This window comes from Hemitrygon akajei, chromosome 26 (assembly GCF_048418815.1).
Source record: "Hemitrygon akajei chromosome 26, sHemAka1.3, whole genome shotgun sequence".
Taxonomy (NCBI): domain Eukaryota; kingdom Metazoa; phylum Chordata; class Chondrichthyes; order Myliobatiformes; family Dasyatidae; genus Hemitrygon; species Hemitrygon akajei.
Window position 1 is genome coordinate 25534594 of NC_133149.1, and position 288358 is coordinate 25822951.

The 288358-nt window shown below is 40.8% G+C and overlaps 1 long non-coding RNA gene across 2 annotated transcripts; it reads left to right on the forward strand.

The window, feature by feature from the left end:
- The first annotated feature begins 66724 nt into the window (after nucleotides 1-66724).
- Nucleotides 66725-224271, forward strand: LOC140716681 (uncharacterized). 2 transcript variants are annotated; one of them, XR_012096347.1, is made up of 3 exons: nucleotides 66725-66845; nucleotides 215830-216059; nucleotides 223781-224271. It is a non-coding gene; the product is annotated as an uncharacterized lncRNA (long non-coding RNA). The 2 variants fall into 2 exon arrangements; XR_012096346.1 differs by lacking the exon at nucleotides 66725-66845 and adding an exon at nucleotides 176123-176358.
- Nucleotides 224272-288358: the final 64087 nt, after the last annotated feature.

A 288358-nucleotide genomic window follows, 5' to 3' on the forward strand; every position in this document is an offset into this window, starting at 1 on the left:
TATGCTTTTTGCTGCATCAGTAAAACAGTTAGCATAATTAAAGACACCACCCAGCCCAGATGTTTTCTCCTCTGCCCTCTTCCTTTGGACAGAAGATATAAAAGCTTGAAGCCATGCACCACCACGCTCAAGGTTAGCTTCTATACCGCTGTTATAAGAACATTAGCTGGTTCCCTAGTTCAATGGATTGGACTCTTGAACTCAAAACTTAACGATTATGACTTTGCACCGCATTTTCTCTGAAGCTGTTACACGTTCTTCTGCACTGTTATTGTTTTACCTTGTTCTACCTCATTGCACTGTGAAATGAACAGTGTACAAGTAAAGCTTTTCACTGTACCTAAGCAGAGTATTGTGCAAAAGTCTTAGGCACATACAGTATATTACATATATCAGGTGCCAACAGATTTGTACAGCACTGTAATAATTTTATGTATTGCACTGTACAGCTACCGCAAAAAAAAATCAAAGTTCATGACACGACATGAAGATGATATGAAGATTGGTGGAGGGGCAGGTAGTGTTGAGGAAATGGGTAGGATGCAGAAGGACTTAGACAGAGTAGGAGAATGGGCAAGAAAGTGGCAAATGAAATACAATGTTGGAAAATGCATGGTCATGGACTTTGGTAGTAGAAATAAATGTGTGGTCTATTTTCTAAATGCGGAGTAAATCCAGGAATCTGAGATGCAGAGGGACTTCGGAGTCCTTGTGTAGAACACCCTGAAGGTTAACTTGCAGGTTGAGTCGGTGGTGAGGAAGGCAAATGCCATGGTAGCATTCATTTCAAGAGGACTAGAATCCAAGAGTAAGGATGTGATGCTGAGGCCTCACCTTGAGTATTGTGAACAGTTTTGGGCCTCTCATCTTAGAAAAGATGTACAGGCATTGGAGAGGGTCCAGAGGAGGTTCACAAGGATGATTCCAGGAATGACAGGGTTATTATACGAGGAAGTTTTGATTGTTCTGGGTCAGTACTCACTGAAATTCAGAAGGATAGGGGGGATCTCATTGAAACCTTTCGAATGTTGAAAGGCTCAGACAGAGTAGAAGTGGAAAGAATGTTTCCCATGGTGGGAGAGTCTAGGACAAAAGGGCACAGCCTCAGGATAGAGGAGTGCCCTTTTAAAACAGAGATATGGAGACACTTCTTTAACCAAAGGGTGGTAAACCTGTGGAATTTGTTGCCACATGCAGCTGTGGAGACCAGGTCATTGGGTGTATTTAAGGCAGTGATTGATAGGTTCTTGATTGGACATGGTATCAAAGGTTACGGGGAGAAGGCCGGGAACTGGGGTTGGGGAGGAGATAGGAAAAAAGCATCAGCCATGATTGAATAGTAGAGCAGACTCGGTGGGCCAGATGACCTAATTCTGCTCCTATGTCTTATGGTTGTGGTGAACTACATATACCTGTCTGGACATGCCCCCAATGCTGACTGCTCCTGTGGCTCCTCCCACAGACCCCGGTATAAAGGCGATTGGAGGCACTGCTCCTCCCTCAGTCTCCAGAATGTTGTGTGATGGTCTCTTGCTGCTGATTGTGCTCTCTTCCAGCTAATAAAAGCCTATCTCTCGCCTCACGTCACCAAGAGATATTGATGGTGCATCAATTTTATTAGCTGGAATTTTAAAACATGGAGAGTATTTTACGTCCGGAAAAATTGGACATTGATCCTCAATCTCCCGAAGCAGCTATTGCCTTTGAACTCTGGCTTGCATGCTTCCAATCATACTTGGAAGAGATTCCCGTGACTGAGCCTGCTATCATGCACAAAATCCTCCTCTCCAGAGTCAGTCCGCGGGTATACTTCCTTATCAGGGACCTGCCGACCTACCAAGGGGCACTGGACGCCCTCAAAAGACAGTACCTGCGGCCGGTGAACACTGTCTACGCAAGACATTGCTTAGCGACGCGGCGACAGCGGGCCGATGAGTCGAGCGCTGAGTTTGTCCGGGCCCTACAGACACTCATGCGGTCCTGCGACTGCAGGGGACTGACGGCGGAACAGCATGCGGAGCTCCTGGTACGAGACGCCTTTGTTACAGGGATCAGGTCAGTGTACGTGCGCCAGCGGCTGCTGGAACACACCAATCTTACCTTACGCTTGGTGATCGAGCAGGCCGACACGCTGGAGGCTACTCTGCACAACGCTGACGCTGTCCAGCCATGCGATCTCCCACCGGTCCTATGGACGCTGCAGACCTCGCCACGCACCGGCGAATCGACCTCAGCTGCTGCCACTCGCGAGTCCGTGAACTCCCCGCCACCCACCGGCGAATCGACCACAGCTGCTGCCACTCGCGAGTCCGTGAACTCCCCGCAACCTGCCGGCGAATTGACCATGGCTGCTGCCAGTCGCGAGTCCGTGAACTCCCCGCAACCTGCCGGCGAATTGACCATGGCTGCTGCCAGTCGCAAGTCCGTGCAGTGTTTCTTCTGCAGACTCGAAAAGCACCCCCGAAAACGCTGCCCGACCCGAGAAGCTACCTGCTCCAGCTGCGGAAAGAAGGACCACTTCGCCAAGGTCTGTAAGTCTAAACCATGAGTGGGGTCGAGCAGCGCCGTGTGCGAGGCATGGGGGTTGCCATCTTGGTCGCCGCCATCTTGCCTGCCCGCCTCGTGCGAGGCATGGGGGCGGCCATCTTTGTCAGCGCCACCTCATCCCGCTTCCAACCCACGGGTGCTTACCAGGCACCAAGACGGCGATTCAACTCTGGCCTCCGTAACCCTCGACCAAAGTGCCCCACACCAGCTTGCAAGGTCAATGATGGACATCCTGGTGGAGGGGCACAGGACTAGCTGCCTGTTTGACACGGGCAACACTGAGAGTTTTATTCACCTGGACACAGTGCAACGCTGCGGACTCGTGACACAGCTGGTAAGCCAGAGGGTCGCCATGGCTTCTGGGTCGCATTCCACAGACATCCGGGGGGGGTTGTGTAGCGACATTGGTGGTGCAGGGCACAGAATATCGGGATTTTGCGTTACTGGTCATGCCTCAACTGTGTGCACCTGTGCTATTGGGGCTGGACTTCCAGAGCCACCTAAAAAGTGTGACAATGGCGTATGACGGGCCCCTCCCACCACTCACTGTCAGGAATCCTCAGTTTTGTGGGACTTCGTCATATACCCCACTACTGACCACGCACACACACCGACCCACACATCCCACCCAGCACCATTCCAACAGCTGCGCTACTGACACCACTTGCAGCCTCTCCACCCTCAAGATCCCTCCCCCACCGCTGTTCGCCAACCTGACCCCCGACTGTAAACCTGTGGCAACTAAAAGCAAGAGGTACAGCACAGGGGACAGGGCCTTCATTCAGTCAGAGGTGCAGCAGCTGCTCAGGGAGGGGATCATTGAGCCAAGCACAAGTCCTTGGAGGGCCCAGGTGGTTGTTGTTCGGACCGGGCAGAAAAATAGGATGGTCGTGGACTATAGCCAGACCATCAATAGGTTCACACAGCTTGACGCGTACCCCCTACCCCGCATCGCGGATATGGTCAATCAGATAGCTCAGTACAAGGTGTACTCGACCATAGACCTGAAATCCGCTTACCACCAGCTCCCCATCCGCCGGGAGGACCGCCCCTGCACTGCCTTCGAGGCGGGCGGCAGGCTCTATCACTTCCTGCGCGTCCCCTTTGGTGTCACGAATGGTGTCTCTGTCTTCCAGAGGGAAATGGACCAGATGGTGGACCAATGTCAACTGAAGGCCACATTTCCCTATCTGGATAACATCACCATCTGTGGTCATGACTGGTTGGATCACAACACCAACCTCCAACAATTTTTCCAAGTAGCCAAAGCTCTGAACCTTACCTATAACAGGGACAAGTGTGTGTTCGGAACCACCCGACTCGCTATCCTTGGGTATGTCGTGGAAAACGGGGTCATTGGCCCTGATCCAGACCGTATGTGCCCCCTGTTAGAACTCTCTCTCCTCACCACCCTCAGAGCCCTCAGACGGCGCCTGGGCATCTTTTCCTATTACACCCAATGGGTCCCCCATTACGCAGACAAGGCCCGCCCCCTGGTCAAGTCCACCACATTTCCCCTCTCTGCCGAGGCCTGCGCGGCCTTCAGCCGCATTAAAGGGGACATTGCCAAAGCAATGATGCATGCAGTGGACGAGACCATTCCCTTCCAGGTAGAGAGTGACACCTCCGACTTCGCGCTGGCTGCTACCCTCAATCAGGAAGGCAGGCCAGTAGCATTCTTCTCTCGTACCCTTCAAGGACCTGAAATTCGGCATTCCGCAGTGGAGAAAGAAGCCCAGGCCATAGTGGAAGCTATTAGGCACTGGAGGCACTATCTCGCCAGCAAAAGGTTCACCTTGCTGACCAACCAGCGCTCGGTTGCGTTCATGTTTAGCAACCAACAGTGGGGCAAAATCAAAAATGATAAAATTTTGCGGTGGAGAATAGAACTCTCCACCTACAACTATGATATCCTGTACCGGCCTGGAAGGCTCAATGAGCCCCCTGTTGCCCTATCCCGGGGAGCGTGTGCCAGCGCGCAGCTCGACCGGCTATACACCCTCCATGCAGATCTTTGCCATCCGGGGGTCACCCGATTTTATCATTTTGTGAAAGCCCAGAACCTGCCTTACTCCCTTGAGGACATCAGGACGATGACCAGGGACTGCCAAGTCTGCGCTGAGTGCAAACCGCACTTCTACCGTCCTGAAAAGGCACAACTTATCAAGGCCACCCGCCCCTTTGAGTGACTGAGTGTTGACTTTAAGGGCCCCCTTCCCTCCACCGACCGCAATGTCTACTTTCTCAACATAATCAACGAGTACTCGCGGTTCTCCTTTGCCATCCCCTGCCCCAATACCACTACCACGTCCGTCATAAAAGCCCTGCACCAGCTCTTGACTCTGTTCGGATATCCCTGCTATATCCACGGTGATAGAGAGTCCTCCTTTATGAGTGATGAACTGCACCAGTACCTGCTGGCTAGGGGCTTTGCTACTAGTAGGACCACGAGCTATAATCCCTGGGGGAATGGACAGGTGGAGAGGGAGAATGCCACTGTGTGGAAGGCCACACTCTTAGCCCTTAAGTCAAAGGGGTTGCCGGTCTCTCCATGGCAGGAGGTCCTCCCTGAGGCACTCCACTCCATCCGCTCCCTGTTATGTACGTCCACCAACGCCACCCCTCATGAGCGCCTCTTCTCTTTTCCCAGGAAGTCTGCCACTGGAACCACCCTACCAGCTTGGCTGACGTCCCCAGGGCCAGTGCTGCTCCGGAAACATGCGAGGAGCAATAAATACTCCCCGCTGGTCGAGAGGGTTCACCTTCTACATGCGAACCCCCAGTATGCCTATGTGGTCTTACCTGATGGGCGGGAGGACACGGTCTCCATCTGCAACCTGGCACCCGCAGGAGCAGCAGACCACTACCCCGAACACTCCAGGGTAACTATGAACCCCGTACCCACCGAGGTGTATACCCACCTGACACCGCGCCCACCAAGCCCTACACAGACTCCTCACGACACTCCCATACCGGGCACCACGCACACGCATGAGGGATCACTGACGCCTAACGGGCTGGCACCTCAAGTCAGGCCAGAGCCAGCACAACCACCGTCACCGGTGCAATCACCACCGGTGCTATGTAGATCGCAGCGACAGATTTGACCACCTGATAGACTTAACCTGTAAATATACTTGTAAGAAACTTGGCCCCATGGGGACTCTCTTTTAAAACAAAGGGGGGGGGGTGAATGTGGTGAACTACATATACCTGTCTGGACACGCCCCCCCCTGCTGACTGCTCCTGTGGCTCCTCCCACAGACCCCTGTATAAAGGCGATTGGAGGCACTGCTCCTCCCTCAGTCTCCAGGATGTTGTGTGGTGGTCTCTTGCTGCTGATTGTGCTCTCTTCCAGCTAATAAAAGCCTATCTCTCGCCTCCCATCTCCGAGAGTTATTGATGGTGCATCAGTGGTCTTATGTGAGTGATGATAAACCTGATTCTGTTATGGGTCTCCATTGACTCAATGACATATATCCAAAGTGATAAAGTGGTTTGAGAGACTGGTAATGAAACATACCAGCTCCTGCCTGAGCGGCATCTTGGATCTGCTCTTACTTGCCTATTGGAGCAAAAGCTCCACAGCAGATGCCATCTGATTGGCTCTTACCCCAACCTGAAACATCAGAAAAGCAAAGATGCATCAGGATGCTCTTTATTGATTACGGCTCAGCATTTAACACCATCATCTCCTCAAAACTAATCAATAAACTCCAAGACTTTAGCCTGAATACTTCCTTCAACAAATGGATCTTGGATTTCCTCACTTGTAGACCCTAGTCAGTTCAGATTGGCAAAAAGCATCTTCTCCACAAACTCCATCAGCACAGGTGTACCACAGGGCTGTGTGCTTAGTTCCCAGCTCTACTCATTTTACACCTATAACTGTGTGGCTAAGTACACTTCCAATGCCATATTCAAATTTGCTGATGACACCACTGTGTGAGTCGTGTCAAAGGTGGTGATGAATCAGCATATAGGAGGGAGATTGAAAATTTGGCTGAGTGGTGTCATAACAACAACCTCTCACTCAATGTCAGCAAGACCAAGGAACTTATTGTAGCCTTCAGGAATCGGAAACCAGAGGTCCATGAGCTAGTCTTCATCAGAGGATCAAAGGTGGAGAGGTTTAGCAACTTTAAATTATTGTGTGTTACTATTTCAGAGGATCTGCCTTGGACACAGCACGCAAATGCAATTGCGAAGAAAGAATTGCAGTGCCTCTACTTCCTTAGGAGTCTGCAGAGATTCGGCTTGACATCAAAATCTTATAAAAACTTCCTTAGGTATGTAGTAGAAATTGTGCTGAATGGCTGCTTTATGGCAGGGTAGGGAAACACCATTGTTTTTGAATGGAAAATCCTGCAAAAGGTAGTGGATTCGGTTCAGTATATCACGGGAATAGCCCTCCCAACTACTGAGCACATCTACATGAAACACTGTCATAGGAAAACAGCAGCCATCATCTGTAATCCTCTTTTCTCACTGCTGCAATCAGGTAAAAGGTACAAGAGCCTCAGGACTCACACCACCAATTTAAAGAACAGTTACTACCCCTCAACCATCAGGCTCTTGAACAAAAAGGGGTAACTACACTCACTTGCCCATCCATTGAAATGTGCCCACATCCAATTATCTCACATCTTGTTATCTCATGTTCTCGTTATTTATTGATATTTATTTCTATTTGCATTTGCACAGTTTGTCATCTTCTGCATTCTGGTCAAGAACGTCATCAAGAACTTCCAGCCGGATGTGAGATCAGGCAGGAAGTGGTCAGCCCGGGTAGCAGTTGATGAGGCAGAGTCCAGACTGAAGCATAAGGAGTTGGTTGGGGCTACCCAGCTAGGCGGCCAGGGACTTGGATGGACAACCCACAAGTGGTGGTCATCTTATACAGGTAAGGAGCATTGTGAGCTTGTAACGCATGAAATACGAGAGGTAGAAGAGGAGAAGAGGTTAGCTAAAGCAGCTGGCTTGACCAAACAAGGGGCTTGGACCTGGTGGGAAAGTGTTGAACAACGACATCTATCTTGGAATGTCCTGTGGCAGATGGAACTGCTCCGCATTTCTTTTCTATATAGAGCAGTGTATGACCTACACCCAACACCTGCCAACCTCAGCACCTGGTATGAAGATAAGACAGACAGGTGTGCTGCTTGTGGTGAGAAGGGAACACTTCAACGTACTTTGAGTGCATGCAGAGTCAATCTTTCCAGCGGTATGTACACTTGGAGACATAACAACGTTCTCAAAGTTGTAACAGAAGCGGTTGAGCAGAGGGTACTGCAGCACAACTTATCTCATGCCCCATGCTGCACAGAACATCGCATATCATTTGTGAAGGAAGGCTCCAAGTCAAGGGTGTACAGTGCAGGCCCACGATCAAGCATAATTTCTTCAGCCAGTGATTGGTGTGTCAAGGCTGACCTGGATGGGAAAGGCAGTTTCCCGGAGCAAATAGTTTTCACCACATTGCATCCAGATATAATCGTCTGGTCTGACACCAGTAGAGAAGTGGTTATTGGTGAACTCTCAGTCCCCTGGGAAGACAACATCAATGAAGCCCATGAGCGCAAGTTAACCAAGTATGCAGAATTAAGATCAGAGTGCAGAGACAGAGGGTGGAAGGTCTCATGCTATCCATTTGAAGTAGGTTGCCGTGGCTTTATTGCGTTCACTTTCCAGAAGTGGCTGCGTGACCTTGGCTTTACTAGAAGAGATATCAAGTCAACCAGCAGGGCTGTAGCTGAGGCAGCAGAGGCAGGGCAGGGTCATCATGGGTGTGGACTAAGTACATCCAGAGGGGCAGATAGTTGGAAGGTGTATCCATCTTTTGCAAACTCTTCAGTAGCTGCATAGATACCTGAAGAGTAGACTATCTGTTAGATGGAAGTGACCAACAACTCTGATAGAGGCAGATGCTAAGTTGTTAAGCTCATCAGTGGGAGGTGGTGCTTTAGCACTGCTGGCCCACCACCTTGAGGGAGTCTTGATCATAAGCGGGCCGAAACTCCTGAGGACAGGTGGCAGATCAACTGATGATCCCACTGTTGATAGCACAGGACAGTAAACATCTTAGTCCACATGAATTTTCAATTCTTGGTTGATCTTTCACTGATCTTGTTAGAGGTACCATTCTATAGATTTGCTGAGTATGCCTGCAGGAAAATTAATCTCAGGGTTGTATGTGGTGATATTTATGTAGTCTGATAATAAAATTTAATTTGAACTTTGAACTATTGTGGACTGAGAGTGGGCAGGGGTTAGGGAGAGGGGAATCATGGTTGGAAAAAGAAGGGAGAGGGGAGGGAGTGGGAAGCACCGGAGAGACATTCTGTAATGACCCATAAACCAAACGTTTGGAATCAAATGACTCATGCCACAGGGCTGAGTGTGTCTACACCCACACCAGCCCCCATCCTTGGCACTCCTCTGCCACCTGTCCCACAACCCTCCCATATAGTCATTCCCAACATCTTTTGCTCCCACCAGATCTATAAGCATGCTCTCTGCTCCACATTGACAAATGTAGTACTATGCAAAAGTCTTAGAGACCCTGGCTTTATATAAATACTTAAGACTTTTGCATAGTACTATACATGTGGCAATAATAAATCAATAATAATATCAATACCATTTATTACCATATTTCTAATTGTAATGTGCCCATTCATCCTGTCTTCCTCTTTTATCTGTCTCTTTGCTGGTGTACCCATTTAATATGATATAAACAATCATTTTAAGGGGCCTCTTTTTCTTCTGTGTACAATGAATATGGTGCATCTACAGACTCTGTCTGAAACTCAGTGGCAAAAGGACAGCTGGAAATAGAATGCACGCCACGGCAACTAATACTGAGCAACATTATGCCTTAAGCAAAAGAAAAAGAAGTGTGTTGGTGGACTCGGCATGGGTTGGTAATACGGAAGGAAAATTCATCTTTACTAAGTTATTTTTGAAATTTTGCTAATTGATGCTTATAACAGTGGCACTAACAACTTCATGTCAATTTCCTCTGCCCAGTATTGTTACACATTCATGAAAACGAATAAGCTTCAGCCAGGGAGTCTCCCTTAAGCAGATGAACATGCCATTTGTTAATAACACACAGTCTCAAATCAATTCATTTTTTCATTGTGATTAATGAATATTCTTTTGATTTCCAATTGTTTAACAACAATAGGCTGTGATATTTACATAAATGTAAATTAGTTGCTGCTTTGACATCTTAGAAATTACCTTATTACTGTCAATGCTGTGCAGAGTAAAACTAATCAAAGGAAACTCCATAAATTATGCATCACTTCAATTTTCAGCATTTCCTGCATTACTCGGTCTAATACATTTTTTTTCCTCCCTTGATATTTTATTCATTGAAATATGTTGGGTTTATCTTTCCATAATTCTGGATTGGTTCTTTATTTTAACACTGTAAAATGACCAGATTAGATAAATAGATTTTTTTTTAAATCCAGTGCCTATTTGCATTTTTTTCCCTTTGAACAAATGGAAAGTACTTTAGTATTGAACTTGCTTTCTTTACAAATTCATTGTGTTCAGATGCAATTTGTAACACTGTGATGGTATTGGGTTTGCTGACTGCAATGTTCTGAACTCAAACAAAGATTTTAAGCCCTATCGGATATAGATAGCTACGGGTAGCCTCACTAAAGCGAGGTTATACTGTAGACACCTACTCTTCAAAGGCTAAATCACTTCCCTGTTGATCCTCCACAGTGAGTTTAGCAGCTAATGTCCACTATTTGAGTGATTGCTCCCCTCTCCCTTCCAAGGAGGAGATACTTCCAGCTAACAAAGTACCGTAGATTCCGGATTTTAAGCCGCTACTTTTTTCCCACATTTTGAACAGCTTTGAACTTTGCGGCCTTTAAAACGGAGCGGCTAATACATGATTTTTTTCATGCCGCCTCGTAAACATTTTGCCTCATAACAGTAGACCAATAAAATTGATGAGTAGTTCACAGAGGTCCAATGAAATTGTACGATAAATCAAGCGCACTTTCACAATTAAATTATTGTAAATCAGTCATTTGTACTCACCCTCATCAACATGGAAAACACTCGAAGCATTGTGCTGCCTTATGGCAGTTATTTAGTTTATAATATTTTCGCTTAGTAATTCATTTTCTAGTTAAAGTTAGAAGAGTTTTAACTATATTTGTTTTCTGTACTACATCGCGGGATGCTATGACGTCACACCCGGTTTCGCGGTGTCTTGTGGGAAAACGCCGTTTGCGAATAAACGGAAAGGTGGGGGTCGAGCGGCGGAGCGAAACGCTGCTTTTAAGTTAAAGGCGATCAATAACTTTTCCTGGTAGGCTGCAGTATATATATTTTTTACCAGTCATTAGGAGATATTGGAATGTTGTTCAGTAAAGAAGTATACGCAACGTATATTTAAAAGTAGCCGCGTTACGGGCACGGTTCGAAAAAAAGCATTTGCAATATGTATTTGTTTTTGTTACCATATGGATTTAATTAAAAGTTAAAAAATCCTCACGTGTAATATCTTTCTGTGTAAATATCTCATATTACAACATGGGACACCTGCGGCCGAAAATCCGGTGCGGCCTAAAATCCGGTGCGGCCTTTACAATTAAAAAATTGATTTTATTTCTAAAATTAGAGCCAGCGGCTTTTAATCAGGTGCGCTCTGTAGTCCGGAATCTACGGTAGTTTAAATAGAGTTTATTTATTTTTAATGATGCACATTTAAATTTAGATAAAATTATTAAAAAAACACATTTAAAATGCACGGAGGATTTCTATCTCATAAAAAAATTTCAAATTACAAACTATTTCTAAAACACAAAGGATTTCCGAAACACAGGGAAAATCCCTATAAGCTACAAAGACATACCAACAAATTGCAGATAAACAAGTCACCTGTCACGGAAATCAAAGGCAGAGGAATGGATTCTAGTCACCCTATCTTTCTATGATTCTTTTTGTTATTCCTTGACCATTCCTAATAAGCCTAAATGCCCCCCAACATTTTTACTACTTGATGACTTCACATAGATGGTCTAAATGCTTCTGGGGACAGAGATCCCAGACACCAAAAATAAATGCTGCAAGGGCTGACCCTCTGAGTGCAAATCTTCCAATTATTGATAGATCATTTAATGTGCTAAGTGATAGCATCAGTCTGGTCTGCAAGGTTTCTTGAACTAAATCACTCAGCCAGTGTTACCTGGTTTGATGCAGATCCAAATTAACATAACCTCAATGTTTTACACTGTATCTATTGGGCAGGCAGCCTTGTGCTGTGGGTCAGCAGCCACTCTGTTTATTTGCAAAGCTGATCTTTTACCTTCAGACTGATTAATGCTTGCAATTTACATTAAGAATTGAAGACTGGTTCTTGTTTACAACAAGAAGCCGTGCAATAAATATTGGCTGGAACTTTAACTTACTCAAGAGCAACTTTAATCCCTGGAAGTGTCAGCTGCTGTGTTAGAAAGCTGAGCTTGACTAAAAGCTCCCACACCCCACACCCTGGCCAGTAAATATCCATCACAACACAATGGACTATTCCCAAGAGGGAAAATTTGAGGGCTGTAGAAGAAACTTATACAAATGTTTGTAGTTTCTTGAAGCCTTTAGCATTAGAGAGGCATTGATGAAAAGTTTAGCCTGACATTTTTTTCTCCATTTCAAAGGCTGCTGGTCCTTGTGAGGATATACTTGAAGAGCACATTCAACTAACCTCTCTCTTTGAAGTTGGCTCCTATTCAATGTCTATTGCTTGGACAAGATTATGCCTTCAGGTATAATTGAATGTACAGTATTTATCATTGAGGATGGTGTATTAATTATCCCATTGCCGGATTTAAAGTCTATTAATGGCATGAGAGAAGCCAAATGATTGTAAACTATTTATTGAACCTTTGACCTTCCAGCATGTCAGAATCATGATCCGTTTTTTTTAATCACTGACATATGTCATGAAATTTGTTGTTTGGCAGCAACAGTACATTGCAAAATGTAAAAAATACTGTAAGTTACAAAATTAAATATAAAAATAAATGAATAGATAAGGCACTGCCTTCTGAAGATGTTCTTGATAGTGCTCATAATGGAACTGGCTGAGTCTACAAACCTTCAAAGTTTTTTCTGGTCCTATGCATTGGAGCCTCCGTTCCAGGCAATAATGCAACCAGTCAGAACACCCTCCATTGTACGTACTGTGTGTAGGTATTTGTTAGAGTCTTTAGTGGCATACCAAATCTCATCAAACTCCTCCTGAAAAATATAGCCACTGGCATGTCTTCTTTGTGATTGCATCAATATGTTGGGCCCAGGAACTTGAAGCTACCCCTTCAGCTGCTGAGCTCTCAATGAAGACTGGAGTGTGTTCTCTCAACTTCCCCTTCCTGAAGTCCACAAATCAGTTCCTTGATCTTACTGATGAGTGCAAAGTTGTTGTTGTGACACCATTCAATTAGCTGAAATATCTCTTTCCTATACACCTCATCTCTACCATCTGAGATTCAACCAACGACAGTTGTGTCAACGGCAAATTTATAGATGACATTTGAGCTGTGCCTAGCCACACAGTCATGTGAGCAGAGCAGGGGGTTAAGCTCACGTCCTTGAGCGTTCTTGAGTTGATAGACAACGAGGAAGTAACGTTACTTCCGATCAGCACTGACTGTGGTCTCCCGATGAGGAAGTTAGGGATCCAGTTGCAGAGGGAGGTACAGAGGCCCAGGTTTTGAAGCTTGTTGATTAGTGCTGGGGAGATGATGGTGTTGAAAGCTGACCTGTAAACAGTAAACAGCAGCTTGTTGTAGGTATTGCTGTTGTCCCGGTGGTCCAAGGCCAAGTAGACAGCCAGTGAGATGGTATCTGCTGGAATTTGTTGCAGGTCCAGGACCTTACTCAGGCAGGAGTTGATTCTAGCCAAGACTAACCTCTCAAAGTACTTCATCACTGTAGATGTGAGTGCTAACTGCCAATAGTCTTTGAGGCAGCTTACCCTTCTTATTTTGGGCTGTGTTATAGTTGATGCCCATTTGAAGCACATGAGAACCTCCAAATGCAGCAGTGAGAGATTGAAGAAGTCCTTGAACACTCCTTCCAGCTGATTGGCACAGTTTTTCACTGCCCTGCCAGGTACACCATGGAGGCCTGATGCCTTGTGAGGGCTCACTCTCTTAGGAGATGTTCTGATATCAGCTTCCAAGATAGATATTCCAGCATCTGATAGATATTCAGATGCTGCAGGGATTTGCAAGGTATAGTTTTATGTCAAAGTGTGCATAAAATAGGGTTGAGCTCAATGGGGAGTGAAGCATGACAGCCATTTATGATGCTAGGTTTCATCTTAGAGGAATTAATGGAATGCAAATCCTGCCACAGCTGACATGCATTTAATTGTGAATCAATTCACTCAGTCACTTTTTCACCATTATGATTGCTTTCCTTTGGTCGCACTCAGATTTCTTGTAGGGCTCTTGACTTCTTGATCAGCTGTCTTGAACACTACAAGTCTTGCCATCAGCTGACTATGAATCTCTGACGATGTGATCTGAAAAGGATTTTGGAGTGGGAGAGGAAAGGTCCAGTTGTCACGGACAATATGGGTACCTACGATGGTAAGGACTAAATTAAAATGCAGAAGCAAAAAGTTAGTGGTTTTCTGGATCAGAGAATTAAATGTATGGCTTGAAAATTGGTGTGGAAGAAGTGAGTTTGTATTTCAGGGTCATTGGCACCAGTATTGGAAAAGGAGGGAGTTGTTCTGATAGGATGGGCTTCACCTGAACCATGCTGGGACCAGGGACCAAGTGAATCACATAGTTAAGGCTGTGGATAGGGCCTTAAACTAAATAGTAGAAGGTTGGGTTCAACAGCTTGGAAAAGTATGGATAAATTAAATGGAATGAGAGTACAGACGAGGTTACTGACATCTCCAGAGTAAAGAACAAGACAAAAAGTTTAGAAAAGGATATGATTTTAACTTTAGGCAACATTGACACAAAACTGGAAAGGGCAGTGAATATAGGACTGAAGGTGTTTCTATTTGAACATGTGCAGTATATGAAATAAGGTCGATGGGGAATTTTAATGTGCAGGTAGATGGGAAAGGAAGGGTTAACAAATGAGAGTGCATCTTGGTTCTGGACTTGTACTTGCTTGAGTCTAGAAGAATAAGAGGGGAATCTCATTGAAATCTACTGAATATAGAAAGGCCCAGATAGAGTGTATGTGGATAGGATGTTTCCAATAGTGGGAGAGCCCAGAACCAGAGGGCACAGCCTCAGAAGATAAGGACATCCCTTTAGAACTGATATGAGGAGGAATTTATTTAGCCAAATGGTGGTGACTCTGTGGAATTTATTGCCACAGACAGCAGCTGTGGAGGCCATATTATTGGATATATTTGAAGTGAAGGCAGCACAAAGATGAAAAAAATCCATCTTCCGCCACCCCACCAGGGATAGGGTTCCTCTTGTCCTCACCTACCACCCCACTAGCCTCTGTGTCCAGCACATAATTCTCCATTGCTTCTGCCATCTTCAACGGGATCCCACCACCAAGCACATCTTTCCCTCCACTTTCTGCTTTCCACAAGGATCACTCTCTACATGACTCCCTTGTTCTATTTGTCCCTCTCTGCTGATCTCCTTCCTTGCAAGCAGAATAAATGCCACACCTGCCCCTACACCTCCTCCCTCACTACCATGCAGGGCCCCAAACAGTCCTTCCAGGTGAGATGACGCTTCACCTGTGAGCCTATTCCTATTTCCCTCTCTTGCCTTATCTCCTTACCTGCCATCTCCTCCCTCTGGCACTCCTCCCCCTTCCCTTTTTTCCATGGACTTCTACCCTCCACTATCAGATCCCCCCTTCACAAACCCTTTATCTCTTTCACCAATCAACTTCCCAGCCCTTTACTTCATCCCTCCCCAACTCCCAGTCTCACCTATCATCCACCACCTTGTCGTTCTTTCTCCCCTCCCCCCACCATCTTACTCTTACTTACCATCTTTTTTTTCCAAGTCCCGATGAAGGGTCTCAGACTGTGAAATCTTTTTATTATTATTATTATTCAAAAATAGCACAAGTACATCGAAGTAACAACACTTACAATGCCTCATAAAAGAGGAAATTATCTTAAGGATTGAAAATTTTGTGAATTAAAAAAACCCTACTAAGCAAGAAAAGTGAGGGAAAAAAAAGAAATGCATTGGAGGTACAACCCCGGAGCCATGCGTCATACAAAAAGCTTCTAAAAATTAATATCAAACCGCCAACAAGAAAAAAAGATATATCAAAAAAAAATTACATTTAGATCGTGGAGGAAATCTATCAATTAACTGAAATGATAATAACGAGCAAATGAGCCCCATCTCTTCTCAAAATCAAATAAAGGTTCAAAGATTCGACTTCTAATTTTCTCCAAACTAAGACACAGCATCACTTGAGAGAACCATTATGACAAAGTAGGAGCAGATATATCCTTCCATTTCAACAAGATGGCCCTCCTAGCTATCAATGTAACAAACGCAATAACATGTTGGTCAGACACAGAAATACCATGGATATTTTGCGGAATTATTCCAAAAAGCACAGTCAAATTATTAGGTTGTAAATTGATTCTCAGTGCTTTAGAAATTGTCGAAAAGACTGACTTTCAAAACTGTTTTAATATAGAACATGACCAGAACATATGTGTCAGTGTTGCTATCTCAGTTTTACATCTATCACAATACTTGTCAACATTGGGAAATATTTTAGAAAGTCTCTCCTTCGTCAAATGGTAACGATGTACAATTTTAAATTGAATCAGTGAATGACTATCACAGATCGATGAAGAGTTAACCAGCTTCAGAATCCGTGTCAAATCCTCCCATATAAAAGTCAAATTGAGTTCCTTCTCCTAGTCCTGTTTAATCTTAAGTAAAGGACGCTTATCCCATTGTAATAATAAATTATAAATTCTTCCAATAGAACCTTTCATCGAAGGGTTCATATTCATAATAGTATCTAACAAGTCAGCCTCCAATATGTAAGGAAAATTACTTAAATATTTTTGTAAAAAATGTCTAACTTGAAGATATTGTAAAAAATGAATATGAGAGAAAATACTTATTGACTAATTGTTCAAAAGACATCAATCTGCCTTCTTTAAATAAATCCAAAAAAGAATACCTTTATTATTCCAAAGTAAAAAAATTGTATCACTCCAAGAAGGTTTAAAAAAGTAATTACGATAAATTATGCTACAAAGTTTAAATTTTTTAAGATTAATAAAATTACGGAACTGGAACCAAATTTGTAAAGTGTGCTTAACCACAGGATATAGATTTAAATTAGCAACTTCAGCTAATTGTATAGGTAGAGCAACTTGTAATAACAAAGTTAAGTAAAACTGTTTCACACCTCTCAGTTCCAAGTCTACCCAAATTGGCCGATCATTCCCATCACCCCAATATAACCAAAAGGACATATACCACAAATTAACAGCCCAATAATACATTCATAGATTAGGCAAAGCGAGACCTCCGTCCTTTCTCAACTTTTGCAAATGACATTTACCAATTCTTGGTCTTTTATTATCCCAAATAAAAGATAGAATAATAGAATCAATCCGATCAAAAAACTTTAGTCAAAAAAACAGGAATATTCTGAAATAAATATAAAAATTTTGTTAAAATCATCATTTTAACTACATGAATGCAACCAACAAGTGAAAATGTAAGTGGGCTCCATCTACTAAATGAGTACTTCATAGAGTTCACTAAAGGAGGAAAATTGGCTTTATAAAGATCCTTATTTTTTTTAGTAATTATAACACCTAAATATCTAAAAGAATCCATAACTTTACAAGGAATATTATCATATATAGAGACAGATTCATTTAAAGGAAGTAATTCACTTTTACTAAAATTTATTTTATATCCTGAAATGTCTCCAAATTTGTCAAATAATTTTAGCAAAGCAGGAATAGATTCTTCAGGCTTAGATATATATACCAATAAATCATCAGCGTAAAGAGAGATCTTGTGCATGGTCTCATTCACAAAAATCCCATGAATATTTTCAGCTTCATGAAGAGCAATAGCAAGCGGTTCTAATATTAAGTTAAATAACAAAGTACTTAATGGACAACCTTGTCTTGTCCCCCGTGATAGCTGAAAAAAAGGAGACCTACAGTTATTAGTGACAACAGTAGCAATAGGAGCTTTATATATCATTTTAATCCAATTATTAAAATTAATACCAAAAACAAATTTTTCTAAAACATTAAATATTTCCATTCGACTCGGTCAAATGCTTTTTCAGCATCCAAAGATATAACGCATTGCGGAGTTTTAGAAGTCGGCGAATATATAATGTTAAATAATCTCCGAACATTTGAGAAAGAATAACAACCCTTTATAAAGCCTGTTTGATCTTTAAAAATGATTTTACCCAAAATACTCTCCAACCAATTGGCCATTATCTTTGAGAGGATCTTAGCCTCAATATTCAATAATGAAATAGGTCTGTATGAGGCACAATCAGTAGGATCTTTATCCTTTTTGAGAATTAAAGAAATAGAAGCTTCATAAAAAGTAGAGGGTAAGTCACTTTTCACAAAAGATTCTTTAAACATCTCCAACATATATGGAGAAAGCAATTTTCCAAATTTTTAATAAAATTATACAGGATAACCATCAAGTCCTGGGGCCTTACCAGATTGCATTGAAAAAATAGCTTTATGAATTTTGGATTCAGTAATTTGGGCATCAAGAGTTTTTCGATGGTTTACTCTTTTCCATTGATGCTGCCTGTCCTGTTGAGTTCCTCCAGCATTTTATGTGTGTTAAAGTGGAAGTTGATAGGTTGTTTTAATGACATCAAAAGTTACAGAAGGTAGGAGAATGAGGTTGAAAGTGAACGTAATGTCAGAGCAGCCTTGATGGGCTCAATGCCTAATTTGCTCCTCTGTCTTCTGGAGTTTCCTGGTTCATCCATGGCTTCTTGTTTGCATATGTCTGCTATGTCCTTGAAAGCATGCACTGAAACACACAGGTTTTGATGAAGTCAGTGATAACTGTGGCATATTCATTCAGATTCGAAGATGAATCCCTGAATATGGTTCAATCTAAAGATTCAAAGCAGTAAGACCTCCTCTGACTCCTTTGACTGTACCTTCATGGTACTCAGCAGTGGTGTTTAGGTCCTCAGTCTCTGCCTGTATGCCAGGTATAGAAATACAGCCAGGCGATCGGACTTGTCAAGTGCAGGCGTGGCAAGGCGTGGTGTAACAGTGATCATTGCATTGGCTCATCTGGTTCCACAGGCGATAAGTTGGTAGCATTTGTTCAGGGACTTCTTCAAGCTGGCCTGGTTGAAGTCGCTGCAATGATCAGGAAGGTATCATGGTGTTCTGATATGTGATTATTGATCATGTTGCTCTGCTCCTCCAGTGCCTGTCTGGTGTTGGCCATGGGTAGAATGTACACCAGACTGACAGCAGAAAACTCCCTTAGCAGATAGACTGGATGATTCTTGACAGCCAGGTGCTCCATGTCAGTGGAGCAGAACTGAGACAGAACTGCCATTTATGTGCACCACAGTGTGTCATAGGGGGACAGGAGGCTGGACCCAAGTGCAGGACACAGGCACTGAAGTACTAGGGGCAGGACGGGAACAACTAAACGATAGACAAGAAGTGGAGACCGTGGTGTGTGTGAGGGAAGTGATGTTCAAGGTGATGCTGGGGTTCCAAGAGAGTCTTAGAGTTCAGGCAGGCAGGAGGATCCCAGAGTTCAGGCAAGGCAGGATCCCGGAGTTCACTGGGTAGGCCACATAACTCTTGGGCAGGGCCCAGACCTCCCAGGCAGGTCACGGGACACCTGGGTAGGTAGTGGGGCACAACCCATCAACAACGAGAGATAGGTAGGGGCAGAGACCTCTGGGTGGGCCACATAACTCCTAGGCAGGGCCCAGACCTCCCAGGCAGAAACACGGGAGCCTGAGCAGGTTGCAGGGCACCTGGGTAGGTTGTGGAGCACAACCTGTCAGCAGTGAGGGATGGAAAGGGACAGAGTGCCCCACCAGCAACAACAGTCCAGCCAGGCTTGCCCAACAGAGGGAAGGGATAGCAAGGGAACTAGGTCCAGGGTAACTGACAGACTTACTCAAAGAACTCATCAACAAGGGGAGCTCCAAGCCAGCACAAGCACACACCAACTTCACTCAGTCCCAGAGCCCCCTATATACACCACCAGCCGATGGGCATCAGGTGCGCCTTCTTGAGCCCCAACAAGCCATGATGATCCACAGGTGTGACTACTTGGGCTCAAGGGCTACAAGACCCAGAGTCTGGAGTCTGCGGACCGGATCAAGATCCGGAATGCGGGCTCCGGACCGGACCATAACACAGTGAACTAATCATGAAACAAATACCACCATATCTGCCTTTGTTTGATGCTGCTGTCAATGCTGCTATGTGATGATGAAAAGTGAAGCCCAGAGTCCTGGGGATGACGCACGTCTCTGTGAAGCAGAGTACACAGTAGTCTCTGATGTCCTCTGATACTGCAACCTTGGTCTGAGGTTGCCAATTTAATTTTCCAGAGTCTGTACAATAGCTAGGAGGATGGAAGGGAGTAGGAGCTTCAGGACCCTACAATTCAGCCCAGCGGCCATGCTTTCTTAACCGGAAACTGCACTCACAACCTGGGTGGTCTGCAGTCTGGAATCTGCCTAATTTAAGGATTGATAGAATTCTTTAAACATCTTGAAACAATGTTGCTTACTGAATTCCCTGCATCCGCACCTGTAGATTTCATCTGTATTGGTTCTAAAGGTGAATATTTGATGGTTCCCTTGCGAGCTGCCCCACAAAGAGTTGTCAATCTCCGATGCCATCTTTAGATCCAGAGCCAGGATCAGGTTTAATATCACTGGCATATGTTGTGAAATGTGTTGTTGGGCTAACAAACAGTTCCAGGCATTGGAAGCCTGTGATAACCTGGGGAGGATCTCTGCTGGAGTTCATCATCATAGAAAGGAGATCAGCTCGAAGGATTTTCTCACATGCTCAGGTGAACACAGAAATTGACAACTTGCAGTTAGTGAATCAATTGGCCTGATGTATTCTGGACTATCTATGTAGTTTATATTGATAGATAATTAATGGATAATTCCTATAGACATTATATAGACTGTTGATACTGGAATCTAAAGAAAAAGGGTAAGGGAAAGAGAATAGCAGGAGCTGGCAGGTGATTGGTGGAGCCAGGTGAGGAGAGGTCAAAGGTAGATGGAGGAGGAAGAATTGGAAATAATGACAGGCTGGCAGAGGAGAGGTGGAGGTGAGAAACTGCTGTAGATGATGAAATTTGATAGGAGACAAAGTACCATAGGAGTAGACATAGTCCATCCAACCTATTGATCCAGCTCCTGCATTTATCAAGATCTTCTACCTCTGTTCCATTTTTCTGCATCATGACATTCAAAATTTTGAATTAACTCAGTGACTGAGCTTCCAATATCTTTAGGGGTATTGAAGAATTCCAAATAATCTCCACCAACTTTGAAGAAATTGGTCTTTATCGCTGTTCTGCATGCCTTAGCCTTGCAACAAAAGCCAGTGGAAATACCCTCCTTACAAACTTCCCATCAAGCTCTGTAAGAATTTTTCATGTTTTAATGAGAACTATTTGTGATGGTGGGAAGTAAATCCTTGGTCCTTCAAATAATTAGAGTATTGGCACCTGGGAAAGGTTGGGGTGACAGGATCCTCAGGGGTTTGAAAGATTAACTTGGGAACCTGTAGCATGTGATTTGCTATGGCAGGAGAAGAGGGGTGGGTTGGTGTGTGTGTGTGTGTGTGTGTGTGTGTGTGTGTGTGTGTGTGTGTGTGTGTGTGTGTGTGTGTGTGTGTGTGTGTGTGTGTGTCCGTCCACGCACATAGCAGAGAGGCTGTCTATTGGGTTATTTTGAGAGTTGTGTGAATTGAAGAATTGAAATTAAGAATGGGTCTTCCTTCTGTGGGTTCCCGGTCCAGCACAACAACTTGAGAAGCCAGTTGTCCCAGGACTAAAAAATGGTGACATGACTTATACAGATTGGTGTAATATATCCCAGCAATGCTTCAAATGAGGTGTTGCAAAATAATGGCATGTTTTATCACGCATCTAAAGTGGAAATCTAGATGTATGGGTAACGATCATCATGTGGCAAGTCAAATTGCTGCAATAATGATTGAGCTAGAAATTGTTGTAATTACTTATCACACCTATTGTGTGCTGAACTAAAAACTGACCAGCAATAATTCATGTAGCACAGTCAATAGATTGTGAGAAGAGAAAAGATTAAGCAAATTATTTGGAGCTGAGATTCAGAGGAAAAGATATGATATCAAAAACCACAGATGTTGGAAACCTAAAGTAAAACCAGATAGAGCTGAAAATACTCATTATCAGGCAACATCTGAGTGAAGAGATGTGGGTATATTTCAGAGCAATGGAAGCAGAGAAACACTAAATAAGGATGGGTGAATAACAACTGTTTAAAAGTGAAGAAGAATTAAATGAAGTGGTAATGGTGGAGCTAAGATAATAGGATAGAAATGGGGAAGAGAGGAGGCACCAAGGAAGGAAGACAAAATGATAGATATATCATTATCTATATCATAGATAAGGTGCCACGGATAGCACAGCATTTAGAGTAGCGCTTTACAGTGCCAGATGTAAGATTGTGGTTCAATTATTGCTGTTGTCTGTAAGGATATTTTACACTTTCCCTGTGACTGTGTGGGTTTCCTCTGGATGCTCCACTTTCCTCTCACATTCCAAAAGGTATACATTGGGGGTTAGTAAGTTGTGGGGATGCTACGTTGGCACTGAAAGCATGGTGATACTTACGGGCTGCCCCTTAAACCGTGTTGGATGTCAATGAAAACAATGCATTTTGCTGTGAAAAATAAAGCTGATCTTTACTGTTATCTTATCTCTAGATAGATAGAGAGTCAACCTGGCGTGCGCGCGCGCGCACACACACACACACACACACACACACACACACACACACACACACACACACACACACACACACACACACACACACACACACACACACACACACACACACACACACACACACACACACACACACACACACACATTTAGAGACAGACCGATAAATGACAAGGACAAGCAAGGGTAAGTGAATCATAAATAAGAGAAAATCTGCAGATGCTGGAAATACAAAGCAACACATACAAAATGCCAAAGGAACTCAGCAGGGCAGGCAGCATTTATGGAAATTAATAAATAGTCACTGTTTCAGGCTGAGGCCATTCTTCAGGACTGAGAAGGAATGAGGAAGATGCCAGAATAAAAAGGTAGGGGGAGGGGAAAGAGGATAGCTAGAAGGTGATGGGTGAAGCCAGGTGAGTGGGAAAGGTCAAGGGCTGGAGAAAAAGAAATCTGATAGGAGAGGAGAGTGGACCATAGGAGAAAAAGAAGGAGGAGAGGCACCCTGGGAAGATGTTAGGCAGGTGAGAAGAATTAAAAGGTCAAAGTGGGGAATAAAGGTGGGAGGGAAATTTGTTTACCGGAAGAAGACATCGGCAAGATTAAGTGAAAACTTCAGTAGGAATTTGAAGCAGCAAGATCCTGAATGGCAAAACTATCCAAACAAAGTCATCTCTGAATCCTAGAATGGAGACGTGAATTTTCATAAAGTCAATTCACTTCAGTTTGACTTCGTTTGAATTTTCCTGGTCTATCTCCAAAGAAATGATTAACAAAAATCCAGCTATTCCCCATGTAATAATTGATGGATTTTCAGTGATTACAGTTTACACACTGCCAACATTGGATGGAGAAAGATAGGTTAGATTGTTGCAAGTTAGTGCAAATCAGCAGTAAAGGAAGAAATATCACATGAATGATAAGCTACTACAAGCTTCCGACACACTTACTCTAGTCTAAAGTTAATTGAACCCAACAGTATGTCACACTTTATGGTAAGCATATTTCCGATTACATCACCCTGAAATAAGTAGAACTGCATGCTCAAATTTCTCAGTACACCTTTGATACAAATGTCATACAGCAAGAGTTCAAATGATGACATTCATCTGGGAAGACATGCTTGATAACAATTTCTTCAAGTACTAATAAGATTGCTAGATTGCATTGGGATCTTTATATGTCCATTGTGACAAGCAGTGAATAGTAGCAATTAATCACAACACTCCTGTAATAATCATCTTTTCATACTACTGGAGCAAATAGAACACTGTTTGACCCCTAGATAAATCAAACAATCTAAAATTTACATTTGTAAATGGCTGCAGGCCAAGATTGCATGACCAGGCATGCACTGCTATCTCCCATATGACTTACTGTAGATAATGTCATCACTTTACCACTCATGTATTCTTTGTTTAGAAGGCCTGAATATATACTGGTATCATAAAATTATTCTCTCTATAATGTCTTCTAACATAGCAGGGTTCTGAAATTCTAATTTCCTATTTGTGCCAAATTTATTTGGTCCATTACAGGTGGCCTTGTCTAAAGTTGAGAATTCCCTTCCAGGACCTTTCTGTATTTATAACTCCCTTTCTAAGATGCTGCTCACACCACCTCTCTTTTATCTGGCTTTAAGCCAATTTTTGCACTTTGGTGTTAGTTTGGTAAAAGCTGTGACATTTTTCAGGAATATTACAGCATCTAAGGCAAAATAAAAATCAATCTGTCACTTCACTCCCATGCAGATTTCCTGAAAAATAACTATTATCGTGGCTTCTTATGCAAATGGGGAAGAGAGTTGTCTGGGAGAAACAGTTCTGAAGACTTACAGCACTCAGTTCAGTCTTAAATGTTGACTCTTGAAACTGTGTTTATTGTTGGATCCTTCACACAGAAGAACCAATCTCTCAGCATTTATTTCATCCTGGCATCTGTTTTGTCATAAGAACACCATTGTGCTCCTGTTAATATGAGCTAATTTCTTCATTCTTTTTGGACAACATCTCTGACTAAATCATTTATCTCACACAAAATCTATTTGCGATTACATTCCATCTCCTACAATGCACGAGTATCCTTACACAGTAAAAGATATTAAGCATGCTGGCGGCGCTTCAAATGTCATCTCACTAATTCCTATAGGTATGTCTGACATTGATAGTAAGCTCACTGAAAAATAGTGGGGCTTCAAATATTCACTGAATGCTTTCCTGGTGCACCCATTTAGTGAGACCCTGAGATACACCCAGTGACCACTTTATCAGGTACACCTGCACACCTGTTTGTTAACACAAATATTTAATCAGCCAATTATGTGACAGCAATGCATAAAAGCATGCAGGCATGGTCAAGAAGTTCAGCTGTTTTTTGGACCAAATATCAGAATGGGGAAGAAATGTGATCTAAGTGACTTTGACCATGGAATGATTGTTGGTGGTTTGCTGATCTCCTGAAATTTTCATACACAGCAGTATCTAGTTTACAGAGAATAGTATGAAAAACAAGAAAAAAAATCCAGTGAGCAGCATTTCTGTGGGTGAAAGCACCTTCTTAATGAGAGAGGTCAGAGGAGAATGGCCAGACTGGTTCAAGCTGACAATGTAGGGTAATAGAATTGGTGGAAATGCACATAATTCACAACCAATGACATTGAGTTTGGGTCACTTTATGAGGCTAGTCTGATGTGATGATGTAATTACATAAAGGTATTTTAGCGTGAGTTGCTATTTTATTTCTGAAACCTACACTGGCGACCCCGATGCTGGAGGATGATACCAGGGTTATTGAGCATGTTGGCCAACGCAGTTGCTTTGAAACAGCAGAAGTTTTGGGAGCAAAATGCCGTTGCTTGTTTGTACAAGCTGAGGCTCAATTCGCACTTTGAGAAATCACCGCCAACATCACAAAATATTTCTACATGGTAGCCTTGCTCAGCAGCTCCATGGCTATGAGAGTGGTGAGTCTACTAGAACACCGACCTGAACACGATATATGCCAATTGCTGAAAACTCACGTTTTACAGACTTTTGGACTACCAGTGTCTGAGCATGCTAAACAGTTGCTCTCCTTGCCCAGTCTCAGTGATGGTAAACCTTCAAAGCTAATGGACCACATGAGGTCTCCCCTGGAAAATCACCATCCTTGTTTAATTTTTAAAGAACTCTTCATGCAGTAAATGCCTGATCAAGTTCACATAGCCCTCGTTAATGCACCCCTGATGGACTATAGGGTGCTTGCTAAAATGGCTGAGAGTCTACACTCAGCCAGGCAACAGTGCATCATTCCTCCCTCCTCTACCTCAATAAGCCTGATCAGCAAGGCTCCAACATAAGGAAACCTGTGCCTGCGAAACAGACAGCATTGGGCCTGTGCTTTTACCAGGCTCGCTTTGGTAGGAACGTTAGGAAGTGCCAACCGCCTTGCAGCTTCGACAGTGCCAGCACATCGGGACATCAGAGGTCTATGAATACTGTGGGCTCCAGCTGCCTACTGTTCAATATAGACACCCTTTCAGGGTGACGTTTCCTGTGAGATGAGGTGCTCAAGTGAGTGTGCTGCCAGCATCGCCTGTTGAAGAGAAGGCAAAGAGTGATGAAACCTCACTGGAGGTCACCAATGGCAGCAGGTTCCAGACCTACAGGACATGACAGGTGACACTCTGCTCCACTGGGCGACATTACACATGGGACTTTATCCTGGCTAATGTGGCTCGATCTCTGTACGGTTAAGATTTCCTGTGTGCTCAAGGACTGTTGGTCAATCTTAAGTACTGCTGGATTGCAGATGTCAAGGACTTTGGGTTGTTACCCTGCTCCCCAAGTAGGTACCCCAAAATGACTCTGTCCAGCATATGCACCACCACATGTGAGTTTATTCGACTGCTGGGCAAATTCCAAAACCTCACCAAGACCACATTCTCCACAACAGTCACAAAGCATGTGGTCGAGCACCACAGTTTCACAACTGGCCCAGCAGTCTATGCCTGTGCGTCTAGACTGGACCCAGGAAAGTTGGCAACTGCGAATGCCGAGTTTGCAAACATGGAAAGACTTGGCATTGTAAGCCGGTCAAATAGCCCATGGGCTTCACCCCTCTATATGGTCCCTAAGTGCAATGGTGGTTGCCACCCATGTGGTGATTACCCACATCTTAACGAGATCACCAACCCAATCACTACCCGGTCCCACACATCCAAGACTTTTCAGCACCTTTAGCCAGAAAGTCATTTTTTTTCCAAAGTTTATTTAGTTAGGGGGCTACCATCAGGTGCCTGTGTGCTCAGAAGACATTCCCAAATCAGCTGTGATAACCCCATTTGACCTCTTTGAGTTTCTGCGCATGCTGTTTGGGCTGAAAAATGCAGCACAGACTTTCCATCGGCTGACGGGCTCCATGTTAAAAGACTCAAATTTTCCTTTTGTTTACCTGAATGGCATACTTGTCACCAGTGGATCGAAATCTGAATACGTATCTCATCTCTGCACACTTTTCAAGTGCTTAAGCCAACATGGGTTGATTAGTAACCCTACTAAATGCCAGTTTGGGGTTGTCATCCATTAACTTGCTCGGCCATAGCATTTCCACAGAAGGTGCAAAATCCCTCCCATCTAAAGTAGATGCTATTATGGATTTCTCACTACCCCGCACTATTAAGAAACTACAGGAGTTTTAGACATGGTGAATTTATATCACCGCTTCGTTCTGAGAGCTGCTGAACTTATGCTCCCCTGTATAGTGTGCCTAAAGGCAATACCCTAAAACAAGTGCTTGACTGGTCAGTGGACATGACCAGGGCAGTTGATGATAATAAATGAGATCTTTATGATGCAATCCTACTGGTGAGCCCGCTCCCCAACACACCCATTCCCATTACTTCTGATGCTTCAGACTATGCTGTGGGTGCTGTGCACAAACAGTTGTTTGGAGGCGTGTGGCAGCCACTCGCCTTCTTCAGCCGGCAGTTCCCTTCTCCCGAAAGGAAGTACAGTACGTTTGACTGTAAGCTTCTTGGCCTCTATCTGGCTGCCCACCATTTACATTTTCTTTTAGAAGGTGACCATTTCACAGTGTTCATTGATAACCAACCCCTCGTACACATGATTGCCAAATGATCAGACCATTAGGCTACACGGCAGCAACACCACCTAGTGTACATATCAGAGTTCACAATAGATATACAACAATATCAAGGGGAAAAATAATGCCGTGGCTGATTGCCTTTCATAGCCAGTCATTGAGGCCGTACACATAGGGGTTGATTATGCCAGCACTACAGCCGACCAAGCTACTGAACCAGAGGTCCGGGCTTACTGAACAGCAGTCACGGGCCTGTGGTTGGCTGACATTAAGCTCGGGGAAGCTGGGGTTTTCTCCTGTGTGATGTATCAACTGGTGCCCCTGCCCCATTTTGCCCACAAACTGGAGGCGGACTGTTTTTGACTCCATACGTGGTCTTTCACATTCAGGCTGAAAGGCCTCATAGAAGCTGGTTGCACTAAATTTTGAGTGGCATGACCTTCGAAAGGACATGCGCGTGATTGGACTACAGCCTGTGCAGTGCACCAGCAGTCAAAAATTAACCGTCATGTTCAGGCGCTTTTGGCACCTTTTGAGGTCCCTGAGTGATGGTTTGATCATGTCAATGTGGACCTTAATGGTCTCAGGATTTCCTCTTCCACCACTCACAACCCCCCACCCCCACTGCTTTCGCACAGTTTCAAGTACCTCCTTACAATGGTGGACTTTACCACCAGGTGGCCAGAGGGCATTCCCCTATTTATATTTATATATTCATTGTATATTTGGACCAACAAAAGGCCTTTGACAAGGTGCCACACATGAGGCTGCTTACCAAGTTAACAGTCCATGGTATTATAAGAAAGTTACCATCATGGCTACAGCATTGGCTGATTGGTAGGAGGCAGCGAGTGGGAATAAAAGGATCCTTTCTGATTGGTTGCCAGTGACTAGTGGTGTTCCGCAGGGGTCGGAACCACTTCTTTTTATGCTGTATATAAATGATTTAGATGATGGAATAAATGGCTTTGTTGCCAAGTTTTCAGATGATATGAAGATTGGTGGAGGTGCAGGTAGCATTGAGGAAACAGGTAGGATGCAGAAAGACTTAGACTGATTAAGAGATTGGGCAAGAGAGTGGTAAATGAAATATAATGTTGGAAAATGCATGGTCATGTACTTTGGTAGTAGAAATAGATATGCAGACTACTTTCTAAATGTGGAGAAAATCCAGGAATCTGAGATGCAGAGGGATTTGGGAGTCCTTGTGCAGAATATCCTAAAGGCTAACTTGCAGGTTGAGTCTGTGGTGAGGAAGGCAAATGCAATGTTAGCATTCATTTCAAGTGGTCTAGAATCCAAGAGGAAGGATGTGATGCTGAGGCTTTATAAGGCATTGGTGAGGCCTCACCTTGAGTATTGTGAATAGTTTTGGGTCCCTCATCTTAGACAAGATGTGCTGGAATTGGAGAGGGTCCAGAGGAGGTTCACAAGGATGATTCCAGGAATGAAAGGGTTATCATACGAGAAACATTTGATGGCTCTGGGTCTGTACTCGCTGGAATTCAGAAGGATGGGGGGGGGGGGGATCTCATTGAAACCTTTCGAATGTTGAAAGGCTCAGACAGAGTAGAAGTGGAAAGGATGTTTCCCATGGTGGGGGAGTCTAGGACAAGAGGGCACCATCTCAGAATAGTGGGGTATTCATTTAAAACAGAGATGTGGAGAAATTTCTTTAGCCAAAGGGTGGTGAATTTGTGGAATTTGTTGCCACATGCAGCTGTGGAGGCCAGGTCGTTGGGTGTATTGAAGGCAGAGATTGATAGATTTTTGATTGGAAATGGCATCAAAGGTTACAGGGAGAAGGCAGGGAACTGGAGTTGAGGAAGAGATAGAAAAAAAGGATCAGCCATGATTGAATGGTGGAGCAGATTCAATGGGCCAGATGGCCTAATTTTGCTCTTATGCCTTATGGTCTTATATTTAGATGATATTGCGATAAATAAATGGGGGTAAACTTATGGAAGTGGTATGTTCAGATTATCAGAGATTTTTAATAAGGTCCAAAAGTAAGGAGCAAAAATAAACAACCTGCTGGAGGAACCCAATGAGTCAGTCAGCATCTGATGAAGGATTTCAACCTAAACCATTAACTATCCATTTCCCTTTGCAGAAGCTGCCTGACCTCTAGCAAGTTGTTTCTTTTTGTTCCAGATACCAGCATCTGTGGTCTCTTGTGTTCCCAAGATGAGGAGGTTAGTCAATGAGGTTAGAACACATAGATTCAGGATTGAGAATTAGCTATCAAACCAAATGCAAAAAGTTAATAAATAGATGTTTTTCAGGCTGACGAGATTACTGTGGTGATTGGTGCTATTGAGGTAGCAAATGTCATATTTTCATGCTTGTTGGTAATGCAAAGCTTGGTGCAATTGCAAGGAGGGAATAGGATGTAAAGAGTCAATAGAAACTCAATCAAGTTCAAGTTCAAGTTTAATTGCCATTCAACTATACACATGTATACAGTGAAATGAAATAGTGTTCTTCTGGGGCCAGGGTACAAAACTCAGAAAATACAGTCACACACAGCACATATAGTTATGATAGCACATAGTCACAAAATAATATTAGCACAAGTCCCCGAGTGGTGCAGCCTGAAGATTAGTGGTGCATAGGATGTCGTCCTGGAACCACGTTTCTACAATAACAAGCATGCAGCAGTTCCTCATCTCCTGTAGCTGCACACAAGGTAATCCAGTTTGTCTTCCGGAATGAACACTGGAGAGCAACACTGCTGGGAACATCCAGCCCCTAACCCATCACAGATTCCAGCACACCCGCCATATCTTTGTTCTCTCCCACGCGGCCTCTGGCACCTCCTCCCCTGGATGGCTGTAACAGATGACACCGCGGCATGCGAGCCTGGTCTGTACAACAGTTGAGGCCACACCAATGAGCCAATGACTTAGACTTGCAGAATCTTTTACTACCAATATCTAACAGGGTCTTGCGGTCACAAGAGAAATGATTAAGGCAAACATTTGCACCATATGTTAGATGGTGTACCACTTTCATGGCACCTCTTCCTATGCTTCCTTCCCTGGGTGGCTGTTGCAGTCGAAAGCATGGTATACAATAAGTCCATGCTGCACAGTTCATTTGCTCTCCAACAGCTCGTTCATGAGGTAGACTTGGAGTGCTTCGTGTTCCTAAGAAAGAGTAAACGATGAACAATTACACATTTGGGTAGACTTGGAGAGGCCCTGTGACCAAAAATGCCACCATCCTACCAGAAGGATCTTGTGGGAAGCTGAGTGAGCAAGAACGTGACACCTAAAATAAAATGTGGAAAAATGTGACTTTATCCATTTTAGTACATTAAATAGAAAAGTAAAGAATTATTTAAGTAGTGAAAGACTGGCCACTCAAAGGTACCCAAATGTCTTTTTACAATGTCAGTAAAGGACAGCATGTGCTACAAGTGATTAGCAAGGCAGATGGTATGTTAGCCTTTATTACAAGATGATTTGAAGACAGATGTACTACTGCAATTATACATGACCTTTGTGAGGCCACACATGGAGTATCAAATCTCATTTTGGCCTCCTTTAACTAAAAAAGAGTGAACTTGCTGTGGAGATGTGCAGTGACAATTCATTAGACTGATTTCTGGGATGTAAAATTAGCCAAATGAGGATGGGTTAAGTAGTCTAAGCCTAAAATAAAATTATAAGGTTATCATTGGGTCCATCAGACAAAGGACAGGAATACTATTTCCCCTGGCTAAGAAATCTAAAGCAAGGGATCAACCTCAGAATAGCGGAGGGTGGCGGAGGGGGTTATATGCTGTTAGGTCCAAAATGAGGAGAAAGTTCAATTGAATGGTGAAGAATCACTGAAATTCTTGACTCTGGAGGGATGTGGATGTTTAGTTGCTGTGCTCATTCAAAAGAGAGATCAATTAATTTCTGAATACCAAAGGAATTACAAGGTACAGGTAAGAGTGAAGGAAAGTTACATTGAGGTGGAAGATCTCAGTACACCACAGAGCAGGCATAAAGAGCCATACTCCTACTTATGCTTCTTCTGTTCTCAGGTTTGGATTGCTGCTCAAACATCACGAAGACCCTAGAGAGGCTGGTCCTGGCTCACCTCTGACCCCTGGTCAGAGAGCCCTCGATCCCCTACAGTTTATCTACCAGGAACACAGTGGAGTCAATAATGCTGTCATCTACCTGCTAAACAGAGCCTACTCCCACCTGGATACGCAGGGCAGCACTGTGAGGATCATCTTTTTATATTTCTCAAGTGCTTTCAATACCATACAGCCCTCATCGCTGGGGCAGAAAGCTCCATTCAATGCAGATTGGCACTTCCATTGTGCCCTGGCTAATGGACTACCTGACTGGCACACCACTGATTGTGTGGCTTCAGAGTTGTGTGCCAGACAAGGCTAAAAGCAGCACTGGGCCCCATAGGGGACTGTGTTGGCTCCCTTCCTGTTTACCCTGTATACCTCAGACTTTAGACACAAACCCGAATCATGTCATCTGCAGAAATTATAAAGGGTGTACGAAGGAAAAATGGGAGGATGGATACAGGGCCCTGGTGGAGGACTTTGTCAAATAGTGCAAGCTGAACCATCAACAGCTCAACATCAGTAAGACAAAGGAGATGGTGATCGACTTTAGGAAGACTAAGCCTGCACTGCTCCCTGTTACTATTGATGGTGAGGACGTGGATGTGGTGGGGACCTACAAGTACCTGGGGGTGCATCTGGATGACAAACTTGTGTGGAGCACCAACACAGAGGCTGTGTACAAGAAGAACTAGAATTGCCTCTACTTTCTGAAGAGACAGAGGTCCTTTGGAGTGTGCAGGCCTCTCTTTCACATGTTCTACCAGCCTGTTGTTGCCAGTGCAATCTTCTATGTGATAGTCTGCTGGGGAAATGGCATTAACACAGGTGATGCCAGCAGGCTCAATAACTGATTAGAAATGCTGGCTCTGTTGTAGGAGTCAAACTGGACACACTGGAGGCTGTGGTAGAACAGACCCTACAGAAAATCCTGGCAATTCTGGACAATGTTTATCACCCTCTGCATGCCACCTTGGTTGAACAGAGAAGCACTTTTAACTATAAGCTAAGACAACTGTGCTGCTCTAAAGAGCGCTATATGAAGTCAATCTTACCCTCGGCCATTGGGCTCCATAATAAGTCAACAAGAAATAAGCTGAGGAAGTGACGACCCCCTCCTGTTAGACTGTTTGAAGTAATTTATTGTTTATTCTTTCTTACTTCTCTTCTAATGCTTGTATATTTGTATATCTATGCATTTGTAATGCTACTGTAACTCTGTAATTTCCTTTGGGATCAATAAAGTATCTATCTATCTATCTTGTAGTGTCAATGACTGCTTATTGAAGTTATCCAAAGAGAGACATTACCCCTGGTTATAATCAACTAGTTATCATGAATAACAGTAAGCATGACTCCAGTGCTTTTCTGACATTCTTGACTTTGGTTGCCTAGCAGTGTGACCCACTGTGATACCTAATCTTTGAGCAGGTCATCTCTCCCTTGGGCTGTCCTCTTTTCTCAACTCAGTGACACTCATTACTCTTCAGCAACATTTGCTTGGAATTGAATTTATTTGTGTGTTTGCTTAGTAAAATCTCAAACATTTATTGTGCTGAAGTTTCTCCTGAGCTAAATGAGACCTTGCAGAGAATGGGGCAGAGACTTCAACGTTGGGTAACGTATGTTGAAATCTGGATTCATAATTCAGAGTTATGAATCTAATCTGAGACTTAATTTCTTTTTAAATTCCAGAATCAGAATCAGGTTTAATATCACTGGCATATATCATGAAATGTGTTGTTTTGTGGCAATAGTACATTGCAATACATAATATATATATAAATGAAATAAGTAGTGCACAAAGAGAAGGAAAAAATAGTGAAGTAGTGTACATGGGTTCATTGCCCCTTCAGAAATCTGATCGCAGAAACAGTTACTAAAATTCTTCACACTCCTGTACCTCCTTCTCGATGGTAGCAATGAGAAGAGGGCATGTCCTGGGTGATGGGGGTCCTTAATGATAGATGCCAACTTTTTGAGGCATCGCCTTTTGAGGATGTCTTCTATGCTGGGGAGGCTGGAGCCCATGACAGAGCTGGTGAGTTAGTGACTTGCTGGAACTTTTTCCGATCCTTTGCAGTGACCCCTCCACACCAGACAGTGATACAACCAGTTAGAATGCTCTCTATGGTACATCTGTAGAAATTTGTGAGAGTCTTTAGTGACCTATCAAATCTCCTCAAACTCCTAATGAAATATGGCTGCTGTCGCACCTTCTTTGTAAATGCATCAAAATCTTGGGCCCAGAATAGCTGTTCCAAGATGTTGAGACCCAGGAACTGGAAAAATTCATGCAAACTGTCTGCTTTTAAACTTGTAAGTATTAAAAGTGCATTAGTAAAAGTTAGCAACAGTTTCAGAATTGATCCTCAGTGAACCACAAACTTACTTGATCTCACTTATATGTGGCTTATAAAAAGTATCTGACTAAATCAGTCTGGTTCACCATGACCTTCTCAGTAAGTTTAAAGTTCTAAGCAAATATATTATCAAAGTATGTCACCATGAGATACACTTTTTACTGGCAACAAAAGACGGAAGTAGCATTGGTAACTGCTCCTTAGGCTTAGCCACATGGAATATTTAATTTACTCCTGAACAATACTCCTTCAATACTGACACCGATACAAGGATTCACTGCTCTAATTTCAGGAAGATGGTATTCCCTCTAAGAAAACTGATTCTGTCTCAGAAGATACATACTATCAGTAACAGAATTTACAAGCAAGAAAACAAAAATGCACCAGAACATAAAACAAAGTCTATGGAATTCAGAATTCATGAGGAAATCACATTAAGGGAGACATTCAGTTTGACACAAAAGGATGTACATTTCATAAATACTTGTGCAGATCCCAGTTTGAAACCTCTGCTCAACATGACTGGATTTTACCTTTCCCATTATAAATAATAATCGATACAAAAATCATCACAGCATGAAAAATTCAAAATGTTTACATTCCCAACAGACAGTATGTAATTCTGAATTCTAACTGCATTCAGTTTCCCCCTAGCAATTCTCTATCATGAATTCTTGGTCTGGAATCTGCAAAATGTGTTTCATAAAATATTACAGATTGTTAGCCAGGCCTTGCATCAGTTATAGTCTTTTTCAACAACTTTCAATGTACAGAATTCCAAAAAGTGTTGCAAAATTGAAATTTATAAAATATTTAAAAAAAGTAGAAGAACATTCTGGGGAAGGATTATTGGAATTCCTTTCCTGAAAGTCACTTTTTCATTTTGGTAAACACAACTTCAAAGTCTTCAGACTACATCTATAATGGGCCAACCACTCATCCTTCAGCCTTTGTAACTGTTGCCACGGCCTCTCAAGTCCTGTGCTTTGCACTGATGCTTTACTTTCTTGTGGCAATTTTGGCCAGTGCTTCAAGTCTGCTGAATCACAAATCTGCTTACCTCAAAAAAGCCACCGAGATTAGGATATAAAGTAGATTCATCGAAAAATACAATTTGCTTCCAACCTGATGGCATGAATACTGATTTCTCCTTCCAGTCAAAAATGTTTCCCCCTCCCTCCCCTCTTCTTCTATTTCCCACTCTGGCCCCTCACCTCTGCTCATTGACCTATCACCTCCCCCTTCCCTTTCTCCTATGGTCCACTCTCCTCTCCTATCAGATTCCTTCTTCTCCAGTCTTTTATGTTTCCAACCCACCCGGCTTCACCTATCACCTTCTAGCTTTCCTCCTTCCCCTCCCACCACCTTATTATTCTGGCATCTTTCCCCTTCCATTTCAGTCTCAGCTGAAACCCTTCTTCAGGGGTGAACTCAGTGGGAGGAGCATCTGTGGTGGAAGAGGAAAAGGAAGAGTTTGTCTGGACTCTAAATCAGGACTAAAAATGCAGAGAAAAGATAGTATGAAGTTAAGATGGAGAGGTGTGAGACAAGGTGCTAGGTGGCCAAAGGAGGGGTAAAAGTGATGGACAGATGTAACCCTGTAGGGGAAGGGAAGGGAGAACATGGGCACAATTGCCCCATCCCTACCTGGTTCCTTTTGCCTGGTTTCCTTCTTCTTGCTTTCCACCTGTCACCAATCTGTCTTCCAAATCCACTCCTCCCTTCCGCACCTTGCTGATCTTCCTTTATCCCTTCCATGTCCACTAATCACCTACTGGTCCCTGACTCATGCCTCCTCCTCTTCTCTTTGTACCAACTATCGCCCCTCTGCACTCTCAGTCCTGTTGCAATGTTTCAACCTAAAATGTCAACAATTCCTTCCCCCCACAGATCAAGTCAAGTCAAGTCAAGTCAATTTTATTGTCATTTCAGCCATAACTGCTGGTACAGTACATAATAAAAATGAGACAACGTTGTTTCAGGACCATGATGTTACATGACACAGTACGAAAACTAGACTGAACTACATAAAAAAAAACACAGAAAAAAACTACACTAGACTACAGACCTACCCAGGACTGCATAAAGTGCACAAAACAGTGCAGGTATTACAATAAATAATAAACAAGACAATAGGGCAGTAAGTTGGTGTCAGTCCAGGCTCTGGGTGTTGAGGAGTCTGATAGCTTGGGGGAAGAAACTGTTACGTAGTCTGGTCGTGAGAACCTGAATGCTTCCGTGCCATTTCCCAGGCGGCAGGAGGGAGAAGAGTTTGTATGAGGGGTGCGTGGGGTCCTTCATAATGCTGTTTGCTTTGTGGGTGCAGCGTGTGGTGTAAATGTCTGTAATGGCGGGAAGAGAGACCCAGATGATCTTCTCAGCTGACCTCACTATCCGCTGCAGGGTCTTGCGATCCGAGATGGTGCAATTTCCAAATCAGGCAGTGATGCAGCTGCTCAGGATGCTCTCAATACAACCTCTGTAGAATGTGATGAGGATGGGGGGTGGGAGATGGACTTTCCTTAGTCTTCACAGAAAGTAGAGACTCTACTGGGCTTTCTTTGCTATGGAGCTGGTGTTGAGGGACCAGGTGAGATTCTCCGCCAGGTGAACACCAAGAAATTTGGTGCTCTTAATGATCTCAATGGAGGAGCCGTTGATGTTCAGCAGGGAGTGGTCGCTCCCTGCCCTCCTGAAGTCAACAACCATCTCTTTTGTTTTGTTCACATTCAGAGACAGGTTGTTGGCTCTTCACCAGTCTGTTAGCCGCTGCACCTACTCTCTGTAAGCTGAGTTGTCGTTCTTGCTGATGAGACCCACCACGGTTGTGTCATCGGCAAACTTGATTATGTGATTCGAGCTGTGTGTTGCAGCACATTTGTGGGTCAGCAGAGTGAACAGCAGTGGACTGAGCACACAGCTCCGTGGGGCCCCCGTGCTCAGTGTGATGGTGTTGGAGATGCTGCTCCTGATGCTCCTCGCACACATCAGGAAAAGCCAAGAAGCATCACAAATGACCATTAAAAGCTCTCCAACACCTAAATCCATATTTGCCTTCTCCAACAGGAAAACAACAGGAGTCTCCATCTCGAGATTATTACTGCTTATCCACTGATGTCCCAGGTAATTACCTGCTGTTCTGGAAAAGATGATCAAGCCCTCAGTGATCTGAAAACAAATGTTTTTATTCTTCTGGGTGATAAGCTCTTTTATTTGTTTTTTCAAAATTGTTAGTTGTTCTGATTTTAATTGAAATTCAAACAGAGGCCATTAAAGTTGGGATGTATTAGTTTGTATTTTGTAGAGACTTTAAATAAAAATCAAAGCAGTATCAAAGCTTTTGTTTTTCAGTATTAAAAACATAACATGTCCTTCTATAAACCATTAGCTAGTAACTTATAAAGAAATGGCTACCTCGGCATCATGGAGAATAACTGATGACTGGGATTGTTACAATTGCAGATCACCTTCAGCAACATTGCCAGGCATTTCTTACATTCATAAAAGACACAGTATCATTTTTAATATCATGATAGATTGCTGTTTTGATCTTTTGTGAATGGACTCATCCATTTTGATGTCTATCTTCATTAGTTAAATGGAAATCTTGGAGGCGATGAGACTGAAGAGTAAGTAAGGAACATGTACTGAAGTATGCCTCAAGCAGGATTGGCTTCTTCCCCATTTTAATTACTTTAGAGAAGAGTAGGTGACACTGAAGCTTGCCTTTTTTCCCTCTGGGGCTTGGGCTTGCTCTGAGACTAAAGTGATGGGATGAAAGTTTTACTTCAGTCAAATGGCTCCATGAATTTTAAGTGTAATAAGTCTAGGAGAGTTCAGCACAGTGATTTGCATGGAAAGGTGTGGACTGTGAAATTGCTGCTAATTAACATTAAGCAGCACTCAGGAAAAGAGATGGAGCTTAATAAATTTCAATTAGAGAATTCACTTTGAATGACTCTAAAGATTTTTTCCATTATGTTAAGACCTATGCCTGTTTCATCTGGTACTTAAATAATTTGGAAAAGTTTACAAGAAAATTGCTACATGATACTTGAGATTTCAAGAGTTTGACTTGTACTCTATGGATTCGGCTCTACTTTAACCAGGAACTGTAGAAATTTGCAAGAGTGGCACAGCTGGAAGAGCCAGTGCTTCACAGCAACATAGACCTGAGTCAAATGTCGAACTTGGGTCTGCCTGTATGGGGTTTGCATGCTCTCCCTGTAACCATATGCATTCCACCCAGATGGTCCATATGTTTTCCATATCCCAAGGATGTGCAGGTTGATAGATTAATTGGGCAATCACACCTGCCCAAAGTGGGTAAGTAAGTGATAGGATAATGAGGGAGTTATTGGGAATGTAGGTAGAATTTTAAAAATTGGATTAAAGTAGGATTAGTATAACTGTAAGTCGATAGTCAATGGCGCAGACTCAATGGGCCGTAGATCCTGTCTCTGTCCAATATAACAGAGAGTGATGATTGAAGCCGATAGCTATTTAATTTCCAAAAACATACAGGGATATGGTGCAGTTATACCCTTGGAGAGATGAATAGCTTGATCATTTCTGGAACTCCATCATTAAGACGACAGATATAAATACAGATACGAATCAGCTGCAGCTTGTTTCAAACTGCAGCAGCAAGAATCTTAACCCCAAAAAAGAGAAATTCTGAGCACATTTCACTGGTCTTGGCATCATCACACTGGCTGCATGTGTCCTTTAGGGTTAACTTTAAAAACTCTTAATTGTATATAAGGCTCTGAATAACCTAGCTCCTCAATATATTTTGGCGTGTCTGTCCCCTTACATCCCTAATCATAATCTTAGATCCAAGAGCCAAGATCCAAGCATATAAGAACTGGTGATGCAGCCTTTTGCATCAAAAATCCGTAATTCTCACCGACTGAGATACTCCAGGCTAGTACTGTAGAACACTTCAAAACACTTCTAAAAACTTACTTTTTTAATTTGGCTTACTTAGAGGATTGATTAATGCCTGATGATGTTGATTACATTTATATAATCTGGTAAATTCAATTACCGGTACATTTTATTCTATATAATGTTTGCCTTTTCTTATTATTTTTAATTTTGACATAGTTTTATGACTATAAAGATTGATCTTAACAATCTATGTAAAGAACTTTAAGCCTGCATCTTAATGTATGAAAGGTGCTTTATAAATAAAGTTATTATTATTATTATTACAGACACCCATGAAGAATATGTCTCATCAGCTACTTGGGGCAATCTATCTGAACAATGTCTACATATCTGGTAGAAGTAAAAGGATACACTTAAATTTGAAGCTTTCCACCAATTATTCTCCAGCTGCTGTGACTTATCAAAAAGCACTTCAGCAGAATGCTAAGCAAAACAAAGAAACCAAAGTGAATTCAAGCCCGCATAAAACCACAGCAATCACATCATAAAGGGGACCAAAATGTCTAGAACATTCAATGTGTGTTTTTACCTATTTTTAATGAAAAGAAAATGAGGAGGGCAGAAATGACATTTGCAGAAAATATATTACTGATTACTTGTACCTTCTACGTGAAAGAAAATATTCGACAATCACAGTCACCGTTTCCGATTTTCAGGGTAAATTGAATAGACAAGTCTTGGGAAGAATCATGTAATGCCATGTTGTATAAAGAAACCAATTTACCTTTGACACACCACACACTCTGCCCAAAAAATATTAAACTCCAGTACATAATGAAAAAAAAAATAGGAAGTTGTCCTCAAAAATAAGCGGTTCTGGATCACGTTGAATAAAAGTCTTCTTTCAGTGACCAACATCCACAAAACAAATGTGAGAGTTGAAGAAATTTGTGAAAAGAAAGTTACTTAACTAAAGCTTTAATGCCTAAAAATCAGCTGCAGCTTCAAATCATCTAGTCCCTCACCAAGTTTAATGTAATCCATCTATATATTCAGAATCTCAATCATAACTATATGCCACGCAAAGCCTTGAATAAATATATTGATTTAAGTCAATGATAGGGCAGAAATTAGCTTTATTTAACTGTAATACTGTGAAACTAAAATAAATAACTAGTCATATATTTTATAACCACAAATATTAATGTCATTCTCAAGTATGCCAGCAATAAATCATGATCCATATTTTGTTGTGGGAATGTAATCACTATCATTTCTTGGATGATTATTTATAGGAATGAAAGCAAATCTTTTGATTACATAAACACAAGAAATCCAAAGCAACACACACAAAATGATGGAGGAACTCAACAGGTCAGGCAGAATCTATTGAAATGAATAAACAGTCGATGTTTGGGCCGAGAACATTAATCAGGACTGGAAGTGAAGGGGGAAAATGCCAGATTAAAAAGGTGGGGGAGGAGAAGGAAGATAGTAACAGGAGATAGGTGAACTAGGTAGGAAAGATAAAGGGCTGGAGTGGAAGGATTCTGACAGGAGAGGAGAGTGGCTCTCGGACGAAGGAAAGGAGGAGGGACACTGGGGGGAGGTGATAAGTGAGTGAGAAGAGTTAAGAGGCCAGCGTGAGGAGTAGAAGAAGAGGGGAGGGGGTGGGTTACCGGAAGGAGAATTGAATATTCATGCTATCAGGTTGGAGGTTACTCAGACATAATATAAGGTGTTTCTCCTCCACCCTGAGGAGGCCATGGACTGACATGTTGGAATGGAAATGGGAATCATAACTGAACTGTTTGGTCACCAGAAAGTTCCACTTTGGCGAATGGAGCAGAGGTGCTCAATGATGCAGTCCCTCAATTTACGATGGGTCTCACTAATGTAGAGGAGGCCATATCAAGAGCACCAGATACAATAGATGACGCCAGCAGATTCGCAGGTGAAGTGTTGCCTCACCTGGAAGGGCTGTTTGGGGCCCTGAATGGTGGTGAGGGAGAAGGTGAATGGGCAGGTGTAGCACTTTGGCGCTTGCAGGGATAAGTACCAGGAGGGAGATTGGTGGGGAGGGACAAATGGACAAGGGAATCACGGAAGGAATGATCCCTGCAGAAAGCGGAGAGAGGGGAGAGATAAAGATATGTTTGGTGACAGGATCCCTTTGGAGATGGTGGAAGTTGCAGAGGATAATGTGTTGGATGTGGAGGCTGATGGGGTGGTAAGGTAAGGACAAGACAAGCTCTATCATTATTAAGGCGGCGGGAAGGTGGTGTGAACACAGATGAATGGGAAATAGAGGAGATGCAGGTGACAGCAGCATTTATAGTGGAGGAAGAGAAACCCTATACTTTGATGAAGGAGGACATCTCTGATATACTGGAAGGGAAAGCTGCATCCTTGGAACAGATGCGGTGGAGATAAAGGAACTCAGAAAAGGGAATAGCATTTTCTATAGGAGACGGGGTGGGAAGAAATATAGTCAAGATAACCATGGGGATCAGTAGGTTTGTAAAAGATGTTGGTTGACAGTTTGTCTCCAGATTGGAAGCAGAGAGACCGAGAAAGGGGAAGGAGGCGTCAGAAATGGACCAAGTGAATTTAAGGGAAGGGTGGAAGTTAGTGGCAAAGTTGATGAAATTGGTGAGCTCAGCATGGGTGCGTGAAGTGGCACCAATGCGGTCGGCAATGTGGTGGAGGAAGAGTTGGGGAGCACTACTGGGGAAAGCTTGGCACATGTAGCTAATGAAAAGTTAGGCATTGCTGGGGCCCATGGCTACCAGTCGAGTCTGCAAAAAGTGGGATGAGCTGAAGGGAAAAGATTGTTGAGGGTGAGGACGAAGATAGAGGAGGGATGTGGTGGAGGGGAGCTGGTAAGTTCTTTAATTGAGAAAGAAGTGGAGGGCATTCAGGGCTTCCTGAAAGGGGATAAAAGTGCATAGAGACTGGACATCCAGGGCGAAAATGAAGCCGCCAGGTCCAGGGAATTGAAAACTACTGAGGAGATCAAGAGCATGAGAACATCTGGAGGCTGAGCGGACTAATGATAGTGCTAAACGGCGACTCCTTTGTTTGCATCTTCGGAAACAGTTCTATTTCCATCTTTAATATCTTTATTTTTCCCTTTCAGGGTTCTTTTGAAGACACTGACCTGGAGTTTCACACTGACTACAGTTCTTTGCAGGAATGGAACCTGTTTTTGGAGTTCCATAACTGGCCATTGTTCGGCACACCAAGGGCTCGGCCTAAGAGTCTGGCTCAGATTTGGAAGCCTAGGATCTCGGGGCTCTGGAGACGGATGGATCAAGTGTCAGTGTCACGGCAGGAGACCCGTGTGTCGTCAGGGGAGTCAAAATATCTATGGCTGTGTACTTGGAAGTCATGGTCTCTTCTGGCAATCGCCCACCTGGCTATTTACCTCAGGAATTGGGCCTCAATCACCTCGTTTAGTTCCAATCATTCCCAGGTTCCACTAACTACAAACACCTGCTTTCCATCAGCAAATGCAGCATAAAAACCCTGTGACCACAACAAGGAGTTGCCAGTTTATTGGTTGACTCTGGTGTGAGTAACTGTGTTTCAAGGCCCTTAGGGCTACTAGTTTTAGGTCAACTATTGCTCCTGGATACTGACTCTATGCTAGCTATTTTAATAATGCCTCCTGACTCTGCCTCCATGCCCATGTTCTGCACTTGGGTTTGTCCACTGCCATGCTTGTGTAACACTGGAGACCTGGGAACTTTGAGATCTTCAGGCACAGAGCTAAAAGAAAATGATGTAATGGACTTCTAACATTGTAAACCAGTGAGTTGTTTTTTATGTCTCCCAGCTTGCTGGGAAACTGGAGACACCTCCTTCTCCCTTATTAGGGGGAGAGTATGTGGTGTGCTGTATACCAGGTGGAACAGTCTTTGGGGTAACTGCATGTCTGTGTCTTTGCTGTTGCTTTGCACACACTTGAGTGTTCAGTGGTGGGTGCTGATGCTTTTTTTTCTGGTGGGTGGGAGGGGGGATTGTTGCTGCTGCTTGTGTGGGAGGGAGGGGACCTGGGGGGTTACTTTAGGATTCTAACATTTGAATGAACTATTGTTCATTCTTTGGGGTACTCCTGTTTTTGTAGATGGTTGTGGGGAAAAAAGCATTTTGGGATGTATATTGTATACATTTCTCTGACATTAAATGTACCCTTGAACCTTTGAAAGTGTTGTGGATGTAGGTAGAAAGGTACTGAACCAAGGGGGATAAAATAGTTCAGTAGGGCAGGAGCAGATGGAAACAGTCAGGTCTGTGGATGTTGGGTACTATGATTTTTGTGGTAGTGGATGTGAGTTCTCTAGAGTTAATGAGGTCTGTGTGGTGTCACAGTTTTCTGGTAGTCCTGAGTGGGGTCCTCAAATAGGTAGAGGCCAGTCCACCACACTGCAACAGCACCCCTTTGTCTGTGGGTTTGATGATAGGGTTGGGATTGGTGTGGAGAGTGTCTGAGGGAGGGTAAGGTTTGAGGAGGAGAGAGGAGTGCAGAAGTTGAAATGGTTGATGTCTCATTAGCAATGTGAGATGAAAAGATGCAGAGCAGGCAGAGAACCATAGTGGAGTGTCCAAGAAAGGGAGGATGGGAGAAAGGGTTATCAGTGTGGGGTGTGGAATTCTTGCTAAAGAACAAGGGCTTGGAGACAGAATCAACAGAATAGGAGTTTGGTGTCATGGTGAAACCACTGAGGTGCAGTTGAAGAAGGACAAAGGTAAGGCCTTTGAGGGCAGAACATTCTGCCTCAGTGAGAAGAAAGTAAAAAGGAATGGTGAAGACATGGCAAAGATTAGCTTGCAAATTTATTTTGTTTACAATTTCTTAATCGTTTCACTGGCTAGCAATGTAAACATCAGGAGACTGTCAGTTAAGTAAGGCACAAGTAGAAGTAAAATCACCAGGAATTTCCAGCCCTTACAATTTCTGAGTTCTTGTAAATCTGTAACCTGTTTTGGAGTCATAGGCTGAAGGGTCAATGCTATATGACTAACAGGTCCATATCAACCAAGATTACCATCTAAACGAATCCTATTTGTACATGTTTGACCCATATTGTTCTCAACCTTTCCTATCCATGTACCTGTCCAAGTACCTTTTAAATGTTAATGTACCTACTTCAGCTGATTCCTCTGACAGCTCATACTGACTGTTCTTTGGATGAAAAAGTTGTTCCTGAGATTCCTATTAAATCTGTCCCCTTTCATCTTAAACTTATCCCTCTAGTTCTTGATCCCCAAACCCTTTAAAAATGGGACTCTGCACATTGATCCTGTCTCTGCCCCTCAGTTTTTTGATACCTTTTACCCCTCATTCTCCTGCACTTCAATGAAAAGCTCCTAACCTGCTCAAATTCTCTCCATTGCTCACTATCCTGAGTGCCTGCAACATCCTTGTAAATCTCTTTCACATCCTTCCCAGCATATTAACATCTTTTATATAGCGGGGAGACCATGGTTGAACACAATGTTCCAAATGCTGTCTCTCCAATGGTTTTAGTTGAGTATTTGTTGGAAGTAAGGAAGGAATTTTAAAAAAACATATCACAATTTCACCTTGTCTTACATTGTCCCAGAATGACTCAAGCACCTTAAAGCAAAAGGAATAGCTTCTCGGAAAGCACCTCCTGCTGGCAGGAGGTTTTGGCTGGATGGAGGGTATTTGGTTACAAAGGGAAGTGTGGGGGGAGTTAATGGGAATGTCAGAGGAAACGTAGGAAAAGTGGAATGGGCACCTAACGGTTGACATAGATAAAGAGTCAATTTCTGCGCTTTATAACTCGATGACTCTATCTGTGGGCTTGTACAAACTGGGAATTGGAGGCTGTGGCAGCATATAGCAAGGAACAGAAAAGAACTTGAAATTTGTACTGAATTCTGTATCCATGATGAATTCCTGGGATGGTTGAATATTTCTTTCCCTGGTGCAATCGCTCAAATAAAATCTAAGCTTAATTGAAATCCATGGATTTCTAAGATGTCAAGAGTATAAACAGCATGGAAGGGAGCCGTGGGACCCAACAATATCTGTAGTAGACTTTTGAAATAACAACCCTCCTCCTACACACTCCTTCAACTACCACTTTACCCTTCTCTTTCAATAGTGATTAGGCTAGTCTTACTAGTAGAATGATGGGTGACAGCTTCCTAAGCAATGGTTAAGTACTATTTGCTTGGCTAACATTGACTCACTTGTGGGTTAGTTTATTCAAAAATTAGAGCTCAAAAGTCTTGATTGCTTGTCAGAAAAAGGAATGGCCACCAGCCAATGAGAAAACCTGTTGAAATCTAGCATTCTGAGAGCCAATCATGAGAAAAGCTAATTATTCAGGTTCCAATTACTTTAATTCCATTGCTATTACTGAAATTGTGCATTAAACCTTTTGACCTCATATTTATAAAGCTATAAACAATATATCTTATTTGATAGAAATACATTTCATGGTGTTGCCAGCGCAGGACATGTCACTGATTGATAAGCCAGTCTTGAAAATCAGAACGTCATGCCAAATAGAAATGGTAGACATAATCGAAGTGCATATACTAATAATTAACATAAGCAAGAAACACCTTTCACATTACTCCTAAATGTAACTTACAATTGATTTTAGAATTACAAGGATACATGTACTGTATGAGCAATCAATATTTTTTGTGAAGGGAACAGGCTACCAGCTCACAGTAGGACCTCACTTAAAAAGACATTCTTTGACCACTGACAATAATACAAAGGACTGCGAGGACTGCTGAGAGGATTATCAAGGTCTCTCTTCCACACAACAGAGATATTAGGTCCACGGGACCCTCAACATTGTCAATGATTCTTTTCATCCATCCAACAATCTTTTTGACCCCTATCATCAGGGAGGAAAAACCACAGTGTTAAGACAAGAACTGTTAGGATGGAAAACAGCTTCTTTGCCTAAGACTACTGAATTCCCTGCTGCCACCCAGGTTTCATCACATATGAAGCAGAAGTAGTGTTATACTGTTTACTTTTTAACTTGTGTCATAAATACACCTTCCTATTTATTAGCTTATTGGTGGTAGTATTACTTTGTGCTGTGTGTGAGTTATATATACTGTGGTGTAAACCTTGGTCCAGAGGAACATTGTTTCATTTGGTGGTATATGTGTATGTACATGGTTGAATGACAATAAACTGAACTTGAACTTGAATAGATGAAATTATAGGTAGTAGAACTAGAGGTTAGATATTTGGAATGCTAAGATACTTTACATCAGTCTGGCAGAAATAAAGGGGATCCAGAAAGGGTTAAAGGAAGTTTCCAGATAGGTTAGTTTACCACTAAGCACAACAAGCATAGCAACATTCATGTTTGTTCTGCCAATTGAAATTTGGAGTTTTTGTATAGCCAGTGAGCCACTCAATGTACTGTGGTAAAAGAGGATATTTTGAAAATCTTGGTTATGTCCTCCAAAGCTCTCAGAATATTAATGTGAACTACCTTGTCTCAACAAAGATATTTGAATATTTAAATTTGGTTTTGCTGCTTAAAACTGTTTCGATTTCTGCCATGGGGAAGAGTGGTTTCAAGTCAGCACAAGGAAGAGTACCACCAGTGAAGTCCAGGAGATTGAGCAACTGGTTCAAGAAAGGAGAGAGCTGAGGAAACAGTGGAAGAAAGCCCATGGCAGTGACAGAGAAGGTCTCAACCAACTTCAAGCAAACATCAAGCTAACAAAGTTGTGAAGAGCTGATAATCTAAGGAAGCTGCACAGAAAGAAAGAACAAACAAGTACACAGTTCTACAAAGACCCTTTCAAGTTCATTAAAGGTATCTTCAACCTGGAAAAAAGTGAAACTTTGAAAACATCAAAGCAGGAACAGGAAAAGCACCTGGAAAAGATTTACACTGACTTGAAAAGGCAGGAACAAATGCTCATTCCATCTGACATCCTGCCAATTCAGCCCTCCCACCTACCACCTGGATTCTGACCCTCCAAAATGGAGTGAAGTGGAGAAGGCAGTCCAACAGGCAAGAGCAGCATCTGCTCTTAGGCCTAATACATAATAGGCTGGCCAGCTACCCGGAGAGAAACAAGTACATTAATACATCTGTACACAAAGCAGGAATTCCAGGTTTCCCCTGGTGTTCGGAACACACTAGCCTGACATGGCACCAGATCCAAGCATCTAGGAAGGATGAAAGCAATCTCTATGTGATCATCCTGGACCTCACCAATGTATTTCCCATGCACTCCTCTAGGAAGCATTTGACTACTTCCAGATACCAGAACTCATCACAATGCTCGTGAAGTTGTGCTTTCAAGACCTGAAATTGTGCTTCACAACGGAAGATTTTACCACATTATGGCAGAGACTGGAAGTAGGCTTTACAGCAGGTTGCACTATATCACCCCTGGCATTCACAATGACCATGGAAGTCATTATCAGAGCTTCAAGATGGGTGGTAAGCAGGGAAAGAACAAATGCTCAACTTCATATTCCCCCTATTAGGGCATACATGGATGATATAACAACACTGACCACTACAGCAGCATGTACCAAGCAACTACTTGGAAAGCTGCAGGAAAACATCAGGTAGGCCAGAATGAAAATCAAAACCCAGCAAGTCACAAAGCATCTCCATGGCTAAGGCTGATGGCCCAATTCCAACAGTGTCTGAACAGCCTGTCAAAAGCCTGGGTAGATGGTGCAACGCCAGCCTCGTGGACAAAGAGCAGGTGCAGTAACTAAAGCAACACATCGCCAGTGGCCTGGACAACATCGACAAGACCATGTTGCCTGGAAAACTGAAGCTCTGGTCCTGACAATTTGGACTCCTACCCTGGGTGATGTGGCCACTCACTGTCTATGAGGTTCCACTAACAACTGTGAAGAAGCTCAAATGAACCATCACATCATTTGTAACGAAGTGGCTCAGTGTCTCAAGGTGTATCAGTAACATCAGTCTCTGTGGTAAAGACTGAACTACCTTTCACTGGCCTTCCAGAGGAATTCAAGTGTTCTAAAGTGCGTCTACAGATGACACTCAAAGACTCTTGTGACAAGACCATCAATAACACCACACTGGCCTTATCAACTGAGCAGAAATAGACCCCAGCTGATGCGGTGCGGCAAGCAACAGCAGCCCTTAGGCATAGAAGCATTGTGGGGCAATTCCTACAGAGCAGGGGTGGCTTTGTTCTGGCAGCAAGTGAACCCACCTAGCACAAGGTCACAATTCCAGGGCAAAGGAAGATGGTCGTTGAGTAAGTGCGGCGACAAGAAGAATCAGACAGAAGTGCAAAGGCTGTTACCCTGGCTAAGCAGGGACAATGGATGTGGTGGGAAAGTATTGAGAGGCGGAAAGTCAGCTGGAAGACAGAGAGGAGATGGACGCATACAGATATACCTTTCTTTTCAGGGTTACATATGATTGCTTTCCTCACAAAAAAACCTCTACCAGTGGTTCAGTGAGGACCCAACTTGTGCTCTGTGCCTGGTTCTAGCAACCCTTAAGCATATCCTGGCCATCTGCAAAACCAGCCTCTCACAGGACAGATATACGTGGCGTCACAACCAGGTCTTGAAGAGTCTGGCAGTTGCAATCGAGACCAGGAGGATAGCAACCAAATCCTTGCCCCCTAGAATGACTAATGCTCTGACACCAGCAGCATGGGAGTAAAAGGCAGGGAGGGAGGGAGTAAAAAGAGCCCTCCAGAGATGTAGTGGGCTAATTGATGAAACATCGAGGAAGGAGGGTGCACACTTGAAAACCCCTGCATGTCAACCCTGTGCCATTCCTAACATCAAAACAGTCTCGAGCAAGTGCTCAAGAAGGGATATTAACATCTTATACAGTGTTTTTAAATTTTAAAAAAATCTTTAGCTATATGAAACCATTGGTTCACACCCAAAATACTGAATTAAACTGTGAAATAAATTATTAAAATCCACATTTTGAAAATATTATTTTACTTGTAAAACATTGGCAATAGACAATATGTTCTGAGTAATGCAACTGAAAATATATTTGCAGGAAAAAAAGCACTTTAATGCATGAAAATTTATCTTCTGTTGATATTGCTAAATGTTTTATATAGCCATGATGGTTGGTTGTACCCTGCCTCGACCACTATTGAATGCAATGGAATGAAGCTTGGAGAAAGAAACACACAATTTCACAACTGCTTGTGAGTAACTTGATCTTAATTTATTTTAAACTGACATCTGAAGATTATACAGAATCGTTGGTCATGTGATATGGCTATTTTTAATTGTTAAAATGGTTCAAAGCCCTCTTACATCTAGAGAAGCTAATTTAATTTGTAGAGCCTCGCAGTTCTGCAAGTAGCTGCCATTTGAGCAAGCTTTAATGATGACTAACTCATTCACTGAAGTGTGCTTATTTTAGTGGCTAAGGCTGGGGCTGGCTTCTCGTGCAATGTTCTACCACAAAATAACAAGGAGGCTCAATTTGTCCTGAACTCAATCTGTTCTCAAAATTACACACACTGTTGCTCTTGAAAAACTGGAACACTAACTGGGAACTCTGCCTTATATCTGTAAGAACTACGTTCACTTCAACCCAAGTGGCCAGACATGGTATAAACCAGATTCCAATGTTTAAACCCAAACTAATATAATTTGATGGCTAGTGACCACATTGAATTCCAACTATCTGATTCCAAGATATCAAAAATATCACAGCATTTTGGTTGAAACTTCTTATTCAAATTCATTAACAAATCAAATTACTAACAGAAGGATAACAACAGCTTGCGTTTATATTACACCTCATTGAAAGGAAAATCACAAGCCACTATGTGCAAGAGGAAATGAATTGTGCCAAACCTTTGTGGGTTGTACTGGGAAAAAAATGTCTCCTTGCAAACGTGTTCATCCTTTTGTAGGCAATCCCAGATTATAGCACTCAGCAATGGAAGGTCTATTTTTAGTCAATCACAACTGAAAGAACTCAAAGTGAACTCAAAGAGGTATCAGGAAACTAAACTAAGGACCGTATTTTCAGGAGAAACAATGCACATCTGTTTAGTATGATAATCCTCACAGATTAACTTGATGTGTTATCATTATGCAGATTCTGGCTTCTTCTGTATCAACTTTTCTCAAGATCAAAGGAAGTATGCAAATAGCCAAGTGGCTTCAGTCATTTAAATCTAATATTACTGTCTACTGGTTGCTGCTTTTTATATACAGTATATTTGATTAAAAGCCAATTTGATGCTTCTCTGACATACAATATACATGTGGCAAATAAAACTAATCTTTATCTTTATTCATTGTGTTTCGCAACGTTCCTCGTTCCTTGTATATGAGATTTATCAGTGAGGGCTAGCATCTCATTGTGGAACATCAGCGTTAATTCCAGACTTCCTGGCCCCAAAAACTCTTTAACAATATTAGTCAGATTGGCTGACAGATTTAACTTGCATGAAGGAAGCTTGATCCAATTAGCATTCCTAAATCTGATCTTTTGTTTGGCAAAGCTTTTCAGATGATTGGATTGATCAGACATCTGAGGACTGGATAAATGCACTGATTTATATCTATATCGATATCTATATGCAGTATATACTGGAGACTGTATATATAATCCATGTTATTAATCCCAAACATAAACCACAGGAATTATAAAGAAACCAAAGCACCTTTGGTAACATAAGTCTTGCAGATGCATAAGTTCTTGCCTACCTGTAATAATACAACTGACTATATTTTATTCTGAGCACCAGTCAAGAAAATATAAATAATATTAATATTTGATAGTTCTCTTTTCAGAAGAAATGGAAAATCAGTAATGTATTTTTTTCTTCCTTTAAGTAAATTGACCTATTCCAGAATATCTTTGTATAACGAATAAGCTGATTTGTTGCTGATATTGATTTACTGTGATGATTATTTAATTCTACAGCAATGTGGTATTTGAATTTGTTTCATACTTCACAATAAAAACATTTTTATGAAAAAACATTATAATGCAGAAAATATACAGAAAGAACGCATAAATTGTCAATTTCACTCAGTGGCTGGTAGCTTCTTGTAATGCTTTGTCATTGTTCCTAAGGTTTAAAAGACACATTATGAACAAGCTCCTGCGGTCTCTGATGCTTAATAAAAATTGCAGATGAATTCTTGGTAATAACACTGTTACAACACACATGGATAAAAAAAAGAGATCTCAAGGCAGCAGTGAAAAGATTGATTACTACTTTATACTAGACATGGCTCTGAGAAAGTTGAAATCTGTTCCATTTTAGGCTGCAATGACCTTTTCAATTCTGAAGCTTACACATAAGATTGAGAGATGTCAGGATTCATGGTACAGAATGCTGAACAAATCTGTAGTCCAAAAGGTTGTATAGAAATTCAAAGCCATATATGGAAATAAAAAGGAAAATAAAAGTAGTAAAAGAGAGAACATGAAGAAAGATCAGAAGGATAGAAAAACATTCATATTCTATAGCCATCTAAAAAAGAAAGGGTTGTAAGGAGAGAATTGCTGTGAATCAGAGAACAAAAGGAAATGTATTTATGGTGGCAGAGGGAATGGTTGAAGGATGGGAACTCTACAGCACTACTTCCAAATGAAAAAAAGTTCTGCTGGAGTCTTCATTAATAACAACAGAACTGAGATTTCTGGAAGTGGTAAATCAGATTGAGAAACTGGTTAAACATACTGGATCCGGAGCTTTATAATGAAACAGTAGACACAAGAGTAAAGAAGTCATGATGAACCTACATTAAACATTGTCTTGAACACCACTGAGGTATTGTGCCCAATTCTGCATAGCATTCATTTGGGGATAAAAGTAAGAGTTTATGAAAGGATGCAGTGAGGATATCCTAAAATGATTCCAAGAGCGAGGGTCTTGCAGATGGACAGATGAAGTTGGGGTTCTTCTGCTTGGAACAGAGGTGGCTGCACAGGAGTCTGATATGAACAATTTAAAATCATGAAGCTTATAAACTGAACAGGTGGCGAAAAACTGGTAAAGTTAGGAAAATAAGGATAAAGGAGATGGGTAAAAGGATCAAAAGTGGCGAAGAAAACTTGTTTTAACCCATGAGCTCTTTGGGGTCTGGAATGCACTATAAGAGATAGTAAGGGATATTAGTGCAGAAAGAGTCAATTGTAATCTTCAAAAGAGCTGGGGAAGTTTCTGAAAGACAAGACTTTGCATTACAATTGAAAGAGGTGAAGGAATGGGGCTATCTGGATTACTCTTAAATTGATTTTACTCATAACTCACTAGGTCTAGGAGAACAGTGAATACTTGAAGATGGTTCTGTCTCAGCTGACAAGCTAGCAGACTTTTTTTGCCAATGTTTCTCCTTATTTAATATTTTCAGCACTTACCGATTTTATTTTTTTTCTCCTCTTGGATTTTTTTTTGCCCTAGTATGTAATATGTAGTATCCGTAGATTCCGGACTACAGAGCGCACCTGATTAAAAGCCGCTGGCTCTAATTTTAGAAATAAAATCAATTTTTTAATTGTAAAGGCCGCACCGGATTTTCAGCCGCAGGTGTCCCACGTTGTAATATGAGATATTTACACAGAAAGATATTACATGTGAGGATTTTTTTAACTTTTAATTAAATCCATATGGTAACAAAAACAAATACATATTGCAAATGCTTTTTTTCGAACCGTGCCCGTACGCGGCTACTTTTAAATATACGTTGCGTATACTTCTTTACTGAACAACATTCCAATATCTCCTAACGACTGGTAAAAAATATATATATTGCAGCCTACCAGGAAAAGTTATTGATCACCTTTAACTTAAAAGCAGCGTTCGCTCAGATCCAAAGCCGCTCGCGTAATGCGCTCCCTCCCTCCGTCCCGTTTCATCGCAAACCGGCATTTTCCCACAAGACACCGCGAAACCGGGTGTGACGTCATAGCATCCCGCGATGTAGTACAGAAAACAAATATAGTTAAAACTCTTCTAACTTTAACTAGAAAATGAATTACTAAGTGAAAATATTATAAACTAAGTAACTGCCATAAGGCAGCACAATGCTTCGAGTGTTTTCCATGTTGATGAGGGTGAGTACAAATGACTGATTTACAATAATTTAATTGTGAAAGTGCGCTTGATTTATCGTACAATTTCATTGGACCTCTGTGAACTACTCATCAATTTTATTGGTCTACTGTTATGAGGCAAAATGTTTACGAGGCGGCATGAAAAAAAACCATGTATTAGCCGCTCTGGATTATAGGCCGCAAAGTTCAAAGCTGTTCAAAATGTGGGAAAAAAGTAGCGGCTTAAAATCCGGAATCTACGGTAATATGTAGGATGTAGTATGAACATCCTCTACATAGCACCATCCAGAGACAGAGAAGCAGTTTCAGTGACAGGTTACTATCGATGCAATGCTCCTCAGACAGGATGAAGAGGTCAATACTCCCCAATGCCATTAGGCTTTACAATTCTACCGCCAGGACTTAAGAACTTTTTAAAAGCTATTATTAATGCTTTTTGAGACGGTGATTTAGATGCATATCATATTTTTTTTACTGAGTTAAGTATTGTATGTAATTAGTTTTGCTACAACAAGTGTATGGGACATTGGAAAAAAAGTTGAATTTCCCCATGGGGATGAATAATATCTATCTGTCTATCTATCTATATATAAGCAACAATGTTCTCAGATGGGTTAGCAAAGAAAGGATTGAGTGAAATGAAGTCTCAAAGGACTGAGGTCTATGGCAATGAGGAAGCATAGAACACTACAGCACAGTACAGGCCCTTCAGCCCTCCATGTTGTGCCGACCCATTTAATCCTTAAAAAAAAGTACTAAACCCACACTACCCCATAACCCTCCATTTTTCTTTCATCCATGTGCCTGTCCAAAAGGCTCTTAAATACCCCTAATGTTTTAGCCTCCACCACCATCCCTGGCACTCACAACCCTCTGAGTAAAGAAAACTTACCCCAATGTCTCCCCTAAACTTCCCTCCCTTAATTTTGTACGTATGCCCTCTGGTGTTTGCTATTGGTTCCCTAGGAAACAGGTACTGACTATCCACCCTATCTATGCCTCTCATAATCTTGTAGACCTCTATCAAGTCCCCTCTCATTCTTCTACGCTCCAAAGAGAAAAGTCCCAGCTCTGTTAACCTTGCTTCATATGACTTGTTCTCCAATCCAGGCAACATCCTGGTAAATCTCCTCTGCACCCTCTCCACAGCTTCCACATCCTTCCTATAATGAGGTGACCAGAATAGCGTCCTTTTACATTTCAAGAACTCCTTCCATCCATCTTCCTTTGAAATTGTGATATTATCTGTGAGGTAAGAATTGGATTTAGGTTAAAATACAAGTTCAGATCAGAGGGCCTTGGGGTATTATGCAGCCTCTTGAGAAAATTCCAAAGCTTCCAAGCTCATTCCTTCACAATCCCCTCATTAAGCTATACAATAACCATAAAAAGATTGCCAGATATGAGGAACAGAAATTTCCACCAGCAATATGAAATCTGTTGGAGAAACTTGCTGAGTCGAGCAGCAACTGTTTATTGATAAGATTTCGGTTGGACCCTAATTCTGCAAGGATTCCAATAAAAAATAATTCAGGACTGTTAAGACAGAAAGATGGGACAACCTACTGTTTGATCAACTATTTTCTACCCTGAGAATACCAAATAGCAAATATTCAACACTTACTTCTCCCTTTGGACCTTTGTACCTTCTCCTTAGCAGAACTGAAAAATTAAGACCATCGAGAAAGTGAAGTGATATAAATCTTAATCTTTGTTTTGCATCTCAGCACCTGGACTGTGAGCTTTCCTTTGTGGGTTAATGTAGGGACTCTCTGAGTGAAACAATGTGCTTATTGACAGCAAGTTAGTGATTGACATGGAGGTGTCATAGGCCATATAGTTCATGACAGCCAAATTACCAAGGAAACAAATCAGAGAAAATAGTATTGTAAAGAATACAGGAAACAGATACTGCAATAAAAACAACCCAATTTTCTGAAAGTACATTCAGTGAAAAATAGCTAAATATAAGTTAATTGAATTAGTTTAAACAGTTACATATACTAATATTGTCATTCCTGCTTTATTGACAGAGGAATCACCATCATCCCCATCCTGGCTCGTGAGTATGGTCACTATTTAGAATTTTTTAAATATGCATTGATAGGTTGACATATGTCACAAATTGGAGATAATTTATAAACAACAGGTCTCAGTGACTTATACATGTGTCATGACATTTCAGGAGCAAATTCCAAAGTATCAGTAAAGAAGTCTTTGCTGATTGTCTTCCTAGGAAATCAGGTTCTTCCTCACATAAGAAGTCCTAAACTTTGCATTGTAAACTGAGAGTGCACACACACATCTACAGCATAATTGCTATACCTCTCTTTACTTTTATGCTTCTATTTTCTTCAAATAAAGTCTTGTGAACCATTGTCTTCATCATAGATTGTTATTAATATATAACTTTGAAGGTTTCACACATAAAATTACCCCAAATACATTTCTGGATCCTATTAGTTTGCTCTCCAGCAACAATTGAAAATGCCCATTCTGCCAAATACACATTCACCTCAATACTCCACTGGCTACTTTCCCAATAATCCACTCAAATCTTTTCCTATCCATTTGCAGTCTCTTTGCGCATCAACAAACCTGGATAATTTACAATCAGTTCCTTCATCTAAATCAATGATATGGATTCCACAATGCTGAGGCCCAAGTATTGATTCTTGCAGCAGTCCTGAAAATGACTCATTTATTCCTGTTCTGCTTCTGCCCAGTATCATTAGGTATTCCATGATTTTGATTTTAAAGCAACACAAAAAGTGGTGAAACTAGCTCAACAGTTATTCTTTCCAAAATTTGGTAACGTATCATTAGTTTATATTAATAGTGTTAAATTTTTCACTGGAAAGTCAATGCAAATCATTCCTCTTTTGGAAAGAAAATAAGAAATGAAAATTAGGGAATTGTGGGGCGATTGATCTAAGGGACATTGACAGGAAATAATAAAGTCTATAGTCAAAGGCAGAATAACAAAACACCATGAAAATGTTCTGCCAAAGGGTGTTGGCCTGAAACATCGACTGTACTTTTTTCCATAGATGCTGCCTGGCCTGCTGAGTTCCTCCAGCATTTTGTGCGTGTTGCATGAAAATTTTCACCTCATCAGAGAGAGAGAGGGAATTCGAAAGGTAGAAATATGTCTTGTCAATCTTTAGAAAAGGTGAGTAAAGCTGAGGTCAGGGAAAATTTACATCATTGGACATCCAGAAAGTTTACATGGAACTGCTGATTAAAAACTAAAGCTTATTCATCTGAGTGCAAATCGGTGACCTGATTAAGGCCTGCTCGAGTGATGGAAAACAGGTAGCAATAGTAATATTCTAAGTGGCAAGATGTGTTGAGTTGGGTAACACATGGGTCAAGTTTGGCAATGACACAAAGTATTGATGAAAACATATTTTTAGTAAGTAATCTAGATTTCTATACTCCAGGGATTGACGTGGTGGTTGGGGAAGGGATTGTCCTATGAGAAGAGGGTAAGCAGACTGGAACTAAGTGGGAAAGTTTGGAATAATAAGAGGGGAGATTATAAAAAGGCACAGCATGAAAACAAGGCCTTTGACCCAACTGATATATTCCAACTGCAGCATCCTTCCTGCTAGATCCAATTGCTTACATAACCCTCAGAGCCCTTCTCCTTCATGTACCTATTCAAGCGTTTTGTAAATGTTGCAATTTTACCCACCTCTACTGCTTCCTCTGGTAGCTTATTCCAGATATTCAGTATACTCTGTGTAAAGTAGTGTGGTGAACTAGATATACCTGTCTGACTGCTCCTGTGGCTCCTCCCAAGACCCTGCTGACTACCCCTGTGGCTCCTCCCACAGACCCCTGTATAAAGGCGACTGTGGCCTGCTGCTCTCCCTCATTTTCCCCAGGATGTAGTGTTGTTCTTCAGTCAATAAAAGCCGATATCTCACTTCCTAAGTCTCGGCGTGAGTTATTGATGGTGCATCAAGTAGTTACCTCTGAGATCTCTTTAAAATCTCTCCCCACGTATCTTGTATCTGTGCCCTCTAGTTTTGGACTCCACAACCCTGGGGATAAGATTGTGAACCTCCACCTTATCTAAACTCCTCATGATTTTATAAACTTCAGTGAGGTCACCTTTCATTCCTCTATTCTACAAGAAATAAAGATCAATTGTGGTTAACCTCTCCATTGAACTTAGACACTCTGCTCCGGGCAGCATTCTCGTAAATCTCTTCTGCACCTTCTGCAGCTTGACCATGTTTCTCCTATAATCAGGATGTACAACCGCTCCTCTATCCCCTTCATCCTCAACACAGGTGTCCCCTCGGGCTGCGTGCTGAACCCATTGCTGTACACTTTGCTCACACATGACTGCATGGCCACACACCTGAGTACTCACATTGTCAAGTTCACCGATGACACAACAGTAGTGGGACTCATGATGATGAGATGGCCTACAGAGAGGAGGTGGAAAAGCTCAAGGCCTGGTGTCAGGCACATAACCTTTTCCTCAGTGTTAACAAGTCAAAAGATATGGCGATCAACTTCAGGAGAACTCGCACCACTCACACCCTTCTTTACATCAGTGGCACAGCAGTAGAAACTACAAGCAGTTTAAACTCCCGGGGCTACACATCCACACAACCTCTTATGGCCCCAGAACACATTCCACACAATCAGGAAAGCTCAGCCATGCCTCTACTTCCTGAGGAGGCTGAAGAGAGCTGGTCTATGCACATCAATACTCATGTCCTTCTACACATGTGCAGTAGAGAGAATCCTAACAAGTTGTATCACTGCATGGTAGGAACAGTGCACTGTGACAGACAGGAAGACTCTATAAACGGGTAGTCAAAACTGCGCAACGCACTACTGGCACCAACTGACCTACCATCAAGGACATATATACAAATAGGTGCTGGAAAAAGACATGAAGGATCCCATCCACCCTGCTCATCACTGTTTGTCCCACTCTCATCAGGGAGGAGGCTATGTAACATCCATGCCGGGAAGACTCAAAAACAGTTACTTTCCCCAAGTAGTAAGACTGATCAACACCTCCACCCATTAACCCACCCCACCACAGCTACTTTATCATTTCCTGTCAGTCAACTTATGTCCAGACACTCCTGTGTTTCATGTCACTTATGGACATACTTTCAATCTATGTATATCCATAAGCTATCTTATTTATATGCATAGAGTTTATGTAATTATTGTGTTCTTTATCGTAATGTGTTTTTTTGTGTTGCATCAGAGCTGAAGTAACAATTATTTTGTCCTCCTTTACACTTGTGTATGGGAAATGACATTAAAATTTTAAATCTTGAATCTTTTAAATGTTGGTTAGGCTCTGCTTGGAGTACTGTTTACAGTTCTGGTCACTACACTACAGGAAGGATGTGATCAAGCTGGAGAAGATGCAGAAAAGATCCATAGATATATTGTCTGGACTGAAAGGTTTTATTTAGAAGGATATGTTGGATAAGCTTGGTCTGGAACAAAGGAGGCTGAAGGGTGACATGATAGAGGTATATAAAATTATGCGACATAGAGTAAATGTCCAGTGTGAGTTTCATATGGTATGGATGTAGAAACCCATAGTTAGTATCTGGAATAAACTACAAAAAGGAAGTGGTGGAGGAAGGAACGGTAACAACACTTTAGAAGCACTTGAATGAGCAAGGCAGAGAAGGATATGGAAATAATGCAAATAAATGGAATTAGGATAGACAGGCATGATGCAATGGGCTGAATGGGCTGATGTACAATTTATAGGCTTAATCACTCTATAAGCAGCACTCACAGTTTCAAAATGAGATATTGGCCATTCAGGACTGAAATGAGGAGGGGCAAGTTGTGATTAGGATATTGTGATTGCAATGAGATACGAGTATTGGAGTGGACAAAGACTTGGTAAATGGAGCTCAGTGTGGGGAATTGAGAGGCTATGCAATTTGATAAGAAGAGTCAAAAGATTAGTTAGTATCTAAATGGAAAAGTTTTCACTATTGGTCCCCTACTGAATATGGAGACATGATTTCAAGATAAGTAGTTGGTCATTTAACCCTTACATACTATTTGGGTCAAATTTGATCTGTTTTGACATTTGACAGCAGTAAAAATACCCTAAATGCTATTTTTTAGCCGAAGTTTGATGACTTCCCTAAAGTGACCCAAAATGCGCGAAAATGAAAATACTTTAAAATTTTATACTTTTGTACAGGTGCTACAAATTTTTGTACATTGAGGCTGTTCCAGGTCAAATTTGACCTGTATCTATTGAAATGGATTTTAGATCTCTGAAACATTAATTAAGGATTAATCACCCATCTATTAATGTCAGATAGGCTATTTATACATGCTAAATAGATCTGTGGTTCAAAATTTGGTAAAGACACTTGTTATGAGGGATTCTTGGGCCGGGTCAAAATTGACCCAGACCATACTGTGAAGGTATAGAATAAGAGCAGATTGCCTGGGTTAAAACCAAAGCATTATTTCTCACAGAGTGTGGTGAATATCTGGAATTTTCTTTTTCAGGGCAATGTGGAGGTTAGCTCATAGAACTAAAAAAAGACAAGTGGATACATTTTTGAGAGATTGAGGGTCTGAGGACAATGGGATTTGGCATAGAGGAGGAGTTGATGCTCATATTGAAGGGTGGAACAGACGTGAGGGGTCATGTGGCTGACTCCTGCTCTGTTTTTCTTGTGAAAAGAAGTTTCTTCATCCAGAAGGTAGTAAATCTTTGGCATTCTCTCCTAAATATCTGAGTAATCTCAGTCACTGAGTACATTCAGGACAAAGATCCTTAATTTTTTTTTGTATTGAACGAATGGGATATGAGGCTCGTTGAGCAAAATGGTACAAAGAGAAAGGATCTTATTGTATGGCTAAGACAGAATGCTGAAATCCTGCATCTTTTTTGCTGTGCAGAAAATCCTGAGGTCGTTTGGTTTGGATAGAATCAAATACTTCTGTAAAAATAACTCAGTGGAGACCAACTGAAGATTCTGTATGTGTCAGAGGCAGATATGGAAAATAATCAAATGTCTACAACAATATTGGCCTTTTATCTAAGGGGCAACCTCCAGACAGAAAGAAGTGGAAACCATGCTTCAGCTGTACCAAATCCTAAACAGATCACCTCTGGAGAACTGTGAGTGTTTCAAAGCAAGCATGCTATACCACAAGAGGTACTTCATTAACATACCTCAGTGATGGTAGCACTCTATAACAAAAAGAGGCTGCATGATCTCAGGTTCTATTGTCTGTTACTTAGAATATTGAAGGATGATTTAATCAGTTTTCAAGATATTATGGGAAATTATTTGGGTAGACAGAGCTCGTCAACCTGGGAAGGCAGTCCATCTAAGAGAGGGAAAACTCTGAGTTCAAGCCTCTGCTGCCTTGTGGCCATACTCACTCATGGGAAAGACTTCGGGAGTAAACCCTGAGGACAAATCCGGAGCTGGAGTCCCTAAGGCGGTCTGACGTTGCCTTCAACCTCGTTCTGGCAACTCCTGCGACGACACCAGTGCCCAGCTGTATCGGCCCTTGCCCTTCCCTTGGACAACATTGGTGTTGTGGAGAGGGAAGACTTGCTGCATGGGGAACTGCCGGTCTTCCATACAACCTTGCCCAAGCCTGCGCCCTGGATAAGACTTCCCAGGCGTAGATCCATGGTCTCCCAAGACTAACGGATGCCATACACGGGAAATGAATTAAATGGAAAGAAGGCAAGCTATTTGCATTGGTTAATGAATTTAGTTCATAAGTTAAAAAATAAAATCAGTCCATTCAAGCGTGCAGTTAGAAAACATTTCCACGAGGTAGAAATAATGAACCACCTTCTCCCACTATCAATTGCGCTGGGTCAACTACCTGCTGTAAGGTGAGACTATTAAAAGGAAATGGAGAAATGGCACGTATATGGAAAAGTCACCAAATATCTATGATCAGATTAACTGATGGAACAGGCATGTCCAATGTTGCAAAAAAGGTAAGTAGAAGCAGGTACATAATAAATATTAAGGATTGTAACTGATATGTTTTATGGCAGTGTCCTTCCTTTCGTTCTTAATGTGCTAAGGAATTCTGAGTCATTTAAGTCACTGTATGGAAGGCGCCTATTTGGGACAATATTCTATGTGGATGTAAAGTGATTTTGCCATAGGAGGTACATAATTTTCCCTATCCACATCTGTATTACATTCTGACCATAGAGACTACATAGTTTGCCCACTATAGTTATCATTTCTGCTTCAGCTGCTTTGAGTTTCCTTGGGTTGCAGTTCTCAACTGTATGATAATCCTCTTCATTCTTAAAGCTCACCTGTTTAGCTTTATTCTCTACTTTGCTTCCTCTTTTGTCCTAGGACTACAAGACTGTCACCACATGCTGCACCGGCACATGTGAGCTGAGCCCTAATATCCAACATCCTATTTCAGCAAATTTTCCATGAGAGAAACCCTTCTGGAAATAATAGAGCAATTCACTTGAGTTTTGGTGGGACCTAACTAATCTCAGTGACTGCAAGAAAGTAGTCGGAAAATATTGTAACCCCAAATCACATCATTTTGAAGAATGGCACACAGAAAAAGGAATAGATGAAGCAAGCAGGCTTAAATTTAATCAAATATAAAGTGTGGAGCTTATGTACCTGGGGACAAAGGAAAAAAAAACATTTCTCTCTCAAACCTGTTTTCTGCTGCTATATCTGGTCATACAAAAGATTCAGTCTGGTGTGTCTATTGTAGCAGAGGTAAAGTTAAGAATTAAATTTAACACTTGGATATTACAATGCCTATTTAAGCAGACTTGAGTTTGCTTCAAATATAGTTACCAGCTCACCAATCTGACTACATGCAAAAGTGATCAAAATATGAATCGTCTACTTTTCTACTTCTTTTCAGGGGGTGTCAAAGCATGTAATTCCTTTAGGGTTTTGAAATTAAAATCACTGTAATTAAAACTAATCACTATCTTAATTTACCTCTTGTCATGCTCTGTTTTCTGTTATTGACATCTGAGCTCTGGGCTTTCATGGTTTCTTTAACGGAGATGTTCATTGAAATTATAACAAGCACAAATGAATCATTAGGCACTTATTATCCGCAGTGATATCAAAGAATGCAGGGAAATGCTGCACAAAGTGGGAGTAGATGCAATGTTTAGATGCATCAGAATGTCTTCTGACTTGAACAGGGGACAAACGTTAGTATTGCAACATTGTCTGAACCTGGCATAATAACACAGTATCCCCATCTGAATTGGTCAACTGCACACAGTGCAACACCTGTCTAGAAGTGGCTTAAGTCAAGCTACTCATGTTATGAAAAAAATCAAAGCCAGCTTTGTGGGATTGTTGATGTGGATGGAATTCAGAGGTAGATTCAGTAGCCACAGCTCACTTCATTTTACATCACTAGAGATGTCAAGTTCGGCCAAAGGGGAGGACGGGACACTCCATAGACTGGCAGGGATGTAAAATATCTGACAGACAAAGATAGGATTTTGCTGCTCACAGCTTTTCTGATACACATTGAATAGTACAGGTGACCAATGGAGGGCAGTGGGACACAAGGTTCCAGAAACCTGCTGCACAGATTTATTGAGCTGGTAGTGCAGTGTTATACTTAAGTTTTCTGAACTAGCAGTCAGAGTTCAGGACCATTAATCCCGAGTCATGAGTTCAAATCCTACCATAACAACTGGAGAATGTAATTCAAGTAAATCAATAACTTTGGAATTAAAAACCTGTCTCCATGGTGACCATGAAATTATTGGATTGGCATAAAAAGTCAACTGATTCACTAATGTCCTCAGGGAAGGGAATCTGTCATCCTTACCCAGCTCAAACTGTATATGACTCTGGACTCAACAACGTAAGTGACTAATAAATGCCTCCTCAGTTCAGCAATGATTAAGGACAAACGAAAATAAACAGAACCTTGTCATTGATCTTCACAAGTTGCTTGTAAACATAACAGAGCAGCTACAAATGAGGTGATGTACGGCATTTGGGGTTCAGTGTTCCCCAGAGAAACAGGTTGGATGATCAAAGACTGTGGATCTCTGACTCTGTGTGGTTGCATCCATTTTACTGTCTGTGTTCAGCAGCATGAATGGGACTGTGGACGCGGTAGCCATCGTTAACTGAATTGGATCAGTTTGTGGTGGTTGTTCAGTGTGGAAGCAAAATCATGTGGCATACAAAAGGCATGGTTTTCACTGATAAAAGAATGTTTACTACTACATTTGTTTTAAAAAATCACAAAACATGTCAAGAGTTAAAATAAAGGACCATATGAAGTGCTGGACAATTCTACTGTGAAGCCACAGGGTGTACTGAAAATCATTTTCAGACTCTGAAAAGCAATCACTCTACTATTTTGCTTCCAGGGTGAGGAAAATAATAGTTCATTGAAAGATCCTGTTGCAGAGACTGGTGAACAATGCAGCATGTTTACTGATAATTTTAGTAATAATCAAATAGGCATTTTCAAAGTAACCCTCACAGAATTCATAGAAAACCATTGGTAAAGCACTTCATTCCTCAGGATTTGTGTTCCAAGGCCATAAGTACTTCTTTAGTCACTCATCTGCGGTATCTAAAGCATGACCCAGTCTGCCCTCTCAAATGGGCATAAGTGATCCAGTAGCACTTTCAAAAATGACAGATGTGATCTCCTGATATCTCGGACAACATTGATCACTCAGCCAATACAAGCAAAGCCAAATTTCTCACTAGCAAGGTGTCTTACCTGGCATAAATATCCAATTATTTCTCCTGCAATTTGTTTACAATTGCTTAAAGAATGTGATCATTGCCCACATTCACAACAGTCATTGTTCATCCATGGTTTCCCAGGGAATAGTAGCAAAGAGGCAATAAATTGAGCTGCAAAAGGCTACTGGCAATAGTACCCAAACAGTTCTTTTGAAAGTAAATTCCAGAGAGTAAATCAGTGGTGATGAAAGGACAACAAAGACTGAAGTGCTTATTATGTCATCAGAAGTAAGTGTAAGATCCAAATCTGTTCACTTCTTGGAAAAACTAATGACAACTGGGTTGCTGACTGCGTAATTCCAAACTCAAATGAAGATCTTGGACCCTATCTGATATGAATAGCTACAGGTACCCTCACTAAAGGGAAGTTATACTGAAACAGCTAGTCTTCAAAGGCTAGATTACTTCCTTGTTTATCCTCCATGGCAAGTTTAGCTGCCAATACAACTATTTAAGTGGTGGGTTCTGTCCCACCCCAACAAAGAGGAGATACCTGCAGTTAACAAAATAGTTCATTTATTTTTCGTGATACAGGTTTAAATTTACGTAAAATTCTTAAACCACATTTAAAACTAATGGAGGATTTCTATCTTATAAATAATTTCCAATTTATAAGCTTTTTCTAAAATGCAAAGGATTTCCAAAACACAGATGCAATTCCTATAAGCTAAAAGAGTTACAAACAAAGTCATTCATCACAGAAAAAAAGACACAAGAAAAGATTTTAGTTCACCCCATCTTTCTGTCACTCTTCTTGATGTTCCTTGTCCATTCCTAACAAGCCTGAATGCTCTCTTACATTTTTTTGCTACTTGGGTAACTTCGCACACGTGTGATATTTTTGCAGATACTTTTTCACTTCGATTGTCTAAAAGCTTCTGAGGACAGAGTTCCTAAACACCCACCATTAATGCTGTAAATGCTGACTCTCTTGAATATTCTAGCCTTTGATAGATTAGCTAGTTGATATGCTAAGTGATAGTATCAATCTGGTCGCAAGCTTCCTTGAACTAAATAATTTGGCCAGTGCTGTTTGGTTTGATACAAGCCAATTAACATAACACCATTGCCTTATACTGCCTCTCTTGAGCAGTTAGCCTGTGCTGCAGGCCACCATCCTGTACTCTTTAGACAGTGCTGTTTGTTTGCAAAGTTAATCTTTTAACTTCAGACAGATTATTGCTTGCCATTTACATTAAAAACTGACATCTGGCTCCCATTTACGTCAAGAAGCTGAACAAAGAATATTGGTTCGGAATTTAACTTTCTTGTAAACAACCCTTTAACTTTTAGAAATGTCATCTGCTGTTAGAAAGCTGAGTTTGGCAAAAAAGGCCTATGGCCCTGGACAGTGAATATCCATCACAAAATTTATAATCATCAAACAAAGGAACTGAAAGGTAATGTTTTGAATGTGCGTGCATAATGTTACAGTCACAGGAATAATGAATATCACCATAGATCAGAATAAGATTCATAAATTAGAGATTTTGTAAAGCAAAATCACCTGATGGCACCTAACGGTGACTCCTTTGCTTTCATCTTCAGAAACAGCTTTATTTCCACCTTTAATATCTTTATTTTTCCCTTTCAGGGTTCTTTTGAAGACCCTGACCTGGAGTTACATGCTGACTTCAGTTCTTTGCAGGAATGGGACCCGTTCTTGGGGTTCCATCACTGGCTGTTATTCGACATGCCAAAGGTTTGGCTTGAGAGTTTCCATTGTGTTCGGAAGCCTAAGATCTCAGGACTCTGGAGACGGGCAGATCGAGGGTCGCGGCAGGATGCTCGTGTTGTCAGGGAGGCCGGAAAATCTTTCGCTGTGGGCCCGGAGACCCGTGGTCTTTGCAATCTCCAGACACAGAGCTCAAAAAAACTGATGAAACGGACTTCTAACATTGTAAACCAGCGGGTTGTTGTTATGTTTCCTGCTCTCTGTAAAAATGGGGGACACCTTACACGTGGGAGCGGGGAGCTGGGAGGGACTTTGGGGTTCTCTCATTTAACTGTCATTCATTCTTTGGGGCATTTCTCTGTTTTTGTGGATGTCTATGAAGAAAAAGCTATTCAGGATTTATATTGTATACATTTCTCTGGCATTAAATTTGACCTTTGAACCTTTGAATAAATATGTGACTGTGCCCTATACGGATGTGCTGCTTGCTAAGATGAACGTATATACACTTTTTGTCCTTTAATCAAATTTGCGTGCTTTTGTCAATGATTTTAAAACAGTGACATGACAATATTAAAGAACATGGTCCCGTTAGGATAAATGTGCTGCTCACTATTTCAATCAGAATCAAAACACTGGCTTCTGTGGTCCACAGTATTTTAATTCAAAAGATCTACTCTGTCCTTTGAAACTTGATTGCTACAGTTGTGGCTTAGCAATCTGCTCTTTTCTGGCCAACATGTGACAGAATCTTACATTTCACATAAATGACCTCAGGTTTGGATGTAATGATACACATAATTATCCTTAAGAGGCATCCTTAGAAGTAGTGCAGATGTTTATAGAGTGCTTTTGAAATAAATTATTGTAGAGTGTTTTAAGATGAACATGGCTACCCTGATATTCAAATTAAAAAGAAATGGGACATGCTGCAATCTCACAGCAAGTCATGTGGCAATCAAAGGTAGACAAAAAGTTAATGATTCAGATAACAGCTGTTTGCTCAAAAGTGAAAAACACTTCGGCAAATAACTGTTTAACCAGTACCAAGAACATAAGAAATAGTTACATTCAGTACCTCATGCCTGTTCTGTCATGGTTAAGCTTTCCTGAATTAACCCCATACTCTTAGCCAACGCTTCGCCAGTATACTATCATAACACCCATGATGTCGCCTGTTTACAGCCACCAGGAGAGAGGCGTCAGAGCCAATGCGCTCCACTGGGGGTGGTGTGGTGCAGCGTCCAGGCTGGAGTCAGTGCTGCCCCCCAGTGTTTACTCGCCAGAAGACAAGCTGTATTGTGGTCGGCTGAAGATTTCTGCGGCCTTCATGGCTCAGGTCTGGCTGTATCTTACTGATTTCTTTATGTGCTCGCTATCTTGTATGTGATATGTGTGCTTTGTGCTGTTTGACTGTTGGTACTGTGTTTTGCACCTTGGCCTCGGAGTAACGCTGTCTTGTTTGGCTGTACTCATGGGCATTCATGTATGGTTGAATGATGATTTAACTTGAATTGAATAAGAACACAAGCAAATAGGAGGAGTAACACCTCAAGGCTACCTCACTATTCATTGTGATCAGAATCAGAATCTGGTCTATTATCACAGACAATTGTTATTTTGCAGCAGCAGTACAGTGTAATACATAAGATAAATGATGAATTTTAGCAAGAAATATATACATAATAAATAAATAAGTAGTGCATAAGGAGAACAAGAAGAGTGAGGTAGTTCAGTGGTTCATGGATTCATTGTCCGTTCAGAAATCTGGTGATGGAGCGGAAGAAGCTACAGTATCTTCATCTCCACCGATATAACTGATCTATACTGGCCTTAACTCTTCTTTTGTGACAGCTTCCCTTAGCTCTCAAATCCAGAATTTTCTAGAATTGTCTCATGAGTATACATGACTCATGACTCAGCCACCACAGCCATCTTGGATAGCGAGTTCTAAACTTTCAGTGGCAAGGAAGCTCATCTCGTCTCAGTCTGAATTGTCCATATCTTGATTCGAGATGGTGACCTTTGATGTGAGACAACATGCCAGTGAAACATTGTGCTTGCATCAACCATATCAAGCCCCATAACAATGTTTCAATTATATCGCATCATTTTTCTAAACTTGAGTCTGTTTAATCTACCTTCTAGTGGAAAAAGAACCCCAGTATTTAAGCTGGTGAACATTTGCTGCACTCTCTCAGTCATAGATTATTCTTTCTTAGGCAGTAGACAGAAGACCTGGTCTTTGTATAAGTCCACCAAGATGTCAATACACTTGTATTCAGCTCTTCTTGCAGTAATAGCTAACTTGATATTTGCCATGCTTATTATTTTCCTGTACCGAGATTCGAACTTCCAGTGTTTCAGGGACAACCATGTTCCTTTGAACATTAAAACTTTTCAACCTTCTACCATTTAATAATAATCTGCTTTTCATTTTTTTCCTATCAAAATGGATGACCTGAGGTATTGCCATGTTATATTCCATCTTCCATATCTTCACCCAAGCCTATGCCCCATTGAAATTTCATTGTCTGCTCCTCCCAACTCATGTATGCACCCATCAACATTTCATAAGAAGACCTGGATATAGCATGCTTGGTCCTCTCATCCAAGTCATGATTCTCAAATACCACAGATACCTGACTTACCTTAAACTCTCTTGTTAGCTGCAGCTGGACTGCATCTCTTGCAGCTTTTTAAAATATTAAATGGATTTATATTTTTATACAATACATTAATAGTTTAATATTTGTCAATGTATATTATTATTTTATTTTATTTTCAGTTCAAGCTTGTAAAACCTGAGGTACAGCACAGCCAAGTACACTCATACTTCAATGGCTAGGAACTTCCAGCCTATTCTAGTGGTGTTTAGTAATGGGGCTTTTTAGAGATTTACATAGATATTACTGTGTAACTGTAATTGTTTATGTTATTGTGTAGTGCCTTTGGGATGATGCAGTTGTAAATATTACTATTGGGTCAATGTATACCCTGTTCATGTTCCATAGTCTTTCAGTTTCCTCTTTTAACTCAGTATATTTCTGGTGTTTTTTCAATTATTGATTTCTGTATGTTGTGTGTGTTTGGAATGACTATATCTATAAGTAAGTTGTTCTTGCTTGTTTATCCTGCAATATTATATCCTGATGGTTATTATGTATTGTTCTATCTGTAATAATGGCTTGGTCGTAATATAATTTATAGGACACTGACTCTAAAACTGGATCAGGTTGGTATTTATGGTAAGGTATGGTATCTTTCATCCGTTTGTATTTCAAAGCAAGATTTTAGTGATTGATTTTTGGCATTTGAATGTACCTGTGTAAGTAATCAGATTGAGTTAAACTGCTGCAGGATCCTACAATGTGTTGGATTATTTCTGGTTGCTCTTGGCATTTTCTGCATTTATCATCTTAAAGTTTTTAAGTCTTTTATTATGTATTTTATGTTTTTTTTGTGTTAACCACCTGGCCCTGTACTGCGAAAAGAAATCCATCTGTTTCAAGGAAGAGGTCTCCAACTCTCATCTAGGCTTTTGAAGCTTCCTTATCAACATCTAGACCGCTAAGATTGTGGGGATATCTTTTGTGGAGTGTTATGCTCTTCCATTGGTTAACTTTTTCTTCTGTATTGATAATTTCTTCATTTTTCTGGGTTGAGCTTTCATTTAAATTTGGTGGTGTATATTTCTTATCAGAATTGTATGTACTCACGTGGAGTGCTGAATCCTGTTTTCGTTGATGAAAATGTAGTATATCCTTAGAAGTTTTATCTGACTGTTTTTATGTCTGTTATTCCTCTTCCTCCTTCTGTCCTTGGTAGTGTTAATCTAAGTGTGTTTAAGTGTTTCCTAAAATTTGTCATTTCAGTTCTTACTTTTCTTTGCAAATTTTCCAGATCAATTTCGTACCAGGATATTATCCCAAAAGAATATGTCAATATAGGTAAAGCAAAAGTATACATTGCCATTGTTATATATTTATTACTGACATCTGTTTGTCAGATTTTCTTAAGCCATGAAGTAATTTCTGTCAAAAGCTCTCCCTTTATCACACAATGATCTTTTTTTTTTTGCTTACTGTTATTATATTCATCCATTAGTTGTATTAAATATTGAACATATAAGTATCTATTAGTATTATGAATAGATACTTACATGTTTTATATACATGGAATATTTTTTTCACAGTTCAAACTGGTAAAACCTGAGGTAAGGGCATAGCCAAGCACACTCATTTCTCAATTCTAGGGGCATTTAGTGTTGGGGCTTTCTGGAGATTTACATAGATATTGCTGTGTAGCCCTAATTGTTTAGTGCTATTGTGTAGTGCTTTTGAGATGACACCAATTCTAGATATTACCATTGGGACAAGGTATATCCATTTCATGTTCCATAGTCTTTCAATTTCCTCTTTTAATTTAACGTATTTCTGGTGTTTTTCAATTATTGATTTCTGTATGTTATGTGTGTTTGGAATGGCTATATCTATCAAGTAAATTGTTCTTGCTTGTTTATCCTGTATTATTATATCCAACCAATTATTATGGATTGTCCTATCTGTAATACTGGATCAGTTGTAATATAGTTTGCAGGACTGGATAAGGCTTGTATTTATAGCAACGTATGATTTCCTTTATGAATTTGTATTTTAAGACAAGATTTTGATGAATAATATTTGTCCCCAGTTGTGCCTATATAAGTAATCGGATTGGGTTAAACTGCTGCAAGATCCTGTAATGTATTGGATTATTATTATTATTATTATCATCATCATCATCATCATCATCATCATCATCATCATCATCATCATCATTATAAAACTTCATTTTTTACTCAACTCAAGCTGGTAAAACCTGAGGTGTGGGCATTATTATTATTATTATTATTATTATTATTATTATTGTTGTTGTTGTTGTTTTTAGTGTTAACCCAGTCTGTCATAGCCACCTCAAGCTTTATGGCTTGCTTTGTTTAGACTTAAGGCCTTGTTTTCAAATTGAACTGAATCATTTCCAAACTTCATACAAAATCTCATCGTGTTATGACCACTTTTCCCTCTGATTCACATCAGAATCTTCCCACGCTACATTTTCTCAAGTATTGATGGGTATGGATAGGGTAAATAGATGCAGCCCTTTCCCCCTCAGGTTGGGTGAGAATAAAACTGGAGGTAATATGTTTAGGGTGAAAGGTAAAGTAGTTGAGTGGAAATTGAGGGGGATCTTCTTCACTCAGACGGTGGTGTGATAGTGGAACAACCTGCCAGCAGAAAAGGTAGTTGCAGGTTTACTTGTAAAATTTGAGAAGTTTGGATAGGCACACAAATGAGAGAATTGGGAGTGTTATAATCTGGGTTCAAGTAGATGGAACTAGGCAGAAGACTAGGCTGGCATAGATTAGATGGGCCAAAGTTCCTGTTTTTGTGCTGTAGTGATCAATGACTCTATAACTTCATATGAAAGTGTCTCTTGAGCTATTGACTTTCCCTTGCTGTAATGTATATCCACATACTGGGTGCAATGACAGAAACAAGCTGGCTCAGATGGTGCCCAAACAGCAGCTGGAGTTGTGTTCATGGTGGACTGAACTCAATAGAAATTCAAATAAATGTAGATTCCTGGGAAAGAAAAATTTTGTGGACCTCGATGGTGGGAAGGACTGGACTAAAGCAGCAGGCATTAAGTTTTCTCAACTTGAATTTATTTCCACAAACCATGCCCCATAGCCGTGACATAAAGGTACACCTTCTGACCCTACCAACAGTCTTTTAATCTCCTGCAAAACACAAAGAAAGAAATTCAGAACTTTGGCAGGAAATAGAGACAAATTCCAATCAGACTACCCCAACCTTCCCATTCTTCTCATCAGATGATCAAAACTCTGCAAGAGATCCCATTAACCGATGTATGTTCAAATATAGCAGGGGGAAAATACTGCTTGTCACATGTTATATTTATTCAGCTTTTTCACTAAAAACTTATATGAAAAAAAACTCATATCCCTTGCATCCTTTTCCATCAATTTTTCACTATGTCCCTAAATCATACAGATATTGGCAACCTGTTACATTGCACAAGTCGCCATTTCTGCAGCATTGTGAACTATATCCTGCTCCCTTGTCCTGTGGGTCTGTCTTGTATGCTTTACATTAATATATTCATAAAGGACCCTTCTTGGCACTTGAAAAATGGAAATTTTTACTTAACAATATTACACTTGCAGACTGTGCCTCAGTTTTCATTTCAAAGAGTTCAGAATTCAATCTGCTACAAATGGAATTGGTACACAAATAGAATGTTGCTATAAGTCACTTATTAGGGCTTCAAAATGCATCATGGAGCAACAATGAAATGTAAACTTCTTTTCACCAGAGGAAATGTGACACAAATATTTCGGAGCCAAAAACAAATCTCAAATGAGACTTATATTCCTGAATTATAAAACACTTACAACTAATGGTCAGCAGGAAATTCCTCCATATTTCTACTTAATTATTTGTATGCTATGCGTTAAACTTTGTTTGGAAGTGAAAAATTATAGCTACAAGTTAGAAAGTGTCCTCATAAACTAACTTTCGATGTGCGCTATTGCAATATATGCTGCCTTTGATTTTAACTTAACACAAACAAAAATTGAAAGTGGAGGAGAACCTGCAGATTATATTCAGCCCTAACATTAAAGGACAAATTGATGAGTAAAGCCAACATTAATATAAAATTGGAGGCCATGCTTGAAACCCTAAGGAAGTTAAGACAGTAGTTCGCGTGAGGTACTATAGTTTAAAATAATCTTCAGTAAGCTCATTGTTGGACTCCTCAAATGAAAAATTGATTCATTGCATTTCATGTAGAAATGGATTGACACTAGTGATTTATGTTGGCTATGGCAGGCGAAGAAGGTAGCTTCTGTAACATGTGATTCTTTTCTAATTAAAAAATTGCAGCACTGTGTCATGAAGTTGACTGTTGATTTATTGCAGTACTCTATTTACCTGTTTAACTCTGAAAGTTTTAAACATTAGGCCTTGTTCTCTCACATACAATTAGTTTTCTTCTTTTTAAATAGTCACTCAGAGATTGACGGTGATGTCCTTCAACTCTATTTGTATGATCTCTCTGGTGGTTGACATGAGAAGTGCAGACTTTGCAACAGGCAACCAGGAGGACCTTGTTGCTCTCTGAGAGAGTGTATAGGTAGTGTGTGACATGGTGATCTCCATTCATCATTTTTACTGGGCTTTTGTATTTGCACATGAAGACATTTAAGGTTACCACTGCCATCTTGGATGCTTCTTTGCTATTGTGTTTGATCATGTGTCAGAGATTCCCAAAAATAAATGAAGAAATGCTACATTTTTCCAAGAAGCTTTTGGGAATATTCTTGAATTATTTCCTCTATTCTCCTTGCTTCAAACTTACTCTAAACTCAGTATAGAGGGCCTGTTTACAGAATCTGTAAATGACAGGGAGTGTGTTAATTAGGTTATTGTAATGCAGAAGAAGTCTATTGAACACATCATGTCCATGCTGTTTCCCATCAAAGTAATCCTATCAATCTCATTCCCCTTTTATTTCCCTGTAACCCTGCAACAAATTCTATCACACGTGGCCATTGATTCCCCCACCCCCTTGATTATTTTATTACTTACCTACAGTACTGACAATTTATAGAAATCAATTCAGCTATGAGCATGCCTTTGTGATGCAGAAGAATGCCACACACTGAAGGAAAATCACAGAGTCACGGGAAGAAAATGCGAACTCCATTAAGACAGCATTGAAGGTCAGAATTAAACCCAGGTCAAAAGTGCACAAATTGGCTTCCCCTTGGACATGACTGACAACCACATAGATTTAATGAGTCAAATTTTGCCAGAGTTGTTTATTAGCTAGCCTTATTAGCTAGCATTACTTAAACAGTAAAGACCTATTTTCACAAAGTACAAAATGGTAATAATACATTGTGAGCGAAAACGATCATGGATCTCGCCTATAATAGAGTTTAAAAGCCAGATGGTGAATTAAGATTGGTCAAATCAATATCAAATAAAGTGCAGAAGTTGACATAAAGAGATATACTTGATTAATCAAGAAAGAAATGACCAAGTTAACATCAGGGAAACCTTTGGAAACTGACAGCCAGTAATAATCATCAAGTAGTGAAACACACAGTTAAACTATAATTACCAAGGTTAACTTTCTTTGGCATGTTTAATAGCCAATTAATAAGCAAAGTGCAACTTTGCAAATGAGTTTAGCTATCATGTGCTGTTGTGTGAAGCCACTTTTGTATGGAACAGTAGAAGCAAGAAAGATACTTGTAGCGTTGTGCAATGCATGAGATATTTTATCTATGCTTTCTTGCATACTGAATTGAACAATAATAGTATTATGCATCAATCAGAAGTGTTTGCTTTCCAGCAATATTTACCTTGTGGTTCCACAATCACTGTTGTCAGAGTACAAATCGCAATCCCTGAAAATGCAGTGGTTGGGGCCTCATCACAGCATCATTAGAGATGGGCAGCTGGATTCGTCTTCCCCCAGCGATTAGGGTTTTGTTTATACCTTTGCCACAATTCCATCTCCATTCGCAGAGAGGTGGATCTCTTCAGCAGATCTTTGCTACTTGGAAACTTTTCATTTAGTTGGTTAAAATGTCACAAGAGGTATCACATACCTTATGGATAGAAATTACTCATCACAAGTGCTCAGAACACTGTAAAAACTATTTATTTATCACAGCAATGATGTGTTTTCTTGAGTGCAATCAATATAGGACCAATTTTTAAACTGTGAGGGAACAAAAATATTATGCAACTTATTACATAATACCTTGACGATTCAGAGGAGAAAGATTCAGAGAAGACTGAAGATTCAGAGCAGAAATTTTGAAGGCAAAAATAATAAAGGTGCTGAAAATCCAAAATAAAAGAAAGAGCTGAAATATTCAACAGTTCAGGCAGCATCTGAGGAGAGAGAAACAGATTTAGCCTTTTAGGCCATTGAAAGTGTAGAACCACAGAAGACAGATGGAAGAATGTCAACTGCTAAGGGACGAAGAGATAGATAATGATGTGAAATTAAAAGTGAAACAGTAAGGAGAGGTTTGCACAAAGAAAGAAAAGCATTACACAACTAAACAATCAGACATATCATAGAGGACTAGGAAAGTCAAGGGCAAATAGAACAGAAATGCAAGATGCTCTTCTTCTTATTTGTCATACCTACTGGTGCATTGGCCACCAAAGCTGCTTGCTAGAGTTCTCCGTCCTGGGCCAGTCCTTCAAGTCCAGATGTAGCCTATCTATATGTCTTCCAGGTGAAGATATTCCCTCTTCCAGGGATGAGGTCTTTGGAGCTTCTGTCAATGTTTCTGTAGCACTGGATTTTTAAGAGGATGGGGTTGCTAGCCCCATACCCAACACTCCTCCTTTCACATCCGGGCTAGGGACCATCCATGAAATGCTTATCTGTTGGTCCCAAATGAAAGCAACAATGTGAATGGAAAGAAGCAGAGAATAAGATTAGGGTGAGGGCTGGATAGAAGAGTTATTAGGAAAGGAAGAAGATTAAAGAGATTCGCTTTAAACATATAGTACATTGAAATATATAGTAAAATATGTTGCTTGATTCAATGACCAACACAGCCTGAGGATGTTCTGGGTGCAGCCCACAAGACTCACTTGGTTTCCAGTGCCAACATAACTTGCTCACAACTTACTAACCCCAATCCATACATTTTTGGAATGTGGGAGGAAACTGGAACACCTAGGGCAAACTCGTGGTGATGGGGAGAATGTACAAATGGCTTACAGACAGTGCTGGGAATTGCTTATGAGTTAAAAGATATGTTGAAAGTGGGAGTTCAGTGCAAAGAGCAAAGGAAATGTTTAATAACATAATACAATGAGAAATATGAAAATATGCTGATTTAGTAATTAACTTTAATCTCAAGGGATATAAATAAATTAAGTAGTGATGCCAACTTAAAGGGCTTCAAAATATTTTATGTAACAATTTGGCATAAATGATTAATTAATAAGAATTAAGAGAATACTGAGATAATTAAACAAATGTTAAAGCAAATTAGTTATAAATTAACAAGAAATCATGGTAAATTCATCTCATAAATATTATCTAGCTCAGTACATTTATTAAATCTAAAATTAAATTAAACTAATATGCAAATAAATAAATAAAATTAAATATAGCAGTGTTGAGTGTGTGTTGGGACTGTGATATGTGGAAGCTTGTTGAGAACATCTGTTCCAGATGTTCCATCTGCAGGAAATATCACCACCCTTTGATGTTCCATCTCAAACTCCTTGAGTTGAAGTGTGAGATAGAAACAGTCAAATGCATAAAGGGAAGTCAAAAAGTAAATTTTCACAAGGTCTAGAATTCTGAAATTCTGAAAAAACACAGAAAATGTTGGAAATACTGAGCAAGTTAGGCAATATGAGAAGAACAGAATTAATGTTTCAAGTTAATGACATTTAATTTAACCTGTTTTTGGCACATTCATTGTTGTGGGCTACTCATAATTGTGAGTTATGTGGTTGAGACTGAAGAAGTCTAAACATTTGGCAACAGTGCATATTAATTTTCATAAAATTATCAGAGAAACACAGTTTTTTGCATTCTGTGCAGAGACCGCATTTTGTTCCTCTGGTTCTTTGTGCATCTGATGCAGTAATCCATTTCAAGAAGGAGGATGGATGATAGTGGCCCGCTTATGCAGAAATAGGCTTTCACATTGTCTGGCCTGTTTCAGTATAACAATGGAAGCATTGAGTCCTGGGTCATGAAGTTCAGCCCTGAAGTTATTTATGAGGTCTGTACTGTTAATATAGTTTACCCAAGAGAAAGCTATTTGTTGGGTCTTATGTCAAGGCCCTTACCTTTCAAGATCAAGAACCTAAGCTTTGCACCTAATTGTATGCATGCTATTTTCCCAATGGCCAGTCAGTGACCCCTAGATATCACCTTGAATTGTCTCTTTGGGGAACCAGTTCCCATCACCCTAACTTCATCATCCTGTCCTTTCCCTTTGACCTCCTGTTATGACCCATAACCCTGAACTGCAGCCTACCTCTTTTCTTTTGAACCCTCTGTCATTTCAGGACATGCCAAAGCAAACCTGTCATTGCACAGAGCGAACAAGGTCCAATCTATAGCATGCCAGCATCAGACTCTTCTGTGGCAATGCAACCAACAATTAAGCATTCATTGCCACACCTCGCTGACTTCTATTCACACTTCCAAACTTCCAGACACCTATCAATATTTTGGACAAGGTTTCCAGAAAACAAAATAAGGAAGCTGGCTGGGGAAATGAGATAGCCCTGTGAATAAATTAATAACATGAGGGAGCATAATTAGATCCTTGAATGAGGAAGGACTTAAAAGTAATATAAATAATCATCAGGGCCTATTGATAGCAGCCTCAAGTGGCAGAATGTATTATTTCAGAGATTAAAGAAGGCTGCAGCAAATCAACATTGTTTTAACAGGAGACTTTATACTTTTCATTTATATTGGGAGGAGCAGACTGAGTCAAATTAGAAAGTCTCAAGAATTTTTTTTTGTTAAAGTTAGCAATACTATCTTCCTGAACCAATAAAAGGTGAGTTATTAAAACAGCCGGATACAGCTAACTAAGTAAAGATCATTGTGATGAAAATATGACTGAACCCAACTTTGAATTTGAAAAATACTTATTTATTAGTTGCCAACATTCCAGAATTAGGTCAATATAATTTTGAAGATGGGCACACTGAACTGAATCAAAAGCCTGCAAGTACTTGGTAACCAGGAAAGATTGTAGCTAAATGATAGTCTCAGGAAGAAAGTGGTTCACTTACCATTCAGAACAGCTTTGGTCAATGGTAGATATCAGTGCAGTAATTGTGGTTAATGCAGAGCCACACCAAGTACATTGTTGACCACTATCAGAATCAGAATCAGGTTTATTATCACCAGCATGTGATGTGAAATTTGTTAACTTAGCAGCAGCAGTTCAATGCAATACATAATATAGCAAAGGGAAAAAATAATTATAATAAATAAAATTAAAATAATAATAAATCAATCAATCAATTATGGTATACGTATATTAAAAAACGTGCAAAAACAGAAATACTGTATATTTTAAAAAGTGAGGTAGTGTCCAAAGCTTTAAAGTGCATTCAGGAATTGGATGGCAGAGGGGAAGAAGCTGTTCCTGAATCGCTGTGTGTGTGCCTTCAGGCTTCTGTGCCTCCTACTTGATGGCAACAGTGAGAAAAGGGCATGCCCTGGGTGCTGGAGGTCCTTAATAATAGACGCTGCCTTTCTGAGACACCGCTTCCTGAAGATGTCCTGGGTACTTTGTAGGCTAGTACCCAAGATGGAACTGACTAGATTTACAACCCTCTGCAGCTCCTTTTGGTCCTGTGCAGTAGTTCCACCATACCAGACAGTGATGCAGCCTGTCAGAATGCGCTCCACGGTACAACTATAGAAGTTTTTGAGTGTATTTGTTGACATGCCAAATCTCTTCAAACTCCTAATGAAGTATAGTCGCTGTCTTGCCTTCTTTATAACTGCATCGATATGTTGGAACTAGGTTAGATCCTCAAAGATCTTGACACCCAGGGACTTGAAGCTGCTCTCTCCATGCCTGATCCCTCTATGGAGCTTAGTATGTGTTCCTTCGTCTTACCCTTCCTGAAGTCCACAATCAGTTCTTTTGTCTTACTGACGTTGAGTGCCAGGTTGTTGCTGTGACACCACTCCACTAGTTGGCATATCTCACTCCTGTACGCCCTCTCATCACCACCTGAGATTCTACCAACAATGGTTGTATCATCAGCAAATTTATAGATGGTATTTAAACTATGCCTAGTCACACAGTCATGGGTATATAGAGAGTAGAGCAGTGGGCTAAGCACACACCCCTGAGGTGCGCCAGTGTTGATCGTCAGCGAGGATGATATGCTATCACCATTCCGCACTGATTGTGGTCTTCCAGTTAGGAAGTCGAGGATCCAATTGCAGAGGGAGGTACAGAGGCCCAGGTTCTGCAACTTCTCAGTCAGGATTGTGGGAATGATAGTATTAAATACTGAGCTATAGTCGATGAACAGCATCCTGGCATAGGTGTTTGTGTTGTCCAGGTGATCTAAGGCCGTGTGGAGAGACATTGAGATTGTGTCTGCTGTTGAGCTATTGTGGCAATAGACAAATTACAATGGGTCCAGGTCCTTGCTGAGGCAGGAGTTCAGTCTAGTCATGACCAACCTCTCAAAGCATTTCATCACTGTCGATGTGAGTGCTACCGGGCAATAGTCATTAAGGCAGCCCACATTATTCTTCTTAGGCACTATGGTCCAAAATTAACTAGAGCTGCCCTCTCAACTGTGATATTGAGTTCAAATCAGTTTTGATGCTGTACAATGAGGCTTTGCATGTCTACAGGGCCTTTTTCAGGAACATTTGACGACTGGTCAGGTAAAAAGATCCTAATCACAAAGAAATACAGAAATGAACTTTGACACTGGTCTGGTCAACCCCTTGCCCACAGCTGTTAAAGATGACAACAATCGAGAGAGAGAGAACATGTTGAAGCGCTGGGTTGGTGTTTTTTGATGGACTCTAGATCATGGTTTCCTTAGGGGCTTTGTACTGTGGGGGGGGAGGGTTGATGCTTCCTGCTAGACAAGTGGGGAGAGGGAGACGGAGGAGGCTCATGCTTTTTTGCTGCTGCTTGTGCAGTGGAGGGGTAGGGGAGACATTGGGGTTCTAGCATTTTTCTGTCATTCATTCTTTGGTGTTTCCTCTGTTTCATGGATGTCTGTGAAGAGTAAGAATTTCAGGTTATATACCGTACACATTCTCTGATATTAAATTGAACCATTGAACCATTGAAATGGAGATTAAAAATAGAGAAAGCTAGAAATACCCAGCAGACCAAATAGCATCTGCTATGAGTGCAGATCAACCCCAGTGGTCAATCACCTTTCATCTCTCCATGGATACTCTCTGGTCTTCCTGGTATTCCTTTGCTTTATGTTTTTTTAATTTCACATTTCCAATGACTGCATACCATTCTTTTGTTCTCATTAAAAATGAATGTTCCTGAGCATTTTGATCTTTGAAGAAAATATTCAGATGTGTTCAGAATCTAACCAAATCTATCAAAACAATAAAGATAAGTAGAAAGCACTTAAAGGACATAAACATTTAAGTGTATTAGAACAACAAAAAGAAATCTCAAATTACCTTTGTTCCCTTCCTTTGAAAATACTGGAGGTTTAGGCCCAGCCTGTTGTGGAATTAGCATTCAGATTCCCTCGTGTAAGTTGTTCAATTATTTCAACTTTGGAGCTGCATTGAAATGCATTCAGGAGAACAGCCTTTGAACCGTTGACTACAAACCTGGGATCTGCATGTTAATATCAACATTGCTCTGCAAAGTCTAAACTAACGTAAAGAAGTGGATAGAGAACGTTAAATTCAGAAAACAGCAGCAGTAGATAAAATAGAGAACGATGAATACCAAGTAAACTTTTAGATTAACAGAAACAAGTCTTAGAAAAGCAAGAAAGTGACGGAGTAATCAAGGATAAATTAGATAATGTTTCTACCTCGATCAGGCTGCTCTGTTAAGTTTATCATGTCACACTGGCATGATCGTAGAATGCCTTCATACCAAGAACAATACAAGGTAGTGATATCTAAGGTCAGGAAGCCCTGAATCCAGCTACAATGATTGTTGATCATAGTGAAAGCTCTGGCACCATGTCTCCAAGCAGGTAAAGCTTCCTGATGCTGAAACTTCTTATTCTTTTTCAGACATGTTGCTTGATCACTCTGCTACCAGAGAGGGGAGACTGCCTTTTAATTGCTGGTGGGCTCTCTCTGTTACCGGAGAGGGGAGACTACCTTTTGATCGCTGGTGGGATCGCTCTGCTACTGGAGAGGAGAGCGCCTGCCACTCTGCCTGGAGAATGTTACCTAGGTTTTCCACAATTTGGATATGGACTTCGACTGGACTTTTTTTTTTCAGTCTCATGGTTTTTTATATTCTGTGTTTTTCACCTGATCTTTCTCCTTTTTTGTGTATGCAGGGGAGGGGGATTTGGGGGTTGATGTGCCTGTTCTGTTATTTTGTTTATTTTTTTGTGCGGGGAGGAGGAGATTTGGGGGTTGATTCTTTTCTTTCTTGATTTTGTGGCTAGCAGAATTTTAGAGTTATATACTTTGATAATGAACAAACCTTTGAACCTTTGATTCTTGACGTGGATCAGAAGTATTTATCACACACACCAATGTCCAAATGAATCCAACTTACTGCTAAACTTTATGACATTATGAACCACATTGAGCAGGATGAAGAAGATGCACATGTTATAGCGTTGGATGCCTGCCCATGAGATGTTGGAGCTGATGTTGCATTTGACTGCCCACTCCATGGTCTTCTGGAACAAAAAGTGAATTTTCTGGTTGGCTACTGGTGACTAATGGTGTTTGGCTATGGTCAGTGTTGGGACCGCTTCTTTTCATGTTATATGTCAACGATTTGGATGATGGAATTGATGGCTTTGTGGCCAAGTTTGCAGATGATGAAAGAAAGCTGGAGAAGTGGAGTGTGTAGATGAAATGGGGAGACTGCGGAAAGACTTAGACAGATCAGGAGAATGAGGCAAAGAAGTGGCAGATAAAATACAGTGTAGGGAAGTGTATGGTCATGCACTTTGGTAGAAAGAATAAAGGCATAGTCATTTTCTAAATGGGGAGAAGATTCAGTAATCAGAGGTGCAAAGGTACTTGGGAGTACTAGTTCAGAATTCCCTAAATGTTAATAAGAACATAGCAACATAAGAAACAGGAGCAGGAGTGGGCCATCTGGCCCATCGAGCCTGCTCCACCATTCAATAAGATCATGGCTGATCTGACCATGGACTCATCTCCACCTACCTGCCTTTTCCCCATAACCCTTAATTCCCCTACTGTGCAAAAATGTGTAGGCTGAGTTTAGAACAGAAATGAGGAGGAAGTCCTTTATCCAAATGGTGGTGAATCTGTGGAATTGATTGCCACAGACAACTATGGATCCCAAGTGATTGGGTACATTTAAAGTGGAGGTTGATAGGTTCTTGATTATAAGAGCATCAAATGCTGCGGGGAGAAGGCAGGAGAATGGGATTGAGAGGGATAATAAATCAGCCATGATGGAATGGCATTGCAGACTCAATGGGCTGAATGGCCTTAATCTGCTCCTATGTCTTATGGCCTTATGTTCCAGGCACTTACGCAATTGATTTCAGCTTTTAATTTCTGTCTTGATTCTCCCAGTATGCTATAAACTGCAGCTGTGTGAGAGATTGTGTTTATATTCTAATCGCCTTTTCTACTTTGTTTGAATCGTTGAATCATAAGGCAGTGAGTAATGGGTGGTGCAAGGGATCCAGATGCATTACTATTATGAAGCTAGTGTCGACTTCACAGACTGAATGGTGCTGTAACTATCATCTGATTCTATGATTCTGCATGCCAGTAGCCTGAGGGTGTTGTGTGGCCTTTAAAAACAAATGCAGTAGACTTTGCAAATGAATATAAGGAAATAAGGAACTGGAACTTTGTGTCAATGTCCACAGTTGGTGGAAGAAGATTATATGTGACATTCTAGAGAAACTAATAAAAGAATCAAGGACTGGATATGGACACTAGCAGGACTAGAATTTTATTTTGGGATTAAATCCTGACACATCCCCAGGCCCTGATTTTATTCTTGATGGAGCTAAAAAAAAACTCAAACAAAATGCTGGAGGAACTCAGCTAGTCAGTCAGCATCAATGGAGATGAATGAACAGTCATTGTTTCAGGCTGAAACCCTTCATCAGATCTTCCAGCATTCCCTCAATTTAGACACTCTCCCTTAAGGTTGCAAACCTATTTATTATTTAAGAAATGTGTGTGAGAGAGAAATCAGAAAATGGTGAACTATTAAACTAACGTCTGGTGTAGAGAAGTTATTGGCATCTATATGGAAGGCTTGAGCACTTGGAGATATTTCAGGTAAATAGGGTGACGTATAAGAGCAGTCCATGTATGAAACAAGATCTGTTTGAATAACCAAAGCAGGAAACAAGATAATGCTCGAGGATAGAGTTTATGAAAGCATCCAGAACATATTCAATAAGGCTCTATATTAGAACTAATAATATATCTTGTGGAATTAAAGGAAATTTATTGAGCAGCATGGAGAGTGCTTGAGTGGAAGAATCATATTAAGAACTCAAACTGGAAGGGAATACTGATACTCCATGATAGACTCTCCCAGGGCCACAATAAATGACTGAGTTTATTAATGATACATAGTGCAATGGGTATATGCCCATGACTTTTGCTATCAGTGTGCTGTGTTAACACTCAAAGGACACCGGTACATGTTATAATCAAATTGCTCCCATCATTTTATAGACAATAGACAATAGGTGCAGAAGTAGACCATTCGGCCCTTTGAGCCTGCATCGCCATTTTGAGATCATGGCTGATCAACTACTATCAATACCCGGTTCCTGCCTTGTCCCCATATCCCTTGATTCCCCTATCAATAAGATACCTATCTAGCTCCTTCTTGAAAGCATCCAGAGAATTGGCCTCCACTACCTTCCGAGGCAGTGCATTCCAGACCCCCACAACTCTCTGGGAGATGAAGTTTTTCCTTAACTCTGTCCTAAATGACCTACCCCTTATTCTCAAACCATGCCCTCTGGTACTGGACTCTCCCAGCATCTGGAACATATTTCCTGCCTCTATCTTGTCCAATCCCTTAATAATCTTATATGTTTCAATCAGATCCCCTCTCAATCTCCTTAATTCCAGCGTGTACAAGCCCAGTCTCTCTAACCTCTCTGCGTAAGACAGTCCAGACATCCCAGGAATTAACCTCGTGAATCTACGCTGCACTTCCTCTACAGCCAGGATGTCCTTCCTTAACCCTGGAGACCAAAACTGTACACAATACTCCAGGTGTGGTCTCACCAGGGCTCTGTACAAATGCAAGAGGATTTCCTTGCTCTTGTACTCAATTCCCTTTGTAATAAAGGCCAACATTCCATTAGCCTTCTTCACTGCCTGCTGCACTTGCTCATTCACCTTCACTGACTGATGAACAAGGACTCCTAGATCTCTTTGTATTTCTCCCTTATCTAACTCTACACCGTTCAGATAATAATTTGCCTTCCTGTTCTTACTCCCAAAGTGGATAACCTCACACTTATTCACATTAAACGTCATCTGCCAAGTATCTGCCCACTCACCCAGCCTATCCAAGTCACCCTGAATTCTCCTAACATCCTCATCACATGTCACCCTGCCACCCAGCTTAGTATCATCAGCAAATTTGCTGATGTTATTTTCAATGCCTTCATCCAAATCGTTGACATAAATTGTAAACAGCTGTGGTCCCAATACCAAGCCCTGTGGCACCCCACTAGTCACCACCTGCCATTCTGAGAAACACCCATTCACCGCTACCCTTTGCTTTCTATCTGCCAACCAGTTTTCTATCCATGTCAATGTCTTCCCCCCGATGCCCTGAGCTTTGATTTTACCCACCAATCTCCTATGTGGGACCTTATCAAGTTGCCTTTCTTTTGGCAATCAACTTAATCTGTGATATTTTGCTATTGGGTGTTGGATCAGTGAATAGAAATCCATCCTTGTGTCATCTCACACAGATTATCCCTGTTTGCTATGTCTCTCTGTCTGTCCCTCGATACTCCAACACCTGAAAGTGCTTGCTGATGCTAAATAATATTACCCTTAACTAGTTCTTTTCTCAGGTGCCCAACCCCGACATGCTCCACATAACTAAGCATGTGAGAATAAGTCCAGTACCTCAAGTACTGACAAATTTAAATTAGGAGAGGACAAGATTATTCAGTAAACAGACACCGTTGCCGCAGATCCTGTGTATAATCAAGAGAAACAATATCTTGAAAAACTTCATTACTGTGGTTGGAATAACAAAATCGAAATCCACTTACACATCACCACACTGAAGGAAGAGGGATGGAAATTTAGGGCTTTATATTGACTTCAGTGAAATTAATAGAAAGAACACAACATTCACACCACTGATTTCAGTAATTGAAGAACATTGAAATTCATGGCCTGAAGAACTGAGTGAAGAAAAAGCATATTATCCAAGCTTTAGTTTAATAGACAGGAGACTGCTCAGCATTGTGGAGACTCAAAACACCTCCGATAATGAATATAAATTCCATTTTTACAGGATACATGAACAGAAGGATTTTCAAGCATCCTTGCAAAATGAAGTGGCTCTGAAGAAAAATAATTATCTGAGGTAAAGGAGAAGAGAAGGGTAGGAGTGAAAGAAGATGGGAGATGGAGGAGATGCATACTTGCTAAGAGATGAGGAGGGTGGAGAAATGAGGAGCTGGAAGAGCCGGGCATTGAAAATCATTATTTGGTATCACAATCTGGAGATATATTTGTAACCTTGATTCTGTTTTTAAAAAATGAGCCAAAGGAGCAATTGTCTACAATCAGACCATGGATTAAAGCTGCAAGAGACAGAACAACACAGAAGCTTATTTTGGCACTGAAAAATTTACTCAATGTTTCACTGAAATTCAATTGCTTGTCATTAAACATAAAATCCTCCATTAATTGGTACAATTAAGCAGCATGATATTCTTTTCACTTGCATTAAAGAATATCCCTGATGTATTCAGGCAATTTAGATCACCTTTATTAATACAGTTTAAAGTGGGTTTATAGGAACAGTACGAGCATTTGTTAATACAAGGGCATTAACCCATACACTGTAAATAATTTGAATTTCAGTCACTGAAAGACTATCATTGGTAAAAGAAACATTTATTAGTTTCACTGATACTACTTAGTTTTTTCATTCAAATTGAAAAAAAAATTTATATACTTCAGTAGTAGTCTTGTAACTAAAATAAAATTTAATTATAAGACCTTCATTAAAGTCCTTTAAGTGCAGAGATAGAGTAGTGATTAAAAAAATGTTGAATGTGGCTAATTTTGACTGCAGTTCCTGCTTCCAGTTCACAGATTTTAATCTAAAAATAACAGACTACCATTGATATAGCACTCATGAGAGAGTGTGATACTCGCTATGGCATGTGGGGTGGTGCAGTAGTGGCTAGCGTAATGATTTACAACACCAGCTGTAATATGGGGGTTCAATTTCCACCACTGCCTGTACGGAGGCTTGTATGTCCTCCCAGTGGCTGTGGGTTTCCTCCCATATTACAAAGACATACGGGTTAGGGCTAGTAAGCTTTGAGCATGTTACTTTAGCGCCAGAAGCACAGATACTTGTGAGCTGCCCTCAGCACATCTCATTCTGTATTGGTCCTTGGTGCAAACAACGTATTTCACTCTATGTTCCATTGTTTCATTGTGACAAATAAATCTAATATTTAATCTATCTTTAGATTCACCAGGTGTTATCTGGGACGAAGCAGTTCAGTTATGAAAAGAGACGTAAAAAACTAGGTTCGTTCTCCTTGATTCGGAGGGGTGGTGTCATGACTGTGGTAGATAAAAACATGAGGGGTATAGATAGGGAAGACTGCGGGAATCTTTTTCCTATATTAAAGAAAGGTAAAATGTGAGAACATAGATTTAGAGTGAGGGGGAAGAGGTATGGGAGCCTGAAGACCTACATTCACCATTCAAGGACAGCTTCTTCCCCTCTGCAATCAGATTTCTGTATTGTCCATAAACACATGAACACCACCTCATTATTCATCTTTTGCTCTATTTATTTATAGTAATTTTTAGTCTTGCACTGTACTGTTGCCAAAAAAACAACACATATCAAAACGTGTTAGTGATAATAAGTCTGAGTCTGATTCTGATTTAGACGAGATCGGAGGAGGACCTAGAGAGCTGTTGCTGGAAAGAGTGCTTGAAGCTGGGTTGTTGTCAACATTTATGAATGTTCAGTCAAGATGGAGCTGAGCTGCAGTCTCTGGTGAGGTTGAAACTCAGTTCTTTTGTTTTAGTTTTTTTGTTTATATGGATGATTTTGGAGGCAGACAGGGGAATTAGGGGTCAAGTTAGGGCTTAAGGATAGCGATGTCGGGGAATTAGCAGGCAGGCCGGAGATTAAGCCTCCACTACGTGCTCAAAGGTCAACAACATAGATGAGGTCAAATGTCGGGCTGGTAGAGCAGTGAGAATGGGGGGCCCCCTAGGTATGCAACTCAGCAAGACCAGAGCTCGTGGCCTAGTGTTCGAGGTCCCATCATCAGTGGCCTGTAGTTCGGTCCTTCACCCTGAGTCCTCATTCATCTTTGTCAGTAGATACTGAAGATCAAAGCCCAAAGGTAATCGGAAGTCCAGAAGTTGAGACCCTATGGCCAGACCCTGAGTGTGCAAATTTCTGTGAGTCTGCTGGGGAAGGTGAAGGCCAAGTGTCTGCAAATCCAGGTGTCCACGGAGGCTGGAGGCCGAAGACAGCGTGTCCTGATATTAGAGGACTGTACATGTTTGTGGGTGAGTGAATGGTTGAGAGGAACAGGACTTGTTTTGTTGTTGTTGCTTGGTATATTCTGTTTTCTTGTATGTGGTGTTGTCCTGTTGAACATTGTGGACATGCTATGTTGGTCCCAGAATGTATGGTGACACTTGCGGGGTGCCCCCTGCACGTCCTTAGGTTGTGTTGGGTGTTAACGCAAGCAATGCATTCCATTGTATGTTTCAATGTACATGTGATAAATAAATAAAACTTGACCCAAAATGGAGACTATAAACACAAAGAGATTCTGCAGATGCTGGAAATCCAGAGTAACATGTACAAAATGCTGGAGGAACTCAGCAGGTCAGGCAGCATCTATATACAGGGTCTCAGCCTAAAATAAACAGGGAAGAAACAGTGTCTCACCCCAAAATATCAACTGTTTGTTCCTCTATATAGTTGCTGCCTGACCTGCTGAGTTCCTCCATCATTTTGTGTGTGTTGCTGCCAGTGAAGACTGTCTGGCACACTTTTGTGTGTTGTTTAGCACAACTGACAATTATTTAATATCAGCCGTTAACCCAGTCACATGATGAGGCTCATCCCACACATTTCCTCCACTGCCAGGATAAATTGGAGTTCTTGGTATAATCTATGACAGTTATTCAACATTAAAATCTCAGCGCTCAAACAAAACATCATTTAAAAGACTAAAGCTGTGATATTGATGTCTTTTACACAGATTCTTCCAGTCTCTGTTTTTCATGGTCAATACAATGGAAAGCACATCTATGTTCAGACCTACTTGTACAAATCACACTAGGACTATGATCTCTGCTCTCCCTTGATCATCCCACAGCTCACAGTAAAATGGGGTCAAAAGTGGCATGGGACCCAATCAAAAAGGGCATGATTCAATGGAGGAGGGTAGTTGGAGATGGCCACATCTCCTTTCCCATTCACTTCACCTCACTCCCATGGCAGCCATTTATGAAGATGTTCTGAGGATGTCTTGGGGAAATTGACTTATGGGTCTGCTGCTTTTCCTACTGATCAGTGCAGAATGATAAAGCAGTGAGACCTTGACATAAGTCCCAAAGTGAATCAAACAGATCCTGTTTTAACAACCAGTTCTCTGTTGTTCTCTCCAATCTCCTTATTTTGCCTGAGGATCTGAGTGTACATTAGTACTGTCAACACAAAGTTCACCACCCCAGAGGTTTTTAAGCATTACTGTTGATGCAGGACAAGACATCATCTAATCATTAAGTTGAAGTCAACTTAGCCTAAAATTTCAAACACTGAAGCTCTTATTGCTGATTAAGTCCTGAAGGTACCTACAATTAATAGTCAAGAGGTTATTTTGAAGAATCTAAAGAGTTGCCACAGTTCCAGATGAATCCAATCAGAAATGGTTAAGTTTCTCACTGCTATTCTCTTTTGGAATTCTGAAGCATGGTATCTAAGTCTGTCAGATTTTTTTTACACTTTTGGCATATAGTATAGGATAGCCTCATTATCTTTATGTCTGCACTCCACAAAACTTTGTTGGTTGAAGTTGTAATATATTGAGTGGGTAAGACATAGGTTATTTAATTCAACTTAGATAAATTGTGACTGCATTATTGACTTCAAGAGGCGAGAGCCATTCGAAACTTTGTCAGGTGCCCTGATGCACTTCGGCTGTTCATTTCAGCTGCAGCAAAGAAGCTTCCTGAAACCTAAGAAGCTTTTTGGTTAGCTGCAACAAATTTATCACTCTTAGCAACTACTCGCCAATTAATTAAATTAATCAAAGCAACAAGTAGCTGGCAACTGTAAGTATCTAGCATGATAATGCAAGAAACAAATTAATAGTGGATGTTTTAACCGACTTGCAAACACAACAGGCAAACTCAAATGAGAATGAATCAACATACAGTGTCCACATAAGCAATGGACCGAAGTAAGTGAATGAGAACAGATGAACGTTTGAACTGAGCACACAACTTTCTGGTTTATCACCACCAGCTCTAGTTTGCTTTTCCCCATAGTACAAGTTGCTAGACATGACTCATTGCCCAGTGTCACATCCTGCAGTCCTCACCTACCTGTACTTACTTTGGGTTGGTCGTGGAGAGAAGAACTCATTGACCCTCACACCGTCAAGTCTAACAACAGAAACTGGGTGTCAGGTGACATAGGGCAGAAAGCTCTGCCCTCCAGGATTCCCCTGACAGAAGGTCCAGCTGGGGGTTCAATCAAAGCTGTGAGAATTTCCAATGATTTTAAAATATCTTTAATATTTAGGCATATTTAGCACACATGGGGTTCAGTGTCAGCTCCAACTGGATACAAAATTGTTGGTAGAAGGCAGAGGGTAGTTGTGAGGGCTGTATATCATTCTGGAAGCCTGTGATCAGCGGTGTGCTGCAACAATTAGTACTAACTTTGAGGCGAAAATAGGTGGCGTGATTAGTAAGTTTTACGATACGCACCCAACTGTGCCAGCTTGCGAGGTTCGAACGCTCTAACTCTCTGGGATATGGGTATCTGGCACAGCCCCTTTAAGGATTCTGGACCATCCCACTAATTGGAAGCCAGGTTTTGGCACCAGGATTTCAATATTTAAGGAGTACCTGAATGACAGTTCAGTGCTTAATCATCAGCTCTCCTTGGATTATCATCTAGTTTAGTACTCGGTTCTTGTTTTAGTCTCACAACACGTCTCGATTCCAGTCTCGGATACTCTAATACCTGGGTCCAACCATCCTCACCTAGGTCTCTCATCACAGTAAGCTTGCAGTTGACAGCAAACCTGATGGTGTGCTGGATGGTGAAAAAAGAGTGTCTGAAGTTGCACTAGGTTATTGATCACTGGCTAAAGAAAACAAAGGAATGGCAGGTGGAATTTAATTCAGGCAAGTGCAAAGTGACCTATTTTGGGAAGTTTACATCAGACTAGGATATACACAGTGCATGGCAGGGCCCTGAGGAATGTTGTTTAACAGAGAGACCTAGGGGATACAAGTACATAGTTTGCTGAAAGTGGCAAGACAGACAGACAGGATGGTGAAGAAGGTGTAAGGCAGGCTTACCTTTGTAAGCTGTAGGATTAAGAACAAGACTTGCAGTGTCACGTTGCAGTTGTACAAAATGTTGGTTAGGTGGCTCTTCATGTATTGTATACTGTTCTGGTGTCCGCACTACAAGAAAGTTGTGATTAAACTAGAGAGGGTGCAGAGAAGATCTGGAAGGATGTTGCTTAGGCTGGAGGAATTAAGTTATAAAAGGAGATTGGATAAGCTGGCACTGTCCCATGCAGTGAATGAGACTGAAGGGTAACCTTAGAAAACAATGCTTCCAGACTATGCCAATCTATAGTGGCTCGGGAGTTTGATTATTGACAGGGAAGCTTTCAACTACTGATTTTGGTATATCAATTGGCACGGAAGAGTTGGGCTGTAGGACCGATTTCCATTCTGGCTGATTCGATAACTCTATGATGTCTTCAAGGTGATTTCTACTCTGTACTACTAAGAAGAATCCCTCTTAATGACAAAGTTAATATGATAAAAATGAAGATTACCAATGTACAGTCTTTGCACTGTCCTTCTGCTTTGTGTTTGACATTATCTTTATTGATACATACATGCTAATTACTTTGCAAATTTCATGTGAGTCTTTGGAGTTTGGACTGACAGATGTTTCACTCCAAAGCAGAACCCCACAGATGGTGAACACTGAAGATGGAATAAAATCTCTAGTCCAGGTTAGTACATTTTGACCTGAGTACCAAAGAGGGACACAACTGCAAATCCATAGCCTAAAATCTCCCACAAGACCCCAGCTGACACATAGTTCTTGCTGTGAGCTAACAATAAGAATTTACTCTTCTAATGATGGAGGCCTCTGTTTTCTAATTTATTATATAATTGGAATAAAATTATATTGCTATTTTCCTTGTACTGCAGATAGTACTAAGTGTATGGTATGTGGTAAGTGCAATTTGGTTTTTGCTACTAATTCTGTCCACCAGGTGGTGCTTCACTAGGTGACAGCTGGAAGCAACATATGAATAGAAATATTTTGGGGAAAATGCTTGTTTATTCTATTGGAATGATAAACCATTTTATGCTCCACACAACCAACCTTTCATATTTCCTTAATGAATTTCATTTAACCCACATTTTGTTACCTTATTTTTTCATCACGTTGACATCTAAATGTATCAATACTATTTCCCCTAAACATCGTGAGTCCACCCTCCTATAGTTTTTTTTTTGTATAAAGAACTGCTGACTTCTATTTTCATTGTTTCCGACAATTAGAAACACTTTTTGTATTGACTCTTACCAAAGCCACTCAGTTTTAAAGACCTCCATTATGTCATCTCTCATTCTTGGAACCTCACATGACGAGAGACCCAGGCTGTTCATTCCTTCCAGGTAGATTTGACATCATGGCTCCTTAATGTATCAGTGCCTCCAGTCACGTTTATGATATGGAGAGGAGAGCTGTTCACAATACTGAGTGGATGCTGTCCAGATCATTCAGAGTGGAGCTTACGATTCCCTTTGAAGCGAACCAAAATATGTAGCATAATTGAAAAGCCTTTAATTTCATACTCTGTATATTTTCGATACTTTAAGTGATGCTATAATATGTACTTAATTTCTTTTGTATTCAATTCCTCACACAGTCACACAGAAATAGGAAGCTACTACTGATTACTCTGTGAAAGAATAGGATTAACAATTTATACTGGAAATAAATGAGAGATTTATTGTGCACTCAATCAGTTTCTGAACTTTTTTTCTAAATTACATTGTGTTCCAAAGAATAGCACTTCATTCTCTTAGCACATCCAGTTAACATTGAGAAATGTTGATATAATTCAGCGACTCAGTGATGACTTTTCACTTAGCAGTATTTTCCCCATTAACAGGATGTTACATTGGCTGCCCAGGCAGTGTGTGTGGCATTCATCCTTTGAGTTTTCAGTCGATACACGCAGTGCTATTATTCAGCAGTTGAAAGCCTATAACAGCTCTGTGGGAAGAACTCTCTTGTTAGAAGGGACTATTGTAAATGCATCTTTTAATTGAGTGACCTGTAACTGTGTACAGCAGCTTAAAAGATATTGTTTACTTTCTATGAAGCAGACTCCTGAAGAAGGGTCTTGGCCTGAAACATCGACTGTTTATTCATTTTCATGGATGCTGCCTGACCTGCTGAGTTCCTCCAGCATTTTGTGTGTGTTGCTTTAGATGTTTATAAATTACGTTGAAGACTTGAGCTTACACAAGACACTTTTTTTAAGCTACCTTCCACTTGTACTTCAAAGCAAAAACAAATGGCTTGACTGTTGGCAACTTTCAGCAAATACATCCATTAGAGAACCCAGAGAAAATTGAAGAAATATCGACTGTTTCTTCATTTCCATAGATGCTGCCTGACCAGCTGAGTTCCTCCAGCATTTTGAGTGTGTTGCAGTGAAAATTCAACTGCAATTTGAATTGGAAATTAGGCACTATGGGATCTAAACAGATTATGCCCTAGATGCTGACACATTCCAAGATGAGCTGGTTTGCCACTGTTACACCTAGCAAATGCTACAACTTCCAAATACAGAAATACCCAATAAGAGGGCTATAAACCTCGAGGGTACATATTGCCCAAAGAACTCATTTGTTGACAAAGGCTTGAAAAAAAATAAAGGTTTGTAGTCTTTGTAAGACGAAGTCAATATTCATGCTTGAAACTTTAGTTGAGGTTGCTTTAGAAGAACATAAAAAATAGCAGCAGTAGTAGGCAAGATGATCCCTTGAACTTGATTCCCCCTTCATTGAAAGTCACTGGAGGTCTGATCCTTAGCTTCACCTCCAGTTTCCTGCCAAACCATTGGTACCCATGAAGTCTAAAAACATACTTGTATCAACTTTGAATATGGTTAACAAGCAGCCTTCATGTCCTGTTGGGATGGAAAATCCATTTCAAAGAAACTGCTCCTCATCTCTGTCTTAAATAAGCAATCCTTTCTGAATGCATTTCCCTCGATCTTGATCTCCACTGAAAGGAAAGCCCTCACACACTTCCAAACAACTTTTTGATCATGCATATTTCAATCAGATCACATCCTATTCTACTAAACTCCAGACAATTTAGACCCAATCTGCTCAAACGTTCCTCATTTGATGACTCTTTTTCTATCTGGGATCATTGTAGCACTATCTTGAAATCAGCGGAATCTTCTTAAGTAAGGACACTCAGTCTTCTTGGTGCAGTCTCATTAAAACCTAGTACAGTCCAGTCATACAGTTATCTGTGTATAATTAAACTTTCAGGTCTCTATAGAAAAAATTATTCATTGGATCTCTTTTAAGATTCTTATCTGTTAAAACCACACCTTCTTAATTTGAATACTCCTACGATGGGATAAAGAGTCTCTCCAAAGGAGTTCTCGTAGATAATGCTGACAGTATTTATGACATTAGATATTGTACAGTTTCCCAGGCTTTAATCTATTGTGCTGCTGGATTCAGTGGGAACTCATTAGGATTCACTGCTTTCTTATTGAATCATGACAGGAATGGGAAGCAGAAAACCTCTGACAAACTACCATGCTCTTAAACAAAGAAACCCAACCTCAAATGTGAAAATGAATACAGGAATCTTGTCTTCATTTTCGGTTTTGACTGAAGACTCAGTTCAAGGTGATTTAAGACAATAAAATCTTTATTTTTAACTCGTCATACTGATTAAAGAGGAGTAAGACTCGTAAATCTATGACTGTTTAATGATAGTGTTCTTTGAAATAAGTTGATCAGTGCAATTTTAATTTATCAATACGTAGAAGGACACTAATAAGGAACACAAGATAGAACTAGCTTTAGCCAAGAACAATGCTGTAGGTTTTATTGAAAACTGCATCAAAGCCAAAGCTAGTCAATGAAAATTGGAGAGCTGAACCCAAATGGATACATTTTTTCAGTTACACAGAACCAAAAGGGAAATGAAGTCTTCATAATTCAGTTTTTTTTTGTAATGAAGGATTGAGCCATGCAATAATTTCAGCTAAGGAATCTAGACAAGACAGTTGTGAGCAATTCAGCAGAGTACACTCTTATATTGTGGATAGGTAACATATCTTTAAGCTTGAACAAGGTGTTCTCCTTGTACCTATGTGTGCTACAGAATCATAGAAAAGTGACCATGCAGTAGGAGGCTATTTGTTTCATCATGTTTGTTCCAGCCTAAAAGAGCCATTTTTAATATCATCATACAACCTGTTGGGTCAAGTCACACTCAAGTACTTTTTGAGTATGACAATAGTTTCTGCCCCTATTACTCTTTAGGGGATAAGTTCCAGACCTTGATCACCATCTAACTGCAAAGTAATTTCTTTATCTCCTCTCTAATCACTGTATGAATTAACTTAAATCAATGCTGCTTTGTTTTAGATTCCATTATTATGGGAAATCTTCCTCCTCATTCTTCTATTTGACCCTTTGTCAATTCCACCTCCAAATGGCCTCTATTCCAAGTAATGAATAGCAGGTTATGCAATCTTTCTTTAAATCTAAAAGGCTCCAGTCACAGCAACCTCCTCAAAATATTTTCTGCATATTCTCCAGCAGGGTCCTATCTTAACTGACTGAATCTGCATGCATTAATCAAGCTGCGGAGTGCCTAGTGCCAGAAAAGACCATAAGACGTAGGAGCAGAATTAGGCTATCTGGCCCATCGAGTCTGTACCACATTCTACCACGGGTGATTAATTCTCAAACTAATTCTACTGCCTTCTCCCTGCAACCTTTGTCGCCCTCGCTCATCAAGAATCTATCAACCTCCACTTTAAATATACTCAATAACTTGGCCTCCATAGCCATCCATGGCAATGAATTGAACAGATTCACCACCCTCGATTTTAAATGGACATCCGTCTATTCTGAGACTGTGCCCTCTGGTCCTAGACTCACCCACTATTGAAAACATCCTCCCCATGTCCACTCTAAATAGGCCTTTCAATAGGTTTTAATGAGACCCTCCCCCCCCCATTCTCCTAAATTCCAGTGAGTAAGACACAGAGCAATCAAACGCCCCTCAGACATTACCCCTTTCATTTCAGGAATCATTCTCGTGAACCTCCTCTGGACCTTCTCCATTACCTGCACATCTTTTCTTAGAAAAGGGGCCCAAAACTGCTGCATGGGCAACAGCTTGCTCTCCATATTGTGCTACCCTGGGTTGTGTACTGGCTTACGTATCACACAGACAGTTGGGATGCAACACCCATGGTCGACCTGATCGACATCCCTTCTCACATAGCACTGGACTAAACAAGGAGGGCAACACTTGCTGATCTTGACTTGCATTCATCACATGCACTTTTGCTGCTGCTTGCTACACTACACATCCACTTCACATCACCCGTGATTCTACTGTTTAAGAAAGAGTAGAGAGAAAACAGAGAACTGCAGACTCCTTAGCTTGACATAACGTGTCAGAAAAATACTGAAATCTATCATTAAGGAACTGGCAATTGGGCACTTAGGAAATAATAGCAGGACTAGCCAGAGCCAGTGTTTGGTTTTATGAAAGTGAAATTATGTTTGAAAATAAAAAAGCTGCAGTTCGCAAAGAGAGCTCACTTCCGGTAATCTGTGAAACAAAGGTTGAAATAGGCAACAGAAGTGATTGGACCTTCCTTTGGCTTTATCACTGTAGATTACAGCTATACCATTTGTTTATGGTGGAAAAAGTTATCCAGCACTTACTTAACTACAGTGTTTTCACGTGGAAATTTGAATGCCAGGTTTGGCGGAATCAAAAGCTTTGACTGAATTTGTGCAATCATCAATTCACATTTAAGCCTTTCACCATAAGACATAATTCATGAAGACACCAACATGCATGTGAGAACATGTAGATACATGTGGTTTCTTATGGTCTTATAATCAATATAATCAGTATTCTGTCTAATTTGTAATGACCAGTGTGCAATTTTTTTGCCTAGTGTCAGCAACACGTGCACACTGTATTTCATATATAGAGGTATTCATTTTAGCAACTAGCAAAACACTATCAATAAGAACTTTGATCTCCTCTGGGTTTGATCCTTTTCACTCTTGCTCATTTGCAAAACATACGTAGCAGGCCTGTAGCAGATAATGAAGGATTTTCCCACTGGAGCTTTTGCACACTGTCCCTTTGTGATTTGCTTGCAAAACGACACTTTAAAAAGTCAAGTTTCCAAATATCACTCCACTTCTTCCCACTTGTAAATTCTCCAGCAATTTTTGCATCATGATGATACACGCAGGGAATGCCAGTTTCTGTATTGTACGTAAATATTTCTTGTAGCTGAACGTTCCTGACCTCATGAGCTTTCGGAGTAGCAGTTTCTACTGTTTCTTTAAGCCATTCCACTTTAAATGAACTAGCAGTGCTTTTGTGCTTCACGCCCTTTGCTTCTTTCAAATTCAATATAGTGAATCAATTATTTCTTCAATAAAAACTGTATAAAGCCAGTTCTAAAATCTGCAGGCAAGTCATTGCAAACTCCACATTATCAACGCCATTCACATCAGAAACCGGAAAAGGAAATGTGATTGTGTATGACTGTGAAATATACTTAACATAGAATAGAAACATAGAAAATCTACAGCACATTACAGGCCATTCAGCCCACAATGTTGTGCCAACCATGTAACTTACTCTAGAAGCTGCCTAGAATTTCCCTACCACATAACCCTCTATCTTTCTAAGCTCCAAGTACCTATCTAAGAGTCTCTTAAAAGACCCTATTGTGTCCGCCTCTACCACCTTTGCTGGCAGTGCATTCCACACACCCACGACTCTCTGTGTGAAAAATTTACTGCTGACATCCTCCTTGTACCTACTTCCAAGCACCTTTAAACTATGCCCCCTCGTGTTAGCCATTTCAGCCCTGGAAAAAAGCCTCTGGCTATCCACACAATCAATGCCTCACATCATCTTGTACATCTCTATCAGGTCATCTCTCATCCTCTGTCACTCCAATGAGAAAAGGCCAAGTTCTCTCAACCTATTCTCATTAGGCATGCTCTCCAATCCAGGCAACGTCCTTGTAAATCTTCCCTGCACTCTCTCTATAGTATCCACATCCTTCCTGTAGTGAGGTGACCAGAACTGAACACAGTACTCCAAGTGGGGTCTAACTTAAGGTCTTCTATAGCTGTTTGATTACCTCATAGCTCTTGAACTCAGTACCATGGTTTCATTTCATAGCTTGTCACACCAGACAGTCAACCATTCTTGTCTGGCTTGGTCTCCTTTCGGATTAACTGGATCATGGTATGAACATTCCTGACTCAACCCTTGTTTTGTGCTCAACCCGGCACGGATGGAAAGCATGCCCGGGGGGCAGCCGACTGGGTTCAAACTTGGAAGCATTTGCTTCCGAAGTCCGGCGCTGATGCCACTGTTCCACCAGTCGGCTTAGTCCCACGGTTGATGAATGCCAACACACCATACGCCTTCTTAACAACACTGTCAACCTGCGTAGCAGCTTTAAGTGCCCTATTGACATGGACCCCAAGGTCTCTCAGGTTCTCCACACTGCCAAGAGCCTTACCATTAATTTTATATTCTATCTTCAAATTTGACCTGCCAAAATGAACCAATGAGACAACGAGGTGGAGGGTGACAACCTTTTGTGCGTTTAAATTCCTTTATGTGCAGGTAGCAAAAGTTATGTGCGTGCACACACGCGCACACCTTGGAGGGAACATTGCTTATAATGTACAATCTTCCAATCATAAAATTGAGTGAACTGTGAGGAAGGCTAGGAAGACAGACTGAAAGAGTGAGGCTAAATTTTAAAATGCTGTGGCATTTACTGTACGTATAGACTGAAAATATGCTGATGCTTAGCAACCAACACGATTTAGCAAATTTGCAATAAATACAGATCTAGAAATGATATGACACCATTCACAGCATATTAAAATTCTGTGGTGCAGTGTGTTGAAGAATATCTTGTTTTATAGATGCAACAAGCAAAATTTGGTAGAAACTGAGTTCCAAAGCATGAGGTGTTATTAAATGGTTCTTCATAGTTTTAAAACAAATCTATTTATTTATTTTAACACCATTAAAATCTTTATGTAAGCATGTTTTATGTTTTCAAGTATGGAAGACTCCAGTTGTTCTGCATCTAGCGGCGCTGTTCGTTTTGTATGCAGTTCATTTTGTACAAACATCGCTTCCTGCTTGTAAGTTTTTACTATGTGATTTCCAGTGCAATTTAATTTGGATTTTGACTTGAAACACACATGGTGGAAAGACTTCCATCTCTATCCACTCTTCATTCCCCCTTGAAACAGGATATCTGCGGGTCTTGAGGTTACATTATGATTCATCGCTATCGTTGCGCAATGTGTTCACTCCAGTCCACAGCATAGCTGTAGAATGTTGCAAATGTGTATTACCTCATTTAATGCTGATCATGAGAACGATTGATAATATTAGTATATTCAAGTGCACGTTGATTCTATATTGAATCTAATACTTGTTTTACTTAACTTTCTGCAGTTTCACAAAGTTTTCTCATTAAAAATCCTGAAGAAAGCTTCCGGCTTGGGTGATTTTTGAGGTGTTCCATGCCTAGCTTTGTACACAGTGGAATATGAGGGCAGTAGAACAGTATTTACAAGTTCGTGAATGCAATGTTTGCAAACCTCAAAGTAAATCATGTTTCCCTTCAGTATAAAACTAGCAACTGGAAAAGTATGTAGACTGCATTTATTTTGTCGAATGTTCTTTTCTCATCTGGATAAGTTTTGCTTGTTCAGGTATTTGCCTTCTATTTAGCATGCATATCCTATCCATACTGTGCCTGTGGCTTGTAATCTCACTCAGGGAAACACAGTTTCAGGCTGTGTAGAATGTGAGACATTTTTAATCTTACCCAAGTGAACCAAGCTGACATTGAAATCAAGAGGCATTAGTTCTTCAAGGGCGTGCTTCACTCCAAGGTCATTTTGGTGTTTCACAATCACCTTACAACCTATTCACAATGCTGATGAAGTAGCAAATACCAAACGTTTGCACAAATGTTCTTTTTAATGTTTTGAAAGAAAGAAATGGTGTTTATATATCACGTTTCATGTTCAAAAGCACTGCACAGCTATTTAATTACTTTGACTGCCGTATATATCGATGGAATTGCAAAGTGATAAATAACATTAAGGATATGTTTGACAAGGACCTTAGGTGGCAATATGAGAAAACCACATTACTGCCTGTAATTTCTATTTTAATTCATTATAATCTGCCTTTTGTTTTAAATGTCAAACTTAAAATTTAAAATAAGAATCAATTGAAAGCACTAATTTGAATCATAAATAAAAACTAAAATGAGTTGCCCAGATGTGTAAGATTAGAGATCTCTCTCTGAAGTTCCCTTTACCCTTGTCAAATGCAGTTTACATAGCAATATGTCCACTGCTTTACTCAGCGAGGTGATTTTACCATTTTATGTATATATGGGCTGACTTTAAATCATGTTCTATATAACCCTTCATCCATTGCAAATTGGCCATAATTTGAGATTGAAGACAGATCAAATGGCTTGTTAACTATTTGCTCACTGAATTTGTTGATGGTTATGATGAAGAACAAATTGCTTGGTAATTCTTGACCCGTCAGGACCTTACAAGGATTACTATGTTAAAATGGCTAGTGTAGTAATCATCTTGACGAGAACAATGAACAGTATATAAACATAGGAAGCAAATTTGCCTTTGCCCTGATCCATGTTTTAAAAATGAGTTTTGTCGTAGAATTACAATTATAGACGTAATATTGCAATGGAGTAGGCAATCTAATCACTTAAATACCCCATTAATTTCATCTGCTTTCTTCAGTTTGTTCAAAACTGTGTCACACAGCAATACTTATGAGACATGTGAGGAACAGAGGATGTCCACTTTGGCAGAAATAAAACTAAGACGTTATGCATAGAAACAGGCCCTTTGGCCCACTGGGTCCATGCTGAGCATTCACACTAATCCTTTAATAAAATTTGCAATAGGAAGTCAAGGAATCAAGGGTTTAAGATGGCGCTGAGCCCAGTGACTACTTATCAATTTCAAACAAAACAAAGAACACAACTAAGCTATCACTGCAAACAATGGAGAGGTGAGCAGAGGCTAGGCCCGTTCACCAAAACAGAGTGAAGAATGACACGAGGTTTGATCAATCTAAGCACCAGGTTGATTTGGAAAGGTCCAGTGCAGGCAAAACATGGCGGCAGTGTCCAACCCCGAGTATGTCAAAGCAACAGGGCCCGGGTCCTAGAGCGAAGAACAACCTGCTTGGATGATTTAAATGCTGGGTCTGGCCATTTCTGCTCACTGCTCTGCAATGTTTACTCAGCTCTGCACTGAACTGAGTCTGCGGCCTGTTCCAGCTGCAGTGATGCCTGGCTTCATGTCTGTGGACTCACTTTCGTTCTGAATGCTATTTGCTTACTTTTATTATTTGCATTTTTTTTCTCTCTGCATTTTGGGTATCTAATGGTCTTCTTTTCCTCTAAGTGGGTGTTTTTGGGTTTCTTTGTTGCTGCCTGAAAGGAGATGAATCTCATGGTTGTATAATGCATACATACTTTGAACTTTGAGGAATGAATAATGTGAAGCGAGAGGAGGAGCCATATGTTCGAACAGCACAAAAACAGGCTCTTCAGCCCATCACTTCTATGCCCACTACCAAGTAGCCAACTATCCTATTCCCATTTATATGCACTCAGTCCAGAGCTTTCTGTGCATTGACATTTCAGCAGCTCCAATAGATCGCTGGAGATTATAATTTGAGGGCCTGCCTCCACCATTCCCTCAGGCAGTATGTTCCAGATTTTGCCTCAGAACCCCTCCAGATCTCCAGATTCTCAACCCTATGGCTGTTAATCTGTAGATGCCTTTGTTTTGAAGAAAACAATTCCAACTATTTATGCTGTCTGTTGTTCATAATTTTGTGTACCTCTGTCAAGTTCCTCTTCTGCTCCATAGAACATAGAACATAGGACATTACAGCACAGTACAGGCTGCCAAACCTTTGAATTACTCTAAGAACAATCTAACCTGGCCTACATGGTCCTCCATTTTTCTATCATCCATGTGGCGATCTGAGATTTTTTAAAAATGCCCCCCCCCCATGTATCTGCCTCTACCACCACCCCCGGCAAGGCATTCCATGCACCCACCACTCTCTATGTTAAAAAAAAACTTACCTCTGACACTCCCCCTAAACCTTCTTGCAATTACCTTAAAATTATGCCCCTTCATATTAGCCATTTCCACCCAGGGAAAATGTTCCTGGCTGTCCACTTGATCAGTGCCTGTTATCATCTTGTCTACCCCTATCAAGTCACCTCGCACCCTCCTTTAATCCAAAGACAAGAGCCCTAGCCCGCTGAACCAATCCTCATATGGCATGCTATGAGGTTCCTAATCCAACTAGCATCCTAGTAAATCTCCTCTGCACTCTCTCTAAAACTTCCACAACCGTCCCATAATGAAGCGACCAGAACTGAACCCAATACTCCAAGTGTGGCCTAATGAGGGCTTTAGAGATCTGCAACATTACCTCACAGCTCTTGAACACAGTTCCCTGACTAATGAAGGCCCACACCTCATATGCCTTCTTAACCACTCTGTCATCTCGTGTGGCAACTTTGAGGGATTTATGGACGTGAACTTCAAAATCCCCCTGTTCTTCCATAGTGCTAAGAATTCTGTCCAATAGCCTGTATTCTGCCTTTAAATTGAACCTTCCAAAATGAATCACTTGACACTTTTCTGGGTTGAACTCCATCTGCCACTTCTCAGCCCAGGTCTGCTCCCTCTCAATGTTCCGCTGTAACCTATGACAACCTTCTGTACTATCTGCAACTCCACCAACCATTATGTCATCTGTAAAACAACAAAGCCTATCCACTCTCACCTGAAGTCAATATTGACTACATGAACTGCATCGATACATCTTGTTAAAAATCCAGTCAGTTTGGTCATACAGGATCTCCCCCTAAAAAAGCCATGCTGACTATCTTTGGTTAAATTCTATCTTTCCAGTTTTAGTTTTCCCATAACTTGCCTGTCACTGACATTTGACTCCAAGGTCTGTAATTACCTGGTGAATCCTTGCTGTCCTTCTTAAATAAAAGTAGCACATTTGCTGATTGCCAGCAAAGATTCAGAGATCTGTCAACCACAGCTAGTTCTTCCTTTGCTTCCTGTGGCAGCCTGGGAGATATTTCACCAAGGATTTATCCAGCTTTAAACTTGTTAAGACATCTAATGCCTCCTTTCTTTTAATAGAGATACAGCATATGTGGCCTAATGAGGGCTTTAGAGAACTGTAACATTACCTCACAGCTCTTGAATGCAGTTCCCTCATTGGACCACTAGATCCAAACCAATTGTCAAACATCTATTCATCCCATTCTTCATTCTCATCAACTCGCCCCAGGTTCTAACACTGGAGGCAATATGACTAGCTTGTAGAGGACCCACTTTCCCCAGACACTGACCCAATGATCCAGAAATCCTCCTGCACCATCACTTTAGCCATGCATTCATCTGACCCATCTTTCTATTCCTATATTCGCTCACACCAGAAGTAATTCAGAGATTACAGTCATGCATTTAAATCTGTTGCACAACACCCTAAATTCATGTTGTAAGACCTCATCCCTCTTTTTCTATAATTTTGTTAGCACCCATGTGGCGCACCTGTAGTTGCTTGCCTTCCTCTTTTATAATGCCCTGCCGCCATTCTGTGACATCACTAATCTTGGAACCAGGGAGGCAACAGGCTGTCCTGGATTGACCTTTAGACTGCAGAATCACCTGTCCATTCCGTTCACTATTAAATCTCCTATCACTATTTCCCTTGGATTCTGCTTCACTTGCTCCTGTACAACTGAGGCACATGGTGCTGTGATCTTTACTGTGGTTGGACTCCACAACGATAACATCTCCCATTATTTTCTAACATGGAGACAAGGTTTTTGAGTAAGAAGTACTCAAGCTTCCCGGACACCTACCTGCCTCACATCTTCTGCCTGGTGCTCATCCATTCCTTCTCTGAATAATTACATTTTAAAGCATGCACTGCACATAAAATTCTGCCATATGGGTGCACTCAGAGCTTCCAGATTGTGGTTAAACTTCAAAATTCAGCAGTCAAGCTGGCTAAACTGTAGACAATAAGGCACAGGAGCAGAATTAAGCCAATTGGCCTATCGAGTCTGCTCCAACATTTCATAGTTGATGCACTTCCTTCTCAACCCAATTCTCTTGCCTTCTCCCCATAAACTTTCATGCCCTGACTAATCAAGAACCTATCAACCTCCACCTTAAATGCACACAATGACTTGGACTTCACAGTTGCTTGTGGCAATGAATTCCACAAGATTCAGCACCCTCTAGTTAACAAAATTCCTTGTCATCTCCATTGTGAATGGATGTCCCCCTATTCTGAGGTTGTGCGCTGTGGTTTTAGACTCCACTTCCTTTCTAAAAATTCTTTCCAAATCCACTCTATTGAGGCCTTTCAACATTCAACAGGTTTCAATGAGTTCCATCCCCCCCCCCCCCCCCACCCCCACCATTCTTCTAAATTCCAGTAAAGGCCCAGAGCCATCAATCAATCACTCTTCCTATGATAAGCCTTTCATTCTCGGAAATAGTCTTGTGAACCTCCTCTGAATCGCTCCAATGTCAGCACGTTCTTTCTTAAGGGGCCCAAAACTGCTCATGATACTCCAAGTGTGGTCTGATCAATGCCTTACAAATTCTCAGCATGACATCCTTGCTTTTGTATTCTAGTCCTCTCAAAATGAATTCTAACTTTGGATTTGCCTTCCTCACCGCTGAATCAACCCATCCCAAGACCCTTTGTACCTCAGATTTTTGAATTTTCTCCCCATTTAGAAAATAGTCTGTGCTTTTATATCTTCTACCAAATTGCATGACCTTAACACTTCCCAATACTACATTCCATCTGCCACTTCTTTGCCCACTCTTCTACTCTGTCTTAGTCCTTACTCAACAATACCTCCCCCTCCACCTATTTTCATATCATCCACAAACTTTGCCACAAAGCCATCAATTACACCATCAAAATCATTGGTATACTACATAAAAAGAAGTGGTTCCGACACCGACCCCTATGGAACATGACTAGTCACCTGCAGCCAATCAGAAAAGGCTCCCTTTATTCTCACTCTTTGCCTCCTGCCAATCAGCCAATGCTCTATCTATGCTAATATCTTTTCTGTAATACCATGGGTTCTTAACTTGTTAAGTAGCCTCATGTGCGGCACCTTGTTAAAGTCCTTCTGAAAATGCAAGTACACAAAATTCAGCAATTCTACCTTTGTCTGTCCTGCTTGTTATTTCTTCAAAGAATTCCAACAGATTTTGCAGGCAATATATTCCCAGAAAAAAAACCATTGCTGACTTTGGTCTATTTCATCATGGCTTCCTAGTAACCTGAAATCAGATCCTTAACAAAAGACTCCAACATCTTCCCAACTACTGAGATTAGGCTAACTGACCTATAATTTCCTTTCTTCTGCCTTTCTCCCTTCTTGAATAGTGCAGTGACATTTACAATTTTCCAGTCCTCCAGAACCATGCAAGAATCTATTGATTCTTGAAAGATCATTACTAATGTCTCCACAATCTTTTCAGTCATCTTTTTCAGAACCCCAGAGTGTATACCATCTGATCCAGGTGACTTATCTACTATCAGACCTTTTAGTTTCCCCAGATCCTTCTCCCTAGGAATGGCAACTTCACACACTTCTGACTCCTGACACGCTTGAACTTCCTTCATACTGCTTGCGTCTTCAACAATGAAGACTGACACAAAATATTTATTCAGTTTGTCCATCATTTCCTTGTCCCTCATTACTTTCTCTCCAGCAATCCAATATCTACTCAGAGCTCTCTTTTACTCTTTATATATCTGAGAAAAAACTTACCCTCTTTGATATTATTGGCTTGCATACTTTCATATTTCATCTTTTTCCAGGTTGATGCTGGATCCCAAGAGAGAGAATTTGTGGAATGCCTATGAGGTAGCTTGTGATTGAGCCTACCAGGGGATCAGCTATTCTGGATTGGATGCTGTGTAATGAACTGGATTTGATTACGGAGCTTAAGGTAAAGGAGCCCCGAGAAGGTAGTGATCATAATATGACAGAATTCACCCTGCAATTGGAGAGGGAGAAGCTAAAGTCAGATGTATTACAGTGGAATAAAGGGAATTACAGAGGCACGAGAGAGGAGCTGGCCAAAGTTCGGGAGCCTCGGGACTCACACCACCAGGTTCAGGAACAGTTATTACCCCTCAACCACCAGGCTGTTGAACCAAAGGTGATAATTTCACTCAGCTTCAGTTGCCCCATTGAAAAGTTCCCACAACCTATGGACTCACATTCAAGGACTCTTCATCTCATGTTCTCAATATTTATTGCTTATTTATTTATTGCTATTAGTCCTTTCTCTTTGTATTTGCAGTTTGTTGTCTTTTGTACACTGGTTGAACACCCAACATAGTGCAGTCTTTCATTAATTCTATAATGGTTGTTATTCTATTATGGACTTAACGAATATGATTGCAAGAAAATGGTCTCAGGGTTGTTTATGGTTACATATATATACTTTGATAATAAATTTACTTTGAACTCTGACAGCGTTACATCTGTCAACTTTAAGTAAAGTAATTACACTACCACTCACTAACCAAAGACCATATTTTGCTCGGAGAACCTCAGTAAAGAACCACACTGCAGCTTGTCTTCCCTTTTGAAGCTCAAACATCTCAACTCCAGTGTTGAGCTCAGAGTGGGAAGTAGGGAATGGATGGGAGATTGGGCCAGAGTGGGGTATCCTGTAGTACGTTCTAGGATGAGTATTTTACCTTGTTCCAATTAAAATTCAGTTAGAAATTGATAATAGTGCAAATTTGACTGTGAGATCAACAATCCTTTTTAATGGCTAAGACCAAAGATCATTCTATTGACAGTAGATGTTAAGGACTTAAATGGTTGGATAAACTCTGAGGCAGCTGCAGCAACTGATTATGTACACAAAATATATCATGAAGTGACATGGAGTATAACACATCAATATTGGAGTACGGCAGCCCAAGTTGCAGACTGCTTTGTTATTTATTATGTTCAGGAACCAAAGCCAGCTGCCACCTACGCACAAAAACAATATATTTTAAAACATTTCCTGTCAAATCGTATTTGAAGGCACTCCATTTTTTCTCGGTCGGAAACATTTACTATTCAGTGACCAGCCAATGTTTTCTTGATTAGCAACATCTGAGAGTAAACACACTTTCCAAAAGCTGTTTTTTTATATAATCCCCCCCTCACTCTGACCTTTTGCTTCTTCTCACCTGCCTATCACTTCCCCTTGGGTCCTCTCCTCCTCCTCGTTCTCCTATGGTCCACTCTCCTCTCCTATCAGATTCTTTCTTCTCCAGTCTTTGACCTTTCACCTTCACCTATCACCTTCTAATTAGCCTCCTTCCCTTCCCCCACCTTTTTATTCTGGCATCTTCTCCCTTCCTTCTCAGTCCGGAAGAAGAGTCTCGGAATGAAACATTGACTATTAATTTCCATCGATGCTGCCTGGCCTGCTGAGTTCCTCCAGCATTTGGTGTGTGTTGTTTTGGATTTCCAACATCTGCAGAATCTCTTGTGTTTATGTTTTTTTTTAATATTTTGTTTCTTTCAGATCTACACTTTAGTTGCATTCATTGATAATCTTTTTTTTTCCTTGACGGAGTGGCTTAACCATTTAAAGTTGCATTTTGTTATGCTTTATTTTGCAGATACTGAGTAGTTATTGCTAACTAGTTTCAAGATGGAAGAGCATTCAAAACGTGAATAACCAGATGACCTGTTTCTTCTGAGTCTGTAATTGCATTATTACTGACTGTGAAGGAGTCTGAATTAGAGATATTTAGAAAATGGCAAAGCAAAGCAGTGTTTCTTTTATTGTGTGAAATATCTTTATTTGAAGTTGCCAGATCACAGCAAGCTTAATGAAATGTCTGATACTGGTATACTCTTCACTTTCTCTCAAGCTTTTTATCATTTGAGATTATCCCCGTTTACTCATGATCATCTTGGGGATCAATGTGTTGATGATCCAATGATCCAATGTCAGCTTTCCCTGCCTGTGGCCTTCATCTCAGTGGTCAACCTGCCAATATCTACTGATGACTAATTGTCCCTTTTTCTGACTGTAGTACTTTCATGGCTAAGAAGTTGAAGTTGAGCTTATTACCATATGTGCATAAATGTTATTTAGTTATTGAGATACAGTGTGGAATAGGCTGTTCTGGCCTTCCAAGCTACACCAACCAACAATCTCCTGATTTAATCTGAGCCTAATCACGGGACAATTTACAATGAGAAATTAACCAACCAACTAGTATGCCTTTGGACTATGTGAAGTACCTGGAGCACCCAGAAAACATCCATGCAATCATGGGGAGAATGTACAAACTCCTTACAGGTAGCAGCAGGAATTGAACTCAGATCGCCTGTGTTGTAAGGCGTTGTGCTAACCACTACACTACTGTGTGCATGAGTGCAATGAACAGTTTACTTGCAGCAGTGACACAAGCACATAACATCAGATAAGCTGTACTCACCAGAAAAAAAACATTAAACATAAATTATGTGCATTTTTAAAAGAAAAAAACACAATTAGAGCACAAACAACAAGCTAAAACAGAGTTTTCACCCTTAAGGTAAAACCGTACTGTCATAATAATTGCAACGGGTGCCTTTTAGATATGACATAGTTTTGCACTTCCCATCTACCCAGTAGCCACTTCCCCCCACTTGAACAAACTGGTGCAGCCCTTGCCCCACTCCCTCTACCCCCCCCCCCCCCCATTTCCTGTCTGGTGTCTGTGTCAACAGAGTGTCACAATGTCATAACTGTGGAATGAGAATCCAAATGGCCAATGGAATTTATTTTTCACAATAGGATTTGATTTCAAGCTGTTTTGATGGAATTATGCATTGACATTGATGTACAGTTAAGGTGGGAACAAAAATGTTAAGAATTTCCAACATCTGCTGCCTGTTCAGACACACAGCTTCAATTATTACAGTTTTGTTTGCATATCTCAAGTGCTCTTCGTAAGGTTGTCATTTTTATCCCCTGCTGACTCTGGCTCAGATTTTTTTTGACTATTTGGAGCCTATATTATGACAGTATTGTGAATATTGACCAAGATTTTTCTCACTCTCTCTCCCCTACCCCACCTTCTCTGTCCCCCCCCCCCCCCCCACTCTCACCTCTCTCTCCCAAAGTAAGCTGGAAAGCTGGAATTGTGGAGTATACGTGCTCTCTCTGAAGGCACCTACACAGCCTGCCAGCCCTGTAGGTATTGCAACAATATGCAGAAATTTCATTACACTCATGGAGAAAGTCACAGAGAGCTCCATTATTTACAAGGATAATGGAATTTGTACCTATTCACATTTTGCAGTGTATCTCTCCCTTGCCGGAAAATGCTCTTATTTTCAATACATTAATAACAGTGTGTATCATGGTCTTGCTGTTAAATTTGTGGAAAATTCCAGCTAGTCTCCCATAAAAGCAGCAGGCACAGGAATGATACAATAAATTGAGCAGTAAATTACAGGACTGCAAATATATTATCCCTTGTATGAAGAACAGTGAGTGCTGGATGTGACCAGTCATACAATCACAATACAGTTGTTCCACCTGTTACAATGAATTATTTTTCAGCCTATTGATTAATAAATAAAAGCACATAGGCAGCAGGAATGTTGGTCTTGACACTGAAACCTGACCAGGTAAAAGGGACTGCATTATGTGTTGCAACCAATGATTTACCAGCAACTGTGGAGCTTTTCCATCACGTTTCTGGAACCTAATTTGTAAGTTGACAGTTTTATTTTTTGTGTGTGTGTGTGTGTGTGTGTGTGTGTGTGTGTGTGTGTGTGTGTGTGTGTGTGTGTGTGTGTGTGTGTGTGTGTGTGTGTGTGTGTGTGTGTGTGTGTGTGTGTGTGTGTGTGTGTGTGTGCCTTTATGTTGGAGATGGATAAATATTTGAAAGATTGAGGAATTGAGAGTTACGGACAATTGCAAGGTAGAGGAGTTGAGGGCAGCATGTATCAGCCATGTCAGCCATGATCATATTGAATGGTTGGATAGGCTGGGAGGGAGCTAGTGGCCTACTCCTGCTGTATTTTCTTGGGTTTGTGTGTGTGTTTGCATATCTGTTACATTTATTTGTATGTCTGGAGATTTATACATGCAATTGCAAATGACTATATGGATGTACCCATGCATGTGTATGTTCATGGATCTTTTGCATGCAGATATGTGTACTTAAATGAATTTACTTAATAACTTCTTCCATTTGAACTTTGGCTTGTTTTTCAGTTATACCAAGGGAGATGTTTCCAAGTAAGCTCCTTTCTGCGAAAATCTCAGAACTGAAGAAAATTTGTATCATTCAGTCCATTCTGCTTCTGCTGGTAAAGTGCACCTGAGAATACTTCATCCAGGTGGCTTCTCTAGCACAGTCTGAAAAGTAGGTTCTAAATAATCACAGTTACAATCTTATTGGACCTACCAAGCTGAAGAAATTTTATATTGCTGATACAGTTTAGAACGGAGGTGAGGAGGAATTTCTTTAGCCAGAAGGTGGTGAATCTGTGGAATTTGTTGCCACAAGTGGCTGTGGAGGCCAAATCTTTATGTATGTTTCAGATGGAGGTTGGTAGGTTCTTGATTAGTCAGGGCATGAAAGGATACAGGGAGAAGCCAGGAGATTGAGGCTGAAAGGGAATCAGCAATGATGAAATCGTGGGGCAGACTTGATGGGTCAAAGGACCTAATTCTGCTCCTATATCTTATGGTCTTATGGTCATTTCTCATAGTGGTCAGAAAAACAAATCATACTCTTGGTAGACTGCAAATAATACTTAGCATCTGGAGCCAGTGAGAGAGTGATAGAGGAATCACAGGAAACAGCTGAAAAACTGGTCTATCATCCTTTCTAAGTCATATTGCAATTCACAAGTATGGGATAATGTTCTTAGCTCGTTATTATAATTGTTATCAGTCAGTAGCTGGCATTGGGTATGAAATTATACACTATGGTCTTTGCAGGGTCAGGCTTTTTCTGCCTCACCTTGAAGGGTTCTGCTCAGCAATCCTAGAGCAGGGTTTCCCAAACTTTGCTTATGCCATAGACACCTACCATTAACCGAGGGGTCAATGGGCCACAGGTTGGGAACCCCTGTCCCAGAGGTTTGGACTTGAAAGATTAATATGTGGCAAGCATGAATTTACTGCGGAGCTCAGCAGCAATCCATAATGCAAAATTCTGTGCCAATGGGTCTACAGAATGATACTATCCCAAAGTATGCAACTTTGTGACTTTTTTATTATTAGTTGGGTGACCAAATTAAAAACAAGATCCGGGAGAAAATTCAAACTGATTATCATGCGCTGTAGCCAAATTTCCATATGATCCCATTCAATATAGGATTCCAAATAACCCTACTTTCAAAGTTTTCCAAATTGAGAGCAAGGAATGTGGCTAGTAAGAATTTCCAACAGAAAAAATAAGTTCTTGTTCATTTTGCAGAGAGTATGTGTACTTTGCTCTTTCAGACCTCTAGTATTAGTTCCTCAGAGCGAGAGATCTGGTGAAGAGTATACCTGCGAATTTCTTCATATTGTCATCAAGATATTCAAATGGACAGCTGTTGTCATGAACAGAGGTTTCCACATAAAACCTTGAAGAGGAGATTATAGTCCAGACTCAGTAATGTCAGTGGTTGAACCCTGCATGACCAGGCTTTGTTGACAATGATTATTTCAGATCAGTATTATTTTACACCAAGGCAGGAAACCACTTATTTTCCAAAATGCAGCATGCTTAACTTCTAGTAAGAAGTACAGATGAGCTTTATTGTTGTGAACTACTTGCCTGCAGTTGTCTGAAGGCAGATATTAGCAAATCCCTGATGTCTTTATGAAGCTTGAATCATGTGTCTGAAAGTAGCTCAAGAAGGAGACTAGAAGACAATGTTTTGGCTAAAGATAAAAGAGTTGACACTATATCCATGTACGTGCCACCAAGGCATTTTTAGAAATGTTTGAAAAAGTATCTTAACCAATTAAAACAATTCACCAAGGTTAAAGAAGGGAAAGAGACATTTCAGGTAAACGGCAGGATACTCCCTCTCCTGAAGAACTCAATAGGTCAAGCAGCATCTATGGGAGGAAAGAAAATATTGATGAATCAGGTCAAAACCTTGCATTAGGGCCGCAGATGCTGCTTGATCCAATGGGTTCTTCTAGCAGACTGCTTGTTGCTCCAGATTCCAACTTCTGCAGACTTTTGAGTCTCCTGCTCCTCTCTTGACCGGTGACAATGACTGGTGAAGGCATCTCAAGAAGCAGAGATTGCTGTGAAAGGGTTGTTTGGTTTGCACGTACAGAATATTTTCCCAGCAGTCCATCGTGAACAAGCTAAAATGAGAAGAGGCTTTCACAGCAGTTCCCAAGCCTATGTCTCCTCTACATAAAAAAAAAGAAGCAGATGCATAAGAACACCATCACCACAAATTTCCTTCAAATACCAATTGCACACCAACTTATCTTGCAAGTATATTACAATTCCATCATCACTAATGGATGAAACTCTTAGCATTTGCTACGTACTAAAATGATGCAAGGGCATTGATCACTTGAACAATACACAACACAAGGTGAACAACACAACACAAGAAGGGTCAGAGCCATCTCTAAATCCTGAGGAGACTGAGGTCCTTTAACATCTGCCGGACGATGCTGAGGATGTTCTATGAGTCTGTGGTGGCCAGTGCTATCATGTTTGCTGTTGTGCGCTGGGGCAGCAGGCTGAGGGTAGCAGACACCAACAGAATCAACAAACTCATTCGTAAGGCCAGTGATGTTGTGGGGGTGGAACTGGACTCTCTGACGGTGGTGTCTGAAAAGAGGATGCTGTCCAAGTTGCATGCCATCTTGGACAATGTCTCCCATCCACTCCATAATGTACTGGTTAGGCACAGGAGTACATTCAGCCAGAGACTCATTCCACCGAGATGCAACACTGAGCGTCATAGGAAGTCATTCCTGCCTGTGGCCATCAAGCTTTACAACTCCTCCCTCGGAGTGTCAGACACCCTGAGCCAATAGGCTGGTCCTGGACTTATTTCCACTGGGCATGATTAACTTATTATTATTTAATTATTTATGGTTTTATATTGCTATATTTCTTCACTATTCTTGGTTGGTGCGGCTGTAACAAAACCCAATTTCCCTCGGGATCAATAAAGTATGTCTGTCTGTCTGTCTTTCTGTGATAGGTTACTGACAACTTCACCTGGCATCAAGAGCTGGGCAATCAATGCCATCTTTTTGAAGACTCTCTTATATCTTGAAAGATGGTTGCTGGAAATAGAGTGGCCCCTCAATGTGGGGATCCAGTGCTTCAGTTGTACACTATCTCTGGCAGGTTCTTTGATGCTTTGAAAAACCCATTTCCAAATTGTGTTTCGACATACTGTATGGAATTTCAGAAATTATGTAAAGCAGCATGTGCCCTGCTCAACAGCTTAAATTTTAGGTGCAAATGAATTAAATAGTAATTTTCAAAAACAAGTTTGATGAATAACTGAACAAGGATTTCAGCAAAGAAAATTGGGAAAAAAAACATTTCTTCTAACACTTACGACACACTACCAATTGGCTCCCAGCAAATGTAAAATATTTTCTTCACATCTACCTTGCCAAACCTGAAGGAAGGGAAATACTTCCCAAAAGAATGCCCTTCATTGTTCTATAGTCCCTTGTTACATCAGCACTCAACTTTTTGTTAATTGCTGAAGAAAAGCCTGAAAACAATTTTTAGTTCCTGATACTTTTAGTGTCATACTCAGTACTTTTTCACCCTCACCAGTTCTTCCATATCCTTTCTGTAACAGGCTACTAGAATGGTTCATTAAACCGATCAACCAAGCTTCTGCATATTAGCCAAAGAGTCCCCCCCGCACCCCCCATACAACCTATACAAACTCAGAGTTTGCGATTTTTATTGCATATTATGGCCTTTTTTAACTTTCGTTTTGCAAATGCATTTATAAAAGTTTGTGGAAAACATTAACCAGTCCATTATGTGCAGTTTCAAACATGTTATAAGGAGAATATTGAATTCAAAGCACAACATGCTGTTTGATCAGGCTTACTGTAAGGATGGAGAATTATAGCTACGAGGATTGTCAAAAGCTGATATTTAAATATTGTGGAACATAAATGCATGTGTGAACAGTTGGGGCTGACGGCTGTATACTTTTGATTATAAGACATAAGAGCAAAATTAGGCCACTCAACCCTTTGAGTCTGCTCCCATTCCATCATTACTTATTTATTATCCCTCTCAACCTTATTCTCCTGGTAAACTTTGATGCCCTGACTAACCAAGAATTTCTGCTTTAAATATACTCAATGACTTGGCCTCCACAGCTATGTGTGGCAATCAATTCCATAGGTTCACCACCCTCTGGCTAAAAAAATTCCTTCTCAGCTCTTTGAAATGGATGTACCTCTATTTTGAGACTGTGCCCTCTGGTCCAAGACTCAGTCGCTATAGGAAATATCCTCTCCACATCCACTCTAAGTTTTTCAATATTTGATAGGTTTCAATGAAATCCCTCCCTCATTCTTCTAAGCTCCAGTGAGTACAGGCCTAGAGCTATCAAATGCTCCTCATATGTTAACCCTTTCATTCTCAGAATCAGTCTTATGAACTTCCTCTGGACTCTTTCCAATGCCAGCATTTCTTTGTTTAGGTAAGACCTAAAACTGCTCACAATGCTCCAGTGTGGTCTGACCAATGCCTTATAAACCCTTAGCATCACATCCTTCCTCTTCTATTTTGAATGAAAAAGTGATGGCTGCGGAGTTTAAATAAACGCTCCTTTTAAAATCTGGAAGAGTTTTGATCATGTGTCCAGGGGGAAAAATAGTTTATGAATATTTGTTGGATTACATTACCTATTCTCAATATATTTTATGATATATTCTGAGACGAATTACAGAACTTGCATACGTATTTTGTGTTTGAGACTCCTCACTCATTCCTGTTTGCACTCTATGAGCCTGTCGTGTGTTTGTTTCTCTCAGTTTTGTTGATACCTTTGCAATCCACCTCACCACTTCGCTACACTTAGTCCTCCTGCATGCTACCAGCTACCTTCACAGCTCAACCTCAGCTCGAGACTGACGTGCACTTTTCAAGCAAGATTATGATGGTAGACATATACTGCAGGAGTCTTCTTTGCTGGTGTTTGATGTACAGCAGAGATAGATTGATAGAAAATTGACAGACAGCCTTTCTTGTGGCTGCTATGTAATAATGAGCCTTAATCTCTCAAAAGCTTCAGTGAACAAGTTAATGATGGACTTGAATCTCAGCCTCTGAAGCTGTGTATATGCAAATACCTTCTGTGCATTGCAGCTTGATGGGTGAGGATGTGATGTCCTTGGTTCAATAGTGGAAGTGACTGCTTATGATTTACAAAAGCATTAGTTCCAATGACAAAGTAGATCCAGTTAGAAGTCAGTGATATATTGCAGCACATGAAAAGGTTATTCAGTCTACGATGGCTACCAAGTCTAAGATGGCTGTGTTGGATCAGAGTGTAGAATTCTTATTTTTCTTGTGTATAACTTTCTGATGCTTGCTTGTATTTTTATGCAATTACCTATATACCCCTATAATTACCTATATCAGTGAATTTTCCAGTAATTGTAGTACAGCTGATTCTGCGTTTTTTAAGAAGCATCTTAGTTTTTTTTTGTAGCAGATGTCACGTCACTTGAATCTGGCTCAGTATCAGAATCAGGTTTATTTTCACTAACATATGTCATGAAATTTGTTGTTTTGCTGCACTAGCACAGTGCAATGCATAAAATATACAATAGTGAGGTAGTGATTCAGCCTATTCAGAAATATGATGGCAGAGCTGAAGAAGTTGTTCCTAAAATGATGAGTGTGTGCCTTCAGGTTCCTGCACCTCCTCCTTGATGGTAGTAATGAGAATTGAAGTATCGCCTTTTGAAGGTGTCCTCATTGGTGGGGATACTAGTGTCTGTGATGGAGTGCCTGAGTTTATAACTCTCTGCATCTTTTTCTGATCCTGTTCAGTGGCCCCACCATACCAGACGGTGACCTAACCAGTTAGAATGCTCTCCACGATACATCTGTAGAAATTTGCAAGAGTCTTTGGTGACGTATAGCTGCTGCCATGCCCTCTTCAGAATTGCATTAATATGTTAGGCCCAGGATAGATCATCAGAGGTGCTGACACCCAGGAGCTTGAAACTCCTCACCCTTTCTACTGCTGACCCCTCGATAAGGAGTGTGTTCCATTGACTTCCCTTTCCTGAAGTCCACAATCAATTATTTGGTCTTACTGACTTTGCGTGCAAGGTTGTTGTTGCGACACCACTCAACCAGCTGATCTACCTCACTCCTGTACACCTCCTCATCACTATCTGCAACTTGGACAGCAACAGTTATGCCATCTGTGAATTTGTAGAAGGTGTTTGAGCTATGCCTAGTACACAGTCATGGGTGTAGACAGAGTAGAGCAGTGGGCTAAGCGTGCATCAATGAGGAACACCAGTGTTGATTGTCCGCATGGAGGCTATTTTATCAGTTAATTGTTATCACTGGAATGTTGTCTTTTCAGTTGGAGCTGTTTTTGTTTTGTACAAGACGACATGATTTCTTTGTTCTCTGCTCTTCTATTATTTCTTGCTTTTGTTCTTGTAACACTTAATAAGAGCTACAAGTTTTATGCCTCATAGTTGACTTCCAAACTCTAGATCATAAAAGTAACAGGATCCAACAGCTGAACTTCAGCAACCCCATCAATCCCATTGCTCCATTCTTTCTCCAGAGATATGTAAATTAATCTCTCTCAAATCTCTATCCAATTTTGTTGATTTATCCTGTTTAGGCCATGTCTATAATAAATTCCCAATCCCAATCATTGCACTTTCTGTAAGAGATATAACACTTGTCTTTGTCTTTGTTTTTTTTTTGACATATGTTTTTAAAAAATATGTGCACTTAGCTCCTGAATCAGCAGCTAATGGGATCAGATATTTTGCACCTAATTCAATCAAAACTTTGCTTCATGACACTTTTCTTAAACAAGTAATGCTGATGCAAAATAAAGCATTCAACTAAGTCTACATAAACTTGAGCTTCACCATTATAGGAAAGACATCCATGACTAACAATTTAATGGGTATAAGTCGCTCAGGGTAGATAAGTGGAAGGTTCTTCCTGAATCACATCATGACTTATGTGCTGATGGGGATATGAACCAACCACATGTAAATAGGACTAGCTTGGACATACATTTTGGTTGGCTTTGGCAAGTTGGGCTGAAAGACCTTTTTGCATGCTGTATAACTCTACAATTCTATGAGTATGAGCAGTTGTCTGATGAGGGAAGGTTTGAACTCACTGTTAAGCAAAGGAAGTGAAATAATATCCATAATATTTGGAAATTTTTACATTCTGTCTTATAGATGACATTGTAATTTATTATTTTACTTTGTATTCAACTTTCCAGAAGTGCATAGAGCTTTAGGTAGGTAGGAAGACCTCCATTAGTCTCAAAAGACCATGGATTTGCACCTTGGGAAGTTTCCAGGGCGCAAGCCTGGGCAATGTTTGTTTTTTTATGCAAGACCAGCAGTTGCCCAAGCTGGAAGTCTCCCCTCTCCACACCACCAATGTTGTCCAAGGAAAGGGCATTAGGACCCATACAGCTTGGCATCGGTGTCGTCGCAGAGCAATGTGTGGTTAAGTGCCTTGCTCAGGGACACACACGCAGCCTTAGCCAAGGCTCGAACTAGTGACCTTCAGATAACTCTACGAATGCCTTAACCACTTAGCCACGCGCCAACACATGGAGCTTTATATATGCAGGGAATATGTTTAATATGTCTCTCATCATTGAGAAAAGAAGCATTGAGTATTGTGAACCAGTAAACAAGATGGATGAGTAAGTGATGCACCAAGCAGCTTGAGACAGCATCTCAAATTGTGTGCTTTTTTTCTTTATATAGTTCTTTTTTTTACAACTTAAGAAGAAGCAGTCTGAATTTGAATGAATCATCACTTAAACTTCACCAGGTAAAGAACCATGTTAGAATTTTACTTGTTGATTAACTTTTAAGCTCTTAATGCCCCATTGCGATCGTGAAGAACATCTCAACAGGAAACCAAATCCTGGTTCTCTTCAGATATTATTTGAATTGGCCTTTCATCTCCTGAAGGGTAGAGATCAATTGTTGGATCTTGTTTGCCTGACAGCAGCCTCAGTACAGAAACAGCATGCTTGTTGTAAACAATGTTTTATTCTTCTACAAATTCAAACTACTGGCCATATTAATTTAAATGAAATCAGCTCTGAAATTTTATCAGCGCTGAACAATTTATTATGTTGTTACCATTAATTATTGGTCCCTTTACCATGGTATGTGTACCCAGCAGGGTTATGGAAAGCTTTCTGACTTGTCTTTTTCTTGAGTAGCAGAGAGGGAGAAGTTGCTGTACCAAGTGACAGTGCAAAATTTTGTTTTGCATCCTATCTATATAGATCATTTAATCACAATGGCATATCAAGGTAGTACAAGGGAAAAATAATGGAATTCAGAATATAGTATTTCTTTTATAAGATGCAGTGCAGGCAGACAATAAGGTACAAGGCCATAAAGTATAGAATTCAAGGTCACAAATCCATCTCCTTGTACAAGATGTCTGTTCAACCATCTTATAACAACTAGGTAGAAGCCAATGTCCATTCAATAGCCTTATAACAGCAGGATAGAAGTTGGTTCTTAAGTTAGGTGGTACAAGTGATTAGACTTTTGGGTGATGGAGAAGAGAGAATGTCCAGGGTGGGGGGGGTCTCTGATTGAGCTGTTGCTGCCCTGTACTGCTGCCACAAAACAACACATTTCATGTCATTTAAGATAGTAATAATGCACCTGATTCTCAGTCTGATGCTGAGTTACTGAGGCAACAAGGAGAGTAGATGAAGTCTATGGATTGGAGGCTTGTTTCTGTGATGTTTTGATCTGTGCCTACAGCCCTCTGCAACTTGTTGTGCCATAACTAAAGAACAATATAGTTAGCCTTGGCTATGCCTAAAATGGGTTAATATTCCAGATTAGGATTGGAGTTGGTTTGTTATTGTCACGTGAAAAAAGAGTGAAAAAGATCTCTTGCATACATGCAGATCAAATACAGCGTATTGAGGTAGAACAAGGTAAAACAATAACAATGCAGAATAAAGTGTAACAACTACAGAAAAAGTGCAGTGTAGGGAAACAATAAGGCACAAGATCATAACAAGGTTGATTGTGGAGTCAAGAATCCATTTTATCATACTAGAAAACCATTTAATAACATATTAGAGCAGAGAAGAAGCTGCCTTGAGCTTGGTGGTACAAGATGTCTTCTACCGAATGAAAGGACCAGAAGAGAGAAGACCTGTGGTAGGTGAAGCTTTTGATTTTGCTAGCTGCTTTACTGAGACTGCATAAACTATAGACAGAGTCCGTGGAGGGAGCAACACACACAAAATGCTGCAGGAAATCAACAGACCAGGCAGCATCTATGGAAATCCAAGCAAAATGCTGAAGGGTCTTGGCCCGGATCATCAACTGTACTTTTTCCCATAGATGCTGCCTGGTCTGCTGAGTTACTCCTGAATTGTGTGTGTGTGGTGTTTGGATTTCCAGCATCTAGAGATTTTCTCTTGTTCATCCATGGAGGGAGGCTGATTTCTATGATATTCTGAGCTGTGTCCACAATTCTGCAGTTTCTTGCAGTCACATGCAGAGTAGATGCTATATTACAAAGCTATGTATCCTGATAGAATGTTTTCTGTGGTGCATTGATAAAAATTGGTAAGGGTTGACAGGAACACACCAAATTTCTATCGCTCCCTAAGAAAGTAGAGGTGCTGGTGAGGTTCCTTTGCCACGCTGGCTTGTGTTTGGACCAGTACAGGCAAAAGGTAATGTTTACTCCAAGGAACTTGAAGCTGTGAACCCTCGCAATCTCTGCGCCACTAAGGTAGTCAGGAGCATGTGCACTGGCCCCTTTTCTAAAATCAATAACCAGCTCTTTTGTTTTTCTGATATTGAGGGAAAATTTGCTGTTATGATACAATGTTACTCAACTTTCTATCTCCTTCTTGTACTGACTCATCATTATTTGAGATATGGCCCACTACCATGGTATCATCTGCAAGGTTGTAGATTCAGTTAGAGTAGAATCTGACCACACAGTCAGGAGTGTTTAGAGAGTAGAGTAGCGGGCTAAGGACACATCCTTGTGGATCACGAGTGCTTAGAATAATCATGGTAGGTGTTGCTGCCTGTCGTTACTCATTGTAGTCTGTTGATTCAGAAGTCAAGGATGCAGATACATTGGCTGCCAGGGTCCAGAGCTTGGTGAAAAGTTTGCTTGGAATTATGTTGCTAAATGCAGAGCAGTAGTCCATAAACAAAAGTCTGATGGAGATCTTTTCACTGCCAGATGCTTCAAAAATGAGTGTTGGGAGATGGCATCCACTGTAGACACTACTGTTTTGGCAGTAGGTGAATTGTAGTGGATGGAGGTTGTCTGGAAGTCTGGAGTTAATGCGTGCCATGACCAGCCTCTCAGAGCAGATGCATTCACAGTTAAATATAGTCCATCCTGGTGAAATAATTCAATGCAGAATGTGCTGATCATATAATGTCAGGTTCAATCATGTGTCTGCCAAGAAAGAAAACTCGCAAAACAGGGAAAAAATAAAATCTGTGCCAATCATGTCACCAATCATTCTTTTACAGTAAAATTGAGCCTAAATTACATTTGGCCTTGAGACAAATATGAAAATATTCTAATGATGAAGTGGATTAATTCGAATATTCCCATTGCAACCTGTTCAGATTCAGGTATTATCTGGCACCTCAGCATAAATGCCTCAGCTGACATATATTTATACTAATGGTACTCATGGTATTTGCTCAAGTGCTGCCTTCAATATTGAGGGAGAAATTTGTGCTAATTTTCTTGGCAGCATTAACCGACCAGCTGGCGTAACATTGCATCGAGTGTCTGCAGAAGGATGTGTGAAACTCTAAGCTATCCCAATGGGGAGCACCAAAAATGAACTAAGACTTTAACCTGTTAGGTGGTGCCTTGAGGCCATTAAATAATAATTTCTGTCTGACTAGACTGAATCAAAAACGACTGAAATTCTTCCTTTTTACTTAGCAAAACATTGACTGAGCCTATTGAGTACTCTTTACAGTAATAGCAAAGAACATAGTTCAACAGTGTAAAATTAATTAAGTACTTGCTTTTATTTTGCCTGATGGCTTTTAAGCACCAGTTGTAGTGCCTATATTATTAAATGCTTTTTTTGTTTAATGGATTGGGGGTTAATGATTCTCTTGTATTTATAATACAATGTCACTGGAAAACTTCTGGAACTTGAAACTCAGCAATGAGGTAAAGCAGCTCTGAGAGGAGGATCAAGAGCTTAACATTCCTGTTTAAAGAGTGTGCCCACAACAGGGAGAATAAAAGTTGTGGCAAAATTGTTTAATCAAGTGTACACATCTCTGAGAAGGGATAGTATAAGAACAAAAATGCATCAGGGATAGGAACAGCAGGAGGCTCTGTGACACTCTGAACCTGTTCTATCAATCGTCAAGTTCATAGCTGGTACCATTTGTACCAATGTACTCCAGCTCAGTACCATTTTCCTGCACTGTCTCCAAATACCTTGATTTCCTAAATCTCGTCTTAGAGATACAGGCCTTCCAGCCCAATGAGATCGTGCCATCCAGTTACATCTATGTGACCAATTAAACTACTAACCCCAATGTCTTTGAACTGTGGGAGGAAACTGGAGCACTTGGTGGAAAGCCACACAGTCACAGGGAGAACATACAAATTCCTTATGGACAGCAGCGGGAATTGAACCCTGGTTGCTGGCGCTGTAATAGTGTTACATTACCCACTGTGCTGCTATGCCACCCCGATATGCAGATATCTGTATTAATATCCAGGTATTGTTGTGGAGGCTGCACTTGGAGTGCTGTGGACAGTTTTGGTCACCCTGTCGAAGTAAAGATGCAATTAAACTGGAGAGAGTGCACGAAAAGCAAGAGTGCTCACAGGACATTCACAGCCACATTTGTGACATCAGGGACACACGAGGCAAGGTATACAAACCAGAACAGATTACCAGCCCACCCTGTGCATCAATGACAGTGATGCCTCCCTTCCTGATAAGCTGAATGCATGATTTGACGCAATGAGTGATGTGACTTCGAGGAAAGACCTGTCTCCCCTGAGGAAGACTCATACGGAAGCTGCTAGGCATCAAACCACAAGACCCTTCTGAGGATGGTAAAAACCACTTAAAGGATCACCATGGTCCCCCACCCTACCCCTGCTATTTGTGACATTTACCTGAAGCATTATATACAAAGGGCCCAAAACTTTGCTGAGGATCCTTATCACCCATCCCACAATCTCTTTAACCCACTACTGTCACAAAGGAAGTACAGAAACATCAGGACTAGAACTATCAGACTGGGTAACAGCTTCTTCCCTCAGGCTGTGAGACTAATGAATACCCTGCCACCACTGAGGTCTCATCACCAGGACAGCGAGCTGTTTACTGTTTACTGCATTATTTATTGTTTACTGTTTACCTGTGCTGAGTACTTCACATGCATTTTGAAATATATTTTAGTAATGTATTTGTGGTAATACTTTGTTTTATGCAGTGTGTGTGTATGATATGTATTGTGGGTCCACTGTGGTCTGGAGGAAAGTAGTTTCATTTACAGCCAGATGACAATAAACTTGAACATGAACTTGGAAAGATTCATGAGGATATTGTCAGGTTATTAGTTATAGCAGGGGGTTATTCTCTGGAATATGGGGCAACCTTGTGGAGATATTTAGTATTATGGGAGGCAAAGAAAAGGCAGATGGTAACTTGGACTGTGGACTTTTTTCAGTCTTAAGTTTTTTTTTTGTTTTCTGTGTTTTTTTTGCTTGATCATTCTCTTTTTATTTGTCTGTAGGGGAGGGGACTTTGGGGGTCGATGCACCTGTTCTGTTTTTGCTTGTTTTTTTTGTGCGAGGTGGATGGATTTGGGGGTTGATGATCATGCTGCCGTTCTTTTTCTTTCTTGGTTTCGTGGCTGTCTGAAATTTGTATACTTTGATAATAAATTAACCTTTGAACCTTTGAATCTTTGAACATGGATAGGTACATGAAGAAGCAGTGCTTGATGGGATATGGGCCAAACTCAGGAAATTGAGGCTAAATGGATGGGTACCATGGTTGCTAGGGTTGAAGGCTATGTTTCCATGCTGCATTGCTCGATGACTCTATTATCAAGGCAAACTGGAGGTCAGTCATAGAGAATTCCAAACATTGAGTCACCTCAAATTTAACAGAAGATGAGTAAAATAAGGCAACATGGGTTAAGAAAAAAGTCATTACATTGTTAAAAGTATGATCTCCATAGACTTCGAGAGAGACAAAACCAGACTTGTAGATAAATTTTTGTCATGCACAAAAGTACCAGCATTTCAACCCCCTGAATATTAACTGGGATACTGTTAGTGTAAATGTTATTGAGGGGCTCAGATTTTCTACTTTCTAAACTACCGGTACTCTGATTTCCTACCACAATCCACAGATGTACCTGTCAGTAAGTTAATTGGTCATTGTAAATTGTCCTGTGATTAGGCTAATGGGTTGCTGGGCAGCACAATGGGACCAGAAGGGCCTGTTCCGCACTGTATCTCGAAATAAGAAATAAAATAAATAGATAAATGCAGAATAAATAAGAAAACCAGATAGGAGTGTAGACACTCAAAGTCTGAAATAAAGGCAAAATAAAACAAAATAGACTAGAGGTCAGTAGGTCAAAGAAAAAGCTGCTGGAGAAGTTCAGTGGGTCAGGCAGTATCTGTGGAGGCAAAGGGATAATCAACCTTTCGGGTCAAGACCCTGCATCAGGACTGTAAACTCAACTCTTCCTTAGCCTTCGCAGATACAGCCTGACTCTCTTAGTCCTCCAGCATCTTATTTTTGCTCCAGATCCAAACACCTGCAGTCTGTGTGCCTCCAGGTCTGTTGAAAGAAAAACAGAGTTAATATTTTCAGTTGAAGATCCTCCATCAGACCGAAGGAAGAGATACAGAGATAGATTAAGTAGCAGAGATCATATCATTAGCTTTCCTAACTGCATTCATGCTGCAACTAAGTGCTTGCTTTTCATAACTGGTGGAGGACTCCAGCTCTTATTGCACCTACTTGTTTCCTTTTCCATCACCACTCAGATAATAACCTCTCTTTGTTATTCATAGAATCAAGATAGTTAATCTCACATTTATCCAAATTGTAATTCATCCGCCAAGCATTTGCCCATTTAATTTTTCTCCAGTAAGTCACATTGGAACACCAACATTGTCTTCACAACACGCATTCCTCAATCCTCTTTCAAGCTTTGTGTTGTCTGCAAACTCAGAGATAAAACACTTTGCCCTCCCCCAATTCATATCATTGATATACCCTGCATATGTTGTGATAGCTGGTACCCTCCAAACATCAATCTGGACTACATCCAACTAGTCATCACCTCTCTACCTCATCACCAAAGAGTTTTCAGTCCTATATACCCCCAATCTTAAGTGCTTTCATTTTACACCTTAACTTAGAGTCATAGAGTTATAGAGCACTATAGCACAGAAACAGGCCTTTCAGCCCATCTAATCTATGCCAAACTATTATTCTGCCTAGTCCCATCAACCTACACCTGGACCATAGCCTCCCTAACCATGTATTTAACCAAATGTCTCTTAAAGGTTAAAATCAAACTCTCATCCACCATTTTTGCTGGGAGCTGGGAGCTTCTTCACTACCCCTGAATGAAGAAGTTCCTTCTCATGTTTACACTAAACATTTCAGATTTTACCCTTAACCTATGACCTCTAGTTTTAGTCTCACCAGACCTCTGCTTGCATTTGCCCTATCTATATCACTAATCATTTTATATTCCTCAATCAACTAACCCCGCATAGAGACCTCAATACCTCCTTGTGCAACTGGATCCTCAATTTCCTCACTTGCAGACCCCATTCAGTTTGGACTGGCAATAGCATCTCCTCCACAATCTTCATTAGCACAGGTAGCTGCACCAAAAGGCTGTGTGCTTAGGCCCCTGCTTTATTCGTGTTACGCTTATGACTGAGGCTAAACACAGCTCTGATGCTATAATCAAGTTTGCTGATGGCACCATTGACATTGGCCTAATCAAAGGTGAAGACAAATCAGCATATAGGACAGAGATTTAAAACCTGTCTGAGTGGTACCATAACAACAACCTCTTAATGTCAGCAAAACCAAAGAGCTGATTACTAACTACAGGAGGAGGAAAATGGAGGTCCATGAGCCAGTCCTCATCAGGGGAGTAGAGGTGGAGAGGGTCAGTAACCATAAATTGCACGGCATTACCATTTCAGAGGATCTGCCCTGGGTCTAACACACAAGTGTCATTACAAAAAAGGCACGGCAGCGCCTCCACTTTCTTATAAGTTTCCAAAGATTTGGCATGACATCTAAAATTTTAACAAACTTCTATCGATGTACAATGGAGAGGATATTGACTGGTTGCATCACAGCCTGGTATGGAACACCACCACCCTTGAATGGAAAATCCTACAAAAACGTAGCAGATACAGCCCAGTCCATCACAGGTAAAGCTCTCCACACCTTTGAGCACATCTACAGGGAGTGCTGTCACAGAAAGTAGCATCTATCTACAAGACCCTACCATCCAGGCCATACTCTCTTCTCAAAACATACAAACAAGCTGGATGAACTCAGCAGGTCGGGCAGCATCCGTTGAAATGAGCAGTCAATGTTTTGGGCCGAGACCCTTCGTCAGGACAATGTCCCGCTGTAATTTGGTGACGAAGGGTCTCAGCCCGAAATGTTGACTGCTCATTTCAACAGATGCTGCCCGACCTGCTGAGTTTATCCAGCTTGTTTGTACGTCTTGATTTGACCACAACATCTGCAGTGTACTTTGTGACATACTCTCTTCTTGCTGCCACCATCAGGAAGGAGGTATAGGAGCCTTAGGTCCCACACAACCGGGTTCAGAAACAGCTGTTACCGCTCAACTATCAGGATCTTGAACCAAAGTGGATAACGTCACTCACCTTAACACTGAACTGATTCCAGAACCTATGGACTCACTTTCAAGGACTCTACAACTCATGTTCTGAATATTTATAACTTATTTATTGTTATTTTGTTTATTTTCATTTTTATATTTGCTCTATTTGTTGTCTTTTGCACATTTATTGTTTGTCCATCTTTCTTCATGTACGCAGATTTTCATTGATTCTATTCTGTTTCTTTGTATTTACTGTGAATGCCTGCAATAAATGAATCTCCTGATAGTATATGGTGACATATATGTACTTTGTTGATAAACTTACTTTGAAGTTTGAACTCATTCTCCTACGCTCCAGCAGACAATATATATAGGCATCCGTTAATCTCAAGAGACCATGGATTTACGCCTTGGACAGATTCCAGGCGGGTTGTATGGGAGACCGGCAGTTGCCCATGCTGCAAGTCTCCCCTCTCCACACCACCGATGTTGTCCAAAGGAAGGGCAAGGGCCGATACAGCTTGGCACCGGTGTCGTCGCAGAGCAATGTGTGGTTAAGTGCCTTACTCAAGGACACAACACACTACCTTAGCTGAGGCTCAAACTAGCAACCTTCAGATCACTAGACCAATGCCTTAACCACTTGGCAAAATCCTCACCAATTTAACATTTCCCTATAACTTCTTCAGTTCAAACTCATCAAAAGTCCAGTGAAAGCCCAAAGATGCCACATCCCCTGCTTCTCACTTGCCTATTCCACAGGTGACATGCTCAAAAACTCCCCTAGATATTTAAATCATGATTTCTTTGTTTAATCCACACTAATCCATTAATAGACAATAGACAATAGGTGCAGAAGTAGACCATTCGGCCCTTCGAGCCTGCACCACCATTTTGAGATCATGGCTGATCAACTACTATCAATACCCGGTTCCTGCCTTGTCCCCATATCCTTTGATTCCCCTATCCATAAGATACCTATCTAACTCCTTCTTGAAAGCATCCAGAGAATTGGCCTCCACTACCTTCCGAGGTAGTGCATTCCAGACCCCCACAACTCTCTGGGAGAAGTAGTTTTTCCTTAACTCTGTCCTAAATGACCTACCCCTTATTCTCAAACCATGTCCTCTGGTACTGGACTCTCCCAGCATCTGGAACATATTCCCTGCCTCTATCTTGTCCAATCCCTTAATAATCTTATATGTTTCAATCAGATCCCCTCTCAATCTCCTTAATTCCAGCGTGTACAAGCCCAGTCTCTCTAACCTCTCTGTGTAAGACAGTCCAGACATCCCAGGAATTAACCTCGTGAATCTACGCTGCACTTCCTCTACAGCCAGGATGTCCTTCCTTAACCCTGGAGACCAAAACTGTACACAATACTCCAGGTGTGGTCTCACCAGGGCTCTGTACAAATGCAAGAGGATTTCCTTGCTCTTGTACTCAATTCCCTTTGTAGTAAAGGCCAACATTCCATTAGCCTTCTTCACTGCCTGCTGCACTTGCTCATTCACCTTCAGTGACTGATGAACAAGGACTCCTAGATCTCTTTGTATTTCTCCCTTACCTAACTCTACACCGTTCAGATAATAATCTGCCTTCCTGTTCTTACTCCCAAAGTGGATAACCTCACACTTATTCACATTAAACGTCATCTGCCAAGTATCTGCCCACTCACTCAGCCTATCCAAGTTACCCTGAATTCTCCTAACATCCTCATCACATGTCACACTGCCACCCAGCTTAGTATCATCAGCAAATTTGCTGATGTTATTTTCAATGCCTTCATCCAAATTGTTGACGTAAATTGTAAACAGCTGTGGTCCCAATACCGAGCCCTGTGGCACCCCACTAGTCACCACCTGCCATTCTGAGAAACATCCATTCACCGCTACCCTTTGCTTTCTATCTGCCAACCAGTTTTCTATCCATGTCAATGTCTTCCCCTCGATGCCCTGAGCTTTGATTTTACCCACCAATCTCCTATGTGGGACCTTATCAAATGCCTTCTGAAAATCAAGGTACACTACATTCACTGGATCTCCCACATCTAACTTCCTGGTTACATCCTCGAAAAACTCCAACAGATTAGTCAAGCATGATTTACCCTTGGTAAATCCATGCTGGCTCAGCCCAATCCTATCACTGCTATCTAGATATGCCACTATTTCATCCTTAATAATGGACTCTAGCATCTTCCCCACCACTGATGTCAGGCTGACAGGTCGGTAGTTCTCTGTTTCCTCCCTCCCTCCTTTCTTAAAAAGTGGGATAACATTAGCCATTCTCCAATCCTCAGGAACTGATCCTGAATCTAAGGAACATTGGAAAATGATTACCAATGCATCCGCAATTTCCAGGGCCACCTCCCTTAGTACCCTAGGATGCAGATCATCTGGACCTGGGGATTTGTCAGCCTTCAGTCCCATCAGTCTTCTCGTCACCGTTTCCTTCCTAATGTCAATCTGTTTCATTTCCTCTGTTACCCTATGTCCTTGGCCCATCCATACATCTGGGAGATTGCTTGTGTCTTCCTTAGTGAAAACAGATCTAAAGTACTCATTAAATTCTACTGCCATTTCTCTGTTTCCCATAACAATTTCACCCAATTCATTCTTCAAGGGCCCTACATTGTTCTTAACTATCTTCTTTCTCTTCACATACCTAAAAAAGCTTTTGCTATCTTCCTTTATATTCCTGGCTAGCTTGCGTTCGTACCTCATTTTTTCTCCCCGTATTGTCTTTTTAGTTAAGTTCTGTTGTTCCTTAAAAACTTCCCAATCATCTGTCCTCCCACTCACCTTAGCTCTGTCATACTTCCTTTTTTTTAATACTATGCAATCTCTGAATTCCTTTGTCAACCACTGTGGCCCCTTTCCCCCCTTTGAATCCTTCCTTCTCTGGAGGATGAACTGATTTTGCACCTTGTGCATTATTCCCAAGGATACCTGCCATTGCTGTTCCACTGTCTTTTCTGCTAGGCTATCCATCCAGTCAACTTTGGCCAGCTCCTCTCTCATGGCTCCATAGTTTCCCCTGTTCAACTGCAACACTGACACCTCCGAGCTGCCCTTATCCTTCTCAAATTGCAGATAAAAACTTATCATATTATGATCACTACCTCCTAATGGCTCCTTTACTGCAAGATCGCTTATCAAATCCTGTTCATTACATAACACTAAATCCAGAATAGTCTTGTCCCTGGTCGGCTCTCGTACAAGCTGTTCCAAGAATGCATCCCGTAGGCACTCTACAAACTCCCTATCCTGTGGTCCAGCACCAACCTGATTCTCCCAGTTCACCTGCATGTTGAAATCCCCCATAACTACTGCGACATTACCTTTGCCACATGGCAATGTTAACTCCCTATTCAACTTGCACTCAATATCCATGCTACTGTTTGGTGGCCTGTAGACAACACCCATTTGGGTCCTTTTGCCCTTACTGTTCCTCAGTTCTATCCACACAGACTCTACTTCTCCTGACCCTATGTCCCCCCTTGCAAAGGACTGAATCTCATTCCTCACCAACAGGGCCACCCCACCCCCTCTGCCCACATTTCTGTCCCTACGATAGCACGTATACCCTTGTACATTCATTTCCCAGGTCTGATCTCCCTGCAGCCATGTCTCCGTTATCCCAACAACATCATAGTTACCCATTCGCACCTGGGCTTCAAGCTCATCCGCCTTATTTCTGACACCGTGCATTCAGATATAGAATTTTTAGCCCATTTCTCCTCTCTCTGTTTGAATCGCTGCCTATTGTGCTTAACCCAGCTCCCTGAACTCCCATCGGGCTATACGCCCCTAGAATTTTGTTGTCCTTCCTAAATTTACTTATTCTTTCAACACATTTAACTCCATGTTCCGTCAGACCATCCCTCTGTACATGTGTCCTCCTTATCACTTGTTCCGCCTCACCTTTCTCTACTACACACTTAATATTCCGGAACCGTGTAGTCCCCACCTGTCCTTTATTCTTCCTCTCGCTATCCTCTCTCACATTCTGGATCCCCGCCCCCTGCAAATTTAGTTTAAACCCCCCCAAGGAGCACTAGCAAACTTCCCTGCAAGAATGTTAGTACCGCTCCAGTTCAGGTGTAAACCTTCCCTTCGGAACAGATCCCACCTTCCCTGGAACAAAGCCCAATTATCTACAAACCTGAAGCCCTCCCTCCTGCACCATCCTCTCAGCCACGTATTAAGAATCTATTAAGAATTTCCAATTGTCTATTATTGCAGAGTGGGAGAGTCCAGGACCAGAGGGTACAGCTCAGAATAACCTAGAGGGTGGGGAATCTGTGGAATTTATTACCACAAATGGCTGTGAAAGCCGAGTCACTGGGTATCTTTAAAGTGGAAGTTGATTAGTAAGGGGGTCAAAGGTTACAGAGAGAACATAGGAGAATGAGTTTGAGAGGGATAATAACTAAACCATGATGAAATGGTGTAGCAGACATAATGGGCTGAATGGCCTAATTTTGCTCCTTTGTCTTATGGTCTTTTTTTCTATAGATCCTCACATTTCTCCACCTCTGATGTTGAATTTACGTGTCTGTGATTCCCTGTATTTCCTCACTTTTATTTAGAGTAGGTCCACTTGCCACCTTCAAGATATTAAGGAATTTTGGAAAATAACCACCAACATGTGCACTATTTATAAGCACAGTGCCTTTAGTATTCTGTGGTGTACATTACCAAGCTGTGGAGATTGATCAGTCTTCATCCTTTTTAGTTTCCTTAGAACTATTTCTTAAAGGAGAGAGTGAGACTTACCAATTCTACATTTCAATATGGCACTGAGTTGTGATGTCCATCAGGTTTGTAGCTTAGATTTAATTTTATAGATTCATAGGAATAGTTTTAAGGGAGAAGTTAAGGGCCAGATTAGTTGTAGGTATAGGGATTAGTGGAGTGAGAGGTCAGGGGCAGTAAATTAAGGAGCTGGAAGTCAGAATTCAGGTTGGAGCTCTCCAAGGTCAGAGGCCAGTGATCATCAATGACAGAGGTCTGAGGTCAGCAGGGCCCCAAGAATGAAGACCAGTGATCCACGAAGTTAATGAATCCAGGGGTTAGAGATCCAAAGTCAGCGAGTTCCAAGATTGGGAACTTGAGTTTGGTTGGCAGGTCCTGAGGCCAGAGACCTGTGATTGACAAGTCCTGGGTGAAGCCCAGAGGTTGGTGAGTCCAGAAGTCAAGGACCACAGGTCTAAATCATTTCAAAGGCAAGAAAAACTCAGTTAATATTAAAGATATGTAACCTTTCAGTGCTACTAGTCAACCAATAGAAAAGTGAGTTAGTTGAAACTGTTAGTTTCAGAATTGATTCTCAAAGGGTGCAGCATGCCCAGATGGTGTTCCCTAAGCTTATATGATGGACTCATAATTCAGACTCATAATAGAGAATCAAAGTGACAGACACCCAGAAGCTCAGCAATGCTCCAGTGTACTGAAGGGAAATGTTCCACAATGCCATCATCCAATCTGGGTTGGTTTCTCCAGTGTGTAGGAAAACACACTGTGAGCACCAAATGCAATAAATTAGACTGGAAGAAGGGGAAGTGGATCACTGCTTCACTGGGAGGACAGCTTTGATGGCAGGAGGGAGTGAGATGAAAGAAGAAATGTTGCATCTTTTGCAGTTTCATGGAACAGTGGCTTGAGAAGGGAGGTGTTGACAAAGGTAAAAGAGTGAAAATGGAAGAGTGGGTGAGGGAATCATGAAGGGAACGGTCCCTTCAGAATGCCGGATGGTGGAGGAGGAAAGGCTGGTGGTAGAATTGAAGACAAGATATTGTGAAGGATGATCTATTGAATGTGAAGGATGATGAGGTGGATGTAAGGACTAGAGGGAACCTTGCCTGAGAGGAAGGAGTGGGAGTGAAATTGAGGGGAATTTTACATATAAGGATAAAAGAAAACTTCTCAAGTGCAGATGAGTGGAAAGTCTCATTATTAGTGCAGAATGATGGAGGTGGAGGAAGTGGGAGAATAGTATGGAGTGTCAGAAACAGCATAATGGCAGAAGGCATCATTGAGAGTCTGTGGGCTTGTAAAGAACATTTCTCACTACTAATCACTTCAGTTATCAACAGAGAAATCTACAAAAAAAGAAGGGAAGAGTCAGAAATGGACCATGTTAGTGTGAGAACTGGGTGGAGAGCAGGGATGAAGCGTGTTCCGCGTTATTAAAACAGCTGCAATAAAAAGCAATTTAAAGGCTTCTGAACATCAGAGGTTCACAGGACTTGTACCATAGCTTTCCCTTGCACTCTTCAGCTGCAAGGAATAAAATGAACCTTTGTTCAGCTTTGTTACCACACCCAATTAATGGCCCATTTAACTGTGCTGCCAGAGTAGGATCCTGGTATCAAGACTTCCTTTTATTCCTGTGGCTCACAATCTGTGTTAGTTATGTCTCGATGTTCCAATCTCACAGAGGAGCCCCCAATTAGTTGTCACTCATTGGCACTCTGCAGAGTAGGTATGTAAACCTATCACATACGAAAGTATGGATCAATAAACTTGTTTTAACTCTGGAATGGCATAATGTTACTCCTGTGTTTTTCAGCTGAATTTATACCAGAAATCAATCGAGTGCTACTTAATATTGTGCATGATGTAATTGGATTTCTTAGTTTTTGTACCTTCAAGTACAGTCCCACAGGAAGAGGTTGTAATCTACTTTAAGTAGTTGGGTGTCATTGCAAGCAGTGCCGATTTCTGAACTCCTATAGTTCAAACATATGATTTAAATGGAAATAGCACTGTTCTGCATGATGGGAAGCTCCAGTGAATATTGCAGGGAAGACTTATCCAAGCAGTTCAGTTTAGGAAACAGAATCAAATCATATGGTTCAAATCATACCAGAATTGAAGGAAAATGAGTGAATCTTGAACAATGCTCTGAATTAATACACAAGACGTTTTTAGCATAATATCCTGGAGCTAGAACATGAATTGTATATCCATAAAAAATATCTGCTCATATATCTCAGGGGTTACAGTGTCCCTTTCTGTCAATCTGTGTTACTGTCTCTGTATCGGATAGTCATTTGGATTAGTTGCATCTGTTATGTAAAAGGACTGTTGTACTGTATTTTCTGTATTCATATAATATTGATTTTGTATTCAATGAGACTGCAGTTCAGAGGCATAATAAAATGCTGGACAGGGAATGTAAAAAGAAACTGTAGATACTCGGTATCTTAAAAACAGAAATCTGCAGATGCTAGTAGGGCAGGGAATCCAGGATTTAGATCCTTGTTTCTCATTCTCATTCTCATTACTATCATCAATGGCATTTGCAAATTTCTACAGATGTACCGTGCAGAGCATTCTAACTGGTTGCATCGTTGTCTGGTACGAAGGAGCCACTGCACAGGATTGGAAAAAACTACAGAAAGTTGTAAACTCAGCTAGCTCCATCATGGGCACTAGCCTCCACAGCATTTAGAACATCTTCAAAAGGTGATGCCTCTAAAAGACAGCATTCATCATTAAGGGCTCCAACCACAAAGCAATAACCTCTTCTCATTGCTATTATCCAAGAGGAGGTACAGGACCCTGAAGAAGTACACTCAATGTCTGAGGAACAGCCTTTTTTCCCCTCCACCATCAGATTCCTGAATGGTCCATGAACTCATGAACACTACCTCACTATTCTTGCTTTTTCAATATTAATTAATTTTTTTTGTAACCCATAATACATTTTTCTCTTGCACTATACTGCTGCCCCAAATAACAAATTTCACAACATATGTCAGTGATAATAACCCCAACTCTGATTCTGATTACTTTATTCTGGATGCCTAAACTTTCTTCAGTTTAGTACTTCTAAAATCTGCTTTTCACAAATATGTTGTGGAGATTTTTGAAAGGACTATCTCAACAGGGTAGGTCAATGTAGCATACTCACTAAAAATCCTTACACCATTAAGACCATAAGATATAGGAGCAGAATTAGGCCATTTGGCCATTCCATCATAGCTGATTCAATATTCCTCTCAGCCCTAACCTCCAGCCCTCTCCCCATATCCCTTCATGCTCTGACTAATTAAGAATCTAGCAACCTCTGCTTTGAGGTGCTATAAGGCACTCATGAGACCACTCATGGAGAGTTAGTCCTGACGAAGGGTCTTGGCCCGAAACGTCAACAGTGCTTCTCCTATAGATGCTGCCTGGCCTGCTGTGTTCCGCCAGCATTTTGTGTGTGTTGTTTGGAGTATTGTGTGCAGTTTTGGGCTCCTTATTTTAGAAAGGATATACTGACATTGGGGAGGGTTCAGAAAAGATTCACGAGAATGACTCCAGGAATGAAAGGGTTACCATATGAGGAACGCCTGGCAGCTCTTGGGCTGTATTCCCTGGAGCTCAGGATAATAAGGGAAGATCCCATAGAAACATTTCGAATGTTAAAAGACCTGAACAGATTAGATATGGCAAAGTTATTTCCCATGGTAGAGGAGTCTAGGACAAGTGGGTGCGACTTCAGGATTGAAAGACGTCCATTTAGAACAGAGATGTGGAGAAATTACTTTAGTCAGAGGGTGGTAAATCTGTGGAATTTTCTGCCAGGAATGGCTGTGGAGGCCAAGTCATTGGGCGCATTTAAGGCAGAGATTGATAGATAGGTTCTTGATTAGCCAGGGCATCAAGGGGTATGGGGTGAAGGCAGGGCAGTGGGGATGACTGGAAGAATGGATCAGCCCATGGTTGAATGGTGGAGTAAACTCGATGGGCTGAATGGCCTACTTCTGTCTCTATATCTTATGGTCTTAAATATACGTACAGATTTGGCCTCCACAGCTGTCTGTGGCAAAGAATTCCACAAATTCACCACTTACTGGGAAAATAACTTCCTCCTCATCTCCATTCTAAAATAACTTCCCTCTATTCTGAGGCTGTGTCCTCTGCTCTTGGACTTACCCACCATAGAAAACATCTTCTCTACATTCAGTCTATCAAGTCCTTTCTCCATTCAGTAGGTTTCAAGTAGGTCACCCTTCATTCTTCTGAATTGCAGTGAATACAGGCCCAGAGCCATCAAATGCTTTTCATATGACAAGCCATTCAATACTGAAATCATTTTTGTTAACCTTCTTTGAACCCTCTCCAGTTTCATCATATCCTTTCTAAGATAAGGTGCCCAAACCTTCTCACAATACTCCAAGTGAGGCCTCACCAGTGCTTTATAAAGTTTCAACATTATACCTTTGTTTTTATATTCTAGTCTTCTTGAAATGAATGCTAACATTGTATTTGCCTTCCTCACCACAGACTCAACCTGCAAATTAACCTTTAGGGAATCCTGCACTAGGACGCCCAAGTCCCTTTGCACCTCAGTTTTTTGTAATTTCTCTCCACTTAGAAAATAGTCAACCCTTTTGTTTCTTCTACCAAAGTGCATAACCACACACTTCCCGACACTGTATTCCATCTCCCATTTCTTTGCCCATTCTCCTAATCTGTCTGTCCTTTTGTAACTTCTCTACTTCCTCAAAGTTACTTGCCCCTCCACCTATCTTCATATCGTCTGCAAACTTTGCAACAGGCCATCAATTCCATCATCCAAATCATTGACATATAATGTAAAGACAATCGATCCCAAATCAGACCCCTGTGAAACACCACTAGTCACCAGCAGCCAACCAGAAATGGTTCCCTTTGTTCCCAATCTTTGACTCCTGCCAATCAGCCACTACTTTATCCATGCTAGAATCTTTCCTGTAATACCATGGGCTCATAGCTTGTTAAGTAGTCTCATGTGTGGCACCTTGTCAAAGGCCTTCTGAAAATCCAGGTGCATAACATCAACCAATGCTCCTTTGTCTATCCTGCTTGTTATCTCTTCAATGAAATCCAACAGATTTGTCAGACAAGATTTTCCCTTGAAGAAACTATGCTGATTATGACCTATTTTACATGTGCCTCCAAGTAGCCTAATAACTCATCCTTAATAATTGACTCCATCATCTTTTCAACCACTGAGTTCAGACTAACTGGCCTATAGTTTCTTTTCTTCTGCCTCTCTCCCTTCTTGAAGAGTGGAGTGACATTTGCAATTTTCCAGTCTTCCAGAACCATTCCAGAATCTAATGATTCTTGAAAGATCATTACTAATGCCTCCTCAATCTCTTCAGCCACCTCTTTCAGAACTCTGGGTGTACACCATCTGGTCCAGCTAACAGGACCAGATAAGACAAACATGTGACAGGTTCAGATTTGAAAGAAGGAGATCAAGTGTTAGTGAAGAATGTGCACCTACAAATTAAAAAACAAACGTGCCGATAAATTGGAAGAAATAAAGTGGTGAGTCAAGCTGGTGATCTGCCCGTCTACAAGGTACACCCTGAGAACCAGTCTGGGCCCATATGAACATTACATAGGGATCTATTGCTCCCTTGTAGAGACAATGGGGGGTGTATGGGATGTCTAGGGAGGGGTAGCACTTCTGGTGGGGGGCCTGCTGTACCCTTTTCAGAGCAGCTCGTCCACCTTTGGTACCCACCTGGCACTCAGCTTTCACCTGTGGCTGCAAGTAGCTGTAGAACGCGCAGTGGCCACACCCCGGTAAACTGTCTTGGCAGATGGGCCTAACCAGGTGAGGGTAGCCGACGGGTATTCGACCCTCGGTGAGGTAGGGGATCTGCCTATCCCAGCGTGTGAAGTCTGGCCATGGTGGATTGAGCAAAGAGACCAATTAATGGTCCAATGGTCAAGAAGGCAGGCCAGCAGGTGTTTGCGGAATGCTAAGAGCACGACAAGACACTTAAATGTCCTGGTCATCTCTTTAAGCTCACCCAGCAGAAGGCAAAGGCAAACCACTGCTGTAAACAGCCACAAACATGATTTCCCAACATGCCAGAGCGGCGTGGAGTGAAATCGTCCGCCAACTGGAAATTCCAGATGCGACCTAACGACGAAAGACAATGAACACCATTCTTCAGTCTCTATTTGCAAATACAGAACACGCAGGAGTATGAAGAATGAGCAGTCAGTTGAAGAGGAAGAAAATCCAATGGACTCAGAAGAGGATGAGGTTTATTACCTTAGATGAAGACTTGACATTGTAGATGAACCTTCTAAGAGTCGTGAAACCTGTGAACAGATACATTAAAGAAATGTGGGCTCCAAACCAAGCCCAAGTCAGCCATTCATAGCCACTGTGGTTGCAGTTCCAGTGCTAGGACCCCAGAGAAATGGAAGTTACCTACCTGATGTAGAGTAATCCACTTGTAGGAATCCCTTTACCTGTTAGCCCTGAAGAAAACCCAATGGAAGAAACATCAAATTAGGAAATGCATAATCAGTGTATCCTACTTGATGTTAGGAGTCTGGAAACATTGTCAATCTCAGATGAGTCTGAGATTAGACAAGAAAATGAGACATGTGATGAAATGTTAACGAGGAAGGACATGACCATTGAGAACTCTCACAAAGAATAGCCTGAACTTAGGAGGTCTTCTAGACACAGAGAAAAACCTAGAATTCTAATGTATCCTGAGCTAGGAAATCCTTTAGTGACAGTACTTCAGTTCCTTTTCCAAGGTCTGAGTTTAACTATTGTAGAGTCTGTTCCAGGTTTCACAAATGAAGGACATCCCAAACCCATTACAGTGCAACCTATAGCCAGCCGTATGCAAAGGGACTTGCACAAATTCAAAGAGTGAGGGTGTAACCCAGGTTAACTAAACCCAAAAGATGTAATGTTAGAAAGTTTCACCTGTGGAGGGGTGAAAACGAGATTAACTGAATTTAAAAACAAGAGAACTTGAAAAATAAGGCTCTGTGAGAATGAGGCATGGACAAGTGGCAGAAATGAGGCAAACTATAGAAACTAACAAGTTAAACATTTGTTGATGTGAAAAAAAAATCAGACAAAATTAGAAACAATTCAATATACTGAACGTATTAATTTGGGATCCAGGTTACTTATGCAGTTTAAGTATTCTAACTGGTTTCATTTTAGTTCAGCTGTTTAAATATTTATTTAATGATACAGAGGGAAGTGGGCCCTTCTGGCCTTTTGAGCCACACAAACCTGGTTAGTGAGTGAGTGAGGCCTCTGTTGGTCAGTTGACCATGGATGTTGGATTCTAGCAGGCAGTACGATATGGAGAGCAAGCTGTTGCCCATGCAGCAAGCTCCCCCCTCTTCACGCATCTGATGAATCCAAAGGAATTGCAGAGACCGATACAATTTGGCACCAGCAGCATCGCAGGAGTTGCCAGTCAGCACTGAGCTCAACATAGACTGCCTTAGAGACTCCAGCTCCGGATTTTTCCCTCGGGGTTTACTCCCAAAGCCTTCCACATGAGTGGGTATAGCTACAAGGCAGCAGTGGTTTGAGACCAGAGTTTTCCTTCTCCTAGATGAGCTGCCAACCCCGGCTGACGAGACCCATCTGCCCGAAGCGACTGGTTTTAAGGCATTAGTAACCGATCCTTAACCAAATCGCAGGGGGAAACTGGAGCACCCAGGGAAAACACACACATTACATGCAGAGGACGTACAGACTCCTTCCAGGAGGGCACCAGAATTAAACTCTGAACTCTGGAACGCCTTGAGCTGTCATAGCATTGTGCTAATTGCTACACTACCGTGGTATATAAATAAATCATTTATATGCAAAATATGTTGATTTTCTGTATGCTGGATTAGTGTAAACAGTGCACTAGTTCTAGATTGTCAGCTTCTTGAATTCCGCTTTATTATTTTAATGCGCTTTATGCCTGCCTCAGCTGCTAATGTGTTACTTGTCTCCGCAGAATAAGGCTAATCTCATCCTGGATTGCATTTCAAGGGTGTCTCAAGGGTATCTGATCACTGTGTAAATCTTCATTTGTAAAGGGAACATTTGCAAATAAGATATTCAAACCCAAAAACAATTGAAGTCAAATTACACTGTGTGATATTTAATGAATTCCCTTTGTCTTTTATTTGACCAAATTGGAAACTAAAGGATTTCAATAAATTACACAGTGAAACAATGGGCTCAGAAATTTCCTCTAGCATATGCTCACTTTAACTCTTCTTAGGCAGATTCTCAGGGAATACTTGATTCCTCGGTAGTTCAGTCGGCTCTGAGTTGACAGATGAATCCTCAGCAGGAACTGCAGACCCTGCCGCAGGTTAGGTAGGTGGAGTTTAATGAGACAGGTGAGCTGGTTGTTTGGATTTTTGTCTGTGCCTTGGCCTGCAGGTGATTTTATCAGAGAAACTCAAGATGTTTCTGTGTCAGTTTAAGCAGCTACATGGCAGGATTTCCCACTAGTCAGTAACTTGAGAGGTTAAAGAGTCAAACAGCATGGAAAGAGGTCCGTTGCCCTGCTGACTCGAATCAAATCGAGTTGAGTTTATTGTCATTTGCACAAGAAAAATTGGGTTCAAGTGTAAAATGAAAAGCTTGATGCAGCAGGATCCCAGTCTTGCAGATTCACACAGAACATAAATTATGCATACATTGTACATAAATTATACAACACAGTGAAGGAAAAGTCTGTGAAAAACAAGACTAAGTGCAAAAACACAATTAGAAACTAGTCCATGGTAGTGATCCGTGTTAGCCATCAATCATCCTACATTAGTCCTTTTCTTCATTCCCCAAGGTTCAAAGGTTCAATTTAACATCAGAGAATGTATACAGTATACAACATGAAAATCTTACTCCTCACAGACACCCATGAAACAAGAACCCCACAGAATGAATGATAGAAACATCAAAGCCCCCGAAGCCCCCTCGCTTTGCACAAGCAGCAGCAAAAGCATCGGCCACCCCCCAACTCACGCGAGCAGAAGCACCTCCCTCCATGCAAGTAACAGCAGAAGCCCCCCGAAAGACACACCATTAAAACTATAGTTCATAACTCAGCACTTCGGTATCTCAGGCAGACTCTCTCTCTTTCACTCCCCTACACACAAAGAACAACTTAATAAACACAAGGTGCACTGCAGATGCTGAGGTCAAAGCAACACGTACAACAAGCTGGAGGAACTCAGCAGGTCGGGCAGCATCCGTGGAAGCGAGTAGTCAACGTTTTGGGCCGAGACCCTTCGTCAGGACTGAAGAGGGAGGGGGCAGGGGCCCCATAAAGAAGGTGGGGGGAGGCTGGTGGGTGCCAGGTGAAAAACCAATCAGAGGAAAGATCAAGGGGTTGGGGAGGGGATAGGCAGGAGAGGTGAAGAAGGAATGTAAGGGGAAAGCACTACGTGTAGTAGAAGAAGGCAGAATCATGAGAGAGGTGATAGGCAGCTGGAGGAGGAGGCAGAGTGAAAGTGGGATGGGGGAAGGGAGAGGGAGGGAATTACCTGAAGTTGGGGAATTCAATGTTCATGCCAAATTCAAGAACAATTTAATGCTTGCCAGAAGTTATGGAAATGATTCACACTGACCAGCGTCTTGTTATGGCTGCTGATGCAGCAGGAACAAGCTGGTGGAGGACATCAACCTTTGCACTATTTAGCAGTTTCAGGCCCCTTTTCTCATATGCTTCAGTAAAGCTGTCAGTGATGTTCTGGAGTTTGGCCTCTGAGTGTGCATATGTGCAGGTTTTGTTTGCATACTGTGGCTATTGCCCAGGACTGGGAAACAACAAAAGCTTATAAACCTCAGCTGATTCTGTGCAGGAGTTATTGAACGTAAGAAGAATCATTGCAGTGAAGAAGATTGAGAAGAACTTTGGCCTATTTCTGCTTGACACCATCTGTGATCGGGTTTGTAGTAAATCCGCGGTCCACAGCTTACTTGTCATCATGAATAAAAAAGAAGATGAAGTCGATTTTTTTTCGTATGACAACTACATTTTGGTTTATTCTTAACACCAAGAAGTATAATTATTGTTTATATGTAAACAAATGAGTATAGATGAATTGAAGATTTATTTAATGACTATGGGGATGATTAGATCCTAGAGCTCTGCTTTGTAGGATTAAATGAATGAATGTTTATAAACTAAAGGGAAATAAAATAAATGATAGAGGAATTCCAGTGTAGCATAATTTTTCTGAATCTATTCCAAGTTGATGCAGTTTGCTCTGTCCTTTGCTAATAAACTATCTTCAAAACACAAATATATTTTTTATATGAATGATATTAAAATTAACCTCTCTTTCTGTTTGAATTTCCTAAGAGAAATGTGAGGATTCTGTATTTGCCTTAAATACAAATGAAATATAATAGGATACAATAGATACCTATTTCAATTCTACTTCCCATTCCCATTCTAGCATTTCAGTCCATGGCCTCCTCTACCGCCGGGGTGAGGCCACACTCAGGTTGGAGGAACAACAGCTTATAATCTATCTTGGTAGCCTCCAATCTGATGGCATGAACATCGATTTCTCAAACTTCTGGTAATGTCACCTCCACTCCTTCACCATTCCCCATTTCCTTATCTCCTGACCTGCCCATCAACTCCACTGGTGTCCCTCCCGCTTTTCCTTTTTCCATGGTCTTCTCTCCTCTCCTATCAGATACCCCTTCTCTAGTCCTTTACCTCTTTCACCTATCAACTTCTCAGCTCTTCACTTCACATCCTCCCACTTACCCAGTTTCACCTATCACTTGCCACCTTGTATTTCTCTCTTCCCTCCCCCACCTTCTTACTCTGACCTCCCCGTCCTTTCCATTCCTGAGAAAGGGCCTTGACTTCAAACGTTGATTGTTTATTCTTTTCCATAGATGCTGCCTGACCTACTGAGTTCCTCTAGCATTTTGTGTGTGTTGCTTTGGATTTCTAGCATCTGCAGATTTTTGTGTTTTTAAGATACAATAGATGAAGGGTCTCAGCCCAAAATGTTGACTGTTTATTAATTTCCATAGATTCTGCCTCACCTGCAGAGTTCCTTCAGTATTTTGTGTGTGTGTGTTGCTTTGGATTTCCAGCATCTGCAGAATCTCTTTACAATAGAATTCATGAAGCACACACAAAAAAATAAGAAGGCCTATATCACAATTTACTGAAGCAATACTTGTATTTTAGGAAAATGTGTGCTAATATTTTCACAAGCTGAAGGAATGAAGGAACAAAAGGTTGAAATTAATTTGATATAAGCAGAGAAGTCAAGTGGTCGATGTCAGTCTTTGCTTTGATGTCAATATTGTTGTTAAACAAATTCAATAATCCTTCCATTTAGATTATCAGACTGACCAAGAGTACATTTGAGTTAAATTAGCAGGCTGGTGAACTCGTAGCTGAGCAAAACACAAGAGAAAATTGTTTATTTTATTGATAAAGAAGTAAAAGTTTATGCACGTTATATCATGGTAAAAGTGCGGAAAATGAATGAAGATGATTAGAACTAACTATGCCACAAAATGTCACAGAGGCATAGCTGTAAGTTGGATAAGAATGGAGACTGTGAAGTGGATCCTCTATATTGATGGAACATCTCAGAGGCCTCACAGCAAAATCGCTGGCAATGTAACTGCTGTGCAAACACTGCTAATATGACTAGGAATAAGTCTTGAGGATAGGGATGGAGTAAGTAACCAAAATCTCCAAGAGGACTACAGTCTTATTGTAGGGTTTGGAGGTTTGTGTGCCTCAATGACCCAGAGAGCTATGTTGGCTGGAGTCAGGGCTTCATGTCTCTTGGTACAGTCACCCACGCCAAACAGGTTAAAGAGTAGAGGCCAGACTAAAAGTGGTCTAGTGGTTCTCTGGGTTCGGGGGTTCAGTTCAGGGCTAACAATGCTGACCGGTCAAATAAAACTGTTATGGAAACTGCAATGAAACATCCTTCTACATCTGAGTGCGATGGGATTCCTGAGTCTCCACCTACGACTTACATGACTGACAGAAGTGAAAACTGAGAAGGAAGCTATTGACTTGATGAAGGAAGTCCCTGACACTGCCAGAGATGGAGGATGCTGCTCTAATCACCAGTGGTGTAACAGGCAATAAGAAATATTTAGAAAATGCACTTTCTAATAATGTTAGCTAAAGGATAAATATTCTCAGAAGAGCAGGAAGGAAGAATGAAAGAAGATAGGAAGGAAAAATATCAGAAGGTAGGGCACAAAGGAGGAAGTACGTTGGGGAGGCTGATGAAATTTATCATAACATCCCACTCTCTCCCTGAGTGAGGTGTTCGATGCTTATTAGTAGCTCCTCCACTCATGATTAGCTGTAGAGAATTATAAAATACTCTGTTACAATTTAAGCTTAATAACACCATCAGATGTACATATCCTAAATGAATCATTTGACATATTAAACCATTTGATTGGAATGATTTTGCTCAAATGAGGCCCATGAAAGTACTATATAATGTGCAGAATGACTGTTAATTTAGAACATAAAACATTACAGGCCTTTCCACCCACAATTTTGAGTCGATCTTTTAAGCTGCTCCAAAATCAACCTAACCCTTCCATCCTACATAACCCTTTCATTTTTAATTCATCCATCTGCCTAACTAAGAGTCTCTTAAATGTATCTATTGTATCTGCCTCTACTACCACCCTGGGCAGTGAGTTCCATGAACTCACCACTCCATATAAAAAAGCTCCTTCTGATATCCGCAATATACTTCCCTCAGTCACCTTAAAAGGAAAGTATGTCCCCTCATATTGGCCATTCCCACCCAGGGATAAAGGCAGGTGTTTTTCATTCTCTCTATGCTCTTTTCATTTTGTACACTTTTATCAAGTTGCCTTTCATCCTTTTTCGAAGAGAAAAGTCGTAATTGCTCAACATTTCCTCATAAGGTATGTTCTCTAATCCATACAGCATCCTGGTAAATTTATTCTGCATCTTCTCTAAATCTTACACATCTTTCCCATAATGAGGCAACCAGAACTGAACACAATACTCCAAGAGTGGTTGAAGCAGAGTTTGAAAGCATGCAACCTTACCTCACAACTCTTGATCTCAATTCCCTGACAACTTCATCTATGACTTCTCGGGTTCGTTCTGCATCCTGTCAATGTCCTGTGATATCAGCCTTCTACACTATCCAGAACACAGCCAACCTTATAAACCAAAATGGGAGCCAATTTTTTTGACAGCACATTCCAAGAGTAGCAATGATATAAATGACTATGGAATTGTGTTTTTGGCAGTGCTTGTTAAAGGATTTATGGTGACTATGTTAATAATAGATTTATCAGAAAGATGACAATTATTTGATCAGACTGAAACTCTAGAGTCACAATGTGAATTTTCTCTTTGCATGCAAAAGAAGCACCCCATTCAAGGGATTAGGATTTTAATCGTTCTGTTTGTTCTTACAGAAATCTCTCTCAATATTCTCAGCCAGAGGAACACATATAAAACTCAACAATCCGCAGATCAGGCTATTAAAATAAGGAAAAATCCCTATAGATAGATAGATCAAGAAGTGTCATCAACCATGTCTATAAGGCATTATGCCACTCAGTTGCTCCGTTGCTAGGAACTAATAGATTTTTGTTAAGGGCAGACTGCTGTAATGAATGGCTGAGATGCTTCCATTATTTAAGGGATTTTGATTATTTTACTTGTCACTGCTACATGCAATTGATGCTGGATATTTTTATTAAAGCTAAATCTTTATTTTACAATTGAAATTTTTAGAGATTAATCAAATCTATGAGCTGATTTGAAACTTTGACACTTATTTTGTAATCACATATTTGTACCGAATTAGTAAAGTGGACATGTTAATTGTGTTACTGTTAGGTATACACATATATTCCAATTGTGTAAGACATGCAAATATGATACAAATGAGATTATAATATATGATAATTGGACACATAGTATTAATAATGCAAATATCAGCTTGTGGGCCTTCTTCAAAATATTCAAAGTGTCTGAAAGATGGCTAAATATAATCTACCCCATTGACTCTCCACCAAAATATTAAAATGCAAAAAAACTTCAACAGTATAGTACAAACATCAGTCCAATCTTAGCCAGTGAAATAATTTAGTTGCTAGATGCAAGAAGAAAGCCTCAAGGAGAGGGTCAATGTCAGGACAGGTGGGCCAGGACCTGGTCATACACCTAAATGACAACCCCGGCTAACGGGTAACCGGATCGAAGTTATGGGTCAAGGACATCAATATTTGCATATATTTCCATCCATTCATCAAAGTGCCACATTACAGATGACTTAGGATCTGTACCACCAAAAAGGAAGTTTATTTTTGCCTCTATGAACATTTAGTTTGTTGCTTCCAAATTCCTTTTACAACATACTTAATTAATAACATTTATGATTTACAAATCTTTCCCCCCCCAAAATCCACAGAAATCTAACAACTAGACAGCAGCTCTTCCAATTACTCAGTGTTTGCTTAATTAAGAGGGTTTCTTCTTTCTTTATGTTACTGCGTGTGTTAATCAAAATGGCTTCTTTGTTTGTTAAAAGTAAAAATGCTTCTTTGTTATGCTAACTGGTGAGAGAGTGCTTTTTGTTTGGGTTATAATTACTGATATCGAGAATTGTATTCGTTTGTTAACCAATTGGGATAGTGGTTATTCTTCTTGTGGGTCTGTTAAGCTAGTGTTGGGCGGGCTTTGGGGAGTCGGCGCGAGGGGGTGAGAGAGAGAGAGGATGCGATGCTGTAAGGAGAGCGAGGGAACGGACCCCGAGCAGGGGGTCCGCGGCCAGGGTTTTGGTGAAGGGAGGAGACGAAGAAAGACGTGCCAGGGGTGCTTGGTTGATCACTTCGGGTGGTCCTGAGCTATGAGTCAAGGAGGTCTGAGGGGATCGAATGATGGCCAGAAGACTTCGTTAATTGAGCTCCAATGGTTGTGCACGAAGTGGTTTGGACTTTGATAAGTTTGGCTCCTTTTACTTTTCCTTTTATTTTGTATCTCTATTAAGTACATAGCTCCAGTAAGATCTATAAAGTGTAATCATTTAATCGCATATGGTGTACTGCCTGTTATTTGGCGAGGCGGGGACATCACACAGCATCCACACCAGCTGATTACCCAGTTTGGTGGGGCCGAAGGCTGCTCCCCCTAGATGGAAGCGAGCTGAGTGAGCCTGAGGCGACCCAGGGGTTACACTTGATAAGAATTCATCAGTTGATTTCACTGTTTTCACTGCCATTACACATGCATGGCTAGAGATTGTTGTTGTGTTGAGACAACTATTTGTAGCCATGGTCTGGTAAGAACTTACTGCTACTGTAACAATTTATCAGAAGTCTGCTAATTGTTTTATCAGTGATAGGCTATTAGAAAAGCAAGGAGGATTCAAGATGACTGATTAGACAAATTATTAAGTTGAGGCAGCTATAAAAAATTGCCTGAGGGAGTTTTGATTTGTAAGAATAATGGATTATGATTTATGTTTACATCTATTGCAGTACCTAATTTGATTTGCTATTAAATCATCCCATTTAATCAAACTCATTTATAAGAAACGTTTTAACTCTTGGTTTTACTTGACTTAACATTGTAGTTGCATACACAGTTAAAAGTTACTCTGTAAGATTAACTCCACATTGTGACAAAAAAGTGAATTGTTAATTTTAGTTGAGAACAGAGGAATAACTTTACAATAACACAATTAGCACTGTTCAATTTAGGAGACATAACAGTTCAGAATTACAATGTCACAGTCAACCTAGATACAATTAGATGAAGTAAAATATCAATTGTTAGATTCGAAGAGCACAGTTTCGTATCTCTGTGTTGGATGAAAATACAAAACTCTTTTATTCTGCAGAAAGTTAGCTATTATATGAAATCTCTGCATGCTGTCTGGCCCATTACACCTACACTGGCTCTCTAATCAAATTAATGATTACTCCTGTACTTGCTTACTAGGTTTCCTTGAAATGGACAATGATCATTGCCATTGGAAACACACTGTCTCCTGCCAATAGCCTGAACAGGAATTAGAAATTCTATCAACACCAGCATGGGTGGTTCTGAAACGTGATTGCATGGTTTGTTCTATTTTCTTAGATATTTCTTTCTATTTCCAAAAAATGGTAGTCTCCACAGCGATATATCCCAACGAGCATTGGCTCTCTTGATCAAGCAAGTGCAGAGAATATTGACAAACAAGTAGAATGTGACTTGCATTAGCAATGACATGATTTTATGTTCAACTGATACTGGATGTTGAGATTACTGAATAATGGTCAAGTACTGTATAGAAAACTTAACTGAATTCTGCCTCTTTCCCACCAGGCTACTGTCAGCAATTGCTCTCCCCTAACTGTCATGCAAAGTGAAACCACGAACCTAGGATCTTCCGGTCTGCATTGTCGATTCTACAATGTTACTGTCACCTGTCCAATCCAGGACAGCTAAACAAAAGTGCAGTGAAGTTCGAAATCTGAAATGAAAATAGAAAATACTGAATATAAAGACGAAAGATCTTAAAGATTAAAAATTAGCTTTATTTTACACATGTACGTTGAAACAGAGAACAAAATGTTTGCTTTGTGTCAATGACCAACACAGTCAGAGGATTGTTCTGGTCGCCAGCCACAAACGTCTCGGTGCTTCCAGCACCAACATAGCATGCCCACAACTTACTAACCCTAACTGTTCATCTTTGGACTGTGGGAGGAAAGCAGAGCTCTTAGAAGAAACCCATGCAGTCACAGGGAGAACATACAAACACAGACAGTGGTGGGAATCGAAACCAATCACAATTGTCAATGCTGTAAAGTAATGAGCTAACCACTACACTACCATGCTGCCCACCGCTACGCTACAGTGCCAATATATTGCTGTTGGCTTCTAATTCTCGTCTGTTCCAAGATACAGTGAAAAGCTTCTCTTGTGTACTGTTACACAGATCAAATCACTACACAATCATTACACATTACACATCATTACCGCATTGAGCAAGAACAAGGAAAAACAATAACAATGCAGAATAAAGTGAAAAAGCTACTGAAAGTGTGCAGTGCCGGTAAACAATAATTTTCATGATCATAACAAGATAGCCAAGAGTCCACCCTATCATATAGTACAATATAGAACAGTTCAAGCAACATCTGTAGAGAGAGAAGTATCTGAAGTAATTCTTCACGCAATGATATACAGATTGAGTTGACAAAGTGACGATCAAGTATCAAGTACAGAATAATGATTAAGTATCATTAGTCTGTGGATTTAGAAGTTGGCAGATTTCCAGCGGGTACAGAGGGGGATGAAAGGTGAGAAAGAATGAACAAAAGGAAAATCCACAAGACAACACGAGTGAATCTGCAGATGCTGGAAATAAATAAAAAACACAAAATGCTGGGTTTCAGCCCGAAACGTCATTATTACCTCCTCCCATAGATGCTGTCTGGCCTGCTGAGTTCTGCCAGCATTTTGTGTTTTTTTTTTTGAAAATCCACAAGAATTTCTTTTGTTTCCTCCTTTCTATTTATTTGTTGCTTGACATTTATTAATCTGTGTTTTTCTCCCTTTCCACGAAAAGGATTTTGACCTGAAGTGATACCATGTCTATCTATTTATTCTGCTTGAGCTGACAAACATTTCCACAATTTCCTGTTTTCAATCAAAAAGAAAACAATCTACTGTGAACTAATGTATTCCCAATGCATGAAGGTTCTTTGGGACAAAGTGAGTCATGTGTTTCATATTTCTCCCTCAATGACCCCATCGCTTGTGGTATGAGGAAATCCACTGAGTTCGAGTTCAAATCCAACCTTATTGTCAATGTCATGTCCCTGAAAATTAGCTTTATGCAGCAGCAGTACAATATATTCCAAACACATAGTTATAGGTATAAAAAGAGTAGAGCAGGTGGCTAATCTTGTAGTCTTGTTGTACGCCTGAGTTAATGGTCAGTGAGGAGGAGCCCTGCAGCAATGTCCTGTCCTGGAGCACTAGAGTCCGGGTCTCTGCTGAGAAGAACAGGCCCCCAGTCCTCGGGGTCGCGTTGCCGGTGGCCGTTGGCGGGTAGTGAGCTTGGCAGAGGATGGTGCTCGGAGAAGCTGTGCCGGAGGGGATGGTCGGAGGCTCGGAGGTTCAACGGACTCGGAGTCCACTGCAGTCAGGGCGCTTTCACTGTGTGCTGCATCTGCGAGGCTGGGTCCGACGGAGCTTTCATTGTCCAGCGCCATGGAAGTCCATAGCGGGGGTACTCCCTTCTGTCACCTGCGTGGGATGACGAGTCTATCGGGACCCTGAGGACTTGTGGAAACTGTACTGTGGTTTCTTTCAAATTTATAGTCTTTTAACATCTTTGGATTATTTTTACTGTGCCCATGGTCTGTTTTTTTTAATCAATTATGGTATTGTCTGCACTGGTGTAACTATATGTTAACTATAACTATATGTAACTATGTGGTTTTGTGTAGGTCTTGTATCTTTAGTCTTGGGCTTGTTGGGTGGTAGAGTTGGTCTCCTGACTTGGTGTGTCTGGGTAGGCTTGTTTTGTCTGGTGGATTTGGAGCTCCTTTCTGGGGAACGCGCCAAGATGGTAGCATGATATTAATACGCAGCAGCCTCTCCAGACTCTGGATTTGGGGATTACCAAACGTTATGTGGATTTTTTGGTGTAGTCTGTTTTGTCATGTGCTTTTGTGATATCATTCTGGAGAATGTTGTCTCATTTTTTATCTGCATTGCATTTGTGGTTTCTAAATGACAATAAACTGAATCTGAATCTGAATCTGAACTTATATGACCCTAGGATTACTTCAGTACTGATATCCTCACTAGCAGGTCCCACTAGTAAGAGATACCGTAATATGCTGCTAGGAGAGGCGTTTGATTCAGATATCTTTAAAAGACTCTTAAAGAGGCAGACGGGTGTAAGAAAAAATTGAGGGCTATTTGGGAGGGAAGGGTTAGATTGATCTTGGAGTAGGCTAAAAGTTTGGCACGACATCAAGGGCCAGAGGCCCTGTCCTGATCCGTTCCATGTTTAATTTTCTATGTTTTTATAACTTTATGCTTCTCAAAGTCAAACTCTATGTCCCTGTCATGAGAGGTAGAAGCAGGTAAGGCAGGCCTTCGGGGCTCTGGTGAAGCTGTATAGCCCAATCCCCTGTACAGTGGATGCAATGGATTGATGAACTCCAACCATACCATCGACTTTGGACAATGGAGATGGGAGGTCATCAATGGCTTACACTCCACTGGGAGCTAAGGGCCCAAGAAGAAGATGCTTGTCACTGGAGGATGGCACAATAACATAGTGGTTAGCAGAATACTTTACAGTACCAGTGACCAGGTTCATTTCCCAATGCTGCCTGTAAGGAGTTTGTACATTTTCCTGTTGACCATGTGGGTTTCCTCCAGGTGTTCTGGGTTTCTTCCAGAGTCCAAAGGCATACTGGTTCGTAAGTTAATTGGTCATTGTAAATTATCCTGTGATTAGGCTTGGGTTAAATCGGGGGATACTGAGCAGCGCGGCTTGAAGGGCTGGAATGGCCTATTCTTCGCTGTATCTCAATAAATAAATAAACCAACACTTAAGTAAATGCCCTTGTCCCAGATTGTGATTTAGTTTCCTGAAAGCACCTGGAATTAGTACCCAAACAGTAATTTGATTTATTCAAATTATGTCCCATCTCAATGCATTTCTAAATTATGCACAATTAGCTAAATGACGATCCTTCTAAAACAACAAAGGACATTCATGCAGCAACTTTACTGCAGACACCCCTCACCTCTCCAAATCCCCGTTCTCCATATCTGTCAGTATTCATTCCAGGATACCACCAGCTTGATCAGTTAGATACATGCTGTTAATTTGATAAACAGCTAACGGAGGAACTGTTTATCACCTGCTGCAAAAAAATACCTTCCAGGCAAAATGCAAGGAAATTGTAGCTAATTAACCATCTTTACTACTTAAAAAATAATTCATTATATGCAAGTATTTCAGGTAAGAATGGTGCTTTGTTTTCAAAACTAGTACAGAATAAATTATACTCTTGTACCACCTTAAATGTGATTAGCAGCAATGAATTAATGATTCAAGAGTTAACATCAATCCTGCTGTCCAAGGATGAATGACTAGTTGTGTAAAAGAATAATAAGGTTGGAGAATCATTTCTGAATAAAAACATGCACAACAATTGCACTTGTGTATTGATAATCAGATGAGAAAGTAAAATTAGCAGTACTGTGAGATTTACAAATAAGGCAATAAGGTTTTTCTTTTTGAAATGAAAAATATAGAGAAGCATTCTTTAGACTTTCACACTTTTATTGAAAGTTTGCATGAGGTTCCACGTAGAATGGCCATTTCTAAGTTGATTATTATCCACCTACATTTCTTTGGACTTCTGAGTCATCTCATCAAGCCCATTTATCACATTCATCATATTTATTTCTGACAGACAATTCTTATTCACAGTTTGTTAGAATATCTGTAAGAAGTCTGGAATGAGAAAAGGCCAGTGTTTCATTCAATCATATCCTCATGAGAACCATTCAAAAATATAACTTGGGGTCCTGAATATAAATGAAAGAACTGTAAGAGTATTGCTTGAAAAAGACAACTTGCAAAACACAATGATTAAGCCCTTGAGTTGCAGTTGAGAGAACATTTGTATTGGCCCTGCTAGAAATGCTCTGAGAGCTGCTAGAGATTCCATGGGTCAAATGGCCTCAAGAATCAGTAAGATCTTGATCATTTGGTGATACATCATCAATCCTTTTCCTTGCTGGATATTTATGTTGATGTTCTAGTCCAGAAATACTTCCATTGTATGGGAAAAAATGTGTATCTTTTGATCAGGTAGAAAGGCAGTGTACCAATTAATATCTAAAACAAATAACAGGAGCAGGATGAGTGGATTTCATGGAAATTCTGTAGGACAAGCCCATTTTTAATCACTAATCTTCACTCTCAGCTGAAAATGCATTCAAACAGAAACCTCATCATGAATCCAAGCACTGCTGCTTTTTAAAACATGCATGTGATCTTCGGGAACTGGACTCTTGCCTTGAAACTCAGACCCAGGATAACCTCAGAAAATAATAACGAATGGAACATGAAACTGGGCAAAAATGCAATGGAAAGTTAAAGATGAATAAAAGTCTAGTAAAATAAAAAAATCTTATAAGATAACAGCACCGACAACCCTAAGACTGACAACTTGAACCCTAATCATGCATTGAGCTACCACAGCTGATTAGAATAACCTGATCCCTGGCAGACCTGCAATTAGTGACATTTCCATCATCTTACTTATCTTCTGCAGATGTTTTTAAGACAAATTCAAGGTTATATCTTTTAAAAGTTTTACTTTGTTTAAGTTGCAGCATCACAGTGAGCTGGTCCACTTGCACAGTGATGAAGTGACACTCTGTTATTGTATGTAACCGTTCACTCTCTGTTGATTAAGGTATGAATTTTGTGGCAACTATCAAAAGTATGGGTATAGTTGAACTTTGGCATGTGGGGTGAGGTCAGAGATGCATCGATGGGAAAATGGGAAGTTTTGGATTCATTTTGAGTATCACCTGTGTTGGCTTAGTTTGAAATCCTCAGCCAGTGAGTTACCACACTGCAAGAGTTTCTTCATTGTATCGTCTGTTGTATTCACCCACTACTCTGTCTGAGAAAATCTTACAGCACTGAATACACAAAGGCCGGGATGGTGATACAGTGGACACAAAGGGGATGTTTTCATTAGCAGGAGTCTAAGATTTGAGAGCACAGGTTGAGAATAAAGGGATGTCTCATTAAAACTGAGATGAGAAGGATTTCCTTTAGCCAGAGAGTGGTGAATCTGTGGAATTTGTCGCCACAGTCAGCTGTGGAGGTAAAGTCATTGGGTATATTTAAGGCAGAAACTGCTATGTTCTTGTTTGTTAAGGGTTACAGGGAGAAAACAGGAGAATATGAAAAAAGAATAGCCATAATGAATGGTACATCAGACTGAATGGGTCGAATTCTGCTCCTATATTTTATGGTCTTACAGTCGAACTCTATGGTACCCTTTTGATGATTTGAACTAAAACCTAAACAATTTAAAACTTAGAAGCAAGCCTTTAGATTAAGCCTCATTTATGATCATTAGATTGGTAACTATTGGTTTGTTGGAAGTTTTTTTCAAACCCCTACATAGATTGGATTTAGAGTCATAAATGTATCAGTTGGAATTGACTCAATCTCTCATATTCCAAAGCTAATTACAAGCTGACACTTAGTTATTTTTTCTCTCTGTGTAATACATGTGAAATCTTTTCTGACATTTGACTTCCAATTTCTGATGTTCTTGCTTACTGGACAATAGTCAAAACTGCAAGACAGATTTTTTCAGGGTCCAAACCAAAGAGGAGTAACCATAAGCAACTTACTGATTTGTGGCTACATCTGTTGATTAATTTTATTCAAAATATATGAGGAAATCAATGCATAGTTCTTCTTGTCATCTTAGTTCTAATGTTAAAAATATTTAAAATGTCATTATATTTTCTACCATTATTTACAGCTCCTTCAACTTTTAGTTCTCGAAATCTGATTTTCCAACCATCATTTCCCTTTCAACTCACCAGTGTAACTCCATTCACCCTCATCCCATCCTTACCCTCATTCACCCACTTCTCCATTTCCTTCCCACTAACCTTCAATTTTTCAGCTCCAAGTACCATAGGCTATCTCTCCTAATACTGAATAAATCTATCAATCTCACACTGTCAGGAAGACAGAGAAATGAGATGCTGAGATAGATCTATTACTCTCTGAGGTTCTACCTCCCTCCCTGTGAACAGCTGGGCATATACTTCAAAATAATCAACTGTAAAACACTTCAAAATAGTCTGAACTTTGCAAATATATACACCAATACCTCCAGTACCTAATAAAGTGTATGTTTGTGGTCTTCTGCTGCTGTACCCCACCCTCATCAAAGTTCAACATGTTGTATGTTCAGAGATTTTAGAGATGCTCTTCTGCACACCACTGTTATAATGTGTGGTTATTTGTGCTACTGTTGCCTTCCTGTCAGCTTAAACCAGTCTGGCTGTTTTCCTCTGAACACTCATTAACAGAGCATTTTGCCCACTGGATTTTTTTGGGGTTTTTTTTTTGCACCATTCTCTGTAAACTTTAGAGACTGTTGCGTGTGAAAATCCCAGGAGGTCAGCAGTTTCTGGGATACTCAAACCACTCTGTCTGGCACCATGATTGGCTGATTAGATATGTGCATTAACAAGCAGGTGTACCGGTGTACCTAATAAAGTAGCCACAGATCGTACATCTTACATTCTTTATGCCCCCTAGGGATAATAACTGTACATCTTGTTAGAGCATTTGTCAGTAGCCACTTTCAATACGTTGGAATTGAAATCGGAATTAGTTTATTAATGTCACATGTACTGAGATACAATGAAAAACTGGTCTTGCATACAGATCATATAGATCGTATCATTACACAGCACACTGAGGCGAAACAATATAAGACAACAATATCACAGAATGAAGTATAACAAGTGCAGAGAATGTGCAGTACAGATAAACAATAAGGTGTAAGATCATAATGAGACAGGTTGTGAGGTCAAGAGTCCAATTTATAGAACCAGGAAGTACTAGTCTTATAACAGCTGGGCAGAAGCTGTCTATGAACCTGTAGTGTGAGCTTTCAGACTCTTCTACCTTCTGCCCCATGGGAGAAGGAAGAAGATAGAATGTCTCTCATCACAGGACAATCGAGCCGAACATGCACCTAGCAAGGTGTCAGAGCTGTACACCAGCTCTGGCCAGCCACGGTAAGAAAATTTCAAGACAGAGCCAAGAGATAGTCAACCTCGTGGCCACCGTATGCCATCCATCGCAAGGAGGAAGCTAGAGTCGCTTGGCCGCTTTGCGGAGTCAGTCCATCTTCCGACCCTGGAGAAACTCAGCGGTGTCCAGGTTCTTATCGCAGCTTCCTCAGAATCAGGTTTATTGTCACCAGCATGTGACGTGAAATTTGTCACTCAATATTCATGTGCATTCTTCTCCAGGCACTATCCCTGGAAGAGATGCACTACGGCCTTGGTAATAAAAAGCTGCTCCTGGTCAAATTGGCTTTGGATGAATGGCATCATTGGCTTGAGGGGGCAAAGAACCCTTTTATTTCATTAGCCTATATTCAGGAGGCCAAAAGACTGAATTCCAGGCAGGTCAGGCAGTCTCTTTTCTTTAGCCATTTTGATTTTGTCCTGACATAACGACGGGAATCAGAGAATCAGAAAATGGATGCCTTGTCTTGACAATTCGACGAACCTGAAAGAGAGGAGCACCCTACCACCATTTTACACCAGGCTAAGGTGATAGTGCTAATTTATTGGGGAATTGGTGCACTTGTTCACAAGGCCCAGGTGCAAGGGGAAATTCCGAAGAAATGTCCTCTGGGTCGGCTGTTTGTCCAAGTACCATTTGGTCTCAGGTACTTCAACAGGGACACACATCGAGAATGACCACTCACCCAGGGATTGCCAGGATCCTCGAGTTCATCAGGAGAAGATATTGGATGGCTTGGAATGGCTAAAGAGGTCCGACAATATGTGCAGGCATGCGAGGCATGCGTCCGGAACAAGGAGCTCCACACCCAACCTCAAGGGCTCCTTCACTCTCTGCCTGTTCTGAACAGACCATGAGCACACATTTCCATGGACTTTATTGCAAGTCTTCTGCCTTCCAAGGGGAAGACAGTTGTAATAGTAATTGTAGATCATTTTTTGAGGGCCTGCATATTCATTTCCTTGGATGAACTACCATTTGTGGTGGAGATGGCCAAAATTGTCCTGCACCATGTTTTCAGGATCCATGGATTTCTGGTGCACTTTGTGTCAGATTACAGTCCTCAATTCATGTCACATTTTTGGAGGGCATTCTGTATACTGATTGGGGCAACAGCAAGTCTTCCCTTTGGGTTTCACCCACAATGCAATGGCCAGATGGAGCGGGTGAACCAGGATATAGAGTGTACGCTAAGATGCCTGGCCTCAGAAAAAACGAGACGAGTGGAGTGACCATTCGATGTGGGCAGAAGTTGCCCACAGTACTCTACAGCATTCCGCGCATGAGATGTCCCATTTGGAATGCCAATTTGGGTATTCCCTGCCACTCTTCCTTGAGCAGGAGGCCGAGGTTGAGGTTCCTGTGGCCAAAGATCTCGTCCAATGTTGCAAGGAGAAATGGACTAGGGCAATTTTGTTGGCCTCTACCTAGAAAGCCTCAATAAAGGCTAACCACAAAAAAAGACAGGGACCAGTTTTGCATCAGATCTGGGGAATCTGGGCAACAGGTCTGGCTGTCAACTTGGATTTGCCTCGCCAAGTGGAGTCGAGGAGATTGGCACCCAAGTGCACCCTTCAAAGTATCAAGAAGGTAAACCTAGTAGCTTACACTTTGTAGCTCCCAAAGACCCTCAAGATTAACCCCATGTTCAACATTTCCAAATTAAAACCTACAAGCACCATTCCTTTATCTCCTACACCATCAGCACTGCTACCACCCATGTTTGTCAATAGTCTTCACAATAAAGAATTCTGGATTCGTGAACTGTTCTCGGTGTTCATCAGTTCCACATGGAATGGGAAGGACTTGGAACAGAGGAACACTGCAGGGTGTCTGAAAGAGACACCTTGGATCCGGTTCTCATCCATGACCACCATCATCTTCTTCTGTCAGGAGTCAGCTGTAGAGGAGTGGGTCCTGTTGTGATACCTATCCAACCACGCTAGTTTCCGGGGTTTAGGGGCTCTGACTCTTTGGAGTATGGATAGCTGGCATGATCTCTTTTAATATCAGGACCGCCCCACTGGTAAAAGCAGCCATGTTTTTGGTGTCAGGATTTTAATATTTAAAGAGCACCTGAACTGTGATTCGGTGTTCAACTGTAGGCTCAACTTTGGATTCTCATCTTGTGTCTAGTTTAGGACCCTGTCCTCATTTTAGTCTCATGTCGTGTTTTGATTCTAGTCTCAGATACTCCAGCACTTGGGTCTATACCATCCTCACCTAGGCCTCTCGTCACACAGGCTGCACTATATGGAAACTCAGGATAGAATGAAGATAAGAGCAGGATATGGGATCTGTCAAACATTTGACTATTGCATCAAAGAGATTCTCTGCAAAGCTATAGTTCTAGTATAGCTCCAAGGCTGGTATCTACTCCAGTAAGGTGAAAATGGACAGTGAGATTACATCTATAAAAATTAAACCCAAATCCAATATGGCCTGGACAATAATTCACACAATAAAACTGACGTCAGTAGAAACCTGGGGAATATTCTAAACTGGCACAGGATCAAGATCAACCAGGTCAACTTTAGGACAGCACTAAAGGAGTTTTTTTCAGAGTAAACATCTGGATTCAAAACATCATTATATTTATCTGTTTCATCTGTGATCTTCCTTCTCAACAAAAGCAGTGATGTTTCATAATGTTAGACTCCAATTGCAACTTGTCAGTTAATGAGGCATCCTCCAGTAGCAAGCAGGAAGATCTGGACAGCATTCAGTGAAGAGCTGGCACGTGGTGGGTAACTTCCCACTTTTGACATTCGAATGTATTGCATTCATCATATTCCCTTTGCCTCAATATCCTGGGGAAGGGCCATCTTTGCCTGGATCAACTTCATGAGTAACAGTTGACACAAAAGCAATCAAAGACTCAGTATTCTGAGTTTATGACTCACACTCTGACTCCCCGAAACTCTTCCAACTGCTAAAATGCACATAAGAGTTGTAACCGAATACTCTCTAATTGCTTGGATGAGAGCAGCCCCAGAACCTCCCAGGTCTGCAACATCTGAGGTAAATTGGTACTTCATTAGCATTAAATGCTCACTCTCTCTCCACCAAGAATTCACTGATGCACTCTATGTTAAACTGCAACAACTCACGATAGCTTCCAAAACAATAACTCCCAAGTTCGAAGTTCCAAGTACATTTATTTTCGAAGTATGCCTACATTATACAACCTTGAGATTCATAATTCATGCCTGTAAGAACACAGGCAACCACAAAACAAAGAAACCCAAAAGAAACTGTTGAAAAAAAGCACCCAGAGTGCAGAGGGAGAAAAAAAAACAAATCATGCAAATAATAAAAGGTAAAAGCAAGCAACTGGCATTCAGAACCGAAGTCCACGAAAGTGAGCCCAATTCAGCACAGAGCCAAGTAAACATTGCGGAATAGTAAGCTGAATCACCCCTAGCCTCAGGCCCTGACACACTGATGTGTTCAATCTAGCCCGGCGCTTAAATTGTCGTCGAAACACGTCGTCCAAAAACTTCCACAAGCTGGGGTAAAGATGGAAAGTGCAAAGGGAATTATTTTCCCGACTCGCACAATTCACTCTTAACTTGGAATCTGTTGCAATTCCTTCATTATAGCCGGGAAATTCCAACCCAACAGCCTTGTGACAGTATAAGACAAGGGCTGTTCATGAAGTTGGCTCACTCCCACCTTCACAAGGACAGTTAAGGATGGAGAAGAAATATTATTCATGCCATTGATTCCTACACTCCTTGATCACTGAAGTCTGGGCAATCAAGTCACCTCTACTCTCTCAGACCGGTTAATAATTAAAGGGTCTGAAAAATATAATAGCAAAGGCAATGTACAAAATACATATTGTGTGCTAACTTGGACCTCCGAACAATGTATATTAATTGACCAGATTTTAGATTTTCTCTATTTCCCAAGTGCTCTAACTTTCATCCCTGATATTCTACTCTTTGATTGGTAAGAACACAGAAACATTTTTGAAAATAAGATAAGATAAAACTTGATTTATCCCAAAGGAAGTTATTGTTGCAAGGTTGTTCAGTCAGAAATATATACTTTAAAATATAAAATGTAAGCATCGAAGTATGAAAAAAAATGCAAAAAGCGCATTAAAAATAATAGTGCAAAATACAGATGTACAATGAAACCATATACTTATGGAGGAGGAGTTGTATAGTCTTATAGCCACTGGATGAAAGGATCTCCTGTGGTGTTCAGTGGTGCACCTTGGTGAAATCAGTCTGTACTAAACGTGCTCCCCTGTTTGTCCAGTATGTCACGGAGGATGTGAGAGGGATTGTCCATAACGCTCCGTAGCTTCTGCTGCATCGGCCTCTCAGACACAACCACCAGGGAACCAGTTCCACCCACCCAGGAACAGAACCAGCCTTCCGGATAACCATATAACCATATAACAATTTTGCACGGAAACAGGCCATCTCGGCCCTTCTAGTCCGTGCCAAACGCTTACTCTCACCTAGTCCCACCTACCTGCACTCAGACCATAACCCTCCATTCCTTTCCTGTCCATATTCCTATCCAATTTTTTTTTAATGACAAAATCTACCACTTCTACCACTTGCCTCTAAATGCCTCTACCACTTCTACTGGAAGCTCGTTCCACACAGCTACCACTCTCTGAGTAAAGAAATTCCCCCTCGTGTTACCCTTAAACTTTTGCCCACTAACTCTCAACTCATGTCCTCTTGTTTGAATCTCCCCTACTCTCAATGGAAAAAGCCTATCCACGTCAACTCTATCTATCCCCTTCATAATTTTAGATACCTCTATCAAGTCCACCCTCAACCTTCTACGCTCCAAAAAATAAAGACCTAACTTGTTCAACCTTTCCCTGTAACTTAGGTGCTGAAACCCAGGTAACATTCTAGTAAATCTTCTCTGTACTCTCTCTATTTTGTTGATATCTTTCCTATAATTCGGTGACCAGAACTGTACACAATACTCCAAATTTGGCCTTACCAATGATTTGTACAATTTTACCATTACATCCCAACTCCTATACTGAATGCTCTGATTTATAAAGGCCAACATACCAAAAGCTTTCTTCACCATCCTATCCACATGAGATTCCACCTTCAGGGAACTATGCACCATTATTCCTAGATCACTCTGTTCTACTGCGTTGTTCAATGCCCTACCATTTACCATGTATATCCTATTTGGATTATTCCTACCAAAATGTAGCACCTCACACTTATCAGCATTAAACTCCATCTGCCATCATTCAGCCCACTCTTCTAACTAGCCTAAATCTCTCTGCAAGCTTTGAAAACCTACTTCATTATCCACAACGCTAACACTCCTTAGTCTGCATACTGCATACTTACTAATCCAATTTACCACCCCATCATCCTAATTTCATCCTAATCATCCTAAGATCATTAGTGTAAATGACAAACAACATTGGACCCAGTACAGATCCCTGAGTCACACCACTAGTCACCGGCCTCCAACCTGACAAACAATTACCCACCACTACTCTCTGGCATCTCCCATCCAGCCACTGTTGAATCCATTTTACTACTTCAATATTAATACCTAACGATTGAACCTTCCTAACTAACCTTCCATGCTGAACCTTGTCAAAGGCCTTACTGAGGTCCATATAGACAACATCCATTGATTTACCCTTGTCAACTTTCCTCATAACCTCTTCAAAAAAATCAATAAGATTTGTCAAACATGACCTTCCACGCACAAATCCATGCTGACTGTTCCTAATCAGACCCTGTCTATCCAAATAATTATATATACCATCTCTAAGAATACTTTCCACTAATTTACCCACCACTGACGTCAAACTGACAGGCCTATAATTGCTAGGTTTACTCTTAGAACCTATTTTAAACAATGGAACTTATCAAATCCCTTGGCATCAGCTGCTCTCACCCTGCTGCCCCAGTAGACTACAATGTAGAATAGAACGCTGGACACCACTGAGTCGTAGAACATCTGCAGCATAGTACCGTAGATGTTGAATGACCGGAGCCTCCTCAGGAAGTACAGACGGCTCTGTCCCTTCTTGTACAGAGCCCCTGTATGTATAGTCCAGTCCAACTTATTGTCCACGTGAGTTCCCAACTATTTGTAGTTCCAGACCACCTCCACAACCGTTCCCTTGATGAAGATGGGAATGCAAGGTGTTTTCACCTTCTTGAAGTTGTCACCACTCAACAAAGTTGTCCACCACTCTTTTGTACTCAGCCACTTGACATTGGCTGATAACAGCCCACAACTGCCAAATCGTCTGAAACCTTCTGCAGGTGGTAGGAATCAGAGTTGTACCTAAAATCCAAAGTGTAGACAGTGAACAAGAAGGGGGACAGGACAGTCCCCTGAGATTCCCCTATGCTACTAGCCTCAGTATCTGATACATAGCTCTGGAATCTCACATACTGTGGCCATTTAGACAGGAAGTTTGTAATCCAGACACTAGTGGAGCATTCACCTGCATCTCCATGAGCCTACTCCCTAGTAAAGCAGGTCATATGGTGTTAAAAGCACTGGAGAAATTAAAGAACATGATTCTCACAGTGCTGCCTGGCTCATCCAGATGGGTGTACGGCCATTGAAGCAGGAAGATAATGCTGTCCTCAACTCCAATACGTATGTGGTTGGTAAGCAAACTGCAGTGGTCCAGAGGAGGATTTATGATATTTCAGATGTGTTAAGACCAGTCTCTCTAATGATTTCATATCATGTGAGATCAGTGCCACTGGTGTGTAGTCACTGGGCATGGTGGGTGGGACATGTCTTTAAGAAGTACAAGATTCAATTGATTGAGGCGTTATATAACATTATAATTTACAACAAAAGCTTCCTCCAAAGTTAATGATTACCAGGGAGATCACTTTTAGAATATTAAGAATATTGAAATATGTACTTATTTAATAGGTTCTAATATCTAAATGTCTCAAAGTATTCCTCACCTTAAAATACTTTTGATGTGCAGAGTCTTCATGAAAACATAAAATGTTCATGAATGCATCTCATAGGTGCTCTCACAAGAAGCTAAAACACAGAGGTCAAACATTTGACAGGCAAAACAAAATGAATATCATTCATATCATGTACACATCAATTAAGATGGAATGCAATTAATAACATACTGCTTGTTTACAAGACACTTCATAGTGCTCTTAGATGGATTGCACTGTTATATTATTAATAAAATAAATCCTTAATTCCTTTGCTTTTGGATAAAGTTTTCCAGCTTGATTGAGTCCCAGATCAGCACGTGTCTCCAGGAAAGAATCTATCATCCCCTGGTCAGGTTCCTGCTACAGCTACAATGAACTATTTGCAGAAATCTTCCATGAATCATGCATTAGTCTTCTGAAACCCTCTGGGAGCTTTGCTGACAAGGTGAGTATCACCCATTAAAATCTCTGCAAGCTTATTCCTCAACTGGCAATACAGAGCAACCTATTGGCAGGTGGTTAAAACCTTAGTAAATTACCACAGAGAATCTGCTTTTTTTAAAAATTGCATTAAAGGATGATTTCAATGTTTTATATTCATGAAGCACTGAATTTCCTCACACGCAGATGCTGTAGGGAATACTGTAAACAGGTCCTGAATAATTTAGGAATCCTCTAAATTCTTGTCTTAGGATGGATCTAATTGGCATTACATCTCTATCTATCACTGGAATGAAACTTTATAGCTGTTGTCTCACATGCACCTTTCCACAGTACATGGTTTGGTTATAAATAATCAGATGTAACAGTCTAGGCTTTTTCTATATCTCCTATTGATTATTATTTGGAATTTGATGAAATTATTTCCTAACCAAATATTTTAATGTGTTTTACTTGCTGAATTTGTTTGCAATCTGAACTCACAGATATTATTGTTAATCTATCGAACCAAGTTAATCACAAAGAGTTCACAGAACTATTGCCAGCAGCTCTACTTCACGAGGCATTTGAGGAGATTCAGTACACCACCAAATGCTCATACAAGTTTCTATAGATGTACAGAGGACAGCATTCTGACTGATAGCATCACTGACCAGTATAGTTTTCAATGTACATACAGGATTGAAAGCGGCTGCAGAGGATTGTAGACTCAGTCAGCTTCATTATGGGCACAATCATTGAGGTTATCTTCAAGAGGCAGTGGTCTTATGAAGGTAGCATTCACCATTAAGCACCATTAAGTTACTGCCAGTATTGTGACTTTAACATAGAACAATGAACACTACTTTAAGATCAATCTAAACCTTCCCTTCTACATAGCCTTTCATTTTTATATCATCTAAGAGTTTCTTATATGTCCTTAATAGATCTGTCTCTACCACCATTCCTGGTAGCATGTTTCATGCTCACACCAGTCTCTGTGTAAAAAAATAGCTCTGACACCTCTCCCAATACCTTCCTGCAATCACCTTAAAATTACACCTCCTGTGAAAAAAACTGTCTATCCATAAGATCTATGCCTCTTATCATCTTGTACACCTCAGACAAGTCACCTCTCATCCTCCTTCATTCCAAAGATTCCTGGTGCAGTATCAATATCACTTCCTCAACATTACATTAAAGTTCTCTGTTTCCAATCAATTGCTATCATAAATATCTTGAGAGATCAGGGAAACGTGAGATCTGAGGACCTGGCATAGAAGAAGAGTTGAGGCCTTGACCAGATGAGCCAGAGTTGAGGGGCCAAATGGTCTATTTATGCTCTATTTCTTCTGTCCATAATACATAAAAAGACATAATACATACAATGAAAGCTAAGCAACAATCATGTAAGTTTGGACCTACCATTTGAAATCATACAAGGTGCTCTTTGTCAAATGTTTATTTTCTTACTTCTCCTACCAGCTTTTGGGCTTGTTCCACTATCCCATTAAAACAAGGCACAAATTCTCAACAGACTGCTGCTGAAGCACCAATGTCTGATGTCAACATGGAAGAAAAACAAGAAGAGGAGGAAACTGAGCCAGAAACTGTGGAACTGAAACAAGAAATTAAACAAGAGGTTACTTGAATTTACCTACTTTTCCTTCACCTATTCTTGAATATTTTACTTTATCATAATCTGTTGATTCCATTCTCAGAAATTTCAATGGACTCCAAATACACAAGTTTTTAAATACATAGATTCAAATAATGTTCTTCATGAAATTAAAGCATTAAGTATCTCACTTGATGTCACTGTTTGAAGATGACCTGTGGTAATACACCAAGTCTGATCCATCTCAAATGTGTTCACTATTGTTAAATAAAGTGCAACATTTTGCAAGCCAACTGAATCACATCACTATGACACAATGCTCAAGGCAACATTATTTAATAACCAACAATCACAATTCTCCTGTACTTCTCCAAGGAGATCACCTGGGAGATGAACAGATTGAAGCTCATGCTCAAATGTTAGTTCACCTTGTTACTGAAGACCTAAGGCAACTTGTTCAATTTGGCATTGGTTACCAGGACAATGATTTGTCCAGCTACAGGAAAAACAACTATAGCATCATGACAATGATACCACCAATGGATGGCAGGGTCAGCAATACCTCAATAATTGTGATGATGGATTGGTCACACTTAATATTTCATATCGGTGCTGGGACCGCAGATGTTTACAATATACATTAATGATTTAGATGAAGGGATTAAAAGTAACATTAGCAAATTTGCTGATGACACAAAGCTGGGTGGCAGTGTGAAATGTCAGGAGGATGTTATGAGAATGCAGGGTGACTTGGACAGGTTGGGTGAGTGGGCAAAAGTATGGCAGATGCAGTTTAATGTGGATAAATGAGAGGTTATCCACTTTGATGGCAAGAACAGGAAGGCAGATTACTATCTAAATGGAGTCAAGTTAGGAAAAGGGGAAGTACAACGAGATCTAGGTGTTCTTGTACATCAGTCAATGAAAGCAAGCATGCAGGTACAGCAGGCAGTGAAGAAAGCTAATGGCATGCTGGCTTTTATAACAAAAGGAATTGAGTATAGGAGTAAAGAGGTCCTTCTGCAGCTGTACAGGGCCCTGGTGAGACCCTACCTGGAGTATTGTGTGCAGTTTTGGTCTCCAAATTTGAGGAAGGACATTCTTGCTATTGAGGGAGTGCAGCGTAGGTTCACAAGGTTAATTCCCGGAATGGCGGGACTGTCATATGTTGAAAGATTGGAGCGACTGCGCTTGTATACACTAGAATTTAGAAGGATGAGAGGGGATCTGATTGAAACATATAAGATTATTAAGGGATTGGACACACTGGAGGCAGGAAGCATGTTCCCGCTGATGGGTGAGTCCAGAACTAGAGGCCACAGTTTAAGAATAAGGGGTAGGCCATTTAGAACAGAGATGCGGAAAAACTTTTTCACCCAGAGAGTGGTGGATATGTGGAATGCTCTGCCCCAGAAGGCAGTGGAGACCAAGTCTCTGGATGCATTCAAGAGAGAGTTAGATAGAGCTCTTATAGATAGCAGAGTCAAGGGATATGGGGAGAGGGCAGGAACGGGGTACTGATTGTGGATGATCAGCCATGATCACAGTGAATGGCGGTGCTGGCTGGAAGGGCCGAATGGCCTACTCCTGCACCTACTGTCTATTGTCTATTGTCTATATCCTGTATAGGTAATCTAAAGATACCTTTTAGAATATCTCAAAATGCTTTGCAGCAAAATCAATAACTTTTAAAGAGTAGTTTGGTAAATTTCATGAATCCTAAAATGAAAATAGTCATATATTTTGCATTCATCATTGTTGTTATGTGCTGTCATATGACGTAGGCGATCATAGTCTTTCCCTAACCATGATTGTTCTTGGCAAATTTTTCTACAGAAGTGGTTTGCCATTGCCTTCTTTTGGGCAGTGTCTTTATAAGAAGGGTGACTCCAGCCATTATCAATATCCTGTAGAGATATTCTGCCCTGTGTCAGTGGTTGCATAACCAGGATTTGTGACATGAACCAGTTGCTCATACAACCATCCACCACTTGCTTCAATTGCTTCATGTGACCCTGATCGGGAGGTGGGGAGGGTGCTACAAGGGTGATCTGTAGGATAGCAAAGGGAAGGAGTGCCTTATGTCTCCTTTGGTAGAGATGTACTGTACCTCAACCCACCACCCAATATTTTGCATTAGTGATATTAATCAAAGGAAAAGTATTTATTAGGCTGCTGTGAACTCATTTGCTGTTTTGAAATGATGCCATACACTCATTTATCTCCCTTTAAATGAGGATATGGATTTTTTTTTTAATGTTTTCTCCAAAAGATGACATTCCCTCAGTTGTGCCAGTCTACATTCTCTGGAACCACTACACAACCTTCTGATGTGGAACTACACATACCACCTCAGAACAAAATTATTAGTTGAAGCAAATTATGAAAGGTTACTGATCACCATCAAATGTTCAAATCACCAGAAACTTGAGTGAGTGTGTCAATCTTTTCTCAGAAAAATTCTATTGTGTATGGCTATCCAAGATGAGCTGCAAAGAACTAAAAGTTTCTAGGGAGAAAGGAACACACACAAAATGCTGTAGGAACATAGCAGGCCAGGCAGTATCTATTGAATAAAGAACAGAAACACTGACTGTGCCTTTTTCCTTCAAAACAACGACTGTACTTTTTTTCATAGATGCTGCCTGGCCTACTGAGTTCCTCCAGCATTTTGTGTGTGTTTCTTGGATTTCCAGCATCTGCAGATTTTCTCTTGTTTATGTAATGACAAAGGACATGTTTTTCTTTGTTATTTGACATTTATCTGATGTTGTATAAAGACACTCGGTACTGTAGAGATATATGATGGCCACATCGTGCACAGCAAAATTTTACCAGAAGTATTTGTTTTTTTGTAGTGGAGTGTGGATTTTTAAAGTTAAAGACTTCTCAGGAAATTGATTTTTTAAAGTGTCCTAAGGGTTCTTTTACATCAAAGGAAAAAGGACAATTTATTGGAGTTTTCTTTTGATAAAGTAACATATGCTGTGGATCAAGAGGAACGAAGATCTCCAGAAGGCATTTGATAAGGTGTTTCATCAAAGATTGTAGCAGAAAATAAAAGCTCATTGTGTCGGAGGTAACATAGGTATGGATTCAGAATTGGCTCGCCAGCAAGAAACAGGGAGGAGGAATAAATGAATGCTGCTGTCTAGTAAAATATTATGAGTGGGTTATGACAGGAGTTGATGTTGGGGCTTTAACCTTTTCAAAATATGTACTGTATATAACTCAGATGCAGACATCAAAGATACGGTTGCTAAAATTTCTGATGATACGAAAATAGATAGATATGTCAAATTCAAAGCAGATTCTTATACTATCTTGAGATTTATTTTTACAGGGAAATAAAGAAATACAATAGAATTTATGAAAAACTATACATAAACCATGTGTCACAAGCCCTGTGGGCCTGGGCACCTGTATTTGTTAATTGTTCTCTTATCTAGAGTTGTTAAGCCCCTGCGTTTTCTGTTTAATCGTGTCAAGTTTATTTTAAATGGTGTGGGCTTTCAGCATACTGTGATTATTTAAAGCAGACTCCCGATCAGTACTTATCGCGGTGTCCTTGTGTTTCATGAATGATTCGTCTTACAGTGTTGCTTGGTTGAGCCAGCTGATGTTTTGGTGGAATTCCTATGAATAAACTCTTTTTTCTGTCTCAATATGGGAGTCTGTCAATTCACCGCATTCGGGTTCAGTCCTATATCAGCGCACTCCATGTCAGAAGGACCCTACGCCACAAATGGGCCCACCAGAGTTTCAACAATGGCTTGGACATTTTGGCTGGAGGCTAGGACGTCTTCTCACTGCTTGTCCCGGGGCTACCTTCTGAGATTCTCAAGTTCACATTCTGAGCTTCTTAGTCTGCGTTCAAGATTGTCAATGTTTTCATGGGCCTCCAGTTTTCCGAGGACTATTCCATGCTACTGTTTGATTCTATGCTCCTGACATATATGTAATGTTCTGGAGTTATATGCAAATTCCCGAGTTTTTCAGTCATCTGTCAGTGCACATCGTAACACAAAGATTGACATATAAACAAATGTGCAAAGTGCAGAGATAGAAAGGATTCAAATGTTTGTGGCGTGCTTAAACAAGTAGCCAAAGATATACTAAGTGGCATATAATATGAAAAAAACTTGAAATTTTCCATTTTTGCTTCAAATAAAATACACATTTAATTAAAGCATTAAGAGATTGCAGAGCTGCAGAGGGATCTAATTGTTTGAGTGGATGATTTGCAAAGGATCTGTATGCAGATAAATCAACTCTGAAACTGAGAGTGACTGACCAAAGCAAATCAAAGTTCAATGTTCAAAGTAAATTTATTATCAAAGTACATACTGCGTATGTCATCATATACAACCGTGACATTCATTTTCTTGTGACCATACTCAATAAATCCAATAACCTTAATAGAATCAAAGAAATACCACAACAACAGGGTGGACAACCAACGTGCCAAGGACAACAAACTGTGCAAATACAAAAAGAAATAAATAATAATCATAAATAAATAAATAAGCAATAAATATCGAGAACATGAGATGAAGAGTCCTTGAACGTGAATCCATATGTAGGTTGTGGGAACAGTTCAGTGATAGGGTAAGTGAAGTTGAATGAAGTTATCTTCTCTAGTTCAGGAGCCTGATGGCTGAGGGCTAATAACTGTTCCTGAACCTGGTGGTGTGGGTCCTAAGGCTTCTCCAGCTTTTTTCCTTGGAGCGACAGAGGATGAGAAGTGACCAGATAGAGGTGTACAAGATAATGAGAGGCATTGATCATGTGGATAGTCAGAGGCTTTTTCCCAGGGCTGAAAAGGGCTAGCACAAGAGGGTATAGTTTTGAGGTGCTTGGCAGTAGGTACAGAGGAGATGTCAGGGGTAAGTTTTTTATGTAGAGAGTGGTGAGTGCATGGAATGGGTTGCCCGCAGCGGTGGTGGAGATGGAAATGATAGGGTCTTTTAAGAGACTCCTGGATAGGTACATAGAGCTTAGAGAAATAGAGGGCTATGGGTAAGCCTAGGTAGCTCTAAGGTAAGGACATGTTAGGCACAGCTTTGTGGGCCGAAGGGCCTGTATTGTGCTGTAGATTTTCTATGTTTCTGTGTTTCTTCCTGATCGCAGCAGTGAGAAGAGAGCATGATATACGTGGTGGGGGTCCCTGATGATGGATGCTGCATTCCTGCAGCAACACTCCATGTAGATGTGCTCAATGGTAGGAATGGCTTTACTTGTGATGGGCTGGGTTATATCCATTACTTTTTGTAGGATTTTCCATTCAAGGGCATTGGTGTTTCCATACCAGGCTGTGTTGCAGCCAGTCAATATACGCCACCACACATCTGTAGAAGTTCTTCAAAGTTATCAATGTCGTACTGAATCTTCGCAAGCTCCTAAGGAAGTAGAGGTGCTGCCCTGCTTTCTTTGTAATTGCACTTACGTGCTGGGCCCAGGATAGATTCTCTGAAAGGATAACACCAAAGAATTTAAAGTTGCAGACCCTCTCCACTTCTGATTCTCCAATGAAGACTGGCTCACAGACCTCTCCACTTCCCAACTTCAATAATCAGCTCCTGGGTCTTACTAACATTGAGTAAGAGGTTATTTTTGTGGCACCACTCAGTCAGATTTTCAGTCTCCTTCTTATATGCTGATTAATCACCAACTTTGATTCGGCCTATGACAGTGGTTTCATCAGCAAACTTAGATATTGCATTGGAGCTGTGCTTAACTATACAGTCATAAGTGTAAAGTGAATAAAGCAGGGAGCTAAGCACACAGCCTTATAGTGCACCATTGCTGATGGTGACTGGAGATGTTGTTAATCCAAACTGATCGCGATCTGCAAGTGAGACAATCGAGGATCCAGTCGCACAAGGTGATATTGAGACCACAGTCGTGATGGTTATTAATTAATTTTGAGCGGAGCGGTTAATATTTTTGAATACCAAGCTGTAGTCAATAAAATGCATCCTGATGTATGCATCCTTGCTGTCCAGATATTCCAGGGTTGATTGAACAGCCAATGAAATCGCATCTACTGTGGACCTGTTGCTCTGATAAGCAAATTGGAGTGAATCCAAGTCACTTCTCAGGCAGGAGTTGATATGTTTCATCAACAGCCTCTCAAAACACTTCATCACAGTGGCTGTAAGTGCTGCTGGATGATAGTCATTGAGGCAGGTTACCATGTTCTTCTTACATTCTGGTATAATTGAAGCCTGTTTAAAGCAGATGGGTACCTCAGACTGCCAAAGTGAGGAGTTAAAGATCTCAACAAACACTCCAGCCAGTAAATAAGATCCTGAGGCATTTTCAAGGTGAATATGGAGAGAATGTTTCCACTTTGGGAGAATCTAGGACTTGAAGTCATTATTTTCTCTCAGAAATTTGTCAATCTTTGGAACTGTTTTCCACAAAGGACGGTGAAGGCAGAAAGTTAAGGCAGTGATAGAGAAATAGTAGATATGCAAGGGATAAAAGTGTAGATAAAAATGCAGAACAGAGGTTACAATCAAATCAATCCTGATCTTATGAAATGATGGATCCGGTCGATAAACCAGGTTGCCTACTCCTGCTCTGATTCACATGGGATGTGGTTTAACATTTCAATTCTGGACCGATACCTTCAATGGTGCGGAAACTTTTCAGTGTTGAGCCAACAGCCTAGATTGTGCATTCGAGCTTCTGTAGTGATCTTTAAATGCATAAAATACTGTCTCAGTGAAACAAGTGCCACCACTGAACCTAGGATAATGCTGGCATATGTTCTTGGGCAATGGAGAGCACATTAACAATGAAAGCAGGCAGTCATATGACCTGTAGAGAAATAGCAGCATAATGGTTCAATCCTGACCTCAGTCTATGTAGAATTTTCATTTTGTGGGTTGATAGGTACTATGCCACTGTAAATTGCCGCAATTGTGTAGGTAAGTAGTGAAATCAAGTGGAGATCTTCCATCCACTGTCAGCAACCTCATTGTTCTCCACCCCACACTGCACATTTTCTACCTCCTACCAAAGATCCACAAACCTGACTGTCAGAATAGATCCATTATTTCTGCCTGCTCCCGTCCCACTGAACCCATGTCCGCATACCTCAACTCCATTTTACCCCCCTTGGTTCAGTCCCTTCCCACCTACATCTGCGACACTCCACAGGCTCTCAAACTCCTCAACAACTTTCAACTCCCTGGCCCTGAGCACCTCATTGTCACCAAGGACGCCCAGACCCTATACACTTCTAATCCCATCAAAAAGGCCTTAAAGCTTTTTGCTTCCTTCTCGACCAATGAACCAATCACTTCAAAGTCCGAAGTTCAAAGTACATTTATTATTAAAGTATTTATGTGTGCCACATACACCCTAGAGATACATCATTTTGTAGGCACCCACAGAACAAAGAAACACAACAGAACCCATGTAAAGCCCCACAGAGCAATGACAGTCAAATATCCAACGTGCAAGAAAGAAAGAACAAATCGTGCAAGCAATAAAGACAGCAAACAAACAATCCACAGAACATGAAGGGCATAGACCCCCAAAAGAAGTCCATCAAGTCCATTGCCACAAAGTTAGTTTAGTGTCGCAGCTGGTCCAGGAGCCTGATGGTTGCAGGCCACAGCTGCGGGGCCAGGTTCAGAGCTGAGGCGGGTGCCCTGTCTCCAGGCGAAGTTGCAGAGTCAGTTTAGCACTGAGCCAAGTTTCATTCCGGCCCCAGGTCCACCTCAGCAATGGCCACTGCAGCCATAGCTGCATTCTCAAGAGTTCAGTTCACAGAATACTTCAGGATACCACAAAACATCTAGGCGTACAGAAGGTTCAAAAGTGCACCTCACAATGGCAAATTTCAGTGGTCATAGTCCCAAAAAAGTATATTTAGTTGAATTGTTGATAGCTTTGTGCTGCTTTACCCATACATGCTGAGCTCGTCAATTTCATCAACTTTGCTTCCAACTTCCACCCTGCCCTTAAATTCACTTGGTCCATTTTTGACACATATCTCCCCTTTCTCAATCTGGCTGTCTCTACCTCTGTAGGCAAATTATCTACCAATATCTTTTATAAACCTACCGATTCTCACTGCTATCTTGGCAAACCTAGTATGTCCTATTGTGTCAGCTCACCGACAAGAGAAAATCTGCAGATGCTGGAAATCCAAGCAACACACACAAAATGCTGGAGGAACTCAGCAGACCAGGCAGCATCTACGGAAAGAAGTACAGTCATTGTTTTGGGTCAAGACCCTTCTGCAGGACTGCCGGAGAGCAGCAGAGCTCACAGAGGGGGAAAAGTGAGAGAGGGTTTCATTGAACTCCCAACAAAGGGAAGATTTAAGCATCTTCAGGTTAGGCATCTCTGGAAGCTACTTCGCAGTGTAGTAATCAAATCACGAACAAGAGAAAATCTGCAGATGCTGGACATCCAAGCAACACACACAAAATGCTGGAGGAACTCAGCAGGCCAGGCAGCATCCATGGAGAAATGTACAGTCGACGTTTCGGGCCGAGACCCTTCGGCAGGACTGTCAGTTCACTACTCAATTCTTCAGTCATCAAAAAGTTCTGGCTAAAATAGGACTTATGTTCATACAAAGATGATCAAGATATGCAGCTTTTATATTCTTAAAATACCCCATAATGTCCATAACAGGAAAATAATTTGGAAGACCCAAATAGTGACAATAATTCCTTATTTACATTCAACTTCTAAAATTTTGAAAGAGTTGCATTGGCCCTTTGAGATGGGTGGCTTCCAATTCTAAAGCCATAGTCTGTTAGAATGAATGTCATGCAAGTCTACTAAAAGGAATAACCATAACTGAAATGCAAGGCATTTCATCTCAGAATTTCTGTTTACAAAATTTCAACTGAAATTCTTTCTGGGAATGCAAATCTTTTCATAAATGATGGAATGGTTTGTACTTTGGAAATCAGTGCAACAGTCTGTAGAAAACAGCAGAATTTCAGGTAAATATTTCTTTTTTGGTTTGCATGTGGGAACAATGTAGGTTATAAATCTAATCTTGATGGAATCTTTCATGTCTACATAATTAGATGCGCCAGGCTTAAAGCTGCTCAGTTCACTGAGTGATCTAAAGGGCCCTGTTACCATTCATACTCCTGAGGCATACTCCTGAGGTACTGCACTAAGTCTTAATGTAATTTTCCGCTGAAGGTCTTAATACAGTCGGTGTTGAACTCATTGTGTTCTGACTGCAAGTGACAAAGACAAAGTGATAACTGAAAATCATAAAAATGGAAAGTTTAGCATTTGGCTCAAATTATAATGGAGCACAGAACTGTGTCACATGTCACTTACGTAATACAGGGACTGACAGTGTGAAATATTCTTTTCCCACAGATGCTGCTTGGGTTTCACCTCTTTAAGAGTTGCAGCTATCTTTGCAGAATATAATTAACTTGACTGTGTAGAGTAGGTATGAAGATGAAAAATGGTTTTCTCTGTTTTTGTCTCTGTGTCTGTCTCTATCCCTCTCTCAAGGTTCTGTCCAGTTCTACACATTTCTACAAGTCAGTAACATTCCTATTAAACACTATATTAGGAAAATACATTTTAAACGTGAATGATAAACTGATGTCTGAATGTATTTTGGAGAAAAATAAAATTGAAGTTGCTCAATCAGCAAATGGTAATGAAAATCTTCAATGACCAAATGAGAGTTTTCACCTTATACTGAATTCATCGTGGATTGCTTTGGACTTTGCTGAATCCAAATGTTGAGCATCTCACAAGATAAAACTAAAAAAAAAATAAGTTAAACTCTTCATAGAATCTAACAGCACAGGAGAAGGCTCTTTTGGCTCACTGATTCACCACGCTGACTGTGATGACTGTCTACACTAGTTCCATGTGTATGCGTTCAGCCTGTATCTCTTTACACCTTTCCTGTCTAAGTACCCGCCCAAATGCTTTTTAAATGGTGTAATTGTATCTGCCTCTACCATCTCCTCTGACAACCTACTTGTTTACTAATAAACTTTTCTCAGGCTTCAAGCCGGGTAAAGGTATCGATTATAACCAACGTTTCAATGACAAACACTGCCATCTTCATCAGGGATGATGCGAGGACATGTCTAGTTCGATGGTATTTATACCCCTGTCATCTGTCCTTCCTGATTGGTTAGTCCTCATCCAATCAGGTTTCCGATGTCCCATCTTGTTTACAATCAAATTCCAATCCAAAGCAAGGGGAGAGGGTGCTGTGCCACTGCACTATACCACTGTATAAAGCATCATCACATTTGAGTTTAAGTTTTCAATCACTTTGACTAATTAGTAAAATTTTTTGGGGCTGCACAGGCGTGAAAGTGTCAACATCAGAGGCCTAAACTCAGCTGCAAATGAAAGGAGGGTTGCCTCAAGCAGAGTGTGCCAGTGATAGAATATACAGGCTTTGGCTTGAACAGGTGGAGGTATAGTTAAGAGGTAAGCCTTTTATCTTTTCTTTAGTATAGAGAAGTCAGGAAAGTAGCCATGGAACATCCTTGGCCAGTAGGATTAAGGTGAATTCCAAGGCATTCTATACATACATGACGAAGAAGAGGATACTAGGGAGAGGGTCGGACCACTCAAGGATAAAGGAGGGAATATTTGCTTTCATGCAGAGAATGTGAGTGAGGTACTTAATGAATACTTTGCTTCAATATTTACCAAGGAAAAGGATATGGAGAACCAGGGGATACATGTAGAGTGTATAAATACCTTCGGACATTTGGAGGTCAAGGAGGAGGAAGTGTTTGGCCTCCTAATGAGTATTAAGATAGATAAATCCCCAAGGATTTACCCCAGGTCTTGAAGGAGGCAAGAGGCGAGATTACTGGTCCCTTGACCAGTATCTTTGTGTCTTTTTCAGCCACAGGCGAGGTCCCAGAGGACTGGTGAGTGGCTAATATTTTACCTCTATTTATGAATGGGAACGAGGGAAAATCCTGGGAAATATAGACCGGTGAATCTCATGTCAGTTGTAGGGAAATTTCTGGAGAAAATTCTTAGGGATAGGATGTAAGAGCATTTGGAAACACATGGCCTAATTAGGGAGACCCAGCATAGTTTTGTGTATATTGTTACGGATTCAGCAACAATAAATCTGTAAGTGAGTCAGGGTTTTTTATAACAAATAAAACATTTATTAAACACTGAAAAACAAACCCCCCAAAGTAAACAAACAACTAACGTAACCGGAAATCAGCTGCTGTGTGGCAGCTTAAACAGTTCTTAAAGGAATAAAGCGAAAACCGTTCTTAAAGCGATGTTGCAAAAACAGTTTTTCAAAGTAGTACTGCAAAAGTTCAAAATGCTTACAGTCCATCAAAGGAGAGACTTTTTAGACGATTTAAATTCTCTTTCACGTTGTGTTAACTGGCAGTATTATAAAGAAACTGCCAGCAATGACCTTTTAAACTTTAGGCATTAAATAAAACTCCACCTTTCAACCAAACTAGGTCATAATATTGGACCACGCAGTGGCATGGAGTCAAAATGGCAAATCCAGCCACGAACTGCCCCTCCTCACAGGGAGGGGTCCTTCTTTTATACCCTGTTGAAAAAAAACTGTCACATGACCTCTACTGGCGGGAAAATGACGTCACTCCACCATCACAAGACCACTACCTTAAGTCCAGCATATCTTCAACACCACTGTCACGTGACAAGTACAAGATACCCACGGGAACTTAACAATAGCAGGTCATGCCTTACCAACTTGATTGAGTTTTTCGACAAGGTACAAGAGAGATTGATGAGGGAAGAGCAGTGAATGTTGTCTACATGGATTTTAGTAAGGCACTTGACAAGGTCCCTCAAAGCCCAGAAGCTTAAGATGCATGGGGTCCGTGGCAAATTGGCTGTTTGGATTCAGAAGTGGCTTGTGGCATAGAAGACCAAAGGTAGTGGCTGAAGGGACTTATTTGAGTGGAGATCTGTAATCAGTGGAGTTCCATGGGGATCTCTGCTGGGACCTCTGCTGTTTGTGATGTATATAAGTGACCTGGATGAAAATGGAGACATGTGTGTTCCTAAATTTGTGGGTGATACCGAGATTGGTGGAGTTGTGGATAATGTAGAAGATTGACTAAGTATACAGCACGATATAGATCAGTTGCAGATATGGACTACGAAATGGCAGATGGAGTTTAACCCAGATAAATGTGAGGTGTTGCACCACGATAGGGCAAATGCAAAGTGACAGCGCACTGTTAAGGACAAAATCCTTAAGATTGTTGCTGAGCAGAGAGATCTTGGGATCCAAGTTCATAGCTCCTTGAAAGTGGCTACACAGATCAATAAGGTGGTCAGGAAGGCTTATGGAAGGCTTTCTTTTATTAGTCAAGGCACTGAGTTCACAAGTCATGAGGTTATGTTGCAACATCTGGAGTATTGTGTACATTTTTGGTCACCCCACTATAGGAAGGATGGAGAGGGCACAGAAAAGATTTACCAGGATGCTTCCTGGTTTAGAGGGCACGTGCTATCACAACAGGGTGGATAAACTTGTGTTGTTTTCTCTGGAGTGTGGAAGGGAGATCTGATAGAGGTTTACAAGATTATGAGAGGTATAAATAGAGTGGACCCATAGTATCTGTTTCCCAGCTTTGAAATGTCTAATACCAGAAGGTATTCATGTAGTGAAGATGAGTAGGGATAGGTTCAAGGGGGATGTGAGGAGCAAGTTTTTTACTCAGAGAGTGGTAGATGCCTGGAATGCGCTGCCTCATATGGTGGTAGAGGCAAACACATTAGAGGCCTTTAAGAGATGTTTGGATAGACACATGGATGTGAGGAAAATGGTGGGACCTGGACATGGTGTAGGTAGGAGGGATTAGTGTCTTAGTGTTTGTGATTTGTTTTTTAGCTGGTTTGACACAATATTGTGGACTGAATGGCCTGTTCCTGTGCTGTACTCTTCTATGTTGCAAATGAGTAAGGATTGCATGATCACCAAATTGTGAGAACAGAAATATTTGCCCTCCTGCTCTTGAAGCTGTTTGGAGTTCCAGTCTGTAGATTAGCTGGCATTGCAGCCTGCAAGTGTGTCTCCAGACAGGTCTGTGTGCCTCCTTTGAAAGCCACTGAGTTGGATTTACAATGTAGACCAACATGCACTCCGATTGGGTCCTTTATCCACAACGGCATCATAGAGTGACACAGCTAGCAGAATAACTGTTTCACAGCTCTACGAACCCAGGTTCAATCCTGAACTCGTGCTCTCTGTGTGAGATTTAATCACTCTCCCTGTAACAGCATGCATTTCCCCTGAATGCTTCAGTGTCTGGTGAGGCTGCGAGGTTAACTGTGCAGGTGAGTGTTAGAAACTTGGAAGAGTGGGGATGGGAGGATAATGGGAATGTGGGGAGAATATGCTACAAGGAATTTAGTGGTGGAATGAGATTATTGTGTGCGTCACAACTATGGACTCTGCTGTATGGGCGGGCTGCGGAACAGGTTCCGCAATCGCGCTCATGAGTATGCATGTTCCAGCTAATTAGTGCTCCGTTTCAGTGGTATTTAACTCCCTTCTTTTCATTCTAGTCTTGTCAAGAGTTGATAAAAAGCAGAGCCATGTTTACACTCCCTGCTTGTTCACATGCTTGTCCAGGAAAGAGGACGACCGTTTTGACAGATGCTGTAAAGGAGTGGTATTCATTTAGCTTTTGGCGTCCAGCCGTGGTGGTGGCATTAACTTCAAGTTTGGGAGTTTTAGTTAACAGCCCTGTTAGCCTAGCATTTATTGTTTGTCTTTTCCTTCAAAATCTGCAACAGTTCTCATTAAAGTCAGTGAACTGTTGACCCGCTTCAGTCTTGAGTCATATCCACACCACTTGATACTGTGAGCTGGCATAGACTCAATTAAGTGAATGACCTCCTATTCACTTCAATAAAAAAAAAGGTTTAATTGCTTAACAACTAATATTAGATAGTTTCCACACATGTCAGTAGCCATGTTGAAAATAACCCATATGAAACAATAATAACCTAGCGCTTTTCAACAATCAGCAGCCTGGATCCATTGCTGCCCCACATGTGCAGTCTGCACTTATCTGGATATGGTCTACTGTGGTAAATTCCTGTTGGAGGATGAGTACAGCTTGACAGATGAGGCTGTGTTCAGTCCAGGCTGTAAATGACAATCCCTGCCCACAGAAATGTCTCAACAGTTGGCATTGAATAGATGGGCCAAAGGGCCTGTTTTTTTTTTGCTGTAGTGCTCTATGATTCTATGACCACAACTAAAAGAGCAACAGGAGTGGGAATTCAATAGAATCCAGACTGATCCTTTATCTCAGCACCATTTTCCAGTATTAAGCCCATTCCCTCTATCCTATGCATGTCTTTGCATAAATAGAGAAATACCCATACAAAATAGTTCCTCATATCTAAAAATCTACTGATGTTGGGCTTAACTGTATACCTTAACAACTAAGACACCTGATATCTCTTGAGTTTTCAAGGACTCCCTTATCTCTATGGGAGCAAGTTTCTACTCTTCTGTGTACTCAATGAGCAACCCCATATTTTAAGGCTATGATTCCTGTCTGTTGATATCCCAGACTAGGGAAGTATCGTACTTATATCTAGCCTTCTGAACTCCATAAGAGTTTCATATATTTCAATGAGATCACCTCTCAATTCTTCAAAACTCGCAAAAGTGTGAAACAAATCTACTTCCTCTTACCTCAGATTACAAACCATCCATAAGCAGTGATTTAATACTTGCAGAATATCCCAGGTGTCTAGATAATTGAATCAAGATGTGTGTACCCTTGCACTAAAATCCCCTTTCAACTTTCTAATTGCTTGTTGTACCTGAATGTTAACTCTCAGTTATTCATGCGCAAGAATATCGGTGAATCACTCATCATTTAAAACATAATCTTCCCTTGATACTTTTCTATCAAAGTGCAATCTTTCACATTTTCTGCATTACATTCTGCATTACAAGCCACAGCCCCTGCCTGCAGCTGCAGAGCAGGTGAGAGACGTGGAAGCACTACAGTGTGATTGAGCTTGGCTGGAGCCTGGCCTTGTCCATTGGTGCTGCCCTCCTGTGTTCAAGCAGTGGAATGACAAGATGGATTGCGTGCATCTGTATACTGCTGGGAGACTATACCATCAATTGCTAGACGATATATATCTTCTTTTTCAGTGAATTTGATTCTTTGTTCGCTATTTTGAATTACGTTACTCGCTATTTTTGAATGCTTGCTTGCTATTTTGAATGTTTTACACCTTGGCCCCAGTGGAACGCTGTCTCGTTCAGCTGTACACTTTGTATAGTTTGAATGATAACTGAACTTGATTTGATTTGATGTGATTTGAATCCGCCATGTCCTTGCCCATTCTCTATGTGCCTCATAAGCTTTTCTGCATCTATTGTCTAGTTCATCCTGCCCACTACAGCTGTATCATCAGCAGGCTGGGATAATTCATCCCTGAATAATTAAACAGTTTGTCAAGTAAATACAAGTAATTTGAAAGTAAACGTGGAGTTTATTGTAATTTGCACAGTACAATATTAATTTTATGTATTGCACTGTACTGCTGTCACAAAAAAAAAACAAATTTCATATCATATGTAAGTGGTGATAAACCTAATTCTGATATGGGTCTCTGTTGTGGACTGAGAGTGGGAAGAGGGCAGGGAGAGGGGAATCATGTTTGGGAAAAGGGGAAGGGAGAGGGGAGGGAGCGGGAAGCACCAGAGAGATATTCTGTAATGATCATTAAATCAATTGTTTGGAATCAAATCACCTTGCCTGGTGTCTCAGGGTTGGGTGTGTCTGCACCCACACCGCTCCCCGGCCCCCGCTCCCGCCTCTGGCACTCATTCTCTGTCACCTATCCCCCACCTCTCCTGCAGCACTCCACCGTCACCATTCCCAACATCCTTTGCTCCCACCAGATTTACAAACTCACGTTTCACTCCAAGTTGGCACAAACAATACTGTGCATGTCCAAACAGGTGCTATGAGAAACTTACATGCAGTAGCATCACAGGATAAGCAGAATTCACAAGAAAAACATAAATTAAGCATAAATTAAACACCATTTTTACAAGAAAGAGCACAAATATACCAAAAAAAGTCAATTTTAGAGCAAAGTGACAAAGTGGTCAGCTCTAGTGATTAGTTTTGTGCAGGTTTGTCGAAGAACTTAATGGTTGAAGGGACTTAGCTGTTCTTGAACCAGATGGTATGGGATTTCATGCTTCTGTACCTTCTGCCTGATGGTAGCTGCAAGTAGATGGCATAGTCTATTGGTGGAGATCTTTGATGACACTTGAGGCAGCACCTCCTGTAGATACTACTGAGGGTAGGGAGAGATGTGACAGGTTCAGGAACAGTTATTATCCCTGAACCATCAGGCTCTTCAACCAGACATGATAACTTCACTCACTTCAACACTGAACTGTTCCCATAACCTCTAGATTCACTTTCAAGGACCCTTCGTCTGATGCTCTTGATGCTTATGGCTTATTTATTTATTATTTTCTTTGTTTATTTTTTTCTTTTTGTATTTGCACAGTTTGTTGCCTTTTGCACACTGGTCGTTTGACCATCTTGTTGCATGTGGTTTTTCACTGACTCTATTGTGTTTCTTTGGATTTACTGTGAATGCCTGTGGGTAAATGAATCTCAGGGTTGTCCATGGTTACATAAATGCACTTTGCTAATAAATTTACTTTGAAATTTAAACCTTTTTTATTTTTGTGATGTATTAATTAACTCAATGAATTTAAAAAGTGGAAATTATATGATATTTATATTTCTTCTTTTCAGCTTTTTTTCTACATTTATTTATTTACTTACTTATACTGCGCAGAGTAGGCCCTTTCCAACCCGGCCAGAAAACCTGTTTTAACCCTAGCTTAATCACAGAAAAACTTACAATGACCAATTAACCTGGAAATTTTTGGACTGTGGGAGGAAACCAGAACTCCTGGAGGAAGCCCACTCTGCCACAGGGAGATCGCACAAACTTCTTAGAGGCAGCTGTGGGAATTGAACCCATAAAGCATTGTGCTAACCACTACACTACCGTGCCTCACCTGGAAGTCATGGAATAATGTTAAAACAAGCATTAGTAACATCAGCAGGTCGTATTGCATCACTGGATCTCTGAGAATCCCAATGGGAGACACCAGCAATTCCATTTGTAAAATTATTTTATTGTCAGAATGTAAATAATCCAACTGAAGCCTGTTCTGCCCAGCTGTCTTGATTAGGTGTGGAAATGCCTGTTGCCAAAACATTCACTAGAAGGAGCCATCTGTGACTCTCCTCCACCCACTGTGTTTGTCCCCTGTGATTACTTCTTCAGGCTGTGCTGTCTCCACACACTGGGCAACGCCACACCCTCCCGAAAAATTAACTCTATCCAAAGTTTAGGAAAACTTCCAAAGAAGGTACAAAATGTTCTTTTTGAAAAGTATAGTATATGTACTACATTTCTACAAAACAATCAGCATGAACAATCGATGAGCTCTGGAGTAGATTCTATTTGAGTCTAAACCTGTCAAAAATGACACCTTTAACAGGGCAACGTATGGTATTAAAATACTTCAGGCTTGAAGATGCTTCTGAAGGGAGACGTCCTGTCAAGCTGTGATTGTTAGTATGAACATCTTGTGACTCCATCAATAAACTATAAAAATAAATCTTACACAAAGAGTGGGAGTAATTGAAGTCCTGCGTGTTCCGGCATTGACCCGGTCTTTTTGAAGTTGAAACATGATTAATGCTCATCACTATTTTCTTTTGTCTTGTTCCACTTCTCCGTGAACATATCCATTGATAGTTGCAATAGGCCTATTATCATATCCTTCCAATATAAATGCAACCAAACATGTTACCTAGACAGCAGCTATCTGCGAATGAAAGATAATTTGATCTCTCCAGGTGAAGCAATGTACAATAACAGACCCTTCTAGTACATTTTAGAATCACGTGTTGGGTCAGAATAAACCCAGCCTCAAAAAATGCTTAACCAGTTATGAAAGATGAGAAAACCAATAAATGTTTAATATTCAAAGTAAGACTAACATTAAAAAAAATGAAGGATTAAAATCTTAAAGTACTCAATTATACTCAAACAATTAAAAGTGTTTTGAATTAACAAAATGCAACATAATTCATGGAGTGATATTGAATGGAAACAGGTTCTTTTGCCCATCCAGTCTGTGTCAGTCAGCAACCTGCCATCTGCACTAATTTTACATTAATCCCATTATTCTTTTCTCCCACATTATCATCATTTTCACTAAACTCTACCACTCAGTTACAAATTAGGGACAATTAACCTGCTGACCTGCTTGTGAGAGCAAACAGGAGCTGTCAGAGGAAACGGACACAGTCATAAGGGGAACATGCAAGCTCCGATGTCACAGACAGCATCCGAGACCAGGACTGAAGTTAGATCTCCGGCACCGTGAGGCCTCAACTTTACTTGCTATGCCATGGCGCTGCATCAGTTTGCTCCACTGAAATGAATAGGGAAGCTCTGCATGTGACAAGTTCAACCTGGTACAGATTATTGTGCAAATTCCCCAGTATAAACACTGGGATGAATCATTATAATTTCACACTTACTAGATGAAGTCATTAAGTAGCATTTGAGCATGGTATGAATAATGTAGACAAACTCATTGATTATATCTAGTATGTTCACCTAGAAATCTCAAAGCTGCTCACATCTGGACAGGGAAAATTGTGTCCTGAACATGCCCCCGAAAATTCTGGACATTATGAATCACATGCTGGACCTGATAGTGAAATATGAAAAGTGACAGATATATAGTGCATTTTGCAGAGACAACTGCGGAGTTAATAAACAATACTCTATTCTGGAACAATAAATAGACTAATGGGAGAACATCAGATAAGATCAGATAAAATTTTATTTATCCGGAAGGAAATTAGTGTTGCAAGGTTGCTCAGCCGGAAATATATACATTAAAATACAAAATGTGCATTAAAAATTCATAGTACAAAATACAGATGTACAATGAAACCATATACTTATGGAGGAGGAGTTGTAGAGTCTTATAGCCACTGGATGAAAGGATCTCCTGTGGCATTCAGTGGTGCACCTTGGTGGAATCAGTCTGTTACTAAAGGTGCTCCCCTGTTTGTCCAGTATGTCATGGAGGACGTGAGAGGGATTGTCCATAATGCCCCACAGCTTCTGCAGCATCGGCCTCTCAGACACAACCACCAGGGAATCCAGTTCCACCCACCCAGGAACAGAACCAGTCTTCCTGATGAGCTTATTGATCTTCTTGGGGTCAGCTTCTCTCACCCTGCTGCCCCAGCAGACTACAACGTAGAACAGAATGCTGGCCACCATTGAGTTATTGAACATCTGCAGCATAGTACTGCCAACGCTGAATGACCGGAAACTCCTCAGGAAGTACAGTCAGTTCTGTCCCTTCTTGTACAGAGTCCCTGTATTTATAGTCCAGTACAGTTTGTGTCCAGGTGAGCCCCCAGGTATTTATAGTCCCTGGCCACTTCCACATTAGTTCCCTATAGTTGAAGTTTCAAGTCAAAACTTTGCATTAGAACAGTACTTCAACTCCTAGTGCAGGGTTTCAAGCCAAAACGTTGATAGTTCCTTTCCCTTCACGGTTACTGTTTGACCATATTCAGTCTCTCAGTTCTTCCAACAGGCTGTGGTTGCATCTGTAGTCTTTTACGTCTCCAAAGTTTGACTTCTAGCTAGGTAAGGAGGTCTGAGTATAGATGATTAAATATTTGACCAAAGGAAAAGATTTGAAGGAGTGATACATAATCCTCTTAGAGAGTCCGTAATACATTGCCTTCCTCAAGCCTACCAAGCCTTTCTATAGAGTGAGCAAGATTGGTCTCCTAAAGATGCTGAAGAAAATTGGCTTCCAGCCAAAATTGTTCAATGGGATCTACTACAGATGGGGACCTGATCGTTAACACAGACACAGTGGACAGAAGGGTCTGTTTCTGTGCTGTATAACAATGACTATGACTCTATCACAAAAGGTGAGGTCAGCTATTGAGGGATCTCAATAGGGACAAATAGCTTTAGAATTTCTTGGCATATTTTTCTCACTTTTGCTGCTACATGACTTCTGCTGCTCCATTCCGCTTTTCCCCCTAAGAACCAAATCAAAAGTACACCAAACCCTCATCTTGAGAAACATTAACAGCAGCTAATGGACAGACTCCCCCACGTATGTAGAGTTCAAATTGACCAGCATCAAAAAGCAGAAAATCAAAGATTATCAATAAAGAGATCCTTGACCAGACTAAGTCCTACATTGATAACTATACCAATGACGCTTGTGGCCACACTCATGGAATGGATGAGGACTGTATTCCTGAGGATATTCTACACAGGGAACTGGACACTTAGTTATGACTTGCCAGATTTTCATACCTCTGCTATAAGGACCACTATGAATAAGATATTCCAGATGGTGAGAATGTCACAAACAGTTGGGAAATGGAGACTGATCCTTCAGGAAAATATCAAAAGATGAAAGAGAAGTGGAAAGCTCTGCTGAAAGAAAAGAGAACAAGATTTATAGAGACCAGTAGGTTTTCTTGGCAGGTGCTGTGCACAACGCTGTCATCACCTGATGTAGCTCAGGACCATATGAGACTGTGGTTCCTGAGGCACACCAAATAATACTCCACACTGCGTCGACAACTAATGTTCAATCATTCACCTTCCAGACTGAATGCCATCTTATTGTTGAAAATTGAATGTGAAAACAGATTCCTATGGCAGCTTTCTTTGGTAAGTATCCCTATATTCTGCAGGGCCAGAGCTTGCCCTTAATCTCAGATGGGAAATGAGGCAATGAATATTGAGCAGGGACATCCCACTGTGACCACATTCTTCCTCCACTCTCGTTATTCGCAAGTGCTGCTCTATGGCCCTCATGCTCTTCAGCCTGCATCTCTTGGACCCTACAGTTTATAAGACAGCGCACCATGCAGTACACAATGTTGAAGTCTCCATATCTTCTCAGCATGCAGTGCAGGATAAACCCTGCTCTCATTGAGGCATCATAATCTGCTTTTGAGTGTCAACTTCACCTTGACCTCCACAGACAGTAGGGTCCAGGCGAGGAAGCATAGCTGAAATTCACATACCTAAAAATGATGACAACTCTGAAACATCTCTCCCTCAACACTGGAACTGGACTTGTTTTATTATTGTCACATCTACTGATACAGTGAAAAACTTCTGTTTGCAAGCCATCCAGACAGAAGTGTATTGTGGTTGTTGAAAGTGAAAACATAATCCAGAATGCATTGTTACAGTTACAGAGAAAGTGCGGTGAAGGTAGACAAATAAAGTGCAAGGGCAGGACAAAGTAGAGTGGGTGATCAAGAGTTAATCTTTTGGTTTATAGTGGCTGTGATCAAGGGTTTGAGAGTGATCCTGACAGGAATGTGCTGTCTCCCAAATAGGTTCTTCATTGTTGAGGATGCCTTTTCCTCCTGCCTCAAGGTCTGTAGTAATGGAATGAGGGATGCAAAATTTCTGCTGAAGGCACCCAATGCATCACCATCTCAACCATTCTCTGTTAGTTTATGCCTATGCAGTGCAATTTGGAAGATCTTTGTGTAACTTGTGGTATGGTCTATAGCTGCGCAGTCAGTTATGCAAGCTATAATTATTTCAAGTTAAATGTATTATTAAACAATTTGCACTAAGAAAATAGATTATTTAAACAAAATCACACTTAGATGTTTGATAATCAATCTGTGCAGTATGGATTTGTTAAGAAGACTGTCTAAACATTTGATGGGATAAAAGTTAGTTTCTCAACGATACCCACCAGTCCTGAAGTTCCTGTAAGATTCTCCATTACAAGGATTCCAATGGCAGGAAGGATAATGTCACAATGTGCACTGGCAATATTGCAGAGGAACACAGACTCTGATGTAGAGACCGTGACAAGAGTTTATTCATAATAATTCCAAACAAACATTGGTGGCTCAGCTGAGTGACACAGTGAGAGGCAACATTCTCAAAACTAGGACCCTGCGATTAGTACTATCAGGCATCCTCTTAAGTACTTTGTAATAGAAGTAACATGGAATCCTTGAGCTTATCAAAATAAACTTAACAAGCTAAAACAGAAAGCACCAGGAGACCGCATTATGAAGAGGGAGTCACTTGAGAAAACACAAGGAACTCTCAACAATTAATGATGCTGTTAAACAGTAATAAACCAATTCAGGTGCTCTGAAAACACTGGAGCCCTGCACAGGCCCGAGAATGCACTACAGATAATTAATGTAATTGGTTCTGAATCTCCAAAAGTAAAAAGCATTTGGTAATGTATAGCTGTTCTTTGTGAGCTGTTACTCAGGTTTCAAAGTAGCTAAGATGCCTGAAGGTACCAATCTTTTATCTTCCAATGTCTGGTAGCTCTGATGAGAAGTTTAGAGAAGGTGAAGTGACAGAGTTGGGTGTGAGAGAATGAAGAGGATGAATAAAAATGAAGGCACAGCATTTCTGTAGCATGGGAGTAGAGGACATATAACCTCTCCATGAAGAGAAATATAAAGCTATATACAAAAAATTGGCAGTCAAATATTACACTAAAAGGGAAATATGAAATCCCTTGAAAATTCATTCAACACTGTGCTATGGGAGACAATATATTTTCCAAGCAGACATCATGACAAGTAAGAATCTCAGTTCAACTGTTCTTACCTTTAAAAGCAATACACCACTCTTGGTAAAGCCTACAGCCTTTATGAAAAGGTAATTCAGATATCTGTTTTCTAAAATTGCACCTCTTTTCTTTCAGAGTGGCTTGAGGATTGCTGTCCTTGACTAGTTTGAACACCTGTAGGCAATCTTGTTTGAGTTACTTGTCTTGGCCAGTGCAACAAGGAGAGGGTCAACATAGCAATAAACAGCTTCTTCTTCAAACACTTCTATACATAAATGCTTGCAATACTTAACATTTATCCTTTGATTTAAAATTTTTTACTGTATCTTAGTGGCTGTAGTTCATTGGGATATGAGAGAGAGATAAAGAGAAACAATCTCAATTTCAGCATCCAGTGTCACTGAACACCAAGTATTTGCGCATCAGAACTATGAAGTCTCTAAGGCAATTGCAAAGCTTTAGCTGATTCTCATCTAGTGCCTGTTGAGTGCTGTCATTAGTGTCCACATCTCATTTGCATCCATGTTTTTATTCCCCTCAAAAAACACTTTACTAGTGTTTACATATCTGAATAATGAAATGAATATTTGACATGATTTATGCTTTGCAGTGAATGAGATGGGGGAACAGTAGGGGATCTGAAAATGAGATACCAGCAGCCTGATACAAATACTAGAGCTGGTGACTCAGTGGAGAATGATTCATTGCATATCCTAGCAGACTGAATAATGAATGAATTAATTACATGAACAGATGATTCAATGTTCTGTCTTTATATATCTCTGCCTATATATTTGTGCCATTAGATTATTCTGTATGTCCATGAACTGATAATGAGATTTTTCTTTTATGTTTTAATATATTTATGAAGGAATGTAGAGACCAGAAGGTTTAACAGAGATTCAGAAGTTGGATTATCAGTCAGTAGAAGCTTTAGGGACAAGTAAAAAGCAGATGTGTTCAGACTGACACCCGCTGCTCGAATTTATTGGCCCTGTGTTTATGAGGTGACAAGCAGTTGCATCCCGCCATTCAGACTCCTCCATCCTTCCTGTCATTCCTCACTGTTTTCCTTTCATGTTGCCAGCTGCTGATGTTTGGTTTGTGTATAAATTTCTCTTACATAAATATACCTAGATTTTCAATCATAAAGTGATAGAGTTGTACTGCACAGAAGCAAATCTATCAGCCCAGCTTGCTCTTGTCCATTGTGATGCCAGTCTCTGCTGAACCCAATTGCCCACTTTGGGCTTGTATCCCTCTACATATTTCCTATCCAAATACCTGTCTAAGTGTCTTTAAAGCATTATAACATGCCCTGCCTCTGCCGAATCTTTTGGCAACTGTTTCCATATAACTAGCACACAGAGGGCAGTGGTTATATGGAAACAGTTTTCAAAAGAGTTTTCAACCTCTGTGTGAAAAGCCTCAACTCTCTTTACTCCTTTTTCTACCCCTTGACTCTCCTTTTCAATTTCTCCCCACTCACCTTACACCTATGTCTTCTAATTTTAGATTCCTTTGATCTGCAAAAAAAACACACTGACTATCCACATGACCTTCTATGTCCCTCATATTGTATAAACCTTAATAAAGTCACTACTCAGCATTCTTCAGCTGAGCACAAATCCAGCCAATCCAATCTTTTCTTGCAACTACAGATTTTCTAGCAGTCATTGTCCTGGTGAAGTCCTTCCCCACTCTTTTTAATGCTGCCACCTTCTTTCTGTAGAGTTGTAACCTGAAGTATACACATCACTCCAAGTACAGCCAAAAGAATGTTTTGACTGTTGCAACATGACATCTCAAATTTTATACTTCATGCCTTTCTTGAGGACAAGTACAGGTTGAGCACCTCTTATCTGAAAATCCAAAATCCAAAAACCTCTGAAATCTGAATTTATTTTGAGGGCGGGAAGTTTCCCGGGCAACGCGCAGGTCTCTACACACCACAGACAGTTCTGAGAAGTGGCCTCACATATCCTGAGTGGCGCCCTGTTGGCACCATTTTGTTTTCAGCAGTCATCATAGCCAGGTGTTCATGCATCACTCACAGTGATTACCGTAGGCTTTGTGCTTATTCTCTGTTCTGTGCTGTGGAGATATTGTTGAAAATGTCAAAAACGCCTGCAGTTACCCCTGTGGGTAATAGTGAAAAGAAAAAAATAGGAAGCATTTGTATTTATCTATAACACAGAAAGCTAAGTTGTTGGAAAAACTTGACAGCGATGTCAATGTGAAGCAGCTGACAGACAGCATTCACTGTCCACCTGGGTGGCCGAGGTAGTGACAGCTTAGCTTCCTTATGATTCAATGTACACATTATTGTTTCATGCACAAAATTATTAAAAATATTATATAAAACTACCTTCAGGGTACATGTATGAACTGTATATAAAATGTAATTGGATTTTGTGTTTAGACTTTGGTCCCATCTCCAAGTTATCTCATTATATAAATGCAAATACTCCAAAATCTGAAACACTTCCAGCCTCCGAGTATCTCGGATAAGGGGTGCTCAACCTGTATGCCAAATGCATTCTTCACTACCCTATCCACCTACAGTATGTCACATTAATCAAGAAACTAAGGTCTCTATGCACGTAACACAACAGAGTAGTTAAAATGGCCTGGGATAGTTCATCAAGGGTTCTCTGTAAATGTAAGTTGTTTTGAAATGTTAAATGAAAGTTTTGAAGAAAATTCAATAATTCTACCATTACTGGATTGAAATAGCACTTTGCTTCTTCATATGCACTTCTTCCATTTAAAATTATATGGAAGAAACAACCATAACTCAGAGGTGTATTACAATTCACTTCTGTAACAGTTCCACAATGCAGTATAAGATGCAAGTGAAACCAGGTTACTTGCATGAATCAGAGGACAAAGTACATTGCAGATTAAACAGTGCAGTGGGTAATCAATCATACTGGTAGGGAGAGCATTTCATCTTCGACTTTCACTTCTTACCTTGGACTCTCTTTAAATAAAAAAACCAAGCTGTACAAGAGAAGTCAAAGCTCTAAACATTTGGTTATCTCAGTTCTTTTGTATCAGTACAATGTAAAGCAAATGCTTTGGGTCACTGAAAACCTGCCTGAAAGATACCCTATGTTATTTTTCTGAGATATGAACAGTTTCAGGAAATCCCAAGTATAAATATAATATATTATTGCACTTGTTAGGCAAATTAACTGTTATTGGACTTAGCAGTTTATTATTCAATTAAAGTGCCTTGTCATATGAAGATTTCAGTTCCCATTGCTTCTCATTTCTGCTTCATGTCACCTCTTCTGTTCACGTGTGCATTTATAGTTCATATAATTATCACATTAAGTAGGATATTATTCTGCCTATTAGGGAAAGGAAGAAGACAATGCTTCATCCACCAGAGAATATTGTTGCAAGAGATGCTGATTTTTTTAAAATAAGCATATGCAATGAGTGTGACCTTCGTGCAGTATTGGAAGCTTTCAATTATCAGTGAAGCAGATCCAACATCAGCAAATGTCTTCTTCTTCACTGCCAAGTATGCTTCACTGCCTTAATTTTGCACCTCAATGCTCTCATCTAGGTAATTATGTTCCAAGTAGGATTAGTAGGCAATAGGGCCACAGCATCACCAGCAAAGATGTTGTGTCTGTTGCTCTCTACACAATGACCTTGTTACTGGCCATATCTGAAGAATGCAGCTGCCTACTGGGAGAACAAAACATCAGATCAGACATCTTCAGTACTTTCCTCTTCAGATCAGCAGGCTGTCCTAAAAATTCACTCAAACCTCTGTGAGTTTTCTTTCTTTCTCAATCTTTTTTATTGAGATTCGAGTAGATAAACATGACAATGATAATGATACAAAGAGATCGGAATTACATTATTAATGGTTAACGTTTACAGAAACAGACTCCGAGTAACATATGTAATCTAAGCTTCCCAATCTCTTAGTAACTAAACATGAAAAAGATTCAAAAAAAATTTTACAGAGAAAAAAAGTCCCCCTAAACTAAAAAAAAAATAAAAACCAAAACAAAACAAAAGCTGGGCTGCCATGTTTCATCGGTTAAAATCATTTATTTGTCATTAACTCCGCTCCTCTATACACAAACAAAAAGTTATTGAGAAGGATGTGGAAAAGGTCAGCTTACATCATATGAAAATGTTGAATAAATGGCCTCCAAGTTTCTTCAAATTTAACCGAAGGGTCGATAGTGCCACTCCTAATTTTCTCCAAGTTTAAACATGTTATAGTTTGGGAAAACCATTAAAATGTGGTAGGGGCATCAGAATCTTTCCATTTAAATAAAATGGATCTTCTGGCTATTAATGTAACAAATGCAATCAAACAGCAAGCTGAAGGGGATAATTGACTAGAGTCCATCATTGGTAATCCAAAAATTGCAATAATAGGATGAGGTTGTAAATCAATACGTAAAACTGTTGAAATAATATCAAAAATATCTTTACAATATTTTTCCAAAAGAGGGCAAGACCAGAACATATGTGTCAGGAGGCTACCTCAGAATTACATCTGTCACAGACAGGATTTATATGGCAATTAAAAAGAGCTAACTTATCCTTGGACATATGGGCCCTATGAACCACCTTAAATTGTATCAAAGCATGTCTAGCACACATTGAAGAGGTGTCAACTAGTTGGAGAATTTTCTCCCATTTCTGTATAGGTAAAGATACCTGAAGTTCTCTTTCCCATTCATTCTTAATTTTGTCAAATGTACCTAGACATATTTTCGTAATCAGATGAGTTTTCTGAAGTTACAGATTAAATTTCTGTTCTGATTCTTCGGCATAATGTTCCATGAATTTGCTCCTCAGACCGAGTTTTAGAAGGTGCTTGCCAATTCTGTGTCCTTAAATTAAAACTCATGCATGAAAGTCTTCTAACTTGCACAAAGGTGAAGACGATTGTAGGTAAGTTTCAATGATAAAATCAAGCCATCCCATGGAAACACTAACTTTTCTGTAATATAGGAGACTTTTAATGCACAAAAATAGGAATAAAAGCAGATACCACAGTTAGCAAGCATCTCACAACATTGGGGGAGGGGGGTCAGAATTCAGTCTTGACCCAGGTGCTATTTAGGTGGTGCATAGGTACAGAAGGTAGTGCTGCTCCCTCACAGTTCCAGCTACATTGGCTGGATCCTGATCTCCAGTTATGTCTGCGTGGAGTTTGCATATTCTTTCTAGGGGCTTCATATGCTCCAGTTTCTTCCTGCATCCCCAAAGGGTGCTTACTTATTAATTGGCTGCAGTGGATTGCCTGTACTGTAGGTAGGTGGAAAGCATATAAATGGAGATCAATGACATTTGACAGAGAATAGGCTATTTGGCACATTTAATATTTCAGTAATATTTGAATCATATTGTAAATATGTTGCTTGATTAGCATTCTTTATTATTTATGTAATTCATTATGGGTTATATATAAAAGTATGTGAATGGTGCACGTCATCACGGTGCCATATGTGTGCACCTCACCTAAGTAAAGAAACAAAGCATACACGTTTCCCTGGTCACTCCGTGTTTTTCAGTTGATTAGCTTTATGTTTTGGAGTTACAAAACTTACCAGTGGTGATGAGTAAGTTTCAAACGAACCTGAAATGACTACCTAGCTGTTGAAATGCAGCAAGTCTTTTGAGTTATAAAAACAGCAGAGTGAGACGTTTGAGTTAAAACAAAATTGCAGCACGTTTTTCTTTCTTTGCAAGAGGAGTTCTAAAAAATAACAGGCAACAGTGAAATAAGTAGGGAAATGGGATTGCTGGAAATGCTTGGAAAGCCTGCAAAGACTTGATGGGGTGAAGGGAAACATTAAATAGGAAGAAACATCAAGTGATTATGCTACTGTTCTTGAAGCTCAAGTAACCTGAAAGGAAATAATTCAAGCTGTTCTATAGGTGCCGTGGTAGCATAGTGGCTAGCACAACATCATTACAGCTTAGGGCGTCAGAGATCTAACACCGTCTGTAAAGAGTTTCTACTTTCTCCCTGGGACTGCATGGGTTTCCTCCGAGCGCTCTGGTGTCCTGTCACAATCTAAAGACGTACAAGTTAGTAGGCTCATTGGCCATTGTAAATTATCCTGTGATTAGGCTATGGTTAAGTAGATGGGTTGCTGGGCAGTCTTGCTCATTGGGCCAGAAGGGCCTGTACTGTGCCGTATGTCTAAATAAAATTTAAAAAACTAAAAATGTAAAAATGAGTCAGAAATAAAATTATGGAAGATTATTTTGTTTCCTGGTCTTGGTTGCGTAAGTCATGGGTTCATAAATACATATGATTGATAAATCTCCTTGAACTTTTCATTAGACATTCTCTGTAATTATAATTTCCATCCCAATATTCTGAACTGATGTTTGGTCAATTTCTTCCGTGCACTGGTCAAAAAAAGGTTTCATTGTCTGTTTTCTTCTGATGCAGCTTTTCAGTTAAGTTCCTGTATGAGAAGGATGCTCCTGAATCTGACCTCGGCACACAAAATAATTGCTTTTCAAGCAAAGTTTACCTGGGTCACTGGAACATCTGGCTGCAAATTTGCTCCTTTGTTGAGATTTGGGTTTGTAAACATTTTCTTGTTAAAGGAAACAAACTGCATCAATAGGATCTTTCTGTGAGGTTAAAGAGGATCCGTGTTCTATTTAAAAATGGTAAATTGCAATAGCTTGTTCACAGCCAGAATCCATGGCCTGGTGTTCGGAATGTCATTGTGCTGTGGTGTGAAGAATTTCCAATTAACTTTGCTGTGAAGCTAGTTTTTCAATTCGTACAGAATTAAAATTTTTCACTTGTAAGTACAGTATAGAACATTTCATTTTTCAAAGGGTTATTTTTGTAAATCTAAACTAAGCTTAATGAGCAATAATTGAATCTTCAGAATTATATAATATTAGTTTGTCAGCAGCTATAACTGGAAGTTAAGCTATTAAGTTTTGTCCATCCATCCCCAGATCATCAGACAAGGACTGGTAATGCTTGTGATGTTTCCTCTTGCTTGTTTTGCAAAGCTCGCTTTCTAAACACAGCAACTGCTGCTTCTCAAGATCAAAACAGTTTTCCAACTTTCCCACAAACATTGTTTAGCTTCTGGTCATAAACGAGAGCAAGTCTTCAGTTCTTAAAATGTAAATGGCGAGCAATAATCATTTTGAAGTTAAAACAAAGCACTGTCTATAGAGCAGCTTTGCAATTAAGCTCTGAATAGAGTCACAAACTTGCTGGCTCATACCACAAGGCTAACTGCTGAAGAGGTGCAGTATAAGACAATGTATTATTGAATTTGGCTTGTTTCAAAACAGACAAGCTGCTTAAATTACTTTGTTCAAGGAAGCTTGCAGATCAGATGAAAACAAATGCTTGCATATCAATATACTATAATCCTTGGTGTTTTAGAAAATTATTGTCTTTTATTATTGCATAGATTTACATTACATATTAATGATGGTTCCTTAGGTAAGATGACCAAGTATGGAGCTGTTGAATGAATGGCAAAGCCTACATGGGATAAAGTAGATAAACTAGTAAACTGGAGAATTAAAACAACACTTTGAAGTATGTTTTTATTGATTCTGCTTTATCTGAAAAGTAAGAAGAGATGGCAACTTCCAGTACTGTTATTTCTACATTCTTCTCTCAGTTGCTGATGGCTTGCCATTATTAGACTCTTCTTTGAGTGGGTGCAATGACTGTTCATATGTATTAATTATTTTTCAGACAAATCATGCTTTTGGTGACTTAATTGCTTATTTGCAAATTATTACTTCTCTATTTCAGCTCTGAAGTTTTGAAATATTCATCTTCAAGCACTCTAGCTCGGCTCAACAGCCCCCTGTTTTCTCAGCTAATTTCTAGGCTTGAACCAATGCTTCTGCAGAGTTCTGGAAAATGTCTTAGGATAAATTATCTTTCCTTCCCACTTCCCTTCCCCACAGGGAAACATCTGTCATCAGAACTCTGAAATTAAGAACTTACCATCTGGACCATGGCAGATGTGAACCAATGACCTGTCATCCTCTGGCACTACATGTTGATCTTGTAGCTTAGAACACGTCCTGAAAAAACAACATTCTCTATACTTCGTTTTTGTAATGTTTTCCTCCAAATCTCCTTTTAAATAATGTCCCTTCACCTCGCAGAGATTCCTCCCTCTGTCTTCCAATTTTATCCATTAACATTTTATAATAAGCTGAAGATCCCCAATGTAAAGTTCAAATAATGCACAAAACTTTGGGCAATTGTGTGGCGGTAAGAGGGCGAGGGTTGGTAGTGAGAGAATCACAATAAAGTATTTTGTAATCGGTAACAATCAATATAGAATTGAAAACATGGTTATCTAACTTCACACAATAACTAGCAATTTGGAAGTTTACTTTTGAGCCCTCCAATGCAGCATGGGTTAATGTCTACAAGCAATTCTTTTAACTAAATGATTGTACAGCAAGTATTATAATATAAGAACTAGAGTACACCATTCACAATCTATCACTGTCTTTTGGTTATCTTGTGTTTTCATATCCATAACATATTATATCATCATGGACAGACTTGGCAAACTCTGTTAAGTTACTGGTCATTACTAAATATGTTGAAGAGTTTAAGTAGAATAGAATTTGTTCATTGGTGCTTTAAAGAAAAAGAAGAAATGTCAATAAAACATAAGATGTTCAGAGGATTTAACAGGGTAAGCATGAAGTGATATTTCCCCTGTAGTGAAAGTTTGGAACTAGACTCACAACCTTAGCATGAGCAATCAATCATTTAGGGTTGAAGTAAGGTTTCATTTTTCAGAAGGTAATGAATATTTGAAGTTCTGTATTCTACAGTCTGGTCTTAGGTAATGACCTTTCAGTGGGTAAGCAGTTAGGGAAGAGTGAGCACAACTCCTTAAGTTTTAAGATAGCTATAGAGGATAACTATGAATCTTGTGGGAGAATATTGAACTGAACAGGGCAAATTACAAGAGGCAGGAACTAGGGAGAGTCAGAATCGGAATCAGGTTGATTGTCACTGGCATGTGACGTGAAATTTGTTAACTTGGCAGTAGCAATTCAATGCAATACGTAATCTAGCAGAAAAAAAAATAATAATACATAAAATAAAAATAATAATAAATGAACAAGTAAATCAATTATGTATGTTGAATAGATTTTTTAAAAATCATGTGAAAACAGAAACACTGTATATTAATAAAAAATGAGGTAGTGTCCAAAGATTCAACATTCATTTAGGAATCATATGGCAGAGGGGAAGAAGCTGTTCCTGAATCGCTGAGTGTGTGCCTTCAGGTTTCTGTACCTCCTACCTGATGGTAACAGTGAGAAAAGGGCATGCCCTGGGTACTGGACATCCTTAATGATGGATGCTGCCTTTCTGAGACACCGCTCCTTGAAGATGTCCTGGGTACTTTGTAGGCTAGTACCTAAGATGAAGCTGACCAGATTTAAAACCTTCTGCAGCTTCTTTCAGTCCTGTGTATTAGCCCCCCCCATACCAGACAGTGACGCAGCCTGTCAGAATGCTCTCCACGGTACAACTATAGAATAAATAGAATCCCAAGCCATTCTATATATACATCAAGATCAAGATGATAACTAGGAAGAGGGTAGGAGCACTCAAATTTAAAGGGGGGAACAACTGCTTGGATGCAGAGTATGTGGGTGAGGGCCTCAATGAGTACTTTACATCAGTACTTATCAAGGAGAAGGACATGCAGGATAGGGAGATCAGTGCTGGCCATATTGATACGCCAGGGCATTTCGAGGTAAAAGAGGAGGTACTGTTGGGTCTGTTAAGGTAGTAAGTCCCCAGGGCCTAATGCGGTATACCACAGATTATTGAGAGAGGCAAGAGAAGAGACTGCTGAGGGCTTGACCAATTATCTTGTGTCCCCTCTAGTCACAGGCAAGGTTCCAGAGGATTGGTGGGCAGCTAATATTGTTCCATTATTCAAGAAAGGAACCAGGGACAATCTTGTAAACTACAGACCAATGAGTCTCATTTGAAAAACTGTGGCCTAATTAGGGAGAACCAACATGGCTTTGTGCAGGGCAAGTCATGTCTTACGAATGATTGAGTTTTTTGATGAGGTGATGAGGGTGATTGATGAAGGTAGAGCGGTTGGTGTTGTCTACATGGATATGAGTAGGGCATTTGCCTAGGTCCCTCATGGGAGGCTTAACCAGAAGATTAAGATGCATGGGATTGCAGTTTGGCTGTTTTGGATTCAGAACTGGCTTGTCTATAGAAGACAGAAAGTAGTTAATAGGTGAAGGAGCTTATTCTAGCTGGAGGTCTGTGATTAGTGGTGTTCTGCAGGGATCAGTACTGGGAGCTTTTGTTGTTTGTGATGTATATAAATGACCTGGATGAAAATGTAGATGGGTGTGTTAATAAGTTTGCAGATGATACCAAGATTGGTGGGGTTGTGGGTGACATAGAAGAATACTGTGAGATATAGATCATTTGCAGAGGCAGAGAAATGGCAGATGGCACTTAACCCAGCCAAATGTGAAGTTTTGCACCTTGGTAGTTCAAATGAGAAGAGATTGTACACTGTTAAAAGCAAGACCCTTAAAAATGTTGATGAACAGGGGGATATTGGGGTCCAAGTCCATAGCTCCAGGGAAGTGGTTGATAGGGTAGTTATGAAGGCATATGTCATGCTTGCCTTTATTAGTTGAGGCATTGAATTCAATAGTTAGGAAGTTACTTTGCAGCTTTAAAAGCCTCTAGCTTCGTTGCATCTGGACTACTGCATGCAGTTCTGGTCATCCATTAAAGAAAGGATGTCGAGACTTTGGAGAAGGTGCAGAAGAGGTTAACTAGGGTGTTGCCTAGATTAGAGGACACGTGCAACATGACACGAGCTTGGACAAACTGGAGTTGTTTTCCATGGAGTGGCAGAGATTGAGGGGAGATCTGATAGAGATTTATAAGATTCTGAGAGGCATCGGTAGAGTAGACAAGGAGTATCTTTCCCCCAGGGTTGAAGTGTCTAATATCAAGGGGCATGCATTTAAAGTGAGAGTGTGAAATTTGAAGGGAGATTTGAGGGGCAGGTTCTTTTTTACAAAGAGAGTGGTAGTAGAAGTAGGCACATAAGAGACTTTTAAGAGACGTTTCGATAGGCACGTGTATGTGAGGAAAACGGAAGGATATGGACATTGAGTAAGCAGAAGGGATTAGTTTAGTTGACCATTTGATTACTAATTTAATTGGCTCAGCAGAGCATTGTAGGCTGAAGCGCCTGTTCCTGTGCCGTACTGTTCTATGTTCTATATTCACAGGGCTGTGGATATTCTGTTACTGAATACAGTATATTAAGGTCTAAGATTGATTTATTTTTGACACAAAGCTTATCAGGGAAGGTGCTGCAGACTGGAGGCAAAAGATGAGGCACGAATATAACAAATGGAAGCAGCCCCAAAGGAATATATGACAAGCTCCTGCTCTTATATTTTGTGGATTCGTAGAATCCTAGAGTTATACAGTCTGGAAACAGGCCCTTATCGAGCTCCTACATGATGGCCAAAATGCCTAGGTTAATCACACTATCTTTTGATTGGTCCATATCCTTCTAAACCTATCCTATCCATGTTTATTAAATGTTGTAATACTCCCTGTCTCTCCTACTTCCTCTGACAGCTCATTATCTTCATCTTACTCCAATTACTCCAATACTAATTATTCCTTCTCTTTACCTTTTACACTTGAACCAACACCCCACCTAGGTCACTAATTTGCATTTAATTCTTTATTTTTTCCATTGAATCTAAGAACCTGCTCAGATCCTTTCTGCAAATACGTACAAATTACATCCATAGATTTTAATTACTTCCTCAAAATTTCAATTAGGTTAGTTGAACACCATCTGCCCTTTAGCATTCTAGGTTAGCTTTCTCTAATTGGTTCAATTTCTTTCTGAGTGTTCAGTCTATCGCTCCATAATTATAGATTCCAATATCTTCCTCACAACAGCCGTTAACCTAACAGGTCTGCAATTTTGTGTTTACTCCCTTATTTATGTCACTTTATGCTCGTAACATTCTTGCAATCTTGCCAGGATCAGCAAACGCAGCACAAAATATCATAGCCGAGTTTTAAAAACCAATGTGTTGAGGTCAGAGTTAAATATGCACGTGCCTTTTTGCAAGTTTAGGGTCAATTTAGACAAGTTGGGCTACCATCCTCCATGTTCACACCCCACAAATATAATTAGTCCCAAGGTCAAAAGAAAAATTAATAATCTGAGTTGGAGAAACTCTTCTAACTGTAGCCATTTTTTGAGGCACAATGATCAAGAAGCCTGTTTTATTTTCTGTACCCCAAGAAAAATAATTAATTGGCTAAAATGTTGGTGAAATTGCAGACCATTGAATATATTAAATGGTTTAATGTGTCTTTTTTAACCATTTTCAGTAGTTTGAAATCAGATTCCTCATAGCAAGAGATTTGGGCATCTTGAATAAAAATTTTGTTTTTGCTGAAACATATTTTCAGTGAATTAATGAGTACATTATGCTTCTGCTCTTAAATACATAAAGGAGCCATTTTCAATTGTAAGATCCAGAATGAAAGAACTGCATTACATTTTGCTGCCCAGATGTGTTACATGAGCACTTTCATATTTGTAACTCTACACTTTTAATAGAAACTTGAAGTATAGAAGTCAATTTCCAGCATATTTAGGGTGCATTTTTTATTCTAGCTATCTGATAATATCACTTCAATTCCACAACAAGAAAATGAGTTAAGGGTTATTTCTAGTTCTTCATCTGTTTTTCATTCTTTTATTATAAAATATAGCTTTAAATTCAAACAAATCTATTTTTAGCAGCAAGTCAGTTTTAAGTTTCATGGGAAAATTCTGAATTATTTATGAATGCGATGGCCATTTATGAAATTAACTATGAAATGATCCTTAGTCTATCATTTACATTCAAATATGCTGACACGCCATGGAATATATTGTAACTTCTATGAGCCTTGCATGCAATTTCACACAGCTGTACAATCACTTCAATGATACTTCACATACCTGCAATCACAATAGTATTTTTATTATTGTAAATATCAGCTGAGGTGACCATGGAAATACCACAGGTTCTCATAGAATAAATTCATATTTTTATTCAAAAGAAGCTTGTGGGAGACATATTATAATGTATAGATGTAAATTCACAATGAACAAATTCACTCCTTGTAGTCACAGACATAATTTACATTGGGGCCTTATTATTATTTGAATTTTTTGCTGACCATTAAAGCTGGAGACCCCAACAAATATATTCAGATGTACACATGGAAAACCTACAATGTACAATTCATCCTTGGAAATGATATAATCACTGGGAACTGCACTGCATCATCAGCCTTAATCCAGCAGATGCTGGAAAGATGATATCCCCTGGCTCTGCCACATATAATACAATAAATGTAACAGTATATGTAGCAGGTAGATAAAATGTTATGGAAGACCTCAGCAATTTAATATGGACTTGATAGGCTTAGTGCTGGATGTGTTGTAATTTCACTTTAATTATCCTCTGAATAGACTGCATAGCACTCTTTAGATTATTCTCGAATATTGTTTTGTTGAATGAGAATGTGTTGCTAGTACACATCCATTTATTTCCCTTTCAGGAAGTCCCAAAGTACCACCAGGTCCTCGAAATGACCCTAAAAGTAGAAGCCAATTTACCCATCCTGAACAAGATTCAATAAACAACTATGTGATAAGAACCAGAGGATTTTTGTCTTAAATATTGAATAAAGGATTGGTCAGAATGCTATATCAAAAACACCTTTTTTTTGAAATATAAGTTACTGAGAACCATAGTAGAAACAGAATGAGAATCGGTCTTGATATAACTATCTTATGGCATGAAACGTGTTGTTTTGCAGCAACAGTACAGTGCAAAGAGATAAAATCACTATAAACAATAAAATAAATAAATAGAGCAAAAATGAGTAATGAGGTGGTGTTCATAAGCTCATGAACTATTCAGAAATCTGATGACAGTGTGGAAGAAGCTGTTCATGAATCACTGAGTGTGGGTCTTCAGGACCTTGTACCTCCTCCCTTATGGTAGTAACAAAAGGAGGGCAAGTTCCAGATGGCGAGGCTCTTTAATGATGGATGTCACCTTCTTGATGCACCTGTTGAAGATGTCCTCAGACTGGAAGGGTTGTGCTTGTAATGGAGTTGACTCAGTCTACAACCCTCTGCAACTTTTTGCAATCCTCTGCATTGGAGGCTTTATACCAAGCTGTGATGTAACCAGTCCAGATGCCCTCTACCATATAGTACATCCATAGACATTTGCAAGACTCTTTGGTGACATATGACATACCTACTGTCACCAAACTTCTAACAGAGTAGAATGCCTGGTATGGTTTCTTTGTGATTACACCAATGTGTTGAGTCCAGAACAGATCCTCAGAGATGTTGGCCTGCAGGAACTTAAAGCTGCTCATTTTTTCCACTTCTATCCCCTTAATGAGGACTGGCTCAATATTTCCCAACTCATCCTTCCTGAAGTCCACAATTAACTTCTTGGTCTTGCTGGTGTTGAGTGCAAGGTTGTTATTGTGACTGCCCTCAACCAGCTGATCTATCTCACTTTTGCACATCTCCGTGTTGCCATATGAGTTCTTACTAACAACAGTGAAGTCATCTACATATTTATAAATGGCTTTTGAGCTGTGCTTAGCCACAGTCATGAGCATAGAGTGAATCAGAACAGTGGGCTAAGCACACATCCTTGAGGTGCTCCTGTATTGATTGTCAGTGAGGAAGAGATGTTATCAACAATCTGTACTGACTGTGATCTCTTGATGAAGAAGTCTAAGATCCAGTTGCAGAGGGAGATACAGAGGCCCTTGTTTGGAATGTTGATGATTTTCTCTCAGTAGATGATGGTATTGAATAATGAGATGTAATCAAAAAATAGCAGCCTGACATATATTTTGCTGTTGTCAAGGTGTTCTAAAGCAGAGCAGAGAGCCAATGAAATTGCATCCATTGAAGGTTTGTTGTGGTAGTATGGGAATTGCTTTGGGTCCAACTCCTTGCTCAGGCAGGAGTTAATTCTAACTACAACTAACTTCTCAAAGCACTTCATCACAGTAGATGTGAGTGCTACCAGTCAATAATCTCTGAGGCAGCTCACCCTACTCTCATGGGCTCCAATACGATCACTGTCCTTTTGATGCAAGTGGGGACCTCAGGCTGTAACAGTGAAAGATTGAAGATGTACACTCCAGCTGGGTGGTTGGCACCAGTTTTCAGTATCTGGCTAGTAATTAAACATATCAGGAAATGTTCAAATGCTATCTAAAGTATCTGTTACAATTATATGACTTTTTATCATTTGTATCTCCTGGAGAGAAAAAAAAAACTATTTATTACACAATCCACAAAATATTATTTACAGTAGTCCAACTAAGCAGCAAAATCAACTTAGGTGGATGTGACCAAGTTCTTGAAACTATTCCCCTGATGGAGGCAACATTGCTATCTACTGAGCCATAGCAAACAATAAATTGAACTGAAAGAATTGGGCATAGAATTAAGAGCTGTCCTCCAAACTAATTATGTACAGGAAAGCTGTAAACAGTATGAAGGTGCACGTACTATGAAAAGCAAAAGATGGTGCAATGTTCATAAGATGCAATTTTGTGCATGGTCACTTAGATTTCAGTTGGAAGAATAGCAATGCTTGATGGATCAAAGTTCTGCATGTGTGGAGTGAGTAAGAGAGTTGAATGAACAAGTCATAGGGTCATAGTGTCATACCACACAGACTCAGTACATTCAGTTCACAACGTCCATGCCAATCATCAAGTGTATATCCATTCTATTCCCAGCATTTGGCTTGGAGCTTTCTATGCCTTGGCAAATCAAATTCTCATCTAGGTACTTCATTGCTGCTCTGAGAGTCTCTGACTCCATCATCCCTTGAAAAAGTTCTATCCACCCCCCCCCCCCCCCGAGTGAAAAAAATTATTTCTCAAATACTCCCTAAATTTCTTAATTTTTACTTTAAATTTATGCATTCACATTTCAGATGACTCTGATATGGGGAGAAGATTCTCACAACTTACTCTGTCTGTGCCCCTCAGAATTTTGTACACTATCAGCATTACCCTCAACCTTGGCTGCTCCAAGGAAAATGACCCAGCCTGTGGCATTTCTCTTCATAACTGAAAGGCTCCATCTCAGACAGCATCCTAGAGAAATTCCTCCCATCCACTCCAATGTAATCATGTTATTCTTCTAATGTGGCAACCACTCTGCATATAGTACTCTAGCTGTAGTCTAATCTAATGTTTTATATATTTGTACCAGAACGTTCTGTCTATGAATCAGCAAATGAAGGTGCTAAATGTCTTCTTCACCACCTTACCTACTTATGCTATCACCTTCAGATAACTTTGACATGTACTCTAAGGCCCCACTGTTCCTCCCAGCTCTTTACAACCCTACCATTGATTGTGGATGTACTAGCCCAACTTGTCTTCCCAAAATGATCACTCATGCTTAGAAGGAACAAATTCCACCTGCTATTGATCAGTCTATTTTCACAACTCACCAATATTGTGCTGGAGCCTAAAAATGCCCTATACACTGTCAACAACACCACTAATTTTAGAGTCCTTTGCAAACCTCAGATTTCATATATACACATCCAGATTGTTAGTGTACAGTTTAGAGTAGTGTGATCAATCAAGGATCCACATATTCTGGTGCAGAGTGGGTAAGAGTAAGTGGTGGTTGTGATTAGTAGTTGGGTCTTTTGGTTGTTCAGTCTCTCTTTTTACAGCTGCCGCTTGTTCTCTGTGGCACAGTGGAGGGCGATTTCACATAGCGCAGCTCCCTCTTCCCCAGGTGTATCAATTGAGTGCAATGTTTAATCAAAAACAAGAGAAACTCTGCAGATGCTGGAAATCCAAGTGACACACACAAAATGCTGGAGGAGCTCAGCAGGGCAGGCAGCATCTATGGAAAAGAGTAAACCGTCAATGTTTCAGGCTGAGACCCTTCATCAGGACTGGAGGAAAAAAAGATGAGGAGTCAGAGTAAGAAGGTGGGAGGACAGGAGGAAGAAACACCAGGTGATAGGTGAAACCGAGAGGGGTAAAATAAAGAGCTGGGAAGTTGTTTAGTGAAAGCTGGAGAAGGGGGAATCTGATAGGAGAGGACCAAAGGCCATGGAAGAAAGAAAAGGGGAGAAGCACCAGAGGAAGGTGATGGGCAGGTAAGGAGATAAGGTGAGAGAGGGAAAAATGTTAATGGGGAATGGTGAATGGGGGCATTACTGGAAGTTCGAGAAATCAATGTTCATGCATCAGGTTGACGACTACCCAGATGGAATATAAGGTGTTACTCCTCCAAACTCAATGTGGGCTCATCACGACTATAGTGGGGACCATGGACTGACATGGTGGAACAGGAATAGGAAGTGGAATTAAAATGGGTGGCCAGATGGATGCAATGTCTTACCAGTTTTTAGATGTAATGCTGAATTTCTTCAGGCTGATTTTTCTGCTATAACAAACAATAAGGGTACCTGTGGTAGACCACTGGTCACAGCACTTAACTGATGAAAATAACCCTCTGCCTCCTACTAACATGAGAGCTATGCACTTAATTTGCCTATTTGCCAACAACCATGGGTTCTAATCTTTCAGACCAGCCTCCCAAGTAGAACCTTAGCAAAGACATGTTTGTTGCATGACATGACATGTTATAAAGCATGAATTCACACAAAGACAGGTGTAATGTCAAGCTCCTGGAACGTTTGGCTTGCCCCATATCTGTTGGGAATCTAGGAATAGGAAACGTTAGATTAATTCGCTAGAATAAAATTGATTTCCAGTGAAGAAACAAGCCAGTACCTAAAATGGATAAGACAATTTGGCAATGAATGGAAAAATACAAAAAAAAAGAAATTGCAGATGTTGGAAATCAGAAATAAAACAGAAAATGTAGAAAATACTCAGCATGAAAGAGAAACAAAGGTAACATTTCAGGTTAAAGAGCCATTCGGAAGAATTGGTAAAGTGAGATAAAAAGGCAGTTTTACATTACAGATTGTAGTAGAGAGTTGTGAAATAACTGTGCAACACCATAGTAGAGAACAGGGGGATAATCTTGTAGCAGAAGGTAGACTCAAAAGTTCAAAGTAAGTTCATTATTAAAGTATGTACGGTGTATATCACCATATACACTGTACATACATTTAAGATTCATTTTCTTGCAGGCATTCACAGTGGAACAAAGAAATACAATAGAATCAATGAAAAGCTGCACACAAAGATTGACAAGCAATCAATGTACAAAAGAAGACCAACTATGAAAATGCTAAATTAATTATAGTATGCGCATGAGTTGTAGAGTCCTTGAAAGTAAGTCCTTAGGTTGTGGAATCAGTTCAGAGTGGAGGTGAGTGGAAGTTATCCGTGCTAGTTTGGGAGCCTGATAGCTGAAGGGTAATAACATCCAGAAACTAGATCTAAGGCTCCTGTACATCCTCCCTCATGGCAGCAGTGAGAAGAGAGCATTGCCCCAATGGTGAAGGTCGTTGATGATGGATACTGCTTTCTTCTGGCAGAGTTCCTTGTAGATATGCTCAGTGTTGAGGAGGGCTTTGCCTGTGACTCTGCAGTGTTGGTACCAGGCATAGAAAGTCTTGAGTTGAATCACACTAACAGAAACCTTGAATGGCAGGATAAAGTGAAGGAATTGTAGTAAACCCATGCTTGGTTACCAGCTTCATAACAATCCCATAAACTCCAGGATGGAAGCTTGCCAATGTACATACGAAATAAAGATGCAACTGCACACAGCTCATTTAATACATGAGGAGCTCAAGCATATGATGGTTCACATAACACAGAGTGACTCAAGCTTGACGTTGCAAAACCTCAAGGTGTTACACAGTGCATGTGCAGTGGAGATAAAGTGGGGTAGGAGTGATGTAGATAATAAATAGTATATGATATAGTATAAGATGAAAGGAAACTTTAGATTGGGAAATATTTATTCCAGGACTGTTAACAGCAGCTTGTAATTTTTTAAAAAATCTGTTCTGAGGGTAAGCTCTGGATTCTGTGTGGATTATTTTTGTCTACACAGAGGTGGTATGAAGGATGGAATTGGTCAAAAGGAATATATGTGATAGACTGAAGCCGGGGCTGAGACGGAGATGAATCATCTAGTCATCTGAGTTACTGGAGGCAACTAGTCCCCAATTGTTCTGCCCTTCAGGCAATTGGCTTGTTTTTCCTATGTGATTAAGTACATTCAGCTTTTATTTTGAAATAAGCAGTTTCAGTTCCGTATTAGGTCACTTCATATGCAGTCAGGAAGTAGTAAGTAGGAAAGCAGAAGGCCAGAGGTATGTGTTAGGAGCTAAATAAGTTTCTATCTAAAGCCATTCTGTTACTTTTCCAGCAGAAAAAAATGTTTACAATTTGATGTTATATTGTTTAGAAGTTAATTTGAAGGTATCAAAAAGATTTTGCTGAAACAGAATGCTATTTTTAATTTATTAGACACTAACCTAGATGCTAATGGTTTACACATACTATTTATCTGTAGTATTTACTTGTCAGAATCCTATAATATTTGCCTGCAGGGAAGTTAACTAAGTGCTTATTTACTTGTGGATGTTTACTTGTGTGAATTGCACTGAATTTTGTTCTTTTTCAGTTTCACTACGTCATGTCCTTGGATCTGCAATAAAGCCAAGAAACTAGGATGCTATACGCTGGTTCTCATTTTTGAATGGAGCTTGGCTGACTGTCTAGTTGATGTTACAACATCTCAGCGAAGGCAGTACACTGACTCTGATAATAGCAGACCAATATCTGAGATACTATCCGCCCATCACCAATCAATGCAAGACAACAATAACCCTTGACTTTCTTTTCCAGTACTTTACACTCCCTCTTCTTCCTCTGATTTTATCTACTAACAATAACAGTCTCCACCAACAACTACTTCTACTCCTGTCTAAACTTAGATTTCCTTGATAACTGCACACTTCGTACCAGTGCAGTACATGGGGGAAGAATACAGTATTCTCACAGACAAAGCAGATTCACAAGGACTAGACATCTTGAGCAAGAAGTGATATTGAATTCATGAGCAACAGATCCACATTAGCAATGTTAATTGTCACCGTGCAGATATCAAAATTCTAGGCCATCATCCATTAGAATTAAAGGGAAAGGAATAGTTTACGGTGGAAATCCTCTCCCAGGAGGAGAATAAATAATAGGTTATTTCCGGCAAATACAATCAACATCCTTCTGTTATTTATCTTGCCACAGGCAAGGGTACCTTTATGATTGCATGGATCCTGACTTTAACAAACCCCTTGGAAAGCAATTTTGTGGAGAAAAGGACTATAGAGAGTAACTGTTCTGGTGGAGCCCAGGAGAAAGCTATCAAGTCTTGGAATCTGTACAAAAAAACAAAAATGAAATGGAACTAAAATATCCACCAGTTTTTGCATTCCGAGATGCTTTTTATTATTTGTGGTGGAAACTAATGTAATTCAATTTATTATAAATGATTCACTGCCCTAGATCATGGTTTATCTTCTGACAAATGTGAGACATAGAAACTGCTTTATTTTGGGTGCTAAGAACACATTATGGTGAAAGTCAGAAAAAGAGTGAGACCTTTCTGAGAACAGTTTGGTTTGGTCAACCTCATGTAACACTGTGTTGGAACTTCTAATATTGTACTGAGTTGGCATGGGCTATTCGGTCCATTGAGTTCATGCCAGCTCCCATTTAAGCATCCTCATAAATCCCATTTATTGTTCCTTCTCCCCTGTGCCTCTGCAACTTACAATCAGTCGCCATGGTATTAGGTACTTCCTGTACCTAATAAAGTAGCCACTGAGTGTATGCTCCTGGTCTTCTGCTGCTGTAGCCCATCCACTTTAAGGTTTGATGTGTTGTGCGTTCAGAGATGCTCTTTTACACACCACTGTTGTAACGTGTGGTTATTTGAGTCTCTCATTAACCACAAATCCAGAGTGCAAATAAGTCATCCTGTATCCCTATGGATAGCTGAATAAGAGAAGAAAAGAGAATATACTCCATGAATACTTTATTAGATATGCCTGTACACCTACACATTAATGCAAATATCTAATTTGCCAATCACATTCGCATCATCTCAATGCATGAAAGCATGCAGTCATAGTCAAGAAGTTCAGTTGTTGTTCAGATCAAACATCATAATGGGGATGAAATGTAATCTCAGTGATTTTCACCATGAAATGGTTGTTGGTGCCAGATGGGGTGGTTTGAGTATCTCAGAAACTGCTGATTTTCTGGAATTTTCATACACAATGGTCACTAGAGTTTACGCAGAATGGTGCAGGAAACAAGAAAAGCATCCAGAGGGCGGCAGTTATGTGGGCAAATATGATTTGTTGATTGGAGAGGTCAGATAAGAATGGTCAGACTGGTTCAAGCTGACAGGAAGGTAACAGCAACTCAAACAAATATGTGTTACAGCAGTGGTGTGCAGAAGAGCATCTCTGAATGCACAGCACATTAAATGTTGAAGTAGATGGGTTACATAAAGAGAAGTCCATGAAAATACAATCAGTGGCCACTTTATTAGGTACAGGACACACCTAATAAAGTGGCCACTGAGTGTGTAGTTACTGTACTGTAGTTTCACTGATTTCAAAGGAATTGAATTTTGCAAGCAGAGCAGAAAGTGCAGCTGTTTTTGCGATTGCATTGTTAGAGCTGCTGACTGAAGATATATTTCTATCTCAATGAGTTTCCCACTGGTATTTTTTTCTGTTTCTCTGTTGTTTCTGGTCAGACGAAATCAGTGGCATGAGTGAGACATAGCTTCTAGAAGCCAATAATGGGATTCCAGTAAATAAAAGTACTTCTACCTTTAATTTTTCCAGGCACAAAATAATGAAGCAATTGATAAGTTATGGCATAGGCTGCAATCCAATGTACATCCAGTCTCCATTATCGGCACTGTGTTGGAAACAGCTCAGAGGTATTACTCCAGGCTCTTGTTTGGAACAATGTAGCATTACAGTGAAAGTACACCAGGGTGCAAAGTCATTAGGTTCAATATAGAACTGCTCCATTAAGAACCTTATAAATTTAATGTTTCACTTAGACCAGCATCCCACATATTTATATTCAACTCTGTCAACATATTGTTCTGTTACGTTTTCCCTTACAAGGATGTTCTCTTTCTCCTGAATGCACCATTGCTATTTGCCTCAATTTGTTTCTCTGGTGAACCATTTTGCCGATTGTCTATTGGAATTCACCTCAACTTGCTGTCATAACTTTTGCCCTAATGACAAATGCCAACATGAATAATTTCCGATGCCAGACACCAATCGTTGCTGCTGGGTTTCATGAGAAATAGGTCAGACTTTTAATAGTAGTATCGGGGACAAAAAGTGCCATGGAGATAAGGGCAAAGACAGGTGAAGGAGAATACATGCCTGTGTGTGTCCTGTTGCACCGCTCTTATGTTGGTGGTATCACACATATTCCTATCCCCAATGTGGTTCTCAAGACATTAAAAATCAGGATGAGGCAGAGATCAGAGCAGAAATCTTTGCAATGAAAGACTGATTCATGCAGTGGAGCAAAATGAAGTCATCTCCAGCACCAGCAGAGCAGTTATCTATCAGGCTTCAGTCAGATATTGAAAAATTGATGCCTCAGCAGAAGCATTTTAATCCATAGAGACATGACAATATTTTCTCATTGTTTTTCTGTGAGTAAGATTGCAAATTGTATGCTTTACATTTCTGTGCTAGTTCTTAGTGCTAATTAATGTATACTGATGATATAATTACATAGGCAAATATAGCCATGAAATGACACCCAAGTGGCAAGTCCAATGTCCCAAAGGGCAGAATTTCCACTGAAACTGACATAAGCAGAATAAAACATGAACAACACACACAAAATCCAAGATGGCGGCACGACGCAGCTTGCAGCAGCCACTCTGGAGCTGATTATCTGTTATTTGTGAAGCGGGGTGCCATGCGCAATAATAATTGGTTGAAAAATGGACGTGGGAGCATGGAGGAACATCTGGAAATCTCTAGAAAGACCTTCTTCCTTGCTGCTGCTGCTGTGAGGTCCAGGTCTCTGCTGGGAAGAGGCGTCTTAATATGCTCAGCAGAGGATGGTGCTCGGAGAAGCTGTGCCGGAGGGGATGGTTGGAGGCTCGGATGTTCGACGGACTCGGAGTCCACTGCGGTCAGGTCGCTTTCAGTGTGTGCTGCGTCTGCGAGGCTGAGTTGGGCAGCGCCATGGAACTCCATAGTGGCGGTATTCCCTTCTGCCGCCTGCGTGGGATCACGAGTCAATCAGGACCCTGAGGACTTGTGGAAACTGTGTGGTGGTTTCTTTCGAACTCATAGTCTTTTAACATCTTTGGACTATTTTTACTGTGCCCATGGTCTGTTTTTCATCAATTATGCTATTGTTTGCACTGTTGTAACTATGTGGTTTTGTGCAGGTCTTGTAGCTTTGGTTTTTGGTCTTGTTTGTCTGGTGGGATTGGAGCTCCTTTCCGGGGAACGTGCTAAGATAGTAGCATGATATTAAGACGCAGCAGCCTCTCCGGACTCTGGATTGGGGATTGCCAAGCGTTATGTGGATTTTCTGGTGTAGTCTGTTTTGTCATATGCTTTTGTGATATCATTCTGGAGGAACTTTGTCACATTTTTTAACTGCATTGCATTTGTGGTTTCTAAATGACAATAAACTGAATCGGAATCTGAAAATATTAGAGGAATTCAGCAAGTTTGGCAACATCTATGTAAATGAATAAACAGTCAACACTTCAGACTGAGACCCTCCTTACACACATGAATCCCCTTTCCAAGCTTATGTCAACATTTTTCCGCAGTATGACCTTTTGAATATAGAGCATAGAACACCACAGCACAGTACAAACCCTTCAGCCCACAATCCTGTGGCAACCTTCTAACCTACTTTAAAGTTAATCTCTCCTATATAGCCCTCCATTTTTCAACCATCCTTGTACCTATTTCTTAAATGTCCCTTATGTATCTCCATCTACCACCACACCTGACAGGGTATCCTACACACCTGTTATTCTCTGTGTAAAAGAAAACTTATCTCTGATATCCTGCATATATTTTCCTCCAATCACCTTAAAACTATACCCCTTCATATTAGCCATTTCTGCTCTGAGAATCAAATATATTGGAGAAAATCTTTTATCTAATTGCTTCTTATTTTAAACTTATCTTAAATTTTGAAGTCTTCTATTAGGTTTTCTTTTATCTTCTCCTTTCTTGTGATGAAAGTTTCAGCCTGTTCAGTGTTTCTTGTCATCTTTTATAAGAACATTAGAAACTTAACTTGGAGCAGGTCATCTGGTCCTTCATGACTGCTCTCTGATCTCCCAACTCAGTACCACTTTCACTGATTTCCTTAATCACTATCAATCACTGCTATGAAAGTCAACTCCACATCTTTACTGTGAGGAAATTTATACATTTCATTTAGATCAGTTCTTATTCTTCTAAATTCAAAAGTATATAGACCAAGCCTGTTTAATCACCTCTCAAGTGATTAATACATGATTCTTGAAAAACCATCACAGAATGTTCCCGTTGCAAGTATATCCTGCACTCAATATCCTGAGTGAAAGTTTCACCAGGCCTCTTTATAATTGGTGCAAATTGTCTCCACTCTTGCACTTGAATCCTCTTGGGATAAAGGCTAATGTACCATTTGTCTTCCTGATTGCTTGTTGTACCTGTGAAATAACTTGCAATGATTCATGTAGAAGGATACCTAGACCATCCTTCAATCTTGCACTTTTAAAAAAATATATTTATTTCCATTTCTCTTACTAAAATAGATAACCTCATATTTTCCATTTTATATTTCATCTGGCATGTCCTTGTTCAGTCACTTATCTATATCAACTGCAGGATCTTCCCTGTATGCTCTGCATAGCTCATGCTGCTGCCTACATTTGTATCCTCAGCGAATGTGAATACATCACCATAAGACTATAATAAATAGCTCTGACCCATTACCAATCTTTAAGGCACCCAACTGTTCACTGTATTCCAATCTAAAACATGCCTATTAATTTTGACTACAATTAGTACAAAGGGATCAAAACCCATACTTAATGTGCAAAAATGTGAAAGGCACTTGGTGTTTAACCTTAGGCAGGAGTGTTTTACTTTTCCATTTTCTGTATTATTTGACTGTATTTATTGTAGCTGAGTCTGACCAAGCTGACACTGTTGACATTCAACATTATCTTGGACAGATGACGTTTATCATTGTACGAAGTCATACTAGTGTGGCGGATGCTGGCATTGCTTCAGCCCTCCTGTTCCAAGGGAATTGGTTGCTAATGGAATTTTACCAGTTGCAGCAAAACTGTAGCATCAACTTAATGAGTATCTCAGCAGCCAAATGCTGGAGAGTGCAAACCTGTTAACCGTATTGCACTATGTGAACTATGGAAGATATCTGCATTGTCTTAAAGTGTGCAATCAAGTTATTCACACAGCAAAGAAAGCAGAGTCATACAAGATCATGATTTTACTCAGATTGCAGCACATGTGCTGTTGATTACACCTTTGAGCTCGAGTATGAGTCCATTGAATACACATTGACCAAATATTATCATCAACAAGTGCATATCTGGCATCAGAAAAAGTGTCAGCCATGCAAATGCGAATCACATGTGGAATAAACTAGACTAATTGCTGATGGTCATAATTTCACTCAGAAATGATTCTCAAAAGTTGTCCACTCGGGGGTAAATGGTCGGTTGATTTTAATGTGATGGACTCCTAAAAACATGAGTGCAAAGTGATTCAAAAGTCAGGCTCCAACCTTCAGCTTCCTGGACATGATTTACTTTCCTTTTTAAGCATGGGTGTAGAATTACCAACAGATGTCAGGCATTATCTCCCTTTGTAATAAATTTTTATATTAATATAACAAAGCTTCACATCTTGCCTTTCTAGCTTTCTAATATACTGAATAGATACATGGATGAAATCCATCAGGAAAAGACATTTTACCCTCTCTAAATTTAATTAGTTTATCAATTATCTTCTTATCATTAACATAACAGCAGAGTGGAGCAGTTGGAGTATGGTGGGCCCATGACCTAGCAGGGTGATAGATCAAGTCCTCTGCTCGTCATTAAGGGAGGCATGGTAGTGTAGCAGTCAGTATAATGCTATTACAGCATCAGCAACCCAGGTTCAATTCTGTTGCTCTCTGTTAGGCGTTTGTATGTCCTCCCTATGAGTACGTGGGTTTCCTCTGCATGTGCCAGTTCTGTCCCACATTCCAAAGACATAGGGGTTAGAAGTTTAATTGGTCACATGGGTGCAATTGGGCAGCATGAGTTAGTTGGGCTCTAAGTGGCTGTCACCATCCCGTATCTCTTGTTATGAATGTACCACAGCTCTGAGGGGCCGAAGGTTGCGGGACCAGCCCCCTCCTTCAAGAGAATCGCAAGATCGCTATTAATTCGGGTCTTGGACCCAGGAAATGAGAGACAATGCAACGGAGTTGACCATTGTTCTTAGAGACACCTGTGTGAATTGCAACTCTATAGTACGTGCCAGCTATCAGGGACATGGACACCCTCGGGCCATGTTGTGTGGGGATTGTATCACCCTACCTTGATTGACATTTACAAATCTGCCAGCCATGATAAAAAGGAGACTGCTGGAGGCGGTACTCCAGCGACGCCCCAGACGGAGACCATCGCTCATTCCTCTCGTAATAATGGGAAGCTGCTCGGAAGCCACGTGTGATTTGGATCCCCTAGCTAGGGAATCGAGTGGCTAATAACCCCAAAAAGGATTTCGGACTGACAACGAGGAACTCCCGTTCTCGATCTCACGCTTTGAGTCCAGAAGGCTGGCAAGTTTATTTTCTCTCTCCAACCCGTGAACACCCAGCGGCCCCTCAAGCGGCAAAAAAAAGCCTCCATGAACTGGCGAGACTTTTATATTTCCATCGGACAAATCATTTAACCCCTAGACAACGATAGAGCTTATTTCTTATTGAGTAGTACTACCCCTGCGCTTTAGATTGAGTATTGACGACGTATGTTATCTGAATGTTTGTATTAACCTTACGTTTGTGCCCCTTTATAAATAAAAACGTTTGAAAATGGTACCATCAGACTTCAGCGGACCTCTCTATCTTTGCTGGTAAGTGATCCAGTTACGGGATATGTAACACTCTAAATAAAATAAAAAAGAAACGGTCATTACTGATGCATGCAGAAAGCTGAAGATACATTACTTGATATTGCAAGCTAGTTCACCCACATCGCCAGTGGATGTGTACGATAGCATGGTTTGGTACTGTCCAAGGAGTCATAGAGAGTAGCTATTTGATCATCCTGGCTGCCTGGATTATTGCAATAGAAACAGCTCATTTGAAACCAATTGCCCCAGAGGTTTACCTCCACATTCCAATCATGCTCGGACAATCCAGCTTGTCCAAAATATGTTCAAGCCTAAAACAGAAAGGCCTGGGTTACCTTTGGTAGATCAACACTACTCTCTGCATCAATGGCTAACAAGAACTATCTCAAACTGAAGATGAATTACAATGAGACCTCTGTCCCTGCAGAAGCTAAAATTGCAAGCACTACTGACAGATTGAATACAGGCTGCAGGTAATTGAAATAGGGAGTATTCCAGGGACAGTGGTATACACTGCTTTATACAATATAATAAGGATGATTTGCTGTGAAACCTGAGCGATGTAAAGTCTACAACAAGAATGTTCTACTTGTAACTTTACTATACCCTACCTGTGATTTCTAGATTCAGCAGAGAGGACCTATTCATATTCTACTCTAAGCAGCTCTATGTGGCCCTTCCTCTTACTCTGGAATTTCTAAGATAAAATAAAGCAGCCTGGTCTGATTCTTAAGATGGAAGGAATGTGAGGATCTGTCCTGTGATTTGTGGACACCTATGGAGGCTGAATAATACTTTGTCATACACTTCTTCCAACAGGAGGGATGATTACTAGGCTGTATGAGGCCAGGTCTCTCAAGTCACTTCCAATGGAACATACGATATGAGTATGTCAGGATACAGATCACAAGCAGTTGGTCGAGGACATTTTGATTTACAGGATATTGACACCCACACTCCTACTGCCTATTTGCTGTTTGTAGCAATGTGATTCTCCCTGAGTAAATTGGAACCATTTATTTTCGTATCATATGTCAATATTCTCAATAGCGGAATTGATGGCTTTGTGGCCAAGTTTGTGGGTAATACCAAGATAGGTGGAGGAACAGGTAGTGTTGAAGAAGCAGTGAGTCTGTGGGAGGACTTAGATCGATTAGAAGAACGGGCAAAGAAGTGGAAGATGAAAAATAGCATAGGGAAGTGTATGATTGCCCACATTGGCAGAAAGAGTAAAGGCGGAGACTATTTTCTGAATGAGGACCAAATTCAGAAATCAGAGGTGCAATAGGATTTGGGAATCCTTGAAGGTTAACTTACATGTTGAGTTGCTGGTAAGGAAGGCAAATGCAATATTAGCATTCATTTTGAGACAACTTGAATGTAAAAACAAGGATGTAACGCTAAGGTTTTATAAAGCATTGGTCAGACTGTACTTGGAGCATTGTAAGCTGTTTTGGGCCCCTTATCTAAGAAATGATGCGCTGACGTTGGAGAGATTCCAGAGGAGGTTCACAAGAATGATCCTGGGAATGAAATAGTTAATGTATGAGGTTGGCTCTGGACCTGTACTCATTAGAGTTTAGACCTTTAAGGGGGGAATCTCATTGAAATCTATCTAATATTGAAAGGGTGGATAGAGTGGATGTGGAAAGGATGTTTCCTATAGTAGGGGGGGTTTAAGACTGGAGGCCACAGCCTCAGAAGAGAAGGATATTGCTTTAGAACAGAAATGAGGAGGAACAACTTTAGCCAGTGGTGATGAATCTGTGGAATTCGTTGCAACAAATGTCTGTGGAGGCCAAGCCATTGAGTATACTTAAGGGAGAAGTTGATAGATTCTTGATTAGTAAGTGTATCAAAGGTTACTGGGGGGAGGCGGGAGAATAGGATTGAGAATGATAATAAATCAGCTATGCTGGAATGGTGGAGCAGACTCAGTGAACCAAATGGCTTAATTCTGCTCCTATGTCATGGTCATGGTCTAAATTGAGGGAATTCATAAATTGTAACAGTACAGTCTTGAAGTTACATTCCAGACTAATTGACCTGATATGGTAAAGCTGTGTTCCAGCACTCAAAAAGGCCACCATGATGAATTGCGAATTGCAGATGGACTTGAAGCATTATTCCTCTCTCTGTGCTTAACATGGATTCACGGTTTGACTGCATGAATGTGATCAGCCAATTAGAAATTCTGACAAAGTAGCAGAGTGGAAGGTTGTTCAACTTTTGTGCAAACACTTCAGCACCCTGTCTAAAAAAACTTGCACTTGTATGTCTGCAGTAGAGATCAGAAGATGTGTTCCTTCCATCTGTAAAACTCCTGCTGGCTTTCCTCTGCTTCGTGTTCATGCTCAAAGCCAGCTTCAGTATATTCATCTCTTCAAGCTCCCAAGACCACAGGGGAATTAATATTCTTCAGTGAAAAGTGATCAGTCAAATCCTACAGGCCTTTAAAAAGCTGTAGCGTTCTCTTTGTTTACTCATTGTGCTCCCAGCCAGATCTCTAACACTGTCTACAGAGAAAACAACAGTGCTGGTGAAATTTGTAATCTTTGTGATACTGGAGTTTTTCAATAGGTGGCTAACTGTAGGTGGTCCAAATCAAGAAGCTATTTACATTTACCCACAATGCTACATAATAGGTAATTCATTGCCAACTTGGCAAGTCCCCAGTTACAGGCATAATGTGGACTATGCATTTGCCTGTATGAATTTGACCACTTAATCCTGCTAGATTAGCCATTGGGAAGCATTTGCACTCTTATGAATGCACACCTTCAACCAATCTATAAAACTTGCATTTGTATGTATTCCAACAGGTGTACTTGAGAGAGCGTCCTGATTGGTTTCATAACTGCCTGGCATGGAGGATCTTAAACACAGGATTGAAAGACGCTACAGAGAGTTGTAGACTTAACCAGCTTCATCGTGGACACAAACGTCCCCACCATCAAGGACATCTTCAAAAGGCGGTGTCTCTAACATCTATCATTAAGGACCCTCACCATCTGGGAAATGCCTTTTTTTCATTACTGCCTTCAGGGAGGAGGTACATGACTCCGAAGAGACACATTCCATGTTTTAATAACAGCTTCTTCCCTTCCGCCATCAGATTTCTGAACAATCCATGAACTCATTATTCCTCTTTTGCACCATTTATTTATTTTACATATTATTGTAACTTGTTTTATGTCTTGCTCTGAACCGCTGCCACAAAACAACAAATTTCACAACATATGTATCAGAATCAGAATCTATAAATTACAGTATGTATATATAAAAATATATAAGTAGTGGAAAAAGAGATCAAAATAATACTGAGGTAGTGTACGTGAGTCTATCATTCCCACAATCCTGATTGAGAAGTTGCAGAACCTGGGCCTCTGTACCTCCCTCTGTAATTGGATCCTTGATTTCCTAACTGGAAGACCACAGTCTGTGCGGATTGGTGATAATATATCTTCTTCACTGATGATTAACCTCAGGGGTGTGTGCTTAGCCCACTGCTCTACTCTCTATATATACATGACTGTGTGGCTAGGCATAGCTCAAATACCATCTATAAATTTGCTGATGATACAACCATTGTTGGTAGAATCTCAGGTGGTGACAAGAGGGGATACAGGAGTGAGATATGCCAATTGATGTAATGGTGCCACAGCAACAACCTGGCACTCAATGTCAGTAAGACAAAAGAGCTGATTGTGGACTTCAGGAAGGGCAAGATGAAGGAACACATACCAATCCTCATAGAGGGATCAGAAGTGGAAAGAGTGAGTAGTTTCAAGTTCCTGGGTGTCAAGACCTTTGAGGATCTAACCGGGTCCGAACAAATCGATGTAGCTATAAAGAAGGCAAGACAGCGACTATACTTTATTAGGACTTTGAAGAGATTTGGCATGGCAACAAATACACTCAAAAACTTCTATAGTTGTATCATGGAGAGCATTCTAACAGTCTGCATCACTGTTTGGTCTAGAGGGGCTACTGTACAGGACAGATAGAAACTGCAGAAGGTTGTAAATCTTGTCAGCTCCATCTTGGGCACTAGCCTACAAAGTACCCAGGACATCTTTAGGGAGTGGTGTCTCAGGAAGGCAGCATCCATTATTAAGGACCTCCAGCACCCAGGGCATGCCCTTTTCTCACTGTTACTATCAGGTAGGAGATACAGAAACCTGAAGGCACACACTCAGCAATTCAGGAACAGCTTCTTCTCCTCTGCCATCTGATTCCTGAATGCACTTTGAAGCTTTGGACACAACTTGACTTGTTTTAATATAGAGGATTTCTGTTTATCCCCACTTCCACCAGCTCCCACTGCTAAACAAATGCTCTTCATGGTGTGTGTCTCAAACAGCCTCTGACAACCAAGTCCAACTCCTGACCTTCACGTGTGGCATAGTTCTTATGCCCGGCGGAGCTGTTCTCACTGACAGGAGAAGGGGCAAAGGCGGGCCACTGGCGCCTTAAAACCAATGGCTGCAGGCAAATGGGGCTCGTTAACCACGGATGGTAGCACATCTAGGAGAGGGGAAACTCCGATTTCAAACCTCCGCTGCCTTGCGGCTATACCTGGTCACAGGAAAGGCTTTGGGAGTAAACTCCGAGGAAAAATCCGGAGTCGGAGTCCCGAAGGCGGCTGACTGCTGTACCCAGCACCGGCACGGCAACTCCTGTGATGCTGCTGGCACCAAACTGTATCGACTTCTGTCGTTCCTTTGGACCTGTCATCAGCATGGAGAGGGGATCCCACTGCATGGGCAACAGACGGATCCTCCATATCAACTCTGCCCTGGCTTGTGCCCTGGAGAGGCCCCTCCCAGTGACTACCCATGGTCGACCACAACCAACGGAGGCCACACTCCACTCCATTTCTGTTTTTGCATATTATTTAATAATTTATTCAATATACACAATTGATTTACTTGTTTATTTATTATTATTATGTTTTATTTTATGTATTATTATTATTATTATTTCTCTTTCTGCTCGATTATGTATTGCATTGAACTGTTGCTGCTAAGTTAACAAATTTCACATCACATGCCGATGATAATAAACCTGATTCTGATTCATTGTCCATTCAGAAATCTGAAGGAGGAAGGGAAGAAGCTCTTCCTAAAACTCTGAGTGTGTGTCTTCAGGCTCCTGTGCCTCCTCCCCAATAGTAGCAATGAGAAGGGGTCATGCCCAGGGTGGTTGTGGGTCCTTAATGATGGATGCCGCCTTTTGAAGATGACCTCAATGCTAGTGCCCATGATGGAGCTGGCTGAGTTTACAGCTTTCTGCAGCAGTGGCACCTCCATACCAGATGGTGATGAAACCGGTTGGAATACTTTCTGTGGTACATCTATAGAAATTTGCTAAAGTCTTTGGTGACATACCGAATCTCCTCAAACTCCTAATGAAATATAGTCACAGTCATGCCTTCTTTGTAATTGCATCAATATGTTGGGCCCAGGATAGATCTTGGATCTGTTAACTGCTCACCCTTTCCACTGCTGACTCCTCAATAAGGATTGGTGTGTATTCCCTTGACATCCTCTTCCTGAAGTCCACAATCAATTCCTCTGTCTTATTGATGTTGACACGAGGTTGTTGTTGCAACATCACTCAAACAGTTGATCACTCTTGTACACATCTTTGTCACCATCTGAAATTCTGCCAAAAACTGTTGTGTCTTCAGCAAATTTATAGATATTTACGGACATTTACACTACGCGCTGCAAACAGAAATCAAAACAGCATTATGAAGGACCCCACGCACCCCTCATACAAACCCTTCTCCATCCTGCCATCTGGGAAAAGGCATCGAAGCATTCGGGCTGTCACGACCAGACTATGTAACAGTTTCTTCCCCCAAGCTATCAGACTCCTCAGTACCCAGAGCCTGGACTGAAACCTTACTGCCCTATTGTCTTGTTTATTATTTATTGTAATGCCTGCACTGTTTTGTGCACTTTATGCAGTCCTGGGTAGGTCTGTAGTCTAGTGTAGTTTTTTTTTCTGTGTTGTTTTTTACATAGTTAAGTCTAGTTTTTGTACTGTGTCATGTAACACCATGGTCCTGAAAAAACATTGTCTCGTTTTTACTGTGTACTGTACCAGCAGTAATGGTCGAAATGACAACAAAAGTGACTTGACTTGAAATGGTGCTTGAGCACTCCTCATTGCGGTACAGTGCTGTTGATTGTCAGGAAGTAGGAGATATTATTTCCAATCCACACTGACTGTGGTCTCCTGATGAGGAAGTCAAAGATCCAGTTGCAGAGGGAAGTACAGAGGCCTAGGTTTTGAAGCTTCTTTATCGATGCAGAGGGGATGATGGTGTTGAATGTGGACCTGTAATCAATAAACTGCAGCCTGACTTAAGGATTGCTCTTGTCCAAGTGGTCCAAGGCCGAGTGGAGAGAAGGTGAGATTGCATCCCGTGTAGACCTATTGTGGCAGTAGGCAAATTCTAGTGGGTCCTGATCCTTGCTTAGGCAAGAGTTAACTCTAGCCTTGACCAACATCTCAAATCACTTCATCGCAGTGGATGTGAGTGCCACTGGGCAACAGTCGTTGTGCCAGCTCCCCCTTCTCTTCTTGGGCAGTGGTATGTTTGAAGCACTTTTGAAGGCAGGTGGGGAAATCTGACTGCAGAAGTGAGAGATTGACGATGTCCATGAACACACCTGCCAGCTGGTTGTCATAGATTTGCAGTGTCCTTCCAAGTACACCATCGGGGCCTGATGCCTTGTGAGGGTTTGCCCTCATGAAATATGTTCTGACATCGTCCTCCGAGACAGAGATCACAAGGATCATCAGATGCTGCAGGGATTCACACAGGTGTAGGTTTTTTCTCCCTTTCAAAGTATACATAAAAGGCTTTGAGTTCATCTGGGAGTGAAGCATCACAGCAATTTATGATGTTAGGCTTTGCTTTGTAGGAAGTCATCATCATTATCTGCCCACAATGATTATGTGTATAAAATATAATAAGATAAATAAGACCATAAGATATAGGAGCAGAATTAGGCCAATTAGCCCATTGAGTTTGCTCCACCATTGTATCATGACTGATCCATTTCCCTCTCAGCCCCAATCTCCTGGCTTCTCCCTGTATTCCTTCATGCTCTGACTAATCAAAAATCTATCAACCTCCGCCTTAAATATACCTGATTGCTTGGCCTCCACAGCCACCTGTGGCAACAAAATCCACAGATTCACCAATCTCTGGCTAAAGAAATTCCTCCTCATCTCCATTCTAAAAAGAGGCCCCTCTATTCTGAGGCTGTGTCCTCTGGTCTTAGACTCCACCACCATAGTAAACATCCTCTCCACGTCCACTCTATCAAGGCTTTTCACCATTCAATAGGTCACCCCTCATTCATCTGAATTCCAGTGAGTAAGGCTCAGAGTTATCAACTCTCTTCATGTGACAAGCCATTCAATCCTGGAATCATTTTTGTTAACCTCCTTTGAACCCTCTCCAATGTCTGCACCCTTCTTAGATAAAGGGCCCAAAACTGCTCAGAATACTCCAAGTAAGGCCTCGTCAGTGCTTTATAGAGTCTTACCAATACATCCTTGCTTTTATATTCTAGTTCACTTGAAATGAATGCTAACATTGCATTTACCTTCCTCACCACTGAATAACATAATGGAAAGAAATTAATACTTGCTTCAACATAGTCAGCTAGCTTACTTCCATGTTGTCCTTCTCGTGCTTAATGAAGAAATGCTCTAGGACCTTTATCAATTGAAAAACTTTATTGTATTTGGCAAGAAAGTCAATCATTCTGAGTGAGAGTTTCGGGCAGAACAACTTTAGATCTTACAGAGTGGACTCAGGGTTATATTTTCCCTTTGTAAATGGATCACATATAGTTGTACGATTCAGTGCAGAGCAGAGTTTCCCATCATTTTAGAGCTCTTTGATCATGTCTCTTCATCCATATCAATGTCTGATTAATTAATTGAGAATTACATTGTAGTCAATGATTATCAACAACTTCAAAGACACCATTATTGTTATCTCTTTAATCCAATGTAACAGGATGAATATTCTTTACCTTCTGCTTTAATGGGTTGCCCCCTGTTTCGCCTTTTGTCTATTTCTGCTAATACTTTCATCAGGAAGATATTCTTTTAAATTCATTATTAGGCCTCTGACAAAATGACATGCAACAGATGGGCCTTTGTGATGAACTCAGATAAGGCATGGTGTCTTAATCAATGTCCTCAGTCTCCCTTGTGTTCTCATTCTGCTTTCAATGGCAGAGTTCAGGAAGGTCAAGATGCCCATGTTAAATTTAAAGCTGCTAGAATATCTAAAGCATTTGTTAATTTTCATCCATATATCCGAGGGTGTCGAGTGCAAGCAAATAGAAGGAAAATATATACCCTAATTAAAAGCACTCTGAAGAAACATTTTCTCCCAATTAAGCATGGAAGTATAAGTGCATCAATTAAAGTATCAGTACACTATTGCGGTCTGGACAGCCATTGAGTCATGCAATACTACAGTACAGAAGCAGGCCCTTTGGCCCATCTAGCCCATCCATGCTGACTTGATCCTCTGCCTAGTCTCACCTTCCTTCACCCAGAGCACATCCCTCCACACCCCTCCCATCCAGGCATCTATCCAAACTTCTCTTAAATGTTAGAATTGAACCCGCACCTACCACTTCTGGCAGCTCATTGCATACTCGCAGCACCCACTAAGTGGAGCAGATCCCCCGTCAGATTCACCTTAAACATTTAATCTTTCACCCTAAACCTATGACCTCTTGTTCTAATCTCACTCAAGCTCAAGGAAAAAGGCCTGCTTGCATTCACTCTATCTATACCCCTTATAATTTTGTACCTCTGTAAGATCTCTCCTTACTTTCTTGCACTGCAGGCAATTCAATTCTAACCTTCCCCTGTAACTCTGGTTCTCAAGACCCAGCAGCATCCTTTTAATTTTTTCTGCACTCTTTCAAGCTTGTTGATATTTTTCTTGAAGTAGTTGACCAGAACAGCACACAATGTTTCAAATTCTGTCTCACCACAACATCTTGTATAACTTAAACATAAAATCCCAACTCCTGTATGCAATGCCTGGCTTTATGAATGTCAATGTGCCAAAAGCTTTCTTTACAACCCTTTTGAACTGTGATGCTATTTTCAATGAGTTATGGATCTCCAGTCCCAGGTCCCTTTGTTGTACAGGACACCACAGTGTAAGTCTTACCCTGGCTTGTCTTCCCAAAGTGCAACATCTCATAATTGTTTGCATTAAATTCCATCTGCCAATTTTTCACCCCATTTCTCCAGCTAATCCAGATAATGCTGCAAGCTTTGAGCCTTCCTCGCTGTCCACAATGCCCGCAAACTTCATAGCATCTGCAAATTTGCTGATTCTGTTTACCACATGATCACCTAAATCGCTAGTACAAGTGATAAAGAAAAGTGGACCAGGCACCAATCCCTGTGGAACAACACTTTTGGTTGTCTGTATCTCTATTATGTATATTAAATCCCATGAGTTATTATAGTTATTGCAGACTTGCAGTGTTAGAGGTACCAGGTGAAATGTAACACACTGTTTTTGTCATTATCATGGATTATTCTGAACCTGTAAGTGCTTGTGGAATGAACTATTTTACTCAGCTGCTTTATTCCAAATCAAAACAAGTGATTAATTTTCAAACCCTACTACAGTACCTTCACAATATCTGCCAATATTATGTGAGTTGGCATGAAATCTTTCAAAACCTCCCTTTGGTTTTGCTAAAATTGGATCTCAATTAGTGTTTCAGAAAATACACTCAGTGGCCACTTTATTAGGTCACCTGCTGTTATAACCTATCCACTTTCAAGATTCAGCGTGTTGTGTGTTCAGAAATGCTCTTAAGACCATAAGACCATAAGATATTGGAGCAGAATTAGGCCATTCGGCCCATCAGCTGTACTCCACCATTTCATCATGGCTGATCCATTTCCCTCTCAAACCCATTCTCCTACCTTCTTCCTGTAACCTTTCATGCCCTAACTAATCAAGAACCCATCAGCCTCTGCCTTAACAATACTGAATGACCTGCCCTCTACAGTTGCTTGTGGCAATAAATTCCACAGGTTCACCACCCTCTAGCAAAAGAAATTCCTCCTCATCTCTGTTATAAAATGACATCCCTATATTCTGAAGCTGTACCCTTTGGCCCTAGACTCCTCCATCACAGGAAACATCCTCTCCATGTCCACTCTAACTAGGCCTTTCAACATTCAATAGATTTCAAATGAGATCCTCCTTCATTCTTCTAAATTCCAGCTAGAAAAAGCCCAGATCATCAATCACTCTTCATACGATAAGCTTTTCATTCCCAAAATCATTTGCTTGAACTTCCTCTGAATCCTCTCCAATATTACCACATTCTTTCTTAAGTAAGGGACCCAAAACTGTTGACAATACTCCAGGTGAGGCCTCACCAGTGCCTTATAAAGCCTCAGCATTACATCCTTGCTTTTATATTCCAGTCATCTGGAAATGAATGCTAATATTGCATTTCCCTTCCTCAGCACCGACTCAACCTGCAAATTAACCTTTAGGGAATTCTGCACAAGGACTCCCAAGGCCCTTTCCACTTCAGAGTTTTGAATTTTGAATTTCTGCCACATGACTGGCTGATTAGATATTTGCATTAATAAACTCAGGATGATGGTGCCTAATGGTGACTCCTTTGCTTGCATCTTCGGAAACAGCTCTATTTCTATCTTTAATATATTTTTCTTCTTTTTCAGGGCTCTTTTGAAGACCCTGACCTAGAGCTACATGCTGACTTTGGCTCTTTGCAAGAACGGGACCCACTTTCAGGGCCTCACAACCAGCCATTTTATGATATGCCAAGTAGGTGACCTGAAAGACAAGCGCACCTTCAGGGTGTTGGATTTTCGTGGCTCTGGAGGCGGGCCGATTCAAGGTTGGTGCCACCGCAGAAAACTGAGGTGTTGTGGGAGTACACGGAAGATGGAAAGCAGCGAGCTGGCTGCTGGCTGCGTGCCCAGAGACCCGAGATCTTTGGGCACAGAACTTGGAAAAAGCGATGCAACAGATTTTTACCACCATAAGTTGATGAGTTGTTTTGTTATGTCTCCCCTCTCGCTGTGAAATGGGGACACCTCTTCTTCCCTTATTAGGGAGAGAGAGAGAGAGAGAGAGAGAGAGAGCCTGTGGTATGTCGAATTACCAGTGAATGAGTAGTCTTTGGGGTACTGCAAGTCTATGTCTTTGCTGCATGCTTGAGTGCTCAGTGGGGGGGGTGGGGGTTTGTTGCTTTGCACGCTTGAGTGCTTGGTGGGGGGTGCCGATGCTTTTTTGCTGGTGGGGGGGAGTTGTTCGTTGCCTTGCTGCTGATTGTGCGTTGGAGGTGGAGCTGAGGGGGGCTTCAGGGTTCTAACATTTAACTGTCATTCATTCTTTGGGGCACTCCTCTGTTTTCATGGATGGTTGTGAAGAAGAAGAATTTCAGGATGTATACATTTCTCTGACATTAAATTGAACCTATTGAGGTGTACAGGTGTACCTAATAAAGTGGCCACTGAGTGTTTGTCCTGATCTTGGGGAAACAAATAACTCTGTTCTTTCTCAAGAAAGCAAGACCATTGCCTTAGCCTTTAAAACTAAAACAAAAATGCATCGAATTTTTAATTTCGAATATGTTGATCTTAGTGACAGTAAACCTTAAAGAGTGTCCAGCTTGTCTCATTTTATTACACTAAGTTTATTTCATATAATTAAGATAACAGTAATGTCTAGTAAATACACAGCAGAGTAACTGTAAACAAAATAAACACAAGGTTTTGGCTTCAGTCTTTTAATTTTTATCATCTTACTGGCTGCTCAACAGCTATGTTATGTTAGTTTATGTTCAAAGTATGTTTCTTAGTTTCCTTATTGAGTCTTCATCTCCAATATCTGTGTGAATACATCACAGGAGAAGACAAGAGCACAAAGGTATTGCAGCAAAAACAGACCACTCTGGCCTTCTCCCCACTTAGTATGATCATGGCTGATCTCCACGAGCCTCAGCTCCACTTCCAAGCCAATTCCATGATGTTCTGGAGGTTTATCTACCGTCACCTTAAATACTTCTAAAGATCCATCCCCTCTATCTTCTGGAGCAGAGAATTCAGAGATTCAGCAACCTCTCTGAAAATAAATTTTAACACACCTCTGTTTTAAATGCCAGCCCCTGATGTTGTAACTACGTTCTCTCATTTGAGACTCTCCCATGAATACCAACATTTGAATTTCTATCCAGTGATAACCCTTCAGGATCTTATCTGTCTCAATAAGGTTGCCCTCATTCTTCTAAACTCCAAAGAGTACAGAACTAAATATTTAGCCTTCCGTCATGGGGACTTAAACTGGTGAATTGTCTTTGAAATGCAAGTTCTGGACTCATTAGAATACTCCATAAAACCATAAGACATAAGAGCAAAATTAGGCCTTTTAGCCCATGAAGTCTGCTCTGCCATTCCATCATGGCTGATCTCAGATCGCACTCACTCCATACACCTGCCTTTTCACCATATCCTTTGATGCCCTGACTGATCAGGAAACTATCAGCTTCTGCCTTAAAAATGCCCATGGACTTGGCCTCCACTGCAATCTGTGGCAGAGCATTCCACAAATTCACTACTCTCTGGCTAAAAAAAAATTGCATCTTACCTCTGTTCTAAAGGGTCGCCACTCAATTTTGAGGCTGTGCCTTCTACAAAAGTTCTGGATACCCCCACCATAGGAAACATCCTCTCCACATCCACCCTATCTAGTCCTTTCAACATTTGGCAGATTTCAATGAGATCCCCCCCTATATTCTTCTAAATTCTAGTGAGTACAGGCCCAAAGCTGCGAAACGCTCCCCATATGTTAACCCCTTGTTTACCACAGACCTTCGGGGAGTCTTGCACAATTACTCCTAAGTGCCTCTGCACCTCTGATGTTTGAACCTTCTCCTATACCTCCTTCCTGTAGCGCCAAAGAATTATTTATTTATTTATTTAAAGAGATACAGTGTGAAACTCTAGGATACAACAGATACTTTTGGCTCAACCAGCCACACTACCCAGCAACCCACCTATTTAACCCTTGTCTAATCACAGGACAATTTACAATGACCAATTAACCTACTAACTGATACGTCTTCGAAGTGTGGGAGAAAACCCATGCACCCACAGGAAGGATGTATAAACTTTTTACAGACAGTGTCGGAGGTCCGAACTGTAATAGCATTATTCTAACCCACTACATTACTGTGGCACCCTTCTTAAACCAATTTGTTCAGACTCTCCTTGGTGGTGAAAACTTTTAGCAGTAGAGACATATGGCTTGGTCTGTAATGTGTTATTGAGTTACCTACTGAACTGAAACTCCTACAGAATATTTTAGCTTTCACTCTAAATTGTCTCAATCTCACTCATGCAATCTATAAAGCGATTTGAATCTATGAAAGGCTGACTTTGCCTTCACAATTACCATCCATTTTCACCTCTTTAAAGAAGTATGCTGCAGTTCACAAGACATGTAATTTGGTAGATTGATAGCAGAATGATATATTTATAATTTCCCCATTGATGATACAGGTAAAGGGATGAACTTCCATATAATATGATAGAAAGAATGAGATTTACAGGAAGATGTTATTTCCTGCCTGGCTTTGCACCTCCAACAGTGCTCTGAGATCAGCTGCAGGGTCATCAGCTGGGGTCACCGCTCCCTTGGCCCTGGTACATCGCCTGGTGGCAGGGCAGTGACAGGGACATCTTCCTGCCATCCCCTGCAGCTTCCAATAAGGTCAGTCAATCCCCAAATTTCTGTCCTTTCTCCTCAGCCACAGCCAATAGCTGCCCCTTTAGGTTTACATATTTTCTGTAGCTTAGGGTCAGGTCCTTTGGATGACCGAATCCACACTGGCTGTGAAATACGCACTTACGCTTTTCCTATACTAATCCTATTTTATTCTCCCTACGTTCTTATCAACTCCTTCCCACCCCACCCACAGATTCTTCCACTCACCTACACTGAGGGTAATTTACAGTGGCCAATTAACCTGCCGACCTGTATGTGTTTGGCATGTGGGAGGGTACTGCAGTATTCTGAGGAAACCCATGTAGTCACAGGGAGAATGTGCAAACTCCGCGCAGGCAGCACTGGAGGTCAGAACTGAACTATGGTCACTGGAGCAGTGTGTACTAGCTGTGACACTGCAGCAAGCAATGTATGAATTCAGAATCAGAATCAGGTTTAATATCATTGGCATATGTCATGGAATTTGTTGTTTTGTGGCAGCAGTACATTGGAATCCATAATAATAATAATAACAACAACAACAACAATAATAATAATAATCATCATCATTATCATCATTGTCATCATTATCATATGTTACAATAAGAAATATATATATATATACAATAAATCTGGTATGTAGGGCAAAGGAGAGCACATAAAACCAGTGAGTTAGTGTTCATGGGTCCATTGCTCATTCAGAAATCTGATGGCTGACGGGGAGAAACTGTTCCTGAAATCTTGAGCATGGTGAGCAGTTCTGGGCTCCTTATCTAACAAAGGATTTTCTGGCAGTAGAGAGGGTCCAGAGGAGGTTCATGAGAAATATCCTGGGAATGAAAAGAGTTAACGTAGGAGGAGCATTTGATGGCTCTGGGTCTGTAGTTGCTGGAATTTTGAAGAATGAAACTTACAAAATGTTGAAACTAATCAAATATAGAGCTGTAGAGAGGATGTATAGAGGATGTTTGCTATAGTGGGTGAGTCTAGGACCAGTGGAAGCAGCCTGAGAACACAAGGACATTCCTTTAGAACAGAGATGAGGAAGAATTTCTTTAGTCAGAAGGTGGTAAATCTGTGGAGTTCATTGACACAGATGGCTGTGGAGGCCAAGTTATTGGGTATACTTTAAGTGGAGGTTGATAGGTTCTTGATTAGTAAGGGCATCAAGTGTTAAGGGGAGACACCAGGAGAAGGATAAAAAAATCATCCATGATTGAATGGCGGAGCAAACACGATGGGCAAAATGGCCAGATTCTGCTCCTATGTCTTATGTCTTATGTTAAGCTCCCAAGAACTTCCTGTCGATCCCATATAGGCCTTATCAGTGATCTTGGAGCTCTCAGAAATAGAGAGGAAGCACTGAGAGACTTTCACTAGTTAGAACTCTCAGTAGCCTTGGACTTCTTCAAATACTGTATATCTCTAAAACATGTACACTCTACCATCAGAAATCCAAAAGCATTAGAAGTATGGAAATTCATCATCTAATTTACCCAATGATGGTGCATCATTCTGAGTTGAAAATACTGGATATTAATGGGTCAGTGACAGAGAACTTCCCAAGATCATCACAGGGACAGAAGGAGTTCAATAAGGCAACTTGCCAACACCCTTATAAGAGTGATTGAATATTATTCTTGCCAGCAATGCCTGAGTAAATAATAATTTAAAAATGAACCATTTTCCTCATTCCAATGTCATCCTCATTATTGATGTTAGTAAAGCCCTTGTTGGATAAGAGTATAGTCATTCAGAAGCTGCCAATGGAAAATATTAAGATTGCTGACAGGAGTCAATGATTTCAAAAGGAGTGAGAAACAAACTGTGGGTGACACTCTGAAATGGAGATGCAAGAGACTGCAGATGTTGGAATCTGGAGTCAAAAGCAAGCTGTTGGAGGAATTCAACAGGCCAGGCAGCATCTGTGGAGGGAAACGGACAGTCAATATTTTGGGTTGAGACCATTCATCTGGACTGATCTGCATTTGTAGTCTCCTGAGTCTCCATTTCAGAGAGAGTGTCACCAAAGAAAGGTCCTGGAACAATGGACAGAGAAACTACTATTGAGTCAAAGCATGTACTAATTAGAGAAAAAAAATCAAAATCAACAATAAACCTTTGCTGCAAAAATTTCCATGATACTTTCTGAAACAAGAGACTACTTTAAAATTCAAAGATAAGCACCCAAGGAGTTAATCTTTAGTGTTTTTGTTTCCTTTGACAAGAATGCAAACAGCAAGAATATCAATAATGTCTTTTCTATCTATGTTGACTTTGTCATAAAAGGTTTGACAAATTGAGGCAGTGCCAGAGACTAGGTCAACTCTGGGAAACACAGATAACACTGGGAAGGTAGACATTGGGACAGAGGGAATAAAGGGATGCCTATTTGATGAGGGTAGGGAATTAACTGCTAGATTTATGCTGAAGAATAGTATTTTTGACAAATTAGGGGATTGGGATTTATTGATGAATATGAGGTGTTGATGTTGAAAACAAATACAGTAATTTAAAGATTCCTTCAGAATAAGCTATTATCAGGTCCTCAAGGATGAGAAGATACTAAGAATGAAATGTTGTAACAGAAAACCCAGACCTTCTTGGACTTCTGCTTCTCCACTAGGAAATAATTACCAACAAAATGTTCATACGTTGCATTGTGTATTCTTTGGATTGGAAATTATATATCCTTCATCTCTATATTTGCCAGCTTTCTGGAAACAAAGGACCAACATGAAAGTGAGAAAATGCGATCTTATTATTCACCCACTGCTTTTGTTAACATTTCCACTGTTAACATATTTGGACTACCACTACTGTTGGAACAAAAGCGTCAGAGCAGGTGGAAGTATAAGATTGTGTTACTTTCATTTTAAGGAGAGATTTTTGATTGTGCTGGTAGCATATTAAGTAAGCTACATTCATAGAATCACAAGTTCACAGAAAAATAGAATCTCATACCACAGAGAATTCAGCACCATGCAATTTCTTCTCCTCAAGTTCTGAAGTGTTAATTCTAGCACATTGAAAAGATGTGCATTACACTGAGTGGGTAAATGACTCAATACGGTGAACCACAAACTCGCTGGATTTTCTCCTCTCCATGTTACTAATCTCTCACAATTGGCTGATGATAAACCTCACACTGCATGTCTTGCCAATAATGTGGGATGAAGGTGTAGTTCACCACTTTCTTGTCAGACAACGCAGGCAATGATACTGGATTGGACACACTCACTCAATGCACTACTGAGAGAGGGAGGCTTCTGCTCTCAGAATAGGTTTGCAGCCAGATACTCAGTGAAGAAAGATACACGTTTTCACTATATGGCCATGTGTCTCAGAGACATGATCAATATCATCCCTCCGCATAAAATATCCACACGAGATATTTTACATCTGCTTTAGTGAGCACATTAGTAAGACTCAGGTCCAGCGTAATGTCAAAAAGTCACACAGCATGGAAACAGGTCCTTTGGTCCACAAAGTCTGGTCTGATCATCTACCACTAATTCGACACTAATCCCATGTTTCTATTCTCTCTACATTCCCATTAACCCCCTCATACTCCACCATTCACCTACACACTATGGACAATTAACTGTGGCCAAGTAAGCTAGCAACCCGCACTCATTTGGAATATGGGAGGGAAGCAGAGCATCTGGAGGAAATCCATGCAATCACAAAGATCATCCAAACTCCACACAGTCAGCAGACGAGGTTGGGGTTGAACCCAGTTTCACCGGAGCTGTGAGATAGTAGTTTTACTGATGCTGTCCTCATGTAGGTCAGAGACTGAAGTGATCCAGGTCAAGAGGGGAATACAAAATAGACAGATGCTTGGAAATACTCAGCAGATCAATCTGCATCTGTGGAAAGTGCAGCAGAGTTAATGATCATGGTCTGGATCCATCATCTTCAGATACCTTGACTGAGTAACATTACAAGGCCCAAACTTTGCAGATTATAAAAGCCAGTTGTTATTTAATCACATTGCAACAAGAATGACTGATGATTTCTAGCACTTGTGAATGGTTATGATTGCACCAAAGTCAAGACCATAGACCATAAGACATAGAAGCAGAATTAGGCCACTTAGTCCAACGAAATCAGTCAAGATAACATATATGTCCTGCCACACATTGTAGAAGGCCATTAAACCTCAATGATACTGTATCAGCTCACAGAGGAATCCTAACCTGCCACTTATTTCCCCTATGACATTTTTTTTTATTGAGATACAACGTGGATTAAGCCTGTCCGGATCTTTGAGTCGCACCGTCCAGCCGTCCAGCAACCTTATTATTTAACCCTAGCTTAATGACGGGACAATTTACAATACTCATCAGCTCCCTCCAGATTCTCCCACTGTGGGGGGCTTGACAGTGGTGAATTAATGTGTCTTTTGGATGTGTGAGGAAACTCACATGGTAAGAGAGAGAGCATGCAACCACCTCACAGGCGACATTAAATTGAACCTAGGCCATTATAGCAGTGAGGCAGTCATTCTACAATCTGTGCCTCTGTGCCACTAACAAAGATAAGAAGCCAGACTGGAGCACAAACATAAACCTGGAAGGTTGAGAGTGTTCAGCAGGTCAGGCAGCATCTATGGAGGGAGCAACAGTCAACATTTCAAGCCAGTGACCCATCATTGGAGCTTAAAAATTGAGAAAATAAGTAGCAAAGAAAGAGAGGGTGGAGAGAACAAAGGGAATGCTTGTGATAAGGTGAAGAACAAGATTGTCCACTGTTATAATGGCTTTCAGTGCAGTCTAGTGTTTATTGCTGAATATCTGAAGGATTGTAAGTTGAGGGTAATGAGCTGGAGAAGTAATTAATCATCAACAACAGGAACCTGGAGATGCAGAGCACCCAGTTTGCTGGGCATGTACAGCACTGTACTGCTACCACAAGAAAAAAAAATGTCATGACACATGTGAGTGATGATAAACCTGATTCTGATAGGGGTCTCTTTTGTGGACTGAGAGTGGGAAGGGTATAGGAAAGGGATTCATGATTGGGAAAAGGAAAAGAGAGAGGGGAGGGAGTGGAAAACATCAGAGAGAGATTCTGTAATGATCAATAATCCAATTGTTTGGAAACAAATGACTTTGCCTGGTGTCTCAGGGCTGGGTGTGTCTGCACTCGAGCCACCCTCTGTCCCTGGCACACCTCATTGCCACCTGTCTCACACCCCTCCCTTGGTGCTCCACCCTTGCCATTTCCAACATCCTTTACTCTCGCCAGATTTGCAGTCTCGCTCTCTGCTCCATGTTGACAAAGTCGTAGGCAACCTAGCTATATATATATGCGCCTAAGACTTTTGCACAGTGCAGTATAATAAAAGAGCATGCTGGAAAAGGTGAAATGAAAATTGGTAGTGTTTTTGATAATGAGGAAAGTTGTTTAAGGCAACAGCATGACAGAGATAAATGTGAAAGCTGTGCTAAGCAATGGCAAGTGAAATTTAATCTTGAAAAATGTGAAGTGATGTATTTTGGAAAGGCAGAGGCATACAGTGTAAATAGTAGGGTCCAGGGAAACGTTGATGAACAGAAGGAGTTGGTCACATGGTGAAGAAAGAATATGGGTTGCTTGCTTTCATTGGAAGTCATTTTACAACCGTATGAAACATTGGTCAAGCCAGTTGTGAAATTTTGTGTGTACTTCTGGCTGAAGGAGGTACATGATTATGTTGGAGAAGGTGCAGAGCAGATTCACTAGGCTGCTGAATGGAATGGAAAATTAGAGTCTTAAGGAAAGACTCCAAAGGCTGGGTTTGTTTTCCCTAATGAGATGTTGAGGGGTGACATGATAGAGGTATATAAAGGGGTTATATAGGATAGTAAAAATACTTTTTTCATCCTGGGGGTATTACAAATAGGAGGGTATAGGTTTTAGGCTAGAGATAAGAATTTTACAGGGAATCCACTGAAGGAAATTGGTAGGAGTCAGGAATATGCTGTGTGGAGAGAACATGGAAGCAGATACACTTAGGACATTTAGGAATATCCAGGTAAGTGCACAAATCACCAATGTATAGAATGCTACGGACCTCCTGCAGGTAAATGGGATTGGTGCAGATAGGTATAATGGGCTGAAGGGCCTCTTTCTATGCTCTTTGACTCTATGACTGAGCAGATAATCTGTATTGTGAGAAAAATTGAGCTGATTTTGGTCAGTTCTGACACAAAAAGGAATGGATGGTGACCTGAAACTGTTAAACTCAATACTGAGACTCAAGTTGTCCGATATCCATGAACAGATATAAGGTGATGATTTTGAGTTTACCTGGAGTTTTATTGGAGCTCTCTAGGAGGTCAATGGCTGAGAAATCAGAGTAGGAGTAGAATGGAGAATTTGAATGATAGCCAACTATAAGTTCAGAGCCACGCTTGTGGAATGAATGAACGTGTTCTGAAAAGCAGTCACACAATTTGTAACCGACTCCACCAACGTAGAGGAGACAACGTTAGAAGTACCAGACTTGATGTACTGAACTGGAAGAAATGCAAATGCCTCACCTGTTTGGGTGACTACATTTTGGGAAGGGATGAGGTGAAAAGGCCAGGTGCTAAATTTCTTGCAGTTGCATGGGAAAGTACCTTAAGGGTTGGGTAGTGGAGAGTGATGAGTGGAACAGGAAGCCACAGATGGAACAGTGTCTTTGGAGTTCTGTAAGCAGAGGGGAGAGGAAGACGTGTATGGTGGTTTGAGTCCCAGTCATGGGGGGGGGGGGTAGAAATTACAGAGGAAATTACAAAATGAAATGCGCCTTTCTGATCAGTTCCCAACTTGCGTCCATGGCCTGAGGACTGACTGGGATGTAGCAGGATGATCACAAACAATTGTAGGATGAGCAATTGGCAGCAATCTGGGCCTGAGTGTCCACCCTCAGTGGGACATGTAGCAGTCAAGTTGAAGAAATTCATGGATGCATTGAAAATACATTTCTGTGAGTGTGACCAAGATAATAATTAAATTTTAAATGTTTGCAATTAGTGTAAATTTATGTTAAAAAAAAGACAAAACTAAACAGATTATATAAAAAAAAGCTAATTGCAATTTAATCACATTACAACAAGTAATACTGATGATTTCTAACAATCTTAAATGCATGATTATGATTACAGTAGAATAATGATTAATATTACAATAAATCTGTAGCTGGAGTACAGTGTCTGGATTATAAATATTAAATGTATTTCAGACTGCATTATTAATAATTCATAAGCTCATAGGCCTTCTGTGTAAATGCTCATTGTGAGTCAGAGGATTATACCACCTTTTAGTGATAGGGGTGTTATATCATGTTAAGTCCTCTGCCGAATCTTCTTGTCCCGTGAGAGGAGACTGATTTTTTTATATGCAAAGAGATTGGAAGAATGATAGCTGATCTCATTGCAATGCATACACTGTTTAAAGGGCTTGATATGGGGTATATGATAGGAATGAATTTTCTCCAGAATACCTGGAGCTCACAGTCACCGCAAAGCGGTTGTGACAGAGCTGAGGAGATCTTCCCCACTCAGGGGTAGCGAATCTCTGGAACTCAGTACACAATAAGCATTTACTAAACGGAATCGGGGAACATGGGGATAATGTGGAAAAGCAAAATGAAGGTCAAAGATTAGCTGTGATAATGAATGGTACAGCATGGTTGAGAAACAGGTCGGCCAATTCCTGTCGTCATTTCTTAGATACAGGGCAGGTCCTGGATGGTGAAGGTCCTTAATGGCAGATGCCATCTTTTTGAACAACTGCCTTTTGAAAATGTCCTCGATGCTGGGAAGCATTATGTCCACGATGGAACTGGATGAGCGCACATTCCTCTGCAGCCCCTTACGATCCTGTGCATTGCAGGCACCAAACCAGGTTGAGCTGCAACCACTCAAAGTGATCTCCACTGCATATCTGTGGAAAGTTGCCAAGAGTCTTTGGTGACATACCACAGAAAGAGAATTTATGTTTCAAGCAATGAACTTTGTAAACTGATTTGCTGGAAAAAGTGAATAAACTAACAAAAGCTGGTAACAGAAATGAGCCAAGAATGATTCAGAGTTGATTGTTAGCCTGCACTGAATGAACTGATCTGCAGTAGACCTAAGGGGTCATGAACATATCATAGGACTGGGCATTCTGCTTCCTTGATTTAGAAACCTTGTGGCTATTGTGCCTCAGCCCTCGCATGAAAATTAGTCACTTGAGTAAAGGAAAGGAACCTTGTGGTTTCTGTTCAGCCTCACAAGAGAGAAAGAAAATTGGAAAAGAAAATGCACAATAATGTCATTTTATACTTTGGACATTACAGTGAAACACTGCTGCCCTGTGTTGACCTGCTGACAGGGGCAATCTCATGCATTCCCAGTGCTCATTATTTAATAATGAAAAATCACCAAAAGAAGTATCATGAATGTTCAAGGTAAATAGATAAACCGAGGATATAGAACCAGTACAATAAGAACTACATTTCAAAATGTTTCAAAACCAGTATTATTATAGGTAATGCAAGTCACACAATGCTATTAAATATTAATTACGTGGATTGTAGGCTTTTGTAAATATTACCAATGAGTTAACTCAGAGGCAGAGCAGCTATTTAACATCAAATTTTGTTGTTTATTCATAGGGATATATATTAGTAACAAGTTATAGACACTGCAGTTGTCAGTCATTGGGATACCATGAGGTAAAAGTAGCTTACTGTGACTAACAGCTTAGCAGGTGGTTATGTGTAAAAACTAATGGCAATGGCACTGCTTTGAATGGGTATGGCACCTATGCTCGTATCAACATGAGCTGGCACCTCTGTTGAAGCTGTTTCTTTTTGATCCTCTTTGGATCTTCTCATTTACTGCTTACCCTTTTCAGTTTCAGCAAGGAACAGACACATTCTGCCATGATGAGAACCAATATGTGGACAGTAGCTATTTCCTTTAGCTGCCTCTGAAATCACTGGAAACAATTCATTTCAATTACAGTCCTGCCCCTCAAAGGATGGATTTTTTGGTGAAGTTTCTACAGGTTTGCTCTACATAGAGATGTTTGACAATTTGTTTTCTTCAAAAAAATGTCATTTTGCGTGACTAATATGCCCAACTGGAGAAGCAGAAACTTCCTCCTATTAAATATTAGGATGGGTAAATTGACAGTCTTCGGCTTTTCGTCATGAGTTACAAATTGCAAAGTGATCTCTTTCTCTACAATTTCCAGTAATTCCACAACTTTCCACAGTCCATCGCAGGTAAAGCCCTCCCCAGCACTGAGCACATTTACAGGGAGTGCTGTCACAGGAAGGTAGCATCCTTCATCAAAGACTCCTTGATAGTTTTGGCTATCTGCCTTTTTATCTTTCAACATACAAATCCTGCTTAAAAACACCACTCTGCGATATGTGAGGAAGAATCGAACAAGTATACATGGAATCAGCAACAATCACAATTATTTGATCTCTGGTGTCTTTCAATGCTCAGATCCAATCTTAAAAAGCATGATGCAATTTTAACTGTCACTGTCTTGCATAAATATTTTTTTCTAATGTTGGACCTTCTCATTTGTTGACAAAAAAGATGGGATTAAGTTAATTGTTCACCAATATCTGGCAATTAGAGTTGATTGCATGATTAACTGCAAACTATTTTTTCATGAATCTTTTACATGATGTCAATTGCACTTTGTGTTGCTTTTATATTATTTAAAAATGAATATATTAAGTATTGTTATTTGTATGATTTTTTTCATCAAAAATGTTCAGTTACTATGAAATGTCATATTTATTGTTTAGCTTGATACATGAGAGCAGGGTGAGCTACCTTAATGATTATCACCCATCTCATATCTACTGTGATGAAGTGCTTTAATAATAATGATAAGAAGAATAACTTAATTTATAGAGCACCTTTCATATAGATGATGTAGTTCAAAGTGCTTTACAATGGGATAAAAGTACAAGCATGAAAATAAAATATAAAACAAAATAAAAAACAAACATGAAAATAACAGACAAAAAGATGTTAATTAAAAGCAAGATTAATTAAGTAGGTTTTGGTTTGTCATGGCTAGAATTAACTCCTGCCTAAGCAAAGATCTGGACCTGGACCTGTTGCAATTAGCCTTCCACCACAATAGGTCTACACTGGATGCAATCTCATTGGTTCTCTACTCAGCCTTAGACTTTCTGAAAAACAGCAATACCTATGTCAGGCTGATGTTTATCGATTACAGCTCAGCATTCAACACCATCCCCCATGTCCGCTCCCCCATATTAATCAATAGCTTTGAAACCTGGGTCTCTGCAACTCCCATTGCAACTGAGTCCTTAACTTTCTCTCTGGGAGACCACAGTCAGTACAGATCGGAAATAGCATCTCTTCGCTGACAATCAACACTGGCACACCTCAAGAGTATGTGCTAAGCCCACTGCTCTACGCTTTCTATGCCACAACTGTGTGGCTAGGCACGGTGAAAATGCCATATATAAATTTGTAGATGACACAACAGTTGTCAGCAGAAGCTCAGATGGTGACAATGAGGCAAACAGAAAAGAGATAGGTTGGCTGATTGAATGGTGTAGCAACACAACCTCACACTCAATATCAGTAGACCAAGGAGCTGTTTGTGGACTTTAGAAAGGGAAAGTTGAGGGAACACACACCAGTTCTCTTCGAGCGGTCACCAGTGAAAAGAGTGAGCACATTAAGTTCCTCTGTGCCAGCATCTCTAAGGATCTCTCCTGGGCCAAACACATTGATATAATCACAAAGATTATATCACTCTACTTTGTTCAGAGTTTGAGGAGATTTGGTATGTCATATATCACCAAAGACTCTTGCAAATTTCTATAGATTTACTGTATGGTGGAGAATATCCTGAATATGGAGTCTCCAATGGAAAGGATCACAAGAGGTTGCAGAGCGTCGTACAGTCAGTCAGCTACATCACGGACTGGAATTGATGCGATTATGAAGAAGGCACACCAGCAGTTACAGTTCATTTGTAGCTTGAGGAAATTTAGTATGTCACCAAAGACTCCAGCAAATTTCTATAGATGTACTGTGGAAAGCATTCTAACTAGTGGCATCACAATCTGGTATGGAGGGGCCAATGCACAGGATCAGAAAAAGCTGCAGAGGATTCTAAACTCAGCCAGCTCCGTCTTGGACACTAGCCTCCCCCTCCCTGTCAGGGACATCTTCTAAAGGCAGCATTCATCATTAAGGACACACACCACCCAAGGGATGCCCTCTTCTCATTACTACCATCAGGGAGGAGGTACAGGAGCTTGAAGACACATGCTCAATATTTTAGGAACAGCTTCTTCCTCTCCGCCATCAGATTTCTGAACAGACAATGAACATATGAACACAACCTCACTATTTTTGCTCTCTTTCGGCACTAATGATTTATTATTTATTACCATTTTAAGGTATTTCTTATTGCAGTTTATTGTATATTTTATGCCATGCACTGTACTGCTGCCACAAAACAACAAATGTCAATAATAATAAAAATAATAAACCCAATTTTTACTATGAACAATTTGTCCTTGAGGCAGGAGAATAAACTTTTTATTTATTTATTTTTACATTATTTTGACAGATTTAAAATGTATTATAAAAGCTTATTTATATTTTAAAATATTTTAAATGACAACAGTCTTCTAACATAAAATGGCTAGAGAAGGATTTAAAACCAGTGGAATGCATGGGGTGCCAATCTATTCAGGGAATGTTCCACATCGATAGCTTGTAAAGCAGGGCTGTCATGACACAAATCAACGCGCAGCATTTGAAGTGAAGCCACAATATTAATTTTGGATTTGCTCACTATAGACAACCCCAGGTGTTCACAATGTGACCAAAATAAAACCACACCCCACAAATCCCTAACTGCACCTCAGATTAGTTGATTATTTGTTCTGGCTGCAGAAGCAATCTTGGAAATATTCTATTCCTGGTCAATTGTTTGCTACTTCCAAGGAAGTGATCTCATAGTCTGGATGGTCTCATAGTGTTTTTCATGTCTTGAAATGTTCTGCAGTTTAATAAAGACATTGCTTCTGTTGAATCTGGAGATATGATCAAACATTTTTTTCAGAAGTCAAGAATGAGGTATATACTTGGTAATTACCGTTGGTTGATAAATATTCCATAGATGCAGAGACGTGACACACACTGTGGAGAACTTCTAGAAAAATACAGAATTGGCTGTACTACAATGACTGAAAATTCATTGAAAAATGCGCCAGAAATATGCACACACTGTAAAAGCATTATGTTTTGTAACTCCAAAATATTAAAATGAATTGAAAGTGAAACAAGGAGCCAAGAATAAATATGTGTACTTTGTTTGAACTTTAAGTGAGCAGTGTGCATATCACATGGTGGCATGATGATGTATGCCATTTATGTACATTTACATATAATTTGTAATAATTTATGTAAGCAACAAAGAATGCTTAATCACCAACAATATGTTTACAATATTTCTCAAATATTACTGAAATACTAAAGACACAACATTTCTCCCTGTTGAGCTATAAGGTCCAACTCAATATAAAATGCATCTCAACTTAGATACACAGTACAATATATAAAGCAATTACCATACAGATATGCAGAGCATAGTCAATTTTTTAAATGTCCAATTCAGGTCTAAAGATTTATTTGCAGTGGAAGATTTCGTACTTTTATGGGATAACGTTTTTCCTGATCAGGGTGGGGGCAGATGAAACTTGTGGCTGTAAAACAATCTCTGGTTCTGGGACCTCCTTCGTGGTGGTTGTAGGAGTTGACTTTAGAACTGAAGGAGGTGGTTCTGAAAGTTCTGGACACCTTCTGAAAGTGTTGGCATCCGGAACAGTGCATGGCAAACTTCACTGTACGATGTGGATCATAATGCGTGACTACAGTGTCTAACGTCACCATTTCATTTACCTTTTTGAAAGACACCTCACAGTGCTTTGTCCATTGCCATTTCCTCCTGACCTTTAGTAATAAGTTCAAGGGGTAGAGCATAGTAGCCAGGTTTGGCAGGAACTTGTTAAAGTAGTTGATAATTGCTAACAAGGACAGCAACTGTGCAACTGTGTCACAACCTTTGGCCTTGGGGAATGCACCACAGCTTGCATAATCCTTGTGTGTTGATGGTGCGACCATAGCAAGTGGTTTCAAGAATTCACACTTTTTACATCATGCTCTAATCTTTTAAGCTTTTTAACACCACCTTGAGATTCTGGAGGTGTTCTTTGCAATCCTTACTGGTAACAATGATGTCATCCTGATAACACTGAGTACCTGGGCAGCCTTGCAGCACCTGGTCCATAGCTTTCTGCCAGAGTGCAGGTGCAAATGTTACTACAAGGATAAGCCCATTGTAGTGATAAAGCCCGTTGTGAGTGTTTATGGCAAGGACCACTTTGGACTCTTCTTCCATCTCCATCTGTAAATAGGCCTCAGCTAAATCCACTTTGCTGAAATGTTTCCCTCCAGAAAGATTTGCAAAGATATCTTCTACTTGGACGGAGGGTATTGATTTATTTTCAGTAATGTATTGATGGTGACTTTAAAATCATCACAGATCCTGACAGATCTATTTTTCTTGGCTACTGGGACGACCAGTATTGCCCATGGGCTCCAGTAAAACTTGGAAAGAATTCCTTCAGCCTCCATGTGATCCAGCTCACTGGCTGCTTTATCACAGATGGTATAAGGAACCGGATGGGCTTTGCAAAACTTGGGTGTGGCATGTTCATTTAACACTAATTTTTCTTGATATGCTTGAGTTTTGCAAAGCCATCCTCAAACACTGCTCTGGCATCATCCAGTATATTTCTTAATTTGCTTTTAGTTGACTCTGTTGCAGGGGATGAGGCATGCAAATTGTGAATGGATCTCCAATCAAGCTGTAGTTGGCTCAGCCAATCACACCTCCACAATGCTAGCTCTCCTGTTCTTACCACATACGAGACCAAAGTAGCTTGTTGGTTGTTGTATTTCACTGTTACAAATGTCATTCCCACAGGAGTTATATTTTCTCCAGTATAAGTTCTTAGTTGGATATCTGCAGGCTTCTGTTTAGTATATTTGAAATGTTATTTAAACTCAGTTTGTGGAATGACTGAAATAGCTGAGCCAGTGTCCAATTCCATTTTAATTAATTTGTCATTCACTTATGGTGTGAATCTTATTGCTTGTTTATTGTTAGTTTTCACAATTTAAATCTTAAGGCTACCGAGTCCTGGGTCATTCTTATCATTTTTAGATTTTTCATCAACAGCATACAGATTAGTGCTCCTTTTGAAACTGCAACTTGACTTTTTATCTTTACCTCTTCAGTGTGTAGTTTGTTTATTCTTGTCTGCCTGACATGCTCTTTGAATGTGTCCTACTTTGTTGCATTTTCTGCATGTTTCAACTTTAAATCTGTATTGATCTGGTGTATGAGCCCCTGCCTCAACAGTAACACAATTTGTTCGGCCAGGCCAATTTTGTTTAGACATTGCAATTTTGCTCAAGTTCGCTTTTATTGCTGACTACAAGTCAATTGCATCTCCGTCTGCTGTTTCCAATCATGCGGCAATTTCAACTGCTCTTTTAAATGTAAGCTGTGTTTCAGGAGCCATTTTTGGATGCTTTCTTGTAAGATTCCATAAGCTAACTGATCTCTCAGTGTATCATTCAGCCCATCACTGAATTTACAATGATCAGACAATTTCTTCAATTTAGCTACGTGTGCTGAAACGGACTCCTCTTCCTTTTGATTTCACTCATGAAACCTAAAGCCTTTTGCAATCAACAATCAATTCTAAATGTTCGCCCATTATGTTCACGATATCAGCAGAGCTGATTTTGAGTGATTTGTCAGGAACAGTTAAATTTCTAGGCAAACTTTAAACTCCAAGCATTCAGCAAAACTTGCACTCATTCTTCATTGGCTGTTCCACTTGCTTCAAAATACTGCTCAATTAGCTCAATCTACATGAGTCTGTTATCTGTTGTATAATCAAAATGTCAAATCATTCCAATGTAGCCAGCCATTTCTGTTCTGGTTTATTATTATTATCATCTGGTACTTACTGTTTATGAACCTGTGAATTCTTCTGACTTCAGCCTTTTTTAACTCAGCAGTCTCTGTTCCTGATGAACCCCATGTAGCATTGTTTTTTTTTACTAGACCATTTCTTGCTGCACTGTTTTTTTCACTTTCTGTACTTCAGTGGTACCATCAGATTCGTTTAAAAATTCCTTGTCACTACTGTTCTGTTTTGTAACTCCAAAACATTAAAACTGATTGGAAGTAAAACATGGAGCTGGGAAATAAACTTGTGTACTTTGTTTTTACTTTAACCGAAGCTCACATGTATCACAGTGCATGAGGATGTATGCCATTTATATACTTTTACAGATAGTCCGCAATGTATTATGCAAGCAACAAAGAATGCTTAATCAAACAATAAATTTACAATATTGCTAAAATATTAAATGCACAACAAGAAGTGATTATATAAAAATGGAAGCAAGCTTTGAAAACATTAGTCTACGAGAAAAATGACAAGTTTACACTCTAATCCAACACTTCCAAAAGTTAGCCTGATTAAACTTGTCATCAGAACCGAATATTGTTTGGCTTTGAAGAGAGCTGCCAAGCTGAAGAAAGGAGAAGGAGGAGAGGAGGGGAGCAGAGCTCTCCATTTGAAGTAAAAATTACCAAGGTGCTTCAGAAGCAATTTTCTATCTGCAACTACAATAGCAACCAGTATGAATTGTCTTCAATTCAATGGAAGAAGTTGAGACTGAAACTCACCAAATACAACAGCACACCCGCATTGCCTGCAGCTGTCAAGATTCTTAATTATTTTAAGCCTCTGGCTTTGGTGGAGATATAAGACTCATCTCTCAGTTAATCCTACATGGGCATATGAGGAAGATCCCTGTGGCTCAGCATGTGATGAGAAACAAGTAAATCTCATTCTGTCTTGGCAGAGGCCACAAGATGGAGCATGCTTGAGTACTTAGTTGATTGCAGGCTTCCCCACAGTATAGAGTTTCATTATGTTGCTTGCACCTTGAATGAACTTGGACTTACCGCTCCACAAATGTGCATTACTATGGTGTTTGGCCACTCCAAATGGGTGAGTTCCTGATAATCTGTCAGGAGTCAAACTTTCTTAATTCCACATTAATTTTCTTTTATAATTGTGTGGTAATTGAAAGTTATATATATATATATACTGAGGGAGATTTTCCTTAAATAACTTATTACAATCACGTTCACTCAAATGCAGGTAGACCCAGATGGGAGCAGTTCAATGGACATCCATCGTGTAGAGAACAGATATCTTCAAAGTTCAAAGTTCAAATAAATTTTTAATAAAAGTAAATAAATGTCACCATATAAAACCCTGGGATTTATTTTCTTGTGGGCACTTGTAATAAATCCAACAACCATAAGAGAATCAATGAAAGACCGCACCAACTGGGTGTACAATCAGTATGTAAAAGTCAACAAACTTTGCAAAAAAAAGAAAGAAATAATAATAATAAATAAGCAATAATTCACAATCAGAATTAGGTTTAATATCACTGGCATATGTTGTGAAATTTGTTGTCACTGCAGCAGCAGTACTATGCAGTATCAAGCCCATGAGACAAAGAGTTCTTGAAAGTGAATCCATTGGTTCCGGGAACGTTTCAGTGATAAGGATAGTGAGGCTGAGTGACATTATCCCCTCTGGTTCAAGAGCCTGATGGTTGAAGGGTAATAAACATTGCTGAACCTGGTGGTCTGAGTCCTGACCAGTAAGATGTCAACAGGGCTGTGGTTGGGACAACACTGTTTAATAACAATTACACAAATTCCCTGGCCAGTAGAAAGTGCTCCCATTTTGTGGATGAAACTAAATCAGTTGAGAAGCAAGTAAAGTGAGTTGAGTGTGAGAAACCGAGGGAAGTGTTGATACTGCCAAGGAGGAGGTACAGAGAGATGTGAAGTTATCCCCTTTGGTTCAAAAGCACGCTGGTTAGGGGGTAATATCTGTTCCTGAACCTGGTGGAGTGAGTCCTGAGGCACTAATTGTGATGAGAGACTTTGACGAGGGTGGTCTGGAGACAAGTGCTGGAGTATCTGAGGCTGGAATCAAGACACAGTATCAAGCTGGAATGAAACTGAGCAAAAACAAAACACTAGACCATATCTCCAGTTAGGCTTACCTCAGTTCAGGTGCTCAAATACTCAATTCTTGGTGCCCAAAATATGACTGGCAATTAATGCAACCTGAACCCTTAAAGGGGCCACACTACCTATCCATACTCCAGACTGGCATGGTTGAAAACGTCTCCTAACAGGACCCCATCCCCTATGGCCGACTCCTGTCAACCCTGGCTGCTCAAAGATGCAGTGATGGTAGTTGTGGATGAGAATTGGATCCCATGTATCTCTTTCAGGCACCCAGCACCTTTTCCTCAGGTCCAAATCCTTCCCAGGACACAAAGTGTTGCCAAACACCCCGAACAATACATGAGTCCAGAAGTTTTCTCACTCTGAAGATGTGTCCCCTACGATAAACCTGGGTGGCAGCGGGGCTGATGGTGATGGGGCTAAGGGGCTGGTGCAGACAGGTTTTAATTTAGAGATGTGGAAGGTGGGATTGATCTTTAGAGTCTTGTGGAGCTGCAAGGTCTAAGCCATGGGGCTTACTTTCCTCAGGTCCAATGAACTTGGGCACCAGCTTTCTAGATTCCACTCAAGAGGCACATTCTTCTGCCAGAAGAAGTCGGAGAATCTCACCTGGTCCCTCCATTGAGATCGTTAAGAGCACCAAACTTCTTGGTGTTCACCTGGCGGAGAATCTCACCTGGTCCCTCAATACCAGCTCCATAGCCAAAAAAGCACAGCAGCGTCTCTACTTCCTGCAAAGGCTGAGGAAAGTCCATATCCCACCCCCATACTCATCACATTCTACAGGGGTTGTATTGAGAGCATCCTGAGCAGCTGCATCACCGCCTGGTTCGGAAATTACACCATCTCGGATCACAAGACCCTGCAGCGGATAGTGAGGTCAGCTGGGAAGATCATCAGGGTCTCTCTTCCTGCTATTACAGACATTTACACCACATGCTGCACCTGCAAAGCTAACAGTATTGTGAAGGACCCCATGCACCCCTCACACAAACTCTTCTCCCTCCTGCCATCTGGCAAAAGGTACCGAAGTATTCAGGCTCTCACAAACAGACTGTGCAACAGTTTCTTCCCCCAAGCTATCAGACTCCTCAATATCCAGAGTCGAGTCTGACATCTACATCATTTATTAATATATTGTAATTTGTCCACTACTGTGCCTATTGTCTTGTTTATTAATTATTGTACTGCCCTGCACTGTTTTGTGCACTTTATGTAGTCCTGTGCAGGTCTGTAGTCTAGTGCAGTTTTTATGTTGTTTTACATGGTCTAGTGTAGCCTTGAGTTGTCTCACATAGTCTAGTGTAGTTTTGTGTTGTTTCATGTAGCACCAGGGTCCTGGAGGAACGTTGTTTCATTTTTGCTGTGTACTGTACCAGCAGTTTATGGTCAAAATGACAATAAGCTTGATTTGACTTGACTAGACTTGATCTTCCAGTGGCCACCCATTTTAATTCCACTTCCCATTCCCATTCCAATACGTCAATCCATGGCCTCCTCTACTGTTGTGATGAGGCCACACTCAGGTTGGAGGAGCAACATCTTATATTACATCTGGGTGGCCTCCAACCTGATGGCATGAACATCAATTTCTCGAACTTCCAGTAATGCCCCTCCATCCTCTCTTTCACCATGCTCCATCCCCTTTTCCCCCTCTCACCTTATCTCCTTGCTTGTCCATCACCTCCCTTCGGTGCTCCTCCCCCCCCCTTTTCTTTCTTCCATGGCCTTCTGTCCTCTCCTATTAGATTCCCTTTTCTCCAGCAGCGAAAAGAGAGCATAGCCTGGGTGGTGGGGATCCCTGAGGATAAATTATGTTTTCCTGTGACATTGATTCGTGTGGATGTGTTCAATAGTGGGGAGGACTTTACCCTTGATAGACTGGGCTGTATCCATTCCTTTTTTCAGGGTTTTCCATTCAAGGGTATTGGTGTTTCCATACCAGGCTGTGATGCAGCCAATCAATATACTCTCCTCTACACGTCTGTCAAAGTTTGTCAAAGTTTTAGATGTTGTGCTAAATCTCTGCAAATTTCTAAGGAAATAGAGGTGCTATTTCTTCGTAATTGCACTTACGTGCTAGGCTCAGGACAGCTCCTCTGACATAAGAATTTAAAGTTGCTGACTCTCTCCAACTCTGATCCTCCAATGAGGACCGGCTCATGGACCTCTGGTATTTTCCTCCTGAAGTCAATAATCAGCTCTTTGGTCTTGCTGACATTGAGTAAGAGGTTGTTGTTATGGTACCTCTCAGTCAGATTTTCAATCCCCCTCCTAAATGCTGATTCGTCACCACCTTTGACTCGGCCTACGGCAGTGGTGTAGTCAACAAACTTGTGTAAGACATTTATTTTTCTGTGGGCATACTTAGCAAACCTATAGAACAGTACTGTAAACAGGATCTGTAAAGAGTAAACATGAGGAACAGTAAACAGACTGTGCAAATGTAGATATAAATAAATAGCAACAAATAAGAGCATGAAGTAACAAGATAAAGAGTCCTTAAGTGAGTGTAGTTATACCCATTTGTTCAAGAGCCTATGATTGAGGAGTAATAACTGTTAAGATATAGGAGCAGAAGTAGGCCATTTGGCCCATTGAGTCTGCTCCGCCATTCAATCATGGGCTGATCCAATTCTTCCAGTCATCCTCACTCCCCAGCCTTCTCCCCAAACCCTTTGATGCCCTGGCTAATCAAGAACCTATCAATCTCTTGGCCTCCACAGCCACTCATGGCAACAAATTCCACAGATTTACCACCCTCTGACTAAAGTAATTTCTCTGCATCTCTGTTCTAAATGGATGTCCTTCAAGCCTGAAGTCATGCCCTCTTGTCCTAGAATCCCCTACCATAGAAATTAACTTTGCCATATCTAATCTGTTCAGGCCTTTTAACATTCGGAATGTTTCTATGAGATTCCCCCCTCATTCTCCTGAACTCCAGGGAATACAGCCCAAGAGTTACCAGGCGTTCCTCATACGGTAACCCTTTCATTCCTGGAATCATTCTGGTGATTTTTTTCTGAACCTTCTCCAATGTCAGTATATCCTTTCTAAAAAAAGAAGCCCAAAACTGCACTCAATGCTCCAAGTGTGGTCTCATGAGTGCCTTTATAGAGCCTCAACATCACATCCCTGCTCTTATATTCTATACCTCTAAAAATGAATGCCAACATTGCATTCGTCTTCTTCACCACCGACTCAAGCTGGAGGTTAACCTTTAGGATATCCTGCACAAAGACTCCCAAGTCCCTCTGAATTTCTGCATTTTGAATTCTCTTCCCATCCAAATAATAGTCTGCCCATTTATTTATTCCACCAAAGTGCATGACCATACACTTTCCAACATTGTATTTCATTTGCCACTTCTTTGCCCATTCACCTAAACTATCTAAGCCTCTCTGCAGGCTCTCTGTTTCCTCAACACTACCTGCCCTCCAACTAGCTTTGTATCATTGGCAAATTTAGCTACAAATCCATTAATACCGTAGTCCAAATTATTGACATACATCGTAAAAAGCAGCGGTCCCAACACCAACCCCTGTGGTAACTGGCAGCCAGCCAGAATAGGATCCCTTTATTCCCACTCTCTGTTTTCTGCCAACCAGCCAATGTTCCACCCATGCTAGTAACTTCCATGTAATTCCATGGGCTCTTATCTTTCTAAGCAGCCTCATGTGAGTCACCTTGTCAAAGGCCTTCTGAAAATCCAAGTACACAAAGTCTACTGCATCTCCTTTTTCTCGCCTGCTTGTAATTCTCTCAAAAAATTACAGTAGGTTAGTCAGGCAGGATTTTCCTTTCAGGAAACCATGCTGGTTTGGCCTATTTTATCACGTGCCTCCAGGTATTCCGTAATCTCATCCTTAACAATTGATTTCAACAACTTCCCAACCACTGATCTCACACTAACAAGTCTATATTTTCCTTTCTGCCGCCTCCCACCATTCTTAAATAGTGGAGTAACATTTGTAATTTTCCAGTCATCCGGTACAATGCCAGAATCTATCAATTCTTGAAAGATCACTGTTAATGCCTCCACAATCACTCTAGTTACTTCCTTAAGAACCCAAGTGTGCATTCCATCAATTCCAGGAGATTTATCCATCCTCAGACCATTAAGATTCCTGAGTACCTTCTCAGTCATGTGAGTCCTGAGGCACTTGTACCTTCTACCTAATGACTGCTGTGAGAAAAGAGCATGGCCTGGGTGGTGAGGATCTTTGGTGATGGATGCTGCTTTTCTACGTTTCATGTAGATGGGCTCAATGTCTGGGAGGGTTTTACCCGTGATGTACTGGGCCGAGTCCACTAACTTTTGCAGGATTTTTCTCTCAAAGATATTGGTGTTCCCATACCAGGCCATAACGTAGCCACTCAACACACTTTCCACCACACACCTATAGAAGTTTGCCAAGGTTTTTGATGACATACTGAATTTCTGCAGACTCCTGAGGAAGTAGAGGTGCTGGAGTGGAACTGTAAAGCGAGTAGAGCACTTAGCCTTGTTGTGCACTTGTGCTGATGGAGATCAAGGAGGAGATGTTGTTGCCAATCCGAGATGACTGGTATCTGCAAGTGAGGAAATCAAGGATCCAAATGCACAAGGAGGTACTGAAGTCAAGGTTTGAGGGGATGATGATATTGAATGCAGAGTTATAGTCAATGAAGAGCATCCTGATGTATGCATCTTTGCTATCCAGATGTTCCAGGGTTGAGTGAAAAGCCAATGAGATTGCATTTACTCTGGACCTATTGCTCCAGGAGGCAAACTGGAGTGGATCCAAGTCACTTTTCAGGCAAGAGTTGATATGTTTCATTACCATCCTTTCAAAACACTTCATCACAGTGGCTGTAAGTGCTACTGGATAACAGTCATTGAGGCAGGTTGCCATGTTCTTCTTAGGCACTGGTATAAGTGAAACCTGCTTGAATCAGGTAGTTGCCTAAGACTGCCGAACCGAGAGATTAAAGATCTCAGTGAACACTCCAGCCAGTTGGTCAGCACACGTCTTTAGTACCTGGCCAGGTACCCCATCTGGACCAAATGTTTCTCGTGGGTTCACTCTCCTGAAGGCTGCTTGCATGTCGGCCTTAGAGACTGAATTCACAGGATCATCCGTGGTTGTGGGAGTTTGTGATAGTTCCTCCATGTTTTGACAGTCAAAAAAAGCAGTATTGCAGCTGTTCACATGAGTCTCAGGGAAAACTGTTTTCTTTATGCAGTGTGCTGCATAGTACAAAGCTGGTCGATAACATGGGAGCAGGCTTTGCCACCATCTATCAGAGAAGATTTGTGGTGGGAGAGCAAGAGGATGAGGTAGAGGTAGAGTAGGAATAAGACATGGAGAAGCTGGAGTGGGAAGGAAGTTACATAGTAAACAGCCCTTTTCTCCAGGTGCTCCACATGATCAAACTCTTTGAAAAATGATGCTTATAACTTCATCTTCAACCTTTCAGTCTCTATATCCTACTTTTACTTGCTCACTGACTCACATTGTTTCCATCTGATAATTATTTGCATCCCTTCAGTTTACTACTGACTCACACTCCCCTCTGATCCCATAATTCCTGAGTTCAATATGATACTGGAATAAAAGCGGTCAAATCTCAAAGAATTACAACTCAATGTTCTTTTAATAGATTATTCAACTTGAAAAAAAAATGTACTGTTACTAATCTGCTATAACCTTAATTGAATTTTTTTTCTCTGTGTAGTTATTAACTTCAAATTGTTTTCAACTACACCATCCCTAGTGTTCACTGAGAGAAGTCCTGCCCTATGTTAATCTTATCAATGATCCCTTACCAATTGCTAAATTTTGTCCTAAATCCTTCTTTTTCACACAAAAATCATACCATAGCTATTTGATTAGAACCTCCCTGTCTTGTTTTGATTATACCTTTATCTTGATCATGATTGTTTGCTCTAAGTCTGTGAAATGGGTCCTCATCTCTGCCTCAGTGAGTTAATCTATTGTCCTCTCATGAAAATGACATTCTATCTGATGTTTTGACCATTTTCAAGAAAGGGAAGTACATCTTTCTCCCTTCTGAATGCCTGATGAATGGAGTTGACTCCAGTAATAACTTGTGTGTTAACATTTTTGAGGGTGAATGTAGACTTGATGAAACTTAAGAGGTTAGTCCTCTGGGATTTATGTCTTGCAGCCAGCCAGACCACAAGTGCCCATGAATGACGAGCATTTAGATTTAAGCAAATGCAAGTTTTGGTATGGTTTGAATTTCTATTTCTGTAGGTTGGTGTAAGACTTATCACTTTCAAGTCTTGATGTGAATAATTTCTTCTATATTCCTTTCATTTTACAGCCTGTTATTAAAAGTTCCTGTATAAGTCCCATTGGTTCCTCATGGCAGTTGAAATATGAAGAATGATATATTTTATGTGTGAAGCTCACAGAAATGTCTATATAGTATAATTATATGACTACCTAATTTTGGGTTACTCAGAGTTAAAACTATTCTTGCTGTAGGCTTATTTTCATTGGGAAAGTAAAGTAAAAACACCAAATGTGAATTGAAATTGAAAAGAAAAATTAACTGTTAAATAATAAATACAAATAGCTGGTTGCCACTCAGGCATCAGAAAGAGAATTGCAAGAGTAGGAACGCTTCCAGCCTGGGAATGGATAGCTGACCTTAATAGAATGAGCCACAGCTTGAGATGTGGCTCAGTTACTAAAGATGTGATTTCCTGGAAGTCCATTTCAACAGATGCGCCTGGATTCACAATTGCGCGAGCCAAGAAGTCCTAAAATAATAGTCAAAGCTTTGATGGAAACTCTCCTGGAATGCAAGTGGTGATGTCCACCATCAGATAATATAGCCTGTTGAGTTCCACAGGTGTGCTGACAGAAAAGTCCATGTTGGAAATGACATGTTCCAAATAATTTATTGCTGAATTCCTTTAAGCTTTTTTGATATCGGGGGTGGACTTCCATGTATTACATTCTGGAGCACCAACATCTGGTTGCCTTCATCTGAATGGTCAATGTCACCCAGTTCCTGTTCAATAGTGTGACCTCTCTCCAGTGAGCTCCCAGGATCTGGTGCTTCATTATACAGATTTACTACCTTTATATTAAGCTGGATACAAACATTATCTTTGATGTCAATGGATGTGAGTGCATGAATAAAAATCTCTCCAGTGACAATATTTTCATGCACTTACCCATGTAGTTGGGAAGATAATGAGAAAGAATGAAGGGTTGAAGGGTGATGATAGTGTAAGATATCCCACTTTGCACCATACATAACTCACAAATCAAAGATGAGAGTGCAAGAAGGAGGAAGTGAAAATAAAAAGTAGGTTTGCCATGTAATTTATTTCAAGATTAAAGATTCAGAGTTTAATGTCATTTCCAGTATACAAGTGTAGGTAAAGAAATAGCTATTACTCCAGATCCAGTGCAGCACAAAAAAACACAGTAAGATAAATTCACTTCAATTCAATGCAAGTTTAATTGCCATTCAACCATACATGAATGCTCATGAATACAGCCAAGCGAGACAGCATTGCTATAGGGTCAAGGTGCTAAAATACATTATCAACAGTGACACACAAGAACACATTTATGGATAAAAGAGTCCCGATTACCCCCTCCCCCACGACGCTGCAGCTTGATGCTCAGTCCTTGCACATACAAATCAACAATAACAGGAAAATACGACGACGCAGAATATGCACGTATTAGTCCAAATCCCCCTGCCCACCTATATATCTGCCCCAAAGGCAACACAATGGCTTTGAAGCGCAGCCCTCGCACATATATGCATGTATAGAATGATGATGGCATCTGTTAGTCTTGTGAGACCATGGATCTGCGCCTGGAAAGTCTTGCTTCAGTCTGTGTTGATAGCATCTGTTGTGGCTGTAGAGGCCCACACGAGAGTGACAGTCTCAGCTGCAGTGACTGCACTTGAAGGCGCTGTCCTCTGGTGTTGTCTTGGTGCTGTTTTATCGGCGAGTGCGCTTTTCTTCAGCAGCAAGCCTCAGCTTCTCTTCTCCTCTTTTTAGGCCTCTGTGTAGTTCCAGCCTCCAGCGAGAGCGATCACTTGCAATGTCCTCCCACCTCTCGACGTTCATATTCAGTGACTTCATGTCCGTCTTGCAGACATCTCTGAAATGAAGATGGGGCTGCCCTTGTGCTCTCTTGCCGGAGGCCAGTTCCCTATACAGCAGGTCTTTCGGGATCCTCCCGTCTGACATGCGGTGTACGTGGCCCAGCCAGCGGAGACGGCGTTGTTGGAGCAGTGTGAAGAGGCTGGGTATCTGGGCATGGGCCAGGACCTCATTGTTGGTGACTTGGTCAGTCCACTTGATGTCCAGGATGCATCTCAGGCTGCGAAGATGGAAGGCGTTGAGACGTTGCTCTTGTCTGGAGTAGAGGCTCCAGGTCTCGCTGCCGTAAAGCAGTGTGCTGAGGACGCAGGGCCTGTAGACTGCAACCTTGGTGTGCGTTGTCAGCTTTCCGTTCTCCCAGACTTTCTTTGTCAGCCTGGTGAATGTTGAGGCTGCTCGTCCGATCCATCTGTTGACCTTGGGGTCTAGGAAGTGACTGTCCGTGATGGTGGAGCCAAGCTATGGAAACCCGTGAACTACCTCCAGCTCGTAGTTGTTGATGGTAATGACAGGGGGGTGTTCAACGTCTTGGCCCAACACGTTGGTCTTCTTCAGGCTGATAGTCAAGCTGAAGTCCTGACAGGCTCGAGAGAAGCTGTCCATGGGGCGTTGCAGTTGCTCTTCAGAGTGTGTTGCCAGTGCCGCATCATCTGCAAACAACATGTCCCTGATGAGTCCCTCGACCGAGACAGACTGAACTGCCTCCAGTCCGATCTGGTGTGGAGGTGGACACCATCAGTTGATGTTCTAAAGGCGTGCTTCAGCATGACTGCGAAGAAAATGCTGAACAGGCTGGGGGCAAGCACATAGCCCTGCTTCACACCACTGCGCATGTTGAAGTCGTCCTCCTCCTCCGAAGAGCTGTCAAACTGAACAATGCCCTTCATGTCTGTGTGGAATGACTGAACAATCCTGAGGAGCCTTGGGGGACAACCAATCCTGGTAAGGATTTTGAACAGGCCGTCTCTGCTCACAAGGTCGAAGGCCTTCGTGAGGTCAATGAAAGTGACATAGAGTGGTTGTCTTTGCTCTCTGCATTTCTCTTGTAGCTGTCGAAGGGAGAAGATCATGTCGATTGTGGAGTGCTCTGACCTGAAATATACCCTTTTGCTTATTTTCTGAAGTCTGTTCAAGACCGCATGGGCGAAGACCTTTCCAACGATGCTCAGCAAGGAGATTCCCCTGTGGTTGTTACAGTCGCTTCTGTCCCCTTTGTTCTGATAAAGAGTGACAATGTTGCAGTGTTTCATGTCTTGTGACACTGCTCCCTCTATCCAGCACCGGCACAGTAGTTCGTGCAGGTGGTTTAGCAGGACGCCCTTTGCACACTTGATGGCCTCTGGTGGACTGCCATCCAATCCTGGTGCCTTCCCAGTGGGCAGGCTGTCGGTGGCTTTACTCAGCTCTTCGGCAGTCAGCAAAGCATCCAGTTCCTCCATGACAGCAGGCATTCCACGGCGTCTAGCGCGCTGTCCGAGATACTGTTTTCTCTGGAGAAGAGTTCAGAGTAATGCTCCACCCATCTCTCCATCTGCTTGCATTTGTCTTTGATGGTCTCGCCTGTTATGGTTTTCAGTGGAGCTATCTTGCCCTGGGTTGGACCGATGGCTTTCTTGATCATACACTCCACGGATGTTGCCTGTGTCAAATGATGACTGAGTGCCTTCGTATTGTTGTAGCCACTAGTCATTTGCACAGCGTCTGGCTGTTTCCTGGGCCTTGCTTCTTGCTGTCCTTAGCGTTTGCAGTGTTGCCTGGGTGGGGTGGCGGTTTTGCTCTAGTAGTGCAACACACTTTACCTCGATGACAGCGGTGAGCTTACTTGAGCTCACTTCAAACCAGTTCTGCGTCTTGCCCCATTTCTTCATGAAGGCTTTGAGTGCAATGCTGTGGATAATGTCCCTGAGAGAGTCCCATCAAAATTCAATAATGCAGAATATGCATGGGTATATTCCAGACCTCCCAGCCCACTGAGATAATCTCTCGACCAGCCCCGATTCCTGCTAGAGAATACAATAATTTTTAAAAAACACAACAAATATAAACACATAAGAAAGCTTAGGTACATAGATTGATTGTATGTCCATGAAGTGATTCTAGGTACAGGAGTATCTGTACATAAGGTGACTGACAGGAAATGATAAAATAGTGGTGGTGGGGTGTACAAGGGGAGGAGTTGATCAGCCTTACTGCTTGGGGAAAGTAACTGGTTTTTGAGTCTGGTAGTCCTGGCATGGATGTCACATTGCCTCCTCCATGATAGGAGTGGGACAAACAGTCCATGAGCAGGGTGGGTGGGTTCCTTTATGATGTTACTGGCCCTTTTCCGGCACCTTTCTGTATATATGTCCTTGACGGCAGTAGAATTAAGTTGTCTTAATAAAGTGACTGAATACATGAAATCTCAAAAGGCAGTACAAATCCATTCTAGTTAATTACCATTCAAGCAATCTCTTCTCAATCAATATGATGGAAGCAACCAAGTCAGTAAACTTCTTGCCTCATTATGTTCATCTACTTTGAATCATACTAACAAAGAAATTCCTCTAGCTGCATTTCCTCTTCATGCCAAGTAACTTTTTGAGTTCTGAACTTGCTCTCATCAATATCAGCTCCAGGATCTGCAGTTCCCAATCACCAGCATTGAGGGAAGACTTCCAGCTAAAGAATTGCAGTGCTTCAGGAAAGCAGCTCATCACCAAGCCAATTCCAATATTAAACTTTTTCCAATTGCAATGAAGGATGGGAAATAAATGCTGCTCTTACCAGTGACATCCATTTAAATTGGATTTTAAAATATCTTCTTGAATTGGGTTACAGTATTGGTGTAGTGCATCAGTTATCGGAGTAAGAACTCAGAAACTTGGGATTGAAACTCAGATATTTCAAAAATCTTCTTATGACAATGTGGAATTTAAGATGTATTAAACATAATCCTTGGTAATAGTGGAAATTAAACTGAAGATTTGCCATTAAAAATTAAGATGGTTCAGTAATATCCTTCAGGAAGAAAATCACGTGGTCTGGCCCATAACTGACTCCAGACCCAAAGCAGTTCAGTTGACTTTTAACAGCCTTCGCCTGGAAGCTTTTCAGATGTATCATCACCACTACACTAAAACAAGGAAAGGATAAGATCAAATTATCACCAGGTATCAACTGAAACACCAGATTTAAACCCCTCAGTTTTCTCCTCTCAAAACATCTGGGAACTGGTGGTAAAATTAGAGAGCAGTCTCACATATCAGTTGAGAGAAAGACTAATGTATTTTTATCATTTATATACCAGGCTCCTCCATCTAGTGCCTATTATCATACCAATAGGAAAAATCCACAAAGGAGCTGATACAGTGGTATTTAGGCTGGAGGGGATATTGACTCTAAACCTCAGCTATGTCAAGTAAAACATGAGAACTCACCTCCTGATTCCTACGCACTCAGATTCCCCCAATGAATCAGTGCTCTTGCTTTTTAAACAATATTTGGAAAAGGTGATGAAATAACTGGGTGGTGAAGTGGAGATACGTCTCTACCAAAGGAGGTGTAAGGCACTCCTTCCCTCCGCTGGCCTGCAGGTCACCCTCGGGCAGGGTGTAGCACCTGCTTCGCCCCTCCACCCAATCAGGGTCATGTGAAACATGGGAGCAGGATGGTGATATGAGCAGCCGGTGCATGTCACAAGTCCTGGTTATGCGACCACTGACACCAGGCAGGCGATCTCTGAGGAATATTAATAATGCTTGGGGTCACCCATCTTGTAAAGACACAGCCCAAAGGAAGGCAATGGCAAACCACCTCTGTACAAGAACAATTATGGTCATGGAAAGACCATGATCGCCCACGTCATATGGCATGGCGCATTATGATGATGATGATGAATGAAATAACAAGGGAATAGAAATATCACAACTGTGGATTCTGCCATGGGATTTGCATGCCCTCATAGGCAGGCCGCAGAAAAGGTTCGGCAATCATGCCTGTGAGTATGCACATTCCAGCCAAATAGTGTTTCATTGTAACACACACAAAATGCTGGTGGAACTCAGCAGACCAGGCAGCGTCTATGGAAAAGAGTACAGTCGACGTTTCGGGCCGGGACCCTTCGGCATTTTTTGTGTGTTGTTTTGATTTTGAGCATCTGCAGATGTTTTCCTGTTAGTGTTTCATTGTGGTGGTATTTAATTCCCTTCCTCTCGTTCCAGCTTGTCGAGACTTGACCAAAAGCAGAGTAACGTCAACACTCCCTATTTATCGTTGCTCTGGTTCCGGAAAAGGAGGCTAACATTTAGTCTGACATTGTTAAGAAGCAGTATTTATTTAGTATTAAGCTACTACAGCCATGCCACTGTATCGGCCTTAGTTTTAGTTTGACCATTCTAGTTAATAGCTTACTTGACCCACTTGGTCTAGTGTTTATGTGTTCTTTTATACGTGCACAGTTCATATTAAAAGTCAGTGAACCCCACATGGTTATGGGCAGAACATACAAACTCCTTACAGACAGCAGCAGGAACTGAACGCAGGTTGTAATAGCATTTCAGTAACCGCCATACTACCATGCTGCCCTAGAGAATTGAATCCTATAGCTTCCTGTCACTAAGTATTCCTCAGGTCAATCTTCTGAATCCAACAGCCTTCAATTGCTTCACCAATGACATCCCTCTATCATTAAGGGAAAGTAGAGATGATTCATCGATACAGAATTATCAAGATATAACTATGCACAAAATCAAGTCCTTCACACCAATGTCCATGCCAACCAAAATGTCTACTTGAGCTGGTCCCATTGCCCAAAATTTGGGTCATTCCTCTCAACCTTTCCTAGACTTGTACAATCCAAAAATGCCTTCCAAACTTTGTAATTGAATCTGCTTCTGGCAGCTTTCCATATACAATACTCACCACCATCTGTGCAAAAAGCTTGTCTCTGATATCCTTCTTAAATCTCCCCCTTCTCACCTTAACCTATGCTCTGTAGATTGACACTCCTCCATCCGAGGAAGAATACTATGATCATTCGATTGAACAGGCTTCAATTGACTGCAATCGTCAATTCTAATCAGAATTCCTTAGGAAATGAAGCAACCCATGCCTGCATAACAGGCCAAGAGAATATTCCAGCATTGGGTAATAAGTGACTAGTATCAAATTGCATCACAGAAATGCCAGATGATTAACATCTCCACAATCGTCATCTAATCAGCTATCCTTAGTATTCATTATTTTTAAAATCACTAAGCTCCTCACCATTAAAGTTCAGAATTTCACCATTGACTGGAATCTCAGTTGAGTATTAATGTTGCGTGGGGAAATCAGAAATTATATGTTCTATGGCAAGTGATTTACCTCCCAAAACCCCCAAAAACTTTCAATTTACAAGGTGTAAGTCAAGAGTGTGATGGAATGTACCTCACTTGCCTGGATGACTGAAGCATCAGCAACATTATCCAGGACAAAGCACTCTGTATGATTGTTAGACCATCCACCATTAAGTATTCATTCTCTCTATCACCAGCACAAATTGGCTGCAGTATCGCCTACCTACAAACTATATTGCAGGTGCTCTCCAACTTCTCCAACAGCCATGCCCAACCATAAGATCCTCAACACCAAGAAGGACAAAGGCGCAGATGCATGTGAACTCCACTATCTGCAGATGACTCTCCACATCATGCACCACCCTGACTTGGGCGTTTAACACCATTCATTCTTTGTTCCTGGTCTACGTTCTTCAGTCCCAACAGCACTGGGGGGACTACATTCACTGGGATGTCAACAGCAGGATGAGCAATAATTCCCAGTTATGACAGAGACATCCACATCCCCCAAACGAAGGAAATAATAAAAAACATTGATTTTTCATGCTTTTCCTCCCAGTGGTTCTTAAAATATTTCATATTACTGTTTATGCTGCAGGAAATGAAAAGCTGATGTTCTTGTTTCGATAAATACACCCTCTATAGAATGATATGTTGTTGCAGTTCTGACAGCACAAGTGCTGTCATGAATGCCCTGATAAAGTGGGAACCCACAGAAAGTGTTGTTTTTATATAATTGAAAATTGAGATCATACACAGTTCCCCAGCCAATGATAAATTGTAAACAATACTGCCACAAAGAGACTCACCTAATGAAGAAATGCTGTCTAATATTGAGAGTGATTATACTAAGATAACCCTTATAGAGCAGGCACTGAATCCAATAATGGAAGTGAGATGGAAAGATATAATGATCATCTGATGGTCATAATGTCGAGTAATAAACCAAGAGTATCCTTATGAGTATTTGCTCAACTAGATTTAGTATCTAAAGGATATTACTGACATCTGGTAAGGGAAAAACAATAATATGGCTCTTTACTGTTTACTGTCTTTCTGGGTTATTTTTTCTTGCTATGATATGCTGCAAGTGCAGTTTAATTCTTTTTATTTTCTGCATTGTCTTAGCTAGTACTATTTAACCTATGTCTTATAGAAACTGATTCACCTCATGTATAAGACCATCGACCCACACAGCTTGGCCACACTATTAATTTTTTTGTTTCGGTCCATCTTCAGAAAATGATCACCTCCGTCCTTGAGAGAAGATAGATGAAGTTATTACTATAGGGTTTTATTCTGAGTTTGTTTTGAACTTTAATTCAGTTTTCCTGAAGCTTCACCAAACTTCAAAAAGCAATGTTCATTACTTTGTTTTAAAGATGCCTTTGTGGGTTTTGATTTGTTTGCTGGCAATCCAAACTCATTTTATTTATCTGGTCTTTATTCATTGCCACCTGTGTGAGGTTACTGAGAGAAGAATGGCTGCTTCATTTCTTACATTATATGAATGATTAGACAGTAAAAATACTTCATGGGCTGTGATAAACTGCGCGATGCAAGGGGATAGTGGAAGGTGATGCATAAATGCAACTTTCTTTCCAGAATCAGAATCAATGTTTATTATCAGTGATATATGTTGTGAAATTTGTTGTTTTGTGTCAGCAGAACAGTGCAATATATTAAAAAATACCATAAGCCTCAATAAGAAAGATATAAAATATCGGTAGAGCAAAAAGAAAGCAAAAGGTTGTGCGCACAGCTTCATGGCCCACCCAGAAATCTGACAATAAAGGGGAAGAAGCTGTTTTGAAATTGTTAAGTGTGTGCCTTCAGGATGGTAGTAATGAGAAGAGAGCATGCCCTGGATGATGAGAGTCCTTAAAAATGGATACTGTCTTCTTGAGGTATTGCCTAGTAGTGAATTATGGCTTGTACAAACCCAGAGCAAATAATTACTTTAAAGAAAACCTCATTATATGACAAATTCAGAAACTGAAATTTAGATAGTATATTTCAAGCTCCAGTCAAAAAAAAAACCTGAGGCAATCAAATATTGCCTCAGTTGAAATTGATTTCATCTCAGTATTGACTATAGATTATTCAAAATCTCAATGGTCCAAGGCTGGTCAAATTTCAGTGATAACTATCCCAAAGAAACTCAAAACATTTGATCTGGGATAAAAAGTCTTTCAATTATGCATTCCATGGGAAAAAAAACTGTAAACAAGTTTGCAACTGAAAATATTTCTCCATGATCTATGAGCTCCTTTGGAATATTTTTATGAAACAATTATAACTGTAAGTGTATAGCAATTTGATTGTAACAGAAGTCAGACAAGTTGAGGAACAGACACTGGGGAAATGTATCTCTGGTTTCCAGTTCTAAATCGTGTGCAAGTTTCAGACATCAGTTATACTAACCTGTACACATCAGGTTTCCTTGAGCAAAGGAGCAGGTTAACTGTGACCGTAACTTCCAACGTTCCACATTTAACATGTGTATTCTGCAAGAGAATGTAAACTTTCAGGCCATCTAGTTAAGGCTGGCTCCAGAGTTCAATCCCAACTGTGCTATTCCCTGCCATTTCTTCATTGACTAGCAAATTAGTCTCTTTACATAATTTCCTTTAGCTTGCTCTCATCAATCCAATTTCCTTCACCCTTAAAGAAACTGAAAACTAGATTGTAACTACTTTCTGTGTTAAAGCATTTTTATTCACATTCCCCTTGTATAATTTGCCCAGAAATTTAAATCAATGCCCTCTTAGTCTTTGTACCATCTGCTTCTCCTCCATATTCTATCAACCAATCATCATCTTGCAAACCACTATCAGATATCCTCAATTCTCTTGTGTCAAGAACAACATCAGCCCCTGCAGTCTAACGTTACAACTGAATATTATCATCCCTGAACTTCTTCTCATCTACAAATGTTTGTACTTTCACTACACCTTCTCTGAGAATTTTATCTTTTTCCTAATGTTTGGTGACCAGAATGGAATATGATACTCTAGATGTGGGAGGCCTGACCAGTATTTCATACAAGCTCAACATAAAAACATAAATTACTGGTTCAGGAATTCAGTCTGTTCAGGAATTCTAGGATTTCATAGACTTTAATAAGAAAAAATTGCAATGCAACAAAGAAGGAGCCAAAGGTTGGGAATTATTTTGTTAGCCTGTGTGACAGAACAGGTTGGCAATACTTATTCTTTCACTAACCTTGCCCCTTTGCCAAGTTAGTCACTCCTCCACATGCTGTCCTTTGTCCAACATATTATCCTCCGCAACTTCCGCCACCTTCAACAGGACCCCACCACCCAGCACATCTTTCCCTCCCTACCCCTCTCAGCTTTTTGCAGGGATTATTCCCTCCGCGACTACCTGGTCCACACGTCCCTCCCCACAGAACTCCCACCTGGCACTTACCCCTGCAAGTGCAAATGCTACACCTGTTCCCACACCTCCCCCCTTACCACCATTCCAAGCCCCAGACAGTCCTTCCAGGTGAGGCAACACTTCACCTGCGAGTCTGCTGGCATTGTCTATTGCATCCGATGCTCCCGGTGCGGCCTCCTCTACATCGGCGAGACCCGAGCAGATTGGGGGACCGCTTCGTCGAGCACCTCCGCTCCGTCCGTCACAATAGACAGGATCTCCCGGTTGCCACCCACTCCAACTCTGCCTCTCATTCCCATTTAGATATGTCCATACATGGCCTCCTCTACTGCCATGATGAGGCCAAACTCAGGTTGGAGGAGCAACACCTCGTATACCGTCTGGGTAGTCTCCAGCCTGGTGGTATGAACATTGAATTCTCCAATTTCCGGTAATTCCCTCCCCCTCCCCCTTCCCCTATCCCAGGTCCCTCTCTGCCTCTCTCCCCTTTCAACTTTCTGCTTCTTTATCTCTACAGTTCTTTCATGCTTATCCCCTCCCCCTCCCCCTTTATCTTTCCTCTGATTGGTTTTCCACCTGGCGCCTCTAGGCCCTACCCCCTCCCCTATCTCTGTTACTGGGCTTCGGCCCTCTCTTCGCCCCCATTCCTGATGAAGGGTCTCGGCCTGAAACGTTGGCTACTCTTTTCTCACGGATGCTGCCTGACCTGCTGAGTTCTTCCAGCGTTGTGTACGTATTCTCTGTCCTTTGTCTCGTTTTCTCAGTAGCTCGCCGACTTTGCCCTCCCATTCTTCAGTTCTTGGGAGTTCACCATTTACACACCCCACCTGTAAAACAATCACTAGCTTGGCTAATCAGGACAATCCCTTCAGTCAACTGGTTTATAGCTCATAAAAATAAGGATTCTGGGCACAGGCATTACAAATAGTTTCATTAATTTTCACTCACACTGTTACATCAGATTGTATACAGCAGAGCTACCCCATAAAACCCAAGGGACAGTTTGGGACATCCTAAAATAATGCTTGGGTTAGTGGGAGCAGGCACACGACTCCCTACTCAGGCAACACCACTGGTGGGAGGCAGTATTCTTTTATATTTATCTGAGCGTGTGGACACTGATCTATGGGTTTAACTAAAGCATTTGATAGGGAGTAAAACTGTAGGATGTTAGAATCCCTGTTTAAAATGTTCCAATTCTACACCTGAAATTATTATTATGGTCTGGTCATGTGATTATTCCCTGCATCATCTGCTCCCCCCCCCCCCCCCGACCCTGCCCCAAACAACAGTAGAATTTCCTGGTCCTTCTCAGCCAGGCGGAGGCAGATTTAAACCCTCAGTCTAGCTTTGCTAAAGGTGTGGAGGTTGGAGTTGATGGTTGGTGAATGGTTATATTGGAAAGTTAAAGACAAAATGAGTTGTGGAGAAAGCCTCTATTTATTTTTAAATTTTTGTACATACATGCTTATTTTTCATTTATCTACTTGTAACTATCTTTTTTCTTCACAACTTTTGGGGAGCCTTTGCACCTTTTCCTCCTGGCACAAAATAAAACCCCCTTGCACTAACGTGCTGTTGAGGCTTACCATCTTTTTTTCCCAATGGTGACCCTCATCGAGCACGCTTACCCACTCCTGGTAGCAAGGTGTGACAGTCTGATAAAGAACTAGCGTAGAAACAATGGGTGAATAATATTCTGTGGTGATAACTCCCTCAACACGTTCCTATATTCAAGTGATTTTGTGCGTATAACTCAGGACCTTCCATTCCTTCACACGCTTGAGAATTGCACCACACAGTGTAAGCTGTCTTTACTTTCTCTTCCTGTATCAGTTCACAATTCTTCAAATTACATTTAATCCCCAATTAGTTTACCATTCCAATCTATGGTCTTTTGCCCTCTATTATATCTTTCTCAGCATAAAGCTTTCTTCCAGTTTTTATGTCATCTGCAGTTTTTGAAATTTCACTCAGCATATCCATGTCTAACAATAAAAAATAGAGTAGTCCTTGTGCTGAGCCTTGGAATCTTGGAGAACACCATCCCCCCATAAGAAAAAAATAACTACTTATCATGGCTCTCTGCTTCCTGGCATTAAGATAGTTTCCTTTCAAATGATTCTTTAATTTCATCGTCCTCAATTTTGATAATCAGAATTTTGCGTCAGATTTTATCAAATGCCTTTTCAAAACCCATGTGAACAACATCTATTAGATTTCCATCATCATCATGTTTGTTAACTCATCAAAAAATGTATTCAAGTTAGTCAATCATGATTTGCCTTTAACACAGCTGGCTGGCTCTCCTTCATCAATTCTAAGTGCCTATTCATGCCTTATGATTATTGTTTCTCTTCGCTTCCCTACATTAACAGTGCGGATGAGAAAGTAGGTGACATGATTATCAACTCTTCATGACTCATCATCTCAGTATTTATTTCTTATTTATTTATTCATTCATTCTCCTTATACTTGCACAGTTTGTTATCTTCTCCACACTGGTTGTCCACTCAGTTGGGTGCGGTCTTACATTGATTCTATTATGGTTATTGGATATATTGAATATGCCTGCAAGAAAATAAATCTCAGGGTTTTATATGGTGACATATAAATAAACTAACTTTGTAGTTTCTGATGACACATAGTTTGTGGTGTGGTGGACAGGGTTGTCTAAGATTACGACCAGATCTAAATCAACTGGGGAATTGCCCAAAGGAATGGCAAATGGAATTTAACTCAGGCAATTGTAAAGTGATGTATTTTGGGAACTTAAATCAGACACAGTAATACTTACACAGTAAAATACAAGGTTCTGGGAAGTGTTGTAGGACAGAGAGAACAAGTGATAGTTAGATTCCAAAAAATGGCAGCATAGTTGGACAATGTGGTAATGAAAGTGTATGGCATAACACTTTTGCCGAACATGGCATTGAGTACAAAAGTTGACTAGTTATTTTTACAGCTATACAAATCATTGGTGAGACTACACCTGCAATATTGTATGCAGTTCTGATAATGATACTGTAGGAAGGAAATAATTAAGTGAGAGAGGATACAGAAAAGATTCACAGGCATATTGTTGGGACTGGAGGGATTGAGTTGTAAGGAGAGACTAAACAGGCTGAGACTGTTCTTCCTGGAGCAAAGGAGGTTGAGGGATGACCTTATAACGGTCTATGAAATCATGATGGACTTTGATAAAGTGGATGGCCACAGTCCTTTTCCAAGGGTAGGAGAGTCTAAAACTGGAGAGCATAGGTTAAATGTGAAAAGAGAAAGAACTTAGAGACAAGGTATTTTTTCATACAGAGAGTAAAGCTTCCAGAGGAAGAGGTAGAGGTGGGTACAATGACAAAGTTTAAAATGGATAGGTACATGGATGGAAAGGCTTTGTAGTATATAGGCCAAATGCAACTAATTTAGGTAGGAAGCTTGGTCACATGAATGATCTCGACAAAGAGCTATTTTTGCCCTGTATAACTCTGTGATTCTATGTCTCATAAGTACAGATTCAAGTTCAGATTTATTTATCACATGTACATTGAATCATACAGTGAAATGTGTTGCTTGTATCAACAACCAACTCAACCAAGGATGTGCTGGGATAACCCGCAACTGTCGCCAAACATCCCAGTGCCAACATAGCATGCCCACTATGATCAGCAGAACAACACAGAACACAACAAGCAACAAAACAACAACAGCAAAACAAGCTCCGTTCCTCCCTAATACCCACCCACCCACTTACACACTGTCCACCAAACCCAAGACAACCTCCAACCTTCAGAATCAGAGACATTGCTGTTCAAGTTCAGCAGTGGGCTCAGAGGTTCACAAACTCGGGGCTACGGTTGTTGGTCACTGACTTACACACTCATGATCAACTTCCGGATTTCGATCTCTGGTTTTGAGCCTAGGACTCGACAATGACAATGACTGATGACACTGGACAAGGACCCAAACTCCAGGCCTCGAAATACAGACTCACCAATGATGGGACTCCAAACAATGGGCCTCGAAATCTGGTTTCACAAATTCACGTACCTTGTATGTCACCAACCCTCATGATGTTTGCCCAGATGGAATTTCATTTCCAGAACCCACCAATGACTCACTGGCCTGGGGGTTGAGGGGCACCAGCATCTCTAATCCGCCAGCCTCACATCTGCCCATGGATATCCTTCATCCCATGGCCTCATCACTGGCCTTCAAACACAGAGTGGAGACTTAAACTCTGGTCTGAAATCTAACTCGCCCATATCCATAACATATCCCCTAACTCCCCTCTCTGTACCCAAAACCATACAACTAAACCTAAAATCTACATCTGAGCCATGGTCTCGATGAAGGTCACAACTTTATACAATCTTGACTGGGAACTTGTCTTTGGACCTTTTTCTAAACAAGTGTGTTACAGTTCAAAAGTTCAAAGTACATTTATTATCAAATTATGTATACTATATACAGCCCTGAGATTTGTCTCCTTACAGGCAGCCATGAAACAAAGAAACCGAATAAAACCCATTGGGAAAAAAAAAGTCTGCCAAACACCCAATGTGCAGAAAGCAGAATAAATCATGCAAACAATAAAAATAAGCAAATAACATTCAGAACTGATGTTCATGACACTGACTCCACAGACACGAAGCCAGTGACAGCTGATACTGGAGCTTATTAGTTGCAGGCCACAGCCTCAGTTCAGTGCCAAGACGAGTAAACCTCGTGAAGCAGTAAGGTGAACACCAGCCTGTCCTTCACCTCTGACCCCAACACCTTGTCCTTCCCATTACACTTGCCATTTTCCGATATTTTGCCTTTCTGGACCTTATGATTTTCACAATATCATTAGAGTAATCCACAACACTGCTTTAGTGGCGAAACAAAATGCACAGAACAATTTCCTAGTCTGCATACTCGATAACTATCTAACAGATAGACAATAACCTATGTTAGCCTGGATTATGTAACACAGAGTTCAAAAAGGCTTTAAGTTCCCTAGTTAAGAGTGCTGCCAAGGGCGTATTCTAGAACTAAAATGCAATGCATTTGAGAAACTGGACAAAATATGAATCATGAAATTGGAGAATTAAAATATTTAATGCATTGTTTGAAAGTTTAACCTTCGTATTACATTATATGTAAAACAAACATATTTACAATATTTATGTCACTGATAGTTTGTTTCATAAATCTGTAGTTGCAACATAGTGCATGGAATCTAAAGAATATTTAATGACCTTCAGTTTTAATACGATCACTTCAATGATGTCCATCCAGTATCACGGAGAGCATACAAATACCTTTGTATTTTTTTATGCTAAAATGTGAATGTGAATTGTGCATTTCTCCTTTACAGACTGGGGAACTTAAGGGGATTATTGCTACACAGGGAAAGCATACCATCCTATCTCTTCTGAGACCTGAGTCTGTACTTAACATCGACTGATAAGATAAGAGAGTACAATGTGAAATAAATTTCAGCAGTCGTACAGCAGTTAACGTTTTCCATGGGTTACCAACACTGAATTGTCCATAACTCAGCAGTGGTTGTAAAACACTCACAGATAGGGATGGTGCTGGAAAAGGAATTACTTGGGGTTGGAATATCTCCTGGTTTAAATTTGAAGTTCAATAATCTTTATTATTAAGGCAAGGGTAAGAATCCTCACTCTTAAATTTGCTATCAGCACTGGATGTCATAATGCACTTGGGATCCAACTCACCTAGTAGGAAACTAACAACAAGATCATAACACTGAACTCTCCTTCTGAGAATCGGTTATTGTGTCATTGCTATTTGTGTGGCATTACTGGTGTTGAACTGCATGAGGTACCTTGGAATGACCTGTGTGTTGTTTCAGAATATTAGTTCAGTCGTGTTGTTAACACGCATACACTCAGTGGTCACTTTGTTAGTTACACCTGCTTGGTAATGCAAATATCTATTCAGCCAATCATGCGGCAGCAATTCAATGCATAAAGGCATGCAGACCTGGTCAAAAGGTTCAGTTGTTCCACAGACCAAACATCAGAATGCAGAAGAAATATGATCTAAGTGATTTTGACCATGGAATGATTGTTGGTGCCAAATGGGGTGGTTTGAGTAACTCCTGGGACTTTCATGCACAACAGTCTCTAGAATTTACAGAGAATGATGTGAAAATCAAAAAAAAAAACACCCAGTGAGCAGCAGTTCTGGAGATGAAAATGCCTTGTTAATGAGAGATGTCAGAGGAGAATGGGCAGACTGGTTCAAGCTGACAAGAGGGCAACAGTACCTCAAGTAACCACACATTACAACAGTGGTGTGCAGAAGAGCACCTCTGAGCACACATCACATCAAACCTTGATGTGGATGGCCTACAGCAGCAGAAGATCTTGAACATGCACTCAGTGGCTACTTCATTAGCTACAGGAGGTACATAAAAAAGTGGCCACTGAGTGGGGAATGGATAATGCTTATGGTGGAGGGAAAGTGTTTCCTTCCTCCTTCCATGGCCTTCTCAAAGACTCTCATATTTTTATGGTATATTTGTTCGCAGAATTTTCTTTAATCATATCCCTGACAATGTGAAGTTTACTCAGTGTCTCTTACATTGCTTTTTGATACCCAATACAGAATGGCACAGAGGTGGAACAGTTAGTGCTGGCTGTGTGGTGTTTGCTCACCATGGGTTTTCTTTGGCTAATCTGGTTTCATCCCACATCCCAAATGTGAGCCAGTAGGTTAATTGATCAATGTGAATTTATTTAGAAATACAGCATCTGATAGGCCCTTCCAGCCCTTCTCATTTTATTACGTACCTCCTGTACCTAATAAAGTGGCCACTGATTGTATGTTCATGGTCTTCTGCTGCTGTAGCCCATCCACTTCAAGGTTCAACGTTTTATACATTCAGAACCGCACCACACAACAACCTTCGATTTAATTACAGCACAATTACAATGACCAATTAATCTACTGGCCTGTATTTAGTCCGTGTCTTTGGACTATGGAAGGAAACCGGAGGACCCGGAGAATGTACAGACACCTTACAAATGACGTTGGACTCTGACGCCCGGAGCTGTAACAACGTCAAGTTAGCTGCTACACTGTTGTGGCGCCCTAGTTGCCTCCTATTGTAAGTTAAAGATAGAAAGTGTCAGGGGGAAGTTGGTAAGCATGTGTAAGAAAGAAGCTGCAGCAGAGATATGGAATTAGGGAATGGGACAAATAGGATTGTTTCCTGCCATCTCGCAAGAATCAGATAGGTTGAATAGTTTCCTAGCATGTTGTGATAATCTGTAAGAAACAGTGAGATTGTGGCTTCTTACTGACCTGTAAATTATTCTCTAATTATCAGACCTCAGAAATACACTCAACAAACTGGAGGTGCAGATCCTATATTTTTGTGGCATTCACTGATTGGCCTGAGTGCATTAGGAAGGGATTTGTTATCCTTCACATGTAGTAAACTCCTGGCACCAAAGCACACATACATTGTGCACTCCTTCCAATAATCTGCTGAGTTGAATAGAGATATAGATTTTAGAAGCACAAATATACTGTAACACCACACATATACCACATCCAAACAAGGCTGGATAGAGATTCAGCGAAGAGAGAACTCTACAGTACAGTATGGGCTCCTTGGCCTACAATGTTGTGCCAACCTTTTAACCTACTCCACAGTCAACTGTGGAAACTCCCTTTCCTTTTACATAACCTATAATCTTCATTTTTTTCCACTCATGTGCCTAAGAGTCTCTAAAATGTCCCAGACACTTACCACTCACTCTCTGTATAAAAAGAACTACCTCTGACATTTCCCCTAACATTCCTCCACCTACCTAAAAATTATGTCCTCTTGTATTAGCCATTGCCGCTGTAGGATGAAGGTGCTGGTTGTTTACTCTATGTCTCTTATAAATGTATGCACCTCTACCAATTCTCCTCTTTTCTTCCTTTGCGGTAAAGAGAAAAGCTCTGTCTCTGTCAATCTTTCAAGTCATGGAATCATGCAGCACAGAAATGGGTCCTTCAGCCCAGTTTGTCTGTGCTGACCAAGGTGCCTAACTGAGCTAGTCTCATTTAGAGTCATAGAGAAGTTCAACACAGAAACTGGCCCTTTGATCCACTCTGGCCCATTCTGAAACCATATAAACTGCCTATTCCAATCGACCTGCACTGGGACCATAGCCCTACCATACATATACTTATCCAAACTTCTCTTAAATGTTGAAATCAAGCTCGATGCACCATTTGTGCTGGCAGCTCATTCCACACTCTCACAACCCTCTGAGTGAAGAAGTTGCCCTTTATATGCCCCTTAAACTTTTCACCTTCACCCTTAACCCATGAACTCTGGTTGTAGTCGAATGCATCTTTAGTGGGAAATAACCTGCTTGCATTTACCCTATCTACATCCTTCATAATTTTGTATACCTCTATCAAATCTCCTCTCAATCTTCTACATTCTAAGAAATAAAGTCATAACCTATTCAATATTTCCTTATAACTCAGGTCCTCCAGTCCCAGCAACATCCTTGTAAATTTTCTCTATACTTGTTCAAACTTATTTACATCTTTCCTGCAGGTAGGTGACCAAAATTACACACAATACTCTAAATTAGGCCTCACCAATGCCTTATACAACTTCTGCATCTCTTGTACTCAATGCATTGATTTATGAAGGCCAATGTGTCAAAAGATTTCTTTACAACCCAATCTACATGTGATGCCACTTTCAACGAATTATGGACCTGTATTCCCAGATCCCTTTGTTCTACCACACTCCTTAGTGCCCCACTGTTCACTGTGTAAGACCGATCCTGGTTGGTCCTACTGAAGTGCAGCATATAACACTTGTCTGTATTAAATTCCATTTGCCATTTTTCAGCCCATTTTTCCAGCTGAACCAGATCCCTCTGCAAGCCATAATAGCCTTCGTCACTGTCCACTACACCCCTTATCATAGTGTCATCCGCAAATTTGCTTATCCAGTTTATCACATTATCATCCAGATGATTGAAATAGATAGAAAACAACAAAGGATCAGCACCTATTGCTGGGGCACACCGCTAGCCACAGGCCTCCAGTCAGAGAAGCAACCATCTACTGCCACTCTCTGGCTTCTCCCACAAAGCTAATGCCTAATCCAATTTACTACCTCATCTTGAATGCCGAGCGACTGAACCTTCTTAACCTACTTCCCATGTGGGATCACGTCAAGTGCCTTGCTAAAGTCCATGTAGACAACATCCACCACCTTCCCTTCATTCACTTTCCAGATAACTTCTTTGAAAATCTCTATAAGATTGATTAGAAATAATCTACCATGCTCAAAGCCATGGTGACAATCTTTAATCAGTCCACATCTATCCAAATACTTAGATATCTGGTTCCTTAAAATACCTTCCAATGACTTTCCCACTACTGATGTCAGACTCACAAGCCTACAATTTGCTGGTTTATGTTTTGAACCTTTTTTAAACAGCAGAACAACCAATCCTCTGGTCCCTCTCCTGTCACTGAGGAGACATTTGTCTCCATTCAACCCATATTTCTCTATGTCTTTACTATCCTTATAACAGTCCAAACACCTTATAAATGCCATAATTTTACCTGTCTGTACCACCTTGCTCTGGCAGATCATCCTATATACTCACCGTACTCTGTGTAATGAGATTGGATCCCTTCTAAATCTTCCCCTCTCACTTTAAGCCTGCACTCGCTAGTTTTCAACTCCCCCATCCTGGAGACAAGACTGTTGCCATTAATCTTATTTATGCCCCTCATGATTTTATAAACCTCTAACATTCCCCCTCCTATGCTCCAGGGATCCATCCTTTCAAAATAAGTTAGTAATATATTTATTACTTACTTTGATAAAGGAATCTTGAACTAAAATCTGCTTTTCTTTCTAATTCTTTCCCTTTCTTCTGCTTTCCTTTGTGATCCTATCATCTTCTGATATTTTTTAAACAAGAAGTTTCCATTACCACGTTCTCTACAATTCTTTCTTGAAGTGCTTTGTAATTACCTCAGTAACAATAAATCCTGAGATTTAATCACTTTGTAGAGATGGCAACACAATAAGGTCTCACGTTCTTCATTCAGTATCTTCCTTTTGCCTATCACCAGAAGATGCCATTTGATTGAGACCTCATTGTACTTTACAAAAGTAATAGATTTTTTAGAGAGAGTGGATAAAACAATTCATGCCTGCAGCTTATGATCTAAGTATCTCAATTAAAATCAGTCTTATTGCTCCATTGAACTAATCACAAATCTGCACATGAATATTGATGTAAAACTCTATGATTCAAATGTGGGTCTTTGAAAGGTCAAGGGTCTTCTTTTTGACTTCAACATGCTCACTTCAGACTTAAATTTGAAGCAAAAAATGAAGTGATTACATAGGCCTTAACAGCTGTATTGAGTTGATGCCAGCAGACACCTGGAAGATAGTTGTACTGATAATTTGAAACATTTGTGAGCATTATACAGTGTGAGCATCAACTTTGCTCAGAAAGAACACCACTGTTTGCGTTCTTCAGCAACTTCAAATTCATTTAAAATGTTCCAAACTTACAACCAGTAAAAAATAAGGCAGCAACTGTCCTGAAAGTAGTCGGTGACTGTAATGTATGGTTCTATTCCTTTTAGAACAATGACACCCCCCCCCCACCACTTTCCTCTCCTTCTGCTTTCCTTTGTGAAACTACATATTGATCTGCTGTCTGCATGTGTGCTGTTATCTATGCATGTGCATTGTTCTCTCTTCCCATTGCAATGTGACAACACCAGATAAAGCCATCACTTGTGTGTGTGCTTTTTATTTAATCGACATGTAGTTGTGCACAGTCACAACAAATTGGCGACAAGTACGAGCCTGAATGTCAGAAAATATCAGGACCTGCACCGACAGTTATGGCACGGTTGAGAGGTGAAACACTGAGAATTAAAGAGTACAGAGAAGGCCATCACAGACGCCAACAAGCACGTGAGTAACAGTGAAAGACGCACTGAATTTAAAGTGAAAATAGTGTGGTGATGCCTTCAGTCAGGAAAGTTGACGAATTTGATAGAATCATAGAAATCTACAGCACATTACAGACGCTTCAGCCCACAATGCTGTGCCGACCATGTAACCTACTCTAGAGACTGACTAGAATTACCCTACTGCATAGCCCCCTATTTTTCTAAGCTCCATGTACCTGGTGGACAGTACAGGGAAGGCTAAGAGTCATATCTCGAGAGAATTGAACTGTATTGAAATGCGAACAATGTGGAGGAGCAAAAGAAAGCCCCTTAGCTTAGCCCACTTCTTAGCTGAATGGGCCCAAGAACATAGTCTCTTATGCAACCTAGTAACCCCTGAAATGCCAGCAAGCAAGGCGTTTGATGAAATTGTTACAATTTTACAACATCATTTGAGCCGTAAACCACTGGCAATGACTGAGAGATTTAGACTTTACAAAAGGAACCAGTCAAAATACATTGCAGAACTTCACAAACTTTCGCAGTACTGTGACTTTAGAGATGGACTTTCTGATGCACTGAGGGACATACTTGTATGTGGCATGCATAGTCAAAGCACTCAAAAGAGGCTACTGTCCAAAAGAGACCTAACCGTAGAACGGGCATTGACCATTGCAATATCGTTAGAGACTGCAGCAAAGGATGCAGCAGAACTAAAGAAAAAGAGGTTAGAATGTGAAATGCACAAAATGTCCCTGAATAGGTAAAAAAAAACCCAAAGATATCATCGATGTGGCAAATCCTTCCATGATGCAGCTGATTGTTGGTTCAAGGAAAAAGTCTGCAGAAAGTGTCACAGACAAGGTCACATAGAGAGAGTGTGCAAGGCAGACAAAAAGCACAACTGAGTGAAAAGTCTCAAACACAAAACTAAGCAAATGCTTAAAGTAACCGAATGTGAAACAGACAACATGGACTCTGACAAAGGTGAACTGTCATGCTTAGAACTGCATAGTATTACTGAAGCCAATCACAATATGGATCACAATAAATACGTCTGATGTAAAACTGAAAATGGAGCTGGATACAGGGCCAGCTTTGTGTATAATTCCAGAAGCTGACAATAGGCTGTTTTCTAGGATACCATGAGAGCAGACCTCAGTTATGCTAAAGACCTTCACAGGTGAAAAAGTGTCTCCCAAAGGCAAACTGAAGGTAAGTGTGACGTATTGAGGCCAAATACAGCAGTTAGAGCTTTATGTATTGAAAATTGGAGGGCCAGCATTTTTCGGCTGTGAATAGTTGAGAAAAATCCAACTAGACTGGCATACAATCAAAGCTTTCAGTTTGGCATCAACAGGCAACTGCAGCCCAAATGGTAGCACAAACCAGAGGCTGTCACAGCTGCTTAGTGCTAATCAGAAGGTGTTTGAGAAGGGAATAGACAAACAGATTTAAATCCTGGCCAAAAGCATTTTGGGATGCCAAAAAGTTCAAAATGCACCCCCACAGGCACTGTTACAACCATGGGAGAGACTGTCATCACCATGGCAAAGAGTACATATTGACTTTGCTGGGCCATTCATGGACTCCATGTTCCTGATTGCTGTGGATGCTCATTCAAAGTGGCCATTGGTTATACTAATGAAGTCAGCCACCTCAACAAAAATTGTCTCCGCTCTAAGGATTAACTTCACCAGAAGTGGCTTACTAGAACAATTTGTGAGTGACAACAGACCACAATACACATCAGAAGAATTCTAACTGTTCATGAAGAAAAATGGCATTGGACATTTCAAGTCAGCTCCTCACCACCCAGCAATGAATGGGTTAGCTGAAAGCTTTATCCAAACCTTCAAGAAGTCCATTAAAGTGATGGACAAGGAGGACATTTCTCTACAGCATAAGGTAGACAACTTCCTTTTTGTGTATCGGAACACTGTTCATATGATGACAAATCAAAACACTTGCAATGTTGTTCACGAGCAAGAATCTGAGATCTCGCACAGGCCTCCTGAAACCAGATCTACGGAGGGAAGTGCAGAATAAATGGTTCAGCCAGTTGCCAAGTGAAGCAGCAAGGAGCTTCGAGATTGGGCAGGAAGTCCTAGCACACGGTTACTAACACGACAATTGTACACAGTGGATGTTGCAGATCAGACATGGAGATGTCATGTGGATCAGATATTGGATGCTCAATCGAAGAACACACCTGAGTCAACTGCATCCAACAAGATGAACACACTACAGTCACCGGACTTACCTCTCAGTAATGATGTCACTGACAGCAACGTGAGACTGGGAACTGAGAACGTTGTCTTAGACAAGCCACCTACCAAACCTGATGCCACTCCACAGGTCCAGAGGTGTGATGAGAATGTTATCGTTGACAAGACAACTGCCAAACCTGATGCCACTCCATGGGTCCAGAGGTGCTATCTGGAAAGAAAAAGAGTGCCACCCAAAAGATTGAATCTATAGAACAATGAAATTAGTTATGGACTGTTATTGTGAAAGCATGTTTATTTGGAATATGGGTTTGTGAAAGGGAAGTTGAATGTTTTGTACATATACAGCTTTATGGTGCATTTATCTAAAGGGGGGGAAGTGTAATGTATGGATCTATTTCTTTTAGAGCAATGATCTCCCAGCAGTCTGTATTGATCTGTTGTCTGCCCACTCGCTGTTGTCTATGCATGTGCATTGCTCTCTCACTCTCTCGCTGCAATGTGAATACACCAATTAAAGCCATCTCCCATGCCCCGCTTTTATTTAATCAATTGTAGTTGTGCACAAACATAACAGTGAGCCCTCTTTAAAAAAAAAACACAGGTTGTGACTCTTTTCTCTTGCTAAACACAAGCACCACAATTGCAATTCCAGCATCAAATCTCCCAGGTGTCTACTTTGAATGGGCATATAACTGGTCCTGAGTCCAGGCAGCAATAGTATCTGAAAGGAATACACTTTTGATCTCAATTTGAATGACAGAAGCTTTAAAAGCGAAAATATTGGCTCTATTCATCACATGTAGGTCGAAGCACATACTGAAATACATCGCTTGCATCAAACTAAATCATTGAGGATTTGCCGCTCAGCCTGCAGGTATTGCCAAGCTTCTGGCACCAACATAGCATGCTGTTGCAGTAAGTGTCAAACTTACCTGCCCATCGAATGCCTCTCCCCCGTAGGGCAAAGAGTAGTGCAACCCCTCCCATTAGCTTCCATTTAGCTGATCACATCACGGTGCTGGTAGAGTTCAAATCGAGAATGCGGTAACCATGCAGTCACTTTTCACTCTCTGGGTCACCGTGGACCAAATAGTTGAGGTTGCTCCGGAAATGGTAAACAGTGGAGGTGTGTTGCTGTAAAGAGGGCCTGGGTGCACACTTCAGATAAGTATTTGCCACTGTGTGTATGTTTAGTGTCTGTTTTGTCCTGCCGCTTCAGGTGCTCAGTTTAGATAAGTATCTGTAACTGAGTTTAGCTTGACAGGTTTACCAGAGGTCCATCAGCCAGTAATCATCAGAGGATCAGAGGTGGAGAGGGTCAGTAACCTTAAATTCCTGGGTGTCACTATCTCAGAGGACCTGACCTAGGCCCATCATATACGTAAATATTATTGTGAAGGAAGTACGACAGTGCCTCTACTTCCTTAGGAGTCTGTAAAGGTTTGAAAACCTTGGCAAACTTCTATAGGTGTGCAGTGGAAAGTGTGCTGAGTGGCTACATTAGGGCCTGGTATGGGAGCTCCAATGCTCTTGAGTGGAAGATCCTACAAAAGGTAGTGGATTCGGCCCAGTACATCACAGGTAAAGCCCTCCCAACCAATGAGTACATCTACATGAAACATTGCCGTAGAAAAGCAGCATCCATCATCAAAGATCCTCACCACCCAGGCCGTGCTCTTTTCTTGCTGCTGCCATCAGGTAGAAAGAACAGGTGCCCCAGGACTCGCACCACCAGGTTCAACAACAGTTACTACCCCTCAACCATCAGGCTCTTGAACAAAAGGGGTTAGCTATGCTCATTATTTATTGCTATTTATTTATATCTGCATTTGCAGTTTGTTTACAGTTAACAGTTCCTGAAGTTTACAGTTTACAGTTACTGAACATTTAGTGTCTGTTTTGCCTTGTAAATAGTTAACCTACTTACAAGGAGTGAGTGTATTCTGTTCTTACTCAGTGAACCCACAAACCTGATTCCTACAACACATGCCCACAACCCACTAATGCTAACCAAAAGTTCTTGGAATGTGGGTGGAAGTCGAAGCAAGTGGAGTAAACACACACATGAGGAGAATGTACAAGCTCCTTACAGACAGTAGCAGGAATGGAAGCTTAATTGGTGATCGCTGGTGTTGTAGTAGTGTTACGCTAACTGCTAGGCTGCCATGCTGCCCACCGTGTACAATACAGGGCCCAAAGTTTGTACAGTGTGTAACTATTGCCAAATATTTTCAACAGACTGCTTAAAGTTCATATTGCTTCAGATCGACCAGTTATTAACTCCTCCCTCCAATAAGTTAGAAGCATCAAACATCAAACAGATGCTGAATACACAATCACATGAGCCTTGTCATTAGACCCAAGACTTGTTGCACCATCTAAAATACCACTGAGTGTATCTCTTTGGATGTTTCACGGGAGTGACATAGCTTTCAGTAAATTGAATATATCTAAAACTCTTCACATCATTGATCAACAAGGCAATGAAAATGAAGGTGAATTGTTATTAATTGGAATCTGGGTCTCACGGTGTGGTGGTTTCTATGCTTCCTTTTCCTCAGTTCTCCTCTGCTCAACTGCACAACTGGGGAAAGATGTCAATCGCACAGGTGAGGACACGCTGTGACATTGCAGAGTGTCCACACATGTCTTCAAGCAATCATCAGAAAGCAGAAATAGCAGCAAGTCGGTCATCTTGGAGAGGGGTAGGAATCAAGGAAACAGCAAATCTTCAGTGCAGATTTTTAAAATTATTCTCGCACAGTATGAGGGAATTCCTTTAACCTTGGTCTGTGTGTCTTTACCTTTGAGAAATCAATTGATGTGACTATATGACATAGGAGCATGATTAGGCCTCTCTGGTCTGTTCTCCAATTCTTTCATGACTGATTGATTATCCCTCTGAAACCCAAGTGCTTAAAAAAGAGAAAAAAATAATAATTTTAAGTCCAAATAGTGATTGAGGTACTAGTCAGAACACATAATGTTTAATAATTAGCTTTGAATATAATTATACTCACATTCACAGTATAACACAAATTATCTGTGTGTCATTTGTTTTGTAAAAGCACGACTGAGATACTAAGATCTTTGATATCAATATTTCATGCTCTGTTATCTACCACTGAAGAGAGTGATGTTTTGAAATTAATATTGAGATAAAAGAATCTAACTGTTTTATACAATGGAAATGCATAAGTTCAGATTTAATTGTCACTCAACAATACTCATGAATACAGCCAAACAAAACAACATTCCTCCAGGATCAAGGTGCAAAACACAGAAGCAACAGCCACACACAGGATAAAGCACATATAACACATATAACTACAAGATAAGTAGTCAGAATTGCTGAAACATTTATTTTATTTACAGTATGTTACATGACCTACTTTGTGGTTTCAATATTTTCTGCTTTGATAAGACACGTTGACTCCAATTTGACTCAGTGGTATCTTCTCAATTAAAGAGTAGAATTTTGTGAAGTTTGAATAAAATAAATGAAACTGTTAACATTGACAGTGCCAATCCACTAACTGTAAGCAACTATATGTTAAGTTACTGAAAATACACTCTCTGGTCTTCTGCTGCTGTAGCCCATCCACTTCAAGATTTATGTATTGTGCATTTGGGGATGTTCTTCTGCATACCACTATTATAATGCATGGCTGTTTGATTTCCTGTCACCTTCCTATCAACCAATCTGGCCATTCTCCTCTGACCTCTCTCATTAACAAGGCATTTTTACCAACAGAACTACCACTCACTGGAATTTTGGGGTTTTTTTGCACCATTCTCTGAAACTCTAGAGACTGTTGTGCATGAAAATCTCAGGATCAACAGTTTTTGAGATACTCAAACCACCCCATCTGGCACCAACCATTATTCCATGGTCAAAATCACTTAGATCACATTTCTTCCCCATTCTGATGTTTGGCCTGAACAGCAACTGAACCACTTGACCGCGTCTGCATGATTGGCTTATTAGATATTTGTGTGAACAAGCAGGTGTACAGGTGCATCGAATGAAGTAGCAATTGGGTGTACGTAATCTTCTTCTAAGTTAAAGACAAGTTAGTTCTTTTGTACTTATAATTTTACTAATAACATTTTAAATTGTTCAGATTGTTAGTGACCATGTATCTGAATAATTCAGAGGCCTGATGAAGGGTCTTGGCCTGAAACATCAACTGTTTACTCTTTTCCATAGATGCTGCCTGGTCTGCTGAGTTCCTTCAGCATTTTGTGTATGTGCTCTGAATAATTCAGCTGATCTTTTTGCCTTCCTGAACATGCTTAAATCAGCCTTTAAGGTGATTAATTCAGTGCAACCTGGGGGCACAGTCCGGGTTGTGGGAAGGTTGGGCTTCCAGTCCAAAATTATTAAAACAAAGGCATAAGATTGTGGAAACTTCAGTGACACTGCATGACCTTTCATCCATCATAATGCCAAAAGTGGGGATATTCACTGACAATTGCATGTTGCTTAATTCTGTTCACAAGTCCTCACCAAAAGCATCAGTAAAATTTAAATAACATTCAGGCAGAAACTAATAATTGGTACATAATGTTCAGAAAACAGCTGTGCAGGTAATGACCAAGCAAAGGAGAGAATTCACCTATAAACTATCAACATTCAGCTTGAGTTACCATTGTCAAGTCCTCTTCCATCAATATCCTGGGACTCACCATTGATCAGAAACACACCTCAAACAGCCACATAAATAAAGTGACCAGAAGACCAGGTCAGAGTTTGTTACCCTGCGGCGAGTGACTCAACCCTTGGCATCTCAAAGCTTTCCGCCACTTTCAAAGCAAAGTTCTATGTGTGCTGGAATTCTGACTACTTGTTTGACTGATTGCAGCTTCAACAGCAATTAAGAAGACATCCAAAACAAAGCAGCTCGCTTAACAGCTGTCTATCAAACACTCAAAATATCCAGAATAAGGAATCATAGTGGATTAGTAATGCATCAACCACCCTAATTATCCCTTCCCTCCACCTTGGTGTACAATGCAGTGTACATTCTTTAAAGTGCACTGCAGTTACTCACTGCACCTATACTGAAAGCAATCCAATAATCTGTGAGCTCTACCATAAAGAGGAATAAAGACTTTGCATCTGTGTGTCCTCTTCCAATATTCATGCCATCTTATCATGGAAGTAATTATCCTGTCCATTATTGTTCCTGCAATTCCCTGTCTGACTGCATGAAGGAAGTACCCTCACAGAAGAACTGGAGAGATGTCAGAAAGCAGTTCACCATCACCTTCTTAAGGACAAAGCAGGCTGGGAAATAAATGCTGGCCTTCCTAATGACATCTATATTCTGAAAAATGTACTGTATTTAAGAACAGAAATGGAAAATTTAAAAAAATACATATGCTGGAAATCTAAGATAAAAAGAGAAAATGTTTGAAATACTCATTCAGCCAGACAGCACATGTAGAGAAAGAAACAGAGTTAAAGTTTCAGGTCAATGAACCTTCATCAGATTTCTCTCATTCTGTTCAAATAGTATTGAAGAGAAATATTAGTTTGGTTTCTCTCTTCCCTCTCTCTCAACCGATGCTGCTAGGTACTGTACAGTATATCCAACACTTTTGAAGGAATTGAGTAATTGACCAGAAGCTGCAGTCACAATAGGTCATGTCAAGGGCATGAGTTATACTGGAATTAAGGACCATCATCAGAACAGAACAGATATTTTTTTTTCTTATGAAGGCCTAGATGCTCATGAAATGCAGCTTGCAGGATAGTTCCAAAGTTGAATAAAAATTAGGAAGTTCAAGATGTTTTAGTTCAGTAATGCTAGCTTTGATCTCAAGGATATAGTCCAAGGAAGAAAGTTAACAAGCTGGACCTTGGTCTCTCAGAGTAAACATATGATGGAGCTGGTCCATCAGAACACAGCCCTCCGCACCGTTAACATCGTCTACAGGACAGGTTGCCTCAAGAGTTAACATTTATCATCAAATTCCTCCACATTTTGGATCATGCATCTTCTTGCTGGTACCATCAGAAAGGAAGTACAGAAGTCTCCGGGTTCAGAAACAACTACTTTCCTACTTTTCTTCTTGAACTTACCTACCTCTGCAATTTTTAAAGTGATTCTAATTAAATGCAGTGTTAAATGTTATGATTGATTTGTATTATACCTATTTGAATGTATTTAAGATATATTTTAAAATGTCATTTCTGATAAAAACCTCTATGACCTGAAATATTAATTATATATCTTTCCACCCATGCTTCCTGCCTGCTGAGGTTTTTTTTTTTTGATTTCATATTTCCAGCATCTACAGATTTTTTGGGGTTTACATTTGCAAAATTCTTGAACTGTCAAAGTCAGTATGTTCAGGGAACAGGACCTCAGCAGTTGGTGACAAAGGCTACTCACTGCTTGGCCTCATGTGATATTGCATGGGTGCTGAAGCTCAGCCTACTTGGGGAAGTAAGTCTGAGCGGCAAAGGGGTTCCAGTGTGTTTGGCCAATATTACATGCTTCAAGCGATTTATATTCATAGGATCTCTCTTTAAGTCTCAGTATTAGCCACAGTGCCCAATGTCTGGTGCACAGTATTTCATTGCCGTTTTTCATCATTTTGCAGACCCCTGGTGATAAGGATTGACTTAGCAAATTCCTTTGGGTTAGTTTCTCCATCTGTCACAAGCCTTTGGTGATGCGTGTTCATGGGCTTTGCTGCAAATCTCCTATCATTAAGGAAAGATTTTTTTTTAATATTCTAGGGTCTACAGTGAATGACCTGATATAAAACTATATCTTCTGTAGTTTTGCCTATTCACTCAAATGATAAGCCTCTTTTATAATTTAATACTTATTTTCGTATCACTTACAAGCCTACTCTTGAACCACCTCTTGCACTACTATGGAAATCTTTGATTGTGTCATTTTCTTCAATTGTGGTCTTGCTTCTGCTCAGTCTTTTTTTCTTGCTCTCTCCACTTTATATAATTTATGTACAATTATATTTCCTGTGTTGTCCGTATCTATGTGCCTGTGTTGCTGCTGCAAGCAAATTTTTCATTACCAATACCTCACCATACTTGTGCACATGACAGTTACTTGACTTGACTATGAAGAGAAGGTCTCCATTGGTCAGGGTTGACCATGGCTGTTGTGTCCTAGCTGTCTAGATATGCAAGCCAGGGCAGTACAATATGCAGAGCAAGCTGCTGCCCATGTAGCAAACTCCCCTCTCCATCTGATGAACCCAAAGGAATGGCAGACATCAATACAGTTTGGCACCAGCAGCATCGCAGGAGTTGCCTGTCAGCATTGAACTCAATGTAGGAGTGCCTTAGGGACTCTAACTCCGGATTTTTACCTCGGGACTTATTCCTGAAGCATTCCCCATGAGTGGGTATAGCGCAGGGTAGTTAAAGTTTGAGATTAGAGTTTTCCTTCTCCTAGATGAGCTGCCAACCATGGCTGATGAGCCCCATCTGCCCGGAGTGACTGGTTTAAGGAGCCAGTATCCTGCCTTTTCCCCTTCTTCTGTCAGCAGAAATAGTTCTGCCAGGCTTAGTAGCTACGCCACACGTGAAAGCCAGGAGCTAGATTGTCGGAGGCTATTTGATGTGCACGCCATTGGGATCATTTAATAGGTAGTGGGAACTGCAACTTTTGACCCAGTCAAAACAAGTCATCCTTTTAATTCAACCAATCAGTGTTACATCTCACCAAATCTCATTTTATATCCGTCATCGTTGTGGCTATCCCTCGAGGTTGAGGATGATGGTCTTGGTTCTGTTTCCACAGAGCGAAGACACCTGTGCGTGTATTTGTTTAACGTGTACTTGATGTTGCACTCCAAGAAGCACACGATACTTCACAAATCAACCAACTGATTCCAATGGCGTGGAAAGCACGACGACTGGAGCTGATGGATTTGTTGCAGCCTTCATCCGCCTTCACAGCCATTGAGTTCAAAGTAACATCATCCGCCTGTTCCACTGTTGAGGTCTTGGTTGGATTGTTCTTTGTCAGGGACCTCACCCTTGACCCATTCCTACAGAGCATAGTTGCTTTAGAAACAAATCTGTGATCCTTTTAATGTCTACATTCTACAGCTAATCCATAACCTTCCAATTTGAAGCTAAATGGTCAATTAAGTAATTCTAATAATGTCCATCTGGTTGTTCACTTATTAAGCTTGTTAACTCACGTACCAAAACAACTCCTGGACAGAGGCATTTGCTCTTCAACAAAACATTTACCTTTCATATCCTAGTCTGAAGTATCACAAAATATAATCATCAGTTTCCTTTCAATTAACTCTCTTAGAGTGTTGATAACTCTTAATAGACCATTGCCTCAATATACTGTATAGTCAGTTCTGAAATTTGTTGTAATTTGCCTGTGGGCAAGCATTGTATTTGGATATTGCAACTTAAAGCTGTTGAAAGACTTTGCTTTCTTGATAGTATCCAAAATTCAAATGACCACCTTGGAGTTTTCCAACAAGTAAGAATCTAACCAAAATCCAAATTATATTGTAGAGTTTGGGTCATCGTTCTTTTGTAATGCAATCTTATTTTGATTTTGAATGCAGCTTGACAGCTTTTTCAGAAGAGACAAGGGGGAGAAATTGAAATGTTGTTTCTCAATTAAATATTTTAAATGTTTGAGTGAATTGATATGCAAACATTTGAAGATATAAACTTGGAACAGCAGTAGATCATGCAGCTTGCAAGCATGCTCTACCATTTCTGTAAACTCATTTCAGTATTTTCATCTACCCTCATGCAATCTCTCACCTCTTCCTTTGCATATCAAATCTCTATCTATTAGATACTTATAATATCTATTACATACTTTGTTCTGTTTTTGGAGAATAATAAAGTTATGGAGCAATACAGCATCAAAATGTGCCCTCTGACCAACTCATCTATGACAACCAGGGAGCCCACCAACCTAATCCCATTTACCCATGTATGGTCTACACCCCTCTAGACTCCTGCCATTCAAGTGCTTATGCAAAAGTCTTTTAAATGTTGTTGTTGTACTTGCATCAACTACTTTATAAGCAGTTCATTTCGTATACACACCACCCTCCGTGTGAAGAAGCTGGCCTTTGGGTGCTTTTTCAATATTCACTCTAGCTTTTAATTCCCTTTCTCTCAGAAAAAAAAGACTATTATCTACAAACGGTATATACTTTGTGTTTTCATATAAAGGCACCCTTCAATTACTCACGTTTCAAGGTATAAAGTTCTGCATGCAGATTCTCTCTATAACTCAAGCCTTGAGCTCTGGCAGCATCCTTGAAAATGTTTTCTGCACAGCTTAAGGGTGTCTTTCCAAAACTGTACACAATACTCCAAGTGTGGCCTAATTTGTATCTTGTCCAACTGCAACATAAGACAGTGTCCTAGATAATGAAGTAACCAAAGCAAATCCTGTGACCATTGATATCCAATTCATTCAGATTCTAACGCAAATTTTTGTCATTGCTGTCAGGATGAGAGGGTAAAATTCGTACTTTAATGAACATCAACTGAATTTCCTAATGTTGTTCTTGCAGCTAACAATCCTATTCTGTAAATGGTTACTTTGAACACGAAGCTCTTGAGCAATAAATGCAGGACTAAACAATGATAGATCATTCATCCCGACCAGTTCTGAGTCTTCCTGATTCTTCAGAACTATTGTTTAATGACCAATAGTTGTAAACAAGCATATTCAAATCGAAGTTCTGTTTGATTTTCTGATTCCATAAATATTAAATATAGGTTTTAATTCAATGTGTTGCACGGTGCTCTTTAGATGAAAAATGCTTTTAATTTTCATTAAGCTTGCATGCCAGTGCTGACTGTCATTATTAAAATATTTCACAGAATGGCTTATAATAAGGAGATGTTCCCGCTAGGGTCAGATTGAATGCTATTTTATTTACTTGATATGTGATTTAATCAGAGACAAGGTGCTCAGAGAGGGTCAATGTTCATGTTTTTATGCATTCAGTTTTCAAATACTAGAACTTACAATTATAGCCATTCAATTATTCGTGTTTAGGTTGACTTAATTAGGAAAGTCATTGTGAATCATAAAATATCTTGAAGATCTTCTTATAATTGCTTTAAGATTATTGCTGATAATAAATCCATGTTGGCCTATGTCATATCTTAGCGACTGATAACTTGAACAATTGCAAGAATAATTGAGAAATAAATTCTATGGCCATTGCTTGACAATTTTATTTCAAGTATGGATAAATAAGTGCAAATGACATCAATGCTTTTTTATGCTTTTTAAAATGTTCTTCTATGTCCTAGCTATTAATTAACAGAGCAATGTTTTTGTTCAGAAATCCAGCACTGGGCAAGACTTCAATAGCTCTGTAGTTATCAGCTAATACTGGGCATTTCTGTTCAGGGAAATATTTATCTTTTCAACAGAGAACTCCAAAATGAAAGTCAAAATCAAGTTTATTGTCATATGAAAAAGCACATACCTATACATGCACAGGTATAATAAAAATCACACTCGCGGCAACATCAGAGACACATAGACCTTTAAGAAGTTCTCAAACCTCACTCAAAGCTACTATTCACATAACAGAACAATTTTATGCTGAGGAGGAATGAAGAAATGACAGAGGAATTAAACAACTCATGTCCGTCTTTATAGACGGAAAAGCAAAAAATATGCCAGAGAACCAAAGACCCATTCAGAATGAAGAATTAACAAAAATAAGTATTAGCTAAAAGAAGGTATTTAAAAAGTTGGTGAGATCGAAAACTGATAAATTCCAAGAACCCGATAATCTAGATCACAGAGTATTGAAAGAGGTAATTATAGAGATAGTGACTGCTTTTGTTATTTTCTTTCACATTCTACAGATGCTGGAATTGCTCCTGGGAACCATGTGGTAGTAAAAGTAACCCCATGAATTAAGAAAAGAGAGCAATAGTGAAAGCAGGGGCCATTGACTCAGTAAATCAACATCAAGATCATAATGAAACATCAACATCATAATGAAAGATGCAGTAAGAAAACACATTAAAAACAATAAAATTAAGCAGACACCACATGAATTTATAAATGATAAGTAATGTTTGCGTAACCTGCTGGAGTTCATTAGAGGTGAGCCTACTAGAATAAATTAGGGAGGATTGTGAATGTGATGTACTTGGATTTACAGAAGTCATTTGATAGACCCCACAGAGGAGGCTTGTTGACAAGGTTGGAGCATGCCATTGGGGGTAATGTACTGCTGTGGACTGAGAACTGATTATTGGACAGAGAAGGCAGAGGGTGAAAATAAATGCATCTACCAGGTTGAGACTGGTGGGGTAGTGCAAGGATTGGGACCTGGCTATTCACAATCTCTGGTAACAATTTGATTGAGGTGATTAACAGGTGGCAGGGTGGAGATACAGCATGCCTCTACCAAAGGCGGTGAAAGGTGATCCTTCCCTCTGCTAGCCTGCAGGTTACCCATGGGCAAGGTTAGCACCTACTCAGCTTCCTGATCAGGGTCACATGAAGCCATGGGATCAGGTGGTGAATGGTCGTATGAGCAGCTGGTGCATATCACAAGCCCTGGTTATGTGATCACTGTTGCCAGGCAGACAATCTCTGAAGAGTATTGATAATGGCTGGGATCACCCATCTTGTAAAGACACTGCCCAGAAGAAACAATGGCAAACCACTTTTGTAGAAAAATTTGCCAAGAGGAAGCATGGTCAGGACCATAATCGCCCACATCATATGACTCAGTACATAATGAATGAATGAGGAGATAAAATATCAGGGAACACACACAAAATGCTGGTGGAACACAGCAGGCCAGGCAGCATCTATAAGGAGAAGCACTGTTGACATTTCGGGCCGAGACCCTTTGTCAGGACATCAGGGGTCTGTATGCATCAGTGATTCAAATCAAGGTGGGATTGCGAATAGGGAGAAGCTTCACAGAGAGATAGACAAGTGAAGTGAGTGCACAGATGGAATGTAATATAGAAAAAGGAGAAGTTATCCATTTTCTGCAGCAAACAGAAATGCAAAGCATTCTTTTAAAGTAGTGAGAAGTAGATGAGAAACTGAGAGTTTCTTGTAACCAATTCATTGAACAACAGAATAAAGGTATAGCAAACAATTAGGAAAATAATGACGCGTTATTACATGAGAATATGATGACTGAGTAAAGATGTCTTACTGTCATTATATAGGGTTTGGCTGAGAATGCACCTGAAGTCTGACCCTTTTATCTAACAGGATATTCTTGCCATTGAGTGAATGCAGTTTTGAGGGATGATGGTTTGCTATACATGGAGAGACTGAGGAATATATTCTCTAGACCTTAGCAGAATGAAGTTCAAAGTATATTTTATAATCAAAGGACATATGTGTCATCATATACAACCCTGAGATTCATTGTCTTGTGGGCACACTGAACAAATCTATAGAATCTATAATGGAATCATTGAAAGACCATGCTACTAGGGCATTCAGTTAGACTGCAGAGGATAACAAGCTGTGCAAATGCAAAAGAAAGAAATTATAATAATAAATAAATAAGCAATAAATATCAAGAACATGAGATGAAGAGTCCTTGAAAGCCGGTCCATTGGTTGTAGGAACAATTTGATGATGGGGCAAGTGAAGTTGTGTGAAGTTATACCCTTTGGCTTAACAGCCTGATGGTTGAGGGGTAGTAGCTGCTCCTGATAACACATCCAATTCCTGGGGGAACTCAGCAGCTCAGGCAGCACCTATGGAAAAGAGTAAACAGTTGATATTTCGGGCCGAGACCCTTCATCAGGACCTGCGACATCATCTGGGAGCAAAGTTTGACTCCCTGGATGGCAAAAAGGATAGAAGGAAGATCAAACCTGCCTGCCCAGGTAGACCAATTGTTTCTGCTTGTTCCTGCCTCACTAAACTTATATCTGCATACTTTGGCTCTGTTTTATGCCCCTGGTTCAGTCCCTTCCTACCTATAACTATGACACTACACACGCTCTTGATCTTTTCAATGACTTTAAGTTCCCTGGCCCAGATCATCTCATTTTCACTATGGATGTCCCATACATGTCTATTCCCCATTAGGAGGGCCTTAAAGTTCTCTAATTCTTTCTGGACAAAAGACCCAACCAGTTCCCCTCCACCACCATTCTCCTCCGCCTTGCAGAACTGGTCCTTACTCTCAATAATTTCTCCTTCAGCTCCTCCCAATTATTTTAAACCAAAGGTGTAGCCATGGGTACCCACATGGGTCCCAGCTGTGCATGCCTTTTTCTCAGCTATGTTCCAAGCCTACACCAACATCACTCCCCAACACTTCCTATGCAACAACGGCGACTGCATTGGTGCTGCTTCCTGCACCCATGAAGAGCTCATAGACTTCATCAACTTTGCCTCCAATTTCCACACTGCCCTCAAATTTATCTGGCCCACTTCCGGCACCTCCCTCTCCGTTCTTGATCTCTCTGTCTGCATCTCTGGAGACAGTCTATCTACTGATAACTTTTATAAACCCTCTGACTCTCACAGCTACCTGGACCATCCCTCTTCCTACCCTGTCACTTTAAAAATGCCATTCCCTTCTCTCAGTTCCTCTGACTCCACCACATCTGCTCTGAGCATGAAACTTTTAATTCCAGAACTACTGAGATGTCCTCCTTTTTCAACGAAAGGGGTTTCCTTTCCTCCACCACCAATACTGCCCTCACCTGCATCTCTTCCATTTTATGCACATCTGCCACACCCCATCCTTCTGCCGCCACACCAGGGACAGTGTTTCTATTGTCCCCCACCCCACTAACCTCTGCATTCAGCACATATTTGTTCATTACTTCCACCTTCCCCAGCAGGGTCCCACCACCAAGTACATCTTTCCCTCCTTCACACTCTCTGCTTTCCACAGGGATCGCTGCCTGTGTGACTTTCTTGTCCATTTGTCCCTCCCCACTGATCTTCCTCCTGGCGCTTATACTTGCAACCAGAACAAGTGCTACACCTGCCCCTACACCTCCTCCCTCACTACCACTCAAAGCTCCAAACAGTCCTTCCAGCTGAGGTGATTCTTCACCTGTGAGTCTGTGGGGATCATCTATCGTATCCGATGCTCCCAATGTGGTCTCCTGTATATCAATGAGACCTGACATAGATTGGGAGACTTTGCCAAACACCTACGCTCCTTCTCCCAGAAAAATCAGGATCCCCCGGTGGCCACTCAGTTTAATTCTGCTTCCCATTTCCATTCCAACATGTCAGTCCATGGCCTCCTTTACTGCCACGATGAGGCCACAGGTTG